The following is a 288358-nucleotide window of genomic DNA, read 5'->3' as shown; positions in this document are numbered from 1 at the left end:
AATTTCAGAAATATTTGAACTTCAAATATTTTAATTCAAATATTCCATAAATTAGAAAATCCTTCTAGGATGGGACTCTTTGTCACTCTCTGGACATGTATTTAGGCAAAACTTGTTGCCCTACATTCCTTGAGCATAAAAATACAACTTGGCATGAGGCAATGTGGAGGAAAAAAAATCCAGAAATATTTGAACTTCAAATATTTTAATTCAAATATTCCATAAATTAGAAAATCCTTCTAGTATGGGACTCTTTTTCACTCTCTGGACATGTATTTAGGCAAAACTTGTTGCCCTACATTCCTTGAGCATAAAAATACAACTTGGCAAGAGGCCATGTGGAGGAAAAAAATTTCAGAAATATTTTAGCTTCAAATATTTTAATTCAAATATTCCATAAATTAGAAAATCCTTCTAGTATGGGACTCTGGGTCATTTCCTGGGCATGTATTTAGGCAAAACTTGTTGCCCTACATTCCTTGAGCATAAAAATACAATTTGGCATGAGGCCATGTGGAGGAAAAAAATTTCAGAAATATTTTAGCTTCAAATATTTTAATTCAAATATTCCATAAATTAGAAAATCCTTCTAGTATGGGACTCTGGGTCATTTCCTGGGCATGTATTTAGGCAAAACTTGTTGCCCTACATTCCTTGAGCATAAAAATACAACTTTGCAAGAGGCCATGTGGAGGAAAAAAAATCCAGAAATATTTGAACTTCAAATATTTTAATTCAAATATTAAATAAATATGAAATCCTTCTAGGATGGGACTCTGGGTCATTTCCTGGGCATGTATTTAGGCAAAACTTGTTGCCCTATATTCCTGGAGCATAAAAATACAACTTTGCAAGAGGCCTTGTGGAGGAAAAAAATTTCAGAAATATTTTAGCTTCAAATATTTTAATTCAAATATTCCATAAATTAGAAAATCCTTCTAGGATGGGACTCTGGGTCATTTCCTGGGCATGTATTTAGGCAAAACTTGTTGCCCTACATTCCTTGAGCATAAAAATACAACTTTGCAAGAGGCCATGTGGAGGAAAAAAAATCCAGAAATATTTGAACTTCAAATATTTTAATTCAAATATTAAATAAATTTGAAATCCTTCTAGGATGGGACTCTGGGTCATTTCCTGGGCATGTATTTAGGCAAAACTTGTTGCCCTACAATCCTTGAGCATAAAAATACAACTTGGCATAAGGCCATGTGGAACAAAAAAATTTCAGAAATATTTGAACTTCAAATATTTTAATTCAAATATTCCATAAATTAGAAAATCCTTCTAGGATGGGACTCTTTGTCACTCTCTGGACATGTATTTAGGCAAAACTTGTTGCCCTACATTCCTTGAGCATAAAAATACAACTTGGCATGAGGCAATGTGGAGGAAAAAAAATCCAGAAATATTTGAACTTCAAATATTTTAATTCAAATATTCCATAAATTAGAAAATCCTTCTAGTATGGGACTCTTTTTCACTCTCTGGACATGTATTTAGGCAAAACTTGTTGCCCTACATTCCTTGAGCATAAAAATACAACTTGGCAAGAGGCCTTGTGGAGGAAAAAAATTTCAGAAATATTTTAGCTTCAAATATTTTAATTCAAATATTCCATAAATTAGAAAATCCTTCTAGGATGGGACTCTGGGTCATTTCCTGGGCATGTATTTAGGCAAAACTTGTTGCCCTACATTCCTTGAGCATAAAAATACAACTTTGCAAGAGGCCATGTGGAGGAAAAAAAATCCAGAAATATTTGAACTTCAAATATTTTAATTCAAATATTAAATAAATTTGAAATCCTTCTAGGATGGGACTCTGGGTCATTTCCTGGGCATGTATTTAGGCAAAACTTGTTGCCCTACAATCCTTGAGCATAAAAATACAACTTGGCATAAGGCCATGTGGAACAAAAAAATTTCAGAAATATTTGAACTTCAAATATTTTAATTCAAATATTCCATAAATTAGAAAATCCTTCTAGGATGGGACTCTGGGTCATTTCCTGGGCATGTATTTAGGCAAAACTTGTTGCCCTATATTCCTGGAGCATAAAAATACAACTTGGCATAAGGCCAATATTTGAATATTTAAATTAAAATATTTGAAGTTCAAATATTTCTGGATTTTTTTTCCTCCACATGGCCTTATGCCAAGTTATATTTTTATTCTCCAGGAATATAGGGCAACAAGTTTTGCCTAAATACATGCCCAGGAAATGACCCAGAGTCCCATCCTAGAAGGATTTTTAAATTTATGGAATATTTGAATTAAAATATTTGAAGTTCAAATATTTCTGAAATTTTTTTCCTCCACATGGCCTCATGCCAAGTTGTATTTTTATGCTCCAGGAATATAGGGCAACAAGTTTTGCCTAAATACATGCCCAGGAAATGACCCAGAGTCCCATCCTAGAAGGATTTCAAATTTATTTAATATTTGAATTAAAATATTTGAAGTTCAAATATTTCTGAAATTTTTTTCCTCCACATGGCCTCATGCCAAGTTGTATTTTTATGCTCCAGGAATATAGGGCAACAAGTTTTGCCTAAATACATGCCCAGTAGCGTGGTTCACGTTTCTATGAAAAAGACAAAAGTTGTTATTTTGTCTTGCATCAACCGGAATTTCGTTCTTTTATGTCCCCAGAAGCACTCCTGAAAATTTGAGCCCATTTGGTAAGGTATAGGAGCTCCAGTTTTAATTTGAAATTTATATGGGATTTTGATTTATTTTCCATGGGAAACTATCTTTTTTTACATTGTATTAGGATTTTTTTTAATAAATCGATGAAATGACTTGATTCTTATAGTAGGAGATAGGTTTTGAACTGGGGAACAACTTTGTAGAACATACCAACATGCTAGGAAGTGACCCTTTAAAGATACAGATACTTTTAGATGGTGGCTTTTGAAGGGGCTTTACTTCAAAAGCCACCATCTAAAAGTATCTGTATCTTTAAAGAGTCACTTCCTAGCATGTTGGTATGTTCTACAAAGTTGTTCCCCAGTTCAAAACCTATCTCCTACTATAAGAATCAAGTCATTTCATCGATTTATTAAAAAAAAATCCTAATACAATGAAAAAAAAGATAGTTTCCCATGGAAAATAAATCAAAATCCCATATAAATTTCAAATTAAAACTGGAGCTCCTATACCTTACCAAATGGGCTCAAATTTTCAGGAGTGCTTCTGGGGACATAAAAGAACGAAATTCCGGTTGATGCAAGACAAAATAACAACTTTTGTCTTTTTCATAGAAACGTGAACCACGCTAATGCCCAGGAAATGACCCAGAGTCCCATCCTAGAAGGATTTTTAAATTTATGGAATATTTGAATTAAAATATTTGAAGTTCAAATATTTCTGAAATTTTTTTCCTCCACATGGCCTTATGCCAAGTTGTATTTTTATTCTCCAGGAATATAGGGCAACAAGTTTTGCCTAAATACATGCCCAGGAAATGACCCAGAGTCCCATCCTAGAAGGATTTTTAAATTTATGGAATATTTGAATTAAAATATTTGAAGTTCAAATATTTCTGAAATTTTTTTGTTCCACATGGCCATATGCCAAGTTGTATTTTTATGCTCCAGGAATATAGGGCAACAAGTTTTGCCTAAATACATGCCCAGGAAATGACCCAGAGTCCCATCCTAGAAGGATTTTTAAATTTATGGAATATTTGAATTAAAATATTTGAAGTTCAAATATTTCTGAAATTTTTTTCCTCCACATGGCCTCATGCCAAGTTGTATTTTTATGCTCCAGGAATATAGGGCAACAAGTTTTGCCTAAATACATGCCCAGGAAATGACCCAGAGTCCCATCCTAGAAGGATTTTTAAATTTATGGAATATTTGAATTAAAATATTTGAAGTTCAAATATTTCTGAAATTTTTTTGTTCCACATGGCCATATGCCAAGTTGTATTTTTATGCTCCAGGAATATAGGGCAACAAGTTTTGCCTAAATACATGCCCAGGAAATGACCCAGAGTCCCATCCTAGAAGGATTTTTAAATTTATGGAATATTTGAATTAAAATATTTGAAGTTCAAATATTTCTGAAATTTTTTTTCCTCCACATGGCCTCATGCCAAGTTGTATTTTTATGCTCCAGGAATATAGGGCAACAAGTTTTGCCTAAATACATGCCCAGGAAATGACCCAGAGTCCCATCCTAGAAGGATTTTTAAATTTATGGAATATTTGAATTAAAATATTTGAAGTTCAAATATTTCTGAAATTTTTTTTCCTCCACATGGCCTCATGCCAAGTTGTATTTTTATGCTCCAGGAATATAGGGCAACAAGTTTTGCCTAAATACATGCCCAGGAAATGACCCAGAGTCCCATCCTAGAAGGATTTTTAAATTTATGGAATATTTGAATTAAAATATTTGAAGTTCAAATATTTCTGAAATTTTTTTCCTCCACATGGCCTCATGCCAAGTTGTATTTTTATGCTCCAGGAATATAGGGCAACAAGTTTTGCCTAAATACATGCCCAGGAAATGACCCAGAGTCCCATCCTAGAAGAATTTTTAAATTTATTCAATATTTGAATTAAAATATTTGAAGTTCAAATATTTCTGAAATTTTTTTGTTCCACATGGCCATATGCCAAGTTGTATTTTTATGCTCCAGGAATATAGGGCAACAAGTTTTGCCTAAATACATGCCCAGGAAATGACCCAGAGTCCCATCCTAGAAGGATTTTTAATTTTATTCAATATTTGAATTAAAATATTTGAAGTTCAAATATTTCTGAAATTTTTTTCCTCCACATGGCCTCATGCCAAGTTGTATTTTTATGCTCCAGGAATATAGGGCAACAAGTTTTGCCTAAATACATGCCCAGGAAATGACCCAGAGTCCCATCCTAGAAGGATTTTTAAATTTATGGAATATTTGAATTAAAATATTTGAAGTTCAAATATTTCTGAAATTTTTTTGTTCCACATGGTCATATGCCAAGTTGTATTTTTATGCTCCAGGAATATAGGGCAACAAGTTTTGCCTAAATACATGCCCAGGAAATGACCCAGAGTCCCATCCTAGAAGGATTTTTAAATTTATTTAATATTTGAATTAAAATATTTGAAGTTCAAATATTTCTGAAATTTTTTTCCTCCACATGGCCTCATGCCAAGTTGTATTTTTATGCTCCAGGAATATAGGGCAACAAGTTTTGCCTAAATACATGCCCAGGAAATGACCCAGAGTCCCATCCTAGAAGAATTTTTAAATTTATGGAATATTTGAATTAAAATATTTGAAGTTCAAATATTTCTGAAATTTTTTTGTTCCACATGGCCATATGCCAAGTTGTATTTTTATGCTCCAGGAATATAGGGCAACAAGTTTTGCCTAAATACATGCCCAGGAAATGACCCAGAGTCCCATCCTAGAAGGATTTTTAAATTTATGGAATATTTGAATTAAAATATTTGAAGTTCAAATATTTCTGAAATTTTTTTTCCTCCACATGGCCTCATGCCAAGTTGTATTTTTATGCTCCAGGAATATAGGGCAACAAGTTTTGCCTAAATACATGCCCAGGAAATGACCCAGAGTCCCATCCTAGAAGGATTTTTAAATTTATGGAATATTTGAATTAAAATATTTGAAGTTCAAATATTTCTGAAATTTTTTTCCTCCACATGGCCTCATGCCAAGTTGTATTTTTATGCTCCAGGAATATAGGGCAACAAGTTTTGCCTAAATACATGCCCAGGAAATGACCCAGAGTCCCATCCTAGAAGAATTTTTAAATTTATTCAATATTTGAATTAAAATATTTGAAGTTCAAATATTTCTGAAATTTTTTTGTTCCACATGGCCATATGCCAAGTTGTATTTTTATGCTCCAGGAATATAGGGCAACAAGTTTTGCCTAAATACATGCCCAGGAAATGACCCAGAGTCCCATCCTAGAAGGATTTTTAAATTTATGGAATATTTGAATTAAAATATTTGAAGTTCAAATATTTCTGAAATTTTTTTCCTCCACATGGCCTCATGCCAAGTTGTATTTTTATGCTCCAGGAATATAGGGCAACAAGTTTTGCCTAAATACATGCCCAGGAAATGACCCAGAGTCCCATCCTAGAAGGATTTTTAAATTTATGGAATATTTGAATTAAAATATTTGAAGTTCAAATATTTCTGAAATTTTTTTCCTCCACATGGCCTCATGCCAAGTTGTATTTTTATGCTCCAGGAATATAGGGCAACAAGTTTTGCCTAAATACATGCCCAGGAAATGACCCAGAGTCCCATCCTAGAAGAATTTTTAAATTTATTCAATATTTGAATTAAAATATTTGAAGTTCAAATATTTCTGAAATTTTTTTCCTCCACATGGCCTCATGCCAAGTTGTATTTTTATGCTCCAGGAATATAGGGCAACAAGTTTTGCCTAAATACATGCCCAGGAAATGACCCAGAGTCCCATCCTAGAAGGATTTTTAAATTTATGGAATATTTGAATTAAAATATTTGAAGTTCAAATATTTCTGAAATTTTTTTCCTCCACATGGCCTCATGCCAAGTTGTATTTTTATGCTCCAGGAATATAGGGCAACAAGTTTTGCCTAAATACATGCCCAGGAAATGACCCAGAGTCCCATCCTAGAAGGATTTTCAAATTTATGGAATATTTGAATTAAAATATTTGAAGTTCAAATATTTCTGAATTTTTTTTCCTCCACATGGCCTTATGCCAAGTTGTATTTTTATTCTCCAGGAATATAGGGCAACAAGTTTTGCCTAAATACATGCCCAGGAAATGACCCAGAGTCCCATCCTAGAAGAATTTTTAAATTTATTCAATATTTGAATTAAAATATTTGAAGTTCAAATATTTCTGAAATTTTTTTCCTCCACATGGCCTCATGCCAAGTTGTATTTTTATGCTCCAGGAATATAGGGCAACAAGTTTTGCCTAAATACATGCCCAGGAAATGACCCAGAGTCCCATCCTAGAAGGATTTTTAAATTTATGGAATATTTGAATTAAAATATTTGAAGTTCAAATATTTCTGAAATTTTTTTCCTCCACATGGCCTCATGCCAAGTTGTATTTTTATGCTCCAGGAATATAGGGCAACAAGTTTTGCCTAAATACATGCCCAGGAAATGACCCAGAGTCCCATCCTAGAAGGATTTTTAATTTTATGGAATATTTGAATTAAAATATTTGAAGTTCAAATATTTCTGAAATTTTTTTCCTCCACATGGCCTCATGCCAAGTTGTATTTTTATGCTCCAGGAATATAGGGCAACAAGTTTTGCCTAAATACATGCCCAGGAAATGACCCAGAGTCCCATCCTAGAAGGATTTTTAAATTTATGGAATATTTGAATTAAAATATTTGAAGTTCAAATATTTCTGAAATTTTTTTGTTCCACATGGCCATATGCCAAGTTGTATTTTTATGCTCCAGGAATATAGGGCAACAAGTTTTGCCTAAATACATGCCCAGGAAATGACCCAGAGTCCCATCCTAGAAGGATTTTTAAATTTATGGAATATTTGAATTAAAATATTTGAAGTTCAAATATTTCTGAAATTTTTTTGTTCCACATGGCCATATGCCAAGTTGTATTTTTATGCTCCAGGAATATAGGGCAACAAGTTTTGCCTAAATACATGCCCAGGAAATGACCCAGAGTCCCATCCTAGAAGAATTTTTAAATTTATTCAATATTTGAATTAAAATATTTGAAGTTCAAATATTTCTGAAATTTTTTTCCTCCACATGGCCTCATGCCAAGTTGTATTTTTATGCTCCAGGAATATAGGGCAACAAGTTTTGCCTAAATACATGCCCAGGAAATGACCCAGAGTCCCATCCTAGAAGGATTTTTAAATTTATGGAATATTTGAATTAAAATATTTGAAGTTCAAATATTTCTGAAATTTTTTTGTTCCACATGGCCATATGCCAAGTTGTATTTTTATGCTCCAGGAATATAGGGCAACAAGTTTTGCCTAAATACATGCCCAGGAAATGACCCAGAGTCCCATCCTAGAAGGATTTTTAAATTTATGGAATATTTGAATTAAAATATTTGAAGTTCAAATATTTCTGAAATTTTTTTCCTCCACATGGCCTCATGCCAAGTTGTATTTTTATGCTCCAGGAATATAGGGCAACAAGTTTTGCCTAAATACATGCCCAGGAAATGACCCAGAGTCCCATCCTAGAAGAATTTTTAAATTTATGGAATATTTGAATTAAAATATTTGAAGTTCAAATATTTCTGAAATTTTTTTGTTCCACATGGCCATATGCCAAGTTGTATTTTTATGCTCCAGGAATATAGGGCAACAAGTTTTGCCTAAATACATGCCCAGGAAATGACCCAGAGTCCCATCCTAGAAGAATTTTTAAATTTATTCAATATTTGAATTAAAATATTTGAAGTTCAAATATTTCTGAAATTTTTTTCCTCCACATGGCCTCATGCCAAGTTGTATTTTTATGCTCCAGGAATATAGGGCAACAAGTTTTGCCTAAATACATGCCCAGGAAATGACCCAGAGTCCCATCCTAGAAGGATTTTTAATTTTATTCAATATTTGAATTAAAATATTTGAAGTTCAAATATTTCTGAAATTTTTTTCCTCCACATGGCCTCATGCCAAGTTGTATTTTTATGCTCCAGGAATATAGGGCAACAAGTTTTGCCTAAATACATGCCCAGGAAATGACCCAGAGTCCCATCCTAGAAGGATTTTTAAATTTATGGAATATTTGAATTAAAATATTTGAAGTTCAAATATTTCTGAAATTTTTTTGTTCCACATGGTCATATGCCAAGTTGTATTTTTATGCTCCAGGAATATAGGGCAACAAGTTTTGCCTAAATACATGCCCAGGAAATGACCCAGAGTCCCATCCTAGAAGGATTTTTAAATTTATGGAATATTTGAATTAAAATATTTGAAGTTCAAATATTTCTGAAATTTTTTTCCTCCACATGGCCTCATGCCAAGTTGTATTTTTATGCTCCAGGAATATAGGGCAACAAGTTTTGCCTAAATACATGCCCAGGAAATGACCCAGAGTCCCATCCTAGAAGGATTTTTAAATTTATGGAATATTTGAATTAAAATATTTGAAGTTCAAATATTTCTGAAATTTTTTTGTTCCACATGGCCATATGCCAAGTTGTATTTTTATGCTCCAGGAATATAGGGCAACAAGTTTTGCCTAAATACATGCCCAGGAAATGACCCAGAGTCCCATCCTAGAAGAATTTTTAAATTTATTCAATATTTGAATTAAAATATTTGAAGTTCAAATATTTCTGAAATTTTTTTCCTCCACATGGCCTCATGCCAAGTTGTATTTTTATGCTCCAGGAATATAGGGCAACAAGTTTTGCCTAAATACATGCCCAGGAAATGACCCAGAGTCCCATCCTAGAAGGATTTTTAAATTTATGGAATATTTGAATTAAAATATTTGAAGTTCAAATATTTCTGAAATTTTTTTGTTCCACATGGCCATATGCCAAGTTGTATTTTTATGCTCCAGGAATATAGGGCAACAAGTTTTGCCTAAATACATGCCCAGGAAATGACCCAGAGTCCCATCCTAGAAGGATTTTTAAATTTATGGAATATTTGAATTAAAATATTTGAAGTTCAAATATTTCTGAAATTTTTTTGTTCCACATGGCCATATGCCAAGTTGTATTTTTATGCTCCAGGAATATAGGGCAACAAGTTTTGCCTAAATACATGCCCAGGAAATGACCCAGAGTCCCATCCTAGAAGGATTTTTAAATTTATGGAATATTTGAATTAAAATATTTGAAGTTCAAATATTTCTGAAATTTTTTTGTTCCACATGGCCATATGCCAAGTTGTATTTTTATGCTCCAGGAATATAGGGCAACAAGTTTTGCCTAAATACATGCCCAGGAAATGACCCAGAGTCCCATCCTAGAAGGATTTTTAAATTTATGGAATATTTGAATTAAAATATTTGAAGTTCAAATATTTCTGAAATTTTTTTGTTCCACATGGCCATATGCCAAGTTGTATTTTTATGCTCCAGGAATATAGGGCAACAAGTTTTGCCTAAATACATGCCCAGGAAATGACCCAGAGTCCCATCCTAGAAGGATTTTTAAATTTATGGAATATTTGAATTAAAATATTTGAAGTTCAAATATTTCTGAAGTTTTTTTGCTCCACATGGCCTCATGCCAAGTTGTATTTTTATGCTCCAGGAATGTAGGGCAACAAGTTTTGCCTAAATACATGCCCAGGAAATGGCCCAGAGTCCCATCCTAGAAGGATTTTTAAATTTATGGAATATTTGAATTAAAATATTTGAAGTTCAAATATTTCTGAAATTTTTTTGTTCCACATGGCCATATGCCAAGTTGTATTTTTATGCTCCAGGAATATAGGGCAACAAGTTTTGCCTAAATACATGCCCAGGAAATGACCCAGAGTCCCATCCTAGAAGGATTTTTAAATTTATGGAATATTTGAATTAAAATATTTGAAGTTCAAATATTTCTGAAATTTTTTTGTTCCACATGGCCATATGCCAAGTTGTATTTTTATGCTCCAGGAATATAGGGCAACAAGTTTTGCCTAAATACATGCCCAGGAAATGACCCAGAGTCCCATCCTAGAAGGATTTTTAAATTTATGGAATATTTGAATTAAAATATTTGAAGTTCAAATATTTCTGAAATTTTTTTGTTCCACATGGCCATATGCCAAGTTGTATTTTTATGCTCCAGGAATATAGGGCAACAAGTTTTGCCTAAATACATGCCCAGGAAATGACCCAGAGTCCCATCCTAGAAGGATTTTTAAATTTATGGAATATTTGAATTAAAATATTTGAAGTTCAAATATTTCTGAAATTTTTTTGTTCCACATGGCCATATGCCAAGTTGTATTTTTATGCTCCAGAAATATAGGGCAACAAGTTTTGCCTAAATACATGCCCAGGAAATGACCCAGAGTCCCATCCTAGAAGGATTTTTAAATTTATGGAATATTTGAATTAAAATATTTGAAGTTCAAATATTTCTGAAATTTTTTTGTTCCACATGGCCATATGCCAAGTTGTATTTTTATGCTCCAGGAATATAGGGCAACAAGTTTTGCCTAAATACATGCCCAGGAAATGACCCAGAGTCCCATCCTAGAAGGATTTTTAAATTTATGGAATATTTGAATTAAAATATTTGAAGTTCAAATATTTCTGAAGTTTTTTTGCTCCACATGGCCTCATGCCAAGTTGTATTTTTATGCTCCAGGAATGTAGGGCAACAAGTTTTGCCTAAATACATGCCCAGGAAATGACCCAGAGTCCCATCCTAGAAGGATTTTTAAATTTATGGAATATTTGAATTAAAATATTTGAAGTTCAAATATTTCTGAAATTTTTTTCCTCCACATGGCCTCATGCCAAGTTGTATTTTTATGCTCCAGGAATATAGGGCAACAAGTTTTGCCTAAATACATGCCCAGGAAATGACCCAGAGTCCCATCCTAGAAGGATTTTTAAATTTATGGAATATTTGAATTAAAATATTTGAAGTTCAAATATTTCTGAAATTTTTTTCCTCCACATGGCCTTATGCCAAGTTGTATTTTTATGCTCCAGGAATATAGGGCAACAAGTTTTGCCTAAATACATGCCCAGGAAATGACCCAGAGTCCCATCCTAGAAGGATTTTTAAATTTATGGAATATTTGAATTAAAATATTTGAAGTTCAAATATTTCTGAAATTTTTTTCCTCCACATGGCCTTATGCCAAGTTGTATTTTTATGCTCCAGGAATATAGGGCAACAAGTTTTGCCTAAATACATGCCCAGGAAATGACCCAGAGTCCCATCCTAGAAGGATTTCAAATTTATTGAATATTTGAATTAAAATATTTGAAGTTCAAATATTTCTGGATTTTTTTTGCTCCACATGGCCTCATGCCAAGTTGTATTTTTATGCTCCAGGAATATAGGGCAACAAGTTTTGCCTAAATACATGCCCAGGAAATGACCCAGAGTCCCATCCTAGAAGGATTTTTAAATTTATGGAATATTTGAATTAAAATATTTGAAGTTCAAATATTTCTGAAATTTTTTTCCTCCACATGGCCTTATGCCAAGTTGTATTTTTATGCTCCAGGAATATAGGGCAACAAGTTTTGCCTAAATACATGCCCAGGAAATGACCCAGAGTCCCATCCTAGAAGGATTTCAAATTTATTGAATATTTGAATTAAAATATTTGAAGTTCAAATATTTCTGGATTTTTTTTGCTCCACATGGCCTCATGCCAAGTTGTATTTTTATGCTCCAGGAATATAGGGCAACAAGTTTTGCCTAAATACATGCCCAGGAAATGACCCAGAGTCCCATCCTAGAAGGATTTCAAATTTATTGAATATTTGAATTAAAATATTTGAAGTTCAAATATTTCTGAAATTTTTTTCCTCCACATGGCCTTATGCCAAGTTGTATTTTTATGCTCAAGGAATGTAGGGCAACAAGTTTTGCCTAAATACATGCCCAGGAAATGACCCAGAGTCCCATCCTAGAAGGATTTCAAATTTATTGAATTTTTGAATTAAAATATTTGAAGTTCAAATATTTCTGGAATTTTTTTCCTCCACATGGCCTTATGCCAAGTTGTATTTTTATGCTCCAGGAATATAGGGCAACAAGTTTTGCCTAAATACATGCCCAGGAAATGACCCAGAGTCCCATCCTAGAAGGATTTTCAAATTTATGGAATATTTGAATTAAAATATTTGAAGTTCAAATATTTCTGAAATTTTTTTGTTCCACATGGCCATATGCCAAGTTGTATTTTTATGCTCCAGGAATATAGGGCAACAAGTTTTGCCTAAATACATGCCCAGGAAATGACCCAGAGTCCCATCCTAGAAGGATTTTTAAATTTATGGAATATTTGAATTAAAATATTTGAAGTTCAAATATTTCTGAAGTTTTTTTGCTCCACATGGCCTCATGCCAAGTTGTATTTTTATGCTCCAGGAATGTAGGGCAACAAGTTTTGCCTAAATACATGCCCAGGAAATGACCCAGAGTCCCATCCTAGAAGGATTTCAAATTTATTGAATATTTGAATTAAAATATTTGAAGTTCAAATATTTCTGAAATTTTTTTCCTCCACATGGCCTTATGCCAAGTTGTATTTTTATGCTCCAGGAATGTAGGGCAACAAGTTTTGCCTAAATACATGCCCAGGAAATGACCCAGAGTCCCATCCTAGAAGGATTTTTAAATTTATGGAATATTTGAATTAAAATATTTGAAGTTCAAATATTTCTGAAATTTTTTTGTTCCACATGGCCATATGCCAAGTTGTATTTTTATGCTCCAGGAATATAGGGCAACAAGTTTTGCCTAAATACATGCCCAGGAAATGACCCAGAGTCCCATCCTAGAAGGATTTTTAAATTTATGGAATATTTGAATTAAAATATTTGAAGTTCAAATATTTCTGAAATTTTTTTGTTCCACATGGCCATATGCCAAGTTGTATTTTTATGCTCCAGGAATATAGGGCAACAAGTTTTGCCTAAATACATGCCCAGGAAATGACCCAGAGTCCCATCCTAGAAGGATTTTTAAATTTATGGAATATTTGAATTAAAATATTTGAAGTTCAAATATTTCTGAAATTTTTTTGTTCCACATGGCCATATGCCAAGTTGTATTTTTATGCTCCAGGAATATAGGGCAACAAATTTTGCCTAAATACATGCCCAGGAAATGACCCAGAGTCCCATCCTAGAAGGATTTTTAAATTTATGGAATATTTGAATTAAAATATTTGAAGTTCAAATATTTCTGAAATTTTTTTGTTCCACATGGCCATATGCCAAGTTGTATTTTTATGCTCCAGGAATATAGGGCAACAAGTTTTGCCTAAATACATGCCCAGGAAATGACCCAGAGTCCCATCCTAGAAGGATTTTTAAATTTATGGAATATTTGAATTAAAATATTTGAAGTTCAAATATTTCTGAAATTTTTTTGTTCCACATGGCCATATGCCAAGTTGTATTTTTATGCTCCAGGAATATAGGGCAACAAGTTTTGCCTAAATACATGCCCAGGAAATGACCCAGAGTCCCATCCTAGAAGGATTTCAAATTTATTGAATATTTGAATTAAAATATTTGAAGTTCAAATATTTCTGAAATTTTTTTCCTCCACATGGCCTTATGCCAAGTTGTATTTTTATGCTCAAGGAATGTAGGGCAACAAGTTTTGCCTAAATACATGCCCAGGAAATGACCCAGAGTCCCATCCTAGAAGGATTTCAAATTTATTGAATTTTTGAATTAAAATATTTGAAGTTCAAATATTTCTGGAATTTTTTTCCTCCACATGGCCTTATGCCAAGTTGTATTTTTATGCTCCAGGAATATAGGGCAACAAGTTTTGCCTAAATACATGCCCAGGAAATGACCCAGAGTCCCATCCTAGAAGGATTTTTAAATTTATGGAATATTTGAATTAAAATATTTGAAGTTCAAATATTTCTGAAATTTTTTTGTTCCACATGGCCATATGCCAAGTTGTATTTTTATGCTCCAGGAATATAGGGCAACAAGTTTTGCCTAAATACATGCCCAGGAAATGACCCAGAGTCCCATCCTAGAAGGATTTTTAAATTTATGGAATATTTGAATTAAAATATTTGAAGTTCAAATATTTCTGAAGTTTTTTTGCTCCACATGGCCTCATGCCAAGTTGTATTTTTATGCTCCAGGAATGTAGGGCAACAAGTTTTGCCTAAATACATGCCCAGGAAATGACCCAGAGTCCCATCCTAGAAGGATTTCAAATTTATTGAATATTTGAATTAAAATATTTGAAGTTCAAATATTTCTGAAATTTTTTTCCTCCACATGGCCTTATGCCAAGTTGTATTTTTATGCTCCAGGAATGTAGGGCAACAAGTTTTGCCTAAATACATGCCCAGGAAATGACCCAGAGTCCCATCCTAGAAGGATTTTTAAATTTATGGAATATTTGAATTAAAATATTTGAAGTTCAAATATTTCTGAAATTTTTTTGTTCCACATGGCCATATGCCAAGTTGTATTTTTATGCTCCAGGAATATAGGGCAACAAGTTTTGCCTAAATACATGCCCAGGAAATGACCCAGAGTCCCATCCTAGAAGGATTTTTAAATTTATGGAATATTTGAATTAAAATATTTGAAGTTCAAATATTTCTGAAATTTTTTTGTTCCACATGGCCATATGCCAAGTTGTATTTTTATGCTCCAGGAATATAGGGCAACAAGTTTTGCCTAAATACATGCCCAGGAAATGACCCAGAGTCCCATCCTAGAAGGATTTTTAAATTTATGGAATATTTGAATTAAAATATTTGAAGTTCAAATATTTCTGAAATTTTTTTGTTCCACATGGCCATATGCCAAGTTGTATTTTTATGCTCCAGGAATATAGGGCAACAAATTTTGCCTAAATACATGCCCAGGAAATGACCCAGAGTCCCATCCTAGAAGGATTTTTAAATTTATGGAATATTTGAATTAAAATATTTGAAGTTCAAATATTTCTGAAATTTTTTTGTTCCACATGGCCATATGCCAAGTTGTATTTTTATGCTCCAGGAATATAGGGCAACAAGTTTTGCCTAAATACATGCCCAGGAAATGACCCAGAGTCCCATCCTAGAAGGATTTTTAAATTTATGGAATATTTGAATTAAAATATTTGAAGTTCAAATATTTCTGAAATTTTTTTGTTCCACATGGCCATATGCCAAGTTGTATTTTTATGCTCCAGGAATATAGGGCAACAAGTTTTGCCTAAATACATGCCCAGGAAATGACCCAGAGTCCCATCCTAGAAGGATTTTTAAATTTATGGAATATTTGAATTAAAATATTTGAAGTTCAAATATTTCTGAAATTTTTTTGTTCCACATGGCCATATGCCAAGTTGTATTTTTATGCTCCAGGAATATAGGGCAACAAGTTTTGCCTAAATACATGCCCAGGAAATGACCCAGAGTCCCATCCTAGAAGGATTTTTAAATTTATGGAATATTTGAATTAAAATATTTGAAGTTCAAATATTTCTGAAGTTTTTTTGCTCCACATGGCCTCATGCCAAGTTGTATTTTTATGCTCCAGGAATGTAGGGCAACAAGTTTTGCCTAAATACATGCCCAGGAAATGACCCAGAGTCCCATCCTAGAAGGATTTTCAAATTTATGGAATATTTGAATTAAAATATTTGAAGTTCAAATATTTCTGAAATTTGTTTCCTCCACATGGCCTCATGCCAAGTTGTATTTTTATGCTCCAGGAATGTAGGGCAACAAGTTTTGCCTAAATACATGCCCAGGAAATGACCCAGAGTCCCATCCTAGAAGGATTTTCAAATTTATGGAATATTTGAATTAAAATATTTGAAGTTCAAATATTTCTGAAATTTTTTTCCTCCACATGGCCTCATGCCAAGTTGTATTTTTATGCTCCAGGAATATAGGGCAACAAGTTTTGCCTAAATACATGCCCAGGAAATGACCCAGAGTCCCATCCTAGAAGGATTTTTAAATTTATGGAATATTTGAATTAAAATATTTGAAGTTCAAATATTTCTGAATTTTTTTTCCTCCACATGGCCTTATGCCAAGTTGTATTTTTATGCTCCAGGAATATAGGGCAACAAGTTTTGCCTAAATACATGCCCAGGAAATGACCCAGAGTCCCATCCTAGAAGGATTTCAAATTTATTGAATATTTGAATTAAAATATTTGAAGTTCAAATATTTCTGGATTTTTTTTGCTCCACATGGCCTCATGCCAAGTTGTATTTTTATGCTCCAGGAATATAGGGCAACAAGTTTTGCCTAAATACATGCCCAGGAAATGACCCAGAGTCCCATCCTAGAAGGATTTCAAATTTATTGAATATTTGAATTAAAATATTTGAAGTTCAAATATTTCTGAAATTTTTTTCCTCCACATGGCCTTATGCCAAGTTGTATTTTTATGCTCAAGGAATGTAGGGCAACAAGTTTTGCCTAAATACATGCCCAGGAAATGACCCAGAGTCCCATCCTAGAAGGATTTCAAATTTATTGAATATTTGAATTAAAATATTTGAAGTTCAAATATTTCTGGAATTTTTTTCCTCCACATGGCCTCATGCCAAGTTGTATTTTTATGCTCAAGGAATGTAGGGCAACAAGTTTTGCCTAAATACATGCCCAGGAAATGACCCAGAGTCCCATCCTAGAAGGATTTCAAATTTATTGAATATTTGAATTAAAATATTTGAAGTTCAAATATTTCTGGAATTTTTTTTCCTCCACATGGCCTCATGCCAAGTTGTATTTTTATGCTCAAGGAATGTAGGGCAACAAGTTTTGCCTAAATACATGCCCAGGAAATGACCCAGAGTCCCATCCTAGAAGGATTTCAAATTTATTGAATTTTTGAATTAAAATATTTGAAGTTCAAATATTTCTGGATTTTTTTTCATTCACATCCAAATTTTCATACTCCAGGAATGTAGGGCAATAAATTTTGCCAAGAAACATGTCCAGGTAATGTTAATTGTTCGTTTTTTTTAAGTTTTGGAATCTCTCTTAAAAATTGTTCCTGGGATAACCATGACAAGTTATCCCGCATGCCAGAAAGATGGCCGCCATAGCGCTATAAATTATTCCCGGGATAACCATCTACGGGATAACTTTTCCCACCTAACGAAACGTCCATCCGTAACCTGCTCAGCATGGGGCCTTCGGACGTGACCGGTGGCGTACCGTAAGAATCGGTTCAGCTTGGACGCGGAAGTTAGCCTACCATAAGCAGATGCGTTGTATACAAAAAAACGTAAGCAACTGTTTTAATATTAAAATATTGAAATAAAATCCATCACATTTTTCGAAAATCATCACTCTAATGTTAAATATTATTTATTCATGCCATAAAAAGTTTCTTGTTAAATTAAAAGCAAAAACTTTTACCGATACAACGATTTTGTTCCAGAAATGCATGGTAGTATCAACAACTTTCCAACATTTAAATTAAAAAGTTTGAACTTTCTACGAATATTCACCAACGCGAACTTTTAATCCAACGAACGATCTTTTTAAATTTAGAGTATTTTTTTTTTGTGTGTAATACTTTTCCGATTTCCCCCAGCAACCCCCTGTGTGCTGCGATTCGATTGGCGGGTTTTAAAAATCATGCATGTAAACGCAGGGTTTAAAAGTCATTGTTTATGTTTTTGACATTAGTTTACATGAAGAATACCCATATGAGCAATTCTCTACAAAACCGGCCGATTTCGACCATTTTTATTTTTTGTATTTTTTGATTTGGCTCAAACTTTGTGGGGGCCTTCCCTATGACCAAAGAAGCCATTTTGCATCATTAGTTTGTCCATATAAATTTCCATACAAATTTGGCAGCTGTTCATACAAAAATGGTACGTAAATATTCGAAAATCTGTAACTTTTGAAGGAATTTTTTGATCAATTTGGTGTCTTCGGCAAAGTTGTAGGTATTGTTAAGGACAATTTAGAAAAAAATAGGTACACGGAAAAAAAATTTCCCGATTTTTTTATTAACTTTTTTTTTACAAAAACTCAAATTCCCAAAATACATATTTTTTGATTTTCGAGATTTGTTGATATGTTTTAGGGGACAAAAATCCGCAACTTTTGAGCTATAGAGAAACATGGTCAAAAAATCTGCCGCCGAGTTATGATTTTTTGAAAAACTGGTGATTTTTGGAAAAAATCGGAATTTCATACATAAAATTTTTTTGACCTCATTTTTTTATGCAAAATTGAATTTGCAATCGAAAATTACTTTACAGATTTTTTGATAAAGGGCCCCGTTTTCAAGATATAGTCACCGAAAGTTTGATTTCAGCGAAATATTTGCAGTTTTTCGATTTTTAAAAATAGTGACCATGAGTGACCATTTCTAAAAATATTTTTTTTGAAAAGTTCAGAAAATTTGCTATAAAATTGTCTAAGAGACACCGAAGATTGGACCTCTGGTTGTTGAGATACAGCGGCTTAAAGAAAAAGAAACACGAAAATTGAAGTTTTCTAAGTCTCACCCAAACAGCCCACGATTTTCTAATGACGATATCTCAGCAACTAATGGTTCAATTTTCAATGTTAATAAATGAAACATTCGTGAAATTTTCCGATCTTTTCGAAAAAAATATTTTGAAAAAAATTAAATCAAGACTAACATTTTAAAAGGGCCAAACATTGAATATTATGCCCACGCACATGCGTGCAAAAACTGCACCGCCGCACTAAAAAAAAATTAAAAATTTTAAATTTTGAAAATTTAAAAAAAAAATTTTGAAAATCATGAATTTTTAAAATTTGAAAACGTTTTGAAAACGAGTCGAGAAATTACGATCGAAATATTACGATCGAATGCAATAATCACCACGATGATATTCAACGCAGCAAAAAGATTTTTAAACACCGTCATCAGAGTCTGGAGGGTGTGATTGGGTTTGGGGGTGAGATTGGGTCATACAAATTTAAGCATTTTTGTATGACACAATCTCAAACCCCGACCAAATGTGACCCCTGATGAGTGATGACGGTAGTTTTTAGTTGATTGTCTTTCGCAATCCATTGAGAAATAGTTTTTACAAAAACTGTATAGATTTTACATCAATCAAACCATCCACATTAACGACCCCCGGGTCTTTTGTGGTCTCTATTGCAAGTTTCTGCTCGAACCTAGGAGTCCGAAGGCTTTAATGGGGAGAGCACCCAAACCTCTTTCTACTCCAAGGAACCTTCCACCCCAGTGTATGAACTGACGACCTTTGGATTGCGAGTCCAACCGCCGCCAGCGATTGCACCGGAGTAGGCTTGGTTTGGTTTGTTGTTTGTACTTATGGCATGGAGACGACTCCTACACCTGGATTGACTTAACGGCCTAACAACCAAGGCCGGGACCGACATTTTACTTCCTCATTCGATGGAAGGTTGGAGCAGATGGGAATCGAACCCAGAATCATCCGCTTACAAAGCGGACAGCGTAACCATTCGGCCACGCGCTGCCACCAGATTTTACATTTGAAGTTGAAATTGAGATGGTCAGTTGATTTTAAACTTCCGAACTTAACATATACAGCTTGAAAAAGATTTTATTTTATTTTGTACAAACATTACAAAAAATTAAAACTTCACAGTATTTTTTGTTATATCAATTAATCTGGATGGTATCGCTATTTCAGACAAACATCTTTGAAGTTCACTTTTCGTTTCGTAATGCTCTTCCGCTATAGATACGACACTGTCAAAGATAACATTCATTTTAAGACCTCGCTGATGTGCTATACTCCTAAGTTCTGCAACACAATATTCTTTGAAAAGCATAGTTTCGCCAAAGCTGTTTACATCATTTTTCCCAAAAACATGACCCTGGAATAAATACGACTTTTATTATATTTTTTTTTTTTTGCCAATCGGAAATATATACCTCCGTATCACTTTCAACAGTCACGTCGCTTTCATTTTTCATTTCAGAAGTCAATAGTATGAAATGTATGGCCAACAATTGATAAGCAGTAAATCCTTCTGCATCCATTGTTTTGGAAAGCAATTGTAAATACACTTTTTGTGCGAAAGACGATATTACAGGCTCTGAAATAAAATAAGAAAAATGTGTTAGATTGAGGAGCAATGTTTGCAGCAAAAATTGAGTTTAAAAGAAATACTACAGACAGTAATGCCCGTTACTCTCAAAGGTACACGCCGTGTGGCATTTCAGAATTTGCCGTAGACATTGTTGCCAGCGATTTTCTGCACTTATGATCTGGCCCAGTTGGCTGCTTGACGGATCGAGCTGATTTGGCAGCACTGGTCGAGCACCGCAGCCAGATTGCTACGATCGGTTTTCCCACCTTGCACAACCTCGGCACGCAACGGCTGCCGTTGCGCGCGATGACGAAGAAGGAGAAGAGGAGAGAACGACGCTCGGTGCCTTCTTTTTTTATCACTCGCTAACAAGTGCTCTCGAAAACAACACGTTTTAATTAGTTAATAAATAGTGTTAAAGTGAAAGTTTTCCGTTTCTGAGTGCTTCTTTTTTATACCCACGGCCACAAGAACTGTCTGCCGCAAAAGTCCACTTCAGTCCGCTTTTTCCTGGGCCACGACCGGGCCCGAACATTGGTCCTTCGAACTTTATTGGACTTCCGGCGGTGGATGTAAAGAAGGAGGCTCCCGCCGCGCGTGTGAGAGGCAAACCGGCCTCAAAGCCGTGGACAGTGACCGCGAGTGAGAAGGGTGAGGCAAACCGGCCAAAAACCCCGAACAAACAGTGCGCTGGATTAAGAGTCAAACCGGTCTCGGAATCCGGGCACAACCACGTGGAAGACCCGTGAGGCCGACTAGCCTAGAACTTTCCGTGGAAGAAGGCAAACCGGCCTGCAAAAAACCTGCGGGACGAGAAACTCCTGAAACTCGTACGCCTAAAGAAGAAGCCGGCTGGGCTCGGGTTGCACAAACGGACTGCGACCCAGATCAACGTGAACCGGAGAGTGCTCGATGCATCTAACGCCGAGTTCAATTCTCTCCACGAGCACATCGTCCGCCTGGACTCTAAGAAGCGGAAGGAGCACGGCGGTAAGTTGGTGGAATTTGAAACGTTGTTCATCGAGATCGACACAATACTAGAAAGATGGAAGCAAAGCCTGGAAATCCCGGCTGGTCCATCAACCGCCTCTGTACCTGCTGCCCAACGACCCGTTGTCATCCAGCAGTCCCTTCCGCGGCTCGTACCCACGTTCGACTGAAAGTACGAGAACTGGAAGCGGTTCAAGACGATGTTCCGTGACGTCGTAGACCGGTCGAACGAAACTCCCAGGATGAAGCTGTATCGCCTGTAGGAAGCCCTCATTGGTGAGGCAAAAGGGACGCTGGACGAAAAGACAATCGAGGACGGCAACTATGACGGCGCGTGGGAGTTGCTAGAGGAGCGGTATGAAGACAACCGGAGAATGGTGGACATCCATGTCGGTGGACTGCTAGGGTCCAGAAGGTACACAAGGAGAGCCACGCGGAACTACGAGCGCTGGTGGAGACCGTGGTCGGCCACGTAGAAAACCTCAAATACCTGAGGCAGGAGTTCACTGGTGTGTCGACACAGTTCGTTGTGTACCTACTGGCCCATGCCCTGGACAGCGATACTAAAAAACTGTGGGAGGCCACGGTGAAGAAGGGTGAGCTGCCGAACTACGAAGAAACCATCAAGTTCCTGAAGAACCGCGTCTCCGTCCTGGAGAGATGCGACGAGACCAGTGAACCTGCAGCGAAGCAGCGAGACCGAAACAACCCGAGGCCAACCAACAAACCGTTCTACCAGAAGGCCAACGCTGCGACCACGTCGTCAAACCCGGAGATCCGCTGCGAGATGTGCGGTGACTCCTACCTCACCTTCAAGTGCGGCACCCTCGCTGGCCTCACGGTGGCCCAACGCAGCGAAAAGGTAAGAAGCAAGAACCTGTGTCTCAACTGCCTCCACAAAGGCCACAGCTGGAAGAAGTGTACGTCCAGGTATTCCTGTGGAAAATGCCGCAAACGTCACCACACACTGCAAAAAAAAGCAAAGTAATCCACTTTAACGACCCCCGGGTCTTTTGTGGTCTCTGTTGCAAGTTTCTGCTCATTTCTGGGCGTGGGCGTTATGTGTGGTGAGTCACCCAAAACCTCTTTTACGCAAATGAACCGACTTTTTTATTCCTCATCCGATAGAAGGCCACACACTGTTGCACGACGATACCGAACAAAAATTCGTGCAAAAACCCGTCAACCCGCAGAACGTTGCACCACTAGCCAACCAGCCGCCAGTGTCCCAAGCTGCTGGCTAAGAACCATTACAGTCTACTTCGACAACCTGCAACCACACCCAGATGGTGAAGACCGTCATGCTTCTGACAGCGCTCGTTCACCTGCTGGACGACAAGGACCAACCTGTGCCATGCCGACTGCTGCTCGACAACGGATCGCAGGTCAATTTTATTACGGAACAATTGGCGAAACGGTTGAACACACGTCGAGTAGCTGCAAACGTTCCCATCTGCGGAATCGGTGCAGTGAAGACATACGCCCGAGAGTCGATGACGGTCCAGCTCCAATCCCGTTACAACAGCTTCACGGTGGACGTGGAGTGTCTCATCGTCCCCAAGGTAACCGGGATGATTCCGTCGGCCTCGATCAGCACGTCCGACTGGCCGATCCCTGCGAACATCCAGCTGGCCGACCCGAACTTCCACACACCGGACCGGATCGACATGTTGCTCGGCGTCTCGATGTTCTTCAAGCTGCTGAAATCGGGACAACTAGATTTGGAGAAGAACCTTTCATAGCTCCGCGAGACCTACCTGGGCTGGGTCGTCGCGGGTTATGTCGGCGACACCGTTCCTGCACAGAAAAAAAAATCATGGTAATATTACATCTGGGAAGGGGTACATTTTTTATGTCAGAATATAGGTGTAATTTTACCCAGTCACGGAAATTTCTAGCAGAGTTGGTTCTGCCAGAATCCTGCTAGAATAATTCTAGCAGGCCTGCTAGATTTCTGTAAGAATTGTATTAGAATATTCTGACAGAGCAAAATCTGTCGAAAGTGACGTCATTTCCGTCTAACCGCTTCGTGACAACCGCCATCTTGTAAATTTGTTCTTTTATTTTCGTTTGTTGGCGAAGGATGACGCTTTTTTCAGCACAGCCACGTTTTGGTGAGTAAATTAAAGAAAAATATGGTATAACCAATAATATTAAACTTATGCAAACTTATCTTTGTTTCAACAGGAAAAAGAACGAGGTTAAGCCGGGAAATTATAAAAAAAAGGATTCCCGCCAGGGTACCAGGGTATCTGTAGCACATCACGGGAACTGTTGCCGATGTCTTCAGAGATCGCAGTAAACGGAACGTCAATAATGGAAGCTCGACAATTTTTCCCCAAGCAGTCCGCGTCCGCGGAGTTCCAGTTGCTGATCGTTGACGAAATTGGACCTGAGAAACCGCATTGATAGAACAAGGCAGGTTCAACTTCAAAAAGTGTTAGCAAAAAAAAAAACGTGATAATGGTGAAATAATAGTGTTGTAAAATAAATGTTTTTATGCTGTAACTGTTTTTTTTATGTAGATATTTAAGAAAATAATTGAAGAAATCTTAGTCATCACATTCTAGCAAAATTCTAGCAGGATTCTCACAGAAATCCTTGCCATTTAATTCTAGCAAAATTCTTACAGAATTCTAGCAGGAGGCCTGTCAGAATAGTTCTAGCAAAATTCTAGCAGGATTCTAACAGAACCGGTTGGTTTCGCCGGCTCCTGCTAGAACCGGTTATTGCATTTGAGCTAGAATTCTTTGAGAATTCCTGCAAAGTTCTGGCAGAATGATGGCAGCGTTCTAGTAAGAATATTTTCGCACTGCTAGAATTCTGTAAGAATCCTGTGAGAACGCCGTGACTGGGTACCTCTGGAAATGCTTAATTTTACCACTTTTCTGGTGTAATGTAACTTTTTCAGTCTAAATTGAGGTAAAATTATATCATAAAAGAGGTAATATTCAACCTTCCAAAATTAAAGCTTCCAAATTTACACAATTTTTTTCTGTGTGACGCGCAGTTCAGCCACACTGCAACGCTCGATGACGTAAGCGAAGCCATCGAGAGATTCTGGCGGGTCGAGGACATCGACAGCGCCACACAAGTCAGCACAGAACAGGACGAGTGCGAGGCATTTTCCGTGCGACACACAAGCGGGACCCTACCGGCCGGTACGAGGTTCGCTTGCCATTCCGCCCCGTCGTCGGCAACCTCGATGACAACCGCAGCCTGGCTCTTCGGCGATTCCTGTCGTTGGAGAAGCGGCTCAACCAGGACCCGGACCTGAAACGGAAATACGGTGAGTTCATTTCCGAGTACGAATCCCTGGGGCATTGCAAGTCGGTTGAAGAGGCCGACGACTCACCTGGCCAAGGTCGTTACTACATGCCGCACTATGCCATCCTTCGCCCCTCGAGTTCCACAACCAAGCTGAGGGTAGTCTTCGACGCTTCGGCAAAACTCTCCCCTTCGAGTGTCTCCCTCAACGAAGCCTTGCAGATCGGGGGAACCGTCCAAAACGACCTTTTCTCGATTCTGCTCGCATTCCGCAAGCACCCGGTCGCCTTCACCGCAGATTTGTCGAAGATGTACCGCCAGATCCTGGTGGCCCCTGCGGACACTCCCTTCCAACGAATCTTCTGGCGGAACGAACCAGCCGACTTTATCCGCGTGCTCGAGCTCACAACCGTTACGTACGGGACGGCATCTGCACCTTTTCTCGCGACCCGCTGCTTGGTTCAACTCTGCAAAGATGAAGGAGAAAAATTTCCGCTGGCTGCAAAAATCGTTCGCGGCGCTTGCTATGTCGATGACATTCTTTCTGGAGCAGACTCACCTGACGAAGCGAAGCAGCTCGACATCCACCGACTCGAGCTCCTCGGGTGCAGATTGCTGTCCAAGCTGGTGGTCAAGGTCCTCGCAGCGTTGAAACTGCCGTTCCGGAACGTCGTTCTGTGGTGCGACAGCCAAGTGGTTTTGGCGTGGCTCAAGAAACCCTTAGACCAGCTTCAATCGTTCGTCCGCAACCGTGTCCCAAGGACAACCCTGCCGACTTGGTGTCACGTGGCATATTTCCCGCCGAACTGATGGTGTGCGAGAAGTGGTGGGAAGGACCGGCGTACATGACTGTGAGATCCCCAAGTTACGGAAGGTGAAGATGGTGACGATGCTTACCTGCAATTCCGTCGAGTTTCCGATCTTTGAAACGTGCAGCTCATACCGTAAGCTGCAAAGGGTGATGACGTACGTGCTGCGCTTCACGGCCAACTGCAGAAAGAAAAATCCGGCGGAACGAGTTCGCCAGCGCTACCTGACCATCCCGGAGTTGCGGGCGGTGCAGGACGTGATTGTGATGGTGATCCAGCACGGTGCACTGTCCAAGGACATCCAGCAAGTTGCCGAGAACGATGCCGCTGGACGCATCCAAGGTTTGACCCCGTTCCTGGACAAGGGCCTGCTACGAGTGGGTGGCAGATTGCAGTAGTCGGAGTTGCCGTTCAAGACCCAACATCAACTTCTCCTCCCGAAGCATCGTGTTACCAACCTGATCTTTCGAGCGTACCACGAAGAGCACCTGCACGCGGGGCCATCGGCCTTGCTTGCGACGCTGAGGAGGCGGTTCTGGCTGATCGATGGACGGTCGACAGTCCGGAGCGTTACAAGGAGCTGCGTGACGTGCTTCCGCGCGAAGCCTCGCGGCTCGAGCCAACTGATGGGACGGTTGCCGTCCTGCTGTGTGACGCAAGCCCTCCCGTTTGAAGAAGTCGGCGTAGATTACGCCGGGCCCATTTTCGTCAAGGTAGGAACCCGGAAGCCGCAGCTCGTGAAGGCCTAGTTCGCGGTGTTCGTGTGTATGTCGACCAAGGCCGTCCACCTGGAGCTCGTCTTGGACCTCACGACCGAGGCATTCTTGGCCGCCCTCCAGCGCTTCGTGAGCCGACGCGGCGTGCCTCGCACGATCCATTCCGACAACGGGACGAATTTTAAGGGGGCCAAGGCGGAGCTGCACGAGCTGTTCCTGCTGTTCAACCAGCGTGCGTTCAACGACCAGATAGCGACCTACTGCCAACCAGGGAGATCACCTGGTCGTTTATCCCTCCGGGGGCGCCGAATTTCGGTGGCCTCTGGGAGGCTGCTGTAAAAAGCACGAAATACCATCTCAAGCGCATCCTCAAGAACGCACAACTTACCTTCGAGCAGTACGCCACTGTCCTCGCGGAGGTCGAGGCGGTGCTAAATTCGCGGCTCTTGTTCGCTACGTCGGCAGACCCCGCGGATCCGCCAGTTCTGACGCCGGGACACTTCCTGATTGCGCGACCTCTTACAGCCATCCCGAAACCAGTCTACGAGGGGAGCACCTGCAGCCCTTGCGCGAACAGTTTTGGCGAACCTGGAAGCGCGACTACCTGACGAGCCTCCAGCCGAGAGGCAAGGACAACAAGGAGAAGCCGATCGTGCGACCGGGAATGGTGGTTTTGCTGGAAAAAAAGGACGCGCCGCCACTTCAGTGGAAGATGGGAATTATCCAGCAAACTTACCCGGGACCAGATGGATTCGTAAGCACCGCGGACGTGAAGGTTGGTGGAACAGTCGTCCGGCGTCCGATCACCAAGCTATCCGTCCTCCCGATTGAGGACAACGAACAGACTGCAGACCACGGAGCGATTCCTGCTGGGACTTCTCCCCAACCCGGGGATCGCTGGGGCACTGGTCGAGTGCCGGTCGAGCACTGGTCGAGTGCCGGTCGAGCACTGGTCGAGCGCCGCAGCCAGATTGCTACGATCGGTTTTCCCACCTTGCACAACCTCGGCGCGCAACGGCGGCCGTTGTACAGTACAGAGCACTCAAAAATCAATAGCAACTTTAATGTTGTGGACTCGTTGGAAAGGTCTCTCGATTACCTAACCAACGACGTGTCGGATGATGGATCCGGACATCGTTTACATGCATATAAATGAGATCCGGATATATGTGAAAACACCTTTTTATACATAACTTTTGAACTAGTTATGGAAACTTCAAACAATTCAATAGCGATGTATGGGACCACGAACCAAGTTGAATGCAACCGGCTTGATCAAAATCGGTTCAGCCAGTGCTGAGAAAACTTAGTGAGAATGTTGGTCACATACATACATACACACACACAGACATACATACACATACGCCTCCCCCCCGAAGTTATACCGAAAGGTGGTCCCGGGGGGAAAAGGGCAAGGCGTTCAAGGACTGGTTTAGTGGGTCGGGAAATCTTTTTTTGTTTTCCCAACCCCACACTACCTGAGAAATGAATTGTCAGGTGTCTGGTAGCAGATTCCGACCTTGTAAAAAAAATACATACATACACACACACATACACACATACAGACATTTGTTCAGTTTTCGATTCTGAGTCGATATGTATACATGAAGGTGGGTCTTTGAGCTTTAAATAAAAAGTTCATTTTTAGAGCAGGATTATAGCCTTGCCTCAGTGAGAAAGGCAAAAAACCCTGTTCACCTGGCATTTGCTAAGCTGTATTTTCTTTAAATTATTTATTTTTAAGTGCTTTTTTCATGTTGACATAATATAAGAATTTATATGCTAAACATATCTCAAATCAAACCTGCTATTTTAGTTGAAAATTTTAATAAACATGCCAGAAACGCGCGCGCTTGTAGGCAAACAGGCAGGTAGGCGAGCAAGCTCGTGAGAGTGTTTGAACCTGAAAGACACGTGCTTGTACGAATTGGAAATAAACATCGTTTGTTAGGTAGCCCCTTACAGCTGGCCGCTCAAAATGGCCAGTTTTGGGCGCTAATAACTTCGCGGCAAAAATTTCTAAAAATATGGTGTCTTCGGGAAAGTTGTTCTAAATTTGATGAAGGTTCTACATTTGAGAAATGGTACGAATCGGATGATTATGGCGCCTTCCACAGGTAAACAAGTAAAACAGTTGCTTTTCTCCATACATTTTGACGATTTTTCCCATACAAACTTTAAGCGATTGGAGGGAGGGGTTCCCGTGGTCAGAATGAGCTCAAATTTGGAATTTAGCCTCGTGATGGGTCAATCTTTGATTTCAGGGGGTAGCCCCAAAAAAGCCCGGATTTGGACCACCCTAGTCAACATCTTCAAGAAAGCCGCCAGGCAGCAGTCGGTGGACGTCAATGATATAGCCGACAAATCGGTGCCGCGCATCACTCTGGAGGAGTTGCTCGACGATCTGGTGCTGGACGATTTCGAGATGGGTGATTTACAAAATAAATTATACTATTTTTTAAGAAACAAAAAAAACATCTTTTTCCGCCAGTTGGCCACTGCGGTAACTTCGCCAGCAGCTGCGGCAATGCGACATTACAGCAGCGTCAGCATAGCCACCTTCTACAGGATGTCACCTGGAGGAACCCACGAGCCGCCGTCGGCCCTGGAACGTGATGAGCAAGTGATGAGTTTTTCTAGATTAAAAAAAGTCTCAACGAGTGGGTTCAGTTGGTACTAGTAGTTGAGTCGGTTCGCGGACCGCTTGACCACGGGTTTTACTAGGGCGATTTTTGCTACTAGCATTTCCGGTTTCGGAAGCAAGGACATGGCGTACCGAAACAGGAGTATAGGATCTTATATCAATATCATCCTGACTCGATTATCTGAAGCCTCGACAAGGGGCCATAAATAATCCACGTGGACAACTTTTTTTTGGGAAGTTTCATATTGAAATTTGTTGGTCTACGAAAAACCAACTTCTCATCTGTTTTCTACAAGTTTCTAGTATTTTATATGCATTTATTACGTTTAGTTAATGTTCCTATTGTCAGTTTGAGGCCAATTATACAACCTCTTAATAATTTGCGGTTTTTCATTATTTAACGGTAACCTTTTATTTTTTTGTGATTTTCTTTTTTTTCAAATTTGGCTTTAAGTCACAACCTAGGTCGCAACGAAGTGTGTCAGAATCGAGGTCAGAATATATTTTAATTTTTCGCCGTTAAAAAATACAAATACAATATATTGATTTCTGTTTTTTGTGTTGTTTTTTTTTGTTTTCTGTCTCTGTTTTTTTTTGTTTCCTGTTTTATAATTTCTGTTTTTGGTTTATTGTTTTTTACTCTTTTATTGTTTTCTGTTTTGATTTTAATGTTTATTGTTTACTGTTTCTCGGTTTTTAGTTTGCTGATTTTCATAAATTCCTTTATTTTTGTTTTATGTTTTTTTTTGTTTTAGTTATAATTTTCAGGTTTTTTTTTTATTTTCTTTTTACTGTTTTATGTTTTCATTTTTGTTTTTAGTTTTAATGCTTTTTTTTGTTTCTCGTTTTTTTTTGTTTCCTGTTTTTTAAATTTCGGTTTTTGTTTTTATGATTTATGTTTTTGGTTTTTATGCTTCCTATTTTTGTTTCACACTTTATTTGTTTCCTGTTTCTTCAAACTTGGAAAATATTCAAAATTTAAGTGAAGCTGGAATAAAATGCTCGAAAAAAACTCGGAATTTTTTGAACGTTTAATTGTGCATGATACCAACATGATACTGTAATAACTCAAAAACGTTCGGCACTACCGCGGGGAAACCTGCAGGGACTTTCTTTGCATTAAGAGCTATCCAAGGTGTGGTAGACTGCAAGGAGCAGTAACCAGCTCGGAGCTCGAAATAAGGTAGACAAGTCGCCTTGATGTTCCAGCCGAAAAGACTCATCTTTGTTTATTTGAACTCGGGTATTTATACTAGTCAAATTTGTTGCATCACATGTAATTTGAGTGGTGACACTTACGTGCTACAGTATAGACTTCTGGAGTTGGCTTGTACTGGGTTGAACCCTTGCGCTGGCTCAGCAGGAGTCAGCGTCCCGGCCAATTGTCGATGAACCAAAATATGGTTCGAAAAAGGCTATACGCAAGCATCAGCAATTATGCTTGCGCCAAGTGGTTCTAACTGTGTGTGGGCTCTACAGCCAGGCAGGGTTTGTGTTTTGAAAGACAAAACCTGGTCTTGTTGTGCGAGGTCCGGGCATGGTAATAAAAATGGAAATTAAGTGTGAATGGGTATGTTGGGAATGCAGTGGTGTTCAGACTATTACACCTTCCCCCTTTAAAAGAATAGTTTTATGAAGTAAAATTATTCTTTGCCATTCTCCAGTAGCCATTTACAATTTATTTGATATATTTATGAATTTTTGTTGTTGTGTGTTTGTTTTGTTACATTGTGTTTTGTTACATTGTGTTTTGTTACATTGTGTATGTGTATGTGTAAGTGTATGTTGTTTTGTATCCGAATTTTTCACTTCCGCAGTCTATTGCTGGGAAAAATTTACCTGCATTGTTGATGCTAGGCTCGGTGGTTTATTTGATTATTCTATTTTTGTGCACTATTGTTTTCTTTTTTGTTATAGGTTCTTCTAATTCGCAATTCGGATCTCTGATTTGTGTGATTCTAAATGGACCTTGATAAAATGAATCTAGTTTTCTCCTATTTTCATTTTTTAGATAAACCAGATCGCCTATTTGTATGTGGATAGGATTAATTATTTTGTTACAAATTTGAGTTTTTTCTTGTTTTTGCTGTTCTAATATTGACTTTGTTAAATTTTGGCTCTTTTGTAACACATCCGTGGAACTTCAGGTTCAAAAACGAGGATATGCACGGTGCTGCCTCTAGCGGTGGAGAGCTCCAACTTTTCGACAAGTTTTTATGACACTTTTGCATCGACGGGTCGTCCATAGTGCATGTAATTAGAATATTTCGAATTTTATTTTTAATTATGATAACAGCATTTATTTCCATCGAGAACATAATGTTGACTTAGCAGTAATTCGGCGTGCAGTTAAACTTAAACAGCATTTTCAACAGAACTCTTTTTACAAAACTTGCCTCATTTGAAAACAATGTTTTCGGCCAGCCAAATAATGTCATAGCCGATTACGATTATTGATTTCAATGTGCACAATGCCTTGGACAATTTCTCACACACATACACTGCCGTTCTACGCATAACTGTCCCATGTTCAAAAAAGGGCAACTGAAAAAAACGCGATTGAAATTTTTCGACGAATTTCTGTGTTTCTACGCATAATTGTCCCGTGGGTTCCTTTTCGCCCTGTGTGTCCCTAATCACCCCAGTTAGCATTTTATCACCCTTATTTCTGGAGTTTTTTTGAAAAGGTCCAATAAACCAAATTTTCATTTTTTGCTTTTTGGGTGTTTTTAGAACCGCCTTGAGTCAGGGGTATTCAAAAACAAAGCAAGAGAATCGCTATACAACAGGTAAACAAGAAATAATGCTTAATAAAACTAATGATTCCGCGTAAGAACATACTTGGTGGGACAATTATGCGTAGAAGTGTTACGATGGGACCAACAGACTTGGTGTTATTTGGTGTTATTCAAACTAAACTTAAAAATATCATAAAGTCAAAATCGTCCAAAACTGACATGGGACAATAATGCGTAGAACGGCAGTACACATCCCTTGATGTTGTCGTTGTTCTGTAGATTCTAATAATTATTGTCAGTAGATGTAGATAGTGAGTAATCCTTATTTTATTTTAATCTGGTCCCATTTGTTGATCACAATTTTATTCTAATTCTATTTTCTTTTTCTGTGCCCAATCTCTTAAGAACGCTTATAGTAGCGCAGAATATCATTTGTTCGATTGTTGTTCATAATATTATTCGAGATATTTTTCATAATTTTATGCTACATGCATATGACACATTCTCTAGCGACAAAAACGACCCGTTTTGACTGATAGGACTTACATTTTAATTATTTCTCACTCCGTTGCATCGTCACGGAGTGATCGATGTGGCAAATGAAAAGTTCGACTTAAAAAAGACTTCCATATTCACTTCTTGTAGAAAATTCAATTTCCAATCCGAACCTGTAATAAAATTTATATTTGGAACTGGTTTTAATATCATACGAGACATATTTCGCAAAAAAGTGAAAAATTTCGTGACGTTGCAATGCCGGAATATGCATTTGTATCACTAACAACCAAATTTTAATTTTCTAGCTAGTTTTCTTATATTCCAAATTTTATCCTTTTTCGATAATTTTTTTAAATCATGCTTCTAATGTTTTAAGTTAAATCTTCGTTGATAATTTTATTTAATCATGCACCGGCTACATGAAATATGCATTGACCCCTCGTCCGATCAAAACTGGTATACTGAAACATTGCCTCAAGTAAACAAAATCGCAGCACTCCATGATTTGAATTTTCGTTTTGCCTCTCATGTTGGCCGTTTGTTTTTGCGATTCTTTAACTTTTCCTGCTCAAAAATGCCGGAAAAACTGTGCATTAAAAACTGCATTTTCAGATATCATGGCTCATCTTTTTATTCGATTGCAAACAGGTATTTAGGTAGTGCATGGCTTGAATTCTTTGACATCGAACAAACATATGGGAAGAGGAGGGGATTCGCAGCTCTAAAATCTGTCCCTCTCAATTTTCAAATCAACGACGTCATTAACCCATCGTCTATCAGTGAATCACGAGGGAGAGCTTTAATTGTTGAGGAAGAGCATACAAATTGAAGCATTAGAAAAGAAATCGCGTCACCAAAGCAGCATAAACTCCTTCATTTAATGAATGAATGCTTGAATTACGCATGGTACTTTTGTGCGAGTTTTACTAATACTCTCATGATTTTCCAACTTTATATTCTGGAGCAACATTTGAAAAGGGCACATAAGCATTTTGAGAGCTAGAGCTATTTTGCAAATTCCGAGATAACATTTCACTATTTAACAAAACCCGCAGCGTTAGAAGGTAGCTGGGAAAGCGAGCTATTGTTTTACACATCGAGTTTTGAGAAAAAGTTAACTGTTGGCTCGGAATTTGCGAAATAGTTCCAGCTATTAAAATGCTTATCCACCCTTTTCTCGTGTTGCTCCAGATATTTCTGTACGATTGATCGCTGTAATCTAAGCTTCTGTCAACAAACAAGTGGTATACGTGTTTTGATCTGTCAATTAGCAAGAGGTATAATAGATTCAAATTTTACAGTTGTTTTTTTTTTTTTTTTTTTTTTTTTTTAATTTATATTTATTCAAATTTCTTTTCCATGTACATTCATTCAGTTAAAATATTATTGAGTGTCCAATCACAAACGATGACTTTTCACCTCAATTTTAAATACTAGCAACTTTCATTTATTCATGAAATATTGTAGCTTTCGCTATTCAGTGATTTCAAATGTAGGAGGTCCTACATGTACAAAAGGGAAAAGGGATACCTTAAAAATAACTTATAAACTATATAAAGAGCGGATCAATGCAGCTGAAGACTGCAATGATTTTTGTCGAAATGCATCAATTATCTTATTGGACATAACATCCAAAGTGTCAACTTCGGCTAATTGATGAAGTTCACTGGTGCTGAACCAGGGAGGAAGTTTCAGAATCATTTTCAGAATTTTGTTCTGAATCCTCTGAAGTTTTTTCTTCCTGGTTAAGCAACAGCTTGTCCAGATCGGCACAGCATAAAGCATGGCAGGTCTGAAAATTTGTTTATAAATTAACAGTTTATTCTTGAGACAAAGTCTAGAATTCCTGTTTATAAGTGGATACAAACATTTAATATATTTGTTACATTTAACCTGGATACTTTCAATGTGATCCTTGTAAGTAAGGTTTTTGTCAAAACCAAGTCCAAGATATTTCACTTGATCCTCCCACTTTAAATTTACCTCATTCATCTTTATAATGTGATGACTTTTTGGTTTAAGAAAATCAGCCCTTGGTTTGTGAGGGAAAATAATAAGTTGAGTTTTTGCAGCATTTGGAGTAATTTTCCATTCTTTCAAATAAGAATTAAAAATATCCAAGCTTTTTTGTAATCTTCTTGTGATGACACGAAGGCTTCTGCCTTTGGCGGAGATGCTTGTGTCGTCAGCAAAAAGTGATTTCTGACATCCTGGGGGCAAATCAGGCAAGTCAGAAGTAAAAATATTGTATAAAATTGGACCCAAAATGCTTCCTTGAGGGACGCCAGCACGTACAGGTAGTTGATCAGATTTGCTATTCTGATAACATACCTGCAGAGTACGATCCGTCAAATAATTTTGAATAATTTTCACGATATAAATCGGAAAATTAAACCTTTTCAATTTCGCAATCAAACCTTTATGCCAAACACTGTCAAATGCTTTTTCTATGTCTAGAAGAGCAGCGCCAGTAGAATAGCCCTCAGATTTGTTGCTTCGAATCAAATTTGAAACTCTCAACAACTGATGAGTAGTTGAATGCCCAAGGCGAAATCCAAACTGCTCATCAGCGAAAATTGAATTTTCATTAATGTGCGTCATCATTCTATTAAGAATTATTCTTTCGAATAATTTACTAATAGATGAAAGCAAACTAATGGGCCGATAGCTTGAGGCTTCAGCAGGATTTTTATCCGGTTTCAAAATCGGAATAACTTTGGCATTTTTCCAACTACTGGGAAAATATGCCAAATCAAAACATTTGTTGAAAATTTTGACCAAGCAACTTAAAGTTGCTTCTGGTAATTTTTTAATTAAAATGTAAAAAATGCCATCCTCACCAGGGGCTTTCATATTTTTAAATTTTTTGATAATAGATTTTATTTCATTCAGATCCGTATTAAAAACTTCATCTGATGAAAATTCTTGTTCAACAATATTCTGAAATTCTATTGAAATTTGATTTTCAATAGGACTCAAAACATTCAAGTTGAAATTATGAGCACTCTCAAACTGCTGAGCAAGTTTTTGAGCTTTTTCCCCATTAGTTAATAGAATATTATCACCATCTTTTAAAGAAGGGATGGGTTTTTGAGGTTTCTTAAGAACCTTTGAAAGTTTCCAAAAAGGTTTGGAATAAGGTTTAATTTGTTCGACATCTCTTGCGAACTTTTCATTTCGCAGGAGAGTGAATCTGTGGTCAATAACCTTTTGCAAATCTTTTTGAATTCGCTTCAGTGCAGGATCACGAGAACGTTGATACTGTCTTCGGCGAACATTTTTCAGACGAATCAGAAGCTGAAGATCGTCATCAATAATGGGAGAATCAAATTTGACTTGGACTTTAGGAATAGCAATATTCCTAGCATCCAAAATTGCATTAGTTAAAGATTCCAAGGCTGAATCAATATCAGCTTTGGTTTCTAAAACAAAATCATGATTTAAATTATTCTCAATATGATGCTGATACCTGTCCCAATTAGCTTTGTGGTAATTAAACACAGAACTATTGGGTCTGGTAACTGCTTCATGAGAAAGTGATAAAGTTACTGGAAGATGATCAGAATCAAAATCAGCATGAGTCACTAAAGGACCACAATACTGACTTTGATTTGTCAAAACCAAATCAATTGTTGATGGATTTCTAACAGAAGAAAAGCAAGTTGGCCCATTCGGGTATAAAACCGAATAGAGACCAGAAGTGCAATCTCTGAACAGAATTTTACCATTGGAATTTACTTTTGAATTATTCCAAGATTGGTGTTTGGCATTAAAATCACCGATGATCAAAAATCGAGATCTATGCCGAGTAAGTTTATTCAAATCCCCTTTGAAATAATTTTTATTTTCCCCAGTGCATTGGAAAGGCAAATATGCAGCTGCAATCATAATTTTCCCAAAAGAAGTTTCAAGTTCAATGCCCAAACTTTCAATAACTTTTAACTTAAAGTCACGTAACGTGCTATAAGTCATACTACGGTGGATAACTATTGCAACTCCACCGCCATTTCGATTCATTCGGTTATTAGTTATAACTTTATAATCTGGATCACTTTTCAAATAAGTGCCAGTTTTTAAAAATGTTTCGGTTATAACAGCAACATGCACGTTATGAACTCGTAAAAAGTTGAAAAATTCATTTTCTTTCGCTTTTAAAGAGCGAGCATTAAAATTCATAATATTGATGGAATTACTTAGATCCATGATTAAACTTCAGGGTAAGAACAACATCATTCGCAAATTTTAATCCAATCTGGATTGCTTCCATCATGGATGTAGCATTACTCATTGTTTGAATCAAACCAAACAGTGAGTTTTGCAAAAAAGTCATTTTTTCAAACGTAACATCGCCGAGATCAGAAGATCCCAAAGCGTTGCCAGCAGAAAAATTTTCAAATGAGATTTGAGGTACCTGCCCAATTTCAGAAAGATTGGTAGAGGATTTAAAATTCGTGGATGAACCCGAAACAACGTTAGCATAAGAAATGCCATTGTTGTTACCTAACTTTTCCACGGTAGGGGTATTTCTAGAATTGTTCGAGTGAGACAGCACGAACGTTTGATTTAAAGATGCAGGTACAACCTGACTTTGAGAAAATTTCGGTTTGGATTTCGGCTGATGCTTAGCACGAGAATCCAAAACCTTTTTTCTGATGGGGCAATCCCAGAAATTTGATTTGTGATTTCCACCACAATTTGCACATTTAAATTGGGTGACTTCTTTCACGGGACAATTGTCCTTGTCGTGAGAAGAATCCCCGCAAACCATGCATTTTGGAACCATGGCGCAATGATCAGTACCGTGACCGAATGCCTGGCAACGCCGGCACTGGGTCAGATTCTGGCCATTACCGCCATGTTTCTTAAAATGCTCCCACTTTACCCGTACATGGAACAAAAACTGAACTTTGTCCAAAAGTTTCAAATTGTTGATTTCATTTCTGTTGAAATGAATCAGATAAAATTGTGAAGTCAAACCAAAGCGAGAAATATTCCCGTTTGATTTTTTCTTCATTGGTATTACTTGGGATGGGGCAAAGCCAAGCAACACCTTAAGTTCGTTTTTGATCTCATCCACCGACAAGTCGTTGGAGAGACCTTTCAAGACCGCCTTGAATGGCCGAGCATTCTTGGTCTCATACGTGTAGAAATTGTGTTTGTGGTTTTTCAAATAACCAACAAAAGTTTGGTGATCTTGTAAAGATTCCGTCAACAAGCGACATTCTCCTCTTCGACCAAGCTGGAACGAAAACTTCAAATTGCAAGTTTCCTTGCAATTCTTCAGTTGCGTTCGAAAGCTGGCCAAATCGGAGACGGAAGTCACAACAATTGGCGGAGCCTTTACTCGTTTCTCGACGGCAGAAGGCTCAGTACGAGGAGAAGGTTCCTTGTCATCAGTTTCGGATAAAACACCGAAACTGTTTGTCAATGGAATTGGAGGATTGACCTCACATTCAGAATCAGAATCAGACCTCAGAAGAGGCTGTTTTCTTTTTCTGTTTCCGTTAGCCGGTTTAGCGTTCAAACGCTTCACCGACGTAACGACCAAATCTTCAGAAGATTTGCGTTTACCTTTGTTTTGACGCATTTTGCAAGCAAAGTTCTCTTAAAAAGATGGCTTCGTTTGTAAAATACAACAAAATTTCAGGCGGGGTTAGTCTTGAAAAGACTGTTTAGAATTTTGGAAAATAACTCAGGTAGTCTTTAAAAAGACTGTGAATTTTGTTTTGAAATAACTCTGAGCTTAGGTAGTAAAAAATACCGCAGCTCTAGTGTCCGTTCACCACGAAGGTTCGCAAGACACTGATTTTTTTTTTTTACAGTTGTTGATGCTGAGTAGGCTGTGACAAGCGTGGACAAATTTCCACTATACCAGTGACAGAACTGAACAATCGTCCCACTTTTTGAGCTAACAGGTTGTATGGAGTTCCATCTATGTGTTTGTAATCTAAATTTCAACTCATTGTGGTATGCTTCTAAATTGTAGACTGGATCTAGATTTCTTTGATTATTGCTATGTGGTAAGTTTGCTTTAACACCGAACACTAATTCATAAGGTGTGTACCCATGAATAGTATGTGGAGTTGTGTTGTAATTAAATTGATAATATTTCAACCAATCATCCCAATCCGATTGATGCTCGTTAACGAAACATCGTAGGTATTCGTTTAAACACCTATGATTTCTTTCAAGAGCACCAATGGTTTGTGGGTGATAGGCAGTTGCAAAAGTTTGTTTTATTTTCAATTGTTTGCAAATCTGACTAAGAACTTCGTTATTATATTCCGTACCTTGGTCAGTTCTGATTTCCAAAAATTTTCCATAAATTAAAATGAAGTTATCTACTATAGCTCTTGCTATAGTATTAGCTTCTTTGTTTTGTATTGGTGCAAGAACTATATATTTAGTTAGTTCGCACTGAATTGTTATTGCATATCTGTTGCCGTTGTTGGTTTTTGGTAGGGGTCCTACTGTATCTATTGTAATGATTTCAAAAGGTTTACTCGGAGTTGTTGTTATTATTTGTGGTTCTTTAGTATGTTGTACAATTTTATTTCTTTTACACAGTTCGCAGGCCTGAACGAAAAGTGTAATAGAACGTTTCATTGCTTTCCACCGGTACAGGTCTCGGATCTTTAGGTATATTCTAGTTTGTCCTACGTGTCCTCCTGTCGGTGTATTGTGGAAATTTCGTAAGATTTCTTGAATTTTATTTTTGTTATCTACATACATTGGTGGTTTGTATATTAAAATTTGTAGACTTTGCAAAGTTTTATTAGCTACAATTTTAAATGTAGAAGTCGTTACTTTTTTAAAAATTTCATCTTCCGTTGAAAGAGATATTCGATCGATTCTCATTTTCTTTAATTCTTTTTCAAGCCTTGAAAGAGTCATCTCTAAAGTTGGTCTTTCATTTTCTGGCTGAAATGGGATTTTCATCATTATTTTTTTGTTTTTATAGATCTGTAAAGTGTTATTGACAACACGTAAAGCGCATAATTTTCTCGTTTCATTAATGTTTTCAACTGTATAAGCCGCTTGATAGGTGATACTAGTATCAACCTGCGTGCTTTGCATGCTTTTCGTTTTCTGCATTGATCTCGTGTTTACTACGAGCATTTGCATATTTTGTAGTTGTTCACTTGTTATAACTATTCGTGAGAGCGCGTCCGCACCCACGTTTTCCTTACCAGCTATATATATTACATCGAAATTGAATTCTCCTAAATCCAAACGCATTTGTGTCAATTTGGATGTTGGGTCTTTCATTCCGTATAAATGTACAAGTGGTCTGTGATCAGTTCTGATTACAAACCTATTTCCGTAAAGATATGGTTTGAAGTAGTTAATTGCCCAGTGGATTGCTGTTAGTTCTTTGAGAATAACAGACTTATTTTTCTCACCAGGTGTAAAAGTTCTGCTAGCGTAGGCTATCGGTCGATCGCCTTCACTAGTGATTTGGGATAAAATTGCTCCACAAGCGACGTTAGAAGCATCCGTTGTGAGAATAAAAGTTTTGGCAAAATCAGGGTATTGTAAAATTTTTGGTGAAAGCAGTTTGTGTTTCAGTGTGTCGAAGGCGAGTTGACACTGAACAGACCAGTCAAATTTGCAATTCTTTTTACATAACTGGTTTAAAGGGTGAGCAATTGTTGAAAAATTTTCAACGAATTTTCTATAGTAGTTACAAAATGCGACGAATCTTCGAACTTCGTCAGCATTCTGCGGCACTGGATATTTAACCAGTGATTCATATTTAGAATCATCTGGGAGTATTCCTTTATCTGTGACTTTGTGCCCCAGATAAGTTACTTCAGATTTAAAAAATTTACATTTTGAAGGATTAAGCTTCAAATTGTAATGTCGCAATCTTTCAAAAACAGTAGTTAAATTTTTAATGTGATGTCTCATTGAGCATCCTATGACAATAATATCGTCAATATAAATAAAAGCTACTTCAGGAGTGAGACCTGCCGTTGCAATGGTCATCATCCTTTGAAAACTATTTGGGCTAATGTTCAAACCAAACGGTAATCTTAAAAATTGGAAGTGCCCAGTATCCGTGGAGAATGCAGTAAATTTTCTACATTCCTCCTCTAAAGGAATCTGGTGAAATCCAGATGTCAAGTCTAGGGTGCTAAAATATTTAGCTCTTCCTAGCTGGTCTAAAATCGTATCTATTTTCGGCAATGGAAATTTATCTGCCAATATTTTTTTATTTAACTGACGGAAATCAACGACTAATCTCCATTTCTTAGAACCATCACTTGATTTTTTGGGCACCAATAAAATTGGTGAATTATAATTCGATACAGATGGTTCAATAATTTTGTCATTTATCATTTTTTTTACTTGTTCCTCAATTACGGGTTTTTGTGAATGTATAGTTTTATAATTAGGGATATATACTGGACTTGGGTCAGTGAGGTTAATTTTTTGTTCATAGAAATTATTTGTGGTTAGTTTTTCGTCGGGTAAGCAGAAAATATCCGAAAATTTTGTGATTAACTGTTTTAAAGGGTCGTGTGTATAGTTTGGAATTTCATCAAAATTTATTTTTTCAATTATGTCTTCAACTCTGTTTTGGTTGTTTAGGATCAATAATTCAAAATTCCTTAATGGTTCAATTTTCGGTTTAAATTTCTTCAGTAAAATTGGTGAATTCGTTGTATTTATTAATTTCACACAACTTGTGTTAGGGGATATTATTGTGTTTCCGCAGAATAATCCTCGTTGGATTTCCTCAGAAAACACAACAGAATCCTCATCGACACTAAGTTGTGGAATTCTTCTAATTATTTCACACCTGGGCGGTACTACTATTGAGTTATTTAAATTATCCTCAATTGGTACCTCAACGGTGTTCTCTTGAAAATTAAATGTCAATAACCAATTTTCATAGTTAATTGAACATTTGTATTTAATAAAGAAATCGCGTCCTAGGAGTCCATCTGTTATTATGGGAAAATCGCTAGGGACGACTTGGAACATATGACTGACGATCAATCCATTATCAAATTTCAATTGAGTTTCAGTTTCGGCCAATGTACGTATTGATCCATCTGTAACTCCTGTTAAATTGTACTGCTTTGCGGTATTTACTTTTTGCTCGGGTTTCAATTTACCGGCTTTAAATATTGAAATATCAGCACCTGTGTCAATTATAAAACTGCATTTTGAGTTGGCCATGCCTGCAGTGATAAATACAAAATTCGCTGAGGCATTGTTTACGGAAAAAATGGATTTTGCGTCTAGTCTAAAAAATGTTGGTTTTCTCTGTTTGACCCGGTTTGGTTGTTATTAACGTTCTGAGTTTGAACGTTTTGTTGATTGTTGGGATCAGTATTTAGTTGAAAAATTTGGTGAGGGTTTCTGTTATTCCCATGACCATTACCTCTATTTGACTGATTATTGTTATTTCTATTATTATAATTATTGTTATTGTTATAATTATTGTTATTATTTCGATTGTTGTTTCTGTTATTGTTACGATTGCGATTATTATTGTTATGGTTACGATTATTATTGTTATAATTATTATTATAATTATTGTTATAATTGCCATGATAACGGTTATTACCATTACGATTACGGTAATTATTACCGTTTGTGTTATTATTGTTACCATTATTGTTGCGGTAATTTTTATTTGATTTAGATTGTTGGAATAATAGTATTTCGGCAGGAGTATCAATTGATTCTTCCAATGCAATGTTAATTGCATCAGAAAGCTTCAATATTTTTCCAGCTCCGGCACTGGCTTTTATAATGGTTTTCGCTTCTTTATTTTTTAAACCATTCGCCAGTGCCTTTATGCCAGCTTTACTGGCATATTTATTTGCCGTATCACCGGGCATATCGTCATCACGATACGCTTGCTCGAGAGCAAACGTGTGTTTCTCGATTTCCCGAGTGAAGGTTTTTATATCGCCAGTTTGTTTAGTGGCGTTTAATGTTACTAGGGCAGCTTCTGGGCTGGTTTTTATTTTGCAACCACCCAGTGCTGCCATAATTGTATCTATAGTTGTTGCATTGTCAATTTCTGGCACGAACTGACGCGCTCTACCAGAAAATCTGGACACAATAGATTGCAGGGTAGCTGCTTTATTTGCCTCCGTTACCAGAGGTTTAATGGTCTTGAGTGCATCTAATGTGCACTCAAGTTTGCTCGACTCCCCGTCGTAAGGAGCGACAAGGGAGGAGACCAATTTTATCATTTCCAACGGTGAAGTCATTTCTTTGCTTCTTATATCAAAGATTGACCGTTGGAAAATTATTGTAATTTTTACGATTGTCTTCAAGGACAATCGTTTTGTTTGCTTTTGATTTAATCGAAGTGTAATAAAGTCTTCGATTTTTTGAAAAGTGTTTCTAGAAGCTTTTATATAAAAATTAAGTTTACTTGATTCGATCTTCTCTTCGTTAATAAGAAGATATTTTTCTATGTTCGAGTAACTTTTTTGTGCTACTTCCCTTTTGAGTAGTAGTGTGTGTGCTAGAAAATTCCTATAAGGATTTTTTTCAAGGGTTTCTAAGATCTTATGCAAGGTTTTTATGTTTAAATCTAGTTCTTCCATGGCATTCGTCGGCCATTTTTCATTTAAAAAAAATTACTTACTATTTGCTTCAAAAATTTTCATCAATTGTTACTTCTTGTTACTTGTTGTCTCGCTCCCCGTCCAGATGATTACCGATGTTGAGTCCGTGTAGAAACACCGCGTAAGGATATGCGTCCGCTAAAAGCGCGCTCCCCTTTACGGTTGTTTGTTTTTTTTTTTTTGATCTGGCTGCATCTGGGTGCTGCTACTGCTGCTGTTGTTGGTGACCTCATTCGATTCCAACTCGTTGCTCGTTGCGATCGCGTCTTAGTAGATGATCGCCAAGATGATTCCACCGGTTTGGTCCTGGATGGCCTGATGGTGGGTCATCAGTCCTCTCGTTGTTGACATGAGTACATGCCCGGTAATGGTTGGGAGAATTCTGCTACTTTTCAGGAAATCCACAATTTTTATTTTTTTTATAGGCGTTGGCTTCACCATCACTATTTTTGTACTTCACTATTTATTATTATTTCACCGTTGGCAGCATTTTTTGCTAGTTTTTCCGCTATTAAACAACTTTTTAGTTGGTTGTTGTCCAACTGTATTGGTTTCTTTGATTTTAGCGTTGATTGAAGTTTCCGTAAATCGTTTGTTAGATTGTTTTTCGTCATTTTCTGCGCGCACTTTCTATAACACTTTTGCACTGGGGGTCACCGGAGTTCTGAGCACTTTTTGATGTTTTTTTTCTTTTTCACTTTTTTGGCACATACTGGGCACCTAGCTCGGTCACTGTTCGGTGCACTAACGCGGCACGAAAGATTTTCCAGTGTGGTGGCATTTCGGGTCACTACGGCGTGCTGTCAAAACTTTGACGCGAAGCCGCTGTCACGGTCGCCATGTAATAACTCAAAAACGTTCGGCACTACCGCGGGGAAACCTGCAGGGACTTTCTTTGCATTAAGAGCTATCCAAGGTGTGGTAGACTGCAAGGAGCAGTAACCAGCTCGGAGCTCGAAATAAGGTAGACAAGTCGCCTTGATGTTCCAGCCGAAAAGACTCATCTTTGTTTATTTGAACTCGGGTATTTATACTAGTCAAATTTGTTGCATCACATGTAATTTGAGTGGTGACACTTACGTGCTACAGTATAGACTTCTGGAGTTGGCTTGTACTGGGTTGAACCCTTGCGCTGGCTCAGCAGGAGTCAGCGTCCCGGCCAATTGTCGATGAACCAAAATATGGTTCGAAAAAGGCTATACGCAAGCATCAGCAATTATGCTTGCGCCAAGTGGTTCTAACTGTGTGTGGGCTCTACAGCCAGGCAGGGTTTGTGTTTTGAAAGACAAAACCTGGTCTTGTTGTGCGAGGTCCGGGCATGGTAATAAAAATGGAAATTAAGTGTGAATGGGTATGTTGGGAATGCAGTGGTGTTCAGACTATTACAATACTTCATTGATCGCTACTTCCCCAAACCCGGTCAGGCGGGTATGCCCGCCTGACCAGGTTCGGGGAAGTGGCGTTTGGGGAAATGGCCGTTCGGGGATATGGTCATTCGGGAAAATGATTTTCAGGGATGTGGAAAAATAGGGGAAGTGGCCATTTGGGAAAATGGTTTTTAGGGGAAGTCGCCATTCGGGGAAATGGATTGTTCGGGGAAATGATTTTCGGGAAAATGACATTTCGGGAAAGTGTCTTTTCGGAGATGTGACATTCGGGGAAATGTCTTTTCGGGAATGTGGGTTTCGGGGAAATGTCATAGATTCTTTTTGTTCTAAATGGTTTTATAATTGATGTTTTTTATTGTTTGTGTTTTGTTTTTTTTTGTGTTTTTTTTGTTTTCTGTCTCTTGCTAAGGAATGGCTAATAAAAATTTCACCCAAATGATGGCAAAGATGGTTATTTTACCCGAGAAAAAACCTAGTAAAAAAACGCTGCACAATCTTCTGTCTAATTGTTTTTTTTTGTATCGTTATGAGTACCGTAAACTGGGCGGATCGGGAATACAGTCTGAATAGAGGAAGCAGTTTTTAAAGCATTAAAGTATTTAAATCAGGAAATCCATGTTCTAATTTAGTTGATTTGTATCTGTTCTAACCGAAATCAAGAAAAAAAGCCCCAGATAACGACAATTATGTAGAAACAGTTAAAAACTGCGATGTTTATGTCCATCTTAATTATCAATCAAAGGGATGAAGGAATACAAACATTAAAAAAATAGTAGTTTGAAAAAAAAACTCAACTCAACTCTTGGAAAGTTCCTCCGTACCGAATCGCAGAATATCGTCCAACTCGCCCGTCCCGGGTCGTACAACCAAAAGGGTCACACATCGGAAGATTATTATTCATTGGCCTGTCCGGTACGCGAAAACGTCTGAAATTCGTTATGCGGATTATTATCCGAATCGTAGATGATGAGTGCGTCTGTCGTGGCCAAGTTGTAACCCAAACCTCCAGTCAAGATCTACAGCAGGAAGCAAAACTAATGCGCTCCCGGTGCCTTAACAGAACCTCCTGACGCAGCGTTTCGCACCAACTTGCCGGCCGCATCGACTGTTACGTAATTTCGTAGTATATTCTCGGCTCAGCAGAACTTCATCTACCGCGGCCTGTACGTATAAGTACTAATGGTTGCAGAACTTCTTTAAGTCCATCAAAAGGTTGATAAGCAAGCAGGCACCGCCAACGGCCTTAGTGCTTAGTTTCGATTCCCTAAGACACGAAGACGAAGGTAAAGCTTTATCTCGAACCAGGCCCGTATCCAGGATTCTTCAATATTCAATATATACAGCAATTCCATTTGAAAAGAGCCTAAACCGAAAAAAAAATTCTCCGATCGGGCTCAAATTTTTTCTGGGGGTTCCTTGGCCAAAATAATTAGACCCGTATTTTTTTGTTTGGCCATTAGGGTGACCTACATCGTGCTAGGGTGGTTCGAAAAATGGCAATTTTCGTCATTTTTCGCAAAAACCACTTTTTTCAAAAAATTATATCTCCGCGCCATTTTATCCGATTTTAGCTGTCTTATACGCAAAAGAAAGATGATGAGTTTGGCCATTTGGGAAAAATAGTCAAAAGTTTCAAAAATCTAGCTTAACATTTGAAAAAGTCGCATGAAAACTTAAAATGGCGTTTTGACCGTGTCTGGACCAAAGAGCCTATGTCTGAAAATATTTTTATCGGATTCCTCGGAAAATTTCACATAACATATCAAAAAATTGGCGATGTCGAACCGTACGTTTCGGAGATATGATTTTTTGAAAATAAAAACTGAGTTTTTCGACGCGCCACGCGCAAAAACGGGAAAATGACGAAATCGGCAAAAAATCAACTTTTTCCACTAAAACTGCGATAACTTTAAAATTTCAGCGATGACCTATAGATGTTATGGTACCAAAAGTTGCGTCTTTCAATTACGAAAATTTTGATACCCAAACATCTATAGGTCATCGCTGAAATTTTAAAGTTATCGCAGTTTTAGTGGAAAAAGTTGATTTTTTGCCGATTTCGTCATTTTCCCGTTTTTGCGCGTGGCGCGTCGAAAAACTCAGTTTTTATTTTCAAAAAATCATATCTCCGAAACGTACGGTTCGACATCGCCAATTTTTTGATATGTTATGTGAAATTTTCCGAGGAATCCGATAAAAATATTTTCAGACATAGGCTCTTTGGTCCAGACACGGTCAAAACGCCATTTTAAGTTTTCATGCGACTTTTTCAAATGTTAAGCTAGATTTTTGAAACTTTTGACTATTTTTCCCAAATGGCCAAACTCATCATCTTTCTTTTGCGTATAAGACAGCTAAAATCGGATAAAATGGCGCGGAGATATAATTTTTTGAAAAAAGTGGTTTTTGCGAAAAATGACGAAAATTGCCATTTTTCGAACCACCCTAGCACGATGTAGGTCACCCTAATGGCCAAACAAAAAAATACGGGTCTAATTATTTTGGCTAAGGAACCCCCAGAAAAAATTTGAGGCCGATCGGAGAATTTTTTTTTCGGTTTAGGCTCTTTTCAAATGGAATTGCTGTATATATATATATTTTTTTTTTCTTAATACCGAATTACGCACTTACGCACACACGGGCGGTGAACGGCGGGCGGTGGACGGCGGGCTGTGGACGGCGGGCGGTGGCGACCGGAAAGCAGAGAAGAAAACTCTTTAGTGGCGGGTGTTTAGACAAGGTAGTCAATTATTTTTGACTTGATGTGGTTCCGTAACGACAGCTTGAAAGCACCCTGACTCGCATTTTTACAAACCGTCGGCAACTCGTTGTGCAGCTTGCACCCAACATAAGCGACCCTTTTCATACCGAACTCGGTTCTCGGTAGGGGCAAGATGAAATCACCTAGTTGTCTTGTAGCTCGATCATTTTCTGAGGTTTGCTCTCTTATCGGAAACGTTGAAGCGGAGGTAGTGCTCAGATGACATTTTCGGACGTGGGTCAGCATTTGAAGTTTTTGGAGGGCTCGAAGAGGAAGGAGTGAGTCGGCCGGGTTGGAATACAAGAGGCTAGTTGGGTACAGGTACGGCTTGCGAAAGACGGCTTTGATACACCTGTTCTGTATCACTTGCAGGTCATGGAGGTGTACAGCATAAGCAAGTCCCCAGGTCGTGACAAGGTAGTTTAAGCGGGAGTGGACAAGGGAGAAGTATAACTTTTTGAGGCAACTACGACAGCGATGACGATGACAGCTTCCAAAGTATTCCGCAGATTGGAGCTAGCTTCTTCTTCAACAGGTCGATGTGTGCTAACCAGCTCATCGTGTCATCAAGGGTAAGACCAAGGAACGGGTACTGGTAAACTTCTTCAATCTGTTGGCCGTTGAAGACTACAGGCTGGCGAGCTGGGAGCTGCTTCCGGGGTGATCGAATCAACATGTACTTTGTCTTGGACAGGTTCATGGAGAGCAGGTTTGTTTGGAAATAGTCGTCAAGGAGTTCCAAGTCCTGGGTAATCTGGCGTTGAATCAGAGCACAGTCTTTCCCGTGGTAGAAGACCGAGGTGTCGTCGGCAAACAGGCGTGTTGTCCCCTTGAGTTTCAGCTTCCCGATGTCGTTAATGAAGAGCAAAAACAGAATCGGTCCAAGGTTGCTTCCTTGCGGGACGCCGGTTACAACAGGACTGAGCGTACTGCGTACTTGTCCGAGCGATACAAACTGGAGTCGGTCAGACAAGTAACTCTCAATAACTGCCTTGGCTACACCTCGTATGCCGTAGGTTTCCAGTTTTTCCAGTAAGAGTCTATGGTCAATCGTATCAAACGCCTTCTTTAAGTCGATGAACAATGCTCCAACCAGTTCTCTTTTGTCCAGCGAGTCGTAGATGTCATCTACTAGGTTACACGAGGCGGATAGTGTGCTCAGACCCTGCCTAAAACCGTATTGGTGGGCGTAAAGGAGTTTGTGCTGAGTGATGAAGTCTACAAGTCGCGAAACAATCAATTTTTCAATGACTTTGTCCAGGATGGAGAGACAGGATATCGGACGATAGTTGTTTGCTTCCTTTTTGTCACCCGACTTATGCACAGGTGTAACACGGGCCACTTTCAAGACAGCATGGTAGACTCCAGTTTCAACTATTTCGTTAAATACGTCAGTCAGCAGGTGCGCGAAGAAAACGAAGTTTGCTTTCAAGAAGGAAGCGGGAATTCCATCTGGGCCGGGGGATTTTTTTGGATTCAATGCATTGATGAGGGCGATTGTCTCGTTGATTGATGCTGGTCTCAGGAACAGGGAGTTTCCCTCAGGTAAAGCAGACAGGGTTCCAAATTTGTGGACTTCACGATCGCTGTTGATAGTTGCTGCAAGGTTGGGTCCCACGTTGCTGAAGAAATCGTTGAAGTGTTGAGCTATCTGGTTCGAATCCGTTGTCTTGTTGCCGTTGATCAGCAGTTCGGTTGGGTAAGCGCGAGAGCTGTTCTTCCCCATAGCTTCGTTGATGACCTTCCACGACGCCTTTTGATCACCGGAGGAAAGCTGATTACTGTAGTAGTTCCGCTTGCATTCAGCCTTCTCCTTCTGAAGTTTCTTGGAGACATGCGCCAGCAGTTCGGACAGGTGGGCATCATTCGGATTACGCCTCTTCCGCTTCAACGTGTTATCTTTTATTTGGATAAGCTTCCATAAGTGGAGCGTCATCCATGGACAGTGCCCTTTGATATTGACCTGGGCTTTGACAGTTCTCGTACATTGGGGCAGTAGGGTATTGTAGCAGTTAATTACGTGAGAAAGCTTCTGATCAGCTGTTAAGGTTTGCGGCAACGTTGTAATGCGATCGAAGAACAGTTGGTTGAGACGACGGTGATCAATGATCTGTTTCTCCAGAATTCTTTTCAGGATCGGTTCAGCCCTTCTGAATGTGGAAAGGACCACACAATGGTCACTCAAGTCAGAGGGAATTGTTTCATTGGTAACCGATTGCGATAGTTTCTCATCACATATCACATGGTCCAGAATATTACCACTCGCCGGTCTCGTTACAAAAGTGTTCGTAACCACCATGCCGTACGATGATAACAGGTGAGAATACTGCTGCACAATATTGATCGAGGGTTTGTTTACGGGAATGTTCATGTCACCGACTATGATACAATCGTGACCATTTTTAGTTTTCGACAAGATTTGATCCATCTCGTCAAGGAACCGAGTAGCACCAAATGACGGTGGCCTGTACACAGCATGGCAGTCTATACGTTTGTTTAAGGAACGTAGCTGGCAGTGTATGTGATGAAATCCGTCAGCTGTTCGGTTCTCGAGTACATCCATATCAATATCGTTCCGCACGAACACAGCCAAACCTCCGCTCGATTCATTACGAGAGGAAAAAGTTGCGATGTATCCATCCAAGTTGTAAATACAAGTTCGATCTGCCTTCAGGAAGGTTTCACCAAGCACCAACACATCGATACGTTCTCCATACTGCTGCAGCATCTCCCGTACACCATCAAACTTGGTCAGATCGTTCATGCCCCGTATATTTAGTTGAAGAATTTTCAGAGAAACAACATCAGTACAAAATTTATTTACAATCCACTGTTGCATACATTCAAACTCAATATTACAATACATAGACATAATTTAAGTAGTTTACAGTAAAAATCGCTTAGCAGCTAGATCAACCAGATCACTACCATCAACGTTTCGGGTCCGGCTCGGCCAAGATCGACATCGAGAGATCAGTTGAGTGTAAGAGCGACTCATCACGCGACCGTTTAGACTGCTGCAGTTTGCGGACATCCAGGAGGCTGCGGACCTTCTCGACCTTCGAGTCTGACGATTTTTTGGTGAGAATTACCCCGTCTCGACCTGGCCAGACATACTGTATGTCGGCTTGTTCCTGGAGAGATCTGACGTCCTTCAGTAACTTCATACCGAAGCTGGTCATCTCGTCGCGAATGATGATTCTGTTCGTCGCAGGGCCCGAACCAGCACCTAGAGCAGATGTAAACAGCAAACCGTGGTTCTTCTTCTTTGCGAAGAGGTCCTCCTTGTGTTGTTCTTCTGCGAAGACGACTCGAATCGGCACGGATTTACTGGTTCGCTGGGAAGGATCTTTCGACACCAACCGAGTAGCTTCAACGATAGCATCCTGCGGTAGTTGACATTTGACGGCAGCTGCAATTTGGAGCACGAGTTGTTTGGTGTCCTCAGTTTGGGTTGTTGGTACGCCCAGAATGACAGCGTTTTTGATGAGCGCAGCTCTGTTGACTCGATCAAGGCTTAACTGCAGGTCGCTGATTGTTTCGTTGGTTTGCTTCTGGTCACTCTGGAGGTACCCAACGTCTTGTTTCACCTTCACGTAGTCCCGCTTTACAGACTTGATCTCCGTGACGAGTACCTCGATTTGGTTCCCAACGTAGGTGTTGAACCGTTTCAGCTCCCCCATGGTTTGTTGGATATCATGCATCTCGGTGTTTGTTTTGCGTACCTCGATGAGAATTTCGCTCATGACTTTGTCGTCGATCCCGCTGAACAGCGTTGGATTCTGGCAGCGATGATGAATTTCACAACATTGCACTGAGCAGAAGTAGGGCTTCGCTCGTAGCGCAGCAGCTGATGACCCGTACACTCCTTTGCATTCTGTGTGTTCACTTTTGTAGCAGTTGACACAGGTGACAATTTTGGTTGCCTCAGGCTCGGCAACTTTACACACCGCGCAAATACTCGGGTCGGCAGACATTTCCACCGATTTTTTTTTTTACAAACAAGTGGGGGCAGCGATAAGTGACAGACAGTAATAACCGGCGAACTAGTACTGCATCAGCGAAAATTCTGGAACTTAAGCTATCATCTTATTGACAACTTATGAGTAAGTGTAACGTCTTACTACGCTTCCCAATGGAATATATTTACCAGGAAATTAGGAACTTTTCCCTCGAGATTCTTGCACTGTCCATACACCGGCATCCAAGATAACCGTGGTGATTATTGCATTCGATCGTAATATTACGATCGTAATTTCTCGACTCACGATCGAGATTTCTCTCTTCGAAAAAAAAAAAAAAAATAGTAAGATTACGACTTACCATCGACATATCTCGATCTACCATCGACAAATTACGACTTACCATCGAGAAATTACGATCGTAATTTTACTGTTGAGAAATCTCGATCGTGGATCGAGAAATTACGATCGTAATTTGTAATACCATTTTTTTGAAAAAAATATTAAAGATTCAAAAATTTAAAAAAAAAGATGACGAATTTAAAAAAATTACAACAAACTTCATATTAAAAATTTCAAAAATTCCAAAAATTTCAAAAATTTCAAAAATTTCAAAAATTTCAAAAATTTCAAAAATTTCAAAAATTTCAAAAATTTCAAAAATTTTAAAAATTAAAAAAATCTTTCAAAATATATTTTTTTTTAATTTTAAGAAATTGAAAAAAAACTATATTTTTTATTTAAAAAAATTTGAATTAAAAAGTTAGTTGCTCAGTCAAGAAAAAAATAACAAATAAAAATAATTTTAAAAATCCAGAAAATAAAAAAATATTCAGCTTTAAAAAATATGGAAATTGGTTAAAATGGATTTAGGACCAATAAGTCCACTCTCCACCTCTTTTATGGTTTTGTTACAGCTACCTATCTTTATTTTTAGTTTTATGTTTCTTCTGCTATTGCTTCTTAAATCTAGATTAAATTTTCAAAACAACCTATCCCTCATGGGTTTCCTATGCAGATAGGGCCTTTTGAAAATTTAATCGAGAAATGGCCTCTCCCTTCTTGTTTGTTTACCTTCCGTTTTTGGTAACTTTTTTTGCTACCTATAATGTAATCTTGCGTTTCCTAAACCAAACATTGAGTTTCTATTACCCCTCGATGAACTAAACTAACAAAAACTACGTTATTCATCGCCATTCAAGTGGCATTACTCTGTTTCCACTAATTTTAAATTGCATACAAGCAGGGTTAAAAATATCAAAATATCAGCTCTCAGCAACTCGATTATTAAGATTGACAATCTACCCTAAATATAGCAGATCTTCTTTCGTCATTGATACTTTTTTTCAATTATTTTTTTTTTAAATTTTTGAAATTTTTAAAATTTTTGAAATTTTTAAAATTATTGAAATTTTTGAAATTTTTGAAATTTTTGAAATTTTTGAAATTTTTGAAATTTTTGAAATTTTTGAAATTTTTGAAATTTTTGAAATTTTTGAAATTTTTGAAATTTTTGAAATTTTTGAAATTTTTGAAATTTTTGAAATTTTTGAAATTTTTGAAATTTTTGAAATTTTTGAAATTTTTGAAATTTTTGAAATTTTTGAAATTTTTGAAATTTTTGAAATTTTTGAAATTTTTGAAATTTTTGAAATTTTTGAAATTTTTGAAATTTTTGAAATTTTTGAAATTTTTGAAATTTTTGAAATTTTTGAAATTTTTGAAATTTTTGAAATTTTTGAAATTTTTGAAATTTTTAAAATTTTTGAAATTTTTGAAATTTTTGAAATTTTTGAAATTTTTGAAATTTTTGAAATTTTTGAAATTTTTGAAATTTTTGAAATTTTTGAAATTTTTGAAATTTTTGAAATTTTTGAAATTTTTGAAATTTTTGAAATTTTTGAAATTTTTGAAATTTTTGAAATTTTTGAAATTTTTGAAAACTTTGACGTTTGACACTTGCAAGCGAACATTGTTTATATTCGTTCTATTTTTTTTTAAATGAAAATTTTGGGGGAAATATTTAAATTAATTTAAACGCCAAGCGTCAAAAGCTTTAAAAAATGCACCAAAAGCAGTGCATGAATGATTTGAAGCAATTACTCTTTCGTGAATTTTTTGTTGGCCCTGAAAAGCAAAGCGCCATTTTGTTAAATTGCAGCAGAAGTTGACTCTTGTGGCTATCTTCTCGAGCGTCCTTCCAAGTAGGCCTTGTTTTTCTCCTTCGACGACATTTTGGCAGCAATTTCACGCACACGCTGGCGCTGGCGTGTTTTTTCTTCTCGGATCTCGCTCTTGATTTCCTTCAGCCGTTGTTTTTTCCGCTGCTGCTGCTGCTACTACCACCTCAGGGGTGTTCCGATGGAAGGCCATACGAGACTGGGCAATATGGGTATCAAACTTCTTGGATTTTGATCCTGATAATGAAAATGGCCATTATGACAGTATTGGCCACAACCTGGAGAGGCCGATGCCCTTAGGGAGGTTCTCCCGGGAGGACATTTACCGAACCATACAGTTTTGGGCAATATGGATTTTATCATCTCTGTATTGGACGCCATCTTGGATTACACACTCTTGGGTCGTCGTGACCGATTTTCCTGGTCATATACGGGTTCAGCGACCCCAAATTAGTTAAATTCGATCGGTCACAAGCCTGTTACATGTTGTTTGAAAATACTTGAAGATTTTCTCTTCGCCATATTGGACGCCATCTTGGATAACATGCTCCTGGGTCACCGTGACCAATTTTAATGGTCATATTCGGGTTCAGCTACCCCAAATTAGTTAAATTTGATCGGTCACAAGCCTGTTACATGTTGTTTGAAAATACTTGAAGATTCTCTCATCGCCATATTGGACCCCATCTTGGATAACATGCTCCTGGGTCGCCGTGACCGATTTTAATGGTCATATTCGGGTTCAGCGACCCCAAATTAGTTAAATTTGATCGGTCACAAGCCTGTTACATGTTGTTTGAAAATACTTGAAGATTCTCTCTTCGACATATTGGACGCCATCTTGGATTCCACGCTCCTGGGTCGCCGTGACCGATTGTCATGGGCATATTCGGGTTCAGCGGCCTGAAATTAGTTAAAATCAACACGTCGACAACTTTCATACTGTGATTTTTTTGACTTCTCTATATAGCCGCCATATTGGTCGCCATTTTGCCTTCCTCACTGAGGTAAGGCTATAATCCTGCTCTAAAATTGAACTTTTTATTTAAAACTCGAAAACCCACCTTGATGTTTACATATCGACTCAGAATCGAAAACTGAACAAATTTCTGTGTGTATGTGTGTGTGTATGTGTGTGTGTATGTGACCAATAATGTCACGCAGTTTTCTCAGCACTGGCTGAACCGATTTTGACCAAACCAGTCGCATTCGACTTGGTTTAGGGTCCCATACGGTGCTATTGAATTGTTTAAAGTTTCGATAAGTAGTTAAAAAGTTATGTATAAAAATGTGTTTTAGCATATTTTCGGAAGTTGAATAAATGGCAGTAAACTGAACCAAACATCATCATAATTAAAAGACCTTTCCAACGAGTCAAAAACATTGACGATCTGGCAACCCTGTCTCGAGTTATAACCACTTAAGTGATATTTATGTACTTTTTTGAAGCCGGATCTCACATAAATGTATGTAAACAATGTCCGGATCCATCATCCAACCCATCGTTGGTTAGGTAATCGAAAGGCCTTTCCAACGAGTCAAAAACATTGACGATCTGGCAACCCTGTCTCGAGTTCTGACCACTTAACTGATATTTATGTACTTTTTTGTAGCCGGATCTCACTTAAATGTATGTAAACAATGTCCGGATCCATCATCCGACCCATCGTTTGTTAGGTAATCGAAAGACCTTTCCAACGAGTCAAAAACATTGACGATCTGGCAACCCTGTCTCGAGTTATAACCACTTAAGTGATATTTATGTACTTTTTTGTAGCCGGATCTCACTTAAATGTATGTAAACAATGTCCGGATCCATCATCCGACCCATCGTTGGTAAGGTAATCGAAAGACCTTTTCAACGAGTCTTAAACATTGAGGATCTGGCAACCATGTCTCGAGTTCTGACCACTTAAGTGATATTTATGTACTTTTTTGTAGCCGGATCTCACTTAAATGTATGTAAACAATGTCCGGATCCAACATCCGACCCTTCGTTGGTTAGGTAATCGAAAGACCTTTCCAACGAGTCTAAAACATTGACGATCTGGCAACCCTGTCTCGAGTTCTGACCACTTAAGTGATATTTATGTACTTTTTTGTAGCCGGATCTCACTTAAATGTATGTAAACAATGTCCGGATCCAACATCCGACCCATCGTTGGTTAGGTAATCGAAAGACCTTTCCAACGAGTCCAATTTTGAAGATCTGGCAACCCTGTCTCAAGCTATGACCACTTATGGTGCTACTTATGAGCCCTTGAGTGATATGTGTGTTTTTTGTGTTCTGGAACATAACGAAATTAGACGAAATTTGTGTCCAAACCCATCATATCACATATCACCCATTGTAGGAAAAGAGTGAGGAAGGCACCAAACACATAGGTGGATTAAGTTAGTTTTTTTTTTTATTTATATTTATTCAGATTTTTTTTTCTTCCATGTACATTCATTCAGTTAAAATATTATCGAGTGTCCAATCACAATTGATGACTTTTCATCTCAATTTTAAATAATAGCAACTTTCATTTATTCATGAAATATTGTAGCTTTCGCTATTCAGTGATTTCAAATGTAGGAGGTCCTAGATGTACAAAAGGGAAAAGGGATACCTTAAAAATAACTTATAAACTATATAAAGAGCGGATCAATGCAGCTGAAGACTGCAATGATTTTTGTCGAAATGCATCAATTATCTTATTGGACATAACATCCAAAGTGTCAACTTCGGCTAATTGATGAAGTTCACTGGTGCTGAACCAGGGAGGAAGTTTCAGAATCATTTTCAGAATTTTGTTCTGAATCCTCTGAAGTTTTTTCTTCCTGGTTAAGCAACAGCTTGTCCAGATCGGCACAGCATAAAGCATGGCAGGTCTGAAAATTTGTTTATAAATTAACCGTTTATTCTTGAGACAAAGTCTAGAATTCCTGTATATAAGTGGATACAAACATTTAATATATTTGTTACATTTAACCTGGATACTTTCAATGTGATCCTTGTAAGTAAGGTTTTTGTCAAAAGCAAGTCCAAGATATTTTACTTGATCCTCCCAATTTAAATTTACCTCATTCATCTTTTTAATGTGATGACTTTTTGGTTTAAGAAAATCAGCCCTTGGTTTGTGAGGGAAAATAATAAGTTGAGTTTTTGCAGCATTTGGAGTAATTTTCCATTCTTTCAAATAAGAATTGAAAATATCCAAGCTTTTATGTAATCTTCTTGTGATGACACGAAGGCTTCTACCTTTGGCGGAGATGCTTGTATCATCAGCAAAAAGTGATTTCTGACATTCTGGGGGCAAATCAGGCAAGTCAGAAGTAAAAATATTGTAATTAAAATTATAAAAGTACGATCCGTCAAATAATTTTGAATAATTTTCACGGTATAAATCGGAAAATTAAACCTTTTCAATTTTGCAATCAAACCTTTATGCCAAACACTGTCAAATGCCTTTTCTATGTCTAGAAGAGCAGCGCCAGTAGAATAGCCCTCAGATTTGTTGCTTCGAATCAAATTTGAAACTCTCAACAACTGATGAGTAGTTGAATGCCCAAGGCGAAATCCAAACTGCTCATCAGCGAAAATTGAATTTTCATTAATGTGCGTCATCATTCTATTAAGAATTATTCTTTCGAATAATTTACTAATAGGCGAAAGCAAACTAATGGGCCGATAGCTTGAGGCTTCAGCAGGATTTTTATTCGGTTTCAAAATCGGAACAACTTTGGCATTTTTCCAACTATTGGGAAAGTATGCAAAATCAAAACATTTGTTGCAAATTTTGACCAAGCTACTTAAAGTTGCTTCAAGTATTTTTTTAATCAAAATGTAAAAAATGCCATCCTCACCAGGGGCTTTCATATTTTTAATTTTTTTGATAATAGATTTTATTTCATTCAGATCCGTATTAAAAACTTCATCTGATGAAAATTATTGTTCAGCAATATTCTGAAATTCTATTGAAATTTGATCTTCAATAGGACTCAAAACATTTAAGTTGAAATTATGAGCACTCTCAAACTGCTGAGCAAGTTTTTGAACTTTTTCTCCATTAGTTAATAGAATATTATCACCATCTTTTAAAGAAGGGATTGGTTTTTGAGGTTTCTTAAGAACCTTCGAAAGTTTCCAAAAAGGTTTGGAATAAGGTTTAATTTGTTCGACATCTCTTGCGAACTTTTCATTTCGCAGGAGAGTGAATCTGTGGTCAATAACCTTTTGCAAATCTTTTTGAATTCGCTTCAGTGCAGGATCACGAGAACGTCCCAAGTAACCGCGAAGCACTAAATAGCAGCATTAAATCAGCATTATATTGGCATTTAATACCAGCAAATATTGCTTCAAAACATTTAATCAGCACTTTTCCCTTGAGAAATATTTCAAGTGGCGCACAGTGATGCCGATTTAAGGTGTATTCACATTATACCGCATCCGCAGCCGCAGCCGCATCCGCACAAAATTTGACAGTACGGACGCACAGTGCGGACGCGATTTCTCCAATGCATTTCAAATGTTCCCATTCACACTGTTCCGCATCCGTATACGGATCCGTACTGCGGATACAGATGCGGAACAGTGTGAATGGCTGCATATGAAATGCATTGGAGAAATCGCGTCCGCACTGTGCGTCCGTACTGTCAAATTTTGTGCGGATGCGGCTGCGGCTGCGGATGCGGTATAATGTGAATACACCTTTAATGCTTCGCCGAAAGCTCGAACAAAAACAAACTGCTTTATCGACGTCAAGGCTGGGGGAAAAAAGAACAGCTGCTCCACTCACACTTGGTGGTGGGCCTCCTTTGTTTTTTTTCTCCTGTTGCGTTTCATGTGTGAGTGTGACACTTTGATGTTATTCTTACATTTTTCTCGTCGATCTCCAGGATGCGCGCCAGCCAACTGATGTATTCGGAATTGAGTGTTTGTTTAGAAAGTTTTAATCGATGTGGTTGATGCATCGAACATTAATTAAGACTTTCTTTCTGCTGTTTCGAGTTTCCGTTGTGACTTCGTTGGGCGGAAATTATCGATTATCACTCAGCAAATTGCGGCCAGCCAGTCAAGTGCAGTACAATTAATTACGGGTTAAAAGGGACAAGCACTGGCTAACGGCTAACGGGAACTGCTTTTCCGAGGAGTGCTTGGTCCACGGTTGGCAAAATTTCACAAAGTGTATCAGACTTCCGGAAAGCTGCTTTTTGCTTGCTAGAAAAGTCATTCAATTTACCAGAGGACTTTTGATAATGTCCTTTGTGCTATGGGAATATGTTTTGAAAAATTTAACTTAATTACAGGCTGCAGTTTTCCACAAAAAAAAAACAAAAAAAACCTTCAGTCAGCGGGAATTGAACCCAGTTCACGCAAAAATAAAACTGATGCACACTGGGGGAATTGCGCCTTAGCCCGCACGCTTATTGGAACGATATGATGGGAGAAGGATAAAAGTCAATAAGAGCGTGCCTGGCTGAAATGTTTCCCGTATCGATGGTTACTTTGTTGATAAACATCAAATGCTTTGAAGCACATTTTCAAGGTCGTAAATGTTGATTTAATGCTAGTTGTAATGCTGCATAGTCTTTGTACTTTGAAGCATTCACAAAGCTTATTTACTACTTCAAAACATTCCAGTACTGATTTAGTACTGAATTAATACTTCAATTAAGTGCTTGTGGTTACTTGGGGTTGATACTGTCTTCGGCGAACATTTTTCAGACGAATCAGAAGCTGAAGATCGTCATCAATAATGGGAGAATCAAATTTGACTTGAACTTTCGGAATAGCAATATTCCTATCATCCAAAATTGCTTTAGTTAAAGATTCCAAGGCTGAATCAATATCAGCTTTGGTTTCTGAAACAAAATCATGATTTAAATTATTCTCAATATGATGCTGATACCTGTCCCAATTAGCTTTGTGATAATTAAACACAGAACTATTGGGTCTGGTAACTGCTTCATGAGAAAGTGAAAAAGTTACTGGAAGATGATCAGAATCAAAATCAGCATGCGTCACTAAAGAACCACAATACTGACTTTGATTTGTCAAAACCAAATCAATTGTTGATGGATTTCTAACAGAAGAAAAGCAAGTTGGCCCATTCGGGTATAAAACCGAATAAAGACCAGAAGTGCAATCTCTGAATAGAATTTTACCATTGGAATTTACTTTTGAATTATTCCAAGATTGGTGTTTGGCATTAAAATCACCGATAATCAAAAATCGAGATCTATGCCGAGTAAGTTTATTCAAATCCCCTTTGAAATAATTTTTATTTTCCCCAGTGCATTGGAAAGGCAAATATGCAGCTACAATCATAATTTTCCCAAAAGAAGTTTCAAGTTCAGTGCCCAAACTTTCAATAACTTTTAACTTGAAGTCACGTAACGTGCTATAAGTCATACTACGGTGGATAACTATTGCAACTCCACCGCCATTTCGATTCATTCTGTTATTGATTATAACTTTATAATCTGGATCACTTTTCAAATAAGTGCCAGTTTTTAAAAATGTTTCGGTTATAACAGCAACATGCACGTTATGAACTCGTAAAAAGTTGAAAAATTCATTTTCTTTCGCTTTTAAAATTCATAATATTGATGGAATTACTTAGATCCATGATAAAACTTCAGGGTAAGAACAACATCATTCGCAAATTTTAATCCAATCTGGATTGCTTCCATCATGGATGTAGCATTACTCATTGTTTGAATCAAACCAAACAGTGAGTTTTGCAAAAAAGTCATTTTTTCAAACGTAACATCGCCGAGATCAGAAGATCCCATAGCGTTGCCAACATTTTCAAATGAGATTTGAGGTACCGCTCAATTTCAGGAAGAGAGGATTTAAAATTCGTGGATGAACCCGAACCCGAAACGACGTTGGCATAAGAAATACCATTAGTGTTACCTAACTTTTCCACGGTAGGGGTATTTCTAGCATTGTTAGAGTGAGACAGCACGAACGTTTGATTTAAAGATGCAGGTACAACCTGACTTTGAGAAAATTTCGGTTTGGATTTCGGCTGATGCTTAGCACGAGAATCCAAAAACTTTTTTTTTTTCACGGGCAATTGTCCTTGTCGTGAGAAGAATCCCCGCAAACCATGCATTTTGGAACCATAGCGCAATGGTCAGTACCGTGACCGAATGCCTGGCAACGCCGGCACTGGGTCAGATTCTGGCCATTACCGCCATGTTTCTTAAAATGCTCCCACTTTACCCGTACATGGAACAAAAACTGAACTTTGTCCAAAAGTTTCAAATTGTTGATTTCATTTCTGTTGAAATGAATCAGATAAAATTGTGAAGTCAAACCAAAGCGAGAAATATTCCCGTTTGATTTTTTCTTCATTGGCATTACTTGGGATGGGGCAAAGCCAAGCAACACCTTAAGTTCGTTTTTGATCTCATCCACCGACAAGTCGTTGGAGAGACCTTTCAGGACCGCCTTGAATGGACGAGCATTCTTGGTCTCATACGTGTAGAAATTGTGTTTGTGGTTTTTCAAATAACCAACAAAAGTTTGGTGATCTTGTAAAGATTCCGTCAACAAGCGACATTCTCCTCTTCGACCAAGCTGGAACGAAACCTTCAAATTGCAAGTTTCCTTGCAATTCTTCAGTTGCGTTCGAAAGCTGGCCAAATCGGAGACGGAAGTCACTACAATTGGCGGAGCCTTTACTCTTTTCTCGACGGCAGAAGGCTCAGTACGAGGAGAAGGATCTTTGTCAACAGTTTTGGATAAAACACCGACACTGTTTGCCAATGGAATTGGAGGATTGACCTCACTTTCAGAATCAGAATCAGACCTCGGATGAGGCTGTTTCCTTTTTCTGTTTCCGTTAGCCGGTTTAGCGTTCAAACGCTTCACCGACGTAACGAAAAAATCTTCAGAAGATTTGCGTTTACCTTTGTTTTGACGCATTTTGCAAGCAAAGTTCTCTTTAAAAAGATGGCTTCGTTTGTAAAATACAACAAAATTTCAGGTGGGGTTAGTCTTGAAAAGACTGTTTAGAATTTGGGAAAATAACTCAGGTAGTCTTTAAAAAGACTGTGAATTTTGTTTGAAATAACTCTGAGCTTAGGGGAGTGTGGGGTAATTTGGACACCCTAAGGAAATTGCTCTGTTACGGGCTGTATGGATATTTTAAAGGAATGTGGATGACACCAGAGGATAATAGAGACCATATTTGATGGAAAAATGTCATTCATTTCGATAAATTTTGATGAAAAACCCATTTTTATCGCAAAAATTAAAAGGTGTCCAAATTACCCCCACATTTTTGTGTGGGGGTAATATGAACACCCCTATGGGGTAATTTGGACATGCCTTATGGGGTAATTTGGACATGCCTTGTGTGGTAATATAGACATACCTTGTGGGGTAATATGAACACCTTTTGTGGGGTAATTTGGACACATGTTGATGAATAAGTTTAACATTTGATTTTTTGAGCATGTTTTTTATCCTTCAACCTGGTTTTGTAATTGCTAATTGGTATGTCCAAATTACCCCACAAGCCATGTCCAAATTACCCCCATAGCATATTCTATCATAAATTGCGATTTTTGATGATAAAAATGGATAAAATGCACAATTTTTATACGTACATATCTCAGGCATCGTCCAAGCAACCCCCTTAAACAAAAAATGTCCACTTTTATGCCATACAACCCCTGCAAAACCTTATTTCCTAACCTTCAAATATTAGAATTTAAGGCAGTGCCAACCGGCCTTTGGAAACTTTTACTTATTATACCAAAACTACTTAACCTATTCCAACTTTTTTGGTTTGTCCATACTCCTAGGCCATTACTTGTACTAGCCTTATCACTTAAATTGCCGTTTTCACTTTATATCCGAAGAAAACGTGATTTTTAAAGGGGTGTCCAAATTACCCCCACTGTCCATATTACCCCAAACTCCCCTAGGTAGTAAAAAATACCGCAGCTTTAGTGTCCGTTCACCTCGAAGGTTCGCAAGACGATATTGGTCGCCATCTTTAATATCTCGCTTCCTGGCTTCGTGACCGCGATATTCAGACTCAGCGGGGTCGATTTAGTCTAGATCAATTAAAACCTAGCCTGTTACATGATTTGCCGTTAGACACAAGAAAATGAGCCCTTTTTCGATTTCGTGCCTTGACTATTATTATGCTCCGTATCAAAAACCATGATATCTGTATGGTTCGATGATTGTCCCCTGGGTGCTGAATAGTCGTTCGCAAAGCGGCCTCAATTTAGAACTGTCAAAGCGGAACCAATTTACTGTTCGCAAAATACTCCCAAGAAATAGCAAGTATTGTAATCGATCAATAATTTATTTTGTCAGAAATAAAAAAAAGTTGATGGCGTCGAACTTTTGAAACATTCAAAAGTGCCATTTGGATGCTCTTACGATTCACTAAATTCCACCCACTTCTGACGCAATTTTTCGTCACGTGAAAAACAAAAAAGGCCTCTTTTGGCCGCCCATCGTTTAGTCTATGAACAAAACACAAGCGAAGTACTTAATTTTGTCAGCGAAAAGTCTAACATCAACAGATCCAAAATGTTTCAAAACAAGTCACTTCAGCAGCAAAAAAAATGTCACGCTTGAGCTTGAACATAGCCTTCTACTTTGTTTATGTTTACAGCTGTAGTGCAGTTGTATTAGTGAGGAGTAGTGGGGACCATTCGAAAATCACTTTACGCATTCTGTCTCTTCAGCACCCAGATTGTCCCCTAATCGGAACAATCGTGAGGTAGCGGCCTCTCCAGATTGTGGCCACCTTTTTCGTAATGGCCAGTATTGAAAACCATGAGTTGTGATACCCATATTGCCAAAACTCGTTGGTTCAGTAAATGTCTCCCGGGAAAACTTTCCTTTAGGGCACCGGCCACTCCAGGTTGTGGCCACATTTTTTCTCGAAATTACCATTTTCATTATCATTATCAAAAACCATGAATATTGATACCCATATTGCCAAAAATCGGAATTATCGAGTTTGAACTGTAGCGTCTTGAAAACTGGTCTAAACCGTTGCTCCACGTAAAACGAGAATTTTATAAAAATCAATATTCAAAAACAAAATGTTTTTCCCAAACAAATTCTCTTTAAAAAATTAATCGTTTTGCGCATAAGTGAAGACTAAATCAATCGTTCCCAATCTTTGGGGAGTTGTTTAGGACCCCAAAAGGAACTGAAAAAATGTTGTGCTGCAAAATCGATTTCTATATTACACCCTATTTGCAACGGCCTTTTTGAATTTACCTGTTTTTATTTTTTCCATCCCATTGAGCATATCTGTAATTATCCTGGTAGCAGCACTTCTTACGTCTGAATCATCGTCCCGGAGAAGCATAAGAATGGTTTTGCTAAAATTCAGATAAAATGCAAAACACCTGCATTTTCCAAAATATTTAGAGACGATGCTCAAAATATCGAGAGCTATTATCCTGAAAATAAAAACAAAATACATTACATTAAGAGTTATAAAAAAAACAAAAAAAAACGTGGCCAAAAGAAATAGTGTCGTTCTGTTGCCAAAATCGGGAAATGTTTAAAAAGTGTTTTTTTAAGACTATGCTATCCTTTGGGGAAATGAAGGAATTTTGTAAACACCTATTCCTATCTAAAGGGCGCAAGAATCTCTGCGTCACCGGCGTCACCTTAGTGGTAGAGATGTTTATAGGGAGGTTTAAACTCAATGTTAGTAGAATAAGGTAAACTCTAGGGTACACCTCGAGAGGTATTGCGGGTCGGTTTGAAAAGAATTTAATTGTTTGCTATTTGGCAAGACTTGCATCGATGCAGCGCCGTACCTAGGAGTTTTTGACGGCCAACTATCTATCTAACTAACTGACTATCTATTATTTTCATGTAGTTTTGGCTGTGATTCCCAATCAGCTAGTATTAATTTAGGGAAATATTTTGAGTTTGTATGAAACATATACTTTTCTATTAAATTTTGACAATTCAAATGAAGAGTGGTACGCTGGAAGTGAGACGCGTTGTCGTGATTATTCAGGTTAATTTTTTGTGTGCTTTTGTGTCGCTGTTTCTATGGGGTGAGTGATTGTGGTAATCGAATGAGAGTGCATAATTGGCAAAGGGAGCGCGTTGTCGTAAAAAATATTCGGAGTGAAAAGTTTTTTTTATGTGCCTTTTGTTTCGCATTTTTGTCGTGAATTGTATGCTACGACGAGGCCACGCGCTTGCCTTACTGAATTATTTGTGTCTTTTTTGAATAAGGTTTTATTTTTTTACGGTGAAAAAGCCATTTTTATATAATGATCGAAAGACGCGCTGACATTTTGGAACGTCGAGATAATAGTGGAGCAAAATAACTGTGTGTGAGTGATTTTGTGTGTTAACCAGAAAGACCTTCCCATAGCATCGTTGCTCGGAAGGCTCGACGACGGGTCTGATATGAAAGTCCTCCCCATAGCATCGTAGCTCGGGAGGCATCGAAAAGCCAATACCTTATCCTTCTAACCCAAAAAAATAAAATCACGTGATGCTTAAGGAGATGCTTTGGTTTCAACAGTCTCATGCGGTATCAACAGGTATATAGCGAAAAGCTGTATGCTTGATGAGTCTGCAACTTCAATTATCGGACTAACATTCCTTTCTTTCGTTGAACTGCAGGCTTCTTGGGAGGGCCGGTATTGACTAATAAAGTAGCGATCTTCAGAGGTTAAACAGTGAACCAATGGTTGGCTCCCACTGATCATTTTGTATTCATTGTTTAACTTCAGCTGATCTGTCAATAACGGAGTAGCAGCTCATTGGCAGTCAACCATGCTCATGCTCAAATTTTGACAATTCAAATGAAGATATCTCGAATTTCATAAATAGCCTTTTACATATTCCTCTTTCATAAGCCACCTCGTGCATTGAAATTGTAGAACATTTTTTTGAAATGATTATGTTTTGAAATTGCATCGTTTTAAAATTAAAACAGCTGTTACTTTTCGCTAATAAAACTAAATTTGCCCCCTCCGTGTACGCACGAGAGCAAGCAGCAGTCAAGTGCTCAGTGCTCTATCGTTTTTGTCGATTTTTTTTTTTCGTCGTAATTAACAGTGATTACCCGCGAGTTTGCTCCTGCAGCATGCCAAAGGCTGGCCGTGGCCGTGGTAGTTCGAGAGCGGCCTTAAAAAAACTCGCAAACTTCGTCTACCGGCCGTGTGAGCGCAGAAGGAATCGACAAAAAATACTGCATCCCGGATATGTTCCAAGATCACCAGTGCGAACCCGTTCGGGTACCTCCGGTGTCACGACCAGTGCACTATGGTAAAAAAAGTGACCTTCTCCAAATATTTTTTGGTATTTTTTCTCGAAAGTAAATGTTCTAACTAAGAAAAATCCAAATTTTCAAAGCTCTAAGTTTGTTCATTAAGGAGATACGCAAGCTGAAAGTCAAAAAATGGAGTAAAAAACTAGCTTTTTTCGTAAAAAAGGCTGATTGTTTAATTTTAACATAGCTCAGCCATTTTAAATGTTTTATTAGGACAAATATACATCGTTGGAAAGATAATGAGATAAGCTTTGATACTATTAATAGATAAAATGTTGTTTCCAAACCAAACACTGAAGTTTTCATCGAATAACTGGAGCATTTTTTTGACAAATCATATTTTTTTTGTGTTTGTTAATCGAGTACTTTTTTTGCTAACCGATGCTAAACATGAAACTAAGATCACTTGAAAGATTAGATTATAATCTAACATTGCTGAAATTTCCAGCCTGCGATTTTTTGCGTTTTAGGAGATATGCCATTTTGAACAATTACGTTTTATCAAAATTTGCTGCAATCTACATATGCGCCCGTTTATTTCACTTGCTTTGCTACCTACTTCGTGGGCATCGTCGCTTCAAAAATCAATACCTGGTTTCAAGAAGTTCGAAATGACTTTATTGGAATTTTCTGTTGCCTACATTTAAAATTGAGTACCTTAGTCAAAATAAGGTATTCGTACCGAAGTTTCTCAAGCGATACTGGAGAATCTCAGTTTGATACCGGAAAAAGTATTCAGCAAAATGTTGACTTAGCATGATGAATTTCTGCGATCAATCCATGAAACTGATCCACATTTAAGTTCTATGTTGGTTAGTACAAAACATCATAAAAAATACCTTTAACATATCCTGAAGCTGTCACAAACTCTATAATCAAATGAATTTTAAGAATATGGTTTGTATTTTATCGTTTTACTTCATAATTAATATTTTGAATAAAATTAATTTTTCTGTTATTTGATTTAACAATTCAAATTTTCGCAAGTTATGCCCGTAAGGGGGGGGGGGGGGGCGGTGTGGTCTCAAGTTATATGGCATGGACTCACAAAAAGAAACACACAGCAGTAAATAATAAATATTTGACTTAAAATGAATTTATTACGCTTAACAAAATTTTGTTGGAGGGGAGGAGGAAAGGGGGGGGGGGGTGAAAGAAAGAGGAGGGAGGGGTAGTGTCCTTAAAGTGGGGATGTATTAGCTTATCCATAATTTAATAATATAAACTTGCAATACAATATATACGCAATTCTGTTGCACTTGCAAATGTATGAAAAGACTATTTATTATAAACAATCAACTATTGAAAAACATGAAAAGTCATAAAAATCGACGTATATCATTTCAATACCATACAATTACCCAAATTTGTATGAAAAAACATTTAAAAAGCAAAAAAATAATTTGGCCGCCTGTTTGTATGGAGATGGCCCATAGTGCAGTGGCACATCAACATCCGCCAACAAATATACCCATCAGGAACGAGTACCAGATGCCGCACAACTGTTCCAAAAGCCGCGCTGTTCTGCATGTGCCCGTTTAAACTTTCTTCAAACTTGTCCAGAAGGGAGTTCCAGTAGTGACTGGTTTGCTGCAGCAAGGGTGGCTACTCCACCTCCCAAGGCCTTTCCTGGGAAATGACCATCCGAGCCACACATTTTTGCCGGAAATGCCTAGAAGCTCCGACATCTTCCACCTTGCTAGAATCCTGTACCTGTATTTTCTGGTTCTACTTATTTCTATTTCTACTTATTATCTACCCATCTTTTACGGTTCTTTTTCCTGAGAGGTCTCCTAAGTGACCTCGATTTAGCGGAAATCATCAACTTCCAATGCTGTATTTCGTATTCCTTGACGGTATTTTTCTAGCGATTTTTATCTCTTTTACTCGGGGGTGCTTATTAACTTGCTGGTCCCGACAGAGTCGGTTCCACTTCCGCCTACACTGTTCCCTAACCGCCGGAACTATTCTATTTCGCCTTTGACGCAACTTTATATTTTGTCTACGTTAAAAAAAAATCATTGTTTACATTTGGAGAAATGTCAGAGAACGTACACGTTAAAATGGAAATAAGTCAAAGCGGATTTTATCGTTTAAAATCCTAGAAATCCGACCAAATCCGATGCAATCTATGAAATCTTATCGACCGATCAAATCCTGTAATCGGATAACATCTAACAAAATGGCATGAAATCATTACAATTAGAGCTCAATGGATTACTGTCGTTCCCCTCGCTTTGACCACTTTTTGATACGATGCAACGGCTTCGAAATACAGTAATGTTTAAATTACAAAATACAAAAATAATTAAATAACTTACGCCCTTCTCAAATGTCATTTTTGAGTACAATTGGGTCCATATACACAAACATGCCTTATATAGGCCTAGGATAACATGCCTAAAAAGTTTCATTGAAATCGGAGAGGGTCGGGTACAAAAGTACCAGAAAAATTCCTGATTTGAGCTGGAATTGCTCTATAGCAGCGATTCTCAACGGGAGTAACGGGCCTACTTGATTTACATGGTAGGGGGTAGCTGCCTAGAAGAAGGTTGAGAATCGCTGCTCTATAGTTAAAATCCTAAATTCTACAAAAAATATTTTTTATAAAACCCGCTTCCTAACCTGATACCCACATTAAGATAGGGGAAAACACATATGTAGCGGTTCATTATAAAAATGTGATATTTCCACTATCGGAGAACCTCCTTGTTCTCGATGACAGCTTACCGGCCATCGATTAAGGCAAAACATTTGAGAAACATTCAAATCTTGATTCAGAATGTTTCAATCTAAAAATTACTAGTTCTGGGCCTTGAATTCAGAACCATCATTGACAGTCATTGCCCAAAGAATACGACCTTAAGCCCTGAGACTGCGTTCAAGTGGGTTCTCGTAGCATGAAGTGGTGTCCATGTGTAAAAATGGAAGCTTGAGCCACTTCGGATCAAATCATACTCCTTGACAAAACAAGCATCAGACCTATATGATACTCATTATGACAAAGCCCAGGGTATTTGCAACGATTTTGTCAGCTTAAAATGTTTACTCACCTGATACTTTGGCACTGCAGAGATGATGCCATCAAAGGTAAAATTTCAATTTTGGGAGCGTTTTTCGTAACAATAGATTCAGTCTGGTATAAACATTTGATACATCTATAAATACTTGCTCTAAGCTGATCAGGTTTGTCGTTTGCTAGCTCAAGCATTTTATCGATATTTTCTCTGCTTTTATTGTTTGAAAGAAGCACTTCCAAGCCATTTATACTGTAACTAAGAATTGTGTACGCTTTCACAGTGCAACTATTTTGAATATTCTGACTTATAATCAGTCTTAACTGATTGTGGAAACTAAATGATTTGGTAAACTCATCTTGAAGCGGTTTGAACTTATCCTTTCTGCACGTTTTCAAACTTTTCACATACAGCATTTCAACCGGATCGAGCTCAAATTGTTCAGCGTTACACGATGTATCCTCATAGTTTAGAATCAACATAACCAAATTCATTATTGATTCCACATACTCATAACTGTATTTGGCTGGATCAATGCAGCACAAAAAACAGTCACTAGGTAGTTTATCGTCGTCAGCATAAATGTACATAGTTAGTTTAATTAAAACAATTTTGCGCATAGTTGCTTCTCTGCCGTAGAATAGCCATTGCTTTGATAGATTGCACAAATAATCCACAATATTGTGAAGGTCATCTAGGAATTGATCGTCTTCCATGAAAATCACATTTTGGCATCTGCAAGACATAATAAGCAAGATTTTTGAAACATAACTTGTTTTTGTTTATTTTTGTGGTTGTTATTGTTTTTCAAACTTACCTTACTAATATTTCTATCAGTATATCAATTATAGTACTGTATAGTATGAAATTTGTATGTACTTCGAACAAATAGTTCGATATCGCCGTGTATAGTTCAATCCAATTATTCAACTGATTGCTGGATTCAGGTGCATCCAAATTTCTGGTTCTCACTAAGAACAATATTTGTAATAATGCACCATGCACTGAGTTGGGATTCATGGCTTTGTTGTTGGATCTGTGCAAGGATTCTAATAGTAGGAAAATTCTATCAAATATTAAGTCAGGTGAAACAATTATAGCGATAAACTTTGCGGCCAAGTAGCGCGTTTGGAGTTCTGCGCATCCAGAGCACACGGATATAATTGGCACAAAACGAGAAAGCTGTAAGTAGAAATAAGTTGTATGTATATTTAAGATTGATTCCAAAAAACATGTTTTAGCTCGAAAAGCAAATAGAAATGTCTCAATGTAAACGAACCTTTAAATTGGATTCACTTCCTTCTAATGCCGAGGGATATAATCTGCTCAGCAGTAACAACAATGGATGCAACTTTTTGCTCCGAGCACCTTTTGATATGATCTGACTCGCTATCTCTAGTTCTTTCATGAAAAAGTCATACAGTTGTGGATACCTAAAAACACAGTTAAAAAATGTAGTATCCAGATTTTTAAGCGAAGATGGCGTTACGAAAGGTGCACGTCCGAAATGTCAAAATCACGCAGCATGACAGCCACACCTTTTTCTAATGTTGGTACCACTGCGCGATTTTGACATATCGGCAGGGTTACCAGGTCTGAAGAGTAAAAAATCTGGCAAAAAATCACTTTTCTCAAAGTAATAAGTAATTTTTTGTTCAAAAACTGTGTATTTTCACTTTTTATACATTATAGCTTCACAAAATAAACAAAATACGTCAATAAAACAATATGAGGAAGAAATAGAAAATTATTTTTTTCTATTTTGCGCTCAAAAAATCTGGCAATGCCAGATTTATCTGGCAACCTGGCACCCCTGCATATCGGGCGTGCACCATTCGTAACGTCATCTTCGCTTAAAAATCTGGATAGTGTTATTAAACTATATATACAGCAATTCCATTTGAAAAGAGCCTAAACCGAAAAAAAAATTCTCCGATCGGGCTCAAAATTTTTCAGGGGGTTCCTTGGCCAAAATAATTAGACCCGTATTTTTTTGTTTGGCCATTAGGGTGACCTACATCGTGCTAGGGTGGTTCGAAAAATGGCAATTTTCGTCATTTTTCGCAAAACCCACTTTTTTCGAAAAATCATATCTCCGCGCCATTTCATCCGATTTTAGCTGTCTTAGATGCAAAAGAAAGGTGATAAGTTTGGCTATTTGGGAAAAATAGTAAGAAGTTCCAAAAATCTAGCTTAACTATTGAAAAAGTCGTATGATAACCTCAAATGGCGTTTTGACCGTGTCTGGACCAAAGAGCCTATGTCTGATTCCTCGGAAAATTTCCCATGACATATCAAAAAATTGGCGATGTCGAACCGTACGTTTCCAAGATATGATTTTTTGAAAGTAAAAACTGAGTTTTTCGACGCGCCACGCGCAAAAACAGGAAAATGACGAAATCGGCAAAAAAACAACTTTTTTCACTAAAACTGCGATAACTTAAAAATTTCAGCGATGACTTATACATGGCTGGGTATCAAAATGTTCATAATTGAAAGACGCAACTTTTGGTACCCAGACATCTATAGGTCATCGCTGAAATTTTTAAGTTATCGCAGTGTTAGTGAAAAAAGTTGTTTTTTTGCCAATTTCGTCATTTTCCTGTTTTTGCGCGCGGCGCGTCAAAAAACGCGGTTTTTATTTTCAAAAAATCATATCTCGAAAACGTACGGTTCGACATCGCCAATTTTTTGATATGTTATGTGAAATTTTCCGAGGAATCCGATAAAAATATTTTCAGACATAGGCTCTTTGGTCCAGACACGGTCAAAACGCCATTTTAAGTTTTCATACGACTTTTTCAAAAGTTACGCTAGATTTTTGGAACTTCTTACTATTTTTCTCAAATAGCCAAACTCATCACCTTTCTTTTGCGTCTAAGACAGCTAAAATCGGATGAAATGGCGCGGAGATATGATTTTTCGAAAAAAGTGGTTTTTGCGAAAAATGACGAAAATTGCCATTTTTTGAACCACCCTAGCACGATGTAGGTCACCCTAATGACCAAACAAAAAAATACGGGTCTAATTATTTTGGCCAAGGAACCCCCAGAAAATTTTTAAGCCCGATCGGAGAACTTTTTTTTCGGTTTAGGCTCTTTTCAAATGGAATTGCTGTATAGTTAAGGCTACCAACTCTTGCTGAGCAAAAATCCGTACACTTTGCCGATTTGAAACCATGGTATAACAAAAAATTTCAATGAATTATTTAGATAAATTAAATTTAATAAATCTGAGAATTAAAAATATAAAAATGTGTCGTTTTTACAGCTAACAAATTTCACAAAATGCTATCAGAGTGCTTATGACTTGCACGTTTAAAAGTATTCATAAAATAAACCGTGATTTGAATCAAATCATTATGTTCTTCATTTTTTTTTTTGTTAAACGTTTAAAAGTTTACGATATGTCAAGTTTAGGAATAATATCATTCTTAGTGTTTTCACGAACACTTTTCCAGAGTTTTTTTTTTTATTGAAAAGGTCCTATAGCATGTGAAACACAACAGTTTATAGGACCTTTAAAAAACATTAGATTTGTTAAATGTTCAAATGTTTTCAAAAGTTTTAGAAAGCCTTTAGAAATGGAATATATTTTGTAAGGAATTTCTAAAAGAACAATTCTGGAGTTTTTTTAAAAGGTCCTATCAACATATGAAAGACAATAGTACAAAAACTCTAGAATTATTGATAATCAAGTTTGAATTGAGGAAACCCCGGAAAACTCTCCCTTTTTAAATCAAACTCACAGAAAAATAAAAATTTCTACACCCAACCGGCGGTCGCATGATTGTGATACATGGCGGCATGATAGTATAGCAGAATCTGCATGAAAACTGTCCTCATGCATTTTTTGCTGGCTTATTATTACTATTTACATGTATGTGTCACTTACACCACTTCTTCAAATACTACTTAATTGTAGTTTGCCATAAAGCTCTATCAGCTTACTATAAATACAGTTTACTGTGACTACTAAGCTCTAGAGAGCCTGGATCTTATTATAGATCCAGGCTCTCTACTAAGCTCGTGAGTAACCTAGAGTGGTTTTTGGAATTCTATTACTAGCTGGGGTGGTTCCAATGTTGAAAAGTTTGTATATTTCAACAGGATGAAAATCCGTATGGTATGGAAAAAATCCGTGCAGTTGGTAGCCTTATGTATAGTATATATAGAGCATCTATCAGCATCAGAAATATGACTTACCTCAAAAAGAAAATACGCCCAGTCATTTTATTCCGGATGTTTAAATTTTCATAATCTTTGCTTCTTAGTACTCCAAACACTCTAATCATTAGAGCAGAAAATAGTAAAGTAGAAGAGTTGCGCTCCTAATAAAGAAAATTGTAGATAAATTGATCCTTAGAAGTAGTGCAAATCAAATCACACAAAGAGCTTTACCCACCGACCATGATTCCGCCCCATATCCATTTATGGCGCACACGATTCCGTCAGAAACGAATTCACCTATTGAGTCACCTAAATCGGTAGATCGAAACAGGGCTCGTAAGATATTCAAGCAATGTGTTCTTGTATCCGCCTTGGTGGAAACACTGCAAATTTCGATTAATTTTTTAGTAGAAAACTGCAATCCTTTAGACGAGCTCACATGTAATTCTGACGAGATTAAGGCTTGCATCATGTATGGAATACCCGCACTTCTTCGTGTGCTACACATTTTCTCAGTTTTAATATCACTTCCATCATGATCACTGGTTATAACGGATATTATTTCATTCAACCATTTCATTGGCAGCTGATGAAGAGCAGTATGTTTGGATCCCCAAAGACGGATGCACAATTTTGTGAATCCTACATAAGCCTGCTCGAAAGCTCCACGATGTTTAGTCTCAGCCAGAAGCTCAATAAAGTGTGATCCAATTTGAATAACCTGTTCACAAGTGATCAAACCACAAGGTCTTGTGGGAATCGTATCGACCACCATTTCTGGCGGCCATTTTTGATATGTTATTGGTGATTTAGATGCAACATCGCCAAGAATTAGTGAAATTTCTTTGACAGTCCGCCATGAACACAGTAAAAGCATTTGAGGAGTTGTTTCAGCATTGTTAGAGCCGCCGTTGACGTTTGATCCCAATGAGGACATTTCAATATCTTCATCAAACTCGTAATTCTCAATAGGGCTGAAGTCATTAGGCAAATGTCCTTCCGGTGATGAATTGTTGACTACGACTGACACTATTTTGGTAATTTCACAGCAAATAATTATAAGGTTAGAAATAAACTTCACCCAATGATCGCAGCTGGAAACTTCTTTGAAGTCTATTTTGTTCAACAAGTGACGTATACAGCCTAGCGCTCCGAACATTGGATTTTCTCGAGCTGCTCTTAGCAAGGATCCTTTGGCTATGTTCAATCCATCTGTAAGTATTTTCATACACCATAGCAATGCACAGTAAACCTGAAAAAAAAGGTATTACAACTCTATAAAACATTTACATCATTTTAAGTGAGCAATTCGTTAATTCACAATGCATTAACGTCATTCACAATCGTCATTCATTAATGCTCGCTAATTCGAACGTATTCGAATTAAAGAGCACTCAACCATCAAAACGAGTTGTCAAACTGATGTTGTCGTTTTAACATCATTGTTCGACTATTTCCGAACACATGGTTTCAAGCTTTTCACAGCTGTCAGTCGTTCCAATCAGCGAATTTGGATTTACTCATTCGAATGCAGTTCCATTCGAATGAGCGAATCCGCTCTGTATTTAAGGTGAATCCAATACCAATCGGATAAAAGCGGTATACGCACTTGGAAAGGGACGGGTAAAGAAAATTCAAATGGGCAGCAGCGGCAGTGAAAGCAAGTCAGAGAGGGTGAATAAAAGCTCCAAGAAATTGTTCCCTCTCTTTTGTTCCGCTGTTCGTAAAACCATTTCTTGACCCTTTTTCTTGGAAGGTGCGTATTGGCCCAAAACATGAATTCTCCTGGCAATTAAATACACTCAAGACCAGTCACTTTTTCGTCTGATACTTTTTTAGTTTTTACCCCGTTGGTCTCGTGGCGCAGGGGTAGCGGCTTCGGCTGCCGATCCCGATGATGCTATGAGACGCGGGTTCGATTCCCGCCTTATCCACTGAGCTTCTATCGGATGGTGAAGTAAAACGTCAGTCCCGGTTTCTCCTGTCTCGTCAGAGGCGCTGGAGCAGAAATCCCACGTTAGAGGAAGGCCATGCCCCGGGGGGCGTAGTGCCAATAGTTTCGTTTCGTTTTTTTCCCGTTGGTCAAACAAACGACAAAGTCAAACTAAAAACTGACGAACTGGACAACCGGAAAAAAAACTCTATCTGTTGCGAACTCGCAATAGTAATAGAAATTATTACGAACGAATAAAGACTAACGTTTATTGATTACCGTCAGTAAGGGTGGCTATGGGTCAAAAAACGATACAAATCTTTCAACGTAGGTTTGTTCGTAGATAGTTTACTAACAATATCCCAAAATATGGTGGATTATGATGAACACTACACAGAAAAAAAATGTAAATTTACCCGACACTGAAACCATGTTTTGAACGTAAACATGCTTAATGTAAATTTGAAATTTCATTTAAAACGTTGAATTGCATTTAAACACCCTTCTCGTAAAATGAGATTCAATGTAAAATATATATCTAATGTAAATAGAACTTTTGTTCCTGGGAGACATTAAATTTTAAATTTTGAAATGCATGTAATTGTACTTCTGATGTAAAATTGTCTCAATGTAAATTTAAAAAGCATTTAATTTCAATTACATATTTTTCTGTTTGCCAAATGACAGCTACCGCAGTCAACAAAAACAAATCGGTTGATAATTATTAAAGTTTGAAGCGCTGCGCAGTAAAGAGGGAGTGTTTTCGCATTAACTGCTCAATTTTGCGACGGTTAAAAAAGGTAAGTGAGTTGTTGTAGCAACAGTATATGATTGCTTTGGATTTTTGAGCATTTCATACGAAGGTAAGATTTTCAAAAGGCTTTTTGCATCACGCTCGTTCTTATGGTACGTTCGTTTGAAAAGCCGGTGCGGCACTGAGTGCCGCACTAGTCGGTGCCAGTTTTGGTTCAATCGAACGTCACTTGTCAGTGTACGTGGAACTCGCATGAAACTGAAAAAATATCGAGTGCGGCACTAGAGTTTCAGTTCCAAGATGGCGGCGAAACTCGTGCGGAACTAGCGCGAGTTTCTTCAAAGAAACACTTTGACAGCTCTGAGTGCGGCACTCAGTGTGGAACTAGCCATCAAACGAACGTACCATTAGAGTATGTTGTAAGTATCAACTGACGTAAACAGGATGCATCTGTTTGTTTATTTTTAGTCTTTGGCTACTTTACATTGGCTAACGCACGGAGTAATTTGTTTACGTTTTCTCGGCACCCTCAGCAAACGTCACACCATACAAAATTGCTGCCGGATCTTTTCCGGGAGAGATGCGGTAAAAGATCCGGCAGCAATTTGTATTGATTTGACGTTTTCTGAGGGTTCCGAAAAGTTTGGTTATGTTTTGCAAAAGACAATTATTTTGTTTGAAGTCTGAATTCTCTCTAATCGAAATAAATATGTGGCAATTCCAATCGTAGTTTCACAAACTTACATAATGCAACTTCCGGAAGTTTTTGACAAAAGGTGTCAACCGGGAATGCGTCCAAGGACAGTTGTGGGGCTTGCTCGTCCGACTTCTGGGATATAGAACCACAGCAGCACTTGACTGTGATGCCTCAGGAAACCCCAGATCCAGAAACGCCGTTTCACCCTCGATCTGCAGTTTGGACATGGCACGCGCGTCTCCCTTAACGGGTACGCCCTTAGCGTAGTTCGCCAGAAGATGGTCACCTCAAACTGTTTGTCTTCCTCCCGGACACTGCGCAAACAGTGTCATCAATCTGAACAACTCGTCCGCTAGTCGAACAGCTGCCACAAGGCGCGGAGATGGGTCCGAGCTGAAAATTGTAAGTTTTGGCTTAAACTAATTCTCGGGTTAGTTTTCAAAACGTCGTTAGAACCAAACCACTCAAGTGTAGAAAAACGATGAACAAGTTTTCGACCTTTATTTTAATTCGTATTAACATATAAGTGGGTTTCAAGGTTATATTTTTAGTCAAAATCATTGCTTTGAATATTAGCTATAGTAGCCATATCAAGTGAATTGAATTTGTTAACAATTAATGTGTGTTTTAGTCTTGTTTTATCACACAAGGTTGATTCGACCTTTTACATGAGCAAATTGTTTCTTACGTCCCTGTACTTGGGACTTTTTTTTGAGTAAGAATGACAATACGACCATTAGTAAAATTTATTTTTTTGCTTCTAAAACACATTTTAATCAAACATTCTTATTTTGAACATCGTGTCAACACCTCCCGCAAAGAGAGCAGTCGATGTTCTGTGTTTTTGGAGGAGATTGGGAGAAAACATCGCAGAGGAGAAAGGTCCGACTGACAGATTTTATTCTCTCTCTCTCGCGTTGGCTCATACGCTAGCTGAGAGCACGAACAAAAGGACGAATTACCACTGATTGTTTATCTTTTCTTCAGTGGTCCATAGTGTTATCTACGTGCGCATGTATTGCGTGTACGTACACGAAAAAAAGTGAGGTTAAATTTTGTACCAGCCAGCAAAACAAATGGTGTGCTAGTGTGTGTGAGATCGGGCTTAGATAGCTCTATAGGACCTTGAAGAACTCGGGGTTCCTGGAGTTTTCAGAGGGCGTTTATGCGTGATAAAATGGATGCGGTCATTATCGCTCGTTCCTGTTCCTCTTGATTTTGTGTTGATTCAGCGCTGTGATTTTATTGGGTTCCAAATTTTCATCATTTTTCGTTGAAACTCATTTGTGCATAATAATAAAGCAATTATAACTTAACTTACGTCCTTTTTCTATGAGCGTAAGTACATTTTTTCAAATTATCAGTACTTACGACCTTGTATCACCAAGGACGTATGTGACTCCTCCGTATCCCAAGTAACATCCCAAGCCTATCCCAAGTAACATTTTCAGTTTTGTACCTATCTTGAGGAGAGATTGAAGTTATCTTAGCTAAAAATGACCATAAAGCCATTTTATCTCCAGGACAACAATAAATCAGCATTAAACCTGAGTTAAGAGCAAAGTGGACTATTTTCGGAGGTTATCATGACCATTTATTAGGAGTCATCTAAAACTCATCAGCATAGACATTGATTTTTAAAACACTCTGCAGGTGTATTTAATTCGTGCATGGATTCCATTTTTGGCCGTTGCTTTTTCGTGTTAATATGGCTGAACTCATAAAAACTATTCTCTCTTACTCAAAGCAGTTATTAGGGCCATTTTTCTTAAAAAGCTCTTGTACAAGAAACTTTAAGAGCTTTGTTTCTTGCGAAGCTCTTGTTCAAGATTAAGCAAGAACATGTAGACTGCAGTGAGCTTTAAGGCGATTTTAACCAAGAGCAAAAGGCGTAGTACTGCGACCGTAGCGCATGCGAATTTTAGTTAGCAGGAGGTAGATCCAAAACGTTTTTTATGGTTATTTTTTCATCGTTGGATAAAAAACAAAATACATTTTTTTTTCATATTCTTTATTCATTTATTTGATTGGGATCATCATAAGTTTTCCTCGCATAAAGGAATTTACCGTCGACACAACAACACTGATTTTAATAAACAACACTAGACCAACGTTAAAACACTAGCACTCCGCGACGAATTTATCCGCTTCTCGGAACGCCTTATCCAGCTTATCCTCGAAAGGCTCTGACGGACAAACGGATGGCCTAACTGATGATTTGTAGCTTGTCGATTCTGCGCGTCGGCTTCACGGTAGCTACGGAATCGGCGCCCATGATGATTCTCGTGTTACTCGATCAACACGTGCCGGAAAAAAACATCTACTGCCCATGCATGTCAATGGACCAAATCGGCATGTACTCGATCACCCTCGGATAGGTGTACTCCGTTACATCCGCGCTGGAGCCGGAAACGGGCGAAAAGTATCACTTGTTTACCGGGATCACAAATTTTGGTAAAAGTTTCTTTGACACTAAACCGACCGACTGTACAAAAAAATGTGATTTGACAGATCAAGTTCAAATAATCTGGAAATATGCTTTCATAGAACAGAGTAGTTTTAATTTAGTTTCAAAGCAGTTTGACAATGCTTAAAAGTCTTATAAATAACCTCTCTGGGATAGCTTTAAGAGAAACAATGAAGTGTGATATAAAACTATGTTCCATGCTCTTAAAGTATTCTTAAAGATATTTTTAAAACTTTCGTATCATAAACCCAGCAAGTTTTGATCAATGTTTTGTAACCGTTGGTCACAACCCTTGACGAATTACCTCTTCAACTTCAGTAGTCCCTTCACATTTCACTACACTTTACAGTAGTGAGGGGGCTAATTTTACTAGTGTTAGCGAGGCTGAAGCCCACCAATTTCCCAGGGTGGGGATTATGTAAACGTCCAGATGACATAAGGAAATTGGTGGGAAAATGGACTCGGGAAAACCAACAAGGAGCCGATTTTGGGGAAAAATCGGTCTCTTCCAATCAGGTGTCCGAGTGGACAAGACGTGCTCCTCGGTGTGTTGGTCGTCAATTGCCGCACACAAGGCGGGACCCGGAGGTTCCGCGAGCGCGCGTCCATCTCGGTTTGGTCGGCCTGGGCATCGTAAGTCCAGTATGGCATTTGCCCACGTCTAACCGTAACAGGACCACCCCCGTCGTCTGGCGCCTCCCCGCGCCATCAACGCCAAGGACGACTACCCTCAGGCCGCTGGCCTTAAACGCTAAGGAGGGCCTCTCTCGGCGAGCCCAAATCGGTGGACTCCGGGGCTTGCCGATTCGACAAGGAGAGAAGACACCTGCCCGTTACGAAGCCAGCAACGCCTGCTGGTCGTCCATCCACATCCGGCACGGAAGCCGAAGCCGAAGACGGCCCGAAGGCCGCAGTACGAAGCTGCGTCCGGCGACGAAGACCGGAGATCGCAGCTGGGGAACAACCGCCATCGCCGAAGCCAGCAAGCCAAGAAACCCCCTCCCCCCCCTGGCGCTGGCGCTTACGACCTTTTGAAAACTAACCCGAGAATTGTGCATTATTTTCAGATTAACTAACCATCAGCCGGGACCGTGGTGTAGGGGTAAGCGTGGTTGCCTCTCACCCAGTCGGCCTGGGTTCGATTCCAGAAGGTCCCGTTGGCAATTTTTGAGACGAGATTTGTCTGATCACGCCTTCCGTCGGACGGGAAGTAAATGTTGGCCCCGGACTAACCTAAAAAGGTTAGGTCGTTAGCTCAGTTCAGGTGTAGGAGTCGTCTCCCTGGGTCCTGCCTCGGGGAGTCGCTGGTAGGCAGTTGGACTAACAATCCAAAGGTCGTCAGTTCGAATCCCGGGGTGGATGGAAGCTAAGGTGTAAAAAGAGGTTTGCAATTGCCTCAACAATCAAGCATTCGAACACCTAGTTTCGAGTAGGAATCTCGCAATCGAGAAGCCAAGGCAATGCTGTAGAGCGAATAATTAGATTAACCATCAGCTTTGCCGGTTTGGACACCAGACATTAAGTGCCGTTGACGTTATTTTTTGTGTGGTTTCGGGCGCAGCCGAAGGGTCAGGGTCGTATACGAGGCGAGTTACGCTTCACATGAGATTTTGGTGCTGGGGGCATGATGACTTTGTAGTACGACGTGGCCCAGTAGTTGGTATAGTTGTTCTGCGATCGAACGAGCGCCACGAGCAGGTCCGCTGAGACGGCTGAAGTCCGAGCGATCTTCCCGGGCAGACGGTAATAACAAAATTCATGCCATTTCAATAACAAATACGGTTAAAATAACAGAAAATGTTATGGAATCTTCTTGGAAAATCTAGTTTTACATAAGAGTTTAATAACAGTTTTTGTTATCATAACAAAATTTGTTATTGGGCTGATATTGGTTGGAAGCCAAAACAACTTGGGAATAACATTTTTTGTTATGGGACCATCCATAAACCACGTGGACACTTTAGGGGGGGGGGGGGTATGGCGATTGTCCACGATCCATACAAAAAAGTTGTCCACGAGGGGGGGGGGGTTAAAGATTCCCAAAAAAGTGTCCACGTGGTTTGTGGATGGTCCCTATGGAAGAATACCTCCAACTGTTATTGGGATGATCGGATTAGTTGTTAAAATAACAAAAAATAATAACAAAGATTTGTTCGAAGAATAAATAAAAATGTTATTAATCTGTTATTACAATAACAATCCAATAACAAAAAAATCATAACGAAGAATAACAATTCATGTTATAAATAACATAAAATGTTATTGGCCTGGTATTTTCCAATATCAAAAATTATTCCTAAGTTATTTCCGTCTGCTCGGGTTGCTGCAGCATCTTGCGGTCCTTCGGGCTTCCATGTAGATAGCACGGTTCGCGATAGTCATCTTCGGCTCAGCCGGAATGTTGATGTTTCAACCACCTTACGCTCCATGCGGGCATACTTCTTGGTATAATTGGCCACGCGCAGCAGGTTCTACTTGCGATGGAGCAGCTTGAGCTTGCGGCACGACACCTTCGCAGACGTCCCGGGCAGGCGATCACCTTAGCCTTGGCTGCATCAGTTTCGATTCCCTCAATGCCGGTAGTTTGTTCTCGTTGTTGGCCATGTTGGCGCCAGCACCTTGACGGCCGTCTTCGGTATTTATGATATTATTAGCCACAAATTTCAACGTTTTAAGTCGAGAAAAACAAAGACCTACCTGATGCTGTGCACGTTTCACGTCAAAAACACGGAAAAAGGTTTTTTTCCGGAGGCCTACAGCGTGGTGTATCAGGCCAAGGACAAACGGACGTAAGAAATTGTAGCTTGACCCATCTGGATTCTGGTACTGCGGCCCAGAACTTCCGCGGACCGTATACAAAAAAAAAAAAAAATTGACAGCAAAACAAAACCATCACAGAATCTACTCACCGTTCTAGATAAAAAAAACGTGGGGTACACATCCAGTGTGTGCAATCTACTCATTGTGAGCGTTAGGTTTATTTTTCGTTTTAGCATGGACACCCACCTTACACTCTAGAGAAAATCTAGTAATTGAATTAGGTTTCATCCGTATTTTTCTTGCCTTTTGTATTAAAATGTTAAAATTTATTAATCTTTTCATTTTAATCGTACACTATTTGTTTTTATCCGCTATTTTCGTCTGCAGTTTTTTTTGCTTTGGGTGGTAAGGCTAAAACCGCGGTTGGTCCATATCGCCTCGTCCACTCTCTCGTCAGCGCTCGCAGTGAGCGGTCGTGATTTTTAGCGCGTTTTCTGGCGGTGTTTTGTTTACCTTCGCCGACGGCCATGGCGGCGGCCGCGGAGGCGGGAAGTGATTGGACGGTCCAAAAGACCAAGGAAGGGAGGCTGTTCTATTGGAACAAAGCTACGAACAAAAGTGTGTGGGAGAAACCGGACGGGTTTGAACCAGAGAAGCAACCGGCGACGGACAAGAAGGATGACTGGGATGACGATCCGGATGTCACACCCCGCGTTCGCAAGTACCTGGCCGGCCAAGGGGATGAATGGATTGTTTACTTCCGGCCGAAGTGTAAACCGTTGAATGCGATGCGGATCTCAGCCGACCTGTGGAAGCATTACCCCGGAGTGACCAACGTGACCAAGCTGAATCAAAACAAACTTCGTGTTGTGGTCAACAATCCGAAAGAAGCCAACGACATCGTTTGCGATCCGCGATTCTGCGTCGAGTACCGGGCATGGATTCCAGCACGTTCGGTAGAAATCGACGGAGTGGTGAGCGAGGAAGGACTGACAGCGAAACAGATTCTGAACGGAGTTGGCCAGTTCAAGCGAAGGAACCTGCCGACAGTCCAGATCATCGAAGTCAGACGGATGGCAACTTCGGAGGGCGAGGCCGCGAACAAACGGTTCATTCCATCAAGTTCGTACCGAGTTACGTTTGCCGGAACAGCACTGCTGGATTTCCTGCTGATTGACCAGGTACTCCGACTACCAGTACGAATGTTCCACCCCAAGGTCATGAGCTGCACGAATTGCCGGAAATTGGGTCACACGAAGTCTTTTTGCTACAACAAGAAGGTCTGCGGCAAGTGTGGTGAGAAGCATCAGGACGAGCAATGTCAGGCAGTGCAAAACAAGTGTCTGCTCTGTGGAGGGGCTCCGCACGAAACTCGTTCCTGTCCCAAGTACAGGGAACGTTCGGACAAGTTGGAGCTGGAATTGAAGAGGCGCTCAAAGCGATCTTTCGCGGAGATCGTCAAATCGGCTGCAGCTACAGCCAGGAATGAGAATCGATACGCTGTCCTTTCAGACGAAGAACCGGAAAAGGAGTTGTCCGGTGTAGAGCTGACATTCCGCCCTGGAGGAGGAGATCGCAAGAAGAAGGAACAATCTCGCAACCAACTCGACAAAACTGGAAAAGTTTTGAAGGATACTTCCCTCCTAGCGGACAAGGAAGATTTCAACCAAGCATTCCCTTCGGTAGGGTCAACAAGGAAACACCAGGAGATGGCCAAAGTGAAAGTTCCTTTTCCACAAAAGGAGGCTATCAAGTCCGTCGGCATGCGGATTCCGTTTTCCAGCATCGTGGAGCTGGTTCTGTCGACGATGAGCGGACCGACCAGAGCAATCGTGGAACCTCTGGTACCTTTCTTTCGAGCAATCGGTAAACAGTATGCCGAGAATTCGATCCTCTTGGAGTTTATCAGCTTTGACAGTTAGAATTTAGGAAAAATTATTGAATTATTGACCCTCGGTCCCAACTTGATGTGTAAATGTCTAAAAGGACCTAATAAAAATAAGCTTATAGAATAAAAAAAAAAAATATCGCCTCGTCTGCAGAGTGAGAGGAGCGGAAAGGTGTGCACTTGACGATCAGTTCATTCATCATTTGTGGTAAAACGGTGTGGGGCTTGGGTTAAGCAAGCCTCTGCAAGCTTGCAAGAACGTCTCATTCAAGATTGTCATCAAACGTTCGGACAATAAAATCAAGGTAAGTGAAATTTTACTTGATGCGAGAGTATATGGGAATTAATTATTTATTTTTCGATAGATTGAAGGTCGTTGTCGTCGGTTAATCGATTTCTGTTGGCAAATCCCTTTATGCCAATAATAAATAGGATGAACAACAGATGCCGAGCATGGCCAGTTTCCTGCAGTACTATATTTCCAGTTGCGGATGCTGATAATGTTCTAAGGACATTAGGTCTATTCCCGTACTTGCAGAATTGCAGAATTTCTGCAGCTTCTGCAGAATTCTGCAGTCCGCATAAGTCACTTTTTTGCAGCACGTTCCCGTACTTTTCAACTCGCTCTCTTCATCTCTCTCTTTTGCAGAAGTTCTGCAAGGAGCGAGGCAAGGAGAGAAGCAGCAAAAATTTTGCCTGGGTAGCGCGTTCCAGTACTTTTTCTGCAATATTGTACACAGTTGATCTAATCTAATCTAATCTAATCAGACCCTAGCGCAGCCAATCTTTCGAAGGGATCCTGGAAAGTGCCTTAGGTTAGATGACGCCTAGCACTCTTCTTGTCATTTATTAACATTTGTAGTGCGCCATTGCATTAGAATGCATTGAAACATCACAAGCGTTAAACCGGCCAGGCCTACTGCGTAAAGCCGTATCGCAGAGATGACTCGTAATTGGGTTGAATTTGAGCACTGAGTGTTCGAACAACAACACAATTCTGAATCGAAAGGGGAGGAAGAAGCGTGGGGACACACCACCATACGCTCCGAGATTCTGCAATATTGTACACAGTTGAGTGGATTTACTCAAATTGGGTATTAAAGTTATTTAATGATTTCAAAATATTAAAATAGAGGGATTGACGAGGGGATTGAGAAAAAAAGTAATTGAAAGGAGTTTGCCTCTAGAACGGGGGCATTATTTTTTTATTCAACTTAATATTTTATTTAATAGCATGCACCATTTATTAGGTTACTAGAAATTAATTATGCTTAGGTAGAAATTATACATTAAAAATTATTCAAAACTTTTACATTAGGTAAAAAATAGTGAGGGTTGCAGGTACGTTTTACAAAAATAATTAAAAAATGACAAACAAAGGTACCATAAATACACGTTTTAATAGCAAAATGTTTGAAATATTATTCAGGAAAACATAAATAAATTATAAATGGATGTCACATGGAAGAACAACGGTGACGCAGCGAAATTGACAAATTTAAAAAAAATAAGTGAATCACAAACTCATAAATTTAGAAATCTAGACATTTAGAAATTCATGATTAAAAATATTTACAAAAAAACTTATATTTTCAAATTGAGAAACTTAAAAAAATTCTGATATTTGAGAAATTTAAAAATGCAAATATTTATATCAGAAAAAAATAAATAAATAAAACACAAATTCAAAGCCTCGTTCAAAGCTTGAAAAATACAAAAAACTAAAAAATAAATATATCAAAATGTTCAAAATATCAAAAAAATCATAATTTTAAAAATTCAAAATAAACTTAAAAGTTCCTAAACTTAAAAATTCTTATATTTTGAAATTCTGAATAAAAAAATCAAAAGCTTGAATATTTCAGAGTCCAGAACACCAAAAATTCAAAAGCTACAATAAAAAAAATAAAGCTGCTAAAAAATTTCAAAAATAAGTAATGTTTTAAAATTCTGTGAATCAAAAATTTTAAAATTCAGATATTAAAAAAATAGAAACAGTAAGTACTCTATTTTCCGAAGAACTTGTCAAAATTTCCAACCTCTAATCTGAGCTTCTAACCTAAAATATGACTCCAATAAAAATTGTACTTTTTATGATTCAAGATGGCGGCATTTAAAAATTTCCGAATTTTAGAATTTAAATTTCTTAAAATAGAAGAATTCGACAAAACTACATCAATTTTTTTTGGTTCATATAAGAATACGAATTGGTAGCACCGTTAAAGGTACAATGTATTATTTGCTAATTAAATTTACCTAGGGGAGTGTGGGGTAATTTGGACACCCTAAGGAAAATGCTCTGCCACGGGCTGTATGGACATTTTAAAGGAATGTGGATGACACCAGAGGATATTAGAGGCCATATTTTATGGAAAAATGTTATTCATTTCGATAAATTTTGATGAAAAACTCATTTTTATCGCAAAAAATAAAAGGTGTCCAAATTACCCCTATATTTTTGTGTGGGGGTAATATGAACACCCCTATGGGGTAATATGGACATACCTTTTGGGGTAATATGGACACCTTTTGTGGGGTAATTTGGACACATGTTGAAGAATAAGTTTAACATTTGAATTTTGAGCATGTTTTTTAACCTTCATCCTGGTTTTGTAATTGCTTTATACTTTTAGGTATGTGTTTTTTTGCTCACAATATTTCATCAAAGGTTTAAATAATGATTTTCTGATAGAACTATAATTCAATAGGAAGATAACAAATAGTTCAATGTAGTATACATAATTTAATCATTCATTCTGAAATGATTTGAACATTTATTTTGGATTAGGCACAAGTATAGTTTTTAATGATTAAGGTATCGTTTAGATTTATCTAAACCAATCTTTATATAGAACTAATTAAACTGAAACTATCAATTTTTTAATTTCATACGCCCGTAGTCCTTCAAATTTAAATATTATTGTAAGCCAGCATTGAAGTTATAAATGTCAAAGAAATTAATTAGAAACAAACAACACTCCCTTTAAATTTATCTGAATCCCTTTAAAAACTCATCCAACCATGAAAGTTACTTTTTTTGCCTGACAGGTAGACTTTCAGGTATGTCCAAATTACCCCACAAGCCATGTCCAAATTACCCCCATAGCATGTTTTATCAAAAATTGCAATTTTTAATGATATATATGGATAAAATGCACAATATTTATACGTACATATCTCAGGCATTGTCCAAGCAACCCCCTTAAACAAAAATTGTCCACTTTTTTGCCGTAGAATCCCTGCAAAACCTTATTTCCCAACCCTCAAAAATTAGAGCTTAAGGCAGTGCCAACTGGCCTTTGGAAACTTTTGCATATTATACCAAAACTACTTAACCTATTCCAACTTTTTTGGTTTATTCATACTCCTAGGCCATTACTAGTACTAGCCTTATCACTTAAATTGCCGTTTTCACTTTATATCCGAAGAAAACGTGATTTTTAAAGGGGTGTCCAAATTACCCCCACTGTCCATATTACCCCAAACTCCCCTATTATTTAAACACACATATTTAGTCTTTTCACAAACAATTGAAGATCAAAAATTATTTCTAAACAAATATTTATTTGAAATTATTAAACACAAAAGAAATGTGTCTTTTAAAAGATTTTTAAAACAATCTGTTATTATAATTTTTTTTTTGTTGAGGTATTAGCCGTGCTGTAATACTGACTTTAGTTATCTTTTTTTGTCAGGTTAAAATATTAACACTAAAAAAATCGCTATATCATAATGTAGTTCAGCCTGAAACCCATTTCAATAAAAACAGACATTAAAAAAACTACCCCAAAAATCCATTAATTCAAAATATACAAACTTCCCTTCAAAAAGACTACTTCAATTTAGTAACAATAAAACATAAAGTTTATTGCAACTTATAATTAAATTGATGATTTCACCCAACTTGCAAATTTTACGTAAGCGTGTACTCAACATCCATCACACCAAATTGCAGTAACTTTTCAACAAGAAAGAGAAGAGAGAGCTTGCAGAAAAGTACGGGAACGGTTTTGCTGCAACTTCTACCTCTCTCACTGCAGAAGTTCTACCTGAGAGAAAAGTTACTTTTGTTACAGAAAAGTACGGAAACGCTCTGCTGCCGTTTTTGTGCAGAATTGCAGAATTCTGCAGTACGGGAATAGACCTATTATCTTTGTTCAGGCCAGGAACATTTATAGCACCTGGTAAAGAACACCTTTTAAGCATGCGATCTACGATTATCCGTGAAATTGTCTACCAAATACGAAAGGTAAACTGTTCTTTACACATTTTTTTTCCTATTTCCAGATAGTCAACACGTCGGAAGTTCCGTCACAAATCGCTTCAGTACCATCTGTTTAAAAGGTTTCGGCCACCGTTATGAGTTGAAGCGGCTTACACGGCATGATCGTTCAATTCAGGAATTGGGTACTAAAGCCCTATGTCAATTTTTATGTACAACGGTTAAAAACACGATCAAAAACCATTTCTGATCACTTTTTTTCATTTTTATGCAAAAAAAATTAAAGACAAGACAACATTTTTTCGATGGATCAACTATGGTCCCCTTGGAACGAGCTGTCAAGTAGGAACTTTTCTGTCAAGAAGAACCGCGAGGTTTATTTTTCAAAATTGATTTAAAAATCCATTTCAAACTCTTTGTGGTTGTACAAAGGGTCATTGTACTCAGAAAAATAAGCTTTATCGCTGTAAGCAATAATATCAACAATCTAAGCTTCATTTTAGGTCCCAATTCAGGATACGTTCAACTATGGTCAACCGATGACGTTCATAATTATGCCGTAAGTAGAAACAGAGTTTAAGGTTTTTTCATAAACACATTTGATTTCAGTGGGGTCGGGTCAATTGGCAGAAAACCGATCGGCAGAATGCCGAATGGCAGAATGCCAAATGGCAGAAAATCACATGGCAGAAAGGACAAATAGCAGAATAGGTCAAATGGCAGAATATTAAATGGCAGAAAAAGTCAATCAGCAGAAAATTAAAAGGCAGAAAATTAATTGGCAGAATAAGTCAAAGAGCCGAAAAATCAAAAGGCAGAAAAATCAAAAGGCAGAAAAATTAAAAAGCAGAAAAGTTAAATGGCAGAACGTTAATAAGCAGAAAAATTAATTGGCAGAAAATTAATTAGCAGAAAATTAAATGGCAAAAAGTTGATCAGCAGAAAAAATAAATAGCAGAAAATTAAATGGCAGAAAATTAAACGGCAGAACAGTTAGTTGGCAGAATAGTTAGTTGGCAGAATAGTCAAATGGCAGAACAGCCAAATGGCAGAATAATCAAATGGCGGAATAATTAATTAGCAGAAGAGTTGAATGGCAGAATAGTTAAATGGCAGAATGTCAAATGGCAGAATAAATAATTCACAGGAGAGTTGAATGGCAGAATAGTCCAATGGCAGAATAGTCAAATGGCAGAACAGTCAAATGGCAGAATAGTCAAACGGCAGAACAGTCAAATGGCAGAATAGTCAAATGGCAGAATTCAGACCGAAAAAAAAAACCATCAAAAGCAATGGTGGGGGGGGGGGGGTAAATAATTGTGCCTGCTTTTCTTATAAGAGGTAAAACGTTTACAATTATTGTACTTGGAATTCTCACTTATATATTACATTATTTTCCACGGACTTGATTTAATATTAATAGTACGTTCGTTTGAAGTGCCGCACTCGTCGGTGCCAGTTTTGATTCAATCGAACGTCATTTGTCAGTGTGTGTGCGTGGAACTCACATGAAACTGAAAAAATATCGAGTGCGGCACTAGAATTTCAGTTCCAAGATGGCAGCGAAACTCGTGCGGAACTAGCACTTTGCTTATATTGTAACTTCAGTGTTTATTCAACATAAACAGTTTATCAAGTTTATCAAACAGTTCATGCAATAAAAGTAATAATTTTTAATAAATTGTACTGTTTAACATTTAGAGTCTTTTTGAATAGGTCCTTAAAGGGGAGATTAACTTTGCCACATAGGGTTATTTTTTTCACTGTTTGATTTTTTATAATTTTTGTATTTAAGATATCGTAAAACCCTTTCAATCAATTGTTGTACACATCATGGAGAATGTTTGGTGAAAATATGAACATTTTTGGGGGTCATCCATAGAAACTGGGTGGTCGATAAACGACGTACTTTTGGTATTTTGATATTAACTCGTATCCAATCCGTTCAAATATAGGTAATATGGGTATCAAACTTCATGATTTTGAATGGCCCATTCAGACAAGATAATTTGAGGTCAATTTTTGGACCATGGCCACTTCGGAACCGTTTCTGGGTACCCCCGGGGAACCTATGAAGTGGCCAATATCATATCAAAGCAAAACCCATTAATATGGGTATCAAAATTCTTCATTTTGTCAATACATCTCAAAAATGGTCTTCCAAAATGTTTTTCTGGCCACTGGCCACTCCGGAACCGGTTCCGGATTTCCCCCCGGGGAAATCTTCGAAGTGGCCAATATCATATCAGAGCAAAGCCCATCAATATGGGTATCAAAATTCTTCATTTTGTCAATACATCTCAAAAATGGTCTTCCAAAATATTTTTCTGGCCACTGGCCACTCCGGAACCGGTTCCGGATTTCCCCCCGGGTAAATCTTCGAAGTGGCCAATATCATAGCAAAGACCATCAATATGGGTATCAAAATTCTTCATTTTGTCAATGCATCTCAAAAATGGTCTTCCAAAATATTTTTCTGGCCACTGGCCACTCTGGAACCGGTTCCGGATTTCCCCCCGGGGAAATCTTCGGAGTGGCCAATACCATATCAGAGCAAAGCCCATCAATATGGGTATCAAAATTCTTCATTTTGTCAATACATCTCAAAAATGGTCTTCCAAAATATTTTTCTGGCCACTGGCCACTCCGGAACCGGTTCCGGATTCCCCCCCGGGGGAATCTTCGGAGTGGCCAATATCATATCAGAGCAAAGCCCATCAATATGGGTATCAAAATTCTTCATTTTGTCAATACATCTCAAAAATGGTCTTCCAAAATATTTTTCTGGCCACTGGCCACTCCGGAACCGGTTCCGGATTTCCCCCGGGTAAATCTTCGGAGTGGCCAACTCTATAGAGCTATCTAAGCCCGATCTCACGCACACTAGCATACCATTTGTTTTTGCTGGCGGGTACAAAATTTAACCTCAATCTGTTCGGTCCTGCTACCGAATTGTTTGAAGTTTTGAAGAAAAGTGAAAATTTGCGCAGTGTCCATCCCCAAGCCTACTACGATCGCCCAGCCAAACCCATCGACGAACCCCTCGAGAAACGCGCGCCGTTAGCGGAGAGTTGTGGAGAGAGAACGAGAGAGAAAAAAGCGCGCGCTCAGCGCGCAGCAACAGCGACGAGCAGCATTACAGTCCACGAGTTCGGAGAGTGAAGACGCGAATAAAGCTTTTTAGTTTGTTAAGAAAAATCGCGAGTGTGTTTCATTCCGGAACCTTTCCGCCCAAGCCCATTCATAAACATTTGGTCCTTCGAGCCGGATAAGTTCCGCGAGCACGGGTTGGACGGAAATCTTCCGGAATCCGGTGGAAACCGTGGTGGTGAAAAAGTGTGGACAAAGCGCAAGCCAAGATGGCGGCCAGAAGGCCTTGTGAAAAGTGAGAAACAAGATGGCTGCCAGCGTCTTGTAAGAAAAAGTGCAAAAAAGTGGTTCCTGCAAAAGGAAGAGCCCGGCAAGTGAAAAGTGGTCCCGGCATTGCTCAAAGTGTGGTGGTGAACGGCAACCAGTTTGCGTTCGTTTTCTTCTTGGTGGTATTCTTCAATTGAGCAATGTCGGTGGTTTCGAGCGCGGCAAGCACAAAGAGCGGGAAGAGCGCAAAGAGCGTGAAGAGCGCAAAAAGCGCCAAGAACAAAGAGGAAGAGGAGGTGGCGAACAAAGTGAAGTTGCTTGTCCGGAAGCGTGGCCAAGCGATGGCGAAGGTGACCAACACCAAGAAAACCGTCGACACGATCGGAAACGACCTAACCCCAGCGCAGCTGCTCGTGTTCCAGAAGCAGCTCAACAACTACTACTCGGAGTGGCACTTCTTCCACGACCAGATACTGGATCTGGTCGATGATGAGCAGGTGCAGGACCACATGGACAACTGCAACAAATTCGAGGAGCACTACGCGGTGGTGCTGACCGTCCTGGAGACCGTGTCCCTGGCGCAAGCAGCTCCGGCCCGGCAAGAAGAGAAAGTCGTCTTTCAGCAGCAGCCGCTGAAAGTTCCGATGCCGAGCTTCGACGGCAAGTACGAGAATTGGCCGAAATTTAAGTCGATGTTTCTCGACCTGATGAGCCGATCGCGAGACTCCGACGCAATCAAGCTGTACCACCTCGACAAGGCTCTCGTTGGTTCAGCTGCCGGCTTCATCGACGCGAAGACAATCAACGACAACAACTACGAGCACGCATGGAACATGCTGGAGGAGCAATACGAGAACTTGCGGATCATCGTGGATACCCACATTCGTGGCCTCCTCAGTCTCAAGAAGATGACCAAGGAGTCGTACAAGGAGCTGAAAGAGCTACTGGACGAGTGCACGCGGCACGTCGCGAACCTCGAGTACCACGGTCAAGAGCTGACCGGAGTGTCGGAGTTGATGGTAGTAAATCTACTGTCGGAAGCCCTGGACAAGGGAACGCGCAAGAATTGGGAGTCGACGCTCGCTCGCGGTGAGTTGCCAACCTACGAGGACACCGTGGCTTACCTCAAGGCGCAGTGCAACGTGTTGGAGCGGTGCGAGGCTGCAAGTGCGTCGACAAAGAGTCCACAAACAAAACCTACTGCGGCGCCAAAAACGACGTCGTACAAGTCACACGCGGCCACGACAGCAGAGAAGACATCCACGCAGTGCGACTTCTGCGCCGGCGATCACATTAACTTCAGTTGCCCCGATTTCGCCAAGCTATCAACCAACCAGAGAACCGAGAAGGTGAAGGCGCACCGACTGTGTTTCAACTGCCTGCAGAAGGGGCACAGCGCCAAAGAGTGCAGGTCGAAGAACTCTTGCAGAAAGTGTGAGAAGCGCCACCACACGTTGCTGCACTTCGAGAACGCTCAGCCAGCCAGATCGTCACACGCCCAGTCGGCGCCCAAGCAGGAGGAGTCGAAACCGAACGTGTCACCAAAGCCCGAGTCCGTGGAGCCGCTACCAAGCGGATCATCCGCAACGTCGTGTGTTTGCAACCAGCCTCAAGACTCCCAGGTGTTCCTGATGACAGCCATCGCGCAGGTAGTGGACAACAGCGGCGTAGAGCATCAGTGTCGCATCCTCCTGGACTGCGCCTCGCAGGTTAGCACCATCCGTGCAGGCCTTGCCGCGAAGCTAGATCTACCTACAAGATCGGTGAACACTGTAGTCGTCGGTGTGAACGGTAAGCGCAGCAACATCACTCACGAGGTAAGCGTATCCTTGCAATCCATGTACGACGATTTCCGGGCCACTGTGGACTGCCTGGTCATGGAGGAGGTAACCAGCAATCTACCAACCGTGCTGGAGGACGTTTCCTCCTGGGAACTTCCATCCGGGATTCAGCTGGCGGATCCCTCGTTCTTCGTCCCTGGGGAGGTGGACCTCCTTCTGGGGGCCAAACACTTCTGGAGTGCCATGAAGAGTGGCAAACGCAAACTTGGTCCTGGATTTCCGGAGCTGCGGGAGACACAATTTGGCTGGGTGGTAGTGGGGGCTCGCTCGAAGGGGTTCTCCGCTGTCCAAACGTTGAGCTGCAACGTTCTCTCGCTCGATGATCTCAACAGTGCGGTCCAGCAGTTCTGGAAGATGGAGCAGGTCCCCGAAAGTCCTACCTTGTCGTCCGAAGAAGAGTCATGTGAAGAGTTCTACCAGCGTTCCCACAAGCGGGACGTCGCTGGGCGTTACGTCGTTGGTCTGCCGTTCAAAGAAGGTGTGGTTGAGTTGGGTGAGAGTCGTTCAATGGCATTGCGACGATTCTTGTTCCTGGAACGGCGGTTGGAGAAGGATCCTGAGCTCAAGCACGAGTATTCGAAGTTCCTGCGGGAATACGAAGAGTTGGGTCACTGTGAGCTGGTGGATGAGACTAAGGACAAACCTGGGACCAAGGCCTACTACATGCCGCACCACGCGGTATTGCGACCGTCGAGCACCTCAACCAAACTGCGTGTGGTATTTGACGCATCCGCCAAGTCTTCGTCTGGAACATCGTTGAACGATCTGCTGATGGTTGGTCCCCCGGTTCAAGACAGTCTGTTCGCCATCCTACTGCGCTTTCGCCTCTGTCCGTATGTCTTCAGTGCCGATCTCTCTAAGATGTATCGGCAAATTCGCATCGACCCAGACCACTCGAGCTTCCAACGAATCTTCTGGCGGGAGAAGCCCGGTGACCCACTCAAGGTGTTTGGTCTGAGCACGGTCACGTACGGAACGGCGTCGGCACCCTTCCTGGCTACTCGCACTCTGGTCCAGCTGGCAGAAGACGAACAGAAAGAGTTTCCCATCGGCGCTAAATTACTGAAAGAGAGTTTCTACGTGGACGATTGTCTGTGTGGATTCGAGACGTTGGAAGAGGCTGCACAAGCTATCGACGAGCTCAGGGGAATCCTTAGCAAAGGTGGGTTTCCCATTCATAAGTGGTGTTCAAACTCGCAGCAGCTACTGGATTTGGTGCCCAAGGACGAGTGGGAGAAGCGAGCGGAGATACTGCACTCTAGCGTCAATCAAACCGTGAAGACGTTGGGGTTACTGTGGGAGCCCGAAACCGACCAGTTTCTGTTTCGCTCAAGCATGGACACAACCTTCGACGATTGTCCAACCACAAAGCGTCTGATTTTGTCGACGGTTGCCAGGATCTTCGACCCACTCGGTTTGATCTCTCCCGTGATCGTGGAAGCAAAGTTGCTGATACAGGACATCTGGGCAAAGGGCCTGGATTGGGACCAGCCGGTTCAAGGAAAGTTGCTGCAACGGTGGATCGAGATTCGGAGTTCTCTACGTCAAGTGTCGGAGATAAGCTTCCCACGGTTGGTCAACAGCACAAACGCCGTGCGCAGAGAGCTGCACGGTTTCGCCGACGCGTCCAAGCGAGCCTACGGCGCAAGTGTTTACCTGCGGTGCGTGAACCCCGACGGATCGGTCACCATGCACCTGCTGTGCAGCAAATCCCGGAACGCACCTACACCAGAGATCACCATCCCAAAATTGGAACTCTGTGCCGCGAAGCTTCTGGCGGAACTGATGGTGAAGGTAATCGAAGCAGTGAAGATGGATTTCGACGACATCGTCCTCTGGTCTGACAGCCAGATTGTCCTTGCTTGGTTGAAAAAGGACCTACACCAGCTGTCAGGATCCTTTGTCAAGAATCGAGTTGCCGACATCGTCGCCCTAACAAACCAGTTCACGTGGAAGTACGTCAGATCGAAGGAGAACCCTGCAGACATTGTTTCCCGAGGAAAGCCGGCCAGAGAGCTGAAGAAGGACAATCTCTGGAGGCACGGACTAGTTCTACTAGGCCAACCAAACTACCAAGCCGAGAGCCCACCTGAGCTGCCAGACGAAGAAATACCCGAGCTCAAACCCGTCGTAGCCAGTGCACCACTTTTATCGCCAACGTTGGAAGACTTCCCCGTTCTTACCAAAATCAGCAGCTTTCGAAAACTCCAGAGGGTGTTTGGCTTCGTGCTCCGGTTCGTAGACAACTGCCGCCGCAAGGACAACAGGGTCGTGTCGGACCATCTGACGATTGGAGAGCTTCGGCGGTCCCTCAAGGCGTTGGTCCGCTTGGCGCAGCATACCAGCTCAATTGGAAGCGACATCAAGCGGGTGGAGCGAGGTGACCCTTGCAAGCAGGTTCAGTCGCTCAATCCATTCATCGAGGACGGCGTGATTCGAGTTGGTGGGAGAATACAAAAATCAAAACTATCGTACGAGACCAAACATCCGATGATACTACCTCACAAGCACCCCATCGTGACAAGCCTCATCCGAGCACTCCACAAGGAGCATCTTCACGTGGGCCCGTCCGGGTTGCTCGCGGCCGTCCGCCAGCGGTTCTGGCTGATCAACGGAAGATCCGCCGTACGAGAAGTCACGCGCAGGTGCGTGACGTGCTTTCGTTCCAACCCGAGTGGATCGCACCAGCTGATGGGAAATCTTCCAGAGTGCCGTGTTGTCCCGTCGGCACCGTTCGAGTCTACCGGGGTAGACTTCGCTGGGCCGGTGTACATCAAGTACGGAATTCGGCGTCCCGCCGTCGTGAAGGCTTATATCTCCGTGTTCATCTGTATGACGACGAGGGCCATCCACCTAGAGCTGGTTTCCGACTTGACCTCGGAGGCCTTCCTGGCTGCGCTCCGTCGCTTCACGTGCCGCAGAGGATACCCCCGTCAAATGCTGTCCGACAACGGTCTGAATTTCGTTGGCGCCAACAAGGACTTGAAGGAACTGGTGAGGCTCTTCAAGGAGAAACAGACGCTGAAAGAGATAAACGAGTTCTGTGAGCCACGAGAAATCGAATGGAACTTCATTCCGCCAAGAGCCCCAAACTTTGGTGGATACTGGGAGGCCGGAGTAAAGAGTGTCAAGACTCACCTCAAACGAGTTCTTGGAAAGACGCCACTCAGCTTCGAAGAGTACGCCACCGTCTTGACGCAGGTGGAGGCGATCTTAAACTCTCGGCCGCTTTTCGCTCACAGCAGTGACCCAACGGAACCGACTGCCATAACCCCCGGCCATTTCCTGATCGGCAGAGAGCTGACTGCAGTCCCGGAGCCAATGCACGACGACAATCGAAACTTGAGGTGCCGCTGGAAGCACCTACAGGCCATGCGAGACCACTTCTGGAAGCGTTGGTCCGCCGAGTACCTCACCCAGCTGCAGAATCGAGCGAAGTGGTCCACCCGGACCCCGAACGTGAAGGAAGGCATGGTCGTTCTCTTGCGGGAGGACAATTTGCCGCCACAAACCTGGAAGCTCGCCGTGATCATCAAAACTCACCCAGGGGAGGACGGAGCAGTCAGGGTTGTGGACTTGAAGACTGCAGATTCAAGCTTCCGGCGCCCCATCTCGAAGATTTCTCCGCTTCCGATCGAGTCTTGAGTTGCCGCTTCGCCGGCGGGAGGATGTTCGGTCCTGCTACCGAATTGTTTGAAGTTTTGAAGAAAAGTGAAAATTTGCGCAGTGTCCATCCCCAAGTCTACTACGATCGCCCAGCCAAACCCATCGACGAACCCCTCGAGAAACGCGCGCCGTTAGCGGAGATTTGTGGAGAGAGAACGAGAGAGAAAAAAGCGCGCGCTCAGCGCGCAGCAACAGCGACGAGCAGCATTACAGTCCACGAGTTCGGAGAGTGAAGACGCGAATAAAGCTTTTTAGTTTGTTAAGAAAAATCGCGAGTGTGTTTCATTCCGGAACCTTTCCGCCCAAGCCCATTCACAAACACAATCTTTTTCGTGTACGTACACGCAATACATGCGCACGTAGATAACTCTGTATTACGCGTTCGCACATTAGGGTACCATTTCATTTTGCTTTTGTGAGAGTGTGTGCGTGCAACATGGAGTTAAACTTTTTGAAAAGCCTTGGTAAGCTTCACAGCAACTGCACAGAAAGTTTAACTCCATGTTGCGATTTGACAGCTCGATAGAGATATCCACGCGCGAGAGTGTGTTAGTTCGTAACAAAATTGACACGCATACTTAGGCAAATCGAGTAGAATGTCGTCTGTCAAAATCAGCTGTGGTGGTGCACGTGGTAAACAGCTGGTTTTTACGGGCGATTGATCTACTCGAAAATAGTATAAACAAAATCTAAGCTATCTAAGCCCGATCTCACGCACACTTTGTTTTTGCTGGCGGGTACAAATCTGGAGCAACACGAGAAAAGGGCGGATAAGCATTTTGACTGTTTGAACTATTTGACTATTTCTCAAGTTTCAGGTAACTTTTTCTCAAAATTCAAAGTGGGAAACAATAGCTGGTCTCCCCAGCTACCATTTAACAATGTGGTTTTGTAAAATAGTTTCATATTGTCTGGGATATTGCGAAATAGTTGCAGCTGTCAAAATGCTTATGCGCCCTTTTCAAATGTTGCTCCAGAAATTTTAACCTAAAAACCCTTCGTGTTCAAACACGCAATACATGCGCACGTAGATAACTCTATCCCACTCTTACACAACGATAACTGTCACCAGAGCAAGTGGGATAGACTGTTTGTTTACATTAATGGTTACGCCATTTTAAAAAGTTACTAAGGAACTATTTCCCAGTCAAATCAATCCGAATTCTGAAACGGAATCTAATTAGAATCGTATACAAATTCCGTTTCAAACGCAACAACCGGTTCGAACACGGAACCGGTTGTTGCGTTTGAAACGGAATTTGTATACGATTCTAATTAGATTCCGTTTCAGAATTCGGATTGATTTGACTGGGATTAGGACACAGAGCCAGTACGCAGCTCGAAAAGGAAAGTTTTTTTACGAACAGCAGAACAACGAAGCGATTTTTTGGGGAGTTTTCTACACCATCTCTGGCTTGCTTTCGCTGCTGTTGTTGCCCATTTGAAATTTTCCTTGACTGGTTTCTTACCAAGTGCATACACTGCTTCATGTGGTAGAAATCTCCCAGTTACGACGATCTAGCACAGTTCTATCAAAGCTGGAAATGCTTACAGCATTCTAGCAGAAATGCTCCACCGTTCTAGCAGGGTTTTAGCAGAACCAGCTCTGCTAGAATATTTCGTGACTGGGCTGGCTGGAGCAACATTTGAAAGGGGCGGTACTACATTGCGGTATTTCTCCCCATTTAAACACATGCACCGTCCGAATCGAAAATTTGCCACCATTTCAACATGCTTCTTGCATAGTTCTTGGGCAGACTGGTCATGTGTAAAATAACCTCAATCGGTTCATAGTTTTTTTTTTTTAAAGGTCTTATAATATATTGTGTTTCATATGTTTAAAGGACCTTTTCAAAAATACTCTAAATGTTAAACAGTACAATTTATTAAAAATTATTACTTTTATTGCATGAACTGTTTTATAAACTTGATAAACTGTTTATGTTGAATAAACACTGAAGTTACAATATAAGCAAAGTGCTAGTTCCGCACGAGTTTCGCTGCCATCTTGTTTCATGCGAGTTCCACGCACACTGACAAATGACGTTCGATTGAATCAAAACTGGCACCGACGAGTGCGGCACTTCAAACGAACGTACTATTAATATTAAATCAAGTCCGTGGAAAATAATGTAATATATAAGTGAGAATTCCAAGTACAATAATTGTAAACGTTTTACCTCTTATAAGAAAAGCAGGCACAATTATTTACACCCCCCCCCCCCCCCCCCGCACCATTGCTTTTGATGGTATTTTTTTCGGTCTGAATTCTGCCATTTGACTATTCTGCCATTTGACTGTTCTGCCGTTTGACTATTCTGCCATTTGACTGTTCTGCCATTTGACTATTCTGCCATTGAACTATTCTACCATTCAACTCTCCTGTGAATTATTTATTCTGCCATTTGACATTCTGCCATTTAACTATTCTGCCATTCAACTCTTCTGCTAATTAATTATTCCGCCATTTGATAATTCTGCCATTTTACTGTTCTGCCATTTGACTATTCTGCCATTTGACTATTCTGCCAAATAACTATTCTGCCGTTTAATTTGCTGCCATTTAATTTTCTGCTATTTATTTTTTCTGCTGATCAACTTTCTGCCATTTAATTTTCTGCTAATTAATTTTCTGCCAATTAATTTTTCTGCTTATTAACGTTCTGCCATTTAACTTTTCTGCTTTTTAATTTTTTGGCCTTTTGATTTTTCTGCCTTTTGATTTATCGGCTTTTTAATTTTCTGCTCATTGACCCTTTCTGCCGATTGACCTTTTCTGCCATATTATATTCTGCCATTTGACCTTTTCTGCCATTTAAGCTTCGGCCATTTATTTTTCTGCCGATTGAAATTTCTGCCATTTGGCATTCTGCCATTCGGCATTCTGCCGTTCGTTTTTCTGCCGAGTGACCCGACCCCTAGTATTTGTTATAGAACTTTTTATAGAAATCATTTATTCATGAACTTTTTGTAGCAACATGGTTGGCATTAGTTTCTGAACAAAACGTAGTACTAGGTTTCTATCAAAATTAAATTGTTTTGATGTTTCATCACAATATGTGTATAGTGCCCAAGGGATGTAAATACTTATTTTACATACTGTATATGCTAAAGCCTTGAAATTTCTGACATTAAATTTACAGTATTAATACACATTTAACAAAACAAATCAACCTTGGACAACCCCTAGAGGAGTGTCCTTAAAAAAAGTTAGGGGAGAGTGGGGAGATTTGATTCCCTTTTTTTGTATTGCACATAATTCTGTCAATATCTTACAAAACTATAAACGTTTTTGAAAAAAAATGTTTTGGACCGGCATTTCCAAAATGTTGAGGGTAACTTGATCCCCCTTTCAACATTCAAGTGGATTCGAACTGACGACCTTCGGATTGTGGGACTGCCTAACAGCGACTCCACCGAGACAGGACCCAGGTAGACGACTCCTACACTTGGATTGTGTTAACGACCTATCCTCTAGGTTATACTAAGGCCAACATTTACTTCCCCTTTCCGACGGAAGGCGTGATCAGGCAAATTTCGTTTCAAAAAATGCCACCGAAACCGCCTGGGATCGAACCAAGGCCGAATGAGTGAGAGGTACACAACAAAAAATCCGATGGTAAAATCGCATGCAAAAGCATGCACATCACCTTCGTCAAAATAAACACTTAATATTACACACTGCATGTACATTTTTTGCAAAAACAAAAAAAAAAGCTGCAACCGACGAGATTCAAACCCAGCACCAATAGCCCACTCGGCCATCAGACCGATGGAACGCTGTAAGGATAAACGCATATATGAGCTTGACATTTTGGTCAAGTAGGTTTCCCATACTGATGGGCTACATATTTTAGGGTGTAAAATTACATAAAATTGCATAAAATAATGCAATATCTATTATACATCCAGGCCTTTAACACGCAGCTGGATTACTACTTTTTTAGCTGTGTAACTACGGTCCCGACGATGTGGTGTTCCATTTCATAAGATATGACTCATTTTCAAACTTACCTTACTTTGAACAGGTGAGATGATAGATTCATCTGAAATCATTGGCGTTTCGATGCACATATTGATAAAACATAAGTACTCTAAGTAATAAGCTGCTGTTAGACAATCGTGAGGTCTTATGCTGGTCATCATAATTTCAGTTATTTGGTAGTTGATAAGGTGGTCGCATTTTTTCAGGTAAAACTTAGGACAGTACAGCAAAACTCCCAAGCAGTATACTTTATTTGCCTCATAGCTGTCACTAAGGGAGTCGATAAGAAAGACAACCTGCTGTTCGTTCCACATGCTACAATTCTCATCTTCATGAAATATGTAGCTTGCCACTTGTAGTAATTGGATAAGTATTTGAAACGAAATCGTTCGACGACTGAAGTTAGCTCCACCGCACAAACAGAACAAACAAAAGTTGTGCAATGTTTTTACAAAATCGTAATAGTAATGACTCTTTCCATCCATATCCGATTTTTTTATGATGCTAAGAAATCCCGATTTAATTCGGTTCAATGCGTTTTTCATACAACACGTTATTTTTTGACGTATTGCTGGAGACTGCACATTAACGTTTGTTTCAACAAAAAACAGAATGCATTCTAGATCTTCTTTAGTGAAAAGTTCAGTACTTTTATGACATTCTGTTAGCAAGTGTAAAGCGGATAAACGGGTAGCATCGTCTGCGGAAACCATAGCATGTTTTATATCTCGATACAGTATCAAGTTTTTCCATTTCATAGAGTTTGACTCAATTTTGTCGAACAATCCACATTTTTTTGCTATTCCAAGCGATGATAAAATCAGGCCAAAATTTATAGAGGCTACACTGTCAATCATTTTTATCGATATCTCTGGATACGATTTGATTGCTTTTCGAATTAGGTCAAAAAGTGTGTTCTTCACATCACCGTCGTTTTTGTTTCTCTCTAATCCCGCTAAAATCGGAACGATCCATTTATCAAACCATTCCTTTTTGTTATCTTCGTAACTGTATGTCATCATTAGTGTTTCATAACAATTATTTATGTACAAGTTTATGTTGGCGTGGTCGTTATCGGTGAGTGACTCTAGCAAAAATTCATTCAAATTTGGAACTGCGCGTAAAACCGCATTTGATTTGACTATAGAGCATATCGAACTTATGAGGATGCATTTAGTTGTGATGTTTGTGTTTTCGTTTTGTATATAGTCGTAGATTATATGGTTGAGCTTGTCATTGACTTTCATTCCAAGTTGAATAGTTACTTTGAGAAGATCTTTACTCATGTGCCGTACGCTATCCAAATAGTGCTCAATATGCGAGAGGGAATATCCTAAATTCAGTGCCAATATTTCTGTTATTTCTATATGGTCACTCTTCATATGTTCGCTAAATTTCAGTGATAATAGTCTTTTTGTCATTTGAAAAAAACTTCTGGTCACACCGAGAACGATGCTAGGTTCGATATAATTCTCTTCGGAAATTTGTTTCAACACATTTGCGGCTATCGTTAGAATGTTGAAACCCCTAAAATCAGGTGGACCGAACAATTCAGACTCGATTGTACAGATTACCCCGTTTAAAAGGCATAACTTTTTAGTCGAATTTTCTTCAGTAAAAATACGCTCCGTGAGTCGCAGATAACGCTTTTCAAGATTAGCATTCATCGTAATTAATATGCCGCAATTCATCTTTGTATCCATTGGTATTTCGGGATTTTCTAGCAGGTCCCAGCAAATTAACACAACCTTTTCAACGTTTTTTTCACCTTCGTATGACGTAGTAAGTATGCTAGGAAATTGATTGAAGCACGATATAACTACACGAATGGTAGTATGAATAAAAACACAAATTTCACTTTTATCAGACGGCGAAATATTATGGCTGAAAAAAAAATACATTTTTATTAAACAAACGATACACCATCACTTTGCTATATAATATCACAGAGAACAGATGTCTGATGTCACCCGTACAGAATGTTATGTGCAGTGATTGGATGGTCCAACGTTCTTCTACTGTCATCATGATCACTAGCGTGCACAGGGTGGGGCAACTGCCCCAAGATCCTCAAAAATTTGTTCTACATTTGGTCAGGGGGTGTCCACAAATTACGTATTTTTTTCAAAACGTCCATATTATTGCCCTACCTTCCTCAAAGAGCTGGGCACGCTAGTGATCATGGAAGTGGCGCTATCTAGGCGGAAACTGCACACCTTCCCAGTCAAATCAATCCGAATTCTGAAACGGAATCTAATTATAATCGTATACAAATTCCGTTTCAAACGCAATAACCGGTTCCGTGTTCGAACCGGTTGTTGCGTTTGAAACGGGATTTGTATACGATTCTAATTAGATTCCGTTTCAGAATTCGGATTCATTTGACTGGGTTGGATCTTTTCAACGTATTTTGATTTGAATTTTTACACACGTTTTTCAATTTTGTTTGTTTAATGATGTACATTTGTTCTCTGGGATAATATGTGATAATGATAATAAAATGATTATATATATTATATTATTATATTATTATTATTATTATTTTATTAAATCAATGCACAATTGATTACGAACTCGAGCAGATCAAATCGTTTTTAAACAGGATTTAATATCTGTTCATTTAGGTTTTTGCCATTTTCCAATCTAATTCAATCTAATCGAATACATGCGCAGTAGGGTGTTCCAAATTCGGGCTTACACGGGATTACCCCCTGAAATCAAAGATTGACTAGGCTAAATTCCAAATTTGAACTCATTCTGATTACGGGAACCAGGGATGCCAGGTCTGGTGGAAGTCGAATCCGTAGACTTGTTAAAAAAAAATCCAAGTGGTTGGTGTCTTGGGAAGCCAAAATATTTTTATTCTAGCTAGGGGTTATAGAATTTACAAAACAAATAGTTTTCTTTTAAAATATTTTTTCTACTAAAATTGAATTAAGGTTTTATCAAGATCAACAAAAAAATAATTTCAAATTTCATGCCTCATTTTACGAAACTATTTTTCCACAGTTGTGCTACTGTACATAAACTACAAAATATAAATGATTTTTTGAAAATATGTTTTTTCATGGAGAAAGCATACGTCCGTTATGATGGTTATGATACATTGTGCCGTGATAGAATGACGTTTCTTTTTTCAATTTTTTGCTGTAACTCAGAGTTTCAAAGAAAACATCCTCAATATTTTTACAGATTCTGAAAGTAAATAAATTTGTCATAAGACATTGGGCTAAGGGTTGAACGTTTTGGTTGCAGTTCTACGTTCATGTTTTTCGACGAGAAATTTATTCTATTTTCTAGATATGATATGCTTTGGAAAAATGATTCTTAACAATCGGATATAATTCAGGATTCCGAAGTGGAATCACAACATATATTTCGCCATTAAATCAAGTTTTAAAATTTTCCTACTGGCATACTAACCCGGAGAATGTGTCTTATAAACTCATGGAAATGTATTTTAATGTTGAGTTGATTGCACTCCTATTTTCAAGACAACTCTGATTTTTTTTATTATAAAAAATGGTTTACCATAATTTGTTAGGAACCCTATTTAGAAGAAAAGGCAACATTAACATTGAATTTATGTGTATTACTAAGGCTACCAACTGTACGGATTTTTTCCTTACCATACGGATTTTCGAACCTCTTCGCGGATTATTAACAGGCCGGAATTTGTGTAGGGAATTTTACGCATAATACGGATTTGTACGGAATTAAACAACTTTTTAATCATTAAATTGCTTTTTTGATTTGGTCGAAGCTCATGTTAACTAGAAATTTTTATTTTTCTGTGAGTTTGATTTAAAAAGGGAGAGTTTTCTAGGGTTTCCTAAATTCAAACTTGATTATCAATAATTCTAGAGTTTTTGAACTATTGTCTTTCATATGTTGATAGGACCTTTAAAAAAAACTCTGGAATTGTTCTTTTGGAAATTCCTTACTAAATATATTTATCCATTTCCAAAGGCTTTCTAAAACTTGTAAAAACATTTGAACATTTGAATTAACAAATCTAGAGCTTTTTTTAAAGGTCCTATAAAATGTTATGTTTTACATGTTTAAGACCTTTTCAATAAAAAAAAACTCTGGAAAATTGTTCGTGAAAACACTAAGAACGATAAACAAACTTGACATTTCGTAAACTTTTAAACGTTTAACAAAAAAAAATTGAAGAACATAATGATTTGATTCAAATTACGGTTTATTTTATGAATACTTTTAAACGTGCAAGTCATAAGCACTCTGATAGCATTTTGCTGTAAAAACGACACAGTTTTATATTTTTAATTCTCAAATATATTAAATTTAATTTATCTAAATAATACATTGACAGTATTTTTACACCATGGTGTCATATCGGCAAAGTGTACGGATTTTTGCTCAGCAAGAGTTGGTAGCCTTATGTATTACATAGAAAAATATTTCCACAGTCTTATTCACATCATTGTTTTATAATTTTATAAACCTTCATATTACATATAATATAACTTACATGGCATTTGCAACGTTTTCAAGTGGTTTGTAAATAGTCAAAAAAAAATTATCTTGTGAATGAACTATCGGCTAAGATTTTCATATTTTTAAGGCCGTTGCAAATATTTTTTTTGAAATAGTGTTTTGAAATGCATTTTACATCTGCCCAGTTGTTTGCAATCATTAGTTTTAAAAATATCTAAGTACTGACGATTTTTTTTCCCAGAAAAAAACTTTTTGCAGTTATGTACAACGGAAATTAACTAAAAATCAAAATATTTTTTAATCGATCGCAGACATGCTAAATATGATTTTTGACTCTAACAAAAAAAATACACATTTTCATAATTAACTTTTGAATTCCCAAAATTTGTATTAAATTTCTTTCAAAAAAAACTTATGTTTGGCCGTGACTTATACAATTTTCACGCAAAACATTTTAAACTGCATTTTTGAAAGTAGAATCGAACTTGCAATGGAAAAGCAACTTTAAGAAATTTTGATAACGCTTTTACAAAGAAAATTTTTTCTTCATAAGTGTCCATTTAATTTTTTTTTAGTTTTTATTTAAATGCAGATTTCTGATAAAATCATCTCATAATCATTGTAGATTTGTCTTTTTGTTCTTGCGATACAACCACTTAAATATAAAGAAGAAAAAAAATAGTTTTCAAAATGTCACCCGAACAGCAAAATTTTGTTTTTCAAGATAGCCCTTTCATTTATTAAATATTATTTAAATTCTTAAAATTTTAAATTTTGGGCAGATCCTAGGCAGGGCTACCTAACATCCGGCAGCGAAGGCATTTTATCTAGCCTACGGCAGTTTTCGAAAATTGTTTGCGTATGACCGTTCATGAAATATTATATTAATGTCATAAATTAAAAAAAAAAAACAATTACATGATAAAATTTTAACATTTTTAGCAAAACATTTTTTGAAACATTTATATGAATTTTGCTTTTATCTTTTTTTGTACAAAAAAAATCAGGGACGTGCTGGTATGGAGAAAAGTTACAAATTGTCTATATTTTTTTAAATTTTTACATGGATTTCAGGTTTTGGGATATTGCAGCGTTATTTTGCCAAAATTAACACATTTCAGCAATTCTCTACGAAATCGGTATTTTTTCTTTAATTTGAATTTTTGTATTTTTGATCCAGCTGAAACTTTTTTGGTGCCTGCGGTATACTTTAAGAAGCCATTTTGCATCACTAGTTTGTCCATAATATGGACATAATATATATATGGACTAATATATATATGGACATAATATATATATGGACTCCATATAATGTTCCATACAAATTTGGGAGCTGTCCATACAAAACTGATTTATGAAAATTCGAAAATCTGTATCTTTGGAAGGATCTTTTTGGTCGATTTGGTGTCTTCGGCAAAGTAGTATGTATAAGGCCTACACTGAAAAAATATGATAAACGGTAAAAAAATAGTGATTTGTTATTTCCCTTTTTATCACTATAACTTGATTTTCAAAAAAAACATTTTTTTTTATTTTCTGATATGTTTTAGGGGATATGCAAAATATAGAGAATTTTCTCAGCTTTTCAAAAATATGTTTTTCAAGAGTGGGCAAACATGGGCACCAATTTGAAAAAAATTAATAACTGCTACTATTTTTAAAAATGTTACCTGAAAATTGCAATAATTTGAAAACGGTGCACTCCATCAAAATGTCACTAAAGTATTTGTTTGATTGCAAATTTGATTTTACACTCAATTATTTAATAATGTTTTATTCACACCAACATAATTATTTTTCAATCATCGACTTGACGTGACCTTAACCCACTAGATCGAATACTTATCTATAAGCTGCACTGGATTTAAGCCATCGCCTCATTTCCCCTAAACGACTTTTCAATTTAACGATCCTCAAAACTTCTTGTAAAACAGATTGTTCAAAACGTTTTCATAAAACATTTTTATCACGCAAAAATATAATTTCACGTCCTTTATACAATTATCAGCCGGTATGAAAATCCGTAGATTTTGGAGATCAATCCGTAGATCCGTAGAAATTGCCGAAATCCGTAGATCTACGGAGAAATCCGTAGATATGGCATCCCTGACGGGAACCCCTCCTTCTGAGCCCTTGAAGATTGTATGGTAAAAATCGCCAAAAATGTACCTGTGGAAGGCGCAATATCTATCCAATTCTCGGAACTAAGATCTTAATTAAAATTGGAAAAACTTTCCCGAAGACACAATATTTTTAGGATTTTTTGCTAAAAGTTATTAGCTTCACAAAATGACCATATTTGCGCGGCCTGCTCAAAGGAGCAGCTTTTGGAATTTAGCCTAGGTCAATCTTTGATTTCGGGGGGTAGCCCCGAGGCCGTATATGGATCACCCAAATGCGCAGCCAATTCGAAGAAGGCATCCTTGAAGAATTGCGGTTATTACGCCTTTCTCCCTTTCTTGTCAATATTAATGATTGCAGTACATCCGAAAATGTATAGCCCAAATTAAAGTCGTCAGGACAACTGAGTTGCATTAACCGCACAGAATCTGTTAACGGATCACATTTAACAGAATCAACAGGAGAGGAAGGATGCGTGGACATTAGACTGGCTCGTCGTTATATGGAAAAATAAAAAAAAATAATCAAATCAAACCAGAACTAAATTTGTTTATGCCTTTTGGGCCTCAAAACAACACTCTAAAATTTGGGAGCGATTGGTTGCGTCCACACTTTGCGCATTGCATTTCAATTTTGTAAGGGATTTATTATGGAAAACCCCTCTTTTTAACATATTGATTTTTATCATTTTTACTTTCCACTAAAGTTTTCAAACCAACACAATAGCGTTAAAATCGAGAAAATTCTCTAAAACCTAATCCTCAAAACTGATCTAAACTGGTCTAAAACGTTTTTTTAATCACGTTTTAGACCAGTTTTTAGCACGCTGTATCTTTTGACAGGAGTAAGATAGCACAATACTTTCTTCGGGAAAGTTTTAGAGAATTTTCGTAATTTTAACGCTATTGTATTGGTTTAAAAAATTTTAATGGATAATAAAAATCAAAATGTAAAAAGAGGGGTTTTCCATACTAATTCCCATACAAAATTGAAATGCAATGCACAAAGTGTGGACGCAACCAATCGCTTCCAAATTTTGGTGTGTTGTTTAGGGGCCTAAAAAACCGAAAAAACATGCTCTGAAAAATCGACCATCTCGAACCATCCTAGTGTACGAACCGTAAGAAACACTCCGAATCAGTTAGGTGTGGTGTTTTAGTGTAAGTTTGTGCAAAATATCATATTTTTATGGGGGAAGCGGAATTGGGGAAATTGGGATTGGAGATTTGGAAAGTGGAGTAGTGGAGGATCATTTAATTTACGATACCGTCATTTGGGGCGAATCGGGACAGCTGTTTTGCGATGTTATAGCCTAATATTTTAATTTGTTTGAGTGATTTCGGGTAGACCAGATTCAGAGCAACAAAATGTGTACCACCATTTCCAAATTTGAAGCATTTAACTGCTCTAAAACGTGCTGTCCCTATTCAGACTGTAGTCCCGTTTCGCCCCAGATGACATATAATAAGGCCATTGCAAATATTTTTTAGTCCCTCCACTCTGAACATTGCCGAGGGGGGGGGGGCGGTTTTGCACCACCTATTGGGCACTACGCACCACGCCAATATAACTATATACGCGGTAGGGTACTTCCCTGGTCGTTCGCTGTGAGTGTTCGATTGCCGACACTCTGTTGAAGGTTCGGCTATGGGTAGTATGCTTATTAATTTTGCGACATCTCATACACGTAGAAAAAAGAGTTCCCATAATCGTGAACAAGTGTTCATGAAATTCGGAACCAGGAACAAAGTGTTCAAATTCCATGGTACGATTTTGAAAAACGTACCATGGAATTTGAACACTTTGTTCGTGGTTTCGAATTTCATGAACGCTTGTTCACGATTTTGAGAACTCTTTTTTCTCCGTGTACCCTTGATGCCGTGACGGTTGAACAAGGGCGTCTGTGTGATGTGTCCCTACACCCGTTACAAAATTCCATTGATTTGGGGATGGGATGGGAATCTTCTTTTGATTTAAGTACTGGTATTTGAAACAACAAAATTCGTACAAAAAAAACATATGTACGTGGGTGTACAGATTACTGAACATAAGATAACGAACTGTTTGATCAAACGAACACCTGTGAACTGGACCAAGCTGCCGGCGGGTATGAGAATTATTCATTCATTCATTCACCTATTGGGCACTACGCACATTTTGTAATGTAACATTAGAGTGTAATATGGTTGTATGAAAAAAAAATAAAGTTGCCCAAATTTAGTGAGCACAGCAAATTTTCAGTTCCTTATAGGGTCCTAAACAACTCCTCAAAGTTTGGGAACGATTGGTTTAGTCCTCACTTTGCGCAAAGCGTTTGAACGCTAAATCGGCTAACGGAAACAGAAAAAGAAAACAGCCTCATTCGAGGTCTGATTCTGATTCTGAAAGTGAGGTCTATCCTCCAATTCCATTGGCAAACAGTTTCGGTGTTTTATCTGAAACTGTTGACAAGGATCTTTCTCCTCGTACTGAGCCTTCTGCCGTCGAGAAACGAGTAAAGGCTCCGCCAATTGTAGTGACTTCCGTCTTCGATTTGGCCAGCTTTCGAACGCAACTGAAGAATTGCAAGGAAACTTGCAATTTGAAGGTTTCGTTCCAGCTTGGTCGAAGAGGAGAATGTCGCTTGTTGACGGAATCTTTACAAGATCACCAAACTTTTGTTGGTTATTTGAAAAACCACAAACACAATTTCTACACGTATGAGACCAAGAATGCTCGTCCATTCAAGGCGGTCCTGAAAGGTCTCTCCAACGACTTGTCGGTGGATGAGATCAAAAACGAACTTAAGGTGTTGCTTGGATTTGCCCCATCCCAAGTAATACCAATGAAGAAAGAAACAAACGGGATTATTTCTCGTTTGGTTTGACTTCACAATTTTATCTGATTCATTTCAACAGAAATGAAATCAACAATTTGAAACTTTTGGACAAAGTACAGTTTTTGTTCCATGTACGGGTAAAGTGGGAGCATTTTAAGAAACATGGCGGTAATGGCCAGAATCTGACCCAGTGCTGACGTTGCCAGGCATTCGGTCACGTTACTGATCATTGTGCCATGGTTCCAAAATGCATGGTTTGCGGGGATTCTTCTCACGACAAGGACAATTGTCCCGTGAAAGAAGTCACCCAATTTAAATGTGCAAATTGTGGTGGAAATCACAAATCATATTTCTGGGATTGCCCCATCAGAAAAAACGTTTTGGATTCTCGTGCTAAGCATCAGCCGAAATCCAAACCGAAATTTTCTCAAAGTCAGGTTGTACCTGCAACTAACCCTTAAAGTACCACGTGGAAGTTTAATATTCAAAAAAATCATATCTCGGCCCCAATTCAACCAATTTGATTCGTTTTGGAATCGTTGGATCGGCCTTCCAGGGAAACACGGTGCTCTATGAAGAAATCCGATCCGAGCCCTTTGGCCGGAGATATTCCGGAATTCCGTGGACCAGATCGGGTCCAGGGTAGCCAGGTTATTTTTCTTTCTACAATAATTATTCAAAAAGTTGTAAATAAGTAAACTTTTATAGTTTTTTATTCATCATAAGTCACAGGAAGGTCATTCCAAAGCATTGGAGCAATTCTGAATAGGATGGACACTTTGTCAATCACCCGGAACCGGTTCCGGGTTCCGGTTTCAATCCGTAGGTATGGCCAACATACTATTTTTGGCGAAATGGAGCATGCGACATGTCAAAGTTCATGAAATTATGCCACGAGTCCGTATTAGTCTATACAAAGTCAATCTGACCCCATGTGGCCAACCGGAACCGGTTCCGGGTTCCCGGTTTCAATCCGTAGGTATGGCCAACATACCACTTTTGGCGAAATGGAGCATGCGACATGACAAAGTTCATGAAATTGTGCCACGAGTCCATATTAGTCCATACAAAGCCAATCTGACCCCATGAGGCCACCTGGAACCGATTCCGGGTTCCCGGTTCCAATCCGTAGGTATGGCCAACATACCACTTTTGGCGAAATGGAGCATGCGACATGTCAAAGTTCATGAAATTGTGCCACGAGTCCATATTAGTCAGGATTCCTGGTTCCAATTCGTAGGTATGGTGACTGAGGTGGCGATTTGGAAGCCCTCGTTCTCATCACTACACACAGGACCAGGGTGACCCGGTAAAGCAGGAGAAGTTGGGTGAACCGGCGATACAGTTGCACATTGCTAAACACATTGCCCATCTACAAAATGTGACAGGTCATTTTTCGACGTGTGAGTGTGCAAGTGTAGTAGTGAAAAAGAGATTCCGCAGAATAATCAAGATGATGATTTTTTGAAATTCCATCTTTCGTGCGTGAGAGAAGAGACCCATGGTCCCTTCCGATTTTTTCTCTAGCTGAGCGTCAACAAATTTCTTTGGCGATGAATCTTTCATCGCTGGAAACGAATCATACTAAAATTTCATTTATTTTTTGGAGAAACCCTGTTTGGTTCTCTCAAAACAATATAAGAAAAAAAAACACATTTTGATTATTTTTTGAAACTGTGACTCTTGCTAGGACTCTTTGAACCTTTACATAAAAACATATACAATTGTAATGTTATATAAAATGTTACAATTTCGATCACGCCCCCACTTTTGTAATTTTTACTAACGACGCTCATGAATAATGACGACAGGAAGCGTGTCAGCATAAACGGTTGCTGCTGTAAATTATAGTTGAAAGAAGTGATTTTTTGTGATCAAGTTTTGTGATGTGGTGCAAGAATGTCCGGAATGGACGACAGTTTTAGCGAGTACGAAGAGGAGGAACAATCGGACGATGAACCTATGCCAGAGGAAGAAGATGGATCGGATCATGAGACGATTTCGGACTTGGACTCAGACGAATCCTCGATCGAAGAACCGGATTGGTTAGTATCATTGAAAATATTGAGCAACATAAACAGCATAAACCATTGTCGTCACAGCACTAAAATGAAGTTCGTATCTTTTTTGTTACGCCAAAATTCGGTTGCACAACGGATGCCCAAGTTACTCGTCGAACAAAGTTTATCATTTGCGTAACGTCAAACCAGCAAAAAATTACTGCCGGATTTTGTCCGGCTCTCTTCCGGATCTTACGTTACGTGTATAAGGAGTGTGAGGGGTAGCTCACGTGCTACATTTGTTACGATGGGGGTAGTGGGAAAAGGGGTCAAAAATCCTAAATTTTGCGTTTCGTAATAAAAGAACGCTTCCTAATTGGTTATTATTTTCTACGTTTACTAAACATTTTAGCGAACGAGATGGTCATTTCTGCGGCAAGGATGGGACCAAATGGTCTAAATCTCCGCCGGAAGTAAGAAAACCGCTTGGTTCTTTCGATTACACCAATGCTGGCCTCACGGATCGATCTAAGCTGCTCAAAACTGCTGCCGAGTCATTTTATCAAACGTTTTTGCTATCTCCCTCTTATGAGAGAGCTAGACAAAATACCATTGAAATAGGCAACGGTATTTCCTATGCGGCTGCTGTTTCAGGTACATCCAAAAATTTCAAATCCTCTGCCATTCTTCCTGAAATTGGCAAGGTACCTCAAATTCAATCTGAAAAAATTTCGGCTGGCAACGCTTTGGGATCTTCTGATCTCGGCGATGTTACGTTTGAAAAAATGACGTTTTTGCAAAACTCACTGTTTGGTTTGATTTAAACAATGAGTAATGCTACATCCATGATGGAAGCAATTCAGATTGGATTAAAATTTGCGAATGATGTTGTTCTTACCCTGAAGTTTAATCATGGATCTAAGTAATTCCATCAATATTATGAATTTTAATGCTCGCTCTTTAAAAGCAAAAGAAAATGAATTTTTCAACTTTTTACGAGTTCATAACGTGTAGCTGCACACAGTTGAGCCTTGTGAGGGGTTCAATGACAGGAGTGAAACTGAAATCCAGGCGGTTGAGGATTGACTGACGTCGTCAGCTCAGTCGATATTGATGCATCCGATTCGATGCTGCGGTGGCAGATGAGGACCAACGATTATTCTCTCCAGAACCCGGTGAGCGCGTTTCATGTTGACTTTTCAAATATGTGTGTGTTTGTGTGGAGCTGGATGAATGAGAGATGTTTGTGAGCGCCACTTGCGCGTGAGAGCTGTCAGAGCACATGAGTGCCATTCACTCTAAGCACTCACTGAGGGGTGAGTTAATGCATTTAGCACGCTTGTTTGGAACTATCCATTTTCTTATATTAGTGGAAACTCAACCCAATTTGAAGTGGGGAGTTGTTATCGCTGATATTATTTTATTTTATTTGTTTTCTAGGAAATTTTAAACGAGAAATGTTTGTTAGGAAATATAGTGATCTTAAATTTGGTACTTAGTCTCCGATTTTAAACCAATAGTTGATATTTTGTAAATTAAGTTGTTATTCAAACTTCTTGACAATTTTCAAAACAAGCGATGTTGAGCTTTTTTCAATATTTCAGTTTTGATCATAATAATATTATGTTAGTGAATTTTCGTGAAGTCCACGATTCACATGCAACTTTGAATTTAATATTTCAAGCATCTGTGATGGCTCCTGTGTGTTTGAGAGTGTGACTGAATTTATGTTTAATGCATGTCTACATCCGCGTAACTGGAATTTGGATGGTGGGGCAGGGCACACGCCTTGCAGAATTATTCGTGTTTCGAGCGTAATTTTTTCAGTGATAGGTGTTTTTTTTTTTGTGCTTCATGTTAAATTGTGCAATTATTTTTCAAATAATGTGTTAAATTTTCAAGGTGAAAAACTCATTTCTATAGAATTGTTTATCAAAAGACACGCTGAAATTTAGGATAGACCATTAGCGCGCGTTTTAGATTTTTTTGATTCGATTGTGAGTAGCGGTTACTCTGCAACGTGTTTTTCGGAGCCTTTTATTTGATATTTTATTTTCCATAAGTCCTCCTTTTATCATCGTTGATCAGAAGGCACGCCGCCGGTTTAGTTCTTTTAATTTATTGTTTTAATTTCATTACGTGGTGTCCTGTTTGATTAGTGCAGTGCCTATGAGGACGCGCAGACCTTTTTTTCGTGTTATTTTCATCTCTGTTGTGTCGCTGTTTGTGTGCATGGGGTGATTGGTCTTCTTCTTCTTCTTTTTTCTTTATTTTAGTTCGCAACGAGGCCGATGAGTTTTTTTTGTTCTCTGTACATAGTTTTCGATAGAAACGATCCGAATTTTCTTTTTTTCGAGACAAGCAAGTCGTATTGCTGGATTAAGTCCTTTCTGTATCATCGATGATCGGAAGGCACGCCGACGAATATGTTTTAAGGCTTATGATATAAAATCATTTTAATGAGTAAAGCCCTTCTTACATCACCGTTGATCGGAAGGCACGCCGACGAAGAATTTCTGGAGGATCGCGGTCGAATTAATACTATATTTAAAATTCTAGATAGCTATCTTTCGGATTCGATTGTGAGTAGCGGGACTTCGCGGTTACTATGCAACGTGTTTTTCGGAGTCTTTTTATATTTTAAATTTATAAGTCCTTCTTTTATCATCGTTGATAGGAAGGCACGCCGCCGGTTTAGTTCGTTTAAGTTATTGTTTTAATTTCATTACAATCGGTTACGTGGTGTCCTGTTTTCTTTTCGTTTATATTCGTTGATCGTAATAATTTATTCCAACTGGCAGCTTTAGTATTAACTCATCTACTATTTTTGACATTTGCTCGCGTTATCTTAATTGTACCAACAGTAAAAATATACTGATAAGTCCAGCCCATAGCACTACCGCTCGGTTGGCACGCGTTCGATTAAAACAAACTTTTTAAATAATCAATTATTTATCTTTCCGCAGCCGGCTGCCTAAGATTTAAAATTTTCAACCGATAAACAAAATGCTCATGGTCACATCACTGCCACTCGTGAATCCTGACCTCATACCCATCTACTAACCCCCTCAAAACTCATGTGATACTTTGTCGGAGAAGCAGTCGATTGGGCGGTCTCTATCACTCAAGTATCGGACTAACATTCCCATCCACTTCCCCGTGACTCTACCACTGGTCGTGGCCGGCGCCGGTATTGATCAGCATGATAGGGGCCTTTGAGAAGTTGCGAAGCGAGGAAAGATAGCACCCACTCATCTTCCACGGCTCGTGGATGTAACTTCTGGAGGTCCTGGTCAATAACGGAGTAGCAACTGCGGGTGGGCACCTATGCTTATGCTTATGCTTTTTACGAGTTCATAACGTGCATATTGCTGTTATAACCGAAACATTTTTAAAAACTGGTACTTATTTGAAAAGTAATCCAGATTATAAAGTTATAACTAATAACCGAATGAATCGAAATGGCGGTGGAGTTGCAATAGTTATCCACCGTAGTATGACTTATAACACGTTACGTGACTTTAAGTTAAAAGTTATTGAAAGTTTGGGCATTGAACTTGAAACTTCTTTTGCGAAAATTATGATTGCAGCTGCATATTTGCACTGCGGAAAATAAAAATTATTTCAAAGGGGATTTGAATAAACTTACTTGGCATAGATCTCGATTTTTGATCATCGGTGATTTTAATGCCAAACACCAATCTTGGGATAATTCAAAAGTAAATTCCAATGGTAAAATTCTATTCAAAGATTGCACTTCTGGTCTTTATTCGGTTTTATACCGAATGGGCCAACTTGCTTTTCTTCTGTTAGAAATCCATCAACAATTGATTTGGTTTTGACAAATCAAAGTCAGTATTGTGGTCCTTTAGTGACTCATGCTGATTTTGATTCTGATCACTTTCCAGTAACATTTTCACTTTCTCATGAAGCAGTTACCAGACCCAATAGTTCTGTGTTTATAAATCACAAAGCTAATTGGGACAGGTATCAGCATCATATTGAGAATAATTTAAATCATGATTTTGTTTTAGAAACCAAAGCTGAATTGATTCAGCCTTGGAATCTTTAGCTAATGCGATTTTGGATGCTAGGAATATTGCTATTCCTAAAGAAGTGGCAATTCTACCTATCTCTATTCTATGCCTAAACGGTTCGCGAATTCAAAATGCGTTTTTTATTGTGAAATGTAATTGTTAATATGGCAAAAAGTGTTTAAATCATCGCGTGTGTACATTTTCCTTGTGAACAAGTTCGAGTTTAATGGATTTCCCAAGAATCCTGGGAGAAATCAGTGAAATAAATTTGGTTTCCAAGCGTCTCCAAGATGACAGCTTGATTTTGAAGTGGCAGCAGAAACAGAAGACGTGTGCCAGTATTGGTGGTGGTTCATCGTGCTGGGAAGCACACGATAGTATTAGTGCGACCGTTTGGTTGTGGGAGAGGGAGGGGAATTCGAGAGAGAATTTATGCTGCTCTCTTTTGGAGTGTGTTGCAAACTTGCCGGTGACGCTATGTTTATGGGTTGCTGCGATGAGAACAGCCTGCCAGCATAAAACATGGGTGCGGAAGAGAGCACTGAAGAGACCTGAAAGCTAGAGCGAGATATTTGTCCAGTCTGATCAGTCTGATGAGCATCGGTGTGTTGGCAAGAAAGAGAAAGCAGTTTTAGCGTTTGCTCTGATGCGAAGATGACTGAAGTGAGGAAGAAAAAGAAAAAGTTTTTTATTTGTTTTGATCGGTTTAAAAAAAATTTGAAGGCAAACGGCAAAATCTAAAAAATGGGTGTCAATTCCGGTGTCCGAGAATTCACGGAAATATTAACCTCCGGTTCGAAAATTTGGGAAAAATGTTCGTTTTTTCGTGTTCTTCGTGAGTGGCAAGGGTTTAAGTGCGCGCGCTTTCACTATTTTCTTTTGAACTAAAGTGCTTGGTGCGGTTGAGGTGGGTTCCTGCGATGTTCTTGCAGATTTTATGATGACCTGTAACATCCGACGGGAGTCATCAATTGCGGCTGAACGCCAACGCCATGATCGATTTGGTCAAGCCCAATGCGAGTGCAATCGATGCCGGTGCTGCTTTTCAGGTGAGAAACTTCCAATTGGAAATATGGAGCAGCCGTGCCTGACTGGTTCGATTCCCATCTGCTCCAAACGATAAAGTTAAGGAAATATGAATTTTTGAAATTCTAAACATGAACGAAACATCAAAGTCGCTCTAACCGGGGTTCGATCCCCCGTTCTTTGGATTGGTGAATTAAGAATACTATTACTACAAACTATATACGCGCTGGGTCTTTGTCCATTTGACAAGGGTTCAGAAGTTCTAAATAACGTTTGAATCCGATTGATGCAAACGTTTTTTAGGGCGGGGCTTGTCGATTCAAGCTGAGGTACCTCGCGCTCGGCTAGCCAGCGTAGAAATGGGTCACCGAAGCTCGGCAGAGCTAACACCGTCCAAATGCCTATGCGAGTTATTTGCATGTATAGGATGTCAAATCTAAAATACATGGAAACAACTCAATTTGTAAGAGGCGGCCGCGTGGTCCCGTTTGGTTGGTTGCACACACACACACACAGGAATATTGCTATTCCTAAAGTCCAAGTCAAATTTGATTCTCCCATTATTGATGACGATCTTCAGCTTCTGATTCGTCTGAAAAATGTTCGCCGAAGACAGTATCAACGTTCTCGTGATCCTGCACTGAAGCGAATTCAAAATGATTTGCAAAAGGTTATTGACCACAGATTCACTCTCCTGCGAAATGAAAAGTTCGCAAGAGATGTCGAACAAATTAAACCTTATTCCAAACCTTTTTGGAAACTTTGTAAGGTTCTTAAGAAACCTCAAAAACCAAATTAAAAGATGGTGATAATATTATTTTAACTAATGTGGAGAAAGCTCAAAAACTTGCTCAGCAGTTTGAGAGTGCTCATAATTTCAACTTAAATGTTTTGAATCCTATTCTGCCGTTCTACGCATAATTGTCCCATGTCATTTTTGGACGATTCTGACTTTTTATCATTTTTAAGCTTAGTTTTACGTATACTTTCAGAAAAACACATAAAATCTAGTACTTTGTTCAGAAAATCATTGAAAACAACACCAAGTCTGTTTGTCCCATCGTTGAATTTCTACGCATAATTGTCCCACCAAGTATTTTCTATCACGAAATCATGAGTTTTATAAGGGAGATCTCGTTCCTATTTCCGCTTCAAGACATTGGTGGAAGTGACAAGCAGAATTTTTTGTGAAATTTTTGAAATACGTCTTCCACGACTCGGAAGAGATGCTCCACCGGAAGGAGATGTCAGCAGCGACAAGAAAAATAGGAGCTTGTTAACCTCACGAAGTGGCCACCAGCTTAGACGTTCCTGTGGTTCCACGTCTTTCAATAATTGTCGAAGCAGATGTGGGTGGCGTTCATCATCCAGCCACTTTAAAGTTGTGGGTCGCTTGCAGTCATTCGTGCGGTACCAGGACTGCTGCCGGAGGTTTTGCTGATCAAGGCAGGAATTCAAGATTTGTAAAGTTTCAAGTGTCATGTTGCGAGGCGATCGAAATTAAGCTGTATCCAAGATTCTTCGTATTTGGTGAGAGCTTTCCATTTTTATTTTTAATTGACACTTTCATTCACTCTAACATCCATACACTTCAGTAAAGACAAACCACGCCAATATTACTATATACGCGGTAGGGTGTTCCTTTGGTCGTTCGCTGTGAGTTGTGGATTGCCTGCTTCTCTAATGAAGGTTCGACTAGGGGGGCATGCTTATAAATTCTCGTCGCTCCATACCCTCAGTGACGTGATGGGAGCAAGGGCGTCTAAACAAAGTGTCCCTACACCCGCTACAAATTTCCGGTGCTTGGGGAGGGGAAAGGGGTTTCTTTTTATTCTTTGGGCCGGTATTTGTAGCACTAAAATTCGTGCAAAAAACTTATGCACGTGGGTGTACAGATTACGGAGTAAAAGATGATCGAATTGTTCACCTAGCGCTCACATGTGTTTCGGGACCAAGTTGCCTGCGGGTATGGGGATCATACATACATACATACATACGAATCATGAGTTTTATAAAGCATTTCATCTTGTTTACCTGTTTGCCTGCAAGAGGATGACAAATAAGGGTGATAAAATGTTAACCGGGGTGATTAGGGACATATAGGGCGAATAGGGACCCACGGGACAATTATGCGTAGAAACACAGAAATCGATCGTAAAATTTCAATCGCGTTTTTCTCAGTTGCCCTTTTTTGAACATAGGACAATTATGCGTAGAACGGCAGTTTTGAAGATCAAATTTCAATAGAATTTCAGAATATTTTTGAACAAGAGTTTTCATCAGATGATGTTTTTAATACGGATCTGAATGAAATTAAACCTATTATCAAAAATTTTAAAAATATGAAGGCCCCTGGCGAGGATGGCATTTTTTACATTTTAATTAAAAAATAACCTGGAGCAACTTTAAGTAGCTTGGTCAAAATTTGCAACAAATGTTTTGATTTGGCATATTTTCCCAGTAGTTGGAAAAATGCCAAAGTAGTTCCGATTTTGAAACCGGATAAAAATCCTGCTGAAGCCTCAAGCTATCGGCCCATAAGTTTGCTTTCATCTATTAGTAAATTATTCGAAAGAATAATTCTTAATAGAATGATGACGCACATTAATGAAAATTCAATTTTCGCTGATGAGCAGTTTGGATTTCGCCTTGGGCATTCAACTACTCATCAGTTGTTGAGAGTTTCAAATTTAATTCGAAGCAACAAATCTGAGGGTTATTCTACTGGCGCTGCTCTTCTAGACATAGAAAAAGCATTTGACAGTGTTTGGCATAAAGGTTTGATTGCAAAATTGAACAGGTTTAATTTTCCGATTTATATCGTGAAAATTTTCCAAAATTATTTGACGGATCGTACTCTACAGGTATGTTATCAGAACAGCAAATCTGATCAACTACCTGTACGTGCTGGCGTCCCTCAAGGAAGCATTTTGGGTTCAATTTTATACAATATTTTTACTTCTGACTTGCCTGATTTGCCCCCAGGATGTCAGAAATCACTTTTTGCTGATGATACAAGCATCTCCGCCAAAGGTAGAAGCCTTCGTGTCATCACAAGAAGATTACAAAAAAGCTTGGATATTTTCAATTCTTTTTTGAAAGAATGGAAAATTACTCCAAATGCTGCAAAAACTCAACTTATTATTTTCCCTCACAAACCAAGGGCTGATTTTCTTAAACCAAAAAGTCATCACATTATAAAGATGAATGAGGTAAATTTAAAGTGGGAGGATCAAGTGAAATATCTTGGACTTGCTTTTGACAAAAACCTTACTTACAAGGATCACATTGAAAGTATCCAGGTTAAATGTAACAAATATATTAAATGTTTGTATCCACTCATAAACAGGAATTCTCGACTTTGTCTCAAGAATAAACTGTTAATTTATAAACAAATTTTCAGATCTGCCATGCTTTATGCTGTGCCGATCTGGACAAGCTGTTGCTCAACAAGGAAGAAAAAACTTCAGAGGATTCAGAACAAAATTCTGAAAATGATTCTGAAACTTTCTCTCTGGTTCAGCACCAGTGAACTTCATCAATTAGCCGAAGTTGACACTTTGGATGTTATGTCCAATAAGATAATGGATGCATTTCGACAAAAATCATTGCAGTCTTCAGCTGCATTGATCCGCTCTTTATATAGTTTATAAGTTAGTTTTAAGGTAACCCTTTTCCCTTTTGTAAATGTAGGACCTCCTACATTTGAAATCACTGAATAGCGAAAGCTACAATATTTCATGAATAAATGAAAGTTGCTAGTATTTAAAATTGAGGTGAAAAGTCATCGATTGTGATTGGACGCTCAATAATATTTTAACTGAATGAATGTACATTAGGGTGGTCCAAATCTGGACTTTTTTGGGGCTACCCCCTGAAATCAAAGATTGACCCATCACTAGGCTAAATTCCAAATTTGAGCTCATTCTGACCACGGGAACCCCTCCCTCCAATCGCTTAAAGTTTGTATGGGAAAAATCGTCAAAATGTATGGAGAATAGCAACTGTTTTACTTGTTTACCTGTGGAAGGCGCCATAATCATCCGATTCTTACCATTTCTCAAATGTAGAACCTTCATTAAATTTAGAACAACTTTCCCGAAGACACCATATTTTTAGGATTTTTTCCCGCGAAGTTATTAGCGCCCAAAACTGACCCTTTTTGCGCGGCCAGCTGTAAAGGGCTACCTAACAACGATGTTTATTTCCAATTCGTACACGCACGTGCTCTCTCTCAGGTTCAAACTCTGTTACGAGCTTGCTCGTCTGCCTGCCTGCCTGTTTACCTACAAGCGCGCGCTGTTTCTCTGCTTGGACTTTTGTCGTCGTCGTCGTTTTCGTTTGCTATCCGCTGCGCTGCGTTCTTGACATGTTTATTCTAATTTTGAACTAAAATACCAGGTTGCGTCTTTCAATTACGAAATATATATATATATATATATATATATATATATATATATATATATATATATATATATATATATATATATATATATATATATATATATATATATATATATATATATATATATATATATATATATATATATATATATATATATAGCAATTCCCCACGAAAACAGCATGGAAAAAAACAAAAGTGCTCGGATCGGGCTCAAAATTTTTCTGGGGGTTCCCTGGCCGAAATAATTAGACCTGGATTAATGTAATTTTTATTCGCACCAGTGTCTATTAATAGCCGAATTTTTCCAAAATTGTTTGATTTTATTTCGTAGTAGGGGAGGAAATTATTAGTTAGGTTTCGTTCTCCAATTCGTCCGTTAAACAAAAATTTAGATCTTCGACTTCCTCAGGTGTTTGTTCTACTTCTTCTTCTGTTTGAATTTCTTCAGGAGCTTCATGATAATTTACGCCACCTTGTCTATATATATATATATATATATATATATATATATATATATATATATAATATATATATATATATATATATATATATATATATATATATATATATATATACAGCAATTCCCCACGAAAACAGCATGGAAAAAAACAAAAGTGCTCGGATCGGGCTCAAAATTTTTCTGGGGGTTCCCTGGCCGAAATAATTAGACCTGGATTAATGTAATTTTTATTCGCACCAGTGTCTATTAATAGCCGAATTTTTCCAAAATTGTTTGATTTTATTTCGTAGTAGGGGAGGAAATTATTAGTTAGGTTTCGTTCTCCAATTCGTCCGTTAAACAAAAATTTAGATCTTCGACTTCCTCAGGTGTTTGTTCTACTTCTTCTTCTGTTTGAATTTCTTCAGGAGCTTCATGATAATTTACGCCACCTTGTCTATATATATATATATATATATATATATATATATATATATATATATATATATATATATATATATATATATATATATATATATATATATATATACAGCAATTCCCCACGAAAACAGCATGGAAAAAAACAAAAGTGCTCGGATCGGGCTCAAAATTTTTCTGGGGGTTCCCTGGCCGAAATAATTAGACCTGGATTAATGTAATTTTTATTCGCACCAGTGTCTATTAATAGCCGAATTTTTCCAAAATTGTTTGATTTTATTTCGTAGTAGGGGAGGAAATTATTAGTTAGGTTTCGTTCTCCAATTCGTCCGTTAAACAAAAATTTAGATCTTCGACTTCCTCAGGTGTTTGTTCTACTTCTTCTTCTGTTTGAATTTCTTCAGGAGCTTCATGATAATTTACGCCACCTTGTCTTTGTGGATAAGGCCACCGATTTTGTCTAGTTTGGGTCGATGGGTCGGCTTTTATTTGAAGAAGCTGGGGTTTCGATTGAGGAAACGATGGTTTGAAAAAAGGTTTGGATGGCCCTGGTTGAGAATACGATTGTAATGGTATTTGTTGATTGTTTGGTGTTGTAGATTGGGAAAATGAATTATATTTGACAACTGGGCCATATTTATGAGATGTAATTTTATGGCTATGGGTCGTCGTTCTCAAGCGTTGTTTTTTTCTTTGATTTGCGTTAAATTGATCAAGTGTATTCTGATAAGCTTCTAGCAATGATTTAGGCTGGGATGTTCTAGTTAATGTTGAATATGGGTCATTAAGCCCATCAATAAATGAGTTCATAATCATGTTCTCATAATTTCCGGTTAGTGTTCTGGCACAACTTTCCAATTCTCGATCTATAGATATTTTGGCGGTAATGTCAGAGAGTAATTCTCTGCATTCTTTGTAAAATTGGACAATGTCTTTTGCTCCTTGCTCCAGGTATGAAATGTTTGTGACGAGAGTGCTCAAGTCTCTCTTGTCTCCTAATTGATCAATGAGCGCGGTTTTTATGGCTTCCCAATCGGTAGGGATGTGGTTCGCCACTAAAACATTGTTTGCTTCATCCAAAATTTTGTCACGAATAACACTGATCCATAGTGGCCATGCCCTTTTTCGGTCTCTCTCGGATGGGCAGTCTTCAGAAGCAAATTTTACTTTTTCTTCTACAGACCGGATCCAAGTAGCAAGTGTTTTTGGGTCCCCATGATAGGGTACGATCATTTTAATAGCATCTGGAATTTTTGAAGCTTTGAAATTATTTTCAGGTATTGGCATTTCTACTGCAGCTTCGGGGTCATCAGAAGGATCCCCGAATAATTCGTTTTCATTACGACCTTGTAACTCGACAATTTCCAATCGTTGCCGCTCTAAATCTTCACGAAGTTTGTCTAAAGCAGCTTGAATCTCTTCCGCCATTTTACGTGTTAGCATAAAATCACGACTGAGAAAATAATTTTGAAAAAGCGATTTAAAAATTAATTTTATAAATACAATTTTGCTCCTCTTCTGATTTCGTTACACTATTTCGTTTTGATTAATTTTTCACTCACTTTTCTTCTGTTTTCGTTAAACACAGATTTTGATTAAATTTTTCTTTAAACACGACCAAGATGATAATTTTTGAAAAAGCAAAAAAAAAGAAAATCTTGCAGCTAAATTTGACACAGTTTCTTTCTCCTAAAGCGGCTTCACTTCTATTTCCGAAAGAATTTATTATACTATTATATTTTCTCACTCACCGCTAATCCTTGATGTTCCTTCAAAGATGGGTTCCTTCCGGGTGAGTTGTAGGTTCTTCGCTCCGATCGGTGGTGTGTAATCGCGAAATCCAAGTCCGATATCCCCTCGGTTGCGTTCTCCGTTCGCCAGTATTCTGCCGGTGCTGGTCCCGCCGCTGAATTTCACTAATCACTCTTTCCGGGTGAGCTGTAGGTTCTCTGCTCCGATTGGTGGCGTGCAATCACGAAATCTAAGTCCGATATTCTCACGGTTGCGTTCTCCAATCACTAGTATTCTTCCGGTGCTGGTCCCGCTGTTAAATTTCACTAATCACTCGCGCACTCCACGGGCAGACCACGACTGCGCCACTTAACAATCTGGTAGTTCGGAATGTTTTTTTAAAAAATTTTGAATCCCGGACTGAAGGTCCGCTCACGTCGAGGTAATGAAACTGAGTGATTTATTAGAAGCAAAATGAAATTATACAGAGGCCTGCGCTAGTCCCTAAAGTCCCTACGCAGGCAGGAATGCTGGCTGGGTGCTGAGTTGCTGGTGGTGTCCGATGCCGTTGCTCATGCCGTCGTCGATCAACAGGAAGTGTCGGGTGACACTGTGCTGACCTAGCCTTCTCGAAGAGTCTCCAACGCTGTTGCTAGCTGCTGCTGCTGACGATTGAGCTCTTCCAGTTGCTCAAATATCGCAGGTCCAGGTTGTTTCGTAACTTATATATATATATATATATATATATATATATATATATATATATATATATATATATATATATATAATATATATATATATATATATATATATATATATATATATATATATATATATATATATATATATATATATATATATATATACAGCAATTCCCCACGAAAACAGCATGATTCGAAAAAAAAGTTCTCCGATCGGGCTCAAAATTTTTCTGGGGGATCCTTAGCCGAAATAATTAGACCCGTATTTTTTTGTTTGGCCATTAGGGTGACCTACGCCGTGTTAGGGTGGTCCGAAAAATGGCAATTTTCGTCGATTTTCACAAAAACCACTTTTTTCAAAAAATCATATCTCCGCGCCATTTCATCCGATTTTAGCTGTCCTAGACGCAAAAGAAAGGTGATTAGTTTGGCTATTTGGGAAAAATAGTAAGAAGTTTCGAAAATCTAGCTTAAGATTTGAAAAGGTCATATGAAAACTTAAAATGCTGTTTTGAAGGTCTCGGGACCAAAGAGCCTATGTCTGAAAATATTTTTATCGGATTCCTCGGAAAATTTCACATAACATATCAAAAAATGGTGAAGTTATGTTTTCGATACTCTGAGATACGATTTTTTGAAAATAAAAACTGTGTTTTTCGACGCGCCACGCGCAAAAATTGGAAAATGACGCAAACGGGGAAAAATCGACTTTTTTTCACTAAAACTGCGATAACTTTAAAATTTCAGCGATGACCTATACATGTTAGGGTACTAAAATTTTCGTAATTAAAAGACGCAAAATGGAATTGCTGTATATATATATATATATTGTCTTATGCGCAAATGAAAGGTGATAAGTCGGCCTTTCGAAGAAAAATAGTAAGAAGTTTCAAAAATCTAGCCTAACTTATGAAAAGGGCGTATGAAACTTTAAAATGCCGTTTTGACGGTGTCTGGACCAAAGAGCCTATGTCTGGAAATATTTTTATCGGATTCCCCGGACATTTTTACATAACATACTAAAAAATGGGAGGAGTTCATTAACAGGATTCCGAGATATGATTTTTTGAAAATAAAATCCGTGTTTTTTGACGCGCCTTGCGCAAAAACCGGAGAATGACGAAATTGGCAAAAAAACAACTTGTTTCACTAAAACTGCGATAACTTTAAAATTTCAGCGATGACCTATAGATGTCTGGGTACCAAAAGTTGCGTCTTTTAATTACAAAAAATTTTGAAAATAAAAACTGTGTTTTTCGACGCGCCACGCGCAAAAATTGGAAAATGACGAAAACGGGAAAAAAATCGACTTTTTTCACTAAAACTGCGATAACTTTAAAATTTCAGCGATGACCTATACATGTTAGGGTACTAAAATTTTCGTAATTAAAAGACGCAACTTGCTATTTTAGTTGAAAATTATAATAAACATGCCAGAAACAACGCAACGGACGGCAAACGAAAACGACGACGACGACAAAAGTTCAAGCAGAGAAACAGAGCGCGAGCTTGTAGGCAAACAGGCAGGCAGGCAGGCAAGCAAGCTCGTGAGAGAGTTTGAACCTGAGAGAGAGCACGTGCGTGTACGAATTGGAATTAAACATCGTTGTTAGGTAGCCCCTTACAGCTAGCTGCGCAAAAATGGTCAGTTTTGGGCGCTAATAACTTCGCGGGAAAAAATCCTAAAAATATGGTGTCTTCGGAAAAATTGTTCTAAATTTAATGAAGGTTCTACATTTGAGAAATGGTAAGAATCGGATAACTATGGCGCCTTCCACAGGTAAAAAAGTAAAACAGTTGCTTTTCTCCATACATTTTGACGATTTTTTCCATACAAACTTTAAGCGATTGGAGGGAGGGGTTCCCGTGGTCAGAATGAGCTCAAATTTGGAATTTCGCCTAGTGATGGGTCAATCTTTGATTTCAGGGGGTAGCCCCAAAAAAGTCCGGATTTGGACCACCCTAATATATATATATATATATATATATATATATATATATATATATATATATATATATATATATATATATATATATATATATATATATATATATATATATATATATATATATATATATACAGCAGTTCCATATGAAAGTTAAAGAAAAAAAATAAAAGTGCTTCGATTTGGCTCAAATTTTTTCTGGGGGTTCCTTGGCCAAAATAATTAGACCCGTATTTTTTTGTTTGGTCATTAGGGTGGCCTACGTCGTGTTAGGGTGGTCCGAAAAATGGCCATTTTCGTCGATTTTCACAAAAACCACTTTTTTCAAAAAATCATAACTTCGCTCCATTTCAACCGATTTTAGCTGTCTAGGGCGCAAATGAAAGATGATAAGTTGGACTTTCAAGAAAAAATAATGTGGAGTTTCAAAAATCTAGCCTAACATTTGAAAAAGTCTTATGAAAACATCAAATGCCGTTTTGACGGTGTCTGGACCAAAGAGCCTATATCTGAAAATATTTTTAACGGATTCCTCGGACAATTTTACATAACATATCAAAAATTGGGCGAGGTTCATTAACAGGATTCAGAGATATGATTTTTTGAAAATAAAATCCGGGTTTTTCGACGCGCCGCGCGCGAAAACGAGAAATTGGCGAAATCGGCAAAAAATCAACTTTTTTCACTAAAACTGCGATAACTAGAAAATTTCAGCGATGACCTATAGATGTTAGGGTACCAAAATTTTCGCAATTGAAATACGCAACTTTTGGTACCCTAACATTTATAGGTCATCGCTGAAATTTTCGAGTTATCGCAGTTTTAGTGAAAAAAGTTGATTTTTTGCCGATTTCGTCAATCTCCCGTTTTCGCGCGCGGCGCGTCGAAAAACCCGGATTTTATTTTCAAAAAATCATATCTCTGAATCCTGTTAATGAACCTCGCCCAATTTTTGATATGTTATGTAAAATTGTCCGGGGAATCCGTTAAAAATATTTTCAGATATAGGCTCTTTGGTCCAGACACCGTCAAAACGGCATTTGATGTTTTCATTAGACTTTTTCAAATGTTAGGCTAGATTTTTGAAACTCCACATTATTTTTTCTTGGAAGTCCAACTTATCATCTTTCATTTGCACCCTAGACAGCTAAAATCGGTTGGAATGGAGCGAAGTTATGATTTTTTGAAAAAAGTGGTTTTTGTGGAAATCGACGAAAATGGCCATTTTTCGGACCACCCTAACACGACGTAGGCCACCCTAATGGCCAAACAAAAAAATACGGGTCTAATTATTTTGGCCAAGGAACCCCCAGAAAAATTTTGAGCCAAATCGAAGCACTTTTATTTTTTTTCTTTAACTTTCATATGGAACTGCTGTATATATATATATATATATATATATATATATATATATATATATATATATATATATATATATATATATATATATATATATATATATATATATATATACAGCAATTCCCCACGAAAACAGCATGATTCGAAAAAAAAGTTCTCCGATCGGGCTCAAAATTTTTCTGGGGGATCCTTAGCCGAAATAATTAGACCCGTATTTTTTTGTTTGGCCATTAGGGTGACCTACGCCGTGTTAGGGTGGTCCGAAAAATGGCAATTTTCATCGATTTTCGCAAAAACTACTTTTTTCAAAAAATCATATCTCCGCGCCATTTCATCCGATTTTAGCTGTCCTAGACGCAAAAGAAAGATGATTAGTTTGGCTATTTGGGAAAAATAGTAAGAAGTTTCGAAAATCTAGCTTAACATTTGAAAAGGTCTTATGAAAACTTAAAATGCTGTTTTGAAGGTCTCGGGACCAAAGAGCCTATGTCTGAAAATATTTTTATCGGATTCCTCGGAAAATTTCACATAAAATATCAAAAAATGGTGAAGTTATGTTTTCGATACTCTGAGATACGATTTTTTGAAAATAAAAACTGTGTTTTTCGACACGCCACGCGCAAAAATTGGAAAATGACGAAAACGGGAAAAAATCGACTTTTTTCACTAAAACTGCGATAACTTTAAAATTTCAGCGATGACCTATACATGTTAGGGTACTAAAATTTTCGTAATTAAAAGACGCAACTTTTGGTACCATAACATCCATAACACATAGGTCATCGCTGAAATTTTAAAGTTATCGCAGTTTTAGTGAAAAAAAGTCGATTTTTCCCCGTTTGCGTCATTTTCCAATTTTTGCGCGTGGCGCGTCGAAAAACACAGTTTTTATTTTCAAAAAATCGTATCTCAGAGTATCGAAAACATAACTTCACCATTTTTTGATATGTTATGTGAAATTTTCCGAGGAATCCGATAAAAATATTTTCAGACATAGGCTCTTTGGTCCCGAGACCTTCAAAACAGCATTTTAAGTTTTCATATGACCTTTTCAAATCTTAAGCTAGATTTTCGAAACTTCTTACTATTTTTCCCAAATAGCCAAACTAATCACCTTTCTTTTGCGTCTAGGACAGCTAAAATCGGATGAAATGGCGCGGAGATATGATTTTTTGAAAAAAGTGGTTTTTGTGAAAATCGACGAAAATTGCCATTTTTCGGACCACCCTAACACGGCGTAGGTCACCCTAATGGCCAAACAAAAAAATACGGGTCTAATTATTTCGGCTAAGGATCCCCCAGAAAAATTTTGAGCCCGATCGGAGAACTTTTTTTTCGAATCATGCTGTTTTCGTGGGGAATTGCTGTATATATATATATATATATATATATATATATATATATATATATATATATATATATATATATACATATATATATATATATATATATATATATATATATATATATATATATATATATATATATATATATATATATATATATATATATATATATATATATATATATATATATATATATATATATATATATATATATATATATATTATATATATATATATATATATATATATATATATATATATATATATATATATATATATATATATATATATATATATATATATATAATATATATATATATATATATATATATATATATATATATATATACAGCAATTCCCCACGAAAACAGCATGGAAAAAAACAAAAGTGCTCGGATCGGGCTCAAAATTTTTCTGGGGGTTCTCTGGCCGAAATAATTAGACCCGTTTTTTTTTGTTTGGCCATTAGGGTGACCTACGCCGTGTTAGGGTGGTCTGAAAAATGGCCATTTTCGTCGATTTTCGCAAAAACCACTTTTTTTGAAAAATCATAACTCCTCGCCATTTTAACCGATTTCAATTGTCTTATACGCAAATGAAAGGTGATAAGTTGGCCTTTTAAAGAAAAATAGTAAGAAGTTTCAAAAATCTAGCCTAACATATGAAAAGGGCGTATGAAACTTTAAAATGCCGTTTTGGCGGTGTCTGGACCAAAGAGCCTATGTCTGGAAATATTTTTATCGGATTCCCCGGACATTTTTACATAAAAAAATAAAAAATGGGAGGAGTTCATTAACAGGATTCCGAGTTATGATTTTTTGCAAATAAAATCCGTGTTTTTTGACGCGCCGCGCGCAAAAACCGGAGAATGACGAAATTGGCAAAAAATCAACTTTTTTCACTAAAACTGCGATAACTTCAAAATTTCAGCGATGACCTCTACATGTCTGGGTATCAAAAGTTGCGTCTTTTAATTACGAAAATTTTGGTACCCAAACATCTATAGGTCATCGCTGAAATTTTAAAGTTATCGCAGTTTTAGTGAAAAAAGTTGCGTTTTTGCCAATTTCGTCATTTTCCGGTTTTTGCGCGCGGCGCGTCAAAAAACACGGATTTTATTTTTAAAAAATCATATCTCGGAATCCTGTTAATGAACTCCTCCCATTTTTTATTTTTTTATGTAAAAATGTCCGGGGAATCCGATAAAAATATTTCCAGACATAGGCTCTTTGGTCCAGACACCGCCAAAACGGCATTTTAAAGTTTCATACGCCCTTTTCATATGTTAGGCTAGATTTTTGAAACTTCTTACTATTTTTCTTTAAAAGGCCAACTTATCACCTTTCATTTGCGTATAAGACAATTGAAATCGGTTAAAATGGCGAGGAGTTACGATTTTTCAAAAAAAGTGGTTTTTGCGAAAATCGACGAAAATGGCCATTTTTCAGACCACCCTAACACGGCGTAGGTCACCCTAATGGCCAAACAAAAAAATACGGGTCTAATTATTTCGGCTAGAGAATCCCCAGAAAAATTTTGAGCCCGATCCGAGCACTTTTGTTTTTTTCCATGCTGTTTTCGTGGGGAATTGCTGTATATATATATATATATATATAAGTTACGAAACAACCTGGACCTGCGATATTTGAGCAACTGGAAGAGCTCAATCGTCAGCAGCAGGAGCTAGCAACAGCGTTGGAGACTCTTCGAGAAGGCTAGGTCAGCACAGTGTCACCCGACACTTCCTGTTGATCGACGACGGCATGAGCAACGGCATCGGACACCACCAGCAACTCAGCACCCAGCCAGCATTCCTGCCTGCGTAGGGACTTTAGGGACTAGCGCAGGCCTCTGTATAATTTCATTTTGCTTCTAATAAATCACTCAGTTTCATTACCTCGACGTGAGCGGACCTTCAGTCCGGGATTCAAAATTTTTTAAAAAAACATTCCGAACTACCAGATTGTTAAGTTATATATATATATATATATATATATATATATATATATATATATATATATATATATAAATATATAATATATATATATATATATATATATATAATATATAATATATATATAAAATATATATATATATATATATATATATATATATATATATATATATATACAGCAGTTCCATATGAAAGTTAAAGAAAAAAAATAAAAGTGCTTCGATTTGGCTCAAAATTTTTCTGGGGGTTCCTTGGCCAAAATAATTAGACCCGTATTTTTTTGTTTGGCCATTAGGGTGGCCTACGTCGTGTTAGGGTGGTCCGAAAAATGGCCATTTTCGTCGATTTTCACAAAAACCACTTTTTTCAAAAAATCATATCTCCGCGCCATTTCATCCGATTTTAGCTGTCCTAGACGCAAAAGAAAGGTGATTAGTTTGGCTATTTGGGAAAAATAGTAAGAAGTTTCGAAAATCTAGCTTAAGATTTGAAAAGGTCATATGAAAACTTAAAATGCTGTTTTGAAGGTCTCGGGACCAAAGAGCCTATGTCTGAAAATATTTTTATCGGATTCCTCGGAAAATTTCACATAACATATCAAAAAATGGTGAAGTTATGTTTTCGATACTCTGAGATACGATTTTTTGAAAATAAAAACTGTGTTTTTCGACGCGCCACGCGCAAAAATTGGAAAATGACGCAAACGGGGAAAAATCGACTTTTTTTCACTAAAACTGCGATAACTTTAAAATTTCAGCGATGACCTATGTGTTATGGATGTTATGGTACCAAAAGTTGCGTCTTTTAATTACGAAAATTTTAGTACCCTAACATGTATAGGTCATCGCTGAAATTTTAAAGTTATCGCAGTTTTAGTGAAAAAAGTCGATTTTTTCCCGGTTTCGTCATTTTCCAATTTTTGCGCGTGGCGTGTCGAAAAACACAGTTTTTATTTTCAAAAAATCGTATCTCAGAGTATCGAAAACATAACTTCACCATTTTTTGATATTTTATGTGAAATTTTCCGAGGAATCCGATAAAAATATTTTCAGACATAGGCTCTTTGGTCCCGAGACCATCAAAACAGCATTTTAAGTTTTCATAAGACCTTTTCAAATGTTAAGCTAGATTTTCGAAACTTCTTACTATTTTTCCCAAATAGCCAAACTAATCATCTTTCTTTTGCGTCTAGGACAGCTAAAATCGGATGAAATGGCGCGGAGATATAATTTTTTGAAAAAAGTAGTTTTTGCGAAAATCGATGAAAATTGCCATTTTTCGGACCACCCTAACACGGCGTAAGTCACCCTAATGGCCAAACAAAAAAATACGGGTCTAATTATTTCGGCTAAGGATCCCCCAGAAAAATTTTGAGCCCGATCGGAGAACTTTTTTTTCGAATCATGCTGTTTTCGTGGGGAATTGCTGTATATATATATATATATATATATATATATATATATATATATATATATATATATATATATATATATATATAAGTTACGAAACAACCTGGACCTGCGATATTTGAGCAACTGGAAGAGCTCAATCGTCAGCAGCAGCAGCTAGCAACAGCGTTGGAGACTCTTCGAGAAGGCTAGGTCAGCACAGTGTCACCCGACACTTCCTGTTGATCGACGACGGCATGAGCAACGGCATCGGACACCACCAGCAACTCAGCACCCAGCCAGCATTCCTGCCTGCGTAGGGACTTTAGGGACTAGCGCAGGCCTCTGTATAATTTCATTTTGCTTCTAATAAATCACTCAGTTTCTTTACCTCGACGTGAGCGGACCTTCAGTCCGGGATTCAAAATTTTTTAAAAAAACATTCCGAACTACCAGATTGTTAAGTGGCGCAGTCGTGGTCTGCCCGTGGAGTGCGCGAGTGATTAGTGAAATTTAACAGCGGGACCAGCACCGGAAGAATACTAGTGATTGGAGAACGCAACCGTGAGAATATCGGACTTAGATTTCGTGATTGCACGCCACCAATCGGAGCAGAGAACCTACAGCTCACCCGGAAAGAGTGATTAGTGAAATTCAGCGGCGGGACCAGCACCGGCAGAATACTGGCGAACGGAGAACGCAACCGAGGGGATATCGGACTTGGATTTCGCGATTACACACCACCGATCGGAGCGAAGAACCTACAACTCACCCGGAAGGAACCCATCTTTGAAGGAACATCAAGGATTAGCGGTGAGTGAGAAAATATAATAGTATAATAAATTCTTTCGGAAATAGAAGTGAAGCCGCTTTAGGAGAAAGAAACTGTGTCAAATTTAGCTGCAAGATTTTCTTTTTTTTTTGCTTTTTCAAAAATTATCATCTTGGTCGTGTTTAAAGAAAAATTTAATCAAAATCTGTGTTTAACGAAAACAGAAGAAAAGTGAGTGAAAAATTAATCAAAACGAAATAGTGTAACGAAATCAGAAGAGGAGCAAAATTGTATTTATAAAATTAATTTTTAAATCGCTTTTTCAAAATTATTTTCTCAGTCGTGATTTTATGCTAACACGTAAAATGGCGGAAGAGATTCAAGCTGCTTTAGACAAACTTCGTGAAGATTTAGAGCGGCAACGATTGGAAATTGTCGAGTTACAAGGTCGTAATGAAAACGAATTATTCGGGGATCCTTCTGATGACCCCGAAGCTGCAGTAGAAATGCCAATACCTGAAAATAATTTCAAAGCTTCAAAAATTCCAGATGCTATTAAAATGATCGTACCCTATCATGGGGACCCAAAAACACTTGCTACTTGGATCCGGTCTGTAGAAGAAAAAGTAAAATTTGCTTCTGAAGACTGCCCATCCGAGAGAGACCGAAAAAGGGCATGGCCACTATGGATCAGTGTTATTCGTGACAAAATTTTGGATGAAGCAAACAATGTTTTAGTGGCGAACCACATCCCTACCGATTGGGAAGCCATAAAAACCGCGCTCATTGATCAATTAGGAGACAAGAGAGACTTGAGCACTCTCGTCACAAACATTTCATACCTGGAGCAAGGAGCAAAAGACATTGTCCAATTTTACAAAGAATGCAGAGAATTACTCTCTGACATTACCGCCAAAATATCTATAGATCGAGAATTGGAAAGTTGTGCCAGAACACTAACCGGAAATTATGAGAACATGATTATGAACTCATTTATTGATGGGCTTAATGACCCATATTCAACATTAACTAGAACATCCCAGCCTAAATCATTGCTAGAAGCTTATCAGAATACACTTGATCAATTTAACGCAAATCAAAGAAAAAAACAACGCTTGAGAACGACGACCCATAGCCATAAAATTACATCTCATAAATATGGCCCAGTTGTCAAATATAATTCATTTTCCCAATCTACAACACCAAACAATCAACAAATACCATTACAATCGTATTCTCAACCAGGGCCATCCAAACCTTTTTTCAAACCATCGTTTCCTCAATCGAAACCCCAGCTTCTTCAAATAAAAGCCGACCCATCGACCCAAACTAGACAAAATCGGTGGCCTTATCCACAAAGACAAGGTGGCGTAAATTATCATGAAGCTCCTGAAGAAATTCAAACAGAAGAAGAAGTAGAACAAACACCTGAGGAAGTCGAAGATCTAAATTTTTGTTTAACGGACGAATTGGAGAACGAAACCTAACTAATAATTTCCTCCCCTACTACGAAATAAAATCAAACAATTTTGGAAAAATTCGGCTATTAATAGACACTGGTGCGAATAAAAATTACATTAATCCAGATATTGTACCGAAGCATGCAATTGCTCTAGGAACAAACCATAAAATAAAAATTATTAGTGGAAGTTACAATGTAAGCAATTATACACGCTTCAACCCTTTCGAAAAATTCTTTAAAAACTTATCACCACAAAAATTCTTTTTATTTAAATTTCATAATTTCTTTGATGGACTTATAGGATTTGAAACCCTTCGATCAATCAATGCTATAATTGATACAGGTTCGAATTCACTAAAAATCGGAGACACCATCATTCCCCTCAATAAAAAGCTACCCGATAGCATTATCTTAAACGCAAACGAGACCAACATAGTTTCGGTTCCAACAGTTCAAGAAAATGGTGATTTTTTAGTAGAAAATGACCTACCTATAGCACCTAACATTTTCATACTGTCTGGGGTGTATTCATATCAAGATAGAAAAACTAATATCCTCGTTCATAATGGTAATACCAATGAACAGAACCTGAACATTGGTGGGCTCCTAGATTTCGGAATAAACAATTTTGAAATGAAAAGTCCAATATTCAAACCAAACAAAAATAAACTTTTTGAGCAATTAAGACTAGATCACCTAAACCAGGAAGAGAAAAAACAAATTTCGAAATTGATCCAGTCCTTCCAAGACATTTTCTTTCTTGAAGGACAAAAACTTAGTTTTACCAATGCAATCAAGCATAAGATTAACACATCAGATGAACTTCCGGTATATACGAAAACGTACCGATACCCTTATTTCCACAAAGAAGAAGTACGTAAACAAATCGACTCCATGTTAAATCAAGGAATTATTCGTCCCTCAATTAGCCCATGGTCGTCACCCATTTGGATTGTCCCAAAAAAGATTGACGCTTCAGGCCAAAAGAAATGGCGACTAGTTGTGGATTATAGAAAGCTCAACGAAAAAAACCGTAGGTGACCGCTATCCAATTCCTAACATTACGGATATACTTGACAAGCTAGGGCGATGTATGTATTTTTCAACCCTAGATTTGGCCTCTGGATTTCACCAAATCGAGGTGAACGAAAGAGACATACAAAAAACTGCGTTCAACGTAGATAGCGGACATTACGAGTTCGTCAGAATGCCATTTGGCTTAAAAAATGCGCCTTCCACGTTCCAACGTGTTATGGATAACATTCTACGTGAACATATTGGGAAAAGATGTCTCGTCTATATGGACGACATCATAGTTTTCTCAACGAGCCTTCAAGAACAAATTCAGAACCTTAAAAGCGTTTTTGAGTCGCTTGCGAAAGCCAATATGAAAATTCAGCTCGATAAGAGCGAATTTCTTCGTAAAGAGGTGGCATTTCTGGGACATGTGGTAACGCCTGAGGGTGTAAAACCAAATCCCGAAAAAATTGCAACTATTTCTAATTGGCCTATACCCAAAAACGAAAAAGAATTAAAAGGATTTTTGGGAGTGATGGGTTACTACAGAAAGTTCATCAAAGATTTTGCTAAAATAGCAAAACCTCTGACAAGCTGTCTCAGAAAAGGAGAATCTATTACTTACACCAAGCCTTTTCTTGAAGCATTTGAAAAGTGTAAATCAATACTGACCAGCAGCCAGGTACTGATTTACCCAGATTTCGAAAAACCGTTTATTCTTACGACAGACGCGTCGAATTACGCTATAGGAGCAGTTTTATCTCAAGGTCCGGTTGGTCAAGATAGACCGATCGCATTTGCTTCCCGCACACTCTCTAAAACTGAAGAAAACTATTCTACTATTGAAAAAGAACTACTTGCTATGGAATGGGGTTGCAAATACTTCAGACCATATTTATTCGGCAGACAATTCACACTTTTCACGGACCATAAACCACTAACGTATGCCATCGACCTCAAGGATAAAACTGGCAGGCTCAGCCGCATGGCAGTTCGCATGAAAGAATATGAAGCACATGTAAAATATCGCCCTGGTAACCAAAATGTCGTTGCCGACGGACTTTCCAGAATTCCAAGTAACAGTAGAGAACTGGAAGTAAATGTTAACGATCAGAGCGATTCAACATCAGATGACGCGACGGTACATTCTGCGGATTCAGACGATGGAGACTACATCCCCATGACTGAATTGCCTCTAAAATTTTTTCAAATCTCAGATCATTCTTAAAATAGGGGAGCAAGACGAAGAGATTTATGAAGAAATATTCCCCGGTATACATCGAAGAACTGTTACGAGAATTAATTTTGGAGTTCCCTTCTGCATAAGATTGTTTCGAGAAAAAATGCACCCCACAAGAATAAATGGTATACTATGCCCTGAGAGTATCATAAATACTCTGCAGGTTACATTTAAAAATTACTTTTCAAGGGCTAAAACATTCAAAATAAAGCTAACACAATCTCTTTTACAGGACTTAAAAACAATAGAGGAACAAGAGTTGGTAATCAAGACAACCCATGAAAGGGCTCATCGAGGCATTGATGAGAACCATACCAGCATCATCCGAAAATTCTATTTTCCTCAAATGAAGAAAAAGATTACGTCTCACATAAACCTTTGTGAAACATGTCTTGAAAACAAATATGAGCGAAACCCATACAAGATCAAATTCGCAGATACTCCCATCCCAAAAAAACCTCTCGATATAGTTCATATCGATGTTTTTGAATCTAGACCAAACCTTTTCCTATCCGCCGTAGATAAACTATCCAGATTTGCTATCATCATCCCAATAAAATCCCGGTCAATACCAGATCTTAAAAAAGCCATTTTGAAGCTTATCACATCGTACGGAACTCCATGCATGTTAGTTAGCGATAACGAACCTGCATTGAGATCTACGGAGATCCGAGGCCTTCTGCATCGGTTAAATTGTGAAACTTACTACACACCCAGTGACACTAGCCAAGTCAATGGGATTGTCGAAATTTTCCATAGAACACTTTCGGAAATATTCCTCTGCATGAAGCAGAAATTTGAAGATCTCTCAGATAAAGAGATCTACAAATTAGCAACATCATTATACAACACAACGATTCATTCCGTAACCAAACTTAAACCGATAGAGGTTTTTTTCGGAATTAAAGAAGGGGAAGAGAGACCCTTGAATTTAGAAACAATATTAGAAAATAGAAACGCAATTTTTGACGAGTTGATTTTGAAACTAGAACAACAACAAAAGAAAACTAACGATTATCGCAATAAAAGTAGAGAGCATGAACCACATTTAGACACAAATGAATCAGTGTACAACAAACTTCAAGGGATTAGAAACAAAAAACGCCAAAAATACAAAAAACAGAAAGTTAGAGAGAACAGGAGAAAAACTTTCATAGATTGCAGAAACATAAAACTTCATAAATCCAAATTAAAAAGGAAACGAAAACTCTAATAATACTCTTTTTTGCAGATGTACTACCCAATCTCGATTTTCATCAACTTAACTCTCATCATGGTTTTTGTCACTACTTCTCATTTGACGATACGAAATTTGAATGAGGATCCAATTCTCTTAACGGAACTCAGAAATTGTAAATTACAAAGTGGCACTTTGAAAATTATACACCCCATCAATCTCTCAGCTATCCAAGAATCAGTGGATTATTTGGCTACAACATTTTATAGCAGTTCAGCTAGCAAGAACCCTTTAGGGCAAATAGCTAAACAAAAATTTAAAATATTATATAACAACCTAATGCAAATCAAACCTGTAGTAAAGCACAGGCAAAAGAGATGGGACAGCTTAGGTACGGCATGGAAATGGCTCGCTGGCTCACCGGACGCCCAGGATCTTCGCATTATCAACAGCACCATGAACGAGCTGATTACTGAAAACAATAACCAAGTCGACGTTAACAACCGATTCAACAAAAAGATTGCTGAAATCACATCCAGCATCTCCCAAATCATCAATACACTGGCAACAAACGAAGTACAGAACGAGATTTCCATCCTCGTCACCATCACCAATATCGACATGATGAATAAGGTATTGGAGGACATTCAGGACGCCATAATTCTATCAAAGAATTCCATAATCGCGAACAGACTGTTAAACGCCCAAGAGTTAACATTTATCCGATCCTTACTGATAGAAGAGGGAGTCAACTCGGATCTTCCAGATGAAGCCCTCCAGCATGTGACCCCGAAATTCGCTGTCAACAAGGAATTGTTGCTATACATCCTTCACGTTCCCCGACTATTCAGCAAAACTGTTCCAATAATTCAAGTCTACCCGTTGGCCCACAAAAACCAAATCATCTTTGGATACCCGGAATTTTTCATCAAAGACGGTTCCACACTATACACAACAAACCATCCAGACGAGTTTGTTCAGAAACTAACGTATCTTGAGAAAATACAAGACACTTGCATTTATCCGCTGATATTTGGAACACAGTCCAGATGTAATGCGACATTTTTCAATGATACAACCCAAATGCTTATCTCCGAAAAAGCACTTCTGATACAAAATTCCTGGAACGGCATGCTTCAAACGAACTGCGGACCAGATAATCGAACTCTTAGTGGAAACTTCGTCATTGAATTCATCAATTGTTCAATCACATTTAACAATCAAACATACCAGAATGAAGAGATCACCCGTGAAAGCAACATAATCTACGGAGCATTCCACAACTTTAATGCTAACTGGACTTACAAGCAAAGATTGGACATCTCTTCGATCAACAACGAAACCTTGGGAAACAGGAAAAAGTTAGACCACGTTTTTCTCGAACAGTATCACCTCAAGCTACAGATTTGGACGGTAATTGGTGGATTATCAGTAACGTACATCATCATTTTGTTCATCGTGTTCGCAGTTGCTAAAATTCTTTTAGACCATCGCGGATCGGGACGCTCCGAACTTCATGAGGGAGCAGTTACGAAACAACCTGGACCTGCGATATTTGAGCAACTGGAAGAGCTCAATCGTCAGCAGCAGCAGCTAGCAACAGCGTTGGAGACTCTTCGAGAAGGCTAGGTCAGCACAGTGTCACCCGACACTTCCTGTTGATCGACGACGGCATGAGCAACGGCATCGGACACCACCAGCAACTCAGCACCCAGCCAGCATTCCTGCCTGCGTAGGGACTTTAGGGACTAGCGCAGGCCTCTGTATAATTTCATTTTGCTTCTAATAAATCACTCAGTTTCATTACCTCGACGTGAGCGGACCTTCAGTCCGGGATTCAAAATTTTTTAAAAAAACATTCCGAACTACCAGATTGTTAAGTTATATATATATATATATATATATATATATATATATATATATATATATATATATATATATAATATATATATATATATATATATATAATATATATATATATATATATATATATATATATATATATATATATATATATATATATATATATATATATATATATATATATATATATTAGGGTGGTCCAAATCCGGACTTTTTTGGGGCTACCCCCTCAAATCAAAGATTGAGTGCGGTGCCTGTGTGGACGCTCAGTCCTGTTTTTTCGTGTTATTTTCCGTCTCTTTTGTGTCGCTGTTCGAGTGCATGGGGTAATTGGTCATTATAATTAAATAATGGCATCAGTGGTGCGGTGCCTGTGTGGACGCTCAGTCCTGTTTTTTCGTGTTATTTTCCGTCTCTTTTGTGTCGCTGTTCGAGTGCATGGGGTGATTGGTCATTATAATTAAATAATGGCATCAGTAGTGCGGTGCCTGTGTGGACGCTCAGTCCTGTTTTTTCGTGTCATTTTCCGTCTCTTTTGTGTCGCTGTTCGAGTGCATGGGGTGATTGGTCATTATAATTAAATAATGGCATCAGTAGTGCGGTGCCTGTGTGGACGCTCAGTCCTGTTTTTTCGTGTTATTTTCCGTCTCTTTTGTGTCGCTGTTCGAGTGCATGGGGTAATTGGTCATTATAATTAAATAATGGCATCAGTGGTGCGGTGCCTGTGTGGACGCTCAGTCCTGTTTTTTCGTGTTATTTTCCGTCTCTTTTGTGTCGCTGTTCGAGTGCATGGGGTGATTGGTCATTATAATTAAATAATGGCATCAGTGGTGCGGTGCCTGTGTGGACGCTCAGTCCTGTTTTTTCGTGTTATTTTCCGTCTCTTTTGTGTCGCTGTTCGAGTGCATGGGGTGATTGGTCATTATAATTAAATAATGGCATCAGTAGTGCGGTGCCTGTGTGGACGCTCAGTCCTGTTTTTTCGTGTTATTTTCCGTCTCTTTTGTGTCGCTGTTCGAGTGCATGGGGTGATTGGTCATTATAATTAAATAATGGCATCAGTAGTGCGGTGCCTGTGTGGACGCTCAGTCCTGTTTTTTCGTGTTATTTTCCGTCTCTTTTGTGTCGCTGTTCGAGTGCATGGGGTGATTGGTCATTATAATTAAATAATGGCATCAGTAGTGCGGTGCCTGTGTGGACGCTCAGTCCTGTTTTTTCGTGTTATTTTCCGTCTATTTTATGTCGCTGTTCGAGTGCATGGGGTGATTGGTCATTATAATTAAATAATGGCATCAGTGGTGCGGTGCCTGTGTGGACGCTCAGTCCTGTTTTTTCGTGTTATTTTCCGTCTCTTTTGTGTCGCTGTTCGAGTGCATGGGGTGATTGGTCATTATAATTAAATAATGGCATCAGTAGTGCGGTGCCTGTGTGGACGCTCAGTCCTGTTTTTTCGTGTTATTTTCCGTCTCTTTTATGTCGCTGTTCGAGTGCATGGGGTGATTGGTCATTATAATTAAATAATGGCATCAGTAGTGCGGTGCCTGTGTGGACGCGCAGTCCTGTTTTTTTCGTGTTATTTTCCATCTCTTTTGTGTCGCTATTTGTGTACATGGGGTGATTGGATTTCTTCTGATTCGTGTTGTTTTCATCTCTTTTGTGTCGCTGTTTGTGTGCATGGGGTGATTGGTCTTCTTCTTTTTTCTTTATTTTTAGTTCGCGCGTTCGTTGGCCAATGAGTTTATTTTTGTTCTCTTTACATAGTTTTCGATAGAAACGATCCGAATTCTTTTTTTTTCGAGACAAGCAAGTCGTATTGCTGGATTAAGTCCTTTCTATATCATCGATGATCGGAAGGCACGCCGACGAATATGTTTTAAGGCTTATGGTATAAAATCATTTTAATGAATAAAGCCCTTCTTACATCACCGTTGATCGGAAGGCACGCCGACGAAGAATTTCTGGAGGATCGCGGTCGAATTAATACTATATTTAAAATTCTAGATAGCTATCTTTCGGATTCGATTGTGAGTAGCGGGACTTCGCGGTTACTATGCAACGTATTTTTTGGAGTCTTTTTTATATTTTAAATTTATAAGTCCTTCTTTTATCATCGTTGATAGGAAGGCACGTCGCCGGTTAAGTTCGTTTAAGTTATTGTTTTAATTTCATTACAATCGGTTACGTGGTGTCCTGTTTTCTTTTCGTTTATATTCGTTGATCGTAATAATTTATTCCAACTGGCAGCTTTAGTATTAACTCATCTACTATTTTTGACATTTGCTTGCGTTATCTTAATTGTACCAACAGTAAAAATATACTGATAAGTCCAGCCCATAGCATTACCGCTCGGTTGGCACGCGTTCGATTAAAACAAACTTTTTAAATAATCAATTATTTATCTTTCCGCAGCCGGCTGCCTAAGATTTAAAATTTCAACCGATAAACAAAATGCTCATGGTCACATCACTGCCACTCGTGAATCCTGACCTCATACCCATCTACTAATCCCCTCAAAACTCATGTGATACTTTGTCGGAGAAGCAGTCGATTGGGCGGTCTCTATCACTCAAGTATCGGACTAACATTCCCATCCACTTCCCCGTGACCCTACCACTGGTCGTGGCCGGCGCCGGTATTGATCAGCATGATAGGGGCCTTTGAGAAGTTGCGAAGCGAGGAAAGATAGCACCCACTTATCTTCCACGGCTCGTGGATGTAACTTCTGGAGGTCCTGGTCAATAACGGAGTAGCAACTGCGGGTGGGCACCTATGCTTATGCTTATGCTTATGCTTATGCTACCCCCTCAAATCAAAGATTGACCCATCACTAGGCTAAATTCCAAATTTGAGCTCATTCTGACCACGGGAACCCCTCCCTCCAATCGTTTAAAGTTTGTATGGGAAAAATCGTCAAAATGTATGGAGAAAAGCAACTGTTTTACTTTTTTACCTGTGGAAGGCGCCATAATTATCCGATTCTTTCCATTTCTCAAATGTAGAACCTTCATTTAATTTAGAACAACTTTCCCGAAGACAGCATATTTTTAGGATTTTTCACCGCGAAGTTATTAGCGCCCAAAACTGACCCTTTTTGCGCGGCCAGCTGTAAGGGGCTACCTAACAACGATGTTTATTTCCAATTCGTACACGCACGTGCTCTCTCTCAGGTTCAAACTCTCTCACGAACTTGCCTGCCTGCCTGCCTGCCTGTTTACCTACAAGCGCGCGCTGTTTCTCTGCTTGGACTTTTGTTCTTGACATCCAGAGTTTTTTTTGAATAGGACCAATAAACTATTGTCTTTCATATGTTTATAGGACCTTATCAAAAAAAAACTCTAGACATGTTTATTATAATGTTGAACTAAAATACCAGGTTTGTTTTGAGATTTAAAATTTAATGTAATATGTGATCAACAATAGATATCATATAATAAGAGCGTGTGAGAGAGAATACAAATTTGATGAATTAGTTCATCCATGAATCGTCATCTGTTCTGATCCAAACCTAACAAACGTTTTGGATTTTAATTTATCTGCTTTGGTTACAAGAAATACCATGCAGTTTTTTTAGATAAAAAAGGAAGGAATTTTCTTTAGATTTTTTTTTTAAACTGAATCCAAATGAGTATCTTAAAAGAAGGCCGCAACTGCAAGATCTGAAGGTAGTTAACGATTGTGCAGAAAGAGATGTTTCCTGAATCGAAAAATTTACAGGTAAACTAACAAAAAATGATAAACAGTTGCAATATTTGTTACAGGTGGTCTAGGATCACAGAAAGAAATTTCCAGAAAGAATAAAAAATAATTTTAGAGAGTATGAATGAAAATTTGCAGCAATAATTGTAAAATTGCCTTGATTTGTTCTGATTTGTACTAAAGTATATTTTTGTTAAAGCAAACTACCTAATGGAACAACATTTGTATTACCTGAAGATTTTTTTTAAATAATTGAATCATTATCATGTTTCTTTAGCATATACGAAAAACTGCGTGTAATGCTTGGAAAAACAAACAAACCCTGTTCTCATGACATTTGCTGTACTTTTTTAATCGAGCCTAAGCTCTCTTTTCTTTAAACTATTTTTTTCAGCGCAGTTTATTTTTTATTTTTGACATAATTTAAGAATTTATATGCTAAATATATCTCAAAACAATCCTGCTATTTTAGTTGAAAATTATAATAAACATGCCAGAAACGCAGCGCAGCGGATAGCAAACGAAAACGACGACGACGACAAAAGTCCAAGCAGAGAAACAGCGCGCGCTTGTAGGTAAACAGGCAGGCAGGCAGGCAGGCAAGCAAGTTCGTGAGAGAGTTTGAACCTGAGAGAGAGCACGTGCGTGTACGAATTGGAAATAAACATCGTTGTTAGGTAGCCCCTTACAGCTGGCCGCGCAAAAAGGGTCAGTTTTGGGCGCTAATATCTTCGCGGTAAAAAATCCTAAAAATATGCTGTCTTCGGGAAAGTTGTTCTAAATTTAATGAAGGTTCTACATTTGAGAAATGGAAAGAATCGGATAATTATGGCGCCTTCCACAGGTAAAAAAGTAAAACAGTTGCTTTTCTCCATACATTTTGACGATTTTTCCCATACAAACTTTAAGCGATTGGAGGGAGGGGTTCCCGTGGTCAGAATGAGCTCAAATTTGGAATTTAGCCTAGTGATGGGTCAATCTTTGATTTCAGGGGGTAGCCCCAAAAAAGTCCGGATTTGGACCACATATATATATATATATATATATATATATATATATATATATATATATATATATATATATATATATATATATATATATATATATATATATATATATATATATATATGTATATGTATATATATATATATATATATATATATATATATATATATATACAGCAATTCCCCACGAAAACAGCATGATTCGAAAAAAAAGTTCTCCGATCGGGCTCAAAATTTTTCTGGGGGATCCTTAGCCGAAATAATTAGACCCGTATTTTTTTGTTTGGCCATTAGGGTGACCTACGCCGTGTTAGGGTGGTCCGAAAAATGGCAATTTTCGTCGATTTTCACAAAAACCACTTTTTTCAAAAAATCATATCTCCGCGCCATTTCATCCGATTTTAGCTGTCCTAGACGCAAAAGAAAGGTGATTAGTTTGGCTATTTGGGAAAAATAGTAAGAAGTTTCGAAAATCTAGCTTAACATTTGAAAAGGTCATATGAAAACTTAAAATGCTGTTTTGAAGGTCTCGGGACCAAAGAGCCTATGTCTGAAAATATTTTTATCGGATTCCTCGGAAAATTTCACATAACATATCAAAAAATGGTGAAGTTATGTTTTCGATACTCTGAGATACGATTTTTTGAAAATAAAAACTATGTTTTTCGACGCGCCACGCGCAAAAATTGGAAAATGACGCAAACGGGGAAAAATCGACTTTTTTCACTAAAACTGCGATAACTTTAAAATTTCAGCGATGACCTATGTGTTATGGATGTTATGGTACCAAAAGTTGCGTCTTTTAATTACGAAAATTTTAGTACCCTAACATGTATAGGTCATCGCTGAAATTTTAAAGTTATCGCAGTTTTAGTGAAAAAAGTCGATTTTTTCCCGTTTGCGTCATTTTCCAATTTTTGCGCGTGGCGTGTCGAAAAACACAGTTTTTATTTTCAAAAAATCGTATCTCAGAGTATCGAAAACATAACTTCACCATTTTTTGATATTTTATGTGAAATTTTCCGAGGAATCCGATAAAAATATTTTCAGACATAGGCTCTTTGGTCCCGAGACCATCAAAACAGCATTTTAAGTTTTCATAAGACCTTTTCAAATGTTAAGCTAGATTTTCGAAACTTCTTACTATTTTTCCCAAATAGCCAAACTAATCATCTTTCTTTTGCGTCTAGGACAGCTAAAATCGGATGAAATGGCGCGGAGATATAATTTTTTGAAAAAAGTAGTTTTTGCGAAAATCGATGAAAATTGCCATTTTTCGGACCACCCTAACACGGCGTAGGTCACCCTAATGGCCAAACAAAAAAATACGGGTCTAATTATTTCGGCTAAGGATCCCCCAGAAAAATTTTGAGCCCGATCGGAGAACTTTTTTTTCGAATCATGCTGTTTTCGTGGGGAATTGCTGTATATATATATATATATATATATATATATATATATATATATATATATAGATATATATATATATATATATATATATATATATATATAGATATATATATATATATATATATATATATATATATATATATATATATATATATATATATATATATATATATATATATATATAATATATATATATATATATATATATATATATATATATATATATATATTATATATATATATATATATATATATATATATATATATATATATATATAATATATATATATATATATATATATATATATATATATATATATATATATATATATATATATATCTATATATATAAAAAATTTCGACGGTTTTGTTCGAACGCGAATCAATTCAATACGGAGCGTCGGATCGAGGTGCTTTTTGTTGCGTTGGGTTCGTATAAGTCCAAGGAAGGTTCTTACGCCAAAAAGTTACAACTTTGGCCACTCCGGAACCGATTTCGGAAAATTTGCAGATTGTATGGGAAAAGTTACGTAAAATCAAATTTTAATCACAGGAGGCTGATCTAACCTAATCTAATCGAACACAAGCGCAGCCAGTCCGAAGAAAGCATCCTGGAAGAACTTGCGGTTAGATTACGCCTCAAGTCCTTTCTTGTCTATATTAATAATTGCAGTACATCCGAGTAACCCCAAAAATGTACAACAAAAATTAAAGCGGCCAGGCCTACTGCGTTGCATTAACCGCAGAGACAGATTCGGTGAATGGATCACATTTCACAGAATCAACAGGGGAGGAAGGATGCGTGGACATACCGTACCAAACGCTCCGAATCAGTTAGGTGTGGTGTGTAAGTGTAAATTGGCAAATAATTATATTTTTAGGAGGGAAGTGGAATTGGGCAATTAAAGTTGGGGAAAATGGGAATTTGGAAAGGGATAATGAGGAAGGGATAGAAGGGTTATTTAATTAATAATATCATAATATAAGGGAATATAATGATTTAACAACTTATGATGAAAAGCTCTCACCAAGAAACAGCAAATCTTTAACATAAAGCTCAAATCTTCAAAAGACGCCGCGAGGCGGTATCTCGATCGTCAGATTCCAGGTTCTTCTCAGGAGACAGGCCGATCGTTTGACGTGAACACTTTCACTTTTGCACTGAGTATGTCTGCTCCCAACCAATATTTCCCCATGGTTCGGTGGTTCTAACAAAGAAGTTGCACTTAAAACTGTAGAAAATCTTATCACAAGAAAATGTGAAACGACAACTTTTAAATTCTCTAGAAGCATTTCGAGCCGTCAAAAATCGTGCTGCAATTTTTTCCACAACCGTTCGCACGCGCAGCTTACTGCGATCTCCAAAAATTTTAATCACAGGAGGCTGAATATGCAAACAAGCTTAAAACGTCAAACAACGAAATAAGAACAAGACGAAGTTTGTCGGGTAAGGCTTGTATATATATATATATATACAGCATGTAAAAAAAGTATTTACACCCCTCGGGCACTATGCACATTTTGTGATGATTTTCAAAAAATCATATCTCTGAATCCTGTTAATGAACCTCGCCCAATTTTTGATATGTTATGTAAAATTGTCCGAGGAATCCGTTGAACACATTTTCAGATATAGGCTCTTTGGGTCAGACACCGTCAAAATGGCATTTGATGTTTTCATAGGACTTTTTCAAATGTGAGGCTAGATTTTTGAAACTCTACATTATTTTTTCTTGGAAGTCAAACTTATCATCTTTCATTTGCGCTCAAGACAGCTAAAATCGGTTGAAGTGGAGCGAAGTTTTGATTTTTTGAAAAAAGTGGTTTTTGTGAAAATCGACGAAAATGGCCATTTTTCGGACTACCCTAACACGGCGTAGGCCACCCTAGTGGCCAAACAAAAAAATACGGGTCTAATTATTTTGGCCAAGGAACCCCCAGAAAAATTTTAGTGTGTCTACTTGGTCAACCGACCGTACGCGTGAACGTGGGACTACGCGAAAACTGCCTGCAACGAACCTGTTCCTGCTTCCTGTCCTGTTGAACCTGCCAGCCAGTTAAATCGCGGTGGAACCGCCAAACAAGGTCAGATCTGCACTTTTTTAACCTGATTTCAAACTGAGCTCGAAGAAAACCCCTTTGTAAGAGAGAAGAAACGTGACGTCACACAAGAAAGCTCAGGGCTCAAATAAACTGAAGTACAAGAAAATTTTAATCTTTTCGCATATAAGCTGGCTTGGTTTTAACCCGGGCATGGTCTTCGGGTCTATAGGACCCAGTAGCACTATAAAAGTAATTGTAACTTTTGACCAAAAACACCTAGAGATCTGAAATTTTGTGACTTTGTGTATCTTACTAAGACACACATTCTGGCCAAAAATGAACTTCCGGTGGCCACCGGAAGTGCCCACCAAAAAAAAACTGACACCAATGGTATTCCGGGTCTATAGGACCCAGAAATGTTTTCAGCTGCCAAAATTCGACATTGTAACCGATTTTGGATGTCTTGACCGCAAATGAAAGGCTAGGATGTCTACTTTCTGAACCCAACCGGCAGAACCGGTTTTGGACACCGTGGCCACCGGGAACCTGCTACAACCGAAAAAAGTTCTTTTTGAGGCCCCTACTTTGAGGACCTGTATCTCCGAAACGATTGCACATAGCAGGTTGCTTCCAGTTGCATTCGACAGATAATAACCTGAATTTTAAGCCTCAGAAAAAATAATTGGTCCATAGTGGCCACCGGTTCCGGTAACCCGGAACTTCCGGACAACTTGATTTTTGCAGTTTTTGACATAAAACCGTCACACAGACCAGTATTTTGAAACGGATTATTTTCCAAATCATTGCAGAAGGATACTACATACTACCCCTGACTGTTTGGTATCGGTTCTGGCCAACTCTGGCCAATCCGGAACCGGTTCCAGGGTACCACTAAAACGGTTCCAATAATTGTCACGCTAGAAACCCGTCATGTTGCATATAAAACTTCATGAAATTGCATGTTATGACCATCTGAGGTCATGCCGATGTCCTCTGACCCATCCTGGTCACTCCGGAACCGGTTACCGGTGGCCACTGGGGGACACTATCGGAATATGCAATGAACCCTATCATCCGACGTATCAAACTTCATGAAATTGAAAGTTATGACCATCTGAGGCCATGCCGATGTCCTCTGACCCATCCTGGTCACTCCGGAACCGGTTACCGGTGGCCACTGGGGGACACTATCGGAATATGCAATGAACCCTATCATCCGACGTATCAAACTTCATGAAATTGAAAGTTATGACCATTTGAGGCCATGCCGATGTCCTCTGACCCATCCTGGTCACTCCGGAACCGGTTACCGGTGGCCACTGGGGGACACTATCGGAATATGCAATGAACCCTATCATCCGACGTATCAAACTTCATGAAATTGAAAGTTATGACCATCTGATGTCATGCCGATGTCCCCTGACCCAACCTGGTCACTCCGGAATCGGTTACCGGAGGCCACTGGGGGACACTATCGGAATATCCAATGAACCCTATCATCCGACGTATCAAATTTCCAGAAATTGAAAGTTATGACCATCTGAGGTCATGCCGATGTCCTCTGACCCATCCTGGTCACTCCGGAACCGGTTACCGGTGGCCACTGGGGGACACTATCGGAATATGCAATGAACCCTATCATCCGACGTATCAAACTTCATGAAATTGAAGTTATGACTAAGGCTACCAACTGTACGGATTTTTTCCTTACCATACGGATTTTCGAACCTCTTCGCGGATTATTAACAGGCCGGAATTTGTGTAGGGAATTTTACGCATAATACGGATTTGTACGGAATTAAACAACTTTTTAATCATTAAATTGCTTTTTTGATTTGGTCGAAGCTCATGTTAACTAGAAATTTTTATTTTTCTGTGAGTTTGATTTAAAAAGGGAGAGTTTTCTAGGGTTTCCTAAATTCAAACTTGATTATCAATAATTCTAGAGTTTTTGAACTATTGTCTTTCATATGTTGATAGGACCTTTAAAAAAAACTCTGGAATTGTTCTTTTGGAAATTCCTTACTAAATATATTTATCCATTTCCAAAGGCTTTCTAAAACTTGTAAAAACATTTGAACATTTGAATTAACAAATCTAGAGCTTTTTTTAAAGGTCCTATAAAATGTTATGTTTTACATGTTTAAGACCTTTTCAATAAAAAAAAACTCTGGAAAATTGTTCGTGAAAACACTAAGAACGATAAACAAACTTGACATTTCGTAAACTTTTAAACGTTTAACAAAAAAAAATTGAAGAACATAATGATTTGATTCAAATTACGGTTTATTTTATGAATACTTTTAAACGTGCAAGTCATAAGCACTCTGATAGCATTTTGCTGTAAAAACGACACAGTTTTATATTTTTAATTCTCAAATATATTAAATTTAATTTATCTAAATAATACATTGACAGTATTTTTACACCATGGTGTCATATCGGCAAAGTGTACGGATTTTTGCTCAGCAAGAGTTGGTAGCCTTAGTTATGACCATCTGAGGTCATGCCGATGTCCCCTGACCCAACCTGGTTACTCCGGAACCGGTTACCGGTGGCCACTGAGGGACACTATCGGAATATGCAATGAACCCTATCATCCGACGTATCAAATTTCCAGAAATTGAAAGTTATGACCATCTGAGGTCATGCCGATGTCCTCTGACCCATCCTGGTCAATCCGGAACCGGATACCGGTGGCCACTGGGGGACCATATCGGAATATGCATAAACCCTATCATCCGACGTATCAAACTTCATGAAATTGAAAGTTATGACCATCTGAGGTCATGCCGATGTCTTCTGACCCATCCTGGTCACTCCGGAACCGGATACCGGTGGCCACTGGGGGACACTATCGGAATATGCATAAACCCTATCATCCGACGTATCAAACGTCATGAAATTGAAAGTTATGACCATCTGAGGTCATGCCGATGTCCCATGACACAACCTGGTTACTCCGGAACCGGTTACCGCTGGCCACTGAGGGACACTATCGAAATATGCAATGAACCCTATCATCCGACGTATCAAACTTCATGAAATTGCAAGTTATGACCATCTGAGGTCATGCCGATGTCTTATTACCTAACCTGATCACTCCGGAACCGGTCGCCGGTGGCCACTTGGGGGCACTATCGAAATATGCAATGAACCCTGTCATCCGACGTATCAAACTTCATGAAATTGAACATTCTTACCATCTGAGGTCATGCTAACGTCCTTTGAACTTATCTGGTCACTCCAGAATCGGTTACCGTTGGCCACTTGGTGACACTCTCTGAGTATGTAGTAAACCCTATCATCCGACGTATCAAACTTCATGAAATTGAAAGTTATGACCATCTGAGGTCATGCTAACGTTCTTTGAACTTATCTGGTCACTTCGGAGTCGGTTTCCAATGGCCACTTGGGGAAACTTGTGGAATATGCTAGAAACCCTATCATCCGAAATATCAAACTTCATAGAATTGAAAAATTATTTCTATCCAAGGTTATGCCGACCTAAACTAACCTTACCTGATCAATCTGGAACCGGTTACCTATGGCCACTGAGGGCCACTCCGGGACCGGTTACCAGTGGCTTTTGGGGAACATTATCGTAATATGCAATGACGGCATATCGAACAACATGAAATTGAACAATATTATATCTAAGGTAATTACGCTAACATCCCCTAACTCTATCTGGCTTTTGGAATCGGTTACCGGTGGCAACTGGTGTACACTTGTGGAATATGCGGAATAGAAACCCTATCGTCCCACATATCAAACTTCATGAGGCCGTCTTTCTCTCAAACCGAGTGTTGCCGAGATTTGGGTGCAGAAACTCTTTCATCTAACCTTTGATTTTGATATTTTAGAAATTATAGACACGCAAAAATCGGTATTTTCTCGGATAGCTAAGCTGCACTATTGGCGTTAAAATCCTCTAAATGCGAATCCAAACATGTTTGGAACTTGCTACTCGGCATGTTGTTTAGGGTACCAGGATACTGCGGTATTGAAGGCATTGAAATGGCTGATGAACTTGCCAGACTAGGCCTATCAAACATATTCGTGGATCCCGAGCCGTTCCTTGGAATCTCAAAACGTGCCGTGAAGCAAGAAATTACTAATTCGTCGCTTGTGTGCTATCTATCTCCTATCTTTTTACAGCAGACGTGTTACAAGATAACACAAGTGACGAATTGAGGACAATCGCAGTGGCCATCGTAAACCGATTCCGAAGTGACCAGATAAGTTCAAAGGACGTTAGCATGACCTCAGATGGTAATAATGTTCAATTTCATGAAGTTTGATACGTCGGATGATAGGGTTTATTACATAATCAGAGAGTGTCACCAAGTGGCCACAGGTAACCGGTTCCGGAGTGATCAGGTTGGGTCAGAGGACATCGTCTTGATCCCAGATGATCATAACTTTCAATTTCATGAAGTTTGACACGTCGGATGATAGGGTTCATTGCATATTCCGATAGTGTCCCCAAGTGGCCACCGGTAACCAGTTCCATCGAAAACCGGTTCCGGGCCAGGTTAGGTCAGAAGACATCGGCAGGATCTCAGATGGTCATAACTTTCAATTTCATGAAGTTTGATACGTCGGATGATAGGGTTCATTGCATATTCCGATAGTGTCCCCCAGTGGCCACCGGTAACCGGTTCCGGAGTGACCAGGATGGGTCAGAGGACATCGGCATGACCTCAGATGGTCATAACTTTCAATTTCTGGAAATTTGATACGTCGGATGATAGGGTTCATTGGATATTCCGATAGTGTCCCCCAGTGGCCTCCGGTAACCGATTCCGGAGTGACCAGGTTGGGTCAGGGGACATCGGCATGACATCAGATGGTCATAACTTTCAATTTCATGAAGTTTGATACGTCGGATGATAGGGTTCATTGCATATTCCGATAGTGTCCCCCAGTGGCCACCGGTAACCGGTTCCGGAGTGACCAGGATGGGTCAGAGGACATCGGCATGGCCTCAGATGGTCATAACTTTTAATTTCATGAAGTTTGATACGTCGGATGATAGGGTTCATTGCATATTCCGATAGTGTCCCCCAGTGGCCACCGGTAACCGGTTCCGGAGTGACCAGGATGGGTCAGAGGACATCGGCATGACCTCAGATGGTCATAACATGCAATTTCATGAAGTTTTATATGCAACATGACGGGTTTCTAGCGTGACAATTATTGGAACCGTTTTAGTGGTACCCTGGAACCGGTTCCGGATTGGCCAGAGTTGGCCAGAACCGATACCAAACAGTCAGGGGTAGTATGTAGTATCCTTCTGCAATGATTTGGAAAATAATCCGTTTCAAAATACTGGTCTGTGTGACGGTTTTATGTCAAAAACTGCAAAAATCAAGTTGTCCGGAAGTTCCGGGTTACCGGAACCGGTGGCCACTATGGACCAATTATTTTTTCTGGGGCTTAAAATTCAGGTTATTATCTGTCGAATGCAACCGGAAGCAACCTGCTATGTGCAATCGTTTCGGAGATACAGGTCCTCAAAGTAGGGGCCTCAAAAAGAACTTTTTTCGGTTGTAGCAGGTTCCCGGTGGCCACGGTGTCCAAAACCGGTTCTGCCGGTTGGGTTCAGAAAGTAGACATCCTAGCCTTTCATTTGCGGTCAAGACATCCAAAATCGGTTACAATGTCGAATTTTGGCAGCTGAAAACATTTCTGGGTCCTATAGACCCGGAATACCATTCGTGTATGTAGAAAACGAAGACCATGGCCAGGTTAATGGATTGAGCAGTGTCACGTTATTTGCTTGGGTTGGGAGAATTAGTTGATCTCTCTTGCGCCGGTAGAACTTTCGTTTACTCCTTTTCTTTGTAACCACTACAATAGTAGTTTAGTTTCGAAATCAATACAATAGTAGTTTAGTTTTGGGAAGCCACCAGCGCAAAAGAATCCGTTACACCACTATTAGCAACTCAGGATGACAACGAGAAGAACGACATCAACCAAGGAAATCCGTTTAGTAAAAAAGTGTCCTATTTATAGTGAAACAAACACAGATGATACCGGAGAAAGCAATCTCAGCTTGTAGTTTTTACATTATGGGTCGGACTTGATTAGAGCGGCAGTGCACAAATAATTTAATTACCGGATTTTTTGCATGATTGCTGGGTATACTCAGATTTTACCGCTTAAATCCCATCCCATATTGAATGATCTGGGTTGCTCGAGTTCGTAACTAACTGGGATCAAACTTGTGATTCGAGCTCAGTATTATATCAAGTAATCATCATGTAATGTAAGGACAATCGAGCCAGATCAAACCACTTTAATTTAGGACGATTGTTTTTCCTTTTATATTTAGAACTCTTCTACTTATATTCTTAGCCCTACCCTTACCTGAGATGCTCAGAATATATCATCAGCGTTTTGTTTAAGAAGCACAGTATATCCTGCAAACAGCTACGAACCACTTCGATTCCCACTTTACAGTTCTCGAAGCAGTTTCCAATACTGTTGATTATTGTATTGCGGTTGGCAAGGGTACTTTTATTATTATCAAAGCTAATAATTTTATCCTTAATGGTGTTAGACATGCCAAGAACCACAATTTCTCTAGCTAGAACCACTTGACTGAGATACCTGCAATGTGATAAAAAAAATGGTAATGTTTATTGCTTAACATTATGAAAAAAAAACGCGTTAAACGTCGATAAAAATTAAATCATCCATAAGCATAAACAAATTTGGTGTTCCTTTTAAGAGCGAGTCCACGAACAGGGCATACCCCTTTGTATGGGATGTCGTTTGGACCTCACCAATCTGCCTGAAATTTTCAAGGGTTGTTTGTACATTAAGGTGCCCAGAATACGGGACTTTTTCTCAAAACCTCGCTCCACAAGCTGAATATTGTTCCTTGAGCTATTTTAGGACTCTGGGCCAAATATGAGCAAAATCGGTTAACATTTACCCATTGATACTCGGGGGTGAAGTTTGTATGGGAAAAATCGAAAAAATGTATGGAAAACCCAATTTTCTTACGGTTTGGTCAACACGGCGCGCTACTTCCATCCAAATATTCCCAAAAGTGAGATTCTCATTGGAAATTTAATGCTCTACAACTTTGTAGAACATACCAAAGCAGTAAAACTTTATCCTGAAAAGTTATTAGCGATTTAAAAATGTCATTTTTACATGAAAAACATTTTTTTCGCCAACTTTAGGCTCAGGTATCAATGGGTTAATCTCAACCAATTTCGCTAAAATTTTGCACAGATGCTTAAAATAACCCAATAAACCGTTTTCCGCTTGTGGAGCAGGGGGTCATTTTTTCTGGGCACCCTATTGTACATATAAAACTAGCATCTGGCTAAAACTCTAGGTCAACGGGAAGTGGGGCAAATCAGGACACAAAGTTTGAAGGTTCAAAAATGTTAAAATTCTTAAAAATGCTGTAACTTTGGAAAAAATTAATTTAATTTAACAATTCAAAATGCTTCTGAAAGGGCTTAAAAATGCAACAAAATGCAGGGTGAAGCATCCCAATTGCTTAAATATATAGGGAGTTATTGGCATTTCAATGGAAAATAGCACAACTTCAAATAAAAAAGTGCTCCATCCAGATATCAACTCTGAGACTACCACCTGAGACTGACGCCGAGGTCCTTCACGCAACTTTCCCTCGGGACAACTTCATTCTGCAAGCGATAATCGAAAGTTATCGGCTTTTTCTTGCGAGAGAAAGAGATGACGCAACATTTCTTCGGGTTCAGGACCATTCTGTTGGTATGACACCACGCAGCGAAGCTTGTCAAGGCAGTTTGGAGAAGTTGGGCATCAGCGATGGAGTTGATGAGGAGCAACAACTTCAGATCATCGGCATAAGACAGACACAGCGAGGAGAGAGCCAAACTGCTATCGTTCAAATACAGCAAAAAAAACCAGCGGACCAAGATAACTTCACCGTCGTTTCTGGTTTGCACCGGAAGCAGAGCAAGGTCGCGCCCCAGCAGCTGGACACCGAGTTGCGGCTGAGGACAAAAGCAAAGGCCATGTGGAGCCAACATACACCCCTACACAATCCCCTTCCTTTCCCTACTATCCCCGAGTAGGCCGCGGGTAATCGCCCCCCTCCCCCCACTGACATTTACACACAAGATCCTCTGTAATTACTCTTCGCTTTAAGAAAAAAGTAATTACAAAAGCCGACTCGGTCCTAACCAGGTCCCAGTACCGCAAAGGACCTAATAAAAATAATTTTATGAAAAAAGTAGCTGATATAGTTTTTAAGAAAAAAGTCTAAGTTTATATTTAGTTAACTAAGTGCATAAGCTTTTAACAACATACAAATAAATTTTAGGTAAAAATGTTAAAAAGTCGGAATTTTGCCTGAAATTTGTTAAAACTTGTTTTGTTTATAAAATTATCGATTTATATTGCATTTTATACTGAAATCGAATCACGAATCACTAGTTTTCACATTTAACATGAAATTTGTTCAACTGAAATTGCCTATAAATCTGGATTTTTTTTTAAATTGTGTTACACAAACCCACATTATTAATTATTTACAAACTTATTTAACTTTCTCCTAGTGGAAAATTGTCTAAAGGATCCGAAAATGCATTCCGTTTTCCGATTCAAAATCATGTTCATAGCGAAAATCATGACACTGTGAGAAGTTTAATATAATGACTTTCATCAACATTTTCTTAACTATAGTTAACTAACTTTTTAAACTTTTCAAAATTTTATGAAAAGTTCTTATTGAAGTGCTTTGAACACTTCTCTACCACGATCAGTATGATTCTAAACCATTCCTTACGTTTTTTTGAAATTATTTTTTTTTTTAAATTAAATATATATTTATTAAACTTTCTTATAATAATTACATTTCATTTACATTCTAAGTGGTATGGCTAAATGCTCTTCATCTTTATTGTAATTTTCGTTTTATTATTAACTGATCACATTCATTTATTTGCTTCAAATTGTTTTACATTTGGGTAAAAAAGAAAAAATCACTTTAACAACTAATCCTAACTTAAAACTAAAAAATGTAAATTCATTGAAATATTCAAAATCATAAGAACGAGTAAACTACGAACTGTATTTTAAAATAAATCCTCCAAGCGTTCTTACTTGTTCCGCACGAGTTTTGCAACCACGCAGTGTTGTTGTCATCTCGATGAAAATGTTCAGGAGTTCTTGTGGTGAAAACAGGTCACTACTGCCTTCATCCGTTGATGCTGGTTGGTTTTCCCTCGGTTGCTGACTGAAGCCAGGAGGTGTTGTATTCTCTGCAACTTTTTGCCGCTGATTCAACGGCAATGGCTGCAGATTTGGAACCACTCGAACAGATCCCGCTCCAGGTGACGCCAAAGCAGGAAAATCCACGTCCGTGAAAGTTGGTGGTGTTTTGCGACGATTTGGTTGGTGCCTCGTCGTCGCTTGCTGCCGAATTTTTACAAACTCAGCTCGTTTTGGGCAGCTTCGATTCTTGGTAGAATGGTCGCCGCCGCAATTAAAGCATTTGGCTTCAATGTTCTCGTTGATTGTTTCGCAAGCTTGAGTTTTGTGCTCACCTCCGCAGGTTGCACAACGACTCTTGATGAAACAGTTCCTTCCACCATGTCCAAACTGCAAGCAGTTCGAACATTGCGTCACGTCACGGTGCACTGGTCGATAACGTTCCCAAGTCACGATGATGTTGAAAATTGCCCGAACTGCTTTCAGCTCAGACGGCGTTGTCGATCCTTTCTCGAGATGAACCAGGTACAGTTGATCACGATACTTGATGTCCTTGTTGTGTCTCGTCATCTTGAAGACTTCGATCACGTTCAACTTAAGAGTTTTGAGCTCTTCTTTCAGCACACTCACATTAGTGCGGTTCAGGGCCCCTTGGAAATGCAAAAATGTCAGCTAGACCGTTGCATTGTTGATTAAATCATTGTTCTATGTCTACAGAAGCTCCCCTGAAATTTTCAGCAAATTTGGTTCAGGTTCGTCACAGCTCTTTAGCATTTAAGTTTGCATGGTGTTTGCATGGGAAATCTTCAAGTTTTTAAATTTCTAACTGCAAAAATTTTTCTACCGAACCAAAAATTCTGAAACCTCACATATATATCAAAAATAATATAGGGAACAATTTTGTAGAACACTTTAACTTAATCTGAGCAGAACTGACTTAGTTATAAGTGGATTAAGTAAAGGTGTCGAGTTTGTGTTTTGCAAAGGGCCTCTTTCGCCAAATTTTCACCTGATGGCTCACTTTGATCGATGGCAAATCGTTTGACAACTTGTTTGTTGTTGATGTCAGAAGAAAAAAAAATGGAATGGCGGTTTCAACTTCGGTGGAACAAATTAATCAGTTTTCTTCCGTCTTTTCAGGTTTAATTTGAAGATAAGCTTTTGGCCAGCGATGTGCATGACTTGGACCTGATCTCTAGAACACGATGGATTCAAGGATTTTTTTCAGCAACTTATTCAGCGTTTCTATTTAGTGTGGGAGTTGATGTGTTCCGTGGTGGTTTATTTAGGTGCTGACCGACGTTCACGCTCCGGCGATGTACGTGGGGCCAGCCGTTTCCCCTTTACTGGGAGGGGGAAAACTGGGGGAGGTCTATTGGTTGATTGGTGGTTTGTAGTTGCACCTGCAATCTTCGTCAACGGTGCAGCGTTTCTTCCACATGTTGAATGCATTCTTTAGTGCCGAATATTCTTAGGGACAGCCGACAGACGTTACATCTTTTTCTAAACCGGGCATGCCGAGAAGGGAGGCCTCATTAGCGATGGAGGCCAGCAGACTGAGGGTTGTCGTCCTTAACGGCTATGGCGCGGAGGAGGTCATTATCAGATGCCGCACAGGACTTAAACTGACTACGCTGACCAAACCGGATGCACGCACATCCATGTCGTACAGGCCTCGGAGGACCTGTTTCATGGGGCGTTTACCTGGATCGTCATGGCTGTAGTATTCAATCTTTCGTACAGACGGTCCTTCAGAACTGGTGCAAACTGTTCTTCCGGATGTTTAAATGATACTCGTCAAACATGTTCCGCAACGAGAAATGGACTGCGGACCCTCAGTACATCCCATACTGTCCGGTCATCACTTCTGGCACACAATGCTGCTGATGGTCGTAAACCGCCGGCATCGAGTGCAACATACTGACCACCTCCGATTATGTCGCTTCTCGTCGTTTCCTTCTTCCTTCGGATCATTCTCCTCACCGTTAAAATTAACTTTATCGTACTTGTTCAAAAAGCGGAAGTAAATCCTGGGAATCTGCTTCAACTTCAATCTCGTTTACCCACCCCGGACCACCACCACCGAATACAACCGGTGCAAATCCACATCCCGACCTCCGATCTTAGGCAACTGCAGAAACATCTGCAGGTCCTGCAGGAAGCTGCAGCCATGGCCTTATCCTTTGGAAAACCAACTTTCCCCTAATCCCCCAACCTTGTTCCGTACCATTCTCCTTCGAAGGTTTCCGCGTCCAAGTCCTGGCTGCGGCCGCGTTCAGTTTTGATTGTCATCGTGGACCAACACTCACAAACCACCGGAATCACCTAATCGTTTGGTTACATTTTGGACTTAGGCGTACACGGTTACACGAGAACGACAAAATGAAAGAAATTATACAGTCGAATTAAAAGTTAAAACTTTTAAATCAGTCAGCAATGAGATTACAGTTTTCTGATTATCTCAACATGGGGCGTCGTAATTTTCAGCTAGCCGTCATAGCATACTGAGGACAATGCGTACATTTGAAGGGTGAATCGTTGATTCTGGAGACACCGGACGTCGATCCAATGCGCACCTTGGGGACAGAATGGACAACCCTAATTCCTTCTGGAATGTGTTCATTGGACCATCCCCTACACACCTGTCTTTATTCCGAGTGAATCCATGTTGTCCCCAGACCTGTAGGAACGATTGAACGAAAAGCATAAAAATCCCATAGTAATTTACATGTAAACTTTGAACCGCTCGGGACAGGCCAATTCTCAACTAAATGGGCTGATATTTGGCATGAAAGTCCCTATGGGTATCCTCTACTAGGAGAACCTCTGTTTGCCTGATTCTGAGAACTTTTTTGTTTTGATGAAACACCCTAATAAATAGTCTCAGGTCAACTCTAAGGAAATATGTAACGCTGAGTTTAATATTTCACATTTTAATCACACATAACTTTGATTCTATCTTTCCACAGCCGGCTGTCTAAGATTAAATCATTTATGCTAAACTCAACACCAAATAACCGGGAATGGTCTCATCCGCATCATCCGATTGTTTGCCTTGAGAATACATAATACATCACCCTATTCAACGAAATTCATTGATTATTGGGCCTCATCATCATCCTCTATGATGAATCCTGGCCATTACCCTTCCCCACTAACAAAATTCCAAGTAGAAGTAGTTTTCCGGCACACGCGGGTGTGTGGATATCGCATAGATCCCACCCTTGGTAGCAGCCTGTGCTAACTAACATTCCCGTCCCATCCCCTCAAGATATACAAACTGACATGGCGGGCGCCGTTGGTGGCCAACGACTGTTTCCTATTCGCACCGGCTCTAGTTTTGATGATCGTGATGTTTTATCTTTTCAGCGCATTCATGCATGCTGTTGATAAAGGAAACATCATTTGATCGTTGAAGCTGATGGGATATTACGGTCCTGTTCAGCAACGGAGAAGGACAACCATGGGTGGTCTCTCATGCTAATGCTCATGCTCATTTGAGATCACTGAACCGAACTTCAGTTTGCTTGGTGACTTTGCCGAAATCTAAAAAGGTGCAGGTGGTTATGTTCTACATGACCAATATGACAAAGAACTTTGTACAAAACTCTAAAAAGTAATTCTGTTTTTAATTATATTTTTTAATTCTTTGCCAATTTATTTAATCATTCATACTTACTTTACTTTACTTTTACTGCTCAGACAACCCCCGGGTCATGAGCTGTCTCCAGATGCGCTGCCACTGAACTCGGTCTTGGGCTGCTACTCTCCAATTCCAACTCGGAACTCCCACACTTCGAAGATCTTCCTCCACTTGGTCTAACCACCTTGCACGTTGCGCCCCCCTCCGCCGCGTTCCAGACGGCTCCGAATTGAACACCAACTTCACCGGATTGATAGTCTGGTTCGGTTGGCGCGCATCCAACGCGTCCGGCATTCTCGCGACGTGCGCCAGCTCGTGGTTCATCCTTCTCCGCCACACAGTGGCACGCACGCCGCCAAAGATCGTCCTAAGCACTCGCCGTTCGAAAACTTCAAGTGCTTGCAGGTCCTCCTCGAGCATCGTCCACGTCTCGTGCCCGTAGAGAACGACCGGTCTTATCAGCGTTTCGTACATGGTGCACTTTGTACGCCGGGAAAGATGACCAGACCGTAGGGTCTTGTGGAGTCCATAGTAGGCACGACTACCGGTGATGATGCGCCTCCGAATTTCTCTGCTGCAGTTGTTGTCAGACGTTACCAACGAACCGAGGTACACAAACTCCTCCACGACCTCGAACTCGTCGCCGTCGATCGTCACGCTCGGTCCTATGCGAGCCCTAAGGGACTCGGTTCCTCCTGCCAGCAGATATTTCGTCTTCGCCACATTCACCTTCAATCCAACCTTTTCTGCTTCCCGCTTCAATTCGGTGTACCGCCTGGCCACCTCCTCGAACGTCCTGCCGACAATGTCCATGTCGTCGGCATAGCAGATGAATTGGCTGGATCGGTTGATAATCGTGCCCCGCATGTTGAAGCCCGCCCGCCTCACTACACCTTCAAGCCCAATGTTGAAACAGAGGCCGGAGATACCGTCGCCTTGTCGCAGTCCCTTGCGCGATTCGATCGGGTCGGACATCGCTCCCGAAATCTTCACGCTGCACCGTGCCCCGTCCATCGTCGATTTCACCAGTCTGATCAGCTTCCCGGGAAAGCCGTTCTCGTACATGATCTTCCATAGCTCTTCGCGATCGACCGAGTCATACGCGGCTTTGAAATCGATGAACAGGTGGTGCGTCGGGATCTGGTACTCGCGACATTTTTGGAGGATTTGGCGTAGCAAAAAGATTTGGTCCGTCGTCGATTTCCCCTCCACAAAACCGGCTTGGTACGGCCCAACGAAATCCTTTGCTCGCTCCGACAGACGACAGAAGATGATCTGAGACAGCACTTTGTAGGCCGCGTTGAGAATAGTGATGGCTCGATAGTTCTCACATTCCAACTTGTCCCCCTTCTTGTAGATCGGGCATATTACTCCCTCTTTCCACTCCTCCGGTAGCTGTTCTGTGTCCCAGACCTTGACAATCAGCCGGTGTAGACAGGCCGCCAGCTTGTCCGGGCACCGATACCATCCTTACCCGCTGCTTTGTTGTTCTTCAGCTTCTTGATGGCATCCTTAACCTCTCTCATCGTGGGTGCTGGCTCGTCCTCGCCGTCCACCATACCGCTGACGTCGTTTCCCCCGTCGTCCTGGTACTCCGCCTCTGGGCCGTTCAGGTGCTCGTCGAAGTGCTGCTTCCACCTTTCGATCACCTCACGCTCGTCCGTCAAGATTCCTCCGTCTTTATCCCGGCACATTTCGGCTCGCGGCATGAAGCCAGTCCGGGATTGACTGAGTTTCTTGTAGAACTTACGCGTTTCGTTGGAGCGATACAGCTGCTCCATATCCTGGAACTCCAACTCTTCCAGGCGGCGCTTCTTATCCCGGAAGAGATGGGTTTGCTGTCTTCGCAACTGTTTGTACGACTCCTTGTTCCCACGGGTGTTGCGCAGCAGCCACTTGTCCCGCACTGCTTTCTTCTCGTCCCAAATCGCCTGACATTCCTCGTCGAACCAGCCGTTCCGTCGAACTCGGTCCACGTACCCGATGGCGCTCGATGCCGCTGCGTTGATGGCTGCTTCCATATGGCTCCAGCAGGCCTCCAGAGGGGCTTCGGTAAGCTCACCCTCGTCAGGCAATGCAGCTTCGAGTTCCCGCGCGTACTGGGTAGCGACCTCAGGATCCTTGAGCCGCTCCAGATTATACCGCTGCGGGCGACGGTACCGGATCTTGTTGACCTCAGACAGGCGTTGGCGCAGCTTAGCCACCACCAGGTAGTGGTCCGAGTCGATGTCCGCGCCACGGTAGGTTCTGACGTCGATTATGTCCGAGAAGTGCCGACCATCGATGAGAACATGGTCGATTTGAGTCTCCGTGTCGTTTGGTGATCTCCAGGTGTACTTGTATAGGGAGGTGTGCTGGAAGAAGGTACTACGTATGGCCATGTTTCGGGAGGTAGCGAAATCGATGAGTCGTAGGCCGTTCTCGTTCGTCTGCTGGTGAGCGCTGAACCTCCCAATAACCGGTCTAAACTCCTCCTCCTGGCCAACTTGAGCGTTCAAGTCGCCGATGACAATCTTGACGTCGTGTTTTGGACACTTCCTGTACTCGCGGTCAAGAAGCTCGTAGAAAGCGTCCTTGTCATCGGCGTCGCTTCCCATGTGCGGGCTGTGCACGTTGATGATGCTCAGGTTGAAGAATCGGCCCTTGATTCTCAACCGGCACATTCTGTCGTTGACTGGCCACCAACTAATCACGCGCTTCGCCATTTCGCCCAGCACGATAAAAGCTGTCCCCAGCTCGTGTGTATCGCCGCCGCTCCAATACATAGTATACCCACCGAATTCTCGGTGGTCCTTCCCCGTCCAGCACACCTCCTGCAGCGCCACGACTTCGAGACCGCGGACCCGCAATTCGTTGTGAAGAATGCGGTCGCTCCCATCGAAGTTGAGAGACCTGCAGTTCCACGTCCCGAGTTTCCAATCCCTGGATCCCCGAAAATCGGGTCGGCGATTGGATCGGCTCGCATCTGGAGCTCTCTGCACTTGGGTTTTACAGCGGGTGCGTGTAGCCATCACCAACCCCCTGTCTCGCCGGAGGACCGTCGTACCAGGACTGTTTAGAGTCCCACCCTGGCACTGGGACTTTTAATCAGCCGCCCCTAACCTCGGGAACAGACGCTGTTTCGAGCCGCCCCTAACCTGGGGAACAGACGCTCGAGGGGGGGGGGGGGTCGAAACTCTATCTGCTGTAAGCCGCCCCTAACATGGAGAACAGACGCTTACCTCGACGATGGAGCAGGACACCAGTTACCTTGAGCCGCCCCTAACCTGGGGAACAGACGGTCGAAGGGGGGGGGGGGGGGGGTGGATCCAACACCCGCTGTTGTCAGCCGCCCCTGACCTGGGATACAGACGCTTACAACGCACAAGTACTCGAACGCCACCCGATTTGAGCCGCTCCTTACCTGGGGAACAGACGCTCTTGCGGGAGGAGGGGGGGGGGGGGCTTTGTGTGTGGTGGGGGCAGTAAAACACTTCACTTTGCTCTAATTAATTTTCTTTAAAAATTCTTAAAACTTTTCACTGCTTTTAAAAACTTTTTTCCCACACTCCGCGCTTTCCGTGTCGCAAAGTTGTATTTGCTTCTTCCACACTACACTATCAGCCGTACACAAAGGACAGCGTGGTCGAGGGACGACGACGACGACGACTGTTCAAAGGGGCCCGGCTAGGTGTATTGTTTTTTTCCTGCTGCTGCTGCTGCTTTGACCCGTGACCGAACGAAATTTCGCGCACTAAATTCACCGAAATTAACGACCGGCGGGTTCGGATTTCACCGGTAGCGGATTCACTGCGCGTTCCTGCGACGAATCCGGTCACTTTACGCCGCGAATCACCACTTCAAGCAAAACAATGTAAAGGGGCCAATGTGAGTTTGTAAACAAAGAGTCTATCCTGCTCACGTCAGTGGATGTTTACATTACAAGTGAGCAGGATAGACTCTTTGTTTACAAACTCACATTGGCCCCTTTACATTGTTTTGCTTGACTTTACCGCGAGTTTTGGGCGAATACCGGCGGAACGGTCCGGAGAACGACTTTACTCCCGTATGCACGCACACATAATTAATTCTAATTTAATGTTTTCAATCATTGGCACCTCTGTGGAAATAAGTTGCCAAAAAACGAAAATATTGCCAAAACAAGTATTGTTCGGAAAATGAATGATGATACCCATATTGCACCAATTTGTATGGTTCCGTAAATGTCCTCCCGGGAGAAACTTCCCCAGGGTAATGGCCACTCCGGGTGTGACCAATCCTGTCAAAATGGCCGTTTTCACTACCAGTATCAAAAACCATGAATTTTGATGCTCATAGTGCCTCAAGTCGTATGGTTCGATAAATGTCCCCGGTAGAACTTTCCCTCAGAGCATTGGCCACTCCGGGTGTGGCCAATTCTGCCAAAATGGCCATTTTCATGACCAGTATCAAAAACCATGCATTTTAATACCCATATTGCCCCAAGTTGTATGGTTCCGTAAATGTCCTCCCGGGAGAACCTTCCCTCAGGGCAATGGTCACTCCGGGTGTGGCCAATCCTGTCAAAATGGCAATTTTCATTACCAGTATCAAAAACCATGAATTTTGATACCCATATTGCCCCAATTTGTATGGTTCTGTAAATGTCCTCCCGGTAGAACCTTCCCCAGGGCAATGACCACTCCGGGTGTTGCCAATCCTGTCAAAATGGCCATTTTCATTACCAGTATCAAACATCATGAATTTTGATACCCATATTGCCTTAATTTGTATGGTTCGATAAATGTCCCCGGTAGAACCTTCCCCGGGGTACTGGCCACTCCGGGTGTGGCCAATATCCTACCAGTTTGGCCCCAACCCCATTGCCCCAAATCATTCTGGTTTTCGGGTAGCCGTCCTAACAATCTTCATTAGAACAGAAATCCTCCCAAGTTGGTGCACAAACTGTGGCTTTCAAAGTATGCATGTATGTGTGTGTGAGCAATAAAATTACCACCGTCAATCCGTCTCTGACGGATGTTCGGTCAAAACTAAAATTGTTCTGAGGCTATCTGTTAGATTATATAGTTCGCATGAAATGTGCCAACAGTGGTGCAACATTCTCGCGTGACAGTTCCAAGAAAGCAGGAGACGAGGCAAAATTTGCGCCATGTTGCCGCATTTCATGCGAACTATATAAGCTAACAGATGGCCTCTGAACAATTTTAGTTTTGACCGAACATTTGTCAGAGACGGATCGACGGTGGCAATTTTATTACTCAAACACACACATGCACACATTGAAAAACACAGGTTGTGCACTAACTTGGGAGGAATTCTGTTTTAACGAAGATTGTTAGAATGGTCACTCGAAAACCAGAATGATTTAGGGCAATGGGGTTGGGACCAAACTGGTAGGCCTTGGGGATTTGGGGCAATGGAGTTGGGACCATACTGGTAGTATATTTGCCACAGCCTGAAGTGGCCATGGCCCTGGGAAAGGTTCTACTGGGGACATTTATCGAACCATACAAATTTGGGCAATATGGGTATCAAAATTCATGGTTTTTAATACTGGTAATGAAAATGGCTATTTTGGCAGGATTGGCCACAGCGTCAAAATTCATGGTTTTTGATACTGGTAGTGAAAACGGCCATTTTGACAGGATTGGCCATTGCCATTGCGTGTAGAATATTCTCTTCCCAAAGTGGCTCAGTAAATTGAGACTCTTGTTTACATTTTTTTCGCTGCAAAATGGCATCTAGTTGCATCACCCTTACCAAAAATCATGATTTTCTGAGTTCAAAATCCCACTTTTCATACGATTTATTGGGGGGGTGTAACAGATTCCTAAAAAAGTGTCCACGTGGTTTATGGATGGTCCCTATCTGTAGTTTTGTTGATGCTGAATCTTAATCCTTGGCAGACAAATTTTCTCGGGAACCAGTTTGGGACATTTGCTTGTTGATGACATCAACATCAATAGACCGGAAAATCGGTAAGTAAAGAAACAATTGATTTCATTGGTGATTTCTAACAAATCATTTCACAGCTCCCTAGATTTCGCATTCAGATCTTACTTGGTCCACCACGACTCGCAAGCGTGTAAAACTGAATTGAAAAATGTGTAATATTGTTTCTCAGTGTAGACAATACGTCATTTTCCAAGCGCTTAGTTATTTACAATTCCACACTTCTTCGCCAACAACCACAACAGAAAAAGATATAAAAAGTGGCCTGCTGTGTCTCGTTCATCAAATTGATTAATCTGTTCCGGATTACGCAAGCCAGGAGTTGATTCGGGCCTCATGCCTGTTAGTGGTCCATCTGGTGGCTGATCCAGTTCTTCAGACATTTGGTCCGGAAAATGTTCCAACGCAGTCTACGAAGGCCGAGTTGGACAAGGACGCAAACACGTTGCTCCCGTAATGTGCTGTAGGGACGTCGAGCACTCTCCGGCCAATTTCAAAGCATCGTTCTGGTTCCGGAATCCGTTTGCTGGCATAATCAAACTGGCAGCAACGGATGGCTAGCGATCATCGATGGCCGTTGCCGTCGTCCCCACTCCGGGGGCAACGGGCGCATGTTCGACATCCAGCAGTGCTCAAACACCATTATCGAGCTAGCCTGTCCTTCCCGGAACCCGGCCGCCGTGTGCGGAGCGTGATCCAGCCGCTCGGGGATTCTGGAGAAAGCTTCTATTATTAAATGGATATTCCGGCCGGGGAAACGAAAGGCGACGATTATAGGAAGGTTGGTTGAAGGTGTTGTTCAAAAACAATCGTTTTTAACTAACATTTTTTTACATTTTTCTAGCTTCCTACGAACCGAGGAATAAGCATGTGTCTTTGGTGATGTCACCGGATTAACACTTCTTCAATCGAAATAGCCAGATTCACCGCCTGCGGTAGAAGCAGTTGAAGTTCCACGAGACGCAGTTAAAGTTACACATTTTCCGCAGGTCAAGAATCCTACCCCGAGCGGTCCCAACAAATAGAATTCAACCTCGCTTATCTACCCGACAGCGACGAAAACAAGAAGCACTACATGGACGTTTGGCTTGGCGAGGATGGCAATGACTTGGCCAGGGCCACTGAAGACGAAGAGGCCGCCGACGGGGTGTTGAACATCGTAGGGGGTTAGCCGGAGAGAACGAGCCAGCACGAATGCAATTCGATTTCGCTACCCTCGAGCTTATTATCGAACGTATATGCAAAAATGTGACTGTTACATTGGATGTATCAAAATTAGTGGCCAAATCAAATTTCTATCAATGTCACCCCGGGCTATCAAAGTCACCCCAGTTTACGGTACTTTATATGTTGATATAGAGGGGACTTAAAACTACCTTATACAGTCCCGCGGTTATTGTGAAGGCAGACAAAAATCAAAATACGAGCGCAACCTGTCAACCCAAGCAGCAATTATTGTTGCCAAGCCTTATTTGCAACTAATCCAAAGCAAACCAAAATCGCTCAGGCAACATATTCGCAACACTTCTGGCGACAAAAAAAGCGCACGGCAACAACGCGATTGGCAACAATAGCCAGATAGTTGTAAACGTGTTGCGGCAATGTTTCCTATGCGATGCTAATTTTGGTAGGAGAAATTGATGGTGTTGCAACAATGTAACAAATATGTTGCAAATATGTCACCATTATGGTGAAATTTTTGGTTGATTGAAATCAAACGTGCACCCGGAATGATTTCAAGCGCAACAAACTTCTAATTAATTTCTCAATAAATATGTTTCCGCTTTGGTTTCGCTACAAAACAAAAATGGATAAGTCTGGAAAAATAATCCTGTCATATTTACGTTGACAACAAACAAAATTGGTTTTCTTAAATGTATAGAAGGGGTATGTCTTTGGCCATTTCAAGTTTACCGAGTAAAATAGCATTCTACTCATGATTTTTTCATGCGCCCTCAATCTTTTTAAAATTTGGTATCTTTTGACAAAGAACTTTGTCCTAAGGGCACTGTCTACGGGTGTCAATCCAAAATTTCGCAAAGCGAAAGTGTAACGAAATTGTGTAGTCTTTTAAACGCTTATATCTTCCACCCCATTCACGCAATCTTTATGTTCTACCCACCAAACGAAAGGGGATGTCTTAAAGTACAAGTTGACTACCTCATAAAGTTGATAAAACTTTGTTAAAGTACTCAAAAGTTAAGATGAAAAATAAAAATTCAGACCGGGGAAATCCCGGTCGCTGATTGGTTGAGCGCAACCTTTCCCGAACACATTAATCAGATTCAAGTATCTAGCACTTAGCAAATTTTGCTCTCGGCCACGCTTCGAAAACGTCGAGCCGTCACAGCCAAGCGAGGTTATAAAAGAGCGCCGCGCCACCGGTCGAAGCTCAAACGAGTCCGAAGCTTTGCACGAGGAGGATCGAGAAGCAGCAGCAGCACAGCAGAGCCGCCGAGAGGAAGGAAATTATCAACGCATACACACAAACGCGGGCTGGGGAGCTTCATTTGTGTGCGCCTGGTTTCTGCCGTGCAACTACCCTCCACGAGTTTGCTCATCCGATCGATCTTGGGGAAAATCTAGAACAAAGATTGTATTAGCAATCAGTCACACCATTAGTTTTCAAAACTTTACTCCAAGATTTCTATATTTCGATTTTAGTGTGGTTCCGTGAACACAATTTTAGTGTGGTTTACTACACAAACACACACACACGAGCAAATCCACAGTCGATGGCGCTTTCTTGCTACAAATACACTTGCAACGCACTGTTTGGTGCTCTAAGTGGTGTGTGTAAAGAGAATGAATAAAAATATCGGAACCAGGGTTACCAGGTTGCCAGATAAATCTGGGAATGCCAGGTTTTTCAAGTGTCAGCCAGAATAAAGATTCATCCTTCTCAGTGCCAGATCTTGACAGATTCTGCCAGATTTTTCATTTCATGCCAATTTTGAACAACTTTTTGATTAAAATTAACGAATTTCATTGAAAATAAAAAAAGAGAACAAGTTTTTCTTAAATGGGAATTCTACAATTTTTTCAATTAATCCATATCCTCCCTCCCCTTCACCATAGATAATGGTTAGATTTTCGTCTGCCAGATGTTTCCAGATTTTTTATCGATACTTTGCCAGATTTTTCCAATTTTGACCTGGTAACCCTGATCGGAACCCAAATTTTCGCGAAGCGAAATCGTTACGTGGCGATTTCCCCTCTTCGCAGACTTCCCCTCCTTTTCCTTCACGCTGATTGGTTAAACAAACCTTTCCCGATCATCCTCTCCAAGAGACGTGAGATTGGTAAACGGCATCAAGAAGGGGTCTCCGTGTTGTTCGAGAACCAGTTCCCCTTAGGTGAACTTGGTTGTGGTTGCGATAAAGTTTATGGTTTTTGATACTGGACATGAAATTTGACATTTCGGCAGTCGTGACCACAATCCGGAGTGGCCGGAGGCCCCGCGGGTGTTCCGAAGGGGGGACATTTGCCGAACCATAAGAGGGCAATATGGGTATCAAACATCATGGATTTTGATATGGACATGAAATTTGAAATTTCGGCAGGAATGGCCACAATCCGGAGTGAAATATAGAATAATTATTTCGTAATCAATTAGAACCCCGGAAAGGGCAGTTGTAATGTTTGCTGTTGAAATTTACTTTGCTACCGCCGATTGCTTGCAACAGCCTTGCAAAAACAGTTCCGCATCTTGGTAACTTTCGAGTGGTGAGGGAAAGTCGATTGATTTCACCTTGATTTATATTGCAGCTCCATTTGCAATTTCCGTCCCCTTAGTTCAATAGGACGTTGATATAATGTCTTAAAACTATTCACAAAAGAGTTGTCTTGTGTAATTATAAGGGAATCATTGGGAAATTTGGACCGGAAATTCTAATCGAAAATTTCAACAATCATCTTGCAAAGTTCTTTGTCATACTGGTCATGTGTAACATAACCACATGCACCTTTTTTAGAGCCATTTTAGTACCAAAATTAAAAAAGTTTGCAAATATATCTGAAAATTATATAAGTTTTAATCCAAGCTGCGTACATTGTCAGTTCTGTAGCAAAAAAAAACTTCAAATGGGTTTAAATAGCTGAAAATTGACCATTAAAGTTTATTTTTGCTATCTACCATCATGGCGCTTTGTACGCACAGGGCTGTATTCAGGAACCTGTAATAAAATTTGCTGTAAGAAAATTGTTGTTTTTATGCAAACTAGGTTTTTATTAGGAATCAACAGTAAATTCTAACTTCCCGCATAAAAATGTATGATGATTTGCACTGTTAAAACCATCCAATTACAATACATATTACAATATTTATGGTAAGTTTATTGTTGACTTTTTCGAACTTTACTGGAATGGCAATGAAGCTACTATACAATTCATGGTTACAGCTAATTGGAAGGTTTTGTTATTGGAAATGTTATAAATGGAAACAATAAAACTATCGTAAAATTCATGAATACAGCAAATGTTATGGTTTTTGTATTGGAAATCTCATAATGCATTTTTTCCAATTTTTTGTTACATTACGTTCATTGTAATGTTATAGTTGCGTAGTGTGAACTTTTTTTAACGATTTTTTTTAAATATAATAAAAGTATTTAAAACGAGTTATATTTTAAATACAAAACTTCACAAACGATTTTGTGAAAAACTCAAATCAAATCAAATTATTTTAAAAACTTAAGCATTAAAACATTAATTATTTAACTGTTCCCACACAAAAAAAAAATATTAAAATATTAATTTATTAATATATTGATATATTAATATATTAATATATTAATATATTCAAAAAATCAAATTATTCGCTCTACAGCATTGACTTGGCGTTCTCGATTGCGAGATTCCTACTCGAAACTAGGTGTCCGAAGGTTTGATTGTTGAAGCAATTGCAAACCTCTTTTTACACCTTAGTCTCCATCCATCCCGGGATTCGAACTGACGACCTTTGGATTGTTAGTCCAACTGCCTACCAGCGACTCCACCGAGACAGGACCCAGGGAGACGACTCCTTCACCTGGACTGAGCTAATGACCTAACCTTTTTAGGTTAGTCCGGGGCCAACATTTACTTCCTGCCGACGGAAGGCGTGATCAGACAAATCTCGTCTCGAAAAATGCCACCGGGACCGTCTGGGATCGAACCCAGGCCGACTACCCACTACACCACGGTCCCGGACATATAATATATTATAATATATTAATATATTAATATATTAAAATATTAAAATATTAAAATATTAAAATATTAAAATAATAAAATATTAAAATATTAAAATATTAAAATATTAAAATATTAAAATATTAAAATATTAAAATATTAAAATATTAAAATATTAAAATATTAAAATATTAAAATATTAAAATATTAAAATATTAAAATATTAAAATATTAAAATATTAAAATATTAAAATATTAAAATATTAAAATATTAAAATATTAAAATATTAAAATATTAAAATATTAAAATATTAAAATATTAAAATATTAAAATATTAAAATATTAAAATATTAAAATATTAAAATATTAAAATATTAAAATATTAAAATATTAAAATATTAAAATATTAAAATATTAAAATATTAAAATATTAAAATATTAAAATATTAAAATATTAAAATATTAAAATATTAAAATATTAAAATATTAAAATATTAAAATATTAAAATATTAAAATATTAAAATATTAAAATAATAATATATTTATATATTAATATATAACACATTAATATATTAATATATTACACTCAAACCCCGATGGTTTGACACCAACTGTTGTCAAACGAACGGGGTCACGTTTTAGTTTGACACCCCTTTTACACGGAGTTCACACACACTACTAAACGTTTGTTTTGATAGTGTGCGTGAGCGCCGTGTAAAAAGTGACAGTTCGTCACTTTTTAGTTTGACTTTGACCAACCAACGGGGTACAAACTAAAAAAGTGTCAAACGAAAAAGTGACCAACCCCCGGGGATTGAGTGTAATATATTAATGTATTAATATATTAATATATTAATATATTAATATATTAATATATTAATATAATAATATATTAAAATATTAATTAAAATTAAAATTAATACATTTAAACATTTAAACATTTAAACATTTAAACATTTAAACATTTAAACATTTAAACATTTAAACATTTAGACATTTAAACATTTAAACATTTAAACATTTAAACATTTAAACATTTAAACATTTAAACATTTAAACATTTAAACATTTAAACATTTAAACATTTAAACAAACATTTAAACATTTAAACATTTAAACATTTAAACATTTAAACATTTAAACATTTAAACATTTAAACATTTAAACATTTAAACATTTAAACATTTAAACATTTAAACATTTAAACATTTAAACATTTAAACATTTAAACATTTAAACATTTAAACATTTAAACATTTAAACATTTAAACATTTAAACATTTAAACATTTAAACATTTAAACATTTAAACATTTAAACATTTAAACATTTAAACATTTAAACATTTAAACATTTAAACATTTAAACATTTAAACATTTAAACATTTAAACATTTAAACATTTAAACATTTAAACATTTAAACATTTAAACATTTAAACATTTAAACATTTAAACATTTAAACATTTAAACATTTAAACATTTAAACATTTAAACATTTAAACATTTAAACATTTAAACATTTAAACATTTAAATATTTAAACATTTAAACATTTAAACATTTAAACATTTAAACATTTAAACATTTAAACATTTAAACATTTAAACATTTAGACATTTAGACATTTAACCCTCTACTGCCCAAATTTTTTTTTCGAAAATATTTATTTTTCCCGTGTTCAGGAGGTCATTTTGAGCAACTTTTGTTCTACGAAAAACTTTACTTCTCTTGTTTTATGTTTTTCTTGTTTCATTTTTAGTATTTTAATTTGCATTTATCTTGTTAAGTTTATGTTTGTTTTTGGTAGTATTTGGCCTACTCTACCATCTAATATAATTACATTTCGCCTATCTAATTTTTTCATGTTTTTACAGTCACTTTTTCAATTTTTTGCATGTTTTTCACATTTTCTGCCATAGAATCGCACCATCATCATTTAAATTGCAAAAAAATGCGTAGAGGCATAGTCTGGGACACTACAAAAATTACTGCATACTTCTTTTTACTGAAAATATAGGAAATGTTAGTAAAAAACACAGCCAAAGTTGACCCCTAAAAAAATGACATTTTTAAAAACATTGGCAAAGTCACATAAAAAAAGTTAAACTTCCAACCCTGAAATTTTCTAAAATTTTAAGAGTTCTTCTTTCCAATGCTTTTTAAAGATCAAAAATTGGTTGGAAAATCGATTTTTGGCGATTTTTTAGATCGAAGCCCGTCTAAAGGCGGGGTTAGGTTGTAGAGGGTTAAACATTTAAACATTTAAACATTTAAACATTTAAACATTTAAACATTTAAACAAACATTTAAACATTTAAACAAACATTTAAACATTTAAACATTTAAACATTTTAATATTATAACATTTTAACATTTTTACTCAAAAATAGAAAAGGCATAAAATGATAAGGATCCCAAAACGAACACACCATGACACCTGACGTCGTCGCCTGAACCGTACGACGCTCCCAAACGAACGCACCATGGTTGAGCGGGTTGAGCAAGCTGTCAAATTTTTTCACTCGCGATGCATGTTCGATCCTGTTTGTGTTGGCCGCAGTTTCAAAAGTTTTAATCGAAATGAAATCGCGTGTGCTTGTGAAAAACCAAACTCCCGGCGTCAAATCTGCCGGGTGACTGATCCGGGAGGGAGAAGAGGATTAGTGTCAGCAACTTTTGGTGAGTATTTGGACCGGTGAAGAACATTAATGCGTCTGCAATTTGGGGTAGATTCCGTCGCCATCGTCGTCGTTTGAAGTAGGTACGTGTGTTTTGGTACTTCTTCCGGACCGGTTTGGAAGAAGTTACCAGATGCGTCCGGGATTTGTGCCAGATTCTGTTGTCGTCATCCTTCCGGACCGGTTTGGATAAAAGTTGCCAGATGCGTCCAGGATTTGTGCCAGATTCCGTCGTCGGTCGTGTGTGGGTGCGTGTGTTTTTGAACTTCTTCCGGTTCCAAAGAAGTTGGCAATCGCGTCCGAGATTTGTGCATCGTCATCACCGACGTTTGTAGTGTTTGTGTGTGGTTATGTTTTGTATGAATTTCTTCCGAAACGGTTTGAAAGAAGTTGCCAGTCGCGTCCGATTGTTTATGCCACTCACACGTTCCGTCGTCGCCGTTTGAAGTGTATCCAGCCCCATTTTTATAGCCCTCTTAGGAAATACCTTTTTTTCTATTTTACAGGATCCTCAATCGTCAACGAATCGGAAGAGCTCCGGGATGTAAATATCAGGCGTTTCGTGAAATTTGGAGATGGCGGAATCCCTCCTGCAGCAGCAGCAGATGTTTGTCATGGTCTGATGCACTAAGTGATTTGTTTAAATTTTCAAGATTCTTTTTTTTTTCGCAAACGTCAAACCATAAAAATTATTGCCGGATCTTTATGGAAGAGATTCAGCACCAGTTTGTACTGATGGGTCTCGTGGCGCAGGGGTAGCGGCTTCGGCTGCCGATCCCGATGATGCTATGAGACGCGGGTTCGATTCCCGCCTTATCCACTGAGCTTCTATCGGATGGTGAAGTAAAACGTCGGTCCCGGTTTCTCCTGTCTCGTCAGAGGCGCTGGAGCAGAAATCCCACGTTAGAGGAAGGCCATGCCCCGGGGGGCGTAGTGCCAATAGTTTCGTTTTTTTTTTGTACTGATTTGACGTTTGCTGAGGGTGTCGAAAAGTTTGACTAAGTCAACTGCTTGCAAAAAAACAATGGTTTGCTTGGGTAACTTTCTTAAGCTTATTTCGTGTGTTTTTTTTTTCTTTTACAGGAGGCATTTGCAAATCCTGAAAATTTAAAATAAAAAAAACGAAGGTATAAAAAAATAAATTAGAAACTGTGGGTTCAAAAATTCAAATACAGCCTGCATTCGATTTGATAATTTGAGAAATTTAAAATAAAGGGCATAAATAAATTTCAAATTTAATAACCAAAGTTTTTGTTTAAATATCTTGAATAAAAGCATTTAAGAATCTCAGAATAGAATCTGAGAATTTTGATCTGGGGGGTGAATAGAGCGGTTCAAAAGCGAAACCGTTTTGAACTGCAAAGCGGAGCCGTTTTACTGTTCGCCAGAAGCAGCAAGTATTGTAATCATTCATTAGGGAAATTATTGTAAAAACCAAATATGGTTTGTTGATTTTCTTTTTCTTTTGATACAGCGAACCTTTTGTAATTATTCTCGGAATCACCATAACCATTACCAGTAAAGTCGTCGTAGAGCCATTCTTTTTCCAATGAACCCACTTCCTACTGGCTAATTCTCCCTTTTCAGCGCTCATCCGGAGGTCGTCTCCAACAATTGATTCCGCCCGAATTGTGGGCACGATTCGCTTTTTCTAGTACAAAACGTTATTTATTAAGACTTGTAGTTTGTCTCAAAATGGGCACTGTACTTCTTAGAGCTCTTGCTTACATTTTGTTCCAAACCGACTTCGCAAAACTTCACCCACTTCTGACGCAGTTATTTGTCTTCCGAAAACTTGGAAAAAAAATGCGCACAGAAGATTTCAAAACAAATTATTCAAGTGCAAAGAAAAAGTCACGCTTGTGCTCATTCGAAAATCACGTTACGCATTCTCTCGTCTCATCCCCCAGATTTTGATTATTTAAATTATGATTTTTCTTAACATAATTGTCTTCTCATTTATTAACACTAACAATACCAGCAAATCAATCCGGAGTATCCAGTCGACAAAAGGTACCGGCGGACAGACTGAACACACCACGGCATCACCCACCCGAGGGGGAACAGGAACCGGTCTCGATCGAGGGTTTCAAAAGGAATCGAAAGCGAAAGAAAACGTCGTGGAAGGATTCCTTTTGGCGATTTGCAAAAAGCTGAAGAAGGCGTTAACAATTCATGAACAAATAAACAATGTGGTTCAATGTTGAATATAAATAACATACTATGAATAACAATAAAACTATTGTAAAATTTACTTTATTTACTATATATTTTAATGTCCGAAAATAGTTTTCACAGTAGCATTTAGTGGGGAATAAACCATAAAGAATTATAATTTTACTGTGTAATTCATTGTAATGCTTATTAGTTTTATTGTCCGCATATAGTTTTTACCGCATCATTTAGTAGATAAAAAACCATGAAGAACTGTAAATTGACTGTGCAATGCATTGTAATGCTTGCTGTTTTTATTATTAATGTATGATGTTTTCTATAGTCAGGACGAGTTTTTGGATGAAAAATGCAACATTAGATTAACAATAAAATGCGTCGTATTTGGAAAAAAAAATGTATGGAAAAAATTTGAAATTTTTATGGTACCGGTGCATAACAACCCCCCTTTTTTATGGTAAAATCCCAAAATACGACGCAAATTATCTTAAAAAACGATGCTGTCTATTGTTAAAACACTGTCAAAATGACAATATATTTTATCGTTTTGTAACGTTAAAATTTACTGTAAGTTCATCAGAAATCTTTATGCGGGATACTGCTAAATTTACTGTATAAATGATTGATATCACTGTCCAAATATAGTTTTTAAAGTAAGATTAAGTACAGAAGAAACATTAAAAAAATATAATTTCACTGTGTATTACATTGTAGTGCTTATTTATTTCATTGTCCGAATATAGTTTTTACAGTACCATTTAGTAGGGAAAAAAACCATGAAGCACTGTAAATTTACTGTGCAATGCATTGTAATGCTTGCTGTTTATATTATTAATGTATGATGTTTTCTATAGTCAGGACGAATTTTTGGATGAAAAATGCAACATTAGATTAACAGTAAAATGCGTCGTATTTGGAAAAAAAATGTATGGAAAAAATTCGAAATTTTTATGGTAACGGTGCATAACAACCCCCCTTTTTTATGGTAAAGTCCCAAAATACGACGCAAGTTATCTTAAAAAACGATGCTGTCTACTGTTAAAACACTGTCAAAATGACAATATATTTTATCGTTTTGTAACGTTAAAATTTACTGTAAGTTCATCAGAAATCTTTATGCGGGGTCCTTACTAGTTTGAGCAATATTATGGAGCACTATTTTGGAAGGCAATTAGCACAAGTGTGCACATTTGGATACGTGAAGAAGTTGTAAGTTAGACGAAGTGTGTCAAATAATTATTTAGTGGCAGATTTTTTTTAATTGGGTGACCCCTAAGTGTGACATTGATAGGTGGATGTTATTGTTACGTAGTTTTTGGATTGGACGACCCCCGCAGTTGTTCTAAGTGTGCACACTAAGTGTGTTTTAAATTGGATATTTGGGTTAGGCTAAGAGTGAGATTAATTAGGGGATGTTATTGTTACGTAGTTTTTTTTTAATGGATGACCCTTGCAGTTGTGCTAAGTGTGCATAACTACTTGGGGGATTTGGAATTGGATATTTGAGTTAGGCAAAGTGTGATATTGGTGAATGGATGATGTTGTTACGTTTTTTTTTATTGGACGACCCCTGCAGTTGTGCTAAGTGTGCACAAAGACTTAAAAAATGTTTTAATTGCGGTTTATTACGGTGTAACGAATGTCACGGTTTAAAGAATGCTACGGTGCAACGAATGTTGCGGTATAACAATGTTACGGTGTAACCATACTACGGTGTAATCATACTGCGGTGTAACCATTCGTCATTCGAATGTTACGGTGTAATGAATGTTACGGTGTAATGAATGTTACGGTGTAATGAATGTTACGGTGTAATGAATGTTACGGTGTAACGAATGTTACGGTGTAAGGAATGTTACGGTGTAACGAATGTTACGGTGTAACGAATGTTACGGTGTAACGAATGTTATGGTGTAACGAATGTTATGGTGTAACGAATGTTACAGTGTATCGAATGATACGGTGTAACGAATAATACGGTGTAATGAATGTTACGGTGTAACGAATGTTACGGTGTAACGAATGTTACGGTGTAACGAATGTTACGGTGTAACGAATGTTACGGTGTAACGAATGTTACGGTGTAATGAATGTTACGGTGTAACGAATGTTACGGTGTAACGAATGTTACGGTGTAACGAATGATACGGTGTAACGAATGTTACGGTGTAACGAATGTTACGGTGTAACGGATGTTACGGTGTAATGAATGTTACGGTGTAACGAATGATGCGGTGTAACGAATGTTACGGTGTAACGAATGTTACGGTGTAAAGAATTTTGCGGTGTAACGAATGTAGCGGTGTAACGAATGTCACGGTGTAACGAATGTCACGGTGTAACGAATGGTTAATGGTTCACTGAACCAAGATTGAACCACAAAAGGAGGTTTAAGCCGAACCAATAGGTGAACCTCGCCTAACCGGTTCATTTGGGAGCTCTTGTTGTGCAGACTTAGCACAATTGCAGGGGTCGTCCAATTCAAAAAACTACGTAACAACAACATCCACTTACCAATGGCACACTTAACCTAACCCAAATATCCAACTCAAACACCCTTAAAGAAGTTTTGCACATTTAGCACAACTGCAGGGGTCGTCCAATCCAAAAAACTACGTAACAAAATCAGCCACTAACCAATCTCACACTTAGCCTAACTCAAATATCCAATTTAAAATACTTTTAAGTAGTTGTGCACACTTAGCACAACTGCAGGGATCGTCCCATCCAAAAAAAATTACGTTACAATAACATCCACCTATCAATGTCACACTTAGCCTAACCCAAATATTCAATTCAAACACCCTCCAAGTAGTTGTGCACACTTAGAACAAGTGCAGGGGTCGTCCAATCCAAAAAACTACGTAACAATAACATCCACTAACCAATCTCACACTTAGCCTAGCCCAAAAATCCAACTCAAACACCCTTCAAGAAGTTGTGCAAACTTAGCACAACTGCAGGGGTCGTCCAAACCAAAAAAAAAAACACGTAACAACATCATTCACGTTGTTGTGCACACTAAGCACAACTGTAGGGGTCGTCCATGTTCAAATACTAAGTAGGGGAGAGTGGGGAGACTTGATCCCCTTTTTTTGTATCGCACATAACTCTGTCAATTTATCACAAAACTATAAACTTTTTGCATGAATTGAAAGCTTAAACATTCATCTGTGTTTGGCTAATAAGGATATTTCATCAGATGAACTCTTCGAATCATGCCAAGCGTTTAAAAAAAATATTTTAAACCGGCATTTTAAAAATGTTAGGGGTAACTTGATCCCCCTTTCAACATTTTGAAGAAATCTTAAGCAAAATGTTTCTTATTCATCCAAACTTTTAATTTTCTATAAGTTACAGCAATTTCACATAAAACCTGTACGTTTGTGTTCAAAATATATCAAGTTTAGTATGTAAAATATTTGAAAACTTAAAATATTATTTTTAAGACCAAAATTAAGCATGTTTACAAAAGCTGGAAATTTTTGTTTACAAAACTTTTGAAAAAAGGTTCAAACTGCAATTAGTTATGTACAACTATACTAAAGGAAACTATGTATGAAAACCCAGCCCAATTAATTAATCTTGAGGCTGATTCCAGTGACTGTAAAAATGCAGGGATCAAGTCTCCCTAAACGCACTTTTTTAAACAATTGATTGTAAAAATAGTATGACGATAAATTTAACATCAAATGCGTAAGGGTTTTGGAGTTGATAAGTTTATCAAACAATTCATGTATAAAAAATATTTTTTTGAATAATTTTTGAGTGTTTTCTATACATACTAAAACAAAGAAAAAAGATCTCCTGGAAGTTTTTGGCAGCTCGTTTTAGAAAAATGTGTGTAACTTAATCTAAACATTTTTTAATTTTTTTTCTTTGTTTTCTACAATGAGTTTTAGTTAATTTTGCACAACTCACTAGAACAAAGCTAATTGTTTTACCCACATGCTGATGAGATACAGGCTTGGGATCAAGTGTCCCCGGGGATCAAGTCTCCCCACTCTCCCCTATTGATTTTTTTTGAGCACTTTTGTTCTATTCGATACAAACTAAGAATTCATTGCAATACACACTGGGGTGGTCCAAATCCGGACTTTTTTGGGGCTACCCCCTGAAATCAAAGATTGGCCCATCACTAGGCTAAATTCCAAATTTGAGCTCATTCTGACCACGGGAACCCCTCCCTCCAATCGCTTAAAGTTTGTATGGAAAAAATCGTCAAAATGTATGGAGAAAAGCAACTGTTTTACTTTTTTACCTGTGGAAGGCGTCATAGTTATCCGATTCTTACCATTTCTCAAATGTAGAACCTTCATTAAATTTAGAACAACTTTCCCGAAGACACCATATTTTTAGGATTTTTTCCCGCAAAGTTATTAGTGCCCAAAACTGACCATTTTGGCGCGGGCAGCTGTAAGGGGCTACCTAACAACGATGTTTATTTCCAATTCGTACACGCACGTGCTCTCTCTCAGGTTCAAACTCTCTCACGAGCTTGCTCGCCTGCCTGCCTGTTTACCTACAAGCGCGCGCTGTTTCTCTGCTTGGACTTTTGTCGTCGTCGTCGTTTTCGTTTGCTATCCGCTGCGTTCCTGGCATGTTTATTATAATTTTCAACTAAAATAGCAGGTTTGTTTTGAGATATATTTTGCATATAAATTCTTAGATTATGTAAAAATTTAATAATGTGCACTGAAAAAAAATAATTTGAATAAAAGACAGCTTAGGCTCATTTGCAAAATTGAAGCAAATAAACAGGGTTTGTTCGTTTTTGCAAGCAGTTGTTCGTATATGCTAATTAGAGAGAATGATTCAATTATTTAAAAAAAAAAATCTTCAGGTACATAATACAAATTTTGTTTTTTTACTCTAAATATCATCCGACCAACTGCTTGTCCATCCGAAGGTAATTTGATTCCAGATATAAAACTAGCTAGCTCAACAATCTCTATTTTTGAGGCTTTTCTTTTAGACATCGTTGCACTTTTTAAATGTTTCGGAATCTGACATAAACTTCTAATAATCGTCAAAGGTAAAATATACCGCAATTTGTTGTAAGGAAGTTTGTTATATTTTCGGCAGATTAAAATATTTTGTATGGAATGAAAAATAATCGTGATCAATTACAATATCCCTATTTAAAAATTTACTCAATAATAACAGATGAAAATTCATGGAGGAACTAATTTGTCGAAATTTGTATTCTCTCACACACGCTCTGATAATATGATAGCTATTGTTAATCACATATTACATTTAATTTTATATCTCGAAATATATCTTGAAAATTATAATAAACATGCCAGGAACGCAGCGCAGCGGATAGCAAACGAAAACGACGACGACGACAAAAGTCCAAGCAGAGAAACAGCGCGCGCTTGTAGGTAAACAGGCAGGCAGACAGGCAGGCGAGCAAGCTCGTGAGAGAGTTTGAACCTGAAAGAGAGCACGTGCGTGTACGAATTGGAAATAAACATCGTTGTTAGGTAGCCCCTTACAGCTGGCCGCGCCAAAATGGTCAGTTTTGGGCACTAATAACTTTGCGGGAAAAAATCCTAAAAATATGGTGTCTTCGGGAAAGTTGATCTAAATTTAATGAAGGTTCTACATTTTAGAAATGGTAAGAATCGGATAACTATGGCGCCTTCCACAGGTAAAAAAGTAAAACAGTTGCTTTTCTCCATACATTTTGACGATTTTTCCCATACAAACTTTAAGCGATTGGAGGGAGGGGTTCCCGTGGTCAGAATGAGCTCAAATTTGGAATTTAGCCTAGTGATGGGTCAATCTTTGATTTCAGGGGGTAGCCCCAAAAAAGACCAGATTTGGACCACCCTAATACACACTTGTTCTAACTGCAATCTACCATAACAGTTCTATGGTTTGTGTCCTGGATATCTTGCATTTCTAAAAAGGTTGTATTACATGATGGAAATAAAATAAACTAGCTCAAAGTTTTTACAACATCATTTTCTTCTGTTTGTAAGCGTAGAACTATTCGGTTTTCGTCATAGTTGGTCTTATTGAAGCTATTTCATGGATTATCATACTTATATTTATGAAACCTCACACTTCACTAAGTTTTTCTTCATAAAATTCAAGTTTTAACGGTAGTTGCTCTCAAAAACTGCAATTTACACAATAAATTTAATGATAAACAAGTCTATTAAAAAAGTATTGTTGAGAAAAATGTTCCTTAACTAGCAACAATTCAAAGTTACTACGCAAAAAACATTGAAACAACAAATAACTACTATTTTTACAATAAAATGACTCTGCGCACTTTTGTACCAAGTGCCACGTTGGAAGTATACACGACTCTGCCATCGAAGAAGCGTTTTAGCTCAACTGCAAAATTCGCCCTGTGCACATTTGTGCTAACTCATACATATCACTGTTCAAGACACACTTGTGCTAATTGCAAGCATGATTTTTTTCGTAATTTATCTGCTAATTTTTTTTTTGCATTCCAAAAGTTTTCATATTTTACCATGTCTTTAAGTTATGTCAGGAGCATACTTTAAAATTATTAGGACAATTGTTTGTCGAATAGTTTCCCAGAAACAGTAATTAAAAGTTTAAAAATCGATTTTCTCGTAACCACCAAAATGTCAGTTAGTATAAGAGAGCACAAAAGCATCGAACTAATGGTCCGATATACAATATTAAAATATGAAACATTTGTAAAATTTTCCGATCTTTTCGAATTTTAAAAGGGCGTAATATTGAATGTTTGGCCCTTTTGAAATGTTAGTTTTGATTTAATTTGTTTTTTAGATATTGTTTTCAAAAAGATCGGAAAATTTCAGGAATGTTTCATATTTTAACATTGAAAATCGGACCATTAGTTGATGAGATATCGACATTAGAAAATGATGGGTTGTTTGGGTGAGACTAATGGTACGTTCGTTTGAAGAGCCGGTGCGGCACTGAGTGCCGCACTAGTCGGTGCCAGTTTTGGTTCAATCGAACGTCACTTGTCAGTGTACGTGGAACTCGCATGAAACTGAAAAAATATCGAGTGCGGCACTAGAGTTTCAGTTCCAAGATGGCGGCGAAACTCGTGCGGAACTAGCGCGAGTTTCTTCAAAGAAACACTTTGACAGGTCTGAGTGCGGCACTCAGTGTGGAACTAGCCATCAAACGAACGTACCATAAGAAAACAAACCGAACCCTAAGATGACAGTTTTCGTGAGTTGCACGTATAGAGCTTTATGACGTTTCGCGTACGCACACTAGCGTACCATTTTGTTTTGCTGGCTGACAAAATTTAACCTCACTTTATTTTCGTGTACGTACACGCAATACATACGCACGTAGAATGGTCTATTCACCGACAGATGGCAAGTGGGCCTCGTCGGAGTCCGTCCATCAAATACGCAACTCAAAATTTGCATAGGAAACTTTTTTTTCGTAACGGCTTTTGTGGCACGCTCACTTCAACTGTTCTAGACTAATATTTGAACATGGTGTATCTCTAAACAAGTTTTTCAAGAAAATTATTCCAGAATACTTATTTTGTCATTTTAAACAAAAACAAAGCAAAAACTATATTTATTTAAACTATTTGTCATTTTCAAAAGTTTGGCTAGATAATATCGAAGGCCGCCATCTTAGGCTCACAAAACGGGGTACGCTTAGAGATCCTTAATAGGGAGACTGGTCGAAGCGAATTTGACGTACCCAAACAGACACGAGTTTGACATATCCAAACGAGCATTTGCCTTTACGCCCAGCAAAACTTATCAGTGTTGCCAAGCTCAAAACATACGTTGCCAGATCGATTTAGCCAGCTTAGACCAGTCTCCCTATTTAGGGTCTCTAGGTACGCTCAGTTTATATGGGAGCTGTCAACATGCTCTCGGGCGGCAGAAAACATCAATTTTCCTGTTTTTAATCACTTGCATGGCAATACCTCAGCAATCTCAGCAACTAAGGGTCGTATCAACAAAGTTCAAAAAAGCAAAATATAGAGAATTTCCTCAGCTTTTCAAAAAAAATTGTTTGAATAGTGGGCAAACATGTCCACTAATTTAAAAAAAAATTAAAACTGCGACTATTTTCAAAAAAAGTCACCTAAAAATGGATTTAACTTGAAAACGGTGCACTTTATCAAAATTTCACTATAGTACTTTTTGATTTCAAATTTAATTTTACATCGAAAAATGAAGTAGAAAAATTTTTGCGACCAATATTTCGATTTTTTTTTGAAAATCAGTATTGATTAAAAAAATCATAACTCGGCCAAAGATTTTCTGCACAACCTGGAAATTTCTGAAAAGTTGGCATTTAATGTCCCCTAAAACATATAAAAAAATAGTGTTTTTTGCAAATCAAGTTTTAGTGACAAAAAGTTAAATAAAAATTCACAATTTTTTTACCGTGTATCATTTTTTTTCAGTGTAGTTCATACCCATACCTACAACTTTGCCGAAGACACCAAATCTATAAAAAAAATCCTTCAAAAGATAAAGATTTTTTAATTTTTATACATCATTTTTGTAAGGACAGCTGCCAATTTTGTATGGAAAATTATATGGACAAACTAATGATGCAAAATGGCTTCTTTGGAAATACCGTAGGCACCAAAAAAGTTTCAGCCGGATTAAAAAATACAAAAATTAAAATTCTAAAAAAAATACCGATTTCGTAGAGAATTGTTCATATTCAAAATATTCTTGTGCGTAAAATTTTTGAACAATAAGAGAAATTGGATAATTGTTCAGAAGTTTTTTGAACCGATAACTAAACGAATTTTAAATCAATAAGTTGTTCGTTTTGTCAACAGTATTTTTATTTTTTTATTTAAGGGTGCACAGCAACGAAGGAAGTTGTTGTCTTCTTATTCCAAAATGGTCAAACTTACGGACCCAATCCTGCAATAACGGGAATGTAAAATTAATCAAACTTAAAAAATAATAAAAAGATTACAATAACAATAACAAAAATTAATGGAATGGAATTTTTATTTAATTTGGTTTTTGGTGCATTTGATATTTCTTAGAACTATTTTGTCAAGCCTCATGTCACAAAAGCAAACAATTCATACTGAGATTAAAAAACTGTAACTATAACACAAAATGTCCACCATCTGATTTCAAGGACCACTCCAGAGATTCAAACAAAAGGAGTTATTTACGATTGAATTTAACTGAAAAAATACACCTAATTTTAAATTGGTTCATGAACAGATTATGATTTTTAGCAGAATAATTTTTATCCGAAATTTAATTAAATTATATCCAACTTTTTTAAGCACAATATTAAAAAACTGAAAATAACACAGTTGCATCTCTGAGTTGCAATAATATTTTTCGAATAAAAATTTGGTATAAAATTCAAATAAAAAAATTCTTGATTTTGTCCGTTTCCGAGACATGAATTTTTGACATTAATTATTCAATTAATTATTGTGGTAAGATTATACTAAACATGAATAATATTTATATCTCCTGCCTTATAAAAGAAGAACAAGGATTTTAATTTTTTTTATGAGTCTGTTTAATTTAAGTTTCGTACAGCTCGAACCGCTTATTTGTTGCTTATTTTTGTTTGAATGAAACTATTTTCTTAAAAATAGAAAAATAGAGGTTTTGTATAACATACTTTTACTTTACTTTTACTGCTTGGACAACCTGCGGGTCATGAGTTGTCTCCAGATGCGTTGCCATCTAACTCGGTCCTGGGCTGCTACTCTCCAATTCCGCTGCGGAACTCCGACACTTTCCAGATCTTCCTCCACTTGGTTCAACCACCTTGCACGTTGCGCCCCCCCCCCCTCCGCCGCGTTCCAACCGGCTCCGAATTAAACACCAACTTCACCGGATTGATAGTCTGGTTCGGTTGGCGCCCATCCAGCGTGTCCGGCATTCTTGCGACGTGTCCGGCCCACCTGATCCGGCTAGCCTTGGCGACTTTCCGAAAGGTTTTGTATAAATAATCCATATTAAAAGCATTGCGCATCGTTTTGCCACTTTGATTTGATGTATTTGATTTTTAATTTCGATTTTTTGCAGGAAGATCCACACAGAGCCCAACTTGATGTTTAGAGCTATGGGACATTTTTTTTTAAATAGCGGCAGTTTCGGCGGTGGTGGTTTCAAATACAAAGAACTTGTTTGAAACACAACTAACTCAGAATTTAAATTTTAAAAAGGTAAATACAAGTTTTAGTTTTTTTATGACCTCTTTTTTTTAGTACCGTCATTGGGGGTGACATTGGGTCTGGGGGGTTAGATTGGGTGAAAGTGATTTTTTACGGATTTTACCATTTCTAAGGTTATTCTCAATGAAACTGAATTCTGTTAAAGGGGTTGTGTAGGGGACATCTTAAGATGACTTCACTGCAAAAATCTCGTTCCTAGAACAAATCCTGTTATTTTGGCAGATGTCTAAAGTTGGCGTACGTTTTTGGCCAAAAATGACCGCTCGAAAAATCATTTTTCTAATATTTTTGTTAGAATTGCTCGAAAACTACCCAAATGTTTGAAAATATCCACTTCAAACATTGTAGCGTATCAATACGATTCCCTCGAACAAGAAACGCTATTAGATGACTTGTTTTTACCATATCTTTGTATTTGAGCATCATTTTAGTTTCATTTGACCCAATGTCACCCCCTCTAAGGGGTGAGATTGGGTCAATTTTCAAACTATTGGCATTTAAGGTAGTGTTCATCAAAATCCACCATATTTTGGGAAAATGTTAGTAAACTATCTAAGAACAAATCTACGTTGAAAGATTTTCGATGTTATTTAAATTATTTTTGTTATTAAGAAATTACGAGAGGTGTATCGTTTTTTGACCCATAGTCACCCCCACTGACGGTAGTAAACTTTACATGAAGACTGTTAAGTAGGTCGGATGCCATAGTATTTTCAAATCATGCTCGCGGACCGCAGTTTGGTGACTACTGACTACTACGTGAGTATGTATTGCGTGTACGTACACGCAAATAAAGTGAGGTTAAATTTTGTCAGCCGGGAAAACCAAATGGTGCGCTAGTGTGCGTACGCGTAACGTCATAAAGCTCTATTGCTTGCTTTCGAATGCAACTCAAACAACTTTTGTTATTTACGCTATTTCCTTCAAAGGTGCTTCCGGTTGCACCCTAAGGTAATTTTACACCAATAGACCCGTACAGACAAACAACTATTTGACCCACTGTAGCTGCAATTTCTAAAGTATACTTACTTCATTATGGTATTCTTAACTGCATGCTTTGTTGGAGCTTCCATGAATAAATCAGACAATATTTGAATGTTTTGTAGCAGCGACTTTTCCATTTCGGTGGTGTAAGAAAAGTACTAAAACATAAGGAAAATGAAGTAGGTACTTCTAAAACACAGATATAGTCAACCCACTTGTTTTAGAGTTTTAATTTGATCATCAACTGTAGTTGCGGATGCCAATCCGGATATATATTTGTTGTTGTCTTTGGAGAAAAAACCAAAACGGGAATATTTGAAGGTAAATCAATCTATATAAATTATTCTATGTATTTACCATTGCAGGACAACAAAGTCGAAGGCACAGTGAGTAAATCCATCCGCAGTTCACAATTTTTCTTTAAATTTTCGTTTGTTTTGATTGCAGAAATTCTTAGTGAAAGACCATTCATTGCTTATCCTAGTCAATAATCACTGCTGCCTGATATCGTCGCAGTGCAGAGCTTGTATCTTTCAAGCCTTTCAGATAATCGTAAAGAATGATTATTTCTAAGTACAATCCAAGAAACGAAAAACACGCCTTCTCTGACAGATCGCCAAACATCACACATAATCAAAAATATAAAGGCCAAAGGGAGCGTTCTTTTATTACGTAACGCAAAAATTGGGATTTTTGACCACCCTCCCCCCTTCGTAACAAATCATAACAGATGAGCGAATTCCCCTACCCCCCTGTAACGCGTAACACAAGAGGGCTTTTGTTAATTTGATTTGGTACACCGCGGTGGATTTTCTTGAAATAATTCGAACTGTCAAAAATCCACCAAAGCATCTACCGGTGGATACTTTTCTACCACAGATTTTTGTGCGATCAATGTGGTAGATGCTTTGGTGGATTTTTGACAGTTCGAATTATTTCAAGAAAATCCACCGCGGTTAACCAATTCAAATTAACAAAAGCCCTAAGGTCTATCAGCAAATTTTTATGAATGCTTATATGAAAATTTTGCGTTACATAACATATTTTTTCCAAAGCATCCTACCACATTGATCACACAAAAAACTGTGGTAGAAAAGTATCCACCGGTAGATGCTTTGGTGGATTTTTGACAGTTCGAATTATTTCAAGAAAATCCACCGCGGTTAACCAAATCAAATTAACAATGCAACTTGGGTTTACTTATTTTGTCATTTTTTTATGAAACTATACCTAGCCGCATTCCCAACATCAACTTTTGGTGGATGATTAATGAAATGTTTCATCAGCCAACATTGGCGTTCAAAGCCCAACTCCATGCGACATCCATGCCAAAAAGTATTGAAAATAGAGCGAGCACTCGGAACAAATTTTCTCTATTTTTATGGTATGTACCAACCAAACCCAGTGAAATCAATCCGAATTCTGAAACGGAATCTAATTAGAATCGTATACAAATTCCCTATCAAACGCAACAACCGGTTCCGTGTTTGAACCGGTTGTTGCGTTTGAAACGGAATTTGTATACGATTCTAATTAGATTCCGTTTCAGAATTCGGATTGATTTGACTGGGAAGGTACAACAAGAACAAGATTGTCCGTTCGACGCAGTGGTGAACGCAGAACGCTGTGCCAGTTCGATTTTTCCATCAACTGTCAGTCGAACAATCTACAGGGGTTGCCTTGTTCAATGGTCGATGACTGGCAGGCTATGATGACAGGCGCAAAATTTTGCGTTTGCGTCCAGGTCTGACGGACAATCTTGTTCTTACCTTAACGCCTTTGATGAGGCGTTACTATTTTCAGGCGTTACGAAAAAAAATGGAGCAAAAAAAATCATCACAGCAAGCTCCTACATTTTTTTCTACTGACAGTTGTAAAAATCTGGGTGCAGAATAGTGGTTCGCAAAACGGCCTCAATTGGGTCCTAAAATGAAGTCTAGATTGCTGATATTATTGTTTACAGCGATAAAGCTTATTTTTCTGTGTACAATGACCCTTTGTACGACCACAAAGAGTTTAAAATGGATTTTTAAATCAAATTTGAAAAAAAAATACCTAGCGGTCCTTCTTGACAGAAAAGTTCCTACTTGACAGCTTGTTCGAATGGGACCATAGTTGATCCATCGAAAAAATGTTGTCTTGTCATTATTTTTTTTGCATTAAAATGAAAAAAAAGTGATCAGAAATGGTTTTTGATCGTGTTTTTTACCGTTGTACATAAAAATTGACATAGGGCTTTAATAGAACTGTCAAAGCGGAACCAATTTACTGTTCGCAAAATGATAGCAAGAAGTGGCAAGTATTGTGTTCGATCTATAATTTATTTTGAGGAATAACAAAAGTTGATGGCGTCGAGCTTTTGAGGTATTCAAAATCAACATATTTTATGAAAAAAACGGATATTTTGAGAAGAGGGATGAAATCGCGATTGGCATAATTCGTCGCTAACATTTCAATAAGCGCTATGTCTCACGCAAAACCAATGTTAATGACTCGTTTTGAAATATTAGCGAAGAATTATTAATAACTATGAATGGCAACTGCCAAATACTATTGAATAATCTTACCCCGATATTATCACTACCATTAAAAGATACATAATCTCGGAACTTCTATTCGGTTGCTCTTCTGATTCACAAAATTCCACCCACTTCTGACATAATTTTTCATCTAGTGGAAAGCAAATAGGCATCTTTTGGCCGCCCATCGTTTAGACTACAAACAAAAAAAGTGCGAAGCACTTAATTTTTTAGCGAAAACTTTAACATTAACAGATCCAAAAAGTTTCGAAACAATTCACATGAGCAGTAAAAAATATGTCACGCTTGAGCTTGAGCATAGAGTTATCTACGTGCGCATGTATTGCGTGTACGTACACGAAAAAGATTGAGGTTAAATTTTGTACCATTTTGTCGGCATTAGATAACTCTATAGCCTTCTACTTTGTTTATGTTTACAGCTGTAGTGCAGTTGTATTAGTGGGGAGCAATGGGGAGCTTTCGAAAATCACGTTACGCATTCTGTCTATTCAGCACCCAGGTAAAAATAAACAAAACTAAATAGTGTCTGTTTTTGTTTCCTGCTAAGTTCTACGTTTCCTGCTAAGTTCTATCTAATTTTCACAAAGAAAAACCTTCTTTGGTAAGTATTTGTAGTTCTTCAAGTTTTCTGTTCTTCCATTTTCAAAAAAAAATCATAAATATTTATTTTTGCAGCACCACGAGCTCTGAAATATTTCCTTCGCCGACGAATCCGTCGTACCCAAGAAATGTAATTCTTGAATACAGTGCTGGCTCCGTGGCTGGCCCTAATGAAACTGGCCGATCTTGTTGTTGTCGCCGGAGACGTGCTGTACAGGAAGTCTGGAGTAGTCGATTTTATTCTTAGGAAATGAAAGATTCAAGATTGTGCAAATAATCGATGACAACCTTCCAAACACCAATCTTGGAATAATTCAAAAGTAAATTCCAATGGTAAAATTCTATTCAGAGATTGCACTTCTGGTCTTTATTCGGTGTTATACCCGAATGGGCCAACTTGCTTTTCTTCTGTTAGAAATCCATCAACAATTGATTTGGGTTTGACAAATCAAAGTCAGTATTGTGGTTCTTTAGTGACTCATGCTGATTTTGATTCTGACCATCTTCCAGTAACTTTTTCACTTTCTCATGAAGCAGTTAGCAGACCCAGAGTCGTGTGGTGTTCGTCGGGGGGATCAGTGTGTGACGTCGCGCGCGAGAATCCGCGAGAAAGTGGTGGAAGATTCTGGAACCATTGAAAAGAAGTTCGCGTCGAGGCCTTGGAAGTTGGGCCATCAGTCGTGTGGTGTTCGTCGGGGGGATCAGTGTGTGACGTCGCGCGCGAGAATCCGCGAGAAAGTGGTGGAAGATTCTGGAACCATTGAAAAGAAGTTCGCGTCGAGGCCTTGGAAGTTGGGCCATCAGTCGTGTGGTGTTCGTCGGGGGGATCGGTGTGTGACGTCGCGCGCGAGAATCCGCGAGAAAGTGGTGGAAGATTCTGGAACCATTGAAAAGAAGTTCGCGTCGAGGCCTTGGAAGTTGGGCCATCAGTCGTGTGGTGTTCGTCGGGGGGATCAGTGTGTGACGTCGCGCGCGAGAATCCGCGAGAAAGTGGTGGAAGATTCTGGAACCATTGAAAAGAAGTTCGCGTCGAGGCCTTGGAAGTTGGGCCATCAGTCGTGTGGTGTTCGTCGGGGGGATCAGTGTGTGACGTTGCGCGCGAGAATCCGCGAGAAAGTGGTGGAAGATTCTTTAACCATTGAAAAGAAGTTCGCGTCGAGGCCTTGGAAGTTGAGCCATCAGTCGTGTGGTGTTCGTCGGGGGGATCGGTGTGTGACGTCGCGCGCGAGAATCCGCGAGAAAGTGGTGGAAGATTCTGGAATCATTGAAAAAGGGATTCACGTCGTCGTGTGTATATTCACTTTCATTTAGTTTTGGAAGCCCTTCCCATAGCATCGTTGCTCGGATGGCACGACGGCGGTAGAAGTGAAAAATCGCGATTGAGGAATTGATAAGTCCTTCTCATAGCGTCGTAGCTCGGAAGGCAACGATTATGTTTCCCTGATCTATTTAAAATTGCACGTCGCCGAATAAATCGATAAATACAATAACATTTAATTTTGAAAGTCCTTCCCATAGCATCGTTGCTCGGATGGCACGCCGGCGGTAGAAGTGAAAAATCGCGATTGAGGAATTGATAAGTCCTTCTCATAGCGTCGTAGCTCGGAAGGCAACGATTATGTTTCCCTGATCTATTTAAAATTGCACGTCGCCGAATAAATCGATAAATACAATAATATTTAATTTTGAAAGTCCTTCCCATAGCATCGTTGCTCGGATGGCACGACGGCGGTAGATGTGAAAAATCGCGATTGAGGAATTGATAAGTCCTTCTCATAGCGTCGTAGCTCAGAAGGCAACGATTATGTTTCCCTGATCTATTTAAAATTGCACGTCGCCGAATAAATCGATAAATACAATAACATTTAATTTTGAAAGTCCTTCCCATAGCATCGTTGCTCGGATGGCACGCCGGCGGTAAGATGTGAAAAGTCCTTCTTATAGCGTCGTAGCTCGGAAGGCAACGATTAGGTTTCACTTTCTGGTCATATCATCTACCAAGATGAATCCTGACCTTCCCTTTCCTTCCCCTACTAACACAATTCCCCCACTTCCCGTGATGCTTGAAGGAGATGCTGTGGATTCAACGGTCTCATGCGGTGTCAACAGGTATAGAGCGACAAACTCTGTGTCTGATGAGTCTGCAACTTCAACTATCGGACTAACATTCCTACCTTTGTTGAACTGCATCTCCTTGGGGGGGCGCCGGTATTGACTTGAAGCAGAGATCTTCAGGGGTTATACAGTGAGGATGATTAGCTCCCACTAATCATCTGTTGGTTCATTGTGTAACTTCAGCTGATCCGTCAATAACGGAGTAGCAGCTCATTGGCAGTCAACCATGCTCATGCTCATGCTCTCATGAAGCAGTTAGCAGACCCAATAGTCACATAGATGGAACTCCATACAACCTGTTAGCTCAAAAAGTGGGACGATTGTTCAGTTCTGTCACTGGTATAGTGGAAATTTGTCCACGCTTGTCACAGCCTACTCAGCATCAACAACTGTAAAATTTGAATCTATTATACCTCTTGCAAATTGACAGATCAAAACACGTATACCACTTGTTTGTTGACAGAAGCTTAGATTACAGCGATCAATCGTACAGAAATATCTGGAGCAACACGAGAAAAGGGTGGATAAGCATTTTAATAGCTGGAACTATTTCGCAAATTCCGAGCCAACAGTTAACTTTTTCTCAAAACTCGATGTGTAAAACAATAGCTCGCTTTCCCAGCTACCTTCTAACGCTGCGGGTTTTGTTAAATAGTGAAATGTTATCTCGGAATTTGCAAAATAGCTCTAGCTCTCAAAATGCTTATGTGCCCTTTTCAAATGTTGCTCCAGAATATAAAGTTGGAAAATCATGAGAGTATTAGTAAAACTCGCACAAAAGTACCATGCGTAATTCAAGCATTCATTCATTAAATGAAGGAGTTTATGCTGCTTTGGTGACGCGATTTCTTTTCTAATGCTTCAATTTGTATGCTCTTCCTCAACAATTAAAGCTCTCCCTCGTGATTCACTGATAGACGATGGGTTAATGACGTCGTTGATTTGAAAATTGAGAGGGACAGATTTTAGAGCTGCGAATCCCCTCCTCTTCCCATATGTTTGTTCGATGTCAAAGAATTCAAGCCATGCACTACCTAAATACCTGTTTGCAATCGAATAAAAAGATGAGCCATGATATCTGAAAATGCAGTTTTTAATGCACAGTTTTTCCGGCATTTTTGAGCAGGAAAAGTTAAAGAATCGCAAAAACAAACGGCCAACATGAGAGGCAAAACGAAAATTCAAATCATGGAGTGCTGCGATTTTGTTTACTTGAGGCAATGTTTCAGTATACCAGTTTTGATCGGACGAGGGGTCAATGCATATTTCATGTAGCCGGTGCATGATTAAATAAAATTATCAACTAAGATTTAACTTAAAACATTAGAAGCATTATTTAAAAAAAATATCGAAAAAGGATAAAATTTGGAATATAAGAAAACTAGCTAGAAAATTAAAATTTGGTTGTGAGTGATACAAATGCATATTCCGGCATTGCAACGTCACGAAATTTTCCACTTTTTTCCGAAATATGTCTCGTATGATATTAAAACCAGTTCCAAATATAAATTTTATTACAGGTTCGGATTGGAAATTGAATTTTCTACAAGAAGTGACTATGGAAGTCTTTTTTAAGTCGAACTTTTCATTTGCCACATCGATCACTCCGTGACGATGCAACGGAGTGAGAAATAATTAAAATGTAAGTCCTATCAGTCAAAACGGGTCGTTTTTGTCGCTAGAGAATGTGTCATATGCATGTACCATAAAATTATGAAAAATATCTCGAATAATGTTATGAACAACAACCGAACAAATGATATTCTGCGCTACTATAAGCGTTCTTAGGAGATTGGGCACAGATGAAAAAGAAAATAGAATTAGAATAAAATTGTGATCAACAAATGGGACCAGATTAAAATAAAATAAGGATTACTCACTATCTACATCTACTGACAATAATTATTAGAATCTACAGAACAACGACAACATCAAGGGATGTGTACTGCCGTTCTACGCATTATTGTCCCATGTCAGTTTTGGACGATTTTGACTTTATGATATTTTTAAGTTTAGTTTGAATAACACCAAATAACACCAAGTCTGTTGGTCCCATCGTAACACTTCTACGCATAATTGTCCCACCAAGTATGTTCTTACGCGGAATCATTAGTTTTATTAAGCATTATTTCTTGTTTACCTGTTGTATAGCGATTCTCTTGCTTTGTTTTTGAATACCCCTGACTCAAGGCGGTTCTAAAAACACCCAAAAAGCAAAAAATGAAAATTTGGTTTATTGGACCTTTTCAAAAAAACTCCAGAAATAAGGGTGATAAAATGCTAACTGGGGTGATTAGGGACACACAGGGCGAAAAGGAACCCACGGGACAATTATGCGTAGAAACACAGAAATTCGTCGAAAAATTTCAATCGCGTTTTTTCAGTTGCCCTTTTTTGAACATGGGACAGTTATGCGTAGAACGGCAGTGTATGTGTGTGAGAAATTGTCCAAGGCATTGTGCACATTGAAATCAATAATCGTAATCGGCTATGACATTATTTGGCTGGCCGAAAACATTGTTTTCAAATGAGGCAAGTTTTGTAAAAAGAGTTCTGTTGAAAATGCTGTTTAAGTTTAACTGCACGCTGAATTACTGCTAAGTCAACATTATGTTCTCGATGGAAATAAATGCTGTTATCATAATTAAAAATAAAATTCGAAATATTCTAATTACATGCACTATGGACGACCCGTCGATGCAAAAGTGTCATAAAAACTTGTCGAAAAGTTGGAGCTCTCCACCGCTAGAGGCAGCACCGTGCATATCCTCGTTTTTGAACCTGAAGTTCCACGGATGTGCAATAGTTCTGTGTTTTATTATCACAAAGCTAATTGGGACAGGTATCAGCATCATATTGAGAATAATTTAAATCATGATTTTGTTTTAGAAACCAAAGCTGATATTGATTCAGCCTTGGAATCTTTAACTAATGCAATTTTGGATGCTAGGAATATTGCTATTCCTAAAGTCCAAGTCAAATTTGATTCTCCCATTATTGATGACGATCTTCAGCTTCTGATTCGTCTGAAAAATGTTCGCCGAAGACAGTATCAACGTTCTCGTGATCCTGCACTGAAGCGAATTCAAAAAGATTTGCAAAAGGTTATTGACCACAGATTCACTCTCCTGCGAAATGAAAAGTTCGCAAGAGATGTCGAACAAATTAAACCTTATTCCAAACCTTTTTGGAAACTTTCAAAGGTTCTTGAGAAACCTCAAAAACCAATCCCTTTTTTAAAAGATGGTGATAATATTCTATTAACTAATGGGGAGAGAGCTCAAAAACTTGCTCAGCAGTATGAGAGTGCTCATAATTTCAACTTGAATGTTCTGAGTCCTATTGAAAATCAAATTTCAATAGAATTTCAGAATATTGTTGAACAAGAGTTTTCATCAGATAATGTTTTTAATACGGATCTGAATGAAATAAAATCTATTATCAAAAAAATTAAAAATATGAAAGCCCCTGGTGAGGATGGCATTTTTTACATTTTAATTAAAAAATTACCAGAAGCAACTTTAAGTAGCTTGGTCAAAATGTTCAACAAATGTTTTGATTTGGCATATTTTCCCAGTAGTTGGAAAAATGCCAAAGTAATTCCGATTTTGAAACCGGACAAAAGTCCTGCCGAAGCTTCAAGCTATCGGCCCATTAGTTTGCTTTCATCTATTAGTAAATTATTCGAAAGAATAATTCTTAATAGATTGATGACGCACATTAATGAAAATTCAATTTTCGCTGATGAGCAGTTTGGATTTCGCCTTGGGCATTCAACTACTCATCAGTTGTTGAGAGTTTCAAATTTGATTCGAAGCAACAAAACTCTACTGGCGCTGCTCTTCTAGACATAGAAAAGGCATTTGACAGTGTTTGGCATAAAGGTTTGATTGCAAAATTGAAAAGGTTTAATTTTCCGATTTATATCGTGAAAATTATCCAAAATTATTTGACGGATCGTACTCTACAGGTATGTTATCAGAACAGCAAATCTGATCAACTACCTGTACGTGCTGGCGTCCCTCAAGGAAGCAATTTTATACAATATTTTTACTTCTGACTTGCCTGATTTGCCCCCAGGATGTCAGAAATCACTTTTTGCTGATGATACAAGCATCTCCGCCAAAGGTAGAAGCCTTCGTGTCATCACAAGAAGATTACAAAAAAGCTTGGATATTTTCAATTCTTGTTGTTGTTGTTGTTGTTTTATTATAGAGGTTTTACACTCCACGTGCATTCGCCTCTTTTTCAAAAGAAAGATGGGATAGAATTAGAGGAAGATTTCACAAAATTTGTATATACATTTGATTATATGGTTTCGTACAGGTGAGTTTCTCGTAAAAATTTCAGCAAGCGATTTGCCCCCAGGATGTCAGAAATCACTTTTTGCTGATGATACAAGCATCTCCGCCAAAGGTAGAAGCCTTCGTGTCATCACAAGAAGATTACAAAAAAGCTTGGATATTTTCAATTCTTGTTGTTGTTGTTGTTGTTTTATTATAGAGGTTTTACACTCCACGTGCATTCGCCTCTTTTTCAAAAGAAAGATGGGATAGAATTAGAGGAAGATTTCACAAAATTTGTATATACATTTGATTATATGGTTTCGTACAGGTGAGTTTCTCGTAAAAATTTCAGCAAGCGTTGTTCTGATTCGGGTTCGTGTCCTAATATTTCTCGGATTGAGTTCGAAAGCAAATTTTCCTGGCGTTGAGCGGTATAGGAAGGGCAATCAACGAGAATATGTTCCACAGTAATAGGTACTCCACATGTGAAACACATTTCCCTAGGGCCCAGTCCCATGAGGTGTCGATGAGTTAGTCTGGTATGTCCTATCCTAAGTCAGGACATAATGCGTTGTTCTGTTCGGTGTCCTCGATCATCCCAACTTTTGGTGGTTCCTTTTATTTTCCTAGTGAAGACGTCTCTGGTTATGTGCCACTGGTTTTCCCAAACTAGTTCGAGTTGTGTGTTGATCCATCTATTAACGTCTTGTTTGGGGAGTGGCGTTATCCATGCCTCAGCACGGTACCCTTCACCAGCAAGTTTGTCAGCTTTCTCATTTCCGAGTATTCCGCAGTGGCTTGGGACCCAGCAGAAGGTAATGTCCGTACGGTTTTCCAATTTCGATTCTAATGTTTGAATCAGGGCATTTTTGGATTTTCCAGATTCTACATTCAAAAGAGCGCTTGCAGAGTCTGTAAAAATAACTGTTTCGTAAATGCGATCCTCCTGGGTCATGTCGACAGCTATAATGAGGGCAGCAGTCTCAGCTGTAAATATAGAACATTTGTTATCAATTTTCTTAGATATTGACCAATGAACACTGTAAGCTCCCATTCCGACTCCGTGTCGGGATACCGATCCGTCTGTGTAAATGTGTTGATGTCGTTGATATTTTTGTTCCACTCTTTGTTTGAAAACTGCTCTTTTTTGAGCAGCGGTGTCCGTAGGTTTGATTTTGTGATGAATTTTCCAGTCAATTTTTGGTTTAACATCGTCCCATCTCCGTTCTTGAACACGGGGAAGCTTGGCCACTTCCGGTAGTGAAGATCCTATCTTTTCCCTTAAGATTTCGTTCGTTTTCCTTAGTAAGGTGCTTGATTCTTCGGGAATTTTCTCCATAACACTGGTTGTCCTTTTTGCTAATATCAGCGCTGCTTTCAGGAGAAAAGGTAGATTGCCAGATTCTATCATAATTGATAGAATCGGTGAGCTTTTGAGATGGCCTGAGGCACGCCGTACAATTTCGTTGTAGACAGGTGTTAGAGTGTTGACTAGTGCAGAAAATGCAGCACATGTTAGTTCAATTCCATATACTAGCTTTGAGGTGATTATGCTGTTCCCAACTTGAATGATTGTCTTCCGGTTGCTTGTTTTGTGTCGACTGCTGATTGTTCTAATGAGCTGAATACGGCTTCTACAACTTTCTTTAACTTCTCTAAAGTGTTGGTTATAATTGAGGTTGCGATCCAATGTTACACCAAGGATTTTGATTTTTTCCCTATTGGGAAAGTTTACTCCATTGAGTACGATAGGTCGTTTCCAGTGATGGTGACGAGTTGAGCAGCTATGCAGGATGGCACACTTCTCGCTGGCAATTTTGAATCCCACACTATCCGCCCACTTTCCTACAGCTCGGACAGCTGCCTGCATTTTGATTCGGTTCCTAGCAAATGTTGGTCCGTGAGTTATCAACAAGATATCATCAGCAAATAGTAATATGTGTGTGTTTTTGGGAAGATCAAGAGAGACGTTGTTCATGCCAATCAGGAAAGCGGTTACTGCTAGGACTGAGCCTTGTGGTACGCCATTTTCTTCGACGAATAGATCTGACAGTGTGTTCCCGATGGCGACCTGAAATGTTCTATCAGATAGAAAATTTTTCAGGAACATGGCTAGACTTCCGTTGAAGCCCCAGTCCTGCAACTGCCTTAGTACACCCGTTCTCCATGTTTGATTATACGCTTTGGAAATATCAAGAGCTGCCAGGTCGATGTGATGCCCTTGAGTTCTAGCGTCATCTAGGATATCCCCTAGACGGGCGAAATAGGTACCCGATCCCCGGCCTTTGCGAAAAGCATGTTGTTGATCGATGAGGAGATTGTTTTCTTCCAGAACTGTGGTTAGTCGGCGGTTGACCATTCTTTCAGCAACTTTAGCTATGCAGCTTGTGAGACTAATTGGTCGGTACCCAGTAGGAGAAGACGCATTTTGGCCTTTTTTTGGGATTGGGATAACAATACTTTTTCGCCATTCTTCGGGAAATGATCCGGAAAGCCATAATTTGTTGATCGCGTTGAGGAGAGATTTCTTCGCTAAGTACGGTAAGTGTTTGAGCATGGGGTAGCCTACGTCATCTGGTCCTGATGATTTACTGTGCGCGTTATCTAAGGCTCGTAATAGTTCGTCCATACTGAAACACTTGTTGTAGTCTTCGTTTTCGTTCGATGCATCAATTTGAAACGAAACGGGATTTTCCTCTGCTGTTGATTTCAACCTCTGAAATTTTGAGCTGTAACCTTCTGTAGCTGACAATTTCTGAAAATACTGCCCAATTTCCTGAGCAATTAAAGCAGGATTATCAGTTAAAGAGCCGCCAACTTCCATGGAGAGTCCACGCGTACGGCGTTTCCCACTAAGAGCATTTACCCGACGCCACATTTCAGTACACGATGTTTGGTTGCTGATGCCGTCGAGAAACTCTTCCCAGCTTTTCTTTTTACTTTCTTCCATTACTTTGCGTGCATGATTCCTGGCAATTCGGAACATGTTCAGAGCATCATCTCGAAGGGGGCTTTCGTTTGATAACTTTTTGAGTTTTCTGAGCGCTTTTCTCCTGGTCTTAATAGCATCTTCTACTTCTTTGTTCCACCAATAAACAGAACGGCGGCCGGGTTTGCCACTGGTTCGTGGTATGCTTGCTTCGGCTGCCTTGAGGATAGATTGTGTTATCTCGGAAATTGTGTATTCACGATCTGCTTCTAATCTCCTTTCAATCTCCAATTCGTAATCATTCCAATTTGCATCTTCGTAGCGCCATCGTCGTCTTCGGGTTGTGCTTGGGGAAAGCCCACATGCGTGAATCTCAATGGGATTATGATCACTGCCGTGCGTATCCGTGTGTATGCACCATGTTAAGGTGTTGATAAGGCTTTGAGAGCAGAGACTGATGTCGATACACGAGTTTGTCGTTCCCCGGTGATAGGTGTGACTACCGTCGTTCATTACAATAATGTTGTTGGTTTCGGCTGCTTGACGGATTGCCTTCCCCCTACCGTCCTCACGAAGACTGCCCCACAGCGGGTCGTGGGCGTTAAAATCTCCCAAAATCAAAAAAGGAGATTCAAGTTGATCAATGAGCTTTTGTAGTTCAGTTGCGAAATTAGATTGGCCGTACGTTGGAACATAGATCGACACCACAGTTACTTGCATTGGATGTTCTAGTCTCGCTGCAACAGCAATTAATGGCGTTTTGAGATCGATAACTTTATGTGTTGTTGTAGTAAGCACTGCGAGAGCAGCATTTTGGTGAAGGTTTATGCCGTTTTTGGTGTACCATTTATATTTTGCTCCAAGCCAGTGATCAAGAGATGTTCCCGTTCGCGTGTGCGTCTCTTGAATAGCCAAGCAGGTTGGAGGGCTCAATTCTGTTAATAGAGCTAGGTCATTGATGTTGTTACTTAGTCCATTCATGTTCCACTGAATCGCCAGTCTTCTTCTTTCAGAGTTGAGACCGCAGCACGCAAATTTATGTCCTGTGGAAGATGTTGTGGGGGAGGTATTTGCTTGGATGTTGTGTTTCGAGGTTTGACTTGCCTGAGCGAAAGGCAACCTCCCTACACCCACTGCTGTCGAAGGATCATCAACCGTAGCTGGGACATCTAAGATCAGGGTGGGTGCGAGGGCATGCCCGGGGTTTGAGGACCCCAATCCATTGTCTTCTTTGGTTTTACTTGTTTTTCGTCGGGTGCGAGCTGAAACGGGTTGTGAATCGGTAGTCTGTGTGATGCGAGATTTAATGTTGCTACTTGCCTGAGATGGCAAGTGACCCGCACCGACAGCCGCTGAAGGGGCATCGATCAACGCCGGTACATCTTCTAGCGGGGTCAGTGCGGGTGATTGCCTGGGGTTTTTGGACCCCGATCCATGTTTGTTTTTCGTGAGATGATCTCCAGTTCCATTACTAGTTATTGAGGTTGTTGTTTGGTTGGTTTTAACAGTGTTTATCGCTTGGGTTGAGTTTTGCTGGTCGATTGCGGTAGAAGAGCCGGCCGCAGGAGTAGATTCACTGTCAACAGGTTGGGGTATAACGTCCTGGACAGTTAGTCTATCTCTCTGCGCTCCCACTTCTGGGAGTGAAGGGGGTACTACACTTTCCCTCCCTTCAAACCGGCTGTTTTGGTTTTTACTAGGGTTTTTAGTGTTGAACGTTTTTTTCGGAGTTGTTTTGTCCTTCATTGAGAACTTCCGAGTCGGTTAGCATGACAAATTCTTGTTGAATGGGTTCGATATTATCAGGTGTGTTAAATGGGATTTTTTGTAGTGGGCTTCGGCTGCGTCCGTCTGGTGAGGTATCATCAGGGTTGATTGGTCTAATCGGTCGTTTAGATTTTAAAGTTTGGATTCCAGGTTTATCCTCCGTAGCAGCTGGTTTAAATGGTGCTGTTTCTAGATTTGTGTAGTCTTTTTCCTTGCGTAGTTCACGTTCTAGTAAGTCATGCATTTTTGTAAGTTTCTGTTCGAGTTGCTTAATTTTCTGGTCTTTTAATTTGGTGATTTCGATTAGTTTAGCGATTTGCTCATCTTTTTTCTGTGTAGCTTCCAACAGGTGATCTAGCTTTCGTTGGTCGAGGCGATTTTGAGCCGCTACCTGCGCGTACGTACCGTTTCCTTGCTCGACACGCTCGCGAGCTTCGGGAAAGCTGAGGTTTAGGTCGATCTTTGTATGTACAATACATTCCTCGTGTTTGTACACTGGACAAGTTCGGTTTCCTGGACGGTGGTTCCCTTTACAGTTATGGCAATTAGGAGATTTGGTGCATTCGTCCCCATGATACGATTCGGAGCAATTGAAGCAAATTTTGGTATTCGTACAGCGTGTTTTCAGGTGACCATATTTGAAGCATCCGAAGCATAACATCGGGTTAGGATAGTACGGTTTAGTGGCTACGCGTAGGAGACCGACTTTGACGTGTTTAGGGTATGTCGTTTTGCTGAAGGTGAGAATGAGTGCTGTTGTGTTCACTCTTTCTCCATTTACTTTCCGAGTAATTCTCTTGACGTAGGAAACCTTCTGATCTTCGAGGTGCTTCTGAATGAACTCTTCAGTCAAATCTAGCAGGTCGACGGAAGAGATAACACATTGACACGTGTTAAGCTTGGTGTGAGTTTGTATGATGATGTTAGTTTCGTCCAGCAGTTTGGTCATTGTAAGTAATTTTTTTGCTTGTTGAGGTTTCCTTGTGTGTAGTATGTAGCTCGCTCCTTTGTTTTCGCTTTTTGCTGATTCGACTGGTCCAGCAAATTGCTCAACCGATTTCCCAATGATGAAAGGATTTTTGGGAAGGTCTTTTCCTCCAGCGCCGGTCATTTGCAGGATAATTAGTTCACCAAGCGTGTTGCCTGGGTCTCCCCACTCGGGATAGGTTCTTCCGAGAGGTGCACCCAGGCCACCACCACCGCTGGTGGTGGCCATTTCAATCGGATTCGTTCTCTAAATCTCGGGCTGTGTGCACGGTGTTGATAACGATACCAATACACACAGACGATGGCAGTAGTCACCCACTGCCTACCCCTGATAGCAAGATTGAGATCTTCCTTTGTTTAGAGAGTGTTCACTTTCAAGGTCGATGTGTTTAGGGTGCAGATATTAGAATGTCTTTCTCGCTTCGATTAGCTAATTAGATACTAACAAAGCTTTTCGCGGTGCTAATCGACCTGCAACCACTGGCACAAGGTCAGGATCTGCCACGCGCGACGAAAACTGCGAAGCCTGTTCGATATCGCGTGAATGTACTAGATGTAAGTACGGAGCGTGATAGAGGCAACTGTATCGTTCTATGGTATGGAACGAACTCATTTTCAATTCTTATTTGAAAGAATGGAAAATTACTCCAAATGCTGCAAAAACTCAGCTTATTATTTTCCCTCACAAACCAAGGGCTGATTTTCTTAAACCAAAAAGTCATCACATTAAAAAGATGAATGAGGTAAATTTAAATTGGGAGGATCAAGTAAAATATCTTGGACTTGCTTTTGACAAAAACCTTACTTACAAGGATCACATTGAAAGTATCCAGGTTAAATGTAACAAATATATTAAATGTTTGTATCCACTTATAAACAGGAATTCTAGACTTTGTCTCAAGAATAAACTGTTAATTTATAAACAAATTTTCAGACCTGCCATGCTTTATGCTGTGCCGATCTGGACAAGCTGTTGCTTAACCAGGAAGAAAAAACTTCAGAGGATTCAGAACAAAATTCTGAAAATGATTCTGAAACTTCCTCCCTGGTTCAGCACCAGTGAACTTCATCAATTAGCCGAAGTTGACACTTTGGATGTTATGTCCAATAAGATAATTGATGCATTTCGACAAAAATCATTGCAGTCTTCAGCTGCATTGATCCGCTCTTTATATACCGTCAGTGGGGGTGACTATGGGTCAAAAAACGATACACCTCTCGTAATTCCTAATAACAAAAACAATTTAAACAACATTGAAAATCTTTCAACGTAGATTTGTTCTTAGATAGTTTACTGACATTTTCCCAAAATATGGTGGATTTTGATGAACACTACCTTTTTATATATATATATATATATATATATATATATATATATATATAGTTACCCTATGACGTAAAAGGGGTCTGGGTAACTTCCAAAAATCTTTACTTTGCCGTAGCCCTAAGGCTTGAAAATCTTTCAACGTAGATTTGTTCTTAGATAGTTTACTAACATTTTCCCAAAATATGGTGGATTTTGATGAACACTACCTTGAATGCCAATAGTTTGAAAATTGACCCAATCTCACCCCTTAGAGGGGGTGACATTAGGTCAAATGAAACTAAAATGATGCTCAAATACAACGATATGGTAAAAACAAGTCATCCAACAGTGTTTCTTGTTCGAGGGAATCGTATTGACATGCTACAATGTTTGAAGTGGAGATTTTCAAACATTTGGGTAGTTTTCGAGCAATTCTAACAAAAGTATTAGAAAAATGAATCAAGAACAGAGATCGAAGTAGGTTGCGCGGCAGGTCGGACGCAAATTTTTCTGCTCGTGTCATTTTTATGAAGTTTTTCGGGTTTTTTTTTCTATCTGTTTGAGTAAAACATAGTAATTCGAACGGTTTGTGAATGTTGCGGAACCCGGTGCGCGCCCGTTGGAAGAGAAGAAAAGTACTTCGTGTACGCCGGTAGGGGATTGTCTACGTTCGCGTTTGGAACAGCTTTCTGCCGGATGCCGATAGCCATCAAGTTCTGGTCCAAGATCTTCTCGACCCTTGAGGAGGCCCAGCAGAAGCTGGCCAACGTGTACAAGAGTATGGAGCTGTCTGACAGGAACATTTCGGAAGGACTGCGGGAAAATACTACGGACGGGGAATCGGAACAACTCAAGAATGAAGCTTTTCAATGTTTTTCCACGAACATCAAATTGAAGAGATGAAAATTTTCTGAAGACTCCGTTGTTTGGTGAGACCTTTCCTTTTTAATACAGGCAATTCTTTCACTCATTCTGACATATTTACAAATCATTAAAGACAAACCACGCCAATCTTATTATATACGCGGTAGGGTGTTCCCTCGGTCGTTCGCTGTGAGTTGTGGATTGCCTGCTTCTCTAATGAAGGTTCGACTGAGGGGGCATGCTTATTAATTTCTCGTCGCTCCATACCCTCAGTGACGTGATGGGAGCAAGGGCGTCTATGCGAAGTGTCCCTACACCCGCTACAAATTTCTGGCGCTTGGGGAGGGAAGAGGGAAAACATTTTGATAAATGCGCCGGTATTTGTAGCACTAAAATTCGTGCAAAAAAACTTATGCACGTGGGTGTACAGATTACGGAGTAAAAGATGATCGAATTGTTCACCTAGCGCTCACATGTGTTCCAGGACCAAGTTGCCTGCGGGTATGGGGATCATACATACATACATACATACAATTCTAACAAAAGTATTAGAAAAATGATTTTTCGAGAGGTCATTTTTGGCCAAAAACGTACCTCAACTTTAGACAGCTGCCAAAATAACAGGATTTGTTTTAGGAACGAGATTTTTTCAGCGAAGTCATCTTAAGATGTCCCCTACACAACCCTTTTAACAGAATTCAGTTTCAATGAGAAGAACCTGAAAAATAGTAAAATCCGTAAAAAATCACTTTGACCCAATCTCACCCCCCAGACCCAATGTCACCCCCACTGACGGTAGTTTATAAGTTAGTTTTAAGGTAACCCTTTTCCCTTTTGTACATGTAGGACCTCCTACATTTGAAATCACTGAATAGCGAAAGCTACAATATTTCATGAATAAATGAAAGTTGCTAGTATTTAAAATTGAGGTGAAAAGTCATCGATTGTGATTGGACGCTCAATAATATTTTAACTGAATGAATGTACATTAGGGTGGTCCAAATCCGGACTTTTTGGGGCTACCCCCTGAAATCAAAGATTGACCCATCACTAGGCTAAATTCCAAATTTGAGCTCATTCTGACCACGGGAACCCCTCCCTCCAATCGCTTAAAGTTTGTATGGGAAAAATCGTCAAAATGTATGGAGAATAGCAACTGTTTTACTTGTTTACCTGTGGAAGGCGCCATAATCATCCGATTCTTACCATTTCTCAAATGTAGAACCTTCATGAAATTTAGAACAACTTTCCCGAAGACACCATATTTTTAGGATTTTTTCCCGCGAAGTTATTAGCGCCCAAAACTGACCCTTTTTGCGCGGCCAGCTGTAAGGGGCTACCTAACAACGATGTTTATTTCCAATTCGTACACGCACGTGCTCTCTCTCAGGTTCAAACTCTGTTACGAGCTTGCTCGTCTGCCTGCCTGCCTGCCTGCTTACCAACAAGCGCGCGCTGTTTCTCTGCTTGGACTTTTGTCGTCGTCGTCGTTTTCGTTTGCTATCCGCTGCGCTGCGTTTCTGGCATTTTTTTTTTTTCATAAAATTATTTTTATTAGGTCCTTTTCGGTACTGGGACCTGGTTAGGACCGGGTCGGCTTTTGTAATTACATTTGACTTAATAATTACAGAGGATCTTGTGCGTTTCTGGCATGTTTATTATAATTTTCAACTAAAATAGCAGGATTGCCTAGGCTCAATTAAAAAATTACAGCAAATGTCATGAGAACAGGGTTTGTTTGTTTTTCCAAGCATTACACGCATATGCTAAAGAAACATGATAATGATTCAATTACTTAAAAAAAAATCTTCAGGTAATACAAATGTTGTTCCTTTAGGTAGTTTGCTTTAACAAAAATATACTTCAGTACAAATCAGAACCAATCAAGGCAATTTTACAATAATTGCTGCACATTTTCATTCACTCTCTAAAATTTTTTTTTTATTCTTTCTGGATTTTTTTTCTGTATTCCTAGACCACCTGCAACAAATATTGCAACTGTTTATCATGTTTTGTCAGTTTACCTGTAAATTTTTCGATTTAGGAAACATTTCTTTCTGCACAATCGTTAACTACCTTCAGATCTTGCAGTTGCGGCCTTCCTTTAAGATACTCATTTGGATCCAGTTTAAAAAAAATGTAAATAAAATTCCTTCCTTTTTTATCTAAAAAAAACTGCATGGTATTTCTTGTAACAAAAGCAGATAAATTAAAATCCAAAACGTTTGCAATTAAGTTTGGATCAGAACAGATGACGATTCATGGATGAACTAATTCATCAAATTTGTATTCTCTCTCACACGCTCTTATATTATTTTATCTATTGTTGTGTTTTTTTTCTTTTTGTTGATCACATATTACATTAAATTTTATATCTCAAAACAAACCTGGTATTTTAGTTCAAAATTATAATTAACATGTCAAGAACGCAGCGGAAAGCAAAAGAAAACGACGACGACGACAAAAGTCCAAGCAGAGAAATAGCGCGCTGTTTACCTACAGGCAGGCAGGCAGGCGAGCAAGCTCGTGAGAGAGTTTGAACCTGAGAGAGAGCACGTGCGTGTGCGAATTGGAAATAAACATCGTTGTTAGGTAGCCCCTTACAGCTGGCCGCGCCAAAATGGTCAGTTTTGGGCACTAATAACTTTGCGGGAAAAAATCCTAAAAATATGGTGTCTTCGGGAAAGTTGTTCTAAATTTAATGAAGGTTCTACATTTGAGAAATGGTAAGAATCGGATAACTATGGCGCCTTCCACAGGTTAAAAAGTAAAACAGTTGCTTTTCTCCATACATTTTGACGATTTTTCCCATACAAACTTTAAGCGATTGGAGGGAGGGGTTCCCGTGGTCAGAATGAGCTCAAATTTGGAATTTAGCCTAGTGATGGGTCAATCTTTGATTTCAGGGGGTAGCCCCAAAAAAGTCCGGATTTGGACCACCCTAATGTACATGGAAAACATAATCTGAATATAGCATAGCATAGCATAACGGGTCTGCACCACGCTGTAGGGGGTGCCACAATGGTCAATTCAATATTCTTAGACAATTTGATTGCTGCCCGGTACAACCAAGAATATCTAAGAACGTAAATTTCCACACTGTGCTCCAAGGCTACGCCCATACAGTCACGTGGGGATTTGGGACGGGATGTTTTTGTTGTTCACTAGTGGCAAAAGTGCAGGGAACCCATGCGACTTTTAAAAGTGAACGGAATATTTGTGGGAGGTTTGGAATGGGGGTTAGGGGAATTTCATCGGGCCGATGAAAATGGTTGAATGCGTAATGTATTAAATGATTTGAATGTTTGTAAGTGTAAATGTGAGTCTGTAGTGTATTATCTAATAAGCATATAGTTTTGTAATAATGATAAATAATAAATATAATAAATATAGTAAATAAAATAAATATAATATATATAATAAATACAATCAAGATGATTCCAGGAAGCTGTAAAATAAAACAGTTATTTAAAATATAAATGCTCCAGATGGTCCCCATGCTGTTTTAGAAAGTTTCGTTAATTGGAAAACAAAATCTGAATATATATAAATAAAAAAAAAATCGATGACAACCTTAAAAATACGAACAGCAATTCTGTAATTCTGTTGAGCAACGGTTTTTTTAAAATAAAGTCATAGGTCGGCAAAACATAAACCTTTTGCCTTCCTCACTGAGGTAAGGCTATAATCACAGACAAACAGACGTGAAACTCTTTTCTATTCCATCGCCAACGAAAACGGTCAATTCAAATTCAAACAAGCAAAAAACATGGATGCCACAGTACCGCAACGAGACACGATCAAGAATGATGTCGCCACCGTACACTTTGACGTTTCTTGAATTGATTGGTTGTGTGTGTGAGCGCGGGATATTTCTGTTTATGCCGCTTGATTGCTGTTGCAGCAGAACAAAAAGCACGAGGTTTTGTGAAAATCAAAGGAAAAATTGCATAAGAACATCGTTTTGATCAAAATTGATTCAAATTTGCTATGAAATGATTCAGGAGTTTTTGATAAACTAAAAGAACTGTTATTTTGGGAGATTTTTGAATCCACGTTGTTGTTTTTTGCATCATCAACTGCGAAAGCAAAATATTCCTATTGAGATTCTCGTTAATTTCGCCACTCCGTTTAAAATTAGCATTAGCATTAGCATTTTAGGACGCCCTATCCACGGATGGCTCCACAACGCTTATCCCTCTGTTTGGTGTGGTTGTGTTAGACCCTCATCCGGAACAATAATCCAACACGGGAGATACCATGTCTTCATCTTTTGATGAGTGTGTAATACAGCCCAGGGCATAAGGGGGTCCTCGCCGGGTCCAAGCTATCCTTTGGGGAACGGAAGGAATGTTAGTAAACACCTATCTAAAGTGCGCAAGGATCCCTGCGTCACCGTAGTGGTATAGATGTTTGTAGGGAGGTTTTGGACTCAATGTTAGTAGAAAGGTAGGACCCTAGGATATACCTCGAAAGGTATTGCGGGTGATATGTATGTTGGTTTAATTGTTTGGGTTTTTGTGCTAAATTAGCATTATTATTAGATTGTTATATTTAAACTCATAAAGCCGGCTTCAGAGTACACACAATGATATTAGAGTTTTCATTTTAACTGATCTAAACTGTTTTTTTGTAGTACCTTCACCAATTGATGTAACCGATATTGTTTTTTAACCTTTAAGATTTTTATGTATTGGTTTACCAATATTTTAAAGTGTTGTTTATTTATTGTCAGTACTGAAAGTTGAAGCGATACTTTGTTTATTTTTAAGGAAATAAATATGAATTGAAAGGAAATCGATACGCTATTAAGTGCTCAGTCCATACAAAGATACCTTAAAACTTCTGATATGATTTAGAAAGAGAAGGAAAAGATTTGGTAGAGTAAGAAGAGTGCGAAAATTGCGGACTGACTTTTGCCATTTTGTTAAATTTTAGTTGTTTGATATATTATACATATTCTCAAAGCGTGTAACCGGATGCTGCTGTCGATAAAATTAATGTTTAGTTAAAGGAATAATAATAATCCCTTAATTATTTTATAGCAGGTAAATCTTAGACAGCCGGCTGTGGAAAGATTTAACAAACTCACAAATCAACGAATAGACATACGACGATACAAAATGAATCTACACTAAAGTCATATTTAATGCTTCTTCCGGAGCAATGCTGAGTAACTTAAAGAATATGATGATACTAAAATATTAGTGGGTTAACTTATTTCCCTGTTTAGTTCTTAAACGAAAAACGAGACTTCGACAACAACAATCGTTTTCCTTGGAACAATCTCACCGGGATTCCACGAAGAAGGCATCACTGCATTTATGTAGTTCCACCACCGACCACCGTCGAGCGCAGTGGCGTGGTGGTTGCTGGAACTGGAACAAAGCACTCAGCCTCGATGAGCTGTAACCTTTCGTCGCCCCGTCACCTCTTTTTTCTCTTTCACACTTAAGGCTTTCATTCCCAAGGTCATCGAAAACCAAGGATGGATGAGACTTTGCTCAACCACGTAAAAGGCGGTTTTTCACAAAATCTATTTAATCAACCCTCTAGCTACAAACTGCAACACAACTCGAAACTTTTCATTCTTTTATGAATACTTCAGCTCGAAAACCTGAAAACACCAACGCGCACACACACATATCGCTGCAAGTCAACTCCCGCAAAATGGCCGGTACTCCCCGAGCAGCAAAAACAAAAACCACTTCAAAACACTGAAATCACTGCTAAATCCTTGAAATTGTTTATTCCTCTGTTATAGTACATTAAAACAAATTGATCGACACTAGATTCTTAATTTTAACCCTCAAAATAAACTCGAAAAATTAGTGTAAACCAAGGAGCGCGACGCGACGACAACCGGACCTGTTGGCAGCGTTGCCAATCCTCCTCTCCCACTCCGTTTAAAATAAACACAAAAGTTTTCTTTCCTAGCTCCTCCTTGTTCACTTTAGCCAAGGCCTTTTGACCTGCCTTTGTCACCCTGTACAAATGATGGTTCATGTCTGTTCCGGACCACGGAGTTGAATCTGCTGCGGAACGCCGTACGAAAGAGGATACCACAATGCAATGTTTCTGGTGCAGCAACTGTTTAATTTGCATTCTTTGACGCCATCGCGTGGAACTTTGGCAGCATTTTTCCCGATAATTTGTCTGATTCAAAAAAAAACTTACCCTCGAACATAACAATGTTTCATTACATAAACAACATACAAACGTCATTTTTCTTTTGTACACGCTTAATCGGATAAGGGGAAGAGGGTACACTCTTATAGTGGTTTATTGAAACGATGAGGTTTCCGCAACAGGACTGCAGATCGCGCTAGTGTGCAGCCCAATTTTGAATTTTCTTGTGGGGACGATGGATTTTTTGAAAAAATCAACTAAGATTCACGTCTGTTTGTCTGTGCTATAATCCTGCTCTAAAATTGAACTTTTTATTTGAAGCTCGAAAACCCACCTTGATGTATACATATCGACTCAGAATCGGAAACTGAACAAATGTCTGTGTGTATGTGTGTGTATGTGTGTGTGTGTATGTGTGTGTATGTGTGTGTGTATGTGTGTGGGTATGTGTGTGAGTATGTGTGTGTGTATGTGACCAATAATGTCACTCAGTTTTCTCAGCACTGGCTAAACCGATTTTGACCAAACCAGCAGCATTCAACTTGGTTTAAGGTCCCATACGGTGCTATTGAATTGTTTGAAGTTTCGATAAGTAGTTCAAAAGTTATGTATAAAAATGTGTTTTCGCATATTTTCGGAAGATGAATAAATAAATAATAATAATAACCTGAACCAAACATCATCATGTTATACATCGTTAGTTAGGTAATTGAAAGACCTTTCCAACGAGTCCACAACATTGAAGATCTGGCAACCCTGTCTCGAGTTATAACCACTTAAGTGATATTTATGTACTTTTTGTAGCCGGATCTCATTTAAATGTATGTAAACAATGTCCGGATCCATCATCCGACTTATCGTTGGTTAGGTAATCGAAAGACCTTTCCAACAAGTCTACAACATTGAAGATCTGGCAACCCTGTCTCGAGTTACGACCACTTAAGTGATATTTATGTACTTTTTTGTAGCCGGATCTCATTTAACGGTGCACATCAACCAGAGCTTATGCACCCAGATTTTTATTACAGACATTTTAGTATCTTCAAAACTACGGTTACTATTGCAATATTTTGTTATTCATCCCCTAAAGTACTGTCCACAAAGCAATTAACAACAAAGTTTGACTAATTTTACAATCCCGTTATTGCAGGATTGGGTCCGTAAGTTTGGCAAATTTGAAACAGGAAGACAACAACTTCCTTCGTTGCTGTGCACCCTTAAATGTATGTAAACAAAGTCCGGATCCATCATCCGACCCATCGTTGATTAGGTAATCGAGAGACCTTTCCAACGAGTCCACAACATTGAAGATCTGGCAACCCTGTCTCGAGTTACGACCACTTAAGTGATATTTATGTACTTTTTTGTAGCCGGATCTCACTTAAATGTATGTAAACAATGTCCGGATCCAGCATCCGACCCATCGTTGGTAAGGTAATCGAAAGACCTTTCCAACGAGTCCAAAACATGAAAGATCTGGCAACCCTGTCTCGAGTTCTGACCACTTATGATGCCACTTATGAGCCCTTGAGTGATATGTGTGTTTTTTTGGACCAAATTTGTGTCTAAACCCCTGCCATCATATCACATATCACCCATTGTTGGAAAAGAGTGAGGAAGGCACCAATCACATAGGTGGATTAAGTTAGTTTTTTTAATTATTTTTTTCCAATATAAATGCTGCGCTAAATTGGCAACGGAATGCAGCGATCCCTCTTGACCGACATCATGTTGGCTTCACTGTTCACTGTTTGTTCAAATTTACGGACGAAACTTTTCCATTTGACAGTTATTTTTTTAAACAGGTGAAAATTGTTGACAGCTGCAAATGTCACCAACAACGTAACGCTTCAGTCTCCATTGAACAAAAATTTGTCACGCCTGACTGCTGAGATTATGCTGAAGGGCTGTGTACCAGTGTACCGCGTTACGGTACCAACAATAAATTGCCAGTGTTCCCTCTCATTTCCCTTCTCTCTGTCCACACCCTTACCAAAAATCATGATTTTTTTAATTTCCAAATCCCACTTTTCATACGAATTTTTCAGTTCAACCCATATAACCATTTTTATGGTTGTAGTACCTGAACTCAAAAAATCGTATGAAAAGTGGGATTTGGAACTCAAAAAATCATGATTTTTGGTAAGGGTGCATGCTGTATTGTATTGTTAAACTCACAATTTTGGTGTATTTTTTCATCGGTAAGTTTTCTTTGAGTTTTCTTAGACTGGTTGCAACGCGGCTCTACTTTGTTCTAGCTGTTTCATTTTTCAAATAGAACTGAAACAGACCACCCGCAACGCGGAGTTGCAGTTTTATTTTTCGAGCAGTATTTTGAAACCGGAATAAAACTGCTCGACGAGTTTGTTTCAAACGTGAGACGATTTGGAACTGGAATAGAACTCAGTTTCAAAAAAAATCAGATATATAGAGATGTCCACGTATTCTTACACACACACTATGATGCTGTGTTGATAATCATACGCACACAATTAAAAGCATTTTTTTGAAACAACATTTAGATCAGCGCGTTGCGAGCACCGTGTTCTAGTTTCATTTCCGCCAGTTCTAAAAATTTAAAACTGCTCGCAATTTGAAACAATTATAAAACTTCGCGTTGCAACCAGTCTTATGCCATGTCGGTGAATAGTTTGGCTGGGATTGTCACCAAATCCGTACACTGATGATAAAAAGTTGCAGGTGGTTATGTTACACATGACCAGTATGACAAAGAACTTAGCAGAAAACTTAGCAACTTCTTCGGGATGTCCCGATTCTGAAGCAAAACACATTTATACAACTGTCGACGACCAGGAGTGGCCACTTACCTCAGCAACACGGTCATCCACTGCTGGTAAAGCTGTTAAAATACACCCACAGATACATTCCTAGTCAACTCCGACCTATCCGTCGGTAGGACAAAACTCGCTGAAAAAAAACCAGATAAAAATCAGGATTTGAATCACTGTGATAAAAAAAAACTTCTATTTGATAGCACTGCTCCTCTACCATCAGGACTACTTTTCCGCTGTTGAGTGAGCAAGAAATTCACCAATGTAGAGTTTGACATCTCGAAATTTGTTTTCTAAAATAGCCCTCGAGAGTCCTCAAAGCCCTCTTTGTGAGTAAATGAGGAAGGCCCTCACACTCACCGAGAGTGTTGAGTAATTTACTCGCAGGTAACTTAGTTTTTCCTCATGGTAGAGTAACTCGTGAGTGAGTTTCCGTATGGTTCAATGATTGTCCCCCAATCGGAACAATCGTGAAATAGCGGCCTCTCCAGATTGTGGCCACCTAGGTTCAGTAAATGTCTCCCCGGGAAAAATTCCTTTAGGGCACCGGCCACGCAAGGTTGTGGCCACCTTCTTTCAATTCAATTCAATTCGGTTTTATTGGTGAATAATCAAGATACAATGAGTTATTTTGAAGTGCATAACAGAGTTTTGGAGTTCCTTACAGCTGTGTGTTGCATCATAATCCATTTAGGAACAATTATTTCTTTAACAAAGGCACTAGCAAGAGCAAGAAAAATAAAAAAAAACTTGCTAAAATTGCAAAGGAAAGGGGATAGAGGAAGAGAAAGCTTATATCTAGATCACAGATAATTTATCCTTTGTAGATGTGTTTGATCATCAATTCCCCAAGGGCCAGGAATTGTTCTGCCTTGTTCCGGCAGCTCCGAAACCGCGTCATCATCTCCCCCGCGAGAGCAAAGAACTCCGGCAGGGTGAAGAGATCTTCCCCGGTGACTTCTTGCTGGGCCGTACTGCCGCTACCGGCAGCGACCACGCTGGCGAACGAACGCCCCCAACCAGGAGGGAACGCTGGGTTGTCCGCTGAAACCGTACGCTGGCCAGCTGCAGGAACGGCTGCGCTCGTACTTCGCTGAGGAGGGTGGGACGCTGCTGCTTTCTTCTTCCTCTTTTCCTGCTCCTCGAGGTAGGCCTTGCGCGCGATGCATCCGCGGTAATTGCCGGTATGGTTGCCGTCACAGTTCGCGCACTTTACGCGCGGCTTGGTTTGTTCTGCCTTGTCCCCCAAGTCCGCCTTTCGTGGCAGTGCGCACGCCTCCGAGAGGTGTGACTCACCGCACTTCACGCAGCGGGGCCGGAGGTTGCAGTTCCGCGAGCCGTGGCCGAATTTCTGGCAACGGTGGCATTGCGCTACGTCCGTCGGGTTCTTGGTGTAAAACCGCCAGTTTACCCAAAAACCGTCCAACGTCTTAGTCCGCCGCAGGTCTTGGATCTTGACGGTGCCGCGGTCGAAGTACAACAGGTACAGTGTGTGTGTACCTGTTACCGTTGTCTTGCGCGAGAGCACTTTAATCTCCCGCGGTTTTATTCCGGCGTCCGAAAGGTGACCCTTCAGGTCGGAGATCGGACGGTCTTGATAGCCCTGTAAGACGACCTTAACAGGGGGCTTCTCGGGGTTGAATGTGTAGAAGTTGAAGTTGCTACGCTTCAATTCTTCAAACACCAGGTCGAAGTTCTTTTTATTCAGTGTGATCACTTGCACTGCCGACTTACCGATTTTCAGACAATATCCGAGGCCTTCCAGCAACTCGTCAACATCGTCCGCCAACGTGTCCAAAACAAACATTGGAGGTGGTCTTCGTTCCGTTGGAGAATTATTCTTTTTTGGCGTCGGCACTTTTTTCCGTGCACGACCATCGTCGTCGTCGTCGTCGGTAGTGGTGCTACCGTCGGTGTTGTTGTTGTTTTCTTCGTCGTCGCTCAGCATCTGGAACTCGTTCCTGATGGGAATGTTGGCGGATGTTGATGTGCCACTGGTCGTGGCACCGGAGGTACCCGAACGGGTTCGCACTGGTGATCTTGGAACATATCCGGGGTGTAGTAACTTTTTGTCGATTCCTTCTGCGCTCACGCTCCCCTGCGCGATGGCGGTCGACACGGCGTTGGTTTGTTTACCTTTTTGCACACGGCCGGTAGACGAACTTCGCGGGTTTTTCGAGGCCGCACTCGAACTGCCACGGCCACGGCCGGCCTTTGGCATGCTGGAGAAGCAAACTCGCAATCAATTACGGCGAAAAAAATCGAAAAAACGATGGAGCACTGAGCACTAGCTGCATGCTCTCGTGCGTACACGGAGGGAGCTGTACCTTCTTTCTAAATTGCCATTTTCATTACCAATATCAAAAACCATGAATATTCCCTCCGCATGGCTGGGACCCCGAACCCATCGAAAAGTGGGATGGTCGGAGGGCTTGAGACTGCCCTTTATCAATTCGGAAAGGGCAAATACGAGCGCCAGCTTAGGATACTGTACATTGATCTTGGCTAATTTGTGTGTGAATGTATTAATGTTTCTTTTTTAGTTATGAATGGAATATTTTCAGCACCTGGATTTGAAGAAAGGGTTATTCAAGTGATAAGAAAAAAAAATTATAAAATAAAATAAAATAAATATGAGATTGTACGAACGATGGACATAAAAAGACAATAATCAAACCATAACTCGAATTACACACACTAATAAAAGAAGCTGGATATCAGGAATGAGGTAAGACCGGGGCCAACATTTACTTCCCCGTCCGACGGAAGGCGTGGTCAGGCAAATCTCGTCTCGAAAAATGCCACCGGGACCGTCTGGGATCGAACCCAGGCCGACTGGGTGAGAGGCAACCACGCTTACCTCTACACCTCGGTCCTGGCTTGGTATGTTGGGTGTCATATTTCAACACGATAAGTTGAAGAACTACAAATAAATTTGGAGTTTACTCAGTCGTAATGCTAAAGGGGTAAAGGGGCATCTTTTTGGGTTAACAAAATCTTTAGGTTTTCAGCAAATTGATATGTGTCAAGAAGAATTTGTTAAACAAATATACAGATGATGGTGAAATAGTAGAAAGATGTATAAATCATTTATAATTAAAAATAAGCATTAAGACGACCACTTTTCAAGCATGTGTAGAAATTAAAAAAAAGGAAAAAAATAGAGGGATTACTCCGAGTATGGAGATGAGGTAGGTGCCCAAATAATACGATTACGGTTTTCAGATTTTCAGGAAACAAAGGAGGAAAAATAATAAATGACTTGAAACGTTAAAAGAAAATTTAAAAGGACATCAAAATTTACAAAGGTATCTAAAACCTTCTGGATGAAGTTTGAGTGAAATATTGAAGTTGATCATTATTTTCGGTGCTTGTCTGGTAAGATTTTTGTTGCTTGGGGTTCGATATATAAATGGCGTTTTCTCCCCGCATGCGGGAGATTCGGCCGATGTCATTTGTATGGGGAGGGTAAACATTTTGGGGAGGGCGAACGCTGATGGGATACAACATCCTCACCAAAGTGTTTTAGAAGGAGGAAACTAGAAGAAGGAATATCAAAAACCATGAATATTAATAGCAATAATGCCCAAAATCGTATGGTTCGGTAAATGTCCTATCGGGAGAACCTCTTTGGGGGCACCGGCCACTCCAGGTTGTGGCCAATACTGTTAAAATGGCCATTTTTATTACCAGTATCAAAAACCAAGAAGTTTGATACCCATATTGTCCAGTCTCTCACCCCTGAAGAATCTGGCCATTCCGGGTCTTGGAGCCAGATTATTCCGGTGGCTCTCAATAATTCCGGTTGGCCTGCCTCCGCTTGGACTGCTCCTTGCTCCAGGCCACCTGCTTTTCAGTCAACTGCTTCTGGGCCTCCAGGCCATCTGCTTCCAGGTCCAGGTTGTGGTTTACTCATCGGCGTCCAGCGATAGAATGATTTCCCTGGGCTGACCGAGCGGGGTTATATTGGCATAGAATGGTGACGAATGCCCCTTTGCGCCAGTTATCCCAAACCTCATCATTCGCTTTTTGTTGCAACTGTGTGGAAATTTCCACGCAACAGTGCCTTGTTGCGTTGCAGACCTCTTCCTCAGTACGACCCAAGTAACCAATCAGCACTTAAAAAATGTAATTGTTCAGCACTAACAGCGCTTTACCTGCAGTTAATAACAGCTGAAATGTTTTGGAAATTGCTGGAAATGCGCTTTTACAGCTGATTTGCAGCTGAATTTGGACTTTATATTTCTGTTTTACAGCTGAGCCCCTACTGTTGTTGATCCGGCCCTGCAAAACGTAAAAAAATATGAGATGCAAAAATGTGGTTTTCTCTTTCTCTATTTTCGGTTTGTTTTCGTCTTCTTCACCGACACAGCCGATGGGAGGAAACCGCTGAGAGGAGGAACAATTTATTTGATGATATGCTTAGTGTTGGAGACTTGAAGCCAAGAACGGGTTGTTGATATTTTTGTTGATCGAACCATGCACGCTTGCCGCACGCCTAAATAAGCGGTGGGATCCGGGCACAGATTCAGTAGTATATGTAATTTTCATTTCTTACTGGAACAGGCATGCCAGATTTTGAAGATTTTCGGGCAAATCACAAAAACGCAAATGAGTTTAACTTGATGGCAAAATAATATTTTACAAATCTGTTTTTGGCAAAAGAAGCAAAACATTGTTATCTTTTTCGTGAGTAATTCATTTAATTAAAAATCATCGGGAATAGGCTATCTATTTATTGAGACTAATTAATCGTAATGAGTAAACCAAACGACGGTCTCGGCACAGATTCATCAACGGTGTGTTTGCATCCCCGGAACAGCATGCTCAACTCTCAACGGAGAACCATTTCAAAATTATTGGTTGAAAGGAATTACAAAGAAATTGTGGTTCTTACACGATGGAATCCGTAGGTAAACATCGGCAATTGCCGTTTGCATTTGATGCCAAAGTGGCCCAAAAAGTGCCAACCTGAATCCTCTAAGGAATCTGTCCAGCAGAAGTGCTTTTTCTTGGATTGTTCCCTTTTGATTTTTTTTTTAATTAAATATATCTTTATTGAACATTCTTATAATTATTACATTTTATTTACATTCTAAGTGGTATGGCTAAATGCTCTTCATCTTCGTTGTATTTTTCGTTTTATTATTAACTGTTCACATTCATTTATTTACTTCAAATTGTTCTACATTTTCGCATCGAATCGAATACATTTGGGTAAAAAAGAAAAAAAAATCACTTTAACAACAAATCCTAACTTAAAACTAAAAAAAAAAATCATTGAAATATTCACACTGAAAATACGCCACCCTTTTTTCCAAGTGCCCAAACACTTGAATGATTCAATTAAGCCGCATCTTAGATCTCATTTGTTTGTGTTTCAATTTTAATCCAATCCATTATTAAATTCAAGTGTTTTGGCGATTGACTTTTTGGTATTTTTTTACACCATCATTCGGGTGGCTCAAATTTTTCAAGTGTTTTGCTCATGAATTTGCCCCACTGTGTTGAACTATTCTGCCCATAATTGAAAATTCGGCCCGGCTATTATGCCAAATCAAGTATTCCGAGAAAAACGTGTTTTAGTGTTTGTGACAAAATCTCCGTCAAGGCAATTTCCCATAAGAGTGGCATATGAGCCGTTTGGTTTTTCACATCGACAGCCAAGTCTAAGCACTATTTCAGTAAAATTCAAGTTCCAGAAGATGCGCTGGAACATCCTCTACCACCTGGTGCTACTATCTCGTTTTTGATATCAGCCGTTTTTTCAATGGTGGGCAGTATTCAAAGTGATGAGGAAAACACTTGAAATTGATCTTTTTTTGATTTGAAATGCAGTTTCGCGACAACTTCATGAGACTTTGCTTTGTTTCCTCATTTGAAAGTTTTGGCAGTCCGGTGTGTTCGTTTTTCGCAGACCACGTGAGTTCGCTGCCGCCATGTACCAGTCCAGTAAATTGCCTGCCCGGTTTGTGACCGCGAAGATGAGCATCGCCACAAGGCTGCGTCCTCGGGCTCGGGCTCCGTATGGCCAGCGGAAGGGCTTGGTCTCCCGGATACCCGGATAGAAGCCAACTTTTGTTCCTTTCCGGACCCATTTGGTGAGTGGAGAGAGATTTTTTTTGTGGGGTTTGGTTTTGATTTTTGAATTTATTTTGTATGATTCACAGGAAGGATGCGAAAGAGCTGCAGGTGCCGTACCAGGAAGCGGTGCCAGTGAGAAGCAAGATTTTTTTTTTAATTTATATTTATTCAGATTTTTTTTTCTTCCATGTACATTCATTCAGTTAAAATATTATTGAGTGTCCAATCACAATTGATGACTTTTCACCTCAATTTTAAATACTAGCAACTTTCATTTATTCATGAAATATTGTAGCTTGCGCTATTCAGTGATTTCAAATGTATGAGGTCCTACATGTACAAAAGGGAAAAGGGATACCTTATAACCATGGCTGTGGAGTCGGAGTCGGTGGAGTCGGGTCTTTTTAGGGACCTGGAGTCGGAGTCGGAATCGGAGTCGTCAAAACTCGAATAACTGGAGTCGGAGTCGGAGTCGGCTAAATTTTATGAGTTGGAGTTGGAGTCGGAGCCGGAGTCGTAAATTTCTGATAGACCCGGAGTCGGAGCTGGAGTCGGAGTTATCAAAATATTTTATATAATTTATGAACATATTTATTGTTCAATATTTGTTATAATTCAGGTTGATTCCCATTTGTTTAAATTTATTTATTGAATCGCGTGCACTGCGTTGACATTTTTTAATCAATTTATTTTTTGGATCAAGATATTTATCAGATGTCATGATGTTTTCGAAGCATTTTTATTATGATTGGAAAGCTCTTATTGTGTTATTTCACTAAAATCACAGAATGATAATCTGTTAATCCTCTCTTGTCAATGTTTATATACACTACAAGCCTTACCCGAAAAACTTCGTCTTTTCCTTTTTTCGTTTGTTGACGTTTTTAGCCTTTTTTTCTTATTCAGCCTTCTATGATCAAAATTTGATTTTACGCCCTTTTTCCCATACAATCTGCAGATTTTCCGGAATCGGTTCCAGAGTGGCCAAAGTTGCCACTTTTTGGCGTAAGAACCTTCCTTGGACTTAAACGAACCCAACGCAACAAAGAGCACCTCGATCCGACGTTCCGTGTTGAATTGATTCGCGTTCGAACAAAACCGTCGAAATTTTTTATATATATAGATACTACAGTGTCATAACTCATAAAATAGTAACCAATTGCGGCTGTGTAGTAAAAAAATTAAACCATATTAAAATGAATCTTTATTGTCTCTTTTTGCTTGTATTTACAGTATGTAAAAAAAGTATTTACACCTCTTGAGCCCTATGCACATTTTGTGATGAAACATTTTTTAAAGTTTGACAAAAACCAAGTACTACGTTTTGTTCAGAAACTCATGCCGAACATTTTGCTACAAAAAGCTCATGAAAAGATGATTTCTATAAAAAGTTCTATAACAAATACCTACTATTACAAAAATCAAAAAAGGTTCAAAAAAAGTTTGTACACCTTTCGAAAAATTAACATAAATAGAGTTATTTGTTGGCAAATCACCATAAATCCAGCCTCCCAACTCCAAATAGGCATCTTTGACCGATTAAAATAATAATTTGGATTGAGTATAAAGTTTACTAACTACTTAGTATAAAAGTTTATATAACTCTGGAAATTCTATATAAAACTTACCTAAGCTTAATTTTGCAAACTTTCAATACAACTAAATGTCAATATATTACCATAGAATTGCTAAGGTTTTAAGTTGATCCTTTTTGTTAATAGCATAATAAAGGTTCACTATCAGTACTCAACGAAAAAAAAATAATATGTACACAGAAAAAAATATGTAAATTTACACAGCACGTAGTTGCTGTTTATAATGTAAACTCACTCAATGTAATGTTGAAATATGATGTAATGAGCAAAAAGTCATGGAAATTACTCCGATGTAAATCTAAATCTAATGTAAATCATGAATCTAATGGAAACGTTGAGCATGGAAACTCAAATCTGATGAATTTCTACCCGTGTTCGGCTTCCTGTAAATTCCCATTTAATGTAAATCATATATCCAATGTATTTCTGCCAACGTTGACTTCAAAACTACCCGAACTAAAAATAGTTATATTTGGTTCTCTTTCTATCGCTCTCATACTTCGCTGGCCCACTGCCTGAGCCTTGACCTAAACAAGTTGATGCTTCAGCCGCTCGTTTATAAAATGCGAAGATGGCTCAGTCGGCAGCGGGTAGCAGCAGTAACACCGAACATCCTACCCGTCGTCCGTTCGATTCCAGTCCAGCGTTATTCCACTTGGCTGTCGACGAGAAAGCGTCCCCTACCTGTGAAACAATTTTTTAAAATCCAAATTTCCTTTTGCTGCCCGCTTCAATCATTTTAAAATAGAACATAGGCCACACCCTTTTCCTACTGCAATCCAAGTCAAGCTTCTCATTCCCATTGGCCAATCAGAATTAGTTGATTTGAACTAATGTAAATTCCAAAAGTAATGTAAATTCCAAATCTAATGTAAATTTTCAAAACTAATGTAAATTTCCAATGAATCTAATGTAAATTTCCAATGAACCTAATGTAAATATACATCATTTATCATGATACCTTTTGGTACATGATAAATAATGTAAATTTACAGGAATATTTTTTTCTGTGTAACATTTGTAAAAATTACATTATAAGTCTACTAATAAATTATCAACTATTACATCAATCTACTTCTTGGAACGCAACATGCTCATTTTGTATGTAAATAAAAATAAATCAAAGTGTCGTGCTGAAAACATTTGAAACAAACAAAAAATATCGAAAATAAGAAGCAACTAATTTTAAAATAATCATTGAATTTATCAGATATATCGATTACCTCAATGTTTACAATTTTTCTTAAAGTGTTGATCCTTAAGGATCCACTACACACTAACATTTTTTGCTTCGACTTTTTTACGGAAATTGTCATAACTCTGAAAAGAAAACAGTTAGAGTCACACTTTTTGTATTAGGTCCTGTAGAAATTTTATGCAAAGTTAACAAAATTTTCGCAAGTTTTTTTTTACTTTTTGAAGAAACTATTGAAACAATCAGATCAGTTTAGGACTTGTTAACTTTGCATAACTTTTCTACAGGACTTAATACAAAAAGTGGGACTCTAACTGTTTTCCATTCAAATTCCTTAAGTCGGGGTGATATAGTTGATATAATTTTAATTTATTTTTCAAATATTAGAATTTTCTCATGATTCATATGTTTAAAGTGTGTACTGGGCTGGATCTCACAATTTCCATGTACGTCCTCTGAAATAAATTCAAAAGAGCTTTAAAAAATAGTGACTTTGAACATTATCTTCTTCAAAACCAGCGTATCTTTGATGATTACTGTGTTTCTTTAAAATTTGAGCCTAAAATTATGCAAATTTATATTATATGTAAATTCGATCATGAAGGCTAACTTTCTTCTAATATTTCTTTAAAAAAGTACAGTTAAAAATTAGTGTAGCTAGCATATAAACTTTAAAAAATTAATGTAAATTTAAAGTAGTTAAATAAAAAGTTCATTTTTTTTCAAACAACAAAATTTAGATTTATTTAGAAAATTGTTGTGCTGAAAATGCGTTTAAATCTGAAGATATTTATGATTTTTGTTTCAATAAGGCTGAAAACATGTAACATAGAACAACGAACACTAAGTGTGTCATATCTATCAAGCTTAGTATGGTTCCATATCATTCTGTTAATATACATAATTCGTATGTATAATTTTGTTAAACATCCTGAACATAAATAACCCCAGTATTCGTGCAAGTGTGAACTGAAATGTGAGTTATGTGATTAATTCAAATTTTTAAAATATTTTAAATACAGATTAGGTGTCGGAGTCGGAGTCGGCTAGAGCTGGAAGGCCGGAGTCGGAGTCGGAGCCGGAGTCATCAATTTGTGGAAAGCCGGAGCCGGAGTCGGAGTCGGCTTAACTCAGAAAGCCGGAGTCGGAGTCGGAGTAGGAGTCGCTTGAAATATGACCCGACTCCGCAGCCCTGCTTATAACTAACTTATAAACTATATAAAGAGCGGATCAATGCAGCTGAAGACTGCAATGATTTTTGTCGAAATGCATCAATTATCTTATTGGACATAACATCCAAAGTGTCAACTTCGGCTAATTGATGAAGTTCACTGGTGGAAGGAAGTTTCAGAATTTTGTTCTGAATCCTCTGAAGTTTTTTCTTCCTTGTTAAGCAACAGCTTGTCCAGATCGGCACAGCATAATGCATGGCAGGTCTGAAAATTTGTTTATAAATTAACAGTTTATTCATGAGACAAAGTCTAGAATTCCTGTTTATAAGTGGATACAAACATTTAATATATTTGTTACATTTAACCTGGATACTTTCAATGTGATCCTTGTAAGTAAGGTTTTTGTCAAAAGCAAGTCCAAGATATTTCACTTGATCCTCCCACTTTAAATTTACCTCATTAATTTACCTCGTAATGTGATGACTTTTTGGTTTAAGAAAATCAGCCCTTGGTTTGTGAGGGAAAATAATAAGTTGAGTTTTTGCAGCATTTGGAGTAATTTTCCATTCTTTCAAATAAGAATTGAAAATATCCAAGCTTTTTTGTAATCTTCTTGTGATGACACGAAGGCTTCTACCTTTGGCGGCGATGCTTGTATCATCAGCAAAAAGTGATTTCTGACATCCTGGGGGCAAATCAGGCAAGTCAGAAGTAAAAATATTGTATAAAATTTGACCCAAAATGCTTCCTTGAGGGACGCCAGCACGTAACGAAAAAACGAAACTATTGGCACTACGCCCCCCGGGGCATGGCCTTCCTCTAACGTGGGATTTCTGCTCCAGCGCCTCTGACGAGACAGGAGAAACCGGGACCGACGTTTTACTTCACCATCCGATAGAAGCTCAGTGGATAAGGCGGGAATCGAACCCGCGTCTCATAGCATCATCGGGATCGGCAGCCGAAGCCGCTACCCCTGCGCCACGAGACCCACATGATCCACACGCCAGCACGTATGATCCGTCAAATAATTTTGAATAATTTTCACGATATAAATCGGAAAATTAAACCTTTTCAATTTCGCAATCAAACCTTTATGCCAAACACTGTCAAATGCTTTTTCTATATCTAGAAGAGCAGTGCCAGTAGCATAGCCCTCATATTTGTTGCTTCGAATTAAATTTGAAACTCTCAACAACTGACCTGTTAGCATTTTTAGTCGAAGATTCCGTGCGTGTGTGTGATAGAAAACAACATTAAATTTTCTGGATTAATCGGCGTCGCGGACACAGAGAGTTGAGAGTGCTCAAGTGCGGCCATGGTCGTGCGTTGCGCGTGTTTGAAGTCAGTTATTACAGTGAAAAACGCAAAATATCGGGACGAAATTGTGTTTAAGTGATTTGCAACTGGCTTTCTTGTGTTTTTCGTATAATCTGCCCGAAATAAGCGATAATCCAGTGATTTTATAAGTCGAAAATTAGATTTTGTGGGAGGCAGCCATATTGATTTTACTTTCACTGAGCCGAGGCCTCTCGCGAGTGTTTCTGTATTGTGAGAAAAGAGGAAGTTTGTTGCGTGGTATTGGTGCAGCAGTGCTGTAGCCTCTTCCACTATATCCGATGAGTGCCGCGTTTTCCTAAAGAACCTGAGAAGGTTCTCTGCGTTTCCTCTCCGAGTGCATCGGCGAGAGGAGAGAGTTGTGTTGGTGTGTGTGAAGTTTTTTGGTTTGCCGATGACACTTTTCGTCGTACTTGGTGGAGGGGTGGTGTTGGTGAGCAATGAAGAGGGGTTGAAGTGTGCACTGCTCAGCAGCGATTTGTGTGTTGGTGTGTGAAGCCACCACCCTCGTGGCGTGTAAGATGATCGAGGTATAGAGTTATCTAAGCCCGATCTCACGCACACTAGCTTACCATTTGTTTTTGCTGGCGGGTACAAATTTTAACCTAGAAATCCATCGTGTACGTACACGCAATACATGCGCACGTAGATTACTCTATGCTGCATTGGGTGAACGTGTGTGTGGTGTGTGACAGTTATAGTCACAGACAAGCAGATGTTCTGCTTTCAAATACAAGTTCTGGACCATTTTTCACCCGGTTGGTGGATGTTTCACGATATTGCGCATTACGGGTTGCGAAGAAAATTAGAACCAACCGAATTTGTACCCGAATTGTGATTTGCGATTGTGATGGAGAAGGAGTAGTTTTAAGCTTCGGGTTGGCGAGTGGCGATGGGGCTCTGTGGTGAAAGACGCGATCAATTCGATAACGGTTTTGGAACGAGAGGAACCGGTATCGGTGCAAAAGAAAACGGAAGTTACGAGCGACGAATTTGGTGAGATCAATCCAGATTTTGTGGACCACCAATCAGTGAGGTACTCCTGGATATTAGCTCTCGAAAAGTGCTTAAAAAGTGCAAAAATGCCTCACGGCAAGAAAAAGAGGCGGTCCTCACCAGCAGGATCGGCAGATTTGAAGAAGCTAAAAAATGCTGAAGCGCTACCTGCAAAAACAGGCAGTTTGAGCAAGGACGCTCAAAATTCGTCCAGTTTGCTACCCTCCCTGTGGACGTGAGCGAGAAGGAAGAATTTGAACGACGGGAAAAGTTGCCACCCATTTTTTGTGGAAACATCGTCATCGGATTCGGTGCGAAAGTGGCTGACCGGGTTTATCAAATCTGGTGCTTTACGAGCTTCCATTCGCTTGTGTGCTGATGGACTCAAAATTCTGCTACCTACCAGAAAGGATTACAACTTCGTTCGGGATTTCCTGAACAACACAAAGATTGAATACTACAGCCATGACGATCCAGGTAAACGCCCCATGAAACAGGTCCTCCGTGACCTGTACGACATGGATGTGAGTGTGCTGAAAGAAGAGCTCAAAACTCTTAAGTTGAACGTGATCGAAGTCTTCAAGATGACGAGACACAACAAGGACATCAAGTATCGTGATCAACTGTACCTGGTTCATCTCGAGAAAGGATCGACAACGCCGTCTGAGCTGAAAGCAGTTCGGGCAATTTTCAACATCATCGTGACTTGGGAACGTTATCGTCCAGTGCACCGTGACGTGACGCAATGATCGAACTGTTTGCAGTTTGGACATGGTGGAAGGAACTGCTTCATCAAGAGTCGTTGTGCAACCTGCGGAGGTGAGCACAAAACTCAAGCTTGCGAAACAATCAACGAGAACATCGAAGCGAAATGCTTCAATTGCGGCGGCGACCATTCTACCAAGAATCGGAGCTGCCCAAAACGTGCTGAGTTTGTAAAAATTCGCCAGCAAGCGACGACGAGGCACCAACCAAATCGTCGCAAAACACCAATACACGGACGTGGATTTTCCTGCTTTGGCGTCACCTGGAGCGGGATCTGTTCGAGTGGTTCCAAATCTGCAGCCATTGCCGTTGAATCAGCGGCAAAGAGTTGCAGAGAATACAACACCTCCAGGCTTCAGTCAGCAACCGAGGGAAAACCAACCAACATCAACGGGCGAAGGCAGTAGTGACCTGTATTCACCACAAGAACTTTTGAACATTTTCATCGAGATAACAACAACACTGCGTGGTTGCAAAACTTGCCAGGAACAAGTAAGAACTCTTGGAGCATTCATCTTAAAATACAGTTCGTAATTTACTCGTTCTAGTGATTTTGAATATTTCAATGGATCTTTTTTTTTAGTTTTAAGTTATAATTAGTTGTTAAAAAGATTTTTTTTTTCTTTTTTACTCAAGTGTATTCAATTCAATGCAATTATGTAAAACAATTTGAAGTAAATAAAATAAATATGATCAGTTAATAATAAAACGAAAAATATAACAAAGATGAAGAGCATTAGGCCATACCACTTAGCATGTAAAAGAAATGTAATTATTATAAGAAAGTTCAATAAAGACATATTTAATTTCAAATTTCAAAAAAATGAAATCAATCCATTTAAACATCATTAAATAATAATTTATTATTGTATAGTTCAAAACAGACGCACATTAACACTAACACACGAACAATTCAATTAAGTTCCCCTGCAAATTCTTCAATATTTCATGCGTTGGAAAAAGTCGCGCGTGAGAAAGGTTGTTTGTGAAACTTGGTGAGGACTTTCCAACCTTATATATTTATTTAAAAAATGAATTTGCTGATAAAACCCATTACACATAAAGCTAAAAATATTAACTAAGTAGGGGAGAGTGGGGAGACTTGATCCCCGGGGACACTTGATCCCAAGCCTGTATGTCGTCAGCATGTGGGTAAAACAATTAGCTTTGTTCTAGAAAGTTGTGCGAAATTAACTAAAACTCATTGTAGAAAACAAAGCAAAAAGTTAAAAAATGTTTAGATTAAGTTACACACATTTTTCTAAAACGAGCTGCAAAAAACTTCCAAGAGATCTTTTTTTTTATATGCATAGAAAACACTAAAAAATTGAGAAGCGTGTGAGTCTGCGCCGCGTTCGGTTCGGTGTCCCCCGCGTCCGTTTTGTTTTGTAAATTTTGAAGGGATTTTTCGGTGATTTGATAAGTGTTTTAGTTGTGTCGGTTCTGTTTCTCACGGGGAGCCGGGAGATCTATCGGTTCAGGGTGGCCTCCGCCGTAAAGATCCGGATTTTTCGGTTGCATTGGTGCAATTTGATCGGCGTCGTTGGTGCAATAGTGTTGGTGTTGGCAGGAAAAAGTGCCGCAGTTTTCAGTGTGTGTGAACGCGGTTGGATGATGATTGTCGGCACAAGCAAAGCCGGTTGGCTGAGTGTCTGCGCGCGGAGGGCAGGAGAGCGTGAGAGTGAGCGACGACTTTGCTCTTCTGTGTGTTGTCCCTCAGATCAGGGCTTTGGTCGCGGATGACCTGTGTACGTGTGCGTGCCTGTGTGACCACGCGGCCGGAGTTTTCGGTTTGGAAGGAGAGAGAGGTGCCATTGATGCTGCTGTGTGCTTCGTCGTCATCATCATCATCATCATCATCATCAGCAGCAGCACAAACAGCGCGTGTAGGCTGTCGGTGTGTTGGTGCTGCTTGCTGTTGGAGTGCGCGGTGAGATCGCTCCATGTTGAGCACACAGTAGAAAGAGAGAAGATTATGGGAGTGTTCTTATATTACGTAACGCATTAGGGGAGAGGAGTTCTGACGGGTTCGGGTTCTGAGTTCCTGTTACGCTCCATACAACGATTTTTTTTTGCGTTACGTAATAAAAGAACGCTCCATATGCTGCATGATCGACTCACAATAGGAACGGAAATATGAACTTTATCGTTTTATTTTTTTTTATTGTTGATTGGATATTCTTGACGTATCAAAGTTTGCTTATTTATTTTATTAGTTTTGTTTGGTTTCAAATGACAGAAATTAGCCTGACTTAACGCAAATTTTGAAATTAAAATGAGACCAACCAAAATTATTTTCACACAAGTTTCAATTGTGATTCAGTCTTTCCACAGCCGGCTGTCTAAGACTGAATCGAATCAACAATATTTTAAAACCTAGACAGAAATTTTCCCAACTGTTACATTTTACACTAGCCGATTCTCACAGATGCCGACGCTTAAAACTTAGTGACGACTTTCCATTGTTATTGTATTCATTTGAAAATATTAAATATGGGTCATTCCATCTGAAGCGGAACAGCATTTGAAAATTACCATCTCCGATTCTGCTCAAATTTGGCAGAGCTGTTGAGACTATCAAAACATGCAAAAATCCCGAATTTCATCCAAATCGGACCACCCCCTCCATTTTTGTACCCTCCCAAAAAATGGACTTTTTGGCGATTTTTGAGCAAAACCCCTATCTTCAAACGACGATAACTCAGGAACCACAAATCTTAGAGGGTCGGTCTTAGACTCAATTTTGAAGGAAATTGGACGTAGAATCCATTTCCGTGATCAAAATTTAGATTAAAATATTTTATCTACCTGTATTGCGCAATTGAAAACTTTAAATGGCCGTATCTCAAAACAGCCCTATTTGTTTTTTTAATTTGACCTCACCATCGTATTCCCCGTCCAATTTTACATAAGAATCACTTATCGACAGAAAGGAATATGTTTTGTTCCAGAGATATCGAATTTTGAAGTTTTGAGTATTTAAGATTACCTAAATTAGCTACACTCGCCGCATATGCTAGAAGCACTCAGTCGTGCTGATCAATAATTACTACCTGGTGTTCTGTAAGATAAATTATTTTTATAATTTTATACAATTTTGAGATAATCAATACCTTGAACAATCTATTTTTTGTTTAAGTAATAATTATTGGGTAATTTTTAATGCACTGTTTTTCCTGATCACAGTGTCATTGAACCATATTAAGTAAAATTTGAACTTTTAATATTTATTTGCAAATGCTACAACGTTTTTACAATATATTTAAACAAAATAACAAAAAAATCTATTGTTTCATATTTTTCCTAATTCTTTATTCCTTCCCACTTAATCAAATTATTTCCTTAATTTGAAGCGAGAACAAATGTAGAGCTGGCTGTAGTAGATGAAATAATTCTCATGGATTCTAGATCTTTTGCCATGTGCGGTAGCGAAATAGTGCCTTATTTCAATAAATAACCAGGTAGCATTTATTGATCAGCGCGCCCTAGTGCTTCTAGCATATGCGGCGAGTGTAGCTAATTTAGGTAATCTCAAATACTCAAAACTTTAAAATTCGATATCTCTGGAACGAAACATATTCCTTTCTGTCGATAAGTGATTCTTATGTAAAATTGGACGGGGAATACGATGGTGAGGTCAAGTTTAAAAAATAAATATGGCTGTTTTGAGATACGGCCATTTAAAGTTTTCAATTGCGCAATACAGGTAGACAACATATTTTAACCCATTCAGGCCTGATGGGTCATATATGACCCAAAAATGAAAATTTCCAAAACTAGCCTATAATTTTCGTATGATCGTAAGAATCATTTTCCCATCATTAACTACAACAATATTTTTTGAAAATTCTGGCTTCAAAAGGTTAATCTAAATTTTGATCACGGAAATGGATTCTACGTCCAATTTCCTTCAAAATTGAGTCTAAGACCAACCCTCTAAGATTTGTGGTTCCTGAGTTATCGTCGTTTGAAGATAGGGGTTTTGCTCAAAAATCGCCAAAAAGTCCATTTTTTGGGAGGGTACAAAAATTGAGGGGGTGGTCCGATTTGAGCAAAATTTGAGCAGAATCGGAGATGGTAATTTTCAAATTTGCATTTTTTCTTGCACACTTCAGGTGGAATGACCCATATGCTGATTAATCCCATTACACGAAAAAGTTGAAATATTAACTAATTATGCTTTTCAAATCGGTCGTTTTAATTTAATTTCTAACTCCTATATTTTAATAAAACAAATAAATAATTAATGTTCTCTCCGCATCGCTGTAAGAGTTTAAAATAAAGAATCCAATTATGCGTTAAATCATTTATAACCTCGAATTTCGCTTAAACACTCAATAATTTAAAGGAAAATATAAACTTCTCTTTACTCTTACAGTCGGTAGCGTGAGTTTAACAGCAGACATGTTAAAACTGTGTTTAATCAGCATTGCCTTTACACGAGAGAAAGGTTAGTTTAGTAGTACTACACTCAATTTAATCATGCACGGCTTCGTCGCGTTGTAGGGGAGAGTGGGGAGACTTGATCCCCTTTTTTTGTATCGCACATAACTCTGTCAATTTCTCACAAAACTATAAACTTTTTGCATGAATTGAAAGCTTAAACATTCATCTATGTTTGGCTAATAAGGGTATTACATCAGATAAACTCTTCGAATTATGCCAAGCGTTTTAAAAAAATATTTTAAACCGGCATTTTAAAAATGTTAGGGGTAACTTGATCCCCCTTTCAACATTTTGAAGAAATCTTAAGCAAAATGTTTCTTATTCATCCAAACTTTTAATTTGCTATAAGTTACAGCAATTTCACATAAAACCTGTACATTTGTGTTCAAAATATAACAAGTTTAGTAAAATATTTAAAAACTAAAAATATTATTTTTTAGACCATAATTAAGCATGTTTACAAAAGCTGGAAATTTTTGTTTACAAATCTTTTGAAAAAAGTTCAAACTACAGTAAATTAAGTCAAACTATACTAAAGGAAACTATGTATGAAACCCCAGCCCAATTAATTATTTTTGAGGCTGATTCCATTGACTGTAAAAATGCAGGGATCAAGTCTCCCTAAACGCAATTTTTTAAACAATTAATTGTAAAAATAGTATGACGATAAATTTAACATCAAATGCGTAAGGGTTTTGGAGTTGCTAAGTTTATCAAACAATTTATGTATAATTTTTTTTTTTTTGAATAATTTTTAAGTGTTCTCTATACATATCAAAACAAAGAAAAAAAGATCTCTTTGAAGTTTTTTGCAGCACGTTTTAGAAAAATGTGTGTAACTCAATCTAAACATTTTTTATTTTTTTTCTTTATTTTCTACAATGAGTTTGAGTTAATTTCGCACAACTTTCTAGAACAAAGCTAATTGGTTTACCCACATGCTGACGAGATACAGGCTTGGGATCAAGTGTCCCCGGGGATCAAGTCTCCCCACTCTTCCCTATCTGCCGTGGCTTTAAATATAAAAAAAAACATAAATCACGCATCTTTTACACTACCCGCATAAACGAGAACCTTAAAAAAAACTTATTGTTAAATGGTTTACTCACCATTTCAGAGATCGTAACCACTATTTGAAAAATGGTAGAAAAACCTTTAAAATACCATATCGGAAATGGTACCCAACCATTTTGCATAAAGTTCGACCATCTGAATTGAGGGTGGTTAGCAACGGTAACTTTAAAAATCCCCGAACAACGTTTCGTCAGATTACCATTTGTATAATGGTAAAAATAAAGTTAATTTTCGCGAAAAAGCTACCTTTTTCTCTCGGTTTTTACTGTTTGAGAAATGGGTTTTAAAAAGTATTTTAAGGTTTTTCTAACTAATTTTAACCTTGCGTCTACTGTTTTAGAAAGGGTTTGTAAATGTTTTTTTAGGGTTTTGTTTTTGCTATTTTTACCTAGCGCTGCTATTTTGGAAATAGTTTTCATATGATTATTTAAGGTTTATCCTACATTTTCTCCCAGTTTCACTATTTCAGAAATAGTTTTCAAATGGTAAATTAAAGATTATCATACAAATTTACTGCTTTTTAAGAAATAGTTTTTAAAAGTTTTTCTTTCATTTTTTACCTACCTATTTCATACAGAATTGTTCACTTTCTGACGGATGGTTCACAACAATAATATTTTAACTTTAGCGGCTTAAATTCTAGTTGAATATTGATTCTGTTTAGTTGATCATACTGCCAAAATCGTCCAAACCTGAAAAAGTAAGAAGAAAAAAAATCACAAAGTATCAAGTTGAATATAATATTCAAATATTATATGTACTTATCTGATGATTCAGATTGATTGATGCCAATCGTTTGTTCGCTTGGTCGCATCCTCGGCGGAAAAATATTGTCGGCCGGCTGCCGGCAAGATCTCTTGATTACCGATCGAATCCTCCAGCACCAGCTGTTCCGTTTTTATCAAGTCTCCACGGCGCTGAAATGATCAACAAGAAAAATATAAACAAAGTATCTAGTAAATCAAATAGCCGCACAAACGTTTCACTTCAGACTGTTTTTGTTTTTGCCTGCGCATACCTGCGCGAGAGCAGGTAACGGAGCGTAGCGGGAGAAGAGAAAAGAGAGAACGCGCAAGTTAAATTTAATTTTGCGTTGAATCCAAAATGTTCTTAACTACCTATTGTAAATTGATTTAGAAATGCAAATATTGCTTAAAGAATTGAAATTAATAAACAATAATTTAGGACATGAGATTCTGCAATCTGCATTCAAAAGAAGGCGAGCCCTTACGTTAGTGAAGATTGCGTTTCCTTTGATGGTTGGCGTAAATTATGCGAAACCAAGAACAACGTAGGTTCTGAAACTCAATTTCGTCGGAGTAAACGCCCTATTTGTATAAAATATCACACTACACCTCCACATCACTGATTCCGTTGATGCTAGAGAACGGAACCGTAATTCCGCTGGTCAATCTAACCGATCTGACACTGTGCAATTAGCAGCTCGAAGAAGGGGTGCCTTTGCGAAGATTGTTTTCGATAACTTCCGCTCATCACGCTCGGAACATTCCGTCATCTGGGGCGAATCGGGACTACAGTCGGGACCCAGCGCTGCTATAGTGATACAATCACTTGCGAAAACACCGCTGTAATTCAAACACCGCGAGTCCAAGGCGAAACAGATGAAACACTTACCGCCGGATCTGACTTAATGTCGCCGGCTTCTTTTCATCCACCTCGTTCTCTTCACTACGGCGACAGGAAGTCCTTCTGGAACATTCAAATCGTCATCATCCTTACCTTTGTAGTCTTCCACTTGGATGATCTCGTACAGATCGAGACAGAAAAAGTCCTAATGTCGGTGATCTGCAGCAGAACACGACGCGAAACGTCCAGATTGAACATCAGTCCACCTTGGTGCTCGTCAACGGCGCTCACACAACCCAGCCAGATTTCCAGCCGGTTCTGCGGAATGAACTTCGGCGCGGACGGATCAAAGTTCTTCCGCCCCATCTCTATAATCTTCAACACCTTCATAATCCGCTGGAAAAAAAATGTTGTAGAATTGGGTGTGTTCAGACTTCTGCTAGTTCCGTTTGTACATGAACCGGATAGTGAACTTGTGTACGTCATAGTCGCGGTCAACTCGTCCGACGCTCGCTGCGCACCGCCATAATCCTTCTTGTTGAACTTGTCCATATCCTGCTCCTTCAAGTTCATTATGTTCAACCGAAGCGAGGAAATCTTCATTTGCAGACTCTTGTCCGTGTTCTTTTCCAAGTACTCATCCACCAACGGTCGCGACGTGTTGGAAACGTCCGCCCGCGAGGGTCCCAAAATTGCGTTGATCAAATCCAGAACCGAACCGAACCGCTCCTCGACTTCACCCACCAACCGCTCAAGATGGCCATAATAGTCTTCACGTTGCCCTCGCCAAGATCGCCGCAAGCCAACATTTCCGTCAGCACTTTCTTCAATTCTCCCGACTGACCTCGTCACCCAGATCGTACGCCACAATCTCCAGCAGCACCTGCATCATCGACTGGAAGTACATCTTCTGCAGCTTGTCCGTCGTCATCGATGGATCGTCGGCGTGTCCGCAAAGCTGCAACAGAGCAACGTTATTGAAACAGTTTAGATAGATTCCCTGAAAAACTCACGTCTTGATGTAGTTGCAAAACGCCGTCAGATCCACCATGTATTAACTAGAGACCCTAAATAGGGAGACTGGTCTAAGCTGGCTAAATCGATCTGGCAACGTATGTTTTGAGCTTGGCAACACTGATAAGTTTTGCTGGGCGTAAAGGCAAATGCTCGTTTGGATACGTTTGGTACGTCAAATTCACTTCGACCAGTCTCCTTAATTAGGATCTCTAGTATTTACTCGTCCGACTCGATGTGCTGGAGGAATTCGAGCAGCGCCTGCCAGCGGGTTCGTTTTGTCCTCCTCGCGCAGCCCAAGCATCGTTGTGACGTCGTTGATGCCGTATTTACTGCCAGAAATTGGCTTACTTAAACAAAACCTACCTTTCCACCCAGTCACGAAATATTCTAGCAGAGCTGGTTCTCTCAGAATCTTGCTAGAACGATGGAACATTTCTGCTTGAAAGCTATAAAAATATACAGCTCTGTAAGAACTCTGCTAGAATCCTGCTAGAACGTCATGACTGGGCAGAACTTCGAGACCCTTTGATTTTGAGGTAAAAGTGAAATAACTTTTTTTGAGCGTGTTTGACGTCTAAATCTGTCACACACGGGGCATCGCGTTTACGTCCTTTTATTGGAGTTTGCACAGTTTCTACCGTCGGTTTCTACTTGGAATCGCTGCCACGACTGGTCCACCTAGATTTCTTCGGGTGGCGCACGTTCCGGTCGAGCTGTTTCCGGTGCTGGTGGACGTAGAAATCCGTAAGAAAGTGCGGAAAAATGCGTTGGCAAACAGACAGGGACGCGTGCATGTGTTTGAGTGTTTCTTTCAGCTTATCGGCCAGTTCCTCCGAGGTTAGATCGGTCACGATGACTTTGCCCATTATCTGCAGGACACAGTTGCACACCACGTAATATTCCAGGTTCAACAGTTCGTCGCTCAGCGTGGATAATTGTGGAATGATAAGCTTCGGAGCGAGCAATTCCAGCTCCAGCAAAAACTTGCTTTGCCGTTTGGCTGTCGGCCGCGTCCACGCTGAGCCGCTCGATCAGTTCCTCGATCCTTGATCACACCGGGTAGATCTCTTCGTATAGCAGCATCACGCCGCCAGCGATCGGCGCAATAGACGCTTCGCAGTGCTCCAGAATCTGCAGGATTCGCACCAGAAAGGACAATGCGTGATTGTAGCGATTGATGGCCGTACCCGGAATTTGAAATATGCCGTCCACCAGGCTGCGGTTCTTGACGTACGACTGTTCCAGCGCAATGTCGCAGATTACGCTAAAAACGAAAATTTGTGATCGTCACAAAATAATTAAACGAAATATGCTCCGACTTATGGTACGTTCGTTTGAAGAGCCGGTGCGGCACTGAGTGCCGAACTCGTCGGTGCCAGTTTTGGTTCAATCGAACGTCACTTGTGGAACTAGCCATCAAACGAACGTACCATTACTCACCAAACGACTCCTCGAAACAGATTGCACAGCTGCACGATGCCCAGTTCCACTTGTTGTCCCAGTCCAGCACCTCATCCTGCTCGATGTCCGTTCTACTTCTCCCTCACACTTCTTCACCCTCCAACGCTGACCTTGGCCACGTTGAAGTGAGCATTGATGGCCTTCACGAGACCGCCGAGCAAGTACATCAGAATTTTGACCGTATTCAGCGCCGGCAAACGGTCTGCCTGCGACAGTTCTGACTGAACCAGCTCATCCGAGACCTTCGTCCCGAACCGGTCAATTGCGATAAACAGCAGATCGTACGCGCGCATCAGGGTCTTTCCCGGAAGCTGGCCCATATTGTCGTCAAAGTGGTCAAAGATGCCGAACGGATGACTGTTGAGGGCGGACCAGGCCGCATTCAGCTCATTCGGAATTTCGCAATTGTTGTTCTTGTCTGAGCTGAGCAGCTCGCAGTTTACCTGCAGGATCACAAACTGTCACTCTATTGTGGGAGTTTCCGGTCGGCGATGTCGGAAGTGGGAATCACACGAAAATCGAATTCTGCAACGAAACAATTGTCCAGAACCAGCCACCACCTAAAGTTTCGCAGCCGCAGCAGCGACAGTTTTTTGTTTTAACGGTTTTGACAGATGTTGAAAAGGGGGTTTGGCCATTTATGTCGACTGATTAATAAAGTCAATCTTTATTATGCAATGTTGGATACAAGCTGGCGGGCATTAAAACTTGGATGCAACCAACGACTTTAAAACACGTGAATTTTTTTTTGAAAATGCAGTCTAAGAAAATTGACGAAAATTGTCGGTTTAGTTAAAAATAATTAAACAAAAAAATAAGGTCATGTAGTTGAATGTTGATGTCACCAACAAATTTTGGCCCAAGTAGGATGCTATGAAACTATTTTTTTTTTCAACTAAAATTATGTACATACTTCATGTAGATTGAATAAAAAACATGGCATAATATAATATCTTCGCTTTAATTAGCCCCACCATCGTTGGGTAGATCGTAAACTTTTCCGGCAACATAGTCAGACAAAATCTTGTTCCGGAAGTTGCCCAAATCCGACTCCAGTACCAACCCAACCCCACAATAAAAGTTTAATTCTTTCATTTGAAAACAAAACTTATTCAATTTTGGTAACAATTTTTCAAGTGGTAATTAAATGTTTCTATATGGTACTCGTGAATCAATATGAACCATTTGAACTTCAAAATTACCTTATGATTTTCGGTAACCATTTGAGAAAACATCTGCAAATAGTTTTTTAAAGTTGTCAAGAAAATTGTTTACCATTACAAACATTAAAATAACTCTATTGAGCAATTCTGTACCAAAACCGGAAATGGATTTTATTTGTATTTTTTGATTTGGCTCAAACTTTGTGGGGGCCTTCCCTATGACTAAATATGCTATTTTGTGTCATTGGTTCACCCATACAAGTCTCCATACAATTTTGGCAGCTGTCCATACAAAAATGGTATGTAAATATTCAAACAGCAGTAACTTTTGAGTGAATTTTTTGATCAATTTGGTGTCTTCGGCGAAGTTGTAGGTATTGTTGAGGACTTTTGAGAAAAAAAATTGGTACACGGAAAAAAAATTTGAGGATTTTTTTATCAACTTTTTTTTTACTAAAACTCAATTTCCCAAAATACGTATTTTTTGATTTTCGAGATTTTTTGATATGTTTTAGGGGACAAAAATCCGCAACTTTTGAGCCATAGAGAAACATGGTCAAAAAATCTGCCGCCGAGTTATGAATTTTTGAAAAAATAGTGATTTTTGGAAAAAATCGAAGTTTCATGCAAAAACAAGTTTGACATTATTTTTTAATGCAAAATTGAATTTGCAATCGAAAAGTATTTTACATATTTTTTTATAAAGGGCTCCGTTTTCTAGATATAGCCACCGAAAGTTTGATTTTAGCGAAATATTTGAAGTTTTTCAATTTTTAAAAATAGTGACCATGAGTGACCATTTCTAAAAATATGTTTTTGAAAAGTTCAGAAAATTTGCTATAAAATTGTCTAAGAGACAATGAAGATTGGACCTCTGGTTGCTGAGATACAGCGGCTTAAAGAAAACGAAACACGAAAATTGAAGTTTTCTAAGTCTCACCCAAACAGCCCACCATTTTCTAATGACGATATCTCAGCAATTAATGGTCCGATTTTCAATGTTAATACATGAAACAATCGTAAAATTTTCCGATCTCTTCGAAAAAAATATTTTGAAATTTTTTAAATCAAGACTAACATTTTAAAAGGGCCAAACATTGAATATTACGCCCATTTAAAATGCTAGTCTTGATTTAAAAATTTTCATAATATTTTTTTCGAAAAGATCGGAAAATTTCACGAATGTTTCATGTATTAACATTGAAAATCGGACCAATAGTTGCTGAGATATCGTCATTAGAAAATGGTGGGCTGCTTGGGTGAGACTTAGAAAACTTCAATTTTCGTGTTTCTTTTTCTTTAAGCCGCTGTATCTCAGCAACCAGAGGTCCAATCTTCAATGTCTCTTAGACAATTTTATAGCAAATTTTCTTAACCTTTAAAAAACATATTTTTAGAAATGGTCACTCATGGTTACTATTTTTAAAAATTGAAAAACTGCAAATATTTCGCTAAAATCAAGCTTTCAGTGGCTATATCTAGAAAACGGAGCCCTTTATAAAAAAATATGTAAAATACTTTTCGATTGAAAATTCAATTTTGCATTAAAAAATAATGTCAAACTTGTTTTTGCATGAAACTTCGATTTTTTCCAAAAATCACTATTTTTTCAAAAATTCATAACTCGGCGGCAGATTTTTTGACCATGTTTCTCTATGGCTCAAAAGTTGCGGATTTTTGTCCCCTAAAACATATCAAAAAATCTCGAAAATCAAAAAATACGTATTTTGGGAAATTGAGTTTTAATGAAAAAAAGTTGATAAAAAAATCCTCAAATTTTTTTTCCGTGTACCTATTTTTAACTCAGAAGTCCTCAACAATACCTACAACTTTGCCGAAAACACCAAATTGATCAGAAAATTCACTCAAAAGTTACTGCTGTTTGAATATTTACATACCATTTTTGTATGGACAGCTGCCAAAATTGTATGGAGACTTGTATGGGTGAACCAAGGACGCAAAATAGCTTATTTGGTCATAGGGAAGGCCCCCACAAAGTTTGAGTCAAATCAAAAAATACAAAAAATAAAAATGGTCGAAATCGGCCGATTTCGTAGAGAGTTGCTCTATTACATATGGTGACCATTTGACAAACAGACATCAAGGTCCGCCAAATAACATTATTACAAATGGTGACCGAATCTATGACATTTCCCCGAAACCCATATTACCGAAGGGACATTTCCCCGAATGCCACTTACCCGAAAAGACACTTCCCCTAATAGTCATTTCCCCGAATTCCATTTACCCGAATTTCCCATTTCCCCTAATCGTCCACATCTCCGAAAGTCATTTTCCCGAATAGGCCACAATCCCGAATGCCACTTACCCGATTAGTCATATCCCTGAATAGTCATTTCCCTGAATGCCATTTCCCCGAACGCGGTCAAGCGGAAATGCCCGGTGCCCCGGAGCGCGCGCTCCTGGGCACCGGGCATTTCCGCTTGACCGCGTACGGGGAAATAGCATTATATAAGAAAAAAAATGATGGAAATTTTTATCACATCAAACCACATATAATATTTCTTGAAAGGTTCGTATTGGCCTTGAATGATCAACTTTCTTTTTGGATTCACTCAGAACAGACGTAGCATTTTAGGGGGGAAAGAGTGTTGAAAGGTTTGGTACTATTCATTCATATACAATGAATATTGTTACAGACTTTTTGTTATATATTTTCAAACCAAATACTTTTTACTTATAGACATGATAATAATAATGCAATAGAAGTTTTGTTATTTTTTATGATTCAGAAAACATACCGTGCGATTTTCGTAGTACAGAACCCCGTTCACACTGATCATTTTATTCACATTGCTTGTTTTGGATTTTGCGAAAAGTATAATCAACAAAAACTTTAAATAAAATTTGTACCAGCCTGAACCTATTTGTTCGATTTTTGGGTTCTTGAACACACAACAACTCGATTATCCGAAGGCCTCGGAAAAATTTCACTTCGGATAATCGAACTTCGGATAATCGAAACTTCGGATAATCGAGGCTTCGGATAATCGAGTCTGGACTGTAATTGGGTCCTAAAATTAAGCTGATATTAGTGTTCAAAATGATAAAGCTTATTTTTCTAAGTACAATGACCCTTTGAACGACCGCAAAGGATTTAACATGGATTTTTAATTCAATTTTTAAAAATTCACTTACCGGCCCTTCTTGACAGAAAAGCTCCTACTCAGTCACGACGTTCTAGCAGGATTCTAGCAGAGTTCTCACAGAGCTGGATATTCTTACAGCATTCTAGCAGAAACGTTCCACCGTTCTAGCAGGATTCTGGCAGAACCAGCTCTGCTAGAATATTTCGTGACTGGGTACTAGCGTGGTTCACGTTTCTATGAAAAAGACAAAAGTTGTTATTTTGTCTTGCATCAACCGGAATTTCGTTCTTTTATGTCCCCAGAAGCACTCCTGAAAATTTGAGCCCATTTGGTAAGGTCTAGGAGCTCCAGTTTTAATTTGAAATTTATATGGGATTTTGATTTATTTTCCATGGGAAACTATCTTTTTTTACATTGTATTAGGATTTTTTTTTTATAAATCGATGAAATGACTTGATTCTTATAGTAGGAAATAGGTTTTGAACTGGGGAACAACTTTGTAGAACATACCAACATGCTAGGAAGTGACCCTTTAAAGATACAGATACTTTTAGATGGTGGCTTTTGAAGGGGCCAGCCACCATCTAAAAGTATCTGTATCTTTAAAGGGTCACTTCCTAGCATGTTGGTATGTTCTACAAAGTTGTTCCCCAGTTCAAAACCTATCTCCTACTATAATAATCAAGTCATTTCATCGATTTATAAAAAAAATCCTAATACAATGTAAAAAAAGATAGTTTCCCATGGAAAATAAATCAAAATCCCATATAAATTTCAAATTAAAACTGGAGCTCCTAGACCTTACCAAATGGGCTCAAATTTTCAGGAGTGCTTCTGGGGACATAAAAGAACGAAATTCCGGTTGATGCAAGACAAAATAACAACTTTTGTCTTTTTCATAGAAACGTGAACCACGCTACTGGGTACTTGACAGCTCGTTCCAAGGGAACCATAGTTGATCCATCGAAAAAATGTTGTCTAGTTAATAACTTTTTTTTGCATAAATAAAAAAACGTCATCAGAAATGGTTTTTAATCGTGTTTCCTACCGTTGTTAAAAAAAAAATGACAAAGGACTTTACTACCCAATTTACAACATTTAATCAACAGAATACCCGAAAAGCTGTTTGTTCGGTAAAATTGAGAGAGAAAATAACTGTTAGTCATGGAAAAAGGCTTTAGCGAAAATAAAGATTAGGGAATATGAAAATTCGGGAAAATTTAAATTTAAATAAACGGCAATTAGCGTAAGTGTCACATCGGGGAAATGGCATTCGGGGAAATGGCCAATTAGGGGAAATGGCATTCGGGGATATAGCCGATTAGGGGAAATGATATTTGGGGAAATGGCATTCGGGGATGTGGCTGATTAGGGGAAGTGATATTCGGGGATGTGGCCAATTAGAGGAAATGATTTTCGGGGAAATGGCATTCGGGGAAATGTCATTCGGGGAAATGAGCTAGACCCATGGTGACCTTATCTCATAAGGTTTTTTTAAGTTCCACACTACAATCGATATAGTTTTCGTTTATCCGGGTATACAGTCACAAGTATATGTTTAATAATAAAAACAAACTAACTCAACTTGATTCGCCCGTAATACCTTTCGGGGTATATCCTAGGGTTCTACCTCTCCTACTAACATTGAGTCCAAAACCTCCCTACAAACATCTATACCACTAAGGTGACGTAGGGGTCCCTGCGCACCTTAGATAGGTGTTTACTAACATTCCTTCATTTCCCCGAGGATAGCTTGGACCCCCTTATGCCCTGGGCTGTATTACACACTCATCAAAAGATGAAGACATGGTATCTCCCGTGTTGGATTATTGTTCCGGATGAGGGTCTAACACAACCAGACCAAACAGTGGGATAAGCGTTGTGGAGCCTTCCGGTGGTGGGGCGTCCTCCAAATGCTAATGTTAATGCTAATGCATAGAAAACACTAAAAAAATATTCAAAAAAATATTGTTTATATATGAATTGTTTGATAAACTTTTCAACTCCAAAACCCTTACGCATTTGATGTTAAATTTATCGTCATGCTATTTTTACAATCAATTGTTTAAAAAAGTGCGTTTAGGGAGACTAGATCCCTGCATTTTTACAGTCACTGGAATCAGCCTCAAGATTATTTAATTGGACTGGGTTTTCATATATAGTTTCCTTTAGTATGGTTGTACACTTACTGCAGTTTGAACATTTTTTCAAAAATTTTGTTAACAAAAATGTCCAGCTTTTGTAAACATGCTTAATTTTGGTCTAAAAAATAATATTTTTAGTTTTTAAATATTTTACATACTAAACTTGTTATATTTTGAACACAAACGTACAGGTTTTATGTGAAATTGCTGTAACTTATAGAAAATTAAAAGTTTGGATGAATAAGAAACATTTTGCTTAAGATTTCTTCAAAATGTTGAAAGGGGGATCAAGTTACCCCTAACATTTTTAAAATGCCGGTTTAAAATATTTTTTTTCAACGCTTGGCATGATTCGAAGAGATCATCTGATGAAATACCCTTATTAGCCAAACATAGATGAATGTTTAAGCTTTCAATTCATGCAAAAAGTTTATAGTTTTGTGAGAAATTGACAGAGTTATGTGCGATACAAAAAAAGGGGATCAAGTCTCCGCACTCTCCCCTATGCTTTTTGAACCGGTCGTTTAAATTTTCACTTCTAAGTCTTATATTTGAATAAAACAAATAAATTAATAATTAATGTTTACTCTGCATCGCTGTAAGAGTTTAAAATCAAGATTTCAAATCAAATGCGTTAAATCATTATCTCGAATTTCGCTTAAACACATAATAATTTAAAGGAAAATTTTAACTTATCTTTACTCTTACAGTCGATAGCTTGAGTTTAATAGCAGATATGTTAAAACTGTGTTTAATCAGCATTGCCTTTACCGGAGAAAATTATTGGTTTAGTAATATAACAGTCTATTTATTCATGCACGGCTTCGTCGCGTTGTGTCTGCCGTGGCTTTAAAAAGAATATCTATAAATCATGCATCTTTTACACTGTACAATCTGTACTGTTTAATAATAAAAACAAACTAACTCCACTTGATTCGCCCGTAATACCTTTCGAGGTATATCCTAGGGTTCTATCTCTCCTACTAACATTGAGTCCAAAACCTCCCTACAAACATCTATACCACTAAGGTGACGTTGGGGTCCCTGCGCACTTTAGATAGGTGTTTACTAAAATTCCTTCATTTCCCCGAGGATAGCTTGGACCCGGCGTGGACCCCCTTATGCCCTGGGCTGTATTACACACTCCTCGTCCTCCAAATGCTAATGCTAATGGATTAATCGGCGTCGCGGACACTTGTGCCACCAACAAGATTGATTCTGCTCTTGCTGGATATTCGGCAGATGCTGGGCGTGCACGAGGGTGTCGTCTTGGAGCTGGTCAAAAATGTAAATTTGCTGCAGGCCGGATTTGTCCCTACGATTCGGTATCGTCGATTCGGTTGTGAATTTCAAGGAAGTCAGTTTCATCTTTCTTGTCGGACCTATGACCCAGAAGCAGGAGGAATGTTCAGAATGAGTCGTCGACTTTGTTCACGTTCACAAATGAGATTGTTTTCTCATTCTCGGTGTAGATAAAAAACGGCGGGAGGACCATCTAGCAGGGCCTCGATTCGCGAATGGGAGCTAGACGTGACCGCTGATGACCGTGTCCCTGTGAAAACAGTTCAACGTAATTTTGGAACGAGTTTCGGGACGCTTTAGAAGTACCGCTATTTGTTGGAGTTTACGAAGGATTTGGGAGTGCTGCAGAATCCGGCTGATTTTTTAAGTGAGAATTCTTTGAGAATCCTGTGGCCGGGATGACCTAAATTTCTTCTTCAACTTTTTTTGCAGATCCAATCAATTTCCAAGAGTCTTTCTAGTTCCCACCCTCTACCAAAAAAATACTTGTTTTTACTATATCGTTGTATTTGAGCATCATTTTAGTTTCATTTGACCCAATGTCACCCGCTCAAAGGGATGTGATTGGGCCAATTTTCAAACGATTGCCATTTAAGGTAGTCCATCAAATTACACCATATTTTGGGAAAATGTTAGTAAACTATCTAAGAACACTTCTACGATAAAAGATTTTCGATGTTATTCAAATTGTTTTGACAAAGGACTTTGTCTTAAAGCTCTATCTGCGGTGTCAATGCAAAATTTTTCGAAAATGTAGCGTTACCGTCGCAAGCCCTCGGCGTGACATTCTGTTTCTGTTGCGTAGATGCCGTGAAAACTATTTAAGCTAAAAGTTAGCCTCTGGAGGATTTAGTGTCCATCAGACTTTCATCAAAGACGGACCTTACGTTGGGAATTTTATTGCTCACACACACACACGCAGGTGGTGCACGAACTTGAGAGGAGGTCCAAGAAGTTATTGACGGTAGCCAGGTCACCGGAATACCGAAATTATTGGGAACAATTTGGTAGGATATCGGTCACACCCGGAGTGGCCAGTGCCCTGTGGGAAGGTTCTACCGGGAGGACATTTACGGAACCATACAAATTTGGGCAATATGGGTATCAAAATTCATGGTTTTTGATACTGGTAATGAAAATGGCCACTTTGGCAGGATTGGCCACATCCGGAGTGGCCAGTGCCCTGTGGGAAGGTTCTACCGGGAGGACATTTACGGAACCATACGACTTGGGGCAATATGCGTATCAAAATTCATGGTTTTTGATACTGGTGATGAAAATGGCCATTTTGGCAGGATTGGCCACACTCGGAGTGGCCAGTGCCCTCGGGAAGGTTCTACCGGGGGGAAATTAAGCGAACCATACGGCTTAGGGCAATATGGGTATCACAATTCATGGTTTTTGAAACTTGTAATGGAAATGGCCATTATGACTGGATTGGCCACACCCGGAGTGGCCATTGCCCTGAGGGAAGGTTCTACCGGGAGGACATTTACGGAACCATACAAATTTGGGCAATATGGGTATCAAAATTCATGGTTTTTGATACTGGTAATGAAAATTACCATTTTGGCAGGATTGGCCACACCCGGAGTGGCCATTGCCCTGAGGGAAGGTTCTACCGGGAGGACATTTACGGAACCATACAAATTTGGGCAATATGGGTATCAAAATTCATGGTTTTTGATACTGGTAATGAAAATGGCCATTTTGGCAGGATTGGCCACACCCGGAGTGGCCAGTGCCCTGAGGGGAGGTTCTACCAGGAGGACATTTACGGAACCATACGACTTGGGGCAATATGCGTATCAAAATTCATGGTTTTTGATACTGGTGATGAAAATGGCCATTTTGGCAGGATTGGCCACACCCGGAGTGGCCATTGCCCTGAGGGAAGGTTCTACCGGGAGGACATTTACGGAACCATACAAATTTGGGCAATATGGGTATCAAAATTCATGGTTTTTGATACTGGTAATGAAAATGACCATTTTGGCAGGATTGGCCACACCCGGAGTGGCCATTGCCCTGAGGGAAGGTTCTACCGCGAGGACATTTACGGAACCATACAAATTTGGGCAATATGGGTATCAAAATTCATGGTTTTTGATACTGGTAATGAAAATTACCATTTTGGCAGGATTGGCCACACCCGGAGTGGCCATTGCCCTGAGGGAAGGTTCTACCGGGAGGACATTTACGGAACCATACAAATTTGGGCAATATGGGTATCAAAATTCATGGTTTTTGATACTGGTGATGAAAATGGCCATTTTGGCAGGATTGGCCACACCCGGAGTGGCCAGTGCCCTCGGGAAGGTTCTACCGGGGGGAAATTAAGCGAACCATACGACTTAGGGCAATATGGGTATCAAAATTCATGGTTTTTGAAACTTGTAATGAAAATGGCCATTATGACTGGATTGGCCACACCCGGAGTGGCCAGTGCCCTCGGGAAGGTTCTACCGGGGGGAAATTAATCGACACTTTAGGTGGGGGGGGGGGGGGTTATGGCGATTGTCCACGATCCATACAAATTTCTTTTTTTGTATGGACAATTGTCCACGAGGGGAGGGGGGGGCTTTAAAAGATTTTCAAAAAAGTGTCCACGTGGTTTATGGATGGTCCCGTATCGAAATTAATGGTTTTTGAAACCAGTAATGAAAATGGCCATTTTGACCGAATTGGTAACACCCGGAGTGGCCAGTGCCCTCGGGAAGGTTCTACCGGGGGGACATTAATCGAACCATACGACTTGGGGCAATATAGGTATCAAAATTCATGGCTTTTGAAACTTGTAATGAAATGATTGTGGCATTCTAGATTAGCCGTGTTATGCCTAAATTAGTGTTCAGTTTAGGTAAACGAAGATAAGCGTGTGAGCGGGAGTGAGTCAGTCTGTGTACGAAGATGGACGAATAAAGCGGTGCGTTGAAAACCGCATTATTGTGTTTTATTACAAGCTTGAGAATATCACATTGGCGATCCTGCCATGATGATTTTTCCCTTGTTTTGTGAAGAAGAGTAGTGATTCAATCTATAATGTTGTGTTTTGTGTTAAAGGAGAAAATTTGTACATTTGCACGCGTGAGTTATGTTTTGTTTTCGTTTGGTTGGTGGCTTGGTTGGAGGAGCTCTTAGGTTGGCCCAGTGCGTGATTGGAGTCCGACAGGAGCCCGACGTTTACGAGACATCGTCGGTCGAATTTCATTCAGCGAGGAAGAATGAGTGGTTGCGGAGGAGGAAGGCGTTGATAACAGGTGGGAGCCGTGTCGAGCTGTGTTTGGTAGCAGTGAAGGAGGTTTGAGGAGTCGGCGCTTGAAGAGGTGAACGGGTAAAAGAGACAACTGTGAGTAGGGTGACTAAGGCTAAGGAGTGAAAGGGGATTTTTCTTTAATTGAGCTGGAAGTTGTTCTATTGTGGTTTAGTGTTTTGCGATCGGTTTCCTTATTGGGTCGTTGGAGGCGGCCGACGAAATAGGCGGCGGGCCAGATACGGGCAAGGAAAGTGTCAAAACCTCTTCCCCCTCATTTCGTCTCTCTATCCAGCTGCAGCTGTGTTGGTAAACAAACAAAGCGCGCGGTCGCATGATGGCAGCATCGAGCAGGCCCTAGAGGTGTTCATGTTGTTAGAAAGAAACTATTTTTCAAGAAAAATAATACATTTTAAGTTGAATTAAAGGTTTGCATGAGCAATCGAACAATTATTACTGATGTTGGAGAAGTGATTTGGGACCAATGTTTTTAGTCCATGAATTGAACATTTACACGCCAAATGGGAATCCCTAGGCCTTTCCACCACCGTTTCCAATGACCGTGACAAAATGCTAAAAATCCAGCTATCAGCTAAATCCACAATATTTATGAGCAATAATTAAAAAAAAAATGGTTTGTATTTCTAACATTATTTGCCAGTCAGGATGAAAAATTCTAAATTATGTCATGTAAACGTAATGTCATTTATTGTTGTATTAGATAGGACAACCTGTTAGTGTGCATTTCAGATCAAGGAAGAACCGAGTCAAGGAAGAAACTATACGAAAATTATACGGAAAAAATGGAATTTGTCTTGGCAGAAATCAATTAAGTCAATTAATTGGTGACGAAGCATTATTTGAAGTTAAAGTTCTATATCTACACATTTTTAAAATGAGAAATGGAGGGACTGTGAGAGTTATAAAAAAAACATTTAGCGATTGGATTGGAAAAAAAGATACATAACAAGATTTTAATAAGAAATAGATATGCTTCGATTTTTTTTTATTTAATCATTCTCAGAGATGAAAAAATGAAGCAGCTGATAGGTACGATTCATTGAAAGTTAGTATGAAGGGGAAAAGTCAGTAAAATTAGATAAAAGGAACCTGAAAAGAGAAGTTTTATTTTACTGCCAATGTTAACTAATAAATATGAAAGGGTCACATAAATAATTGCGCCTAGTTGTTTTATTACAGGTTTATCTAAAAATAGTTTGTTTTTCTATCTTCGAATGAAGGATGAAAGTATTTCAACTGTTCTGGTCAAGTAATGTATAAATTACCGATTTAGATTTTTACGATGAAATTCGATTAGATTCGATGGGAGAACTATGAGACCAATAAATGGGCTAGAAGTACAGTTCGGTTATATTGTTTAAGGAAGTTTCACAAGAAAGCACAGACAAAGCATGGAAAAAACGAGAGAGATAGTTTAAAAAAACAATGTTGAATTTCTGGTAGTTGGGTCAAGTTTGACCCATTTCCAGCTATAATAAAAGTGTTTTTGAAAGTTAAGAATGGAAGTCTTGGTCGAAAAAAAAATGCAATTGGTTTAAAAAAGTTGAGTCGGGTTAGGTTTATGACTAGCAAACAAAGAGTTGAAAAAGAAAGTGGATTCAGCCCATAACCTGTTTGGAAAAAGGGTTGCTGACAGTTGAGTCGGGTTCAGCCCAAGACCAACTTAAACTAAAATGTGTTTGAAAAGAGGAGTCGGGTTTAGCCCATGACCTTCTTAGAAAAAAAGAGTTGCTGATAGTTGAGCCGGGTTTAGCCCATGACCAACTTAAACTAACGTGTTTGGAAAAAGAAGGTGGGTTTAGCCCATGGCCAGCGAAAGCCAAAAGTGTTGAGTCGGGATTAGCCCAAGACCAACTTCAAACTAAAATGTGTTTGAAAAGAGGAGTCGGGTTTAGCCCATGACCTTCATAAAAAAAGAGTTGCTGATAGTTGAGCCGGGTTTAGCCCATGACCAACTTAAACTAAAGTGTGTTTACAAAAGGAGTCGGGTTTAGCCGATGATCTTTAAAAAAAAGAGTTGCTGATAGTTGAGCCGAGTTTAGCCCATGACCTGCTTGAAAAAAAGTTACTGACAATTGAGTCGGGTTTAGGCCATGACCAACTCAGATTAAAATTTGTTTGGAAAAAGAAGGTGGGTCCATGGCCAGCGGAATCCAAAAGAATTGAGATGGCTTTAGCCAAAGGTTAACAGAAGTAGAAAGTGTTATGGAAAGATGAGTCTGGTTAAACTTATGGCCAAATATCTTGAACAGGTTTATGTAAAATAGTGACATATTTGATTCATAGCAAACAACTGTTTAATAGTTGAATGAAACTTTTATAGGATAATCACAAGACATGCAGCCAAAGAATGTTGTTCAGAGTAATATACAATTTGTTTTAAATTAATAATCATAGGATAGAAAATGAATGAATAGTATAGCTGAAAGCTATATAAGATCACCAAAGCATCAGAATAAATTATTCAGTAACGAGCAGTCAGATTTTGAGTTTTTCGATACGGTTCAGCTGTGTTTTATCGTTCGAGTTTGTTGAAGTGATTCTTCAAGGTAGTCCTTAAATTTTATGTTAATAATAAATCAGGACACTGATTTGATTGAAATCAAGATTAACAAATAAAATAAATCACCCTAAGGTACCTGTACGAAAAAAATGGAAGAACAGAGAAAAAAACATGTAACATGCACATGAATTATTTTCTTTGTAAACAAAACTTATTGGATAAAATGGTTCCATATTGCAGAGAGGTATTGTACAAAACAAAATATATCTTGATTGTGACACATTCACAATTGGGTTCCAAAATTAAGCTTTAACTGCTGATTTAATTTATTATAACGATAAAGTTTATTTTTCTGAGTACATTTACCCTTTGTACGACCACAAAGGGATAGAAATGGAAAGTTGATCCATCGTAAACAAAATTTGTCTTGTTCCTTTTTATTTGTGTTAAAGTAAAAAAAAAGTGTTCATAAATTACTCTAAGCGTGTTTTAACCGTTGTACATAAACATTTCCGTTGGGCTTTAGGTCCCTATTGGCAGTATCATTGAAACGTAAGGCAAAATAAATGGCTGACATGATAGAAAGATGGTTACACGTGTTTCAACATTTTCGGAAAAGGCGAGACATGTGTATTAAGAATGGCAATAAAGAAGAGTTTTTGTTATTGGTCGAGTAGAAGATAGTAAAAGATAAATAGCAATTTGTCTTGCCTTGGTAGAGTCGCTGTTAAGCAGATGGACAAACAATCCAAAGGTCGTCAGTTTGAATCCCGGGGTGGATGGTGTAAAAAGAGGTTTGCAATTGCCTCAACAATCAAACCTTCGGACACCAAGTTTCGAGTAGGAATCTCGCAATAGAGAACGCCAAGTTAATGCTGTTGAGAGAACAACCTGTTTTTTTTGCTTTTAGAAATTTGTATAATGTAGGAATCTGAACATCATTTTACTTGTACCTGGATGAATATGTCAAGTTGAAAATACAAACGATAGTTCTTTGTTATTTTTAATGTAAATAGTTTCCTAGTTCCCACAAGGAGAGCACCCTTGAAGAGTATGGGTGCTGGCATTTACAACGCGGATTCAGTTCAATTTTTACTCAACTAATGGTAACATACCATAAGTCGCCTTCCCAAAGGCGCCGTGATAAGGTCCAGCTCGTGATGATGCGCTACCTTCTCTTCACTAAGCAATCGACTTCAGATGATGATTAGGATTATATATAGGATGGTTATTATTGTAAGGGATTTCAAAGATAGCATTAGAAAAAGTTATTGAAATACTATGTTCATTTAGCTCTATGGTAAATGTATAATTTGAAGAAATATAAAATAAACTGTTTGTGGGTAAGCCTAATCAAAGTAAACAAAAGGAATTAGGGAAATACAGGCAAACTGGGACAAGGGATTTGCAATTGTTAGCACTATCAGAAGATTTCATGAAAATTATGAAATAAGTTTAGTACTTTATGGTATAAGTTGCTGAATTTGATTTAGATCACTGTTCGGTTAATATTATGTTTTCGTTTGTGGTTTGCTTTTCTCTGTTCTTTCTCGTTTGTCTTTTTTTTCTTTTTAGCGGTAGCAGAGGATGAGGGAAGAACAGAAGGAGCAATCGTTTGGAATTCAAAGAACTGATGATGACTACCGGAGGGACCGAACGCTGTGTACATCACTTCTACGATACGATTCAGCAAGAACCTAGAATTAAGAGTTACAATACAAGTGATAGTTTTTATGTTATCATTCATTCATAATTTATCGAAGGGGAGGATGTGGCATTCTAGATTAGCCGTGTTATGCCTAAATTAGTGTTCAGTTTAGGTAAACGAAGATAAGCGTGTGGGCGGGAGTGAGTCGGTCTGTGGACGAAGATGGACGAATAAAGCGGTGCGTTGAAAACCGCATTATTGTGTTTTATTACAAGCTTGAGAATATCACAATGATGTCGATTAATGTCCCCACGGTAGAACCTTCCCGATGGCACTGGCCACTCCGGGTGTGGCCAATCCAGTCAAAATGGCCATTTTCATTATCAGTTTCAAAAACCATGAATTTTGATACCTATATTGCCCCAAGTCGTATGGTTCGAATAATGTCCCCCCGGTAGAACCTTCCCGAGGGCACTGGCCACTCCGGGTGTGGCCAATCCAGTCAAAATGGCCATTTTCATTATCAGTTTCAAAAACCATGAATTTTGATACCCATATTGCCCCAAGTCGTATGGTTCGATTAATGTCCCCCCGGTAGAACCTTCCCGAGGGCACTGGCCACTCCGGGTGTGGCCAATCCAGTCAAAATGGCCATTTTCATTATCAGTTTCAAAAACCATGAATTTTGATACCCATATTGCCCCAAGTCGTATGGTTCGATTAATGTCCCCCCGGTAGAACCTTCCCGAGGGCACTGGCCACTCCGGGTGTGGCCAATCCAGTCAAAATGGCCATTTTCATTATCAGTTTCAAAAACCATGAATTTTGATACCTATATTGCCCCAAGTCGTATGGTTCGATTATTGTCCCCCCGGTAGAACCTTCCCGAGGGCACTGGCCACTCCGGGTGTGGCCAATCCAGTCAAAATGCCCTTTTTCATTATCAGTTTCAAAAACCATGAATTTTGATACCTAAATTGCCCCAAGTCGTATGGTTCGATTAATGTCCCCCCGGTAGAACCTTCCCGAGGGCACTGGCCACTCCGGGTGTGGCCACTCCGGGTGTGGCCAATCCTGTCAAAATGCCCATTTTCATTACCAGTTTCAATAACCATGAATTTTGATACCCATATTGCCCCAAGTCGTATGGTTCGAATAATGTCCCCCCGGTAGAACCTTCCCGAGGGCACTGGCCACTCCGGGTGTGGCCAATCCAGTCAAAATGGCCATTTTCATTATCAGTTTCAAAAACCATGAATTTTGATACCCATATTGCCCCAAGTCGTATGGTTCGATTAATGTCCCCCCGGTAGAACCTTCCCCAGGGCACTGGCCACTCCGGGTGTGGCCAATATCCTATAAATGTGGTCCCAAGCCCATTGCCCCAAATCATTCTGGTCCGGTGACCGTCCTTACAATCTTCATAAGAACAGAATTCCTTCCAATTTAGTGCACAAACTGTGTCTTTCAATGTGTGCGTGTGTGTGTGTGTGTGAGCAATAAAATTACCACCGTGGATCCGCTTTTGTCGAAACCTCGTAAGGCACTGAATTTTTCTGAGGCTATCTGTTAGCTTAAATAGTTCGCATGAAATGTGGCAACATGGTGCAAATTTTGCATCCTCTCCTGTTTTCGTGGTACTGTCACGCGAGAATGTTGCACCACTGTTGCCACATTTCATGCGAACTATTTAAGCTAACAGATAGCCTCAGAAAAATTCAGTGCCTTACGAGGTTTCGACAAAAGCGGATCCACGGTGGTAATTTTATTGCTCACACACACACACGCACACATTGAAAGACACAGTTTGTGCACTAAATTGGAAGGAATTCTGTTCTTATGAAGATTGTAAGGACGGTCACCGGACCAGAATGATTTGGGGCAATGGGCTTGGGACCACATTTATAGGATATTGGCCACACCCGGAGTGGCCAGTGCCCTCGGGAAGGTTCTACCGGGGGACATTAATCGAACCATACGACTTGGGGCAATATGGGTATCAAAATTCATGGTTTTTTAAACTGGTAATGAAAATGGCCATTTTGACAGGATTGGCCACACCCGGAGTGGCCAGTGCCCTCGGGAAGGTTCTACCGGGGGGACATTAATCGTACCATACGACTTGGGGCAATATGGGTATCAAAATTCATGATTTTTGAAACTGGTAATGAAAATGGCCATTTTGACCGGATTGGCCACACCCGGAGTGGCCAGTGCCCTCGGGAAGGTTCTACCGGGGGGACATTAATCGTACCATACGACTTGGGGCAATATGGGTATCAAAATTCATGATTTTTGAAACTGGTAATGAAAATGGCCATTTTGACCGGATTGGCCATACCCGGAGTGGCAATTGCCCTCGGGAAGGTTCTACCGGGGGGACATTAATCGAACTATTCGACTTGGGGCAATATGGGTACCAAAATTCATGGTTTTTGATACTAGACATGAAAATTACCATTTTGATTGGACATTTTCCGAACCATACTTGTTTTGGCAATTTATTTCCACAGAGGTGCCAAAGATTGAAAACATTTTATAGGAATAAATTATTTAGGATTAAATACATAGGCAATGTTTTAAAAATATAAAATAAAATAGAATATTTTTTAGGAGTTTTGTACAAAGTTCTTTGTCATATTGATCATGTAGAACATAACCACCTGCACCTTTTTGTTATTAAGAAATTACGAGAGGTGTATCGTTTTTTGACCCTTAGTCACCCCCACTGACGGTATTCTTAATTTTCGTCAAACCTAATGGAAGGACATTTTAGCCCAACTCATTCCCTATTGAACGTCGAAAGAAATTTGAAGAAATATTAGTTTTGGTGTAAATGGCAGCCTACGAGCGAAAAAGTAATTTTTGTTCATAATTTACTTTTACACCCCAGAATCAAACATTTATGAATAACTTTGCAAGGGAGCAAAAAATTAGCATGAAAACCACATCGCATTCCAAATTCAACGGAGTAAAAAAAAATATTTTTTTTTTAATTTACGTTATTACGAATTTACATGTTTTTGAAAAATTTCGCCTTGGGGCATTCACGTCGGAAGAATTGTAAATTTCAGATGAAGTTGATGTAAATTAGCAATGTGCACTTTTGATACATCATAAATGATCGGATTTTTTTTTGATAGGTGCAGTGCTTCTTGGGACGCACAGTCCGGATTTTTCGCGATAATTTTCGTCGTAAATGATCGTTAAAATTAATTCCAACTTTCAGTTTTAGTATTACTCATCAAACTATCGATTATATGAAGGTTAAGCGTCATTTATTTACTATTTTTGAAATTTGCTCGCGTTATCTAAATTGTAAAAATAGTAAAATTATACTGATAAGACCAGCCCATAGCACTACTGCTCGGCTGGCACGCGTTCGATAAAAATAAACCATTTTAAATAATCGATTATCTATCTTTCCGCAGCCGGCTGCCTAAGATTTAAAATTTTCAACCGATAAACAAAATGCTCATGGTCACATCACTGCCACTCGTGAATCCTGACCTCATACCCATCTACTAACCCCCTCAAAACTCATGTGATACTTTGTCGGAGAAGCAGTCGATTGGGCGGTCTCTATCACTCAAGTATCGGACTAACATTCCCATCCACTTCCCCGTGACTCTACCACTGGTCGTGGCCGGCGCCGGTATTGATCAGCATGATAGGGGCCTTTGATAAGTTGCGAAGCGAGGAAAGATAGCACCCACTCATCTTCCACGGCTCGTGGATGTAACTTCTGGAGGTCCTGGTCAATAACGGAGTAGCAACTGCTATGCTTATGCTTATGCTTATCATAAATGATCGGATTTTTTTCTGTGTACCTTTAGCAAAGCTGGTCAGTGCCCAGGTCATCCGGCATTCCGGTCCTCCTCGTGACTCCTCCAACTGTTGAATCCGAGTCGCAAAAAAGTCAAAACAAAATAATGGTCAAAACCATGCACAAAAAAAAATTAAGCAAAAACAAGACCTACCAAGGGGTTAGACTTTCCGCACCGTTTTCGGAAAACCGTTTGTGTTCTAGAGTGAAATGGATGCACCGCGGTGTTCGTGGGTGCTGGCGATGGTTAAAACCCATTAAAATCATAAATAGATCAGTCGATTTTTTGATAATCATCTTATTCCAGGTCTTGACTAAAACTTTGATAGAACAGGTTTCTAAAAAATCCAGTTTTTTACTATAAAAAATTGATTGACTACTCAACTAGTGCGGCAAGACGAACAATACGTAATATTTTGATCGTTTTTACGAAGAAAAATAAATTACTTAGATGATAAATAGTAGATTTTCATGATGTCACTGAATTTTGTACGCACAATTTTTTTAAGTACTTTTATGTATTTATTTCCCAATTAAATATGTTGATACAGCAATTCTTAGTTTTATCCATACTTAAAATCCATATGGTACACTTGCCCCACCTGTACCACCATTTAGTTTTTCAAAAGCTCTAAACAAAAATAACCAAATGATAAATAGGGACACTACTGATCTAGGAAAAATCGAGGGGGATGAAACTCCCGAGATGAGTTTGCGATTCAACTACGATGACCTTGCATGCACGATTGCATCGCCGTTTAAGCCATTTAAGCCGGAGAGACCCCCAGTGAAGTGCGACGAAGCCGCCGTCGATCTGCCAGCCCAAGCTACAATGATGGCCGGCAACGAGGCCACCCTGTTCTCTAAATCGCTTTCGCGCTCCAAAATGAAGGCCGATGTTGCTGCCCAACGAAACGTACATCCTACCTGCTCAGCCTGAAGTCATCGGACGTGACCGGTGGCGTACCGTAAGAATCGGTACAGATTGGGCGCGGAAGTTGGCCAAACATAAGCAGATGCGTTTAATACAAAAAAGAATCGAAAGCATACTGTTTTAATATTGAAATATTGAAATAAAATCCATCACATTTTTCGAAAATCATCACTGTAATGTGAAATGTTATTTATTCTTGCAATAAAAAGTTTCTTTTTATATCAAAAGTAAAAAAAAACTTTTACCGATACAACGATTTTGTTCCAGAAATGCATGGTAGTATCAAAAACTTTCCAACTTTTAAATTAAAATGATTGAACTCTCTACGAATATTCACCAAGGCGAACTTTTAATACAACGAACGATATTTTTAAATTAACAGTTTTTTTTCTTTGTCGGTTAAAGTTACCTTAATTTATATAAACTATAACATCATATCAGGGTCCTTGTAAGAATTAAAAGTAAAATCCATGGATTGTTTTGCAGTAGTACATATCTTAGCATTGCTTTATTTCCTATCAATAAATTTTTTTTTGGATCGATTATTTACTAAACATTACGAAAGCTAGAAATTTAACAGTTCAATATATTCAACAAACTATTTTGAGCTAATGGGTTTTATCTACACACAAATTTATTTTCAGTGTTCTAAACTGTTGCAGATGAAGGATCGCGTTAATATTGATTAAGTGTTTGTTAGTTTTAAAGCAACTTTCAAAAATGAATTCCTATGATGGTCGTACTAAAACAAACAGTGTTACGGCTTATTTTTATCAGCTTCGATGATAAGTTTATCAGTTTTTTGTATGCGCGGTTGTTGCTGGAAATCATCATCTTTGCTCCTGTGAAAGAAACATGAATTGAAAAACAGTTTAATTTTATATTTTTGGATTTTGTTATTTGAATAATTATCGTCATCATTATTTTATTAAGGGGTTACATACATGTTTATCGGCAAAAATGTCAAGGGTTGGTAAGAGCACACAATCAAACTTATTTCAAATTTGTTTTAAGGGCATTAAAATAAACATTTTCAACTATTAACAACATTATGGAGAATGGGCAATTTTGTATAGGAGCTGGTCCAAGGATGTACACAAAAGGGACCAACTTTTTTCGAAAGATCTCGCCGAGACATGAAAAAAAGTCTTGTGGACCAACTCTCTAGACCCCGGGGTTTAAAAGTTACAAGCTGGTGAAGTTTGAGCATTTTGGGTAAAAATGTATAAAAAATGGAATTTTTACTGCTTCTAAAATCATTCATAAAGATTTTGAAATAGTATCTGCTTGTTTGCTTGTTACGGTAATAGACCGACAGATTTTAACTCCAGGGAGTCCTACGATGACCCAGGACATTCCAACACATCAGCAAAGTAGTTTGCCATACTCACTGAAACTATGCGGGTATGATCAGCGGTCAAAAACCGCCGACCTCTTGCTTGTTACGGCGGTAGATTCGCCGGTCTTAACTCTCAGGAGTTCTCGGATGACTCAGAACATCCCAATAAGTTGTTACAACATTGCACTGTAGCCTTCCATACTCACTGAAGCAGTCTGGGTAGGATCCGGTTTCAAAATCTTGAAGTTTCGACTTGTTTCTATGGTATGCCTCTTGCACAAACGGTTCAAACAAATTTTTTTTCTGTCCGAGTAATCTACCACCTCGACCAGTAGGTACTTAGATCTATTGTGGGATCGCCCAATTTACTGTTGTTGGGCCTTTCTGTTGACCTCGCACGCAAGCACTATTGTATGAGTGAGTGCGTATGTCGACCAGCCGAAAAGCCGTAACTCTAGTTGACCACTTTCCATGCGTCCTTCTTGTGCATTGCTAGAACTAGAGCAGTATTGTATTGCTATATAAGCTCTTCTCAGCGCGCGGCCAAGCTTCTTACAAAGCACTGCTAGGTTCTGTGCACAACCTTTGCACCGAGGTGCTGGGCGATTATTTGCACTTGAAAGACACATGAAAGGTTGGGCCGGGGGAGCCAAGGATTTGAACCCGAGTTTGTTTACAAGCAGAAGATTGCATTGTAAAGCAACCGCCTTACTCGCACGGCTGTGGCTCCCCTGTTCAAACAGATAGAAACAAGAGAATTCATGTTTTAATCATGCTAAGACATATCAGAACTCATAGTTTTTTGCTGATACACGTCGAATGAAGTCAAGATTATCGAAATCCATAATAAAATAGAGATTTTATGAATGATTGTAGAAATAGTAAAAACACCATTTTTGATACATTTTTACCCAAAATGCTTAAAATTTACCAGCTTGTAACTTTTGAACCCCGGGGTCTAGAGAGTTGGTCCACAAGACTTTTTTTATGTCTCGGCGGGATCTTTCGAAAAAAGTTGGTCCCGTTCGTGTACATCCTTGGACCATATTCGCCCATTCTCCTTTGAAAACAGTTGGTTGTATCATTGCCGAGATAAAGCTATTTGAAGTGAGCAGTTTTAAAAAACGGGTGTCACGATATCTCAGCACCGCTTTGAACAAATTGGCTTCAAAATTTTGATGAAGGCTTATTATACCGGATAATTTTAAAAAAAAGCTTAAAACATTTTTTTCTGATTTTCATATAAAAATCGTCAGGATTTGATTTTTGTAATCAAAAAAAAAAACAATATTTTAAAATCGGACTTTGTCATACACACAGGATATGCCTTGAGAGCCCTCATCCCAGATTTCAGCCAATTTGGTCTATCCAATCCCAAGATATCGTGGCACCCGTAAGTCAACTCAATGTTTCGACAAAAACGCTTAGCAAGTTTCGCTTTGCGCATGGAACTTTCAGGAGTGTTTGGAATCAGGATTAAATATTCGGAAGTATGAAATTTTGTGATTTTCTACATGTATGTAACCGCTTAATTACATGGAACAGATTGAAAGCGATTTCTGAAATAAATAAAATATTGGTCAAATATAGTTGGTTAGAGTCATTCATAAGAATTTTTGGTGATATCAACATGAATACACCGGTTTTCTGTGATTTTTTTGAATAAATATCCCATAAAATCAAAAGTGTTAAGTGTGTGTGCGTCGCGCGTTATTATCGCATCTCTGTGCGGCTCCGTGAAAGTGCCCTCAGAATCGCAGAAGTACCGTTCCGACGTGGCCGAAAGTGTGATCAATCAACGCCGAAGTGCGTCGCGAACCGGCATCGTGTGTTAGAATTGACCCGCAATCGACGGCTGGGCAATAAAAGTGAATTTATTTTTGCCATCCATCGTCGTCGTCGCGGGCAGGCAGAACAAAGCAAGAAGTGTGGTGTACCAACAAGACCTGTGGCAGTGCTGTTGTGTCGTTTGCGTATACGCACACTAATCGAAACCGCGCGCGGTGTGCCGAGAGTGCGAATTTTGAAAAAAAGAAAACAGGCAAAAAGTTTAGAACTTTTTTTGCAAAAAAATAAAAATTTTATTATTGTGAAATTGGTGCGCAGTAAAGTGAAGCGCATAAACACACGAACGCAGGACGTCCTCTTCCGGACATGAAGACCGTTAGGCTTCGAGATAAAAGCCCCGTTACGGTAGCGTGAGAAAACCGGGGCTAGGTCTCGGTAGCCCCTAGGTGGTTCTCCACCCCGAGACTAGGTAGCGCAGCCCTGATAAGGCTGCCTACCGAAAAAGAGGATCGCGAATGGCAAGAAGGCTAGAAATCCGGAACAAACGGCAGAAGCCCATAGAAAAGCAGACCACCGATTGGCGACTCGGCTCCTGGAACTGCAGGTCTTTGAATTTCTTGGGTTTCGAATTCGCCTTAGCGAAGGAGTTGCAACCTCGCAACTTCGATGTTGTGGCACTGCAGGAGGTGTGCTTAGAGGAGGAGCAGGTGCTAAACTGGCCAGGTCAGCAGACCAATTCCAGATTTTTTCTGAGCGGCGGCACGGACAAGAAGCTGGGTACCGGCTTTATCGTGCGGGGCAAGATGCAGGATCGCGTGTTCGGCTTCACGGCGTTCAGCGAGCGGATGTGTAAGTTGAAGATAAGAGGCCGTTTCTTCAACTACAGCATCATCAACGTGCACTGCCCCCACGAAGAAAAAACCGATGATGAGAAGGAAGCATTCTACGCGACGCTGGAGGAGGTGTACGACGGCTGTCCGCGGCAGGATGTAAAGATCATCATTGGGGACATGAACGCTCGGTTCGGAAGGGAGGAAATGTTTCGACCGACAATAGGCCCAGAAAGTCTACATGCGGTCACGAACGACAACGGCCAACGCTGCATCGACTTTGCAGCCTCCCGTGGAATGGTGGTCAGGAGCACCTATTTTCCTCGAAAGGACATCCACAAAGCCACCTGGACATCACCTGACCAACGGACGAAAACGCAAATCGACCACGTCCTGATCGACGGCCGATTCTTCTCGGACGTAACGCACGTGCGCACCTTTCGCGGTGCGAATATTGACTCGGACCACTACCTAGTTGGAGTTGACATGCGCTCAAAGCTGTCGACGGTGTTTAACCAACGCCGAAGCCGGCGGGCCCCTCCGTTCAACACCGCATGTCTCCAGAACGGGGAAGTGGCCCACAGTTACGCGCAGCAGCTGGAAGCGAATCTGCCAGGTGAGGAGGAACTTGGCGCAGCCTCGCTCGAAGATGGTTGGAGCCGTATTCGCTCAGCCATCGGCAGTGCAGCGGAAGCCACACTGGGTAGTGCGATCCGAGTCAGCCGAAACGATTGGTACGACGACGAGTGCCAACGGATTACCGCCGAGAAAAAGGCAGCTTACGACAGGAAGCTGCACAAGGCGACGAGAGGGAACGTGGAACGATACAGGCAGGCTCGGAATCGGCAGGTCGCGGTCTTCAAGCTTAAGAAGCGCCAGCAAGAAGACCGAGATTGCGCGGAAATGGAGCAGCTATTCCGAGCTAACGAAACGCGGAAGTTTTACGAGAAGGTGAACCGGTCCCGCAAAGGCTTCGTACCGCGAGCCGACGTGTGCAGGGACAACGAGGGGAACCTGATCGTAAGCAAGAGCGAGGTGTTGGACAGGTGGAAGCAGTACTTCAACGAGCACCTCAACGGCGATGAAGCGGACGGAGACGGCGTTGGAGTCAACCTTGGAGCGCCCGCAGCTGATGAACAGTTCCCGGCACCTGATCTAGAGACGGTGAAGAGGGAGATCAGGAAGCTGAAGAACAACAGAGCTGCCGGCAAGGATCGGTTACCCGGTGAGCTCTTCAAATATGGAGGAGAGAAACTGGCGAGGGCGCTTCACTGCGTGATCTCCAAGATCTGGGAGGAGGAGAAGCTACCGGAGGAATGGATGGATGGTGTCGTGTGCCCGATCTACAAAAAGGGCGATAAGCTGGACTGCGGCAACTACCGCGGTATCACGCTTATTAACGCGGCCTACAAAATCCTCTCCCAGATCCTCTGCCGTCAGCTGTCACCCCATGCAAGGAGGTTCGTGGGGCCCTATCAAGCGGGCTTCACTGGCGCGCGCGCCACCACGGACCAAATATTTTGTCTCCGACAGATCCTCGAGAAATGTCGTGAGTACAACGTGCCCACACATCACATCTTCATCGATTTCAAGGCGGCCTATGATACAGTCGACCGCGAGCAGCTATGGCAGATTATGCACGAGAACGGGTTTCCGGCTAAACTGACTCGACTGATCAAGGCTACCCTGGATGGTGTGATGTGTCACGTGCGTGTTTCGGGGGATTTAGCGGAACCCTTTGGATCACGTCGAGGGCTGCGGCAAGGTGATGGCTTATCCTGTTCGCTGTTCAACATCGTTCTTGAAGGCATCATTCGAAGGGCGAGCATCGAAACGAGTGGCACAATTATGAACAAGTCCTACCAGTTGCTTGCTTTTGCCGATGACATCGACATTGTGGCAAGAAACCTGGAGACGGTGATGGACGTCTACACCCGACTGAAGGTACAAGCAAGGCGTGTAGGACTTGGCATGAATACGACGAAGACGAAGTACATGAGAGGAAGGGGTTCGAAGGATGTCGGCCCCCCAAGCCTCACCCCTCTAACTGTGGATGGTGATGAGTTGGAGGAGGTGAGCGAGTTCGTGTACTTGGGATCGCTGGTAACCGCCGACAACGACACCAGCAAAGAGATCCGGACTCGTATTTTTGCTGGGAATCGTGCCTACTTCGGATTACGGAAGACCCTCACATCGGATCGAGTGCAACGCCGCACGAAGCTGACGATGTACAAAACACTGATTAGACCGGTAGTCCTCTATGGCCACGAGACCTGGACGATGCGGCAGGAGGACGAACGTGCCCTTGGAGTTTTCGAACGGAAGGTGCTACGAACGATCTACGGTGGAGTGCAGGTGTCTGACGGAGTGTGGCGAAGACGCATGAACCACGAACTGCACGCGTTTCTTGAAGAACCGACCATCGCCACCCAGGCGAAGATCGGGAGGCTCAGGTGGGCCGGCCATGTCGCCCGAATGGACGAAAGCCAGCCTGTCAGACTACTTTTTGACCGCGCTGAACCAGCTGGCGGAACAGGCAGAAGAGCAGGGAAACCGCGCGCACGGTGGGGAGATCAAGTGAATGGTGACATCCGGAAGATCTGTAACCTGGGAAATTGGAGAGTAGCAGCCCAAGACCGAGAAAGATGGAAGCGTCTTCTTGCTACAGCACGCGTACCTGGTGCGCTATGCTGATTGGTATGTATGTAAAATCAAAAAAATATCTTAAAAAAAAAAAAAGTTGCTCTAGTCCCCCCCGACGAAATATTTCGGTAAACCCCGCAAAATGTCGGGAATGAGCCCTTCTTTCACGGTTTCGTTCATCTCTTTCGCATTGTTTTGACCAAATTTTGGCAGAGCGAGGAAAACATTCAGCGAAATGGCGAGCAAGTTTTGGAATTTCATGATTATTAATTAAGTTTAGATCAAATTGAACACCTGGCGGGTTTGGGCCCAGTGGGAAAAACAATTCAATTAAAGATACATAATGCAAAGCAGTTTTCATGGCAAACCAAACACGCAGACAAATATTTTGTAGAATCAGCCTGTACGAGGTTTGATTCAACAAAAATTTTGTTGAATATAATCAACGCCGATTTTGCGTTGAAACAAACCTTGATTTTCTCAATTCCACAAAAATCTTTTGTTGTTTTGAAAAAGTTGCTTTGACGTTTAGCGATGATTCAACAAAAATATTGATTTTCAAATCAACAAAACGTTTTGTTGATTCAAATATGTCTAATTTTTCTGCGTGAACCATCCCAAGTAACCATCCAGCACTAAAAAAAAAACATAAAATAGCAATAAATCGGCATTCTATTGCTGATTAGTCTTCCAACAGCATTTGTTAATGCAAATCAGCACTAAATCATTAGCATTGTCAAAAGCTAAGATAATGCTGATTAAGTGCCGCTACTAGCAACATTTCTAAAAATTTCCATCAAACTGGCAACACGATTCTGACTTTGAATGAAGTGTGAAAGAGAGAGTACCAGAGTAAACAAACTTCTTGCTCACTCTTGCAGTCACACAGTCAGATTTTTTTTTTGTTCAAAATAGTAGTTTATGCAACAAGTTGCAAACATAGGATTTTTTCAGCACGAGTCGTACATTTATTCAACGAGGTTCACCGAGTTGGATAAATACGACGAGTGCTGAAAAAATCAAGTTTTGCAACGAGTTTCATACAACATTTTTTGCAATTCTGAAAAACACCCATTGAGTGAAATTTTAAGTCAAATTTTTTATGTATTTTGTCAATAAACCGTTTAAATAAAAAAAATTGAAAAGTGCTGAAAAGTAGAACTTTTCAGCATTTATTTTGAAAAGTGTTGCTATTCGATTCTGTTATTTTTGGTACAGAAAAGTAGGCTATTTCGTCGTTCAAGAATGGCAGGAAAAGTAAGTAATTTCACGACGGAATTGCAAAAATTGTTTTTTTTTATATATATTTAGGTGTTTTATCATGTAAGTTTCTGATAATATCAGATATTTTTCCATTTTTCATCTATTGTATTATACGTTTTCAGTTTTTATAGAATAATCCATCGTCTCAATGACGGAGAACTTCAAGCAGCCGTCCCCGCGAGGCCCGCTCGGGTGTTGCTTCAGCGGTTGGCCCACAAGAAGTCTGGAATTTGCAAGAGGCAGTGGCACCAAGTTTCAGGACAGATTCAGATGCACCGTCGAAGGCTATGATCCGCATGACGTCAGCGTCAACAACGGAGAATGAGCTAGGTTGCTACCCTAAACCGGGAGGGAGTTGTTTTGGTTTTCGTGTGACGTGCTTGGCAAATAAATGTAAAAATAAAGTAAATTCACTTTCATTAAAATGGAGACATTAGTTTTATAAGCATTTATGTGATGTCAATAAATTTCAATAAAAAGAAGTATATGTCCATTCATATGAAGTACATGAATCCTTGTAATCACATCTTAGAACGACTCCTCATATAGCCGTGAGGACACGGGCTCAGGAACAACCACCAAATCGGCGACGTCAACTTCATCACTTCTGGAATAATCAGCAAACCAACATTACAAAAATAATTCAATCGGTAAAGCAGCTGTGGGCAAACCAAAAATAGAATTGAGAGTGTGTAGGGAAAAGGCGGGGAAGAGGGAGATAGATACACTTTTGCTCTCGCTTTTTTTTACGTTTACCGCAGGGGTGGACAGAAACAGTCGAGGCCAGCACTTAATCAGCCGAGTAAAGTCCAAAAGCGGCCACTATTCAGCACTATAGTAGCTCTTAGTGCTGAAGTAAAAACTGTTTAGCTTTTACTCGCAGCTGTGCTCAAAGTTACTCCACAGACAAACAGACGTGAATCTCTTTTTCATTCGATTGCCAACTAAAACGGCCGATTCAAATTCAAATCGACGAAATAAAATGGTTGCCGTAGTACCGCAACGAGACACGAACGTCATTGGTGGCGCCACTGTAGCTTTGACGTTTCAGCACTGCTTGGTTTGAGTGTGTGTGTGTTTTTTTTTTCGTTTGAGCCATCTTCTGCAGCACGGCAGCATGGGTAGAAAGTGCGAAGCCAACTTTTGCGAGAACTATCAAGATAAAATCCCGAAAAAGACATTTTTCGGCTTCCCAAAGGTACTCGAGCGGTAGGTTTCATTTGGGTCCTAAAATGAAGCTTAGATTGCTGATATTATTGTTTACAGCGAAAAAGCTTATTTTTCTGAGTACAATGACCCTTTGTACGACCACAAAGAGTTTAAAATGGATTTTTAAATCAATTTTGAAAAATTAACCCCGTGGTCCTTCTTGACAGAAAAGCTCCTACTTGACAGCTCGTTCCAAGGGGACCATAGTTGATCCATCGACAAAATGTTGTCTTGCTAAAAAAAATTTGCATTAAAATGAAAAAAAAGTGATCAGAAATGGTTTTTAATCGCACGCAGAAAAATAAGGAATATTTGAATCAACAAAACGTTTTGTTGATTTGAAAATCATTATTTTTGTTGAATCAACGCTAAATGTCAAAGCAGCTTTTTCGAAACAACAAAAGACTTTTGTGGAATTGAGAAAATGAAGGTTTGTTTCAACGCAAAATCGGCGTTGATTATATTCAACAAAAATTTTGTTGATTCAAACCTCGTACGGGCTGATTCTACAAAACATTTTTCTGCGTGCGTGTTTTTTACCGTTGTACATAAAAATTGACATAGGGCTTTAGTACCCAATTATAATAAATCGCTTTTCAGATGCAAAAAATGGGTGGGTTTCTGCCTCTCGTCAGAAATCGACAAACTTTTCAGCAGAAACGGAACGAGTGGCTTACACGCAGAAAAAAGAATTATCAATTCGATAACTTTCTGCCATCATTTCGATAAAATAAATTATAGGTTGGCAACCAATAATTTATTTTATCGTATTTGATAATTTTCTTTATCAATTTGATAAACAATGTACATCAATTTGACAAAATATATTATCGCTTTAATGAACGTCATTTGAGAAACGTCAAATGCAAAATGTATCATTCCGATAAAAATATTTGTCATTTTGATAAATAAGTTTATAGAAACGATAAAATCTTTTATCAAATTAAAAATGTTATTTATATTAATTTAGCTGCTTTTCTTTTGTATATAATATAAAACCAAACAAAATATATGTTGCTTAAAAAACTTTATTTTGTTACAAAAATCGAAGTAAAATTTAATACCATGAGAAGATAATCCTACTTGGTGAATGGTGGTCAATCGGTTGCTGTCGTTTGTGACAGAGGTTTAGACTCTCCAGGTTGTATTTCTGGTAGATTTTTTATTTCAGGAGACACACAACTGAAAAGAATCACGATTAGTACGACCTTTTAAGAAATCAAACTATGATTTAAATACACACCTATTGAAACTCAGCGCAAACCTGCCACTATCCATCAATGGTTCCATTGGCAACGTCAGCCATGGCTGCAGCCTCTTCTTCCTGGGTGTCAAGAATCGGTTTCGATTTTTCTTTGGCTCCATTTCTGGTGCTTCCGGAAAACAGCTGCTTATCCAGTATGGCCAGGGGTGCGTCATTGTGGACTTGATCATCGTTACCTTGAGTTTGGAGGATGCCAATTTCTCCGGAGAACACATGACAGCAGGAAGAGAGGAGGCGACGGTTCCTCTTCTTTTTTTAGCACGTTGACCGTTTACCACGCACAGTTATAGATGGAATCGATGGGCAGACGTAATTTTTTACTTTACAACGAGACTTGTTTGTTTCTTCACTCATTTTGGTTTGTTTGTTTATGTTTCGAATGACAGGCAAAAACGTGCATGCGGAAAAAACTAGCAATAATTTTATTTATCAAAATGATAACAAAGATTGTCATTTCGATATTAAAAGTTTATCAAAACGATAATTCAACGTTATCAGAACAATAATTAAAAGTTGTTGAAGTTGATAATGACATTTATCAATTTGATAAGGCAGTGATTATCTGCGTGTACGGTGTCGGAAAATTTGCTCGGACATTTTGATTCAAACGATTTTGTAAAGAAAATATAACAATAATTATAATTTTAGGAAGGAAGTGCTCCGGTCCATCGTGGACGTTTCAACCGCGACCAAGCCAGCCGGTTATGTAGATTCCGAGCAGGACGAAATGTATGAGTTCGACGGATTGGTTAAGGAGTACGGGTCGCGCGTTTCGATCGCGCCCAACGTGCCGGCCGTTCAGGTAGATTTCGAGCAGGACGACGAAATGGTTGAGGAGTACCTGCCGTACGTTGCGGTCGCGGTAAACGAGCGAGCTGAAGAGGTAGATTTGGTGGAGGACAAGGTGAATGGAGAGTACCTGGCGTACGAGCTACTTGATCAGCTTAAGTAGATTTGGAGGAAAACGAGATGGATGAAGAGTACCTGGCGTACGTTCCGGTCGCGGCAAACGAGCGAGCTGAACAAGTAAATTTGGAGGAAGATGACGAAATTTTTGAGAAGTACCTGGCGCGTATTCCCACCGTGGCCAACAAGCCAAACGAGCTCGAGTACCTGGGGCGCGTTCCGATCGTGGCGTACGAGCAAGCTGATCAAGTAGATTTGGAGGAAAACGAGATGGATGAAGAGTACCTGGCGTACGTTCCGGTCGCGGCAAACGAGCGAGCTGAACAAGTAAATTTGGAGGAAGATGACGAAATTTTTGAGAAGTACCTGGCGCGTATTCCCACCGTGGCCAACAAGCCAAACGAGCTCGAGTACCTGGGGCGCGTTCCGATCGTGGCGTACAAGCAAGCTGATCAAGTAGATTTGGAGGAAAACGAGATGGATGAAGAGTACCTGGCGTACGTTCCGGTCGTGGCAAACGAGCGAGCTGAACAAGTAAATTTGGAGGAAGATGACGAATTTGTTGAGAAGTACCTGGCGCGTATTCCCACCGCAGCCAACAAGCCAAACGAGCTCGAGTACCTGGAGCGCGTTCCGATCGCGGCCGACGAGCCAGAGGATCAAGTAGATTTTGAGGATGACGAGATGGTTGAGTACGTGGCTTACGTTCCGATCGCGGCCGACCTGTCAGCCGGCCAAGTAGTTTCCGAGCAGGACGACGGAATGATGGAGGAGTACCTAGCGTACGTTCCAATCGCGACCAACGAGCGAGCTGATCAAGTAGATTTGGAGGAGACCGAGATGGATGGAGAGTACCTGGCGTACGTTCAGATCGCGACCAACGTACCAGCCGGTCAGGTAGATTCCGAGCAGGACGAGTTGGTTGAGAACGATGAAATGGTTGAGGAGTTCCTGCCGCGCATTCCGAACGCGGCAAGCGGGCCAGTCGTACAGGTTGTTCGCGAGGAGGAGGACATCGAAACCACATATTACGAGCTCGAGTGCCTGGCGGACGTTCCAATCGATATTGAATTGGGGGGCTTTCCGACCGTTGTCAACGGAAGTCAGATCGCTCAGCAGCACGAAATCTCCGTTGTTGTCAACGTGATTGAAAGGGCCGAGAATGTGTGCGGTCTATGTAAGCACGATGACAAGGATGATCAGATCGATTACAAGGATATGTATCGAAAGGCTTCGCAAGAAAACGTCGAACTGAAGAAGAATGAAAAGATCTTGAATAAAAAGCTGCGAAAGTCCAATCGGAAAAGCGCGTGGAGGTTCAAATCCATGAACAAAAAAGACACTCAAATAAAAACGTTGCGAAGAACGCAGCGGACTCGGGATGCTGCAAAACTATCCGATCGAAAATTGTTGGCCACGCTGAAGAAGAATCCTGTCCTAACCAACAGTTTGGAAAACACATTGTGGAAACCCAAGGGTCGACGTTATACCACAAGCACAAAGAAATTCGCAACGACGGCCTACTTGGCAGGGCCGGCTGGATACAGACAACTCACGAGATCAAAAATTCTTGTTCTGCCCGGCAAAAGGAGTATCATAAGGTACAATGCTAACGTACGTCAGAAACCGGTCACGAACATGAGTTTGCTGGACAGACTTGAAGCGAAAACGCGGCATTTTTCCAAAAGGAAACGTGCAGTTTTACTTGCTATCGATGGGATGGCTATAAAGGCCGAACTGACGTACAATGCAAAAACGGATACCTTCCACGGATTCCCGGACGATGGCGCTAAGCGAAAAATTGAAAAGAACAATCCGGACATCTTGGCGACGGAAGCCATCAGCGTTGTTGTATCCAGCCTGTCGAAACTGGACCCGTCTCGTTGGGAGAACGGCGATACAAACAAACGGTTCAAAATGGTAAGCAATTTAAATCTATCGATGACATCAGCATTGTTCCTAATTGATTTTCTTGCAGGCTTTGTCGTATTACTTAGCCCATCACACGTTGGGTAGTAAGACTCAGCTGAAGGTGCTCAAGGAGATCGTTTCGTGTTTAAGAGCTCGAAGTCTGTTTCCGATTGCCATCACGTTGGATCAATGCCTAACAAACATGAAGATGTTCAGAGAAGGTGGTGCTACACAAAAAAGGCCATTCTTGAAAATCGACGGAGAGCAAGTTGCGGTGATATTTGACCCTCCCCATCTACTGAAGAGCGCAAGGAACATGCTTTACAAGCACAATGCTGTCTTTCAAGACGAAATATATGCAGTTTCAGCTACATCAAACAACTATTTGAATTGGACCAGGTCAACATTCCTCGACTTTGTCCAAGGTAAACCGAAGAGTGCATCACTTTGCCTCCATTCACGAGGATGAATGTCCCGAAAGCTGTGAGAACGCTGAGTGGATCGACCGGATCTGGCATCCGTTTCCTCATCCGATCGAATGACATGACCGTGGATGCTAAACTAACCGCTGAGTATGCTGAGTTTCATGACAAGCTGTTTGATTCGATGAACTCGAAAAGCATCCATCTGGCAAAGGTAACATATAACTACCCAAATACCTCCAACATCACTCGATTCCACTAACTTGGACTCAGACTTCAATAACTACTCCGACACTTCCATCAAACTTAAGCAAATTCCGTAACTGACTCTAGCTTCTGAGAATTTGTCAACTTCGACTCCGACCCTTAAAATTACTCACTGATACAAACGATATTATTAAATACTAATGCTTAAAAATACCTTTCCAGCCTTTTCGGTCGGCCATTACGGATGATTCATGCTATTGGGATTTCTTACGCGAGGCAAAAACAATATTGAAGGATATGTATTATACACCGAACACGTGCTTCTCGCCGACGTTGGTAAGAAATGATTTAAGTCAAAATTTTAAAATAAAATAATCAAAAAATAATCTTATTTTTTTATCATTTACAGGCTGCTGATGAGTCTCGCGCTCTGACGGCTGTGCAGCGTAAGCCAAACTACATTTTCGGTTTCATAAGCAACATCAATGCAATCGAATGGATGTGGCCGAAGCTCAAGGATGAGTTTGGTTTCAGCGAACTTTGTACCAACTTTCTAAACGCTGACACAGTAGAGAATCACAACTCCGAAGTCCGAAGACGCTGCGGAAGAAATGATGCACCCAATTCAGCCCAGTTTGGTGCATCGTTTAAGTACGCTGCGATTGCTGTAAATGAGAAATTGGTGGAGGGAACTAACATCGAAGCCGACGGAGCGAAACCATTGATCGAAGACATAGAATTCAACTCTAAAAGAAATCAAGTTGAACAACCCGCATGTGATTACAACGACGAACCCCTTGACGACGAATACGAGCGAACGTATTCAGCGAAAGAGCTAAACGGATTGATGTTCATCGTGGGCTACGCTGTCTTGAAGATTCAGCATAAATCATGCCGTGAGCGGCTGTGTCAAAAGGGAGATGAAATTTCACCAGATCATCCGCTTTATGCTTTTTGCAAACTAAAACGATGTTCAGCGTACCCTAGCTCACTTCTTTACAAGATTGGGCTAAGAGTTTTCAACGCCTTTAACCAAAAATTCCGAGCCTTTCTCTACGAATGTCGACAGGCTGTCAAAACTAGGCTGAAAACTTTCGTGGATTACGATACCTACTCTGGGGAGACTTGCCGCAAATGCTTCGACATCGTAGTTGATAAACTTTATAACACGCTTATTCAGGGTTTTCTGAAGAAAGCAAAGAATACTCACAAGCGAAAAACTGCCGCGAAGAAAGCAGCAACCGCTGCGAAAAGGAATCGAAAGGCATTTCGAATGCAACTGCCGCTGAAATAAGTTAAGAAGTTCGCCTTAATTTGTTTGTTGTTTTTATATTACATTCTGCACTATTTTATTGCTAAAAATCAATGCATAAATGTTAAAATACATACTTTATATTAAACATCCCTTAACGTGATACTATTACTCTTCATTATTACTATCTTGTTAATTCCTCAACAAAATCAACCAACAGAAAACAACAAAAGTTGAAATAATTGGTCCTTTCTTTTACAGCGGATGGGTCAAAAGGGAGAACACAAGCAATGAGGTGGTGCCTAACTTTTTTCTTCTATTGTGCAATCTCCATCGAATCTTGTACATCCTGTCCATGCCGGACAGAACCGATTCTCCGGGTACCAGGCCCACCCTCGACAGGGACAGCATCCGATGGTGTGGGCAACCCTTCACCCAACCAGAAAGTCCGTCTTTAAGCTAACACTAAGCCTGTGTTTTCTTTAACAGTTTGCATTCACCAGGATTTCCGATCCCCGAGGCCGCCGCTGTTTCACTTTCTGCTTTTCCTCCTGGGGGCCCAGACTGGGGCACTGCTTTCACGATGAGTGGCCAACATAAATTGATCTTTTGGATTGCCAAGAGCCATCTTTGCCGGTTATGAATCCTGTTAAATTAGTAAATGAGAAAAAATGATAAATTTTCAATGAAAGACACTTTTCGCATCGATCGGGTGTACTAGCTGCCATTAGGCTCACCTGTTTTGCGTGCATCTATCCGTCTTGATCAGTTCCTGGATTCCTCTTGCTCGCCATGTAGAAAATGTACGGGAGTGTCCTTCCGTCTAACCGAAGAATCTGTTGCGAAATACCAAACGATGAATCAACGCTGGATCACTCCACGTAAATAAACAGAATCAACTGTCACTTTTGTTTTGCACACGCTTATTTGAAAGAACGAGGAAACAGTTACACGCTTAAGGTTGTTTATAGAATAGATGATGTTTTCGCAACAGGACTGCAGATCGCGCTAGTGTGCATCCAAATTTTGAATTTTCTTACGGAACGATGGATTTTTTTGAAAAATCAATGAAGATTCACGTCTGTTTGTCTGTGGTTACTCAATCCTCCTCATGATTTTTTTTTACCGAGTTGCAGAATTTGTGAATAAACATTGACAGAAGAGTGTATTTACAAATACACTAGAAATATTTTTACGCCACGATGCTGCTAAAGTTCAGTCAGTCAACGAAACCCGGAACAAACTATTCCGCCCGACGACGGCGTCGATTCCGCCTGTTACGGATTGTGCCGTGTTGATTGTCGCCACCGGTACCGGTGAATTCGATACTGGTATTATCTAAAAAAATCTCTAAAAACGGACAGACCCGAGAGAATGCCCTGCTCGCCTTCGCGCTCGGTGTCAAACAGCTGATCGCCGATGTCAACAAGATGGACTCGACCGATCCCCCGTACAACGATGCCCGTTTCGGGGAATCAAGAAGGAAGTTGAGCAACTCTCTACGAAATCGGCCGATTTCGACCATTTTTATTTTTTGTATTTTTTTATTTGACTCAAACTTTGTGGGGGCCTTCCCCATGACCAAATAAGCTATTTTGCGTCATTGGTTCACCCATACAAGTCTCCATACAATTTTGGCTGCTGTCCATACAAAAATGGTATGTAAGTATTCAAACAGCTGTAACTTTTGAGTGAATTTTCTGATCAATGTATCAATGTATGTACCTATTTTTTTCTCAAAAGTCCTCAACAATACCTAAAACTTTGCCGAAGACACCAATTCGGCAAAGTTTTAGGTATTGTTGAGGACTTTTGAGAAAAAAATAGGTACACGGAAAAAAAAAATTGCAGATTTTTTTATCAACATTTTGACAAAGGACTTTGTCTTAAAGCTCTATCTGCGGTGTCAATGCAAAAATTTTCGAAAATGTAGCGTTACCGTCGCATGCCCTCGGCGTGACATTCTTTGTTTGTTGCGTGGATGCCGTGCCAACTATTTAAGCTAAAAGTTAGCCTCTGGAGGATTTAGTGTCCATCAGACTTTCATCAAAGACGGACCTTACGTTGGGAATTTTATTGCTCACACACACACGCACACGTTGAAAGAAACAGGTGGTGCACGAACTTGAGAGGAGGTCCAAGATGTTATTGACGGTTACCAGAACGGTCACCGGAATATCGAAATGATTGGGAACAATTTGGTAGGATACCGGCCACACCCGAAGTGGCCATTGCCCTGAGGGAAGGTTCTACCGGGAGGACATTTACGGAATTATACAAATTTGGGCAATGTGGGTATCAAAATTCATGGTTTTTGATACTGGTAATAAAAATTTGAAAATGCCAATTTTGGCAGGATTGGCCACACCCGGAGTGGCCATTGCCCTGAGGTATGGTTCTACCGGGAGGACATTTACGGAACCATACAAATTTGGGCAATATGGGTATTAAAATTCATGGTTTTTGATACTGGTGATGAAAATGGCCATTTTGGCAGGATTGGCCACACCCGGAGTGGCCATTGCCCTGAGGGAAGGTTCTACCGGGAGGACATTTACGGAACCATACAAATTTGGGCAATGTGGGTATCAAAATTCATGGTTTTTGATACTGGTAATGAAAATGGCCATTTTGGCAGGATTGGCCACACCCGGAGTGGCCATTGCCCTGCGGAAGGTTCTACCGGGAGGACATTTACGGAACCATACAAATTTGGGCAATATGGGTATCAAAATTCATGGTTTTTGATATTAGTGATGAAAATGACCATTTTGGCAGGATTGGCCACACCCGGAGTGGCCATTGCCCTGAGGGAAGGTTCTACCGGGAGGACATTTACGGAACCATACAAATTTGGGCAATGTGGGTATCAAAATTCATGGTTTTTGATACTGGTAATAAAAATTTGAAAATGCCAATTTTGGCAGGATTGGCCACACCCGGAGTGGCCATTGCCCTGAGGTAAGGTTCTACCGGGAGGACATTTACGGAACCATACAAATTTGGGCAATATGGGTATCAAAATTCATGGTTTTTGATATTGGTGATGAAAATGACCATTTTGGCAGGATTGGCCACACCCGGAGTGGCCATTGCCCTGCGGAAGGTTCTACCGGGAGGACATTTACGGAACCATACAAATTTGGGCAATATGGGTATCAAAATTCATGGTTTTTGATATTGGTGATGAAAATGACCATTTTGGCAGGATTGGCCACACCCGGAGTGGCCATTGCCCTGAGGGAAGGTTCTACCGGGAGGACATTTACGGAACCATACAAATTTGGGCAATGTGGGTATCAAAATTCATGGTTTTTGATACTGGTAATAAAAATTTGAAAATGCCAATTTTGGCAGGATTGGCCACACCCGGAGTGGCCATTGCCCTGAGGTAAGGTTCTACCGGGAGGACATTTACGGAACCATACAAATTTGGGCAATATGGGTATCAAAATTCATGGTTTTTGGTATTGGTGATGAAAATGACCATTTTGGCAGGATTGGCCACACCCGGAGTGGCCATTGCCCTGCGGAAGGTTCTACCGGGAGGACATTTACGGAACCATACAAATTTGGGCAATATGGGTATCAAAATTCATGGTTTTTGATATTGGTGATGAAAATGACCATTTTGGCAGGATTGGCCACACCCGGAGTGGCCATTGCCCTGAGGGAAGGTTCTACCGGGAGGACATTAACGGAATTATACAAATTGGGGCAATATGGGTATCAAAATTCATGGTTTTTGATACTGGTAATAAAAATTTGGAAATGCCAATTTTGGCAGGATTGGCCACACCCGGAGTGGCCATTGCCCTGAGGGAAGGTTCTACCGGGAGGACATTTACGGAACCATACAAATTTGGGCAATGTGGGTATCAAAATTCATGGTTTTTGATACTGGTAATAAAAATTTGAAAATGCCAATTTTGGCAGGATTGGCCACACCCGGAGTGGCCATTGCCCTGAGGGAAGGTTCTACCGGGAGGACATTTACGGAACCATACAAATTTGGGCAATATGGGTATCAAAATTCATGGTTTTTGATATTGGTGATGAAAATGCCAATTTTGGCAGGATTGGCCACACCCGGAGTGGCCATTGCCCTGCGGAAGGTTCTACCGGGAGGACATTTACGGAACCATACAAATTTGGGCAATATGGGTATCAAAATTCATGGTTTTTGATACTGTTGATGAAAATGGCCATTTTGGCAGGATTGGCCACACCCGGAATAGCCATTACCCTGAGGGAAGGTTCTACCATGATTTTTGATACTGGTAATGAAAATGGCCATTTTGGCAGGATTGGCCACACCCGGAGTGGCCATTGCCCTGCGGAAGGTTCTACCGGGAGGACATTTACGGAACCATACAAATTTGGGCAATATGGGTATCAAAATTCACGGTTTTTGATATTGGTGATGAAAATGACCATTTTGGCAGGATTGGCCAAACCCGGAGTGGCCATTGCCCTGAGGGAAGGTTCTACCGGGAGGACATTAACGGAATTATACAAATTGGGGCAATATGGGTATCAAAATTCATGGTTTTTGATACTGGTAATAAAAATTTGGAAATGCCAATTTTGGCAGGATTGGCCACACCCGGAGTGGCCATTGCCCTGAGGGAAGGTTCTACCGGGAGGACATTTACGGAACCATACAAATTTGGGCAATGTGGGTATCAAAATTCATGATTTTTGATACTGGTAATAAAAATTTGAAAATGCCAATTTTGGCAGGATTGGCCAAACCATGAATTTTGCTACCCATATTGCCCCAATTTGTATAATTCCGTTAATGTCCTCCCGGTAGAACCTTCCCTCAGGGCAATGGCCACTCCGGGTGTGGCCAATCCTGCCAAAATTGGCATTTTCAAATTTTTATTACTAGTATCAAAAACCATGAATTTTGATACCCGAAAACGAAACTAAACGAAACTATTGGCACTACGCCCCCCGGGGCATGGCCTTCCTCTAACGTGGGATTTCTGCTCCAGCGCCTCTGACGAGACAGGAGACGGCTGCCGATTGGCCACACCCGGAGTGGCCATTGCCCTGAGGGAAGGTTCTACCGGGAGGACATTTACGGAACCATACAAATTTGGGCAACGTGGGTCTCGTGGCGCAGGGGTAGCGGCTTCGGCTGCCGATCCCGATGATGCTATGAGACGCGGGTTCGATTCCCGCCTTATCCACTGAGCTTCTATCGGATGGTGAAGTAAAACGTCGGTCCCGGTTTCTCCTGTCTCGTCAGAGGCGCTGGAGCAGAAATCCCACGTTAGAGGAAGGCCATGCCCCGGGGGGCGTAGTGCCAATAGTTTCGTTTAGTTTCGTTTTCGGGTATCAAAATTCATGGTTTTTGATACTGGTAATAAAAATTTGAAAATGCCAATTTTGGCAGGATTGGCCACACCCGGAGTGGCCATTGCCCTGAGGGAAGGTTCTACCGGGAGGACATTAACGGAATTATACAAATTGGGGCAATATGGGTATCAAAATTCATGGTTTTTGATACTAGTAATGAAAATGGCCATTTTGGCAGGATTGGACACACCTGGAGTGGCCATTGCCCTGAGGGAAGGTTCTACCGGGAGGACATTTACGGAATTATACAAATTGGGGCAATATGGGTATCAAAATTCATGGTTTTTGATACTGGTAATAAAAATTTGAAAATGCCAATTTTGGCAGGATTGGCCACACCCGGAGTGGCCATTGCCCTGAGGGAAGGTTCTACCGGGAGGACATTTACGGAACCATACAAATTTGGGCAATATGGGTATCAAAATTCATGGTTTTTGATATTGGTGATGAAAATGACCATTTTGGCAGGATTGGCCACACCCGGAGTGGCCATTGCCCTGCGGAAGGTTCTACCGGGAGGACATTTACGGAACCATACAAATTTGGGCAATATGGGTATCAAAATTCATGGTTTTTGATACTGTTGATGAAAATGGCCATTTTGGCAGGATTGGCCACACCCGGAATAGCCATTACCCTGAGGGAAGGTTCTACCATGATTTTTGATACTGGTAATGAAAATGGCCATTTTGGCAGGATTGGCCACACCCGGAGTGGCCATTGCCCTGCGGAAGGTTCTACCGGGAGGACATTTACGGAACCATACAAATTTGGGCAATATGGGTATCAAAATTCACGGTTTTTGATATTGGTGATGAAAATGACCATTTTGGCAGGATTGGCCAAACCCGGAGTGGCCATTGCCCTGAGGGAAGGTTCTACCGGGAGGACATTAACGGAATTATACAAATTGGGGCAATATGGGTATCAAAATTCATGGTTTTTGATACTGGTAATAAAAATTTGGAAATGCCAATTTTGGCAGGATTGGCCACACCCGGAGTGGCCATTGCCCTGAGGGAAGGTTCTACCGGGAGGACATTTACGGAACCATACAAATTTGGGCAATGTGGGTATCAAAATTCATGATTTTTGATACTGGTAATAAAAATTTGAAAATGCCAATTTTGGCAGGATTGGCCAAACCATGAATTTTGCTACCCATATTGCCCCAATTTGTATAATTCCGTTAATGTCCTCCCGGTAGAACCTTCCCTCAGGGCAATGGCCACTCCGGGTGTGGCCAATCCTGCCAAAATTGGCATTTTCAAATTTTTATTACCAGTATCAAAAACCATGAATTTTGATACCCGAAAACGAAACTAAAACGAAACTATTGGCACTACGCCCCCCGGGGCATGGCCTTCCTCTAACGTGGGATTTCTGCTCCAGCGCCTCTGACGAGACAGGAGACGGCTGCCGATTGGCCACACCCGGAGTGGCCATTGCCCTGAGGGAAGGTTCTACCGGGAGGACATTTACGGAACCATACAAATTTGGGCAACGTGGGTCTCGTGGCGCAGGGGTAGCTGCTTCGGCTGCCGATCCCGATGATGCTATGAGACGCGGGTTCGATTCCCGCCTTATCCACTGAGCTTCTATCGGATGGTGAAGTAAAACGTCGGTCCCGGTTTCTCCTGTCTCGTCAGAGGCGCTGGAGCAGAAATCCCACGTTAGAGGAAGGCCATGCCCCGGGGGGCGTAGTGCCAATAGTTTCGTTTAGTTTCGTTTTCGGGTATCAAAATTCATGGTTTTTGATACTGGTAATAAAAATTTGAAAATGCCAATTTTGGCAGGATTGGCCACACCCGGAGTGGCCATTGCCCTGAGGGAAGGTTCTACCGGGAGGACATTAACGGAATTATACAAATTGGGGCAATATGGGTATCAAAATTCATGGTTTTTGATACTAGTAATGAAAATGGCCATTTTGGCAGGATTGGACACACCTGGAGTGGCCATTGCCCTGAGGGAAGGTTCTACCGGGAGGACATTAACAGAATTATACAAATTGGGGCAATATGGGTATCAAAATTCATGGTTTTTGATACTGATAATGAAAATGGCCATTTTGGCAGGATTGGACACACCTGCACGCAGAAAAATATTTTGTAGAATCAGCCTGTACGAGGTTTGAATCAACAAAATATTTTGTTGAATATAATCAACAAAATTTTTGCATTGAATCAACTCTCAAATTTTGTTGATTCAAATTGGGGTTTTTTGTTGATCAAAATTTGACAGAAAGTACGTCAAATCAGATTTTTGTTGAAACAACGTCGATTTTTTGTTCAAACAACTCACACTGTTTATTTAAAATAAGCTTAGTCTTTCAATTGAATTAACAAAAATGTTGAATTGTAATAAAAGTAGTGATTATTTATTTATTTATTGTTATTAGCATTTTTATTTTATTGGATAGAAAATAACTCAATCTGATGATGAAATGACGAGTATGTTAAGTTGCCTCCCGCTTTAAATGGGCCATGTTGCCGGTGAATCGTGGCTACGTTGTTTTCCGCAGAGGTCTGCAAAGGTGAGAAAAGCATTGAAAAAGGACTTTTGAAGTAAAATACTGAATTGCTTACCAAGCATGTTCCACCGATGATTAATATGTTGGGCGATTTCTTGAATTCTGCATAACTTGAATGGTTCTCCGCCTTTAAAGTTACACGCAGCAGAACTTCTAGAACACCAACGAAATTTTTGCACGGAACTACAACAATCGAACTCCTTGTTCACTGACCACTCATCAAAAACAAAGAAAGAACATTCTGACAGATAGCGGGCACGTGTGAACAGCAAGTAATTTCATTAAAATCAAAAAACAAAGTAAAGTTGATTCAACGCCGTTCATAGTTGAATCAACGCGATAATTTTGTTGATATTTCCAAAAGGGTTTGATAAAATACTCAGAGTAAATTTGACTCAAAATTTTGAGTTGTTTCAGTTGGTTTTGAGATATGATTCAACAAAAAATCGTCAATTTAAATCAACAAAATATTTTGTTGATTCAAACCGGCCTGATTTTTTTGCGTGTGGAGTGGCCATTGCCCTGAGGGAAGGTTCTACCGGGAGAACATTTACGGAACCATACAAATTTGGGCAATATGGGTATCAAAATTCATGGTTTTTGATACTGGTAATGAAAATGGCCATTTTGGCAGGATTGGCCACACCCGGAGTGGCCATTGCCCTGAGGGAAGGTTCTACCGGGAGGACATTAACAGAATTATACAAATTGGGGCAATATGGGTATCAAAATTCATGGTTTTTGATACTGATAATGAAAATGGCCATTTTGGCAGGATTGGACACACCTGGAGTGGCCATTGCCCTGAGGGAAGGTTCTACCGGGAGGACATTTACGGAACCATACAAATTTGGGCAATATGGGTATCAAAATTCATGGTTTTTGATACTGGTGATGAAAATGGCAATTTTGGCAGGATTGGTTTTCGGGTAGCCGTCTCAACAATCTCCATTAGAACAGAATTCCTCCCAAGTTGGTGCACAACCTGTGTCTTTCAATGTGTGCATGTGTGTGTGTTTGTGTGTGAGCAATAAAATTACCACCGTCGATCCGTCTCTGACGGATTTTCAGTCATAACTAAAATTGTTCAGAGGATATCTGTTAGATTATATAGTTCGCATGAAATGTGGCAACAGTGGTACAACATTCTCGCGTGACAGTTCCAAGAAAGCAGGAGACGAGGCAAAATTTGCGCCATGTTGCCGCATTTCATGCAAACTGTATAAGCTAACAGATAGCCTCTGAACCATTTTAGTTTTGACTGAAAATCCGTCAGAGACGGATCGACGGTGGTAATTTGCACACATGGAAAGCCACAGTTTGTGCACCAACTTGGGAGGAATTCTGTTCTAACAAAAATTGTTAGAACGGTCACTCGAAAACCAGAGTGATTTGGGGCAATGGAGTTGGGACCAAACTGGTAGGATATTGGCCACACCCGGAGTGGCCATTGCCCTGGGGAAGGTTCTCCTTTATCGAACCATTTGACTTGAGGCAATATGGGTATCAAAATTCATGGTTTTTGATACTGGACATGACATTTTGCAAATGGCATCAAATTCATAACATTTTAATTATAACATTAAACTAAGTTAAGTTGCTATTTCATTTCATTTTATTACAAGAGATTGAACGCTCGCTAAATTAAAGCTGACTTAATGGCCCAGCTCACACAGGTCATCCTTCAATGACCAAAGTATTGGCCGATCACTTCGTAGCTGGGGAACCACGGAAATAAGGGGCGCGAGTTGGACAATGTTGCCGAAAGTTTGCATGAAGTGGGACACGACCTGCAAGTTGGGCTGCCTTTTCAGGGCCACTGCTTTCGATGCTCATTTTCCACCGTCCATACCGCGCAATCGTCAATCCTGATCGGCGTATTGGTGCACTCCTGGGACGTTCAGAAAACGAATTCTCCACCGGTATCTGCATCAATTCCAGGCAGTACATCAGGCCACGAATCTCAAGTGGCAGAGAGATGGATGTATCGTTGCTGAATTCTACTTCCGGTAACGGAGACTAGGGGGATTGTCGGTGTTAACCGTTTACACGACTAGCGACATTGGCGAATCTCCCAGTGGTGGCTCAGGTTTCAGCTCGAGGGCAGCGAAATCGAATTGCATTCGTGTTGGCTCGTTCTCTCCGGCTAACCCCCTACTATGTTCAACACCCGGTCGGCGTCCTCTTCATCTTCAGTTGCCTTGGCCAAGTCGTTGCCATGCTCGCCAATTCAAACATCCATGTAGTGCATCTTGTTTTCGTCGCTGTCGGGTAGCGAGGTTGAATTCTATTTGTTGGGACCGCTCGGGGTAGGATTCTTGACCTGCGGAAAATGTGGAACTTCAACTGCTTCTACCGCAGGCGGTGAATCTGGCCATTTCGATTGAAGAAGTGTTAATCCGGTGACCTCACCAAAGACAAATGCTTATTCCTCGGCTTGTAGGAAGCTAGAAAAATGTAAAAAAATGTTAGTTAAAAACGATTGTTTTTGAACAACACCTTCAACCAACCTTCCTCACTAATAACCGCCTATAATCGTCGCCTTTCGTTTCCTCGGACGGAACATCCATTTAATAAAAGAAGCTTTCTCCAGAATCCCCGAGCGGCTGGATCACGCTCCGCACCCGGCGGCCGGGTTCCGGAGAGGTCAGGCCCGCTCGATAATGGTGTTTGAGCACTGCTGGATGTCGAACATGCGCCCGTTGCCCCCGGAGTGGGTGCGACGGAAACGGCTATCGATGATCGCTTGCCATCCGTTGCTGCCAGTTTGTTTCTCACCTCCGTTTAATGGGATAACGGATTCCGGAACTAGAACGACGCTTGGAAATTGGCCGGAGAGTGCTCGACGTCCCTACAGCACACTACGAGAGCAACGTGTTTGCGTCCTTGTCCAACTCGACTTTCGTAGACTGCGTTGGAACATTTTCCGAACTAAATGTTTGAAGAACTGGATCAGCCATCAGATGGACCACTAACAGGCATGTGGCCCTAATCAACTCCTGGTTTGCGTAATCCGGAACAGATTAATCAATTTGATGAACGAGACACAGCAGGCAAATTTTTAAATCCTTTTCAGTTGTGGTTGTTGGCGAATAAGTGTGGAATTGTAAATAACTAAGCCTTTTTAAGCGCTTGGATAATGACGTATTGTCTACACTGAGAAACAATATTACACATATTTCAATTCATTTTCACACGCTTGCGAGTCGTGGTGAACCAAGTACGTTCTGAGAGCGAAATCTAGGGAGCTGTGAAATGATATATTAGAAATCACCTTGGAAATCACCCATAAAATCAATTGTTTCTTTACTTACTTTGATTTTCCGGTCAATTGATATATAACAAGCAAATGTCCCAAACTGGTTCCCGAGAAAATTTGTCTGCCAAGGATTAAGATTCAGCATCAACAAAACTACAGATAGGGACCATCCATAAACCACGTGGACACTTTTTTGGGAATCCTGTTAAAAGGCCATTTTCATTACCAGTATCAAAAACCATGAATTTTGATACCCATATTGCCCCAAGTCGTATGGTTCGATAAATGTCCCCGGTAGAACCTTCCCTCAGGGCAATGGCCACTCCGGGTGTGGCCAATCCTGCCAAAATGGCAATTTTTATTACCAGTATCAAAAACCATGAATTTTGATACCCATATTGCCTCAAGTCGTATGGTTCGATAAATGTCCCCGGTAGAACCTTCCCTCAGGGCAATGGCCACTCCGGGTGTGGCCAATCCTGCCAAAATGGCAATTTTTATTACCAGTATCAAAAACCATGAATTTTGATACCCATATTGCCCAAATTTGTATGGTTCCGTAAATGTCCTCCCGGTAGAACCTTCCGCAGGGTAATGGCCACTCCGGGTGTGGCCAATCCTGCCAAAATGGCAATTTTTATTACCAGTATCAAAAACCATGAATTTTGATACCATATTGCCCCAAGTCGTATGGTTCGATAAATGTTCCCGGTAGAACCTTCCCTCAGGGCAATGGCCACTCCGGGTGTGGCCAATATCCTACCATTTTGGTCCCAACTCCATTGCCCCAAATCATTCTGGTTTGCGGGTAGCCGTCCTAACAATCTTCATTAGAACAGAATTCCTCCCAAGTTGGTGCACAACCTGTGTCTTTCAATGTGTGCATGTGTGTGTGTTTGTGTGTGAGCAATAAAATTACCACCGTCGATCCGTCTCTGACGGATTTTCAGTCAAAACTAAATTGTTCAGAGGCTATCTGTTAGCTTAAATAGTTCGCATGAAATATGGCAACAGTGGTGCAACATTCTCGCGTGACAGTTCCATGAAAGCAGGAGACAAGGCAAAATTTGCGCCATGTTGCCACATTTCATGCGAACTATATAAGCTAACAGATAGCCTCTGAACAATTTAGTTTTGACTGAAAATCCGTCAGAGACGGATCGACGGTGGTAATTTTATTGCTCACACACAAACACACACACATGCACACATTGAAAGACACAGGTTGTGCACCAACTTGGGAGGAATTCTGTTCTAATGAAGATTGTTAGGACGGCTACCCGCAAACCAGAATGATTTGGGGCAATGGAGTTGGGACCAAAATGGTAGGATATTGGCCACACCCGGAGTGGCCATTGCCCTGAGGGAAGGTTCTACCGGGAACATTTATCGAACCATACGACTTGGGGCAATATGGTATCAAAATTCATGGTTTTTGATACTGGTAATAAAAATTGCCATTTTGGCAGGATTGGCCACACCCGGAGTGGCCATTACCCTGCGGAAGGTTCTACCGGGAGGACATTTACGGAACCATACAAATTTGGGCAATATGGGTATCAAAATTCATGGTTTTTGATACTGGTAATAAAAATTGCCATTTTGGCAGGATTGGCCACACCCGGAGTGGCCATTGCCCTGAGGGAAGGTTCTACCGGGGACATTTATCGAACCATACGACTTGAGGCAATATGGGTATCAAAATTCATGGTTTTTGATACTGGTAATAAAAATTGCCATTTTGGCAGGATTGGCCACACCCGGAGTGGCCATTGCCCTGAGGGAAGGTTCTACCGGGGACATTTATCGAACCATACGACTTGGGGCAATATGGGTATCAAAATTCATGGTTTTTGATACTGGTAATGAAAATGGCCTTTTAACAGGATTCCCAAAAAAGTGTCCACGTGGTTTATGGATGGTCCCTATCTGTAGTTTTGTTGATGCTGAATCTTAATCCTTGGCAGACAAATTTTCTCGGGAACCAGTTTGGGACATTTGCTTGTTATATATCAATTGACCGGAAAATCAAAGTAAGTAAAGAAACAATTGATTTTATGGGTGATTTCCAGCCGTCCCCTAACATGACAGTTTTCGTGAGTTGCGCGTATCCACTGACAGATGGCAAATGGGCCTCGTCGGAGTCCGCCCAATAAAAACGCAACTCAAAATTTGCAAGGGAAACTTTTTTTTCGTGACGGCTTTCGCGGCACGCTCCCTCCAACTGTTCGAGACTAATATTTTAACGTGGCGTATCTTTAAACAAGTTTTTCAAGAAAATGATTCCAGAATGCTTATTTTGTCGTTTTAAACCGAAACAAGGCAAAAACTATATTAATTTAAACTATTCGCCATTTTCAAATGTTTGGCTAGATGATATCAAAGGCCGCCATCTTAGGCCCACTGGGCCCACAAAAAGAGGTACGCTCAGTTTGTATGGGAGCTGTCAACATGCTCCCGGGCTGGTGATTTCCAAGGTGATTTCTAATATATCATTTCACAGCTCCCTAGATTTCGCTCTCAGAACGTACTTGGTTCACCACGACTCGCAAGCGTGTAAAACTGAATTGAAATATGTGTAATATTGTTTCTCAGTGTAGACAATACGTCATTATCCAAGCGCTTAAAAAGGCTTAGTTATTTACAATTCCACACTTATTCGCCAACAACCACAACTGAAAAGGATATAAAAATTTGCCTGCTGTGTCTCGTTCATCAAATTGATTAATCTGTTCCGGATTACGCAAACCAGGAGTTGATTCGGGCCACATGCCTGTTAGTGGTCCATCTGATGGCTGATCCAGTTCTTCAAACATTTAGTTCGGAAAATGTTCCAACGCAGTCTACGAAAGTCGAGTTGGACAAGGACGCAAACACGTTGCTCTCGTAGTGTGCTGTAGGGACGTCGAGCACTCTCCGGCCAATTTCCAAGCGTCGTTCTAGTTCCGGAATCCGTTATCCCATTAAACGGAGGTGAGAAACAAACTGGCAGCAACGGATGGCAAGCGATCATCGATAGCCGTTTCCGTCGCACCCACTCCGGGGGCAACGGGCGCATGTTCGACATCCAGCAGTGCTCAAACACCATTATCGAGCGGGCCTGACCTCTCCGGAACCCGGCCGCCGGGTGCGGAGCGTGATCCAGCCGCTCGGGGATTCTGGAGAAAGCTTCTTTTATTAGGATATTGGCCACACCCGGAGTGGCCATTGCCCTGAGGGAAGGTTCTACCGGGGACATTTATCGAACCATACGACTTGAGGCAATATTGGTATCAAAATTCATGGTTTTTGATACTGGTAATGAAAATGGCCATTTTGGCAGGATTGGCCACACCCGGAGTGGCCACTGCCCTGCGGAAGGTTCTACCGGGAGGACATTTACGGAACCATACAAATTTGGGCAATATGGGTATCAAAATTCATGGTTTTTGATACTGGTAATAAAAATTGCCATTTTGGCAGGATTGGCCACACCCGGAGTGGCCATTGCCCTGCGGAAGTTTCTACCGGGAGGACATTTACGGAACCATACAAATTTGGGCAATATGGGTATCAAAATTCATGGTTTTTGATACTGATAATAAAAATTGCCATTTTGGCAGGATTGGCCACACCCGGAGTGGCTATTGCCCTGAGGGAAGGTTCTACCGGGGACATTTATCGAACCATACGACTTGGGGCAATATGGGTATCAAAATTCATGGTTTTTGATACTGGTAATGAAAATGGCCATTTTGGCAGGATTGGCCACACCCGGAGTGGCCATTGCCCTGGGGAAGGTTATCCCGGGTGGACATTTACGGAACCATACAAATTGGGACATTATGGGTATAAAAATTCATTTTCCGAACAATACTTGTTTTGGCAATATTTTCGATTTTTGGTAACTTATTTCCACAGAGGTGCCAATGATTGAAAACATTAAATTAGAATTAATTATTAATGATTAAATAAATTGGCAAAGAATTAAAAAATACAAATAAAAATAGATAATTTTTAGAGTTTTGTACAAAGTTCTTTGTCATATTGGTCATGTAGAACATAACCACCTGCACCTTTTTTTTACTTAAACTCAATTTTCCAAAATACGTATTTTTTGATTTTCGAGATTTTTTTTATATGTTTTAGGGGACAAAAATCCGCAACTTTTGAGCCATAGAGAAACATGGTCAAAAATCTGCCGCCGAGTTATGAATTTTTTGAAAAAATAGTGATTTTTGGAAAAAAATTAAGTTTCATGCAAAAACAAGTTTGACATTACTTTTTAATGCAAAATTGAATTTGCAATCGAAAAGTACTTTACAGATCTTTTTATAAAGGGCTTCGTTTTCAAGATATAGCCACCGAAAGTTAGATTTTAACGAAATACAGTTTTTCAATTTTTAAAAATAGTGACCATGAGTGATCATTTCTAAAAATATTTTTTTTGAAAAGTTCAGAAAATTTGCTATAAAATTGTCTAAGAGACATTGAAGATTGGACATCGTATTGCTGAGATAGAGCCGCTTTAAAAAAAAAGGTGCAGGTGGTTATGTTCTACATGACCAATATGACAAAGAACTTTGTACAAAACTCCTAAAAAATATTCTATTTTATTTTATATTTTTAAAACATTGCCTATGTATTTAATCCTAAATAATTTATTCCTATAAAATGTTTTCAATCTTTGGCACCTCTGTGGAACTAAATTGCCAAAACAAGTATGGTTCGAAAAATGTCCAATCAAAATGGTAATTTTCATGTCCAGTATCAAAAACCATGAATTTTGGTACCCATATTGCCCCAAGTCGAATAGTTCGATTAATGTCCCCCCCGGTAGAACCTTCCCGAGGGCAATTGCCACTCCGGGTGTGGCCAATCCGGTCAAAATGGCAATTTTCATTACCAGTTTCAATAACCATGAATTTTTGATACCCATATTGGCCCAAGTCGTATGGTTCGAATAATGTCTCCCCGGTAGAACCTTCCCGAGGGCACTGGCCACTCCGGGTGTGGCCAATATCCTATAAATGTGGTCCCAAGCCAATTGCCCCAAATCATTCTGGTCCGGTGACCGTCCTTACAATCTTCATAAGAACAGAATTCCTCCCAATTTAGTGCACAAAC

The 288358-nt window shown here is 39.4% G+C and overlaps 6 protein-coding genes and 2 pseudogenes across 11 annotated transcripts; 4 read left to right on the top strand and 4 right to left on the bottom strand.

Annotated features, from left to right (window-relative positions):
• Positions 1 to 20188: 20188 nt before the first annotated feature.
• Positions 20189 to 25650, bottom strand: LOC120417955 (uncharacterized). 6 transcript variants are annotated; one of them, XM_039580186.2, is made up of 6 exons: positions 25516 to 25650; positions 25045 to 25423; positions 24845 to 24962; positions 23447 to 23486; positions 20542 to 20705; positions 20189 to 20483 (listed from the first exon to the last, which is right to left on the bottom strand). In XM_039580186.2, the coding sequence occupies exons 1-6, from the start codon at positions 25538 to 25540 to the stop codon at positions 20238 to 20240; spliced, it is 972 nt and encodes a 323-aa protein (XP_039436120.1). In that variant the 5' UTR covers positions 25541 to 25650; the 3' UTR covers positions 20189 to 20237. The 6 variants fall into 6 exon arrangements, with proteins under 6 accessions (XP_039436120.1, XP_039436129.1, XP_039436123.1 ...); XM_039580189.2 differs by lacking the exon at positions 20189 to 20483 and adding an exon at positions 22495 to 22656 and having other exon boundaries at positions 20566 to 20705; XM_039580190.2 differs by lacking the exon at positions 20189 to 20483 and adding an exon at positions 22500 to 22656 and having other exon boundaries at positions 20567 to 20705.
• Positions 25651 to 25836: 186 nt separating this feature from the next.
• On the top strand, positions 25837 to 26514 carry LOC120417944 (uncharacterized). Its single transcript, XM_039580178.1, has 2 exons — positions 25837 to 26142; positions 26209 to 26514. The coding sequence occupies exons 1-2, from the start codon at positions 25837 to 25839 to the stop codon at positions 26512 to 26514; spliced, it is 612 nt and encodes a 203-aa protein (XP_039436112.1).
• A 59810-nt stretch (positions 26515 to 86324) lies between these two features.
• LOC120417941 (uncharacterized) lies at positions 86325 to 244940 on the bottom strand (annotated as a pseudogene).
• LOC120417943 (uncharacterized) lies at positions 90993 to 96278 on the top strand. The gene has a single exon (XM_039580176.1). The coding sequence runs from the start codon at positions 90993 to 90995 to the stop codon at positions 96276 to 96278; it is 5286 nt and encodes a 1761-aa protein (XP_039436110.1).
• Positions 122223 to 124488, bottom strand: LOC128092820 (uncharacterized). The gene is made up of 2 exons (XM_052707591.1): positions 123130 to 124488; positions 122223 to 123024 (listed from the first exon to the last, which is right to left on the bottom strand). The coding sequence occupies exons 1-2, from the start codon at positions 123470 to 123472 to the stop codon at positions 122336 to 122338; spliced, it is 1032 nt and encodes a 343-aa protein (XP_052563551.1). The 5' UTR covers positions 123473 to 124488; the 3' UTR covers positions 122223 to 122335.
• On the top strand, positions 132560 to 135459 carry LOC128092821 (uncharacterized). The gene is made up of 2 exons (XM_052707593.1): positions 132560 to 133919; positions 134025 to 135459. The coding sequence occupies exons 1-2, from the start codon at positions 133577 to 133579 to the stop codon at positions 134711 to 134713; spliced, it is 1032 nt and encodes a 343-aa protein (XP_052563553.1). The 5' UTR covers positions 132560 to 133576; the 3' UTR covers positions 134714 to 135459.
• LOC120417942 (uncharacterized) lies at positions 231733 to 235744 on the bottom strand (annotated as a pseudogene).
• A 23424-nt stretch (positions 244941 to 268364) lies between the features above and the next one.
• Positions 268365 to 272587, top strand: LOC120417952 (uncharacterized). The gene is made up of 5 exons (XM_039580184.2): positions 268365 to 270221; positions 270280 to 270637; positions 270694 to 270848; positions 271064 to 271177; positions 271251 to 272587. Exons 1-5 carry the CDS (start codon positions 268365 to 268367, stop codon positions 272133 to 272135), a joined length of 3369 nt encoding a protein of 1122 aa, XP_039436118.2. The 3' UTR covers positions 272136 to 272587.
• The last annotated feature ends 15771 nt before the right edge of the window (positions 272588 to 288358 follow it).

The sequence above is a fragment of the Culex pipiens genome, chromosome 2, assembly GCF_016801865.2.
Source record: "Culex pipiens pallens isolate TS chromosome 2, TS_CPP_V2, whole genome shotgun sequence".
Lineage (NCBI taxonomy): Eukaryota > Metazoa > Arthropoda > Insecta > Diptera > Culicidae > Culex > Culex pipiens.
Note: the sequence above shows the minus strand (reverse complement) of the source record. Positions and strands in the feature narration are given on the sequence as shown.

Excerpts from the sequence above, each read along its gene's own strand:
- LOC120417944 (XM_039580178.1), top strand. The coding sequence starts at position 25,837 with ATGGTGACGATGCTTACCTGCAATTCCGTCGAGTTTCCGATCTTTGAA. Across the intron at positions 26,143-26,208 it reads TGGACAAGGGCCTGCTACGA|CATCGTGTTACCAACCTGAT; the intron begins GTGGGTGGCAGA and ends CTCCTCCCGAAG.
- LOC128092820 (XM_052707591.1), bottom strand. The coding sequence starts at position 123,472 with ATGCTAACACGTAAAATGGCGGAAGAGATTCAAGCTGCTTTAGACAAA. Across the intron at positions 123,025-123,129 it reads GGCATGGCCACTATGGATCA|GAGACAAGAGAGACTTGAGC; the intron begins GTGTTATTCGTG and ends TTGATCAATTAG.
- LOC120417955 (XM_039580186.2), bottom strand. The coding sequence starts at position 25,540 with ATGTCGAGCTGCTTCGCTTCGTCAG. Across the intron at positions 20,706-23,446 it reads CCCGCGACGACCCAGCCCAG|AGCCTGTAATATCGTCTTTC; the intron begins GTAGGTCTCGCG and ends ATTTTATTTCAG. Across the intron at positions 20,484-20,541 it reads CTGTTGAAAGTGATACGGAG|GGTCATGTTTTTGGGAAAAA; the intron begins GTATATATTTCC and ends TATTTATTCCAG.
- LOC120417943 (XM_039580176.1), top strand. The coding sequence starts at position 90,993 with ATGTCGGTGGTTTCGAGCGCGGCAAGCACAAAGAGCGGGAAGAGCGCA.
- LOC128092821 (XM_052707593.1), top strand. The coding sequence starts at position 133,577 with ATGCTAACACGTAAAATGGCGGAAGAGATTCAAGCTGCTTTAGACAAA. Across the intron at positions 133,920-134,024 it reads GGCATGGCCACTATGGATCA|GAGACAAGAGAGACTTGAGC; the intron begins GTGTTATTCGTG and ends TTGATCAATTAG.
- LOC120417952 (XM_039580184.2), top strand. The coding sequence starts at position 268,365 with ATGGATGAAGAGTACCTGGCGTACGTTCCGGTCGCGGCAAACGAGCGA. Across the intron at positions 270,638-270,693 it reads ATTCCTCGACTTTGTCCAAG|CTGTGAGAACGCTGAGTGGA; the intron begins GTAAACCGAAGA and ends ATGTCCCGAAAG. Across the intron at positions 271,178-271,250 it reads CGTGCTTCTCGCCGACGTTG|GCTGCTGATGAGTCTCGCGC; the intron begins GTAAGAAATGAT and ends TATCATTTACAG.